We start from the raw sequence: 243,793 nt of genomic DNA on the forward strand, positions 1-243,793 counted from the left end.
CTAATTGTGGGACTTTCCCAGTGGTTTATTACTTAAGAATCTGCCTTGCAGTGCAGAGGACACAGATTCAATTCCTGGTCTGGGAACTAAGGTCCAACATGCCGTGGAGCAACTAAGCCTGAACTCCACAGCTAGTGCATCCCAAGTGCTGCAACAAAGATCCTGTCTGCTGCAACTAAGACTGGACACAAATAAATAAATAAATATATTTTTAAAATTGCAACCGATAGTATCCACAGAGAGATAATTCAACTAAAAAATATTTCTTAGGAGCCTGTAACAACAATAAACTTCTATTGAACCTCGATTAGACAGTAAGCCTGGGGAGACCCATGTAAACATAATAAATTACTACAACTGAACCCATTTTAATGGAACATTCATTAACACATTAGGGACAAAATGAAGGAAGAATTCCTAAGTGTTAATGAATATTCCACTAAAACAGGTTCAATTGTCACATGATCTTTTTAACATAAAACAGGACTTTGCATTGATTTTAATATACTGGTGGACATTTTGAATCTTCAAGAGCAATTAACATGCGGTCTTGCTCGAACCTGTTAGAATATGAAAAAAAAGAAATTGAGAAATGCTAGGGTTGAGGAAAACCAAATATGGAAAAATGCCAAAAGTACAATATGGTAGAAGATAAACGTATTAAAACAAATACATTCTGTCAGTCTCAACACCCCAGTTATAACCCACGAATCAAGAAGAACATTGAAAGAACAGTGACCATTGCAATGTGCACAATCTGAAAGGATTTTCATGACCTTGCTACACCAGCCATTATCATCAAAGGAAGCAATCTGATGGCTTATAGGCACTGGCTCCTACAAAGCCATAAACATCCCAAGATGCCCCCTGCCATCACCATAGCAACCCTAATTACCAATTCTGTGAGCTCTGGTGTAGCAACCTGTCTTGGGCAAGTCTTGTGTTTTTGCAGAACTACTGCTGAAACTCCCAGAATGAAATCAGCAAGAACCAAGAGCACCACCTGGTGGCTACCACTCTTTCCTGCACACTCCTGCCCACTTTGAGGTGCAATGCCTGATAATCAGAACGACAACTGCATGAACCCTCCCAATTTCCAGAAAGAAATGAATTGTGATTATATAGAATTTGCACATTTATAAACTCCCATTCTTATGTCAGTGAATAAGGAAGGTCCAAACCCAGTGGCACAGTCTCAAAACATAATAGGAAAGTAGGAATTAGAATGTGAAAGTAGAATCAGATTCAGTCAAGTTAATTTTTTGAAAATAAGTTTCCCCATAGATTCTTTCCTGAGATCTACTGTAACTGCATTCACTATTGTCAATAAATAATGTGTAAATAAGTAAATAAATATTCCCTTTAAAATGAATGGTTAAGTCAGAATGGCTGCGATCCAAAAGTCTGCAAGCAATAAATGCTGGAGAGGGTGTGGAGAAAAGGGAACCCTCCTACACTGTTGGTGGGAACGCAAACTAGTACAGCCACTATGGAGAACAGTGTGGAGATTCCTTAAAAAATTGCAAATAGAAATACCTTATGACCCAGCAATCCCACTGCTGGGCATACACACCGAGGAAACCAGAATTGAAAGAGACACATGTACCCCAATGTTCATCGCAGCACTGTTTATAATAGCCAGGACATGGAAACAACCTAGATGTCCATCAGCAGATGAATGGATAAGAAAGCTGTGGTACATATACACAATGGAGTATTACTCAGCTATTAAAAAGAATACATTTGAATCAGTTCTAATGAGATGGATGAAACTGGAGCCCATTATACAGAGTGAAGTAAGCCAGAAAGAAAAATACCAATACAGTATACTAACACATATATATGGAATTTAGAAAGATGGTAATGATGACCCTGTATGTGAGACAGCAAAAGAGACACAGATGTGTAGAGTGGACTTTTGGACTCTGCGGGAGAGGGAGAGGGTGGGATGATTTGGGAGAATGGCATTGAAACATGTATACTATCATGTAAGAAGCGAATCGCCAGTCTATGTTCGATGCAGGATGCAGGATGCTTGGGGCTGGTGCACGGGGATGATCCGGAGGGATGCTGTGGGGTGGGAGATGGGAGGGGGGGTTCATGTTTGGGAGCTCATGTACACCCGTGGCGGATTCGTGTCAATGTATGCCAAAACCTATACAGTATTGTAAAGAAAAATAAAGTAAAAATAAAAATTTAAATTAAAAAAATAAATAAATAAAATGAATGGTTAACCCAATGCTAACAGTGTACTTTCTATTCATTTGTTGTTTGCTGTAAATTTTTTACTTCTCTTTTTCCCTCAGCATTTTAGGAGAAATCTTTAAGCTCATGTTATACTTGGCTTAAATCATCTGTTTATGGTGAGTGATTTATTAATTTATTTTACTATTCTGTGTCTTAATTCTGGCGTACATTTGTATTTTCCTTCAATAGCTCCCAATATTGTATGCATCTCCATATTTCTTCCTCTTTCTTCTCAGTCTATTTCATATTAATGTGTTTTCTTATCATCTTTTACTTGTAATTTGGGCCAAACTTCTTGAATTTCTTGAATTCATAGCAGGGGCTATTTATTTTCTAATAAATTTCCATTGGGGTATGACTTCTTTACAATGTTGTGTTAGTTTCTGCTGTGCAGCAGAATGCGTCATCCGCCCACACATATATGTTGTTTAGTCACTATTGTGCTACTCTTCTGTGACTCCATGGATTGCAGCTCGTCAGGCTCCTCTGACCACGGGATTTCCCAGGCAAGAACACTGGAGTGGGCTGCCGTTTCCTTCTCCAAGGGATCTTCCAGACCCAGAGTTCGAACCCACCACGTCTCCTGCATTGGCAGGCAGATTCTTTACCACTGAGCTAGCAGGGGAACCTAACCCCTCTTTTGAACTTCCTTCTCATTCAAGTCACTGCTGCTGCTGCTGCTGCTGCTGCTAAGTCGCTTCAGTTGTGTCCGACTCTGTGCGACCCCACAGACGGCAGCCCACGAGGCTCCCCCGTCCCTGGGATTCTCCAGGCAAGAACACTGGAGTGGGTTGCCATTTCCTTCTCCAATGCATGAAAGTGAAAAGTGAAAGTGAAGTCGCTCAGTCGTGTCTGACTCTTAGCGACCCCATGGACTGTGGCCCACCAGCTCCTCTGACCACGGGATTTTCCAGGCAAGAGTGCTGGAGTGGGGTGCCATTGCCTTCTCCCATTCAAGTCACTACAGTGCATTAAGTAGAGTTCCCCCTGTTATAGAATATGTTCTCATTAGTTATCTATTTTACACATAGTATATATGCATTGATCCTAATCTTCCAATTCCTCCCACATCCCCCCCAGCAGTTGCAATTTAAAATTTTCCGTATCCCCTGCTATTTTTAGAATGCATAACCAACAAGGACTTACTGAATAGCGCATGGAACTCTGCTCGATGTTATGTGACAGCCTGGATGGGAGGGGAGTTTGAGGGGGAATGGATGCATGTATATATATGGCTGGATCCCTTCACTGTTCACCTGAAACTATTACAACATTGTTAATCTGCTATACTCCTATACAAAATATAGAGTTTAAAAACTCTTCTCTGTTCCATGATAGTAAATATTTCTCAAAAAATACCAAATATTCCTATATAACTTGAGTGCTGTGAAAGCTTTATTTTGTAGTTTCATCCCTTATCACAGTCTGATCGGGTTTTCCCTGTTACACATCCTTGAACAAAGACAGTTCTATCTGGCAGAGTCAGTAGATTCTCTTTGTGCTCAAGGGGATGACAGAAGATGAGATGGTTGGATGGCATCACTAATTCAATGGACGTGAGTCTGAGCCAACTCTGGGAGATGGTAAAGGACAGGGAAGCCTGGCGTGTCCATGGAGTCTCCAAGAGTCGAACATGACTGAGCGACTAAACAACTAGTTTATGTAGAGTCCTTATCAGATCATAAACTAAAAAGCAGGTTGACAACAGTCTACATTACTACTCAGTGATTCAGCAGCTTAGATGATGGAAGAGAAAAATCCGTGGGGGACCCAAGAGGCAAAATTATCCCTGTGCGGTTTCCTATGCTTGTTTTGGTGAAGCTGCTGCTTAAAGAAGCAGCTTTCTCCAGTAAATCTTTGGTTTGACTGCACCCCAAGGTTCCCAGGTGGCTGTTCTTGCCTTTTTTTCCCCTGGAGCAGTTTTCCCCTATATCAGAGGAGCCCAAAGGACCGCTTCCTGCCTAGTGGAGCAGGGAAGGCTTTAAGAACCACAAAGCCTTCCTGACAGAGGTGAGATTGGAGCTGTTCAATGAAAAAAGAGCAGGGCTTAGATGAGTTGATGAAGAGAAGGCCCAGAGAAGAACATATAGCACATGAAGGACGACACACTGGTAAACAAAAGAGCTTTGCTGGAAGGAGTATAAGAAGTTTGACGTAAGAACTAAAACAAATAATTTCAAGATTTGTATGGAAATACAAAAAACCTCGAATAGCCAAAGCAATCTTGAGAAAGAAGAATGGAACTGGAGGAATCAACTTGCCTGACTTCAGGTTCTACTACAAAGCCACAGTCATCAAGACAGTATGGTACTGGCACAAAGACAGACATATAGGTCAATGGAACAAAATAGAAAGCCCAGAGATAAATCCACACACATAGGGACACCTTATCTTTGACAAAGGAGGCAAGAATATACAATGGAGAAAAAACAATCTCTTTAACAAGTGGTGCTGGGAAAACTGGTCAACCACTTGTAAAAGAATGAAACTAGATCACTTTCTAATACCGTGCACAAAAATAAACTCAAAATGGATTAAAGATCTAAATGTAAGACCAGAAACTATAAAACTCCTAGAGGAGAATATAGGCAAAACACTCTCCGACATAAATCACAGCAGGCTCCTCTATGATCCACCTCCCAGAATTCTGGAAATAAAAGCAAAAATAAACAAATGGGATCTAATTAAAATTAAAAGCTTCTGCACAACAAAGGAAACTATAAGCAAGGTGAAAAGACAGCCTTCTGAATGGGAGAAAATAATAGCAAATGAAGCAACTGACAAACAACTAATCTCAAAAATATACAAGCAACTTATGCAGCTCAATTCCAGAAAAATAAACGACCCAATCAAAAAAAGGGCCAAAGAACTAAATAGACATTTCTCCAAAGAAGACATACGGATGGCTAACAAACACATGAAAAGATGCTCAACATCACTCATTATTAGAGAAATGCAAATCAAAACCACAATGAGGTACCACTTCACACCAGTCAGAATGTCTGTGATCCAAAAATCTGCAAGCAATAAATGCTGGAGAGGGTGTGGAGAAAAGGGAACCCTCCTACACTGTTGGTGGGAATGCAAACTAGTACAGCTGCTTTGGAGAACAGTGTGGAGATTCCTTAAAAAATTGCAAATAGAAATACCTTATGACCCAGCAATCCCACTGCTGGGCATACACACCGAGGAAACCAGAATTGAAAGAGACACATGTACCCCAATGTTCATCGCAGCACTGTTTATAATAGCCAGGACATGGAAACAACCTAGATGTCCATCAGCAGATGAATGGATAAGAAAGCTGTGGTACATATACACAATGGAGTATTACTCAGCTATTAAAAAGAATACATTTGAATCAGTTCTAATGAGATGGATGAAACTGGAGCCCATTATACAGAGTGAAGTAAGCCAGAAAGAAAAACACCAATACAGTATACTAACACATATATATGGAATTTAGAAAGATGGCAATGATCACCCTGTATGCAAGACAGCAAAAAAGACACAGATGTGTAGAGTGGACTTTTGGACTCTGCGGGAGAGGGAGAGGGTGGGATGATTTGGGAGAATGGCATTGTAACATGTATACTATCATGTAAGAATCGAATCGCCAGTCTATGTCCGACGCAGGATACAGCATGCTTGGGGCTGGTGCACGGGGATGACCCAGAGAGATGTTATAGGGAGGGAGGTGGGGGGGGGGTGGTTCATGTTTGGGAACGCATGTACACCCGTGGTGGATTCATGTCAATGTATGGCAAAACCAATACAGTACTGTAAAGTAAAATAAAGTAAAAATAAAATTTAAAAAAAAATAAAAATAAAAAGAAGTTTGACGTGGGAGATAAATGCCAGAATTTGCAAACTCTTGAATTCTGGACTATAGGGCAATACGAGATACCCCATTTTTTTTCTTTTCTTTTTGGCTGCACCACATGGCATTTGGGATCTTAGTTTCCAGGACGAGGGACAAACTCTTGCCCCCTGCACTGGGAGTACAGTCTTAACCACTGGAATTCTATTTCTTATTCCTGCTTCAGGGTCTCATCATCCAACCACAGAGCCTTATACTCATAATACTCCATTTTGTCTCTATGTACATGACAGTTCCATAAAACAACCACGGAGAAAAAGAAGTAAGAAAACTTAAATGCACATTGCCATGACTGTGCAAATACTTTCGCTGAATTTTAGAAGATAAAGAAAGCAGATTAATATCCTGTGTGAGATATTCAAGACTTCTGACACAACACGACTGAAATAGCCCAGTCATTAGACATTCCCATGTTCTTAAAGCTTCCCATATGGACCCTCCTGACCTTGCAAGGAATCGTATGGTTTATAGATTTGGTGACCTCAAGCTCCTTAGAATTTCTCAGTTACTCCTCCTTCCTTGCTGAGTTCAGAGCATTTCAAGTGGCTTCAGAAGACTTTTCTTTGCATAAATTCGAAGGCTTCAAGTAAAACTGCTAACAAGAAAAAAAATATATATATATATATATATATATGCTATATTTGTTTCCCATGAGAAATTTAGCCCACAGTAACTGTGTGCCTCATTTCAAGGTTCCCAGAAGCCTCTCCTTTGGGGATTCAGTTAGCCTCATTGAGGCTGCACCACTTGCCCAGGTTCTCTCAGCCAAGGAAAGACAAAGTCAGAATATTCTCAGTGTTTTAGGAAGAATACAGGTTCTGTTGTCAAGCTGAGCAGAATTCAAATCCTGGTTCTCTCCTTCAAGAACAATCTGGACATTATCCTCAGTCTCTGAGATGCTCGTCTCCTTCTGTAAAATGAATGCAATGCCTCTCTGATAGGGTTAGAGAGAGGATTAAACTAAATGACACAACACAAGCCAAGGGCCACGAGATTAAAGGCACATTGTAGGAGCAATGTATTTTTTTTTCTCTTGTCCCCTGTACAAAATATAATTTTAAAAAGATTTAACATTTCCCTCGGTTTTATAGGACTTCCCAGGCAGTGCTAGTGGTAAAGAACCCACCTGGCAATGCAGGAGACAAAAAACATGGGTTCAATCCCTGGGTCAGAAAAATCCTCTGGAGGAGGAAATAGCAGCACACTTCAGTATTCTTGCCAGGAGAATCCCAGGAGCAGAGGAGCCTGGCGGGCTGCAGTCCATAGGGTTGCAAAGACCCGAACACGACTTAGCATGAGAATACATATAAATATTCAGTTTTATAAAGAATAAATCTGAAATCAAATAAATACCACATATATTACCACTTCTGGAAACTCCATCAAAAAAGACAGTAAACATCTATTACCATTAGCCTGTAGAGATACCACAAAAATAGATCGGGGAAGAAGGTGTGAAGATCTCATTACAGATAAATTTAGAGATTGTTTTCTCCTTCCCTGAGGCAGGAATGTTCCATGGTTTTAATTAAACTTTTCAAAATTCATCTCGATCCTTCTTTCCATTCCTTTGAAAGCTTTTCTGTTGCAAGTCTTCAGGCTTTCTTCCCTCCCCTGTCTACCATCTGTAGCCTCTAGCAAAAGTGCAGACATACTCATGCACACACTCTTGTCTCATTTTATCTTTCTCTCTCTCGCTTTTTTACTGTGTGTTTGTGTGTGTGTCCTTCCCTCACTTCCTCCTTTCCTTCCCCCAACTCCCACCTCTTGCCCCCAAAGTTATTTGAATCCCTTGGAAGAAAATTGTAATTATATTGTATTTCCATGGGGAGTTCCTTCACCATTTGGTTGACAACACACTGATGTTCTGAATATGGGACTGTACGATCATTGCCATGGCAGTCTGTAAAGAGATTTATTTTCATTGTAGATCACTTGAGGGCTCTTAATTGCCTGTAGATTAAGTCCAGATTTGTTTGAAATTCAGAACCCTTTTCAATGACACAATCATGCTAGGGTTATCTTCTGGCAACCCCATTGTGTATGGGGTTCTGGTCACTATGAGTAATTGTTGTTTCAGTTGCTTAGTCGTGTTCGACTCTTTGCAGCCCCATGCACTGTAGCCTGCCAGACTCCTCTGTCCGTAGGATTTTCCAGGCAAGAATATTGGAGTGGGTTGCCATTTCCTCCTCCAGGGGATCTTCCTGACCCAGGGATTGAACCCATGTCTCCTGCTTGACAAGCAGATTCTTTACTGCTGAGCCATCTGGGAAGCCCCTGGATAACTTACTGTTCCTAAAATACTTCCAAAAAACACTATCTAAGAGTTGTACGTGCCATTTCCTTTCCTCATACTGTATAATCCCTGAAATGCCCTCTCTCCACACCCCTTCTATACCTGGTGATAGCCTCCTTATGCAGAGGATTCAGCTGAAAGTCACGCTTTCTCAGCCTGGGCTAAGGAGTTCCTCTTATGGACCTCAAGCACACAACAATAGAACCTATCACTTGTTGTTTTGGTTGGTGCTGTATGATTCTTCCTTAATAGAATACAAGCTCTGGGGTCCTTTTATTGATATCTATCACTCCAGTGCTTTCAGTGTATTAGCACAAATGCAGGAAGTGGCTAGGACAAAAAATTGATATAAATTTTACTAATAAATACAGAAATTAAATCTAATATGACTGGATTAAATTATAACTGAAAATTTTATTTAAAATAAAATTTTTATTTTTTAATTGGATTATAGTTGCTTTACAATGTTTGTTAGTTTCTGCTGTGCAATGAAGTAAATCGGCTATATGTATACATATATCCCCTCCCTCTGGACCTCCCTCCCATCCACCCCACATCCCACACTCTAGGTCATCACAGCACCCAGTTGAGCTCCCTGTTCTATACAGTGGGTCCCCACTAGCTATCTATTTTACACATGGTAGTGTATAAATGTCTATGCTCTTCTCTCATTTCATTTCACCCTCTCCTTCCCCTATTGTATCCACAGATCTGTTCTCTGTGTCTGCATCTCTTTTTATTTTTTTTTAATCAGATATAAAGTTTATTTATTTTTTTTAGGTTGAATTTTTTAAATTAAATTTTTATTTTTACTTTACTTTACAATACTGTATTGGTTTTGCCATGCATTGACATGAATCCACCACGGGTGTACATGTGTTCCCAAACATGAACCCCCCCCTCCCACCTCCCTCCCCATAACATCTCTCTGGGTCATCCCCGTGCATCAGCCCCAAGCATGCTGTATCCTGCATTGGACATAGACTGGCGATTTGATTCTTACATGATAGTATACATGTTTCAATGCCTTTCTCCCAAATCATCCCACCCTCTCCCTCTCCCGCGGAGTCCAAAAGTCCGCTATACACATCTGTGTCTTTTTTGCTGTCTTGCATACAGGGTCATCATTGCCATCTTTCTCAATTCCATATACATGTGTTAGTATACTGTGTTGGTGTTTTTCTTTCTGGCTTACTTCACTCTGTAAATGCGTCTCTGTTTAAAATGGTGTTTATTTCTCTTTTATGCATCTGAAGTAAGTTTTGGTGTTAGGGATCCAGGGTTCTGTGACCCTGTTATGTTTCCATGCATACCTTAGGATCCAAAATGGCTCCTCCAGTTCCAGATATCACACCCAGATTCAATCCAGCAAGAGACAGGGAAGGCAAGAGATAGAAAAGGGGGAAAGAACACACTCCTTCAAATGAAAACATTTCCTGTACAAATGAACTTATTTACAAAACAGAAATGCACTCACGGACATAGAAAACAAACTTTTGGTTACAAAAGGGGAGAGGGGAGAGGGATAAATCAGGAGTTTGGGCTTAAAATATACACACTACTATATATAAAATAGATAACCAACAAGGACCTACTGTATAGCACCAGAAACTATACTCAATATTTTACAATAACTTATAATGGAAGATAATGTAAAAAAAGAATACACACACACATGCAAATATATATATAAAACTTAATCACTTTACTGCATACCTGAAACTAACACAACATTGTAAAACAACTATATGTCAATAAAAATTTTTTTAAATAAAATAAAAACACTTCCCAGAAGTTGTAAGTACTGTTTCCATTTCCTGATCAAAAATGAATAAACAAACAACAAGGGAGATTGAGTTTTTTATCTAAAGTTTTACTATGAAAACTAAACACATACTCATGAAACAGATTCCCTGAAACTGAAATGACTTATGATAATTTGAAGTTAGGCTCATGACAAGTTAATGTCCAATACATTTAGCATTAATTAGTTACTCTATATTCAAGCATAAATTTTTGTATGTGTTTATAGCTGTAACTTAAATTTATCTCCATCAGGTGTTAGAATATTATTGCAGTCACTGCTTCCGAGATTGCCTATTTCTACACTTAGCAGGACTATTCACTCCAGCCTTGGTTGTTGAACACAGAGCCCCATTACTTACTCCCTAATGCTGTTTAATGAAAAGCACCTCATAAGCAAGTTAGGTAACTTAATTGTAATCATGAAATCAGTTTGGTTACATTATTTAAAGAAATCAAATCTTAAATTCACCATCCCCCAAACTGAATGCTTCCCTTGTAACCTTCCCTGTTCTCCCATATTCTTTTCTCATCTTAATGGTAGCAACACCATCTGCCCACCTGCTCAAGCAGCTAGAAACCTAGAAGTCTCTTTATTAAGTCACTAATGCCATTGATTCTTCCTGTTTCAACCCTCCCCTGTAACGCCTTACCATCACATACTTAGTTCAGGCTCTCACCCTGCCTGATCTCCCGAACATTCCCCTGCAGGCTCCCTGCGTGGGCCACAGTTCTTCCTCTCTGGGCTTTCCAGGTGATGCTAGTGATAAAGATTCCGCCTGCCATCGCAGGAGACACAAGAGACATGGATTTGATCCTTTGGTCAGGCAAGATCCCCTGGAGGAGGAAATGGTAACCCATTCCAGGATTCTGGTCTGGAGAATGCAGAGGAGCCTGTCAGACTACACTTCATGGGGTCACAAAGAGATGGACCTGACTAAGCACAGCACAGCACAGCATAGGACAGATCTCATGCTTTAAACCCTCCAGAACTCTCACAGGATGCAGCCAGCATTCCCAACCTCCTACCTCTCCTAGCTCCATGAAGAACCTGGGTCCAGCCAATTCTTGTACCTCCAACTCCTGGCACACCCTTTAGTACTGTCAATCCTTGCTATCGGGAACTACTAGTCACTTCAAGGATGCCACGTCGCATTCTTACCTTTGCACAGGCTGTTCTCTCAGTCTGGAAGGCTCTCTGCTTCCTTCCCCTACTCTCTTCTGCAGCCATGAAATTAAAAGACGCTTGCTCCTTGGAAGAAAAGCTATGAAAAACCTAGACAGTGTATTAAAAAGCAGAGACTTCACTTTGCCAACAAAGGTCCATATAGTCAAAGCTATGGTTTTTCCAGTAGTCATGTATAGATGTGAGAGCTGGACCATAAAGAAGGCTGAGCACTGAAGAAATGATGCATTCCAACCGTGGTGCTGGAGAAGACTCTTGAGAGTCCCTCGGACTGCAAGGAGATCCAACCAGTCAATCCTAAAGGAAATCAGTCCTGAATCTTCATTAGAAGGACTGATGCCGAAGCTGAAGCTCCATTACTTTGGCCACCTGATGCAGAGAGCCAGCTCACTGGAAAAGACCCTGATGCTAGGAAAGACTGAGGGCAGGAGGAGAAGGGGGAAGCAGAGGATGAGGTGGTTGGATGGCATCATCAACTCAATGGACGTGAGTTTGAGCAAGCTCTGGAAGTTGGTGATGGACAGGGAAGCCTGGCATGCTACAGTCCATGGGGTCACAAATCATCAGATATAACTGAAGGGAGTGAACAACAGTAAACCTTCTTCTTCCCATCCTCTGCCTGCCTGACCCACTCCTGGTAATTCTCCAAAAGTCAGCTCAGACATCCCTCTCCTGTAAACTTCTCTGCTTCCTCACCTCCTCCCACTCCACTGAACAGTCAGGCTTTCCCATAAAACATCTACTTTCATTATGTAACTTATCACAATACTTTGAAAATCTATATAACTCATCTAGATTACAGGACATTCCAGAAAAAGAATCTTTATTGTTTCTATTTGTATCTTCAGAACCTTGCCCTTATCTAAATTACAACAGGATCTCAACAGAATGAAAAGCTAAACACATAAATTAGCATATACTGCCTGTGTAATTTTATATGGTTAAGAATTACTAAATTATATATAATTTGATGTCCTGCTTTTTCCACTTAAATTATGTCATTTTTTTCACATGGCTGCCGAGTCAAGCTCCCTATAACATTAAAAATTTTTACAAACATTCCCTGTATAATTGTCCCATACTTTCAAGATTATTTCCCTATTGCCAGACAGTAACATGAGCAGCATTTTAATATTATATTTAATATTCTCATAAGCATTTTGTCCATAAACTTTGTATTTCAGATTTCTTTAGATTTCTAGAAAGTAAGTAAATCAGCGGGTATGGACATTTGGATTCCCTGTGGCTCAGTGATAAAGAATCTGCCTGCAACGCAGGAGACGCGGGTTCAATCCCTGGTCTGGGAAGATCCCCTGGAGAAAGAATTGGCAACCCACTCCAGTATTCTTTGACTGGGAAATCCCATGGACAAAGGAGACAGTGGGCTACAGTCCACAGAGTCCTAAAGAGTTGGACACGACTGAACAGCAAACAAGAACAACAACAATAGACGTTTTTTAGGGTCATGTTATGTATCACCGAATGATTTGCTAAAATGGCCAAACCTATTTGGATTCATGAAAGTAGAACATCACACTTAAGAGAGATATGGGGCAACTTGAAAGTCTCTATAGAAAGCAAACATTATATGCAAGTAATTATTGGAGATAAATGTGGAAAGTTTACCAGAGGATAAGGGCGGACATGTTAGATATTTTTAAACATCTATCAATCATGAAGAAGATTACGATAACATTATCATGAAGAAGAGAAAGTAAATTTAGTCTCATTGCAGAGGAGAACTGCCATAGAATATCACTACTATTCACTGAGTGTTAGCTGTGTGCCAGGCACAGTACTATGCATTTTAGCTTTAGTAGTGACTAATCTTAGTTATTTTTGAGATAGATAACTAAAACTTCAAAAGGTTTAGTCACTTATCAAGAGTCACAGAGATCCAATATTCACAGTAGATCCAATATTCATAAATCCAGATTGCAATGATTCTAAAGGTTATTTTCAGCCTTTAGAAGGTTATTTTCAACCTACATCAAGACTTCCCAAACTTTTCCACCAAAATGAACATAACGTTAGAGAACTGAGCAAGCTGATCCTTGGGGTGTGTGGAGTATAGACAAAGCTTGCCATTTAGAAGCAAGTGAAATCCTAGAAGCTTTTGTTTTCTCCTCAAAAATCTATGAAAACTTTTGCAACTGCTATGAAAAAGAGTGGAGAAGGCAATGGCACACCACTCCAGTACTCTTGCCTGGAAAATCTTCCCTGGTAGCTCAGCTGGTAAAGAATCCCCCTGCAATGCAGGAGACCCCGGTTTGATTTCTCGATCAGGAAGATCCTCTGAAGAAGGGATAGGTTACCCACTCCAGTGTTCTTGGTCTCCCCTGGTGGCTCAGTCAGTAGAGAATCTGCCTGCAATGTGGGAGACCTGGGTAAGATCCCTGGGTTGGGAAGATTCCCCTGGAGGAGGGCGTGGCAACCCACTCCAGTATTCTTGCCTGGAGAATCCCCATGGACAGAGGAGCCTGGTGGGCTACAGTCCATGGAGTTGCAAAAGTCAGACACAACTGAGCGACTAAGCACAGCTCAGCATATGGAGTGTAGTTCTTCCAAAAATTAAAAATAGAATTACCATATGAGCCACAACCGCATTTCTGGATATACATCCCAAACAACTGAAGGAAGAGCCTTGAAGAGATATGTGTACACTCATATTCATGTCAGCATTATTCTCATTAGCCAAATGGTGGAAGAGATGCAAGCATACATCAATGAATGAATGGATAAACAAAATATCATGCTCGTGCTCAGTCTCTAAGTCATATCTGACACTTTGTGACCCCCATGGACTGTAGCCCACCAGGCTCCTCTGTTCATGGGACTTCCCAGGCAAAAATACTGGAATGGGTTGCTATTTCCTCCTTCAAGGGATCTTCCCTACCCAGGGATCGAACCTGAGTCTCCTGCATTGGTAGGAGGGTTCTTTACCACTGAGCCACCAGTGAAGCCTAAGCAAAATATATATAATAGAATATTATTCAGCTTTAAAAAGGAAGAAAATCTTGGCACAAACCACAACATGGAGAAACCTTAAGGACATCATGCTAAGGGAAATAAGCCAGTTACAGAAAACAAATACTGTCTGATTCCATTTATGTAAGGTATCTAAAGTAGTCAAATGCATAGAAATATAAAGTAGATTGCGGTTACCAGGGATGGGCTGGAGGGTGGGGGGAAAGGGAAATTGTTGCTGAAAAGGTACAGAGTTTTTGTTCTGCAATATGAAAAGTTCTGTAAATCTGTTTCACAACAAGGTGAATATAAGGAACTAACTGGACATGGAACCACAGACTGGTTTCAAATAGGAAAAGGAGTACGTCAAGGCTGTATATTGTCACCCTGCTTATTTAACTTATATGCAGAGTACATCATGAGAAACGCTGGGCTGGAAGAAGCACAAGCTGGAATCAAGATTGCCGGGAGAAATATCAATAACCTCAGATATGCAGATGACACCACCCTCATGGCAGAAAGTGAAGAGGAACTAAAAAGCTTCTTGACGAAAGTGAAAGAGGAGTGAAAAAGTTGGCTTAAAGCTCAACATTCAGAAAACAAAGATCATGGCATCTGGTCCCATCACTTCATGGCAAATAGATGGGGAAACAGTGGAAACAGTGTCAGACTTCATTTTGGGGGGGCTCCAAAATCACTGCAGATGGTGACTGCAGCCATGAAATTAAAAGACACTTACTCCTTGGAAGAAAAGTTATGACCAACCTAGATAGCATATTCAAAAGCAGAGACATTACTTTGCCAACAAAGGTCCGCATAGTCAAGGCTATGGTTTTTCCAGTGGTCATGTATGGATGTGAGAGTTGGACTGTGAAGAAAGCTGAGCGCCGAAGAACTGATGGTTTTGAGCTGTGGTGTTGGAGAAGACTCTTGAGAGTGCCTTGGACTGCAAGGAGATCCAACCAGTCCATTCTGAAGGAGATCAGCCCTGGGATTTCTTTGGAAGCAATGATGGTAAAGCTGAAACTCCAGTACTTTGGCCACCTCACGCGAAGAGTTGACTCATTAGAAAAGCGTTTGATGCTGGGAGGGATTGGGGGCAGGAGGAGAAGGGGATGACCAAGGATGAGATGGCTGGATGGCATCACGGACTCGATGGATGTGAGTCTGAGTGAACTCTGGGAGCTGTTGATGGACAGGGATGCCTGGCATGCTGCGATTCATGGGGTCACAGAGTCAGACATGACTGAGTGACTGAACTGAACTGAACTGAACTGAACTGATACACTTAAAAATGGTTATAATGGTTCGTCTTACACTTTGTGTTTTTACTACAAAAAAAATATTGAGGTGCATTTTTGTTTTGTAGTTGCTTTTCATATTTATCATAACAATGTTTCCCCTCAACTTTTCAATAAAGATAGTCTTCTAAAAAGATGTGAAATTTTTGTCTTGTAGCTTAGTATATCCCCAGATATCATGTGCCCAGTTTGAGAAGCCTTACTCTGCATCACATAATGTGCTTGCATGTTAAGTCGCTTCAGTTTTGTCGTACTCTTTGTGACCCCGTGGACTGTAGCCTGCCAGGCTTCTCTGTCTGTGGGATTCTCCAGACAAAAATACTGGAGTGGGTTGCCATGCCCTCCTCCAGGGGATCTTCCTGACCAAGGGATAGAACTCACATCTCCTGTGGCTTCTGAAAGAGTTTTGTCCAGGTATATGCCCAGGAGTAAGAAGGCAGAATCATATGATAACTCTGTTTTTAGCTTTTTAAGGAATCTCCACTGTTCACCATAGTGGCTTCACCAATTTACATTCCCAACAACAAAGTAGAATGGTTCTTTTTTCTCCACACCCCTCCAACATTTATTATTCATAGACTTTTTGAACCTAAGTGAGGACTGGTTCAAGATGGCAGAGTAGAAGGACGTGCGCACATCTTTTCCTTCCAGAGCACCAAAATCACAACTAGCTGTTGAACAACCACTGACAGAAAGATAACTGGAACCCACCAGAAAAAGATACCCCATGTCCAAGCACAATGGAGAAGCCACAGCAAGATGTTAGGAGGGGAGCAATGTGGCAACCCAGTCCAGTATTCTTTCCTGGAAAACCCCCATGGACAGAGTAGTTTGGCGGGCTGCAGTCCCTGGGGTCTCAAAGAGTTGGACATGACTGAGTGACGTTCACTCTTGCCATCTCCTGTTTGGCCACTTTCAATTTGCCTTGATTCATGGACCTGACATTCCAGGTTCCTATGCAATATTGCTCTTTACAGCATCGGACCTTGCTTTTATCTCCAGTCACATCCACAACTGGGTATTGTTTTTGCTTTGGCTCCATCCCTTCATTCTTTCTGGAGTTATTTCTCCATTGATCTCCAGTAGCATATTGGGTACCTTCTGACCCAGGGAGTTCCTCTTTTAGTATCCTATCATTTGGCCTTTTCATACTGTTCATGGGGTTCTCAAGGCAAGAATACTGAAGTGGTTTGCCATTCCTTAATCCAGTGGACCACATTGTATCAAACCTGTCCACTATGCCCGTCCGTCTTGGGTGGCCCCACACGGCATGGCTTAGTTTCATTGAGTTAGACAAGGCTGTGGTCCTAGTGTGATTAGATTGACTAGTTTTCTGTGATTATGGTTTCAGTGTGTCTGCCCTCTTGCAACACCTACCGTCTTACTTGGGTTTCTCTTAACATGGACGTGGGGTATCTCTTCACGGCTGCTCCAGCAAAGCACAGCCAAGGCTCCTTACCTTGGACAACGGGTATCTCCTCACCACCGCCCCTCCCAACCTTGAACATGGAATAGCTCCTCTAGGCCCTCCAGCGCCCGCGCAGCCACCTCTCCTTGGATGTGGGGTCGCTCCTCCCGGCTGCTGCCCCTGATATTCTAGGAATCAGCGAACTAAAATGGACTGGAATGGGTGAATTTAACTCAGATGACCATTATATCTACTACTGCGGGCAGGAATCCCTCAGAAGAAATGGAGTAGCCATCATGGTCAACAAAAGAGTCTGAAATGCAGTACTTGGATGCAATCTCAAAAATGACAGAATGATCTCTGTTCATTTCCAAGGCAAACCATTCAGTATCACAGTAATCCAAGTCTATGCCCCAACCAGTAATCCTTAAGAAGCTGAAGTTGAACGGTTCTTTGAAGACCTACAAGACCTTTTAAAACTAACACGCAAAAAAGATGTCCTTTTCATTATAGGGGACTGGAATGAAAAAGTAGGAAGTCAAGAAACACGTAGAGTTAACAGGTAAATTTGGCCTTGGAGTACGGAATGAAGCAGGGCCACAACTAATAGAGTTTTGCCAAGAAAATGCACTGGTCATAGCAAACACTCTCTTCCAATAACACAAGAGAACACTCTACACATGGACATCACCAGATAGTCAACACTGAAATCAGATTGATTATATTCTTTGCAGCCAAAGATGGAGAAGCTCTACACAGTCAACAAAAATAAGACCAGGAGCTGGCTGAGGCTCAGATCATGAACTCCTTATTGCCAAATTCAGACTTAAATTGAAGAAAGTAGGGAAAACCGCTAGACCATTCAGGTATGACCTAAATCAAATCCCTTATGATTATGCAGTGGAAGTGAGAAATAGATTTAAGGGCCTAGATCTGATAGACAGAATGCCTGATGAACTATGGACGGAGTTTCGTGACACTGTACAGGAGACAGGGATCAAGACCATCCCCATGGAAAAGAAATGCAAAAAAGCAAAATGGCTGTCTGAGGAGGCCTTACAAATAGCTGTGAAAAGAAGAGAAGTGAAAAGCAAAGGAGAAAAGGAAAGATATAAGCATCTGAATGCAGAGTTCCAAAGAATAGCAAGAAGAGATAAGAATACTTTCCTCGGTGATCAGTGCAAAGAAACAGAGGAAAACAACAGAGTGGGAAAGACTAGAGATCTCTTCAAGAAAATTAGAGACACCAAGGGAATATTTCATGCAAAGATGGGCTCAATAAAGGACAGAAATGATATGGACCTAACAGAAGCAGAAGATATTAAGAAGAGGTGGCAAGAATACATAGAAGAACTATACAAAAAAGATCTTCATGACCAAGATAATCACGATGGTATGATCACTCACCTAGAGCCAGACATCCTGGAATGTGAAGTCAAGTGGGCCTTAGGAAGCATCACTACGAATGAAGCTAGTGGAGGTAATGGAATTCCAGTTGAGCTATTTCAAATCCTGAAAGATGATGCTGTGAAAGTGCTGCACTCAATATGTCAGCAAATTTGGAAAACTCAGCAGTGGCCACAGGACTGGAAAAGGTCAGTTTTCATTCCAATTCCAAAGAAAGGCAATGCCAAAGAATGCTCAAACTACCGCACAACTGCACTCATCTCACACGCTAGCAAAGTAATGCTCAAAATTCTCCAAGACAGGCTTCAGCAGTATGTGAACCATGAACTCCCAGATGTTCAAGCTGGTTTTAGAAAAGACAGAGGAACCAGAGATCAAACTGCCAACATCCGGTGGATCATGGAAAAAGCAAGAGAGTTCCAGAAAAACATCTATTTTTGTTTTATTGACTATGCCAAAGCCTTTGACTGTGTGGATCACAATAAACTGTGGAAAATTCTGAGAGAGATGGGAATACCAGACCACCTGACCTGCCTTTTAAGAAACCTATATGCAGGTCAGGAAGCAACAGTTAGAACTGGACATGGAACAACAGACTAGTTCCAAATAGGAAAAGGAGTACGTCAAGGCTGTATATTGTCACCCTGCTTATTTAACTTATATGCAGAGTACATCATGAGAAACGCTGGGCTGGAAGAAGCACAAGCTGGAATCAAGATTGCCGGGAGAAATATCAATAACCTCAGATATGCAGATGACACCACCCTCATGACAGAAAGTGAGGAGGAGCTAAAAAGCCTCTTGATGAAAGTGAAAGAGGAGAGTGAAAAAGTTGGCTTAAAGCTCAGCATTCAGAAAACGAAGGTCATGGCATCTGGTCCCATCACTTCATGGCAAATAGGTGGGGAAACAGTGGAAATAGTGTCAGACTTCATTTTGGGGGGCTCCAAAATCACTGCAGATGGTGATTGCAGCCATGAAATTAAAAGACGCTTACTCCTTAGAAGAAAAGTTATGGCCAACCTAGATAGCATATTTAAAAGCAGAGACTACTTTGCCAATAAAGGTCCGTCTAGTCACGGCTATGGTTTTTCCTGTGGTCATGTATGGATGTGAGAGTTGGACTGTGAAGAAAGCTGAGCGCCGAAGAATTGATGGTTTTGAACTGTGGTGTTGGAGAAGACTCTTGGACTGCAAGGAGATCCAACCAGTCCATTCTGAAAGAGATCAGCCCTGGGATTTCTTTGGAAGGAATGGTGGTAAAGCTGAAACTCCAGTACTTTGGCCACCTCACTCAAAGAGTTGACTCATTGGAAAAGAGTTTGATGCTGGGAGGGATTGGGGGCAGGAGGAGAAGGGGACGTCCGAGGATGAGATGGCTGGATGGCATCACTGACTCGATAGACGTGAGTCTGAGTGAACTCTGGGAGTTGGTGATGGACAGGAAGGCCTGGAGTGCTGCGATTCATGGGATCACAAACAGTCAGACACGAGTGAGCGACTGAACTGAACTGAACTGAACTGAGCAACCTAGCACAATCATGACAAAGTCAAATTCTATACTCGCTGGGTGGACAACTCACTAACTGGAGAACAATAATACCAAATAAGTTCTTGCACTATTGTGAAGGTTCTAATCCCCACATCAGGCTCTCCAGCCTGGGTATCCAGCAAAGGGACAGGGAATCCCCAGAGAATCTGACTGTAAAGACCAGCAGGACTTACAGAACTTCCACAGGACTGGGGAAAACAGAGACTCTTGGAGGGCACAAACAAAATCTTGTGCATACCAGGACCCTGGAGTAAGAAGCAGTGACCCCCCAGGAGACTGAGCCAGACCTACCTGCTAGTGTTGGAGCGTCTCCTGCAGAGGCATAGGCTGGCAGGGGCCCTTGGCGGGGACTGAGTCACTGGAAGCAGCAGTGCTGGGAGATACATCTTGGCATAAGTCCTCTTAGATGTCTCATTAAGCCTGTAGACTCCAAGACTGGGTTGCCTCAGGACAAAGAACTAACAAGGAGGGAGTGCAGTCCCACCCATCAGCAGACAATAGGACTAAAGATTTACTGAGCATAGCCCTGCCCACCAGAGCACGACCCAGTTTTCCCTACAGCCAGTCCCTCACATCAGGAAGCTTGCAAAAGCCTCTTATCTTCATCCACCAGAGGGCAGACAGAAGAAGCAAGAATACAGTCTTGCAGCCTCCGGAAGGAATATCACAATCACAGAAAGCTAACCAAAATATTATTTGTAGACTTTTTAACGGGGCCATTCTGACTGGTGTGAGGTGATATTAAAACCTCATTGTAGCTTTTTTTGCACAATTATTCCTCTAATAATTAGCAATGTTAAGCATTTTTCATGTTCCCGTTTACCCTATATGTCTTTCTGTTTCTAATTTCATTGGTTTCTGCTCCTATCTTTACGTTTTCCTTCTGGCTATTTTGGATATATTTGCTCTTGCTTTTCTAAATTCTTAAGGTGAAACCTTGTTGATTTGAAATCTTCCTTCTTTTCTAATATTAGCATTTAAAATATAAATTTCTCTTTAAGCATTTCTTTAGCTGTTTCCTAAAATTTTTGAGGTATTGTGATTTTTTTCATTTAGTTCAAAGTATGCTAATTTCTGGGGCTTCCCTGGTAGTTCTGCTAGTAAAGAATCCACCTGCAATGAGGGGGACCTGGGTTCAATCGCTGGGTCAGGAAGTTCCACGGGAGAAGGGATATAGGCTACCCACCCCAGTGTTCTTGGGCTTCCCTGTGGTTCAGTTGGCAAAGAATCTGCCCGCAAAGTGGGAGACCTGGGTTCAATCCCTGGTTTGGGAAGATTCTCTGAAGAAGGGATAGGCTACCCACTCCAGTATTCTGGCCTGGAGAATTCCATGGACTGTATAGTCCATGGGGTTACAAAGAGTCAGACATGACTGAACGACTTTCACTTTTTTCATGCTAATTCTCTGTATGATTTATGCCTCTACTCATGGGTTATTTAGAGTGTGTTGTTTAATTCTTAAATATTTGGGGGTTTTCCAGAGATCTTCCTGTTACTAATTTCTGCTTTAATTCCCTAGAGTCAGAAAATTTATTTCGTATGATTCCCATTCTCTTGAACTTTTTGACACTTGCTTTATGGCCGAGAATTTAGTCCATTTTGATGAATTCCATGTGTACTTGAAAAAGAATGCATACTCCACTGTTGTTGGAGATAATGTTCTAGTTGGTCAAGCTTGTCAACTATTTCTGCTTTCAGTTTTATCAGGCTTTTCCCAATGTAGTTTGAAGCTCTGTTATTAGATGCACAAGCATTTACAGTTGTTTTCTCTTGATAAATTCCCTCCTTTATTTTATATTGTCCCTCTTTATTCCTAGTAATGATCTTTGTTCTGAAATCTTACTTAGTCTGATATGACTGGTCACCCCAGCTTTCTTTTGAGTGGTGCTTACATGGCATATCTTTATTTATTATTTTTACTTTTAACCTATCTTCATATTTATATTGAAAGTGAACCCACTGTATGTAGCGAATAGCTTGTACTTTGCCTTTATATTTGATGTAGCAGTCTATGCTTTGTAATTGGAATGTTTATATAATTAAAGGTTATGGTGAAAAGAAAAGAAAAAATGAAAGTCACACTGTCCTGTCCAATTCTTTGCAATCCTATGGACTGTAGCCTGTCCAGCTTCTCTCTTCATGGAATTCTCCAGACAAGAGTACTGGAGTGGGTTGCCTTTTCCTTCTCCAGGATATCTTCCTGACCCAGGGATTGAACCAGGTAAAGAACTCAGATTCTTTACTAACTGAGTTACTAGGGAAACCCACTAGGGTTAGGGTAATGTAATTATCAACATGGTATACTTGAATGTTTTTTAAAGAGCAAATCTTCTGAGCTCTCATCACTATGAAAAAGTTTTGCATTTCTATGAGATGATAAATGTTGACTAAACATGAAGTGATAATCATTTCACAATATATGTAAGTCAAGTCATGATGCTGAACATCTTAAATTTATACAGTCCTGTAGGTTGAATGTATCTCAAAAAACTGGGGGGAGGAGGAGAAAAATTTTCTCTTTATCACTGTTTTTCAACGATTTGGTTGGGGTGTATCTTGGTGTTGTTTCTCTGTTTATTCTTCTTGAGGTTTGTTGAGATTTTAAAAATCTGATATTTATACATTTTGCTGCTAAGTAGCTTCAGCCATATCTGACTCTTTGCGACCCTACAGACTGTAGCCCACCAGGCTCTTCTGTTCATGGGATTCTTCAGGCAAGAATACTAGAGTGGGTTGCCATTTCCTTCTCCAATTTATACATTTTATGAAATTTCAAATATGCTAGCCATTATTTCTTAAAATAATTTTTTGCTCCCTCGTCTCCCTTGTACTCTCCTCTCTTCAAATTTTACATATGCTGAAACATTTTTTTTCTTACTCCTCAGATCACTGCTACCCTCCTCATTTCTTAAGTACTTTTCACTCTGTAATTAGATTTAATAATCTCTGTGGTTTTGTCTTCAAGCTTTCTTTTGGCTAGCCAGCCACTAATCCCATCCAGTGTATCTGTGCAATCTTTTCAAATATTATATTTTTTATTCTAGAACTTCCAGTGGATCTTTTTCTATATATCTTCCATTACTTTCTTGTTTTCTATTACTTCCTTATACATATGAAGCAGATTTTGGTGGCTATTTTAAAATCTTTGTCTATTAATTCCATCAAAGTTTTCCTTTCTATATTTGCCTCCATAGAGTTTTCTCCCGCTCATCTGCAATATTTTCCTTCTTGTTTGTATGCCTTGTAGATTTTTACTAGATACCGGATATTTTTAATTTTACATTATTGGGCTCAGTTTGGACTTTGTTCTGGCATGCCAATAATTTACTGGAAACAAGTGTGATTTTTTTCAAAGCTTGCTTTTAAGTTTTGTCAGAGTGGATTCAAGTTAACCTCTTGTCTGTGAGAAGGCGCTGAGCAGGAGAAAAGAATTAAGTCCAAGGACAGAGTAAATGGAGAAGAATAGGACTCAAGAGCCAAGGAGAGAGCACAGAGGAATAAGATAGATCAAGGGCTAAAGACCTAAGACCAGCACAGCAGAGGGACTGCATTCCTGCAAAAGCCACCACGGTGGGGTGGGAGGGAGTTTGTGCTTATATGTAAAACTGAGTTCTGGGCTTAGATAATCATAAGGAGGTTTGTCACTTACACTCAGAAGTTGTGTGTGGTGTGGACATACTCTTGGTGTAAATCTATCATCCTTGTCTCCACCTGCTCAAAGGAAGTGTTGTGTCTGCTCCATGCATTAATCAAAATTCTTGCCACACAATTACAAAATGACATCTCTGATCCCTCCTGTTATCCTATTCTAAATGAATCTATATTATAGTGCCACTAGTGGGAAGATTTACTTACAGAGTTATATAAGACGGTGGGAAGGGCAGAGTGGCAAGGTGCCCTGGGACCCTGTTCACATACAGGCTGTCCCCACCCCCTCTGTTTGCAGGGAGAGAAGTAGGGAGACCCCTTTCCCAGCTGTGGTTCCATGTTCTGGATCATGAAACGATCCTCTCTGCTTTCCACTAACAAACTTTATTTCCTCACTTGCTCAGTATCTGCGGCACCCCACTCCAGTACTCTTGCCTAGAAAATCCCATGGATGGAGGAGCCTGGTGGGCTGCAGTCCATGGGGTCGCAAAAAGTCAGACACGACTGAGTGACTTCACTTTCACTTTTCACTTTCATGCATTGGAGAAGGAAATGGCAACCCACTCCAATACTCTTGCCTGGAGAATCCCAGGGACAGGGGAGCCTGGTGGGCTGCCCTTTGTGGTGTCACACAGAGTCCGACACGACTGAAGTGACTTAGCAGCGGCAGCAGCAGCATCTCATATCCTTCACGTGAGGCAGACTTCCTCCTTCCTTCATTCACTCAGTTGTGTCCTACCCTTTCAATTCCTTGCACTGCAGCCCACCAGACTCCTCTGTCCATGGAATTCTCCAGGCAAGAATACTGAACTGGGTAGCCATTCTCTTCTCCAGGGGATCTTCCCAATCCAGGGATCGAACCCAGGTCTCCTGCATTGTAGGAGGATTCTTTATCATTTGAGCCACCAGGGAAGCCCTCTTTCTTCTTGAAGACCACATTAGAATGTCAATCCACGCAAAGGAATATTAATTTTATCAATTCAGTACAACTCAATACAACAGCCCAGGAGAGGCGAGGGGAGTGGCAGTTCAAATGAAGAAGAAAAATCAAACAGTGCCAAAGAATGGCATGTCTCAACCCTCCTAACCCAGCACTTCAGATGCCCTAATGGTCAAATTAAGAAATAAGGGGTCATCTGGCCCCTGATGAGGGGAAACCAAACTCAAGAACATTCTATAAATTGCACAAAGGACAAATTCAGGAAATAAAGAACTGGAGACTTGGAGGAAATGTTTCATTGTTGGTCATGATGATCAAAAGATAATGGTTAACACACGCACACACAGTCACACCTCATCCCCCCCGTCACAGGGACCCCATTCGCTGCTGGCGTCTCCGGCCACGCCCTGCAGCCCTCGTTCCACCCAGGACTCTGCCCTTTGCTGGGAATTCTACCGCCTGTTGTTAACTTCCTTCAAGGCGGTGCCCAGATGCTCACTGTGAAGAAAAGCCTAGGATTTGACCTGGGCTGGGTTGCAATGTCCACGAGTCCTTCTCCATCTTTCTTTCCCCACCTCTCTCCTTCGCTCCCCTCTCCCACCCCATCGTTGTTCCCCTGAAACAAATAGGATGGCTTCACTGGTCAATTCTTTACATGTACAAACACCAAAAGCAGAGGAAACGCCCCTGGCCACCCCCCTCCCCCCAAACCCCAGTGCTGGGAGAGCAGCCAGCGATGGGCCAGGCTGCCTCCGGAACTGCGGAGCTGCTGGAGCTGTCTGGCCATTCTGGAAACTTCTTTGCCTCTGGGCTTTACCTCGAGGCCTCTTCCTTCAGCTCCTTGTTTTTCCGCACCTCCTCCGCGTGCTTGTCCTGGGAGGGAAGGGAGAGAAAAGGTTGGGTCACACTGACTACCCTGGAATAAAGAGAGACCGAGGGGCTGGAGGGCTGAAGCAAACAGTGTGGTCACCACTGGCCACCACAGGAAGAGACACGCAGGGTCTGCAAAGGCATCTTGAGAAGGGGCCAGATGAGGCAGGTGAGCCTGGCAGGAGACAGGTGAGCGAGCTGCTGGTGCCTCTGGCCCCAGGATGCTCATTACCTGGGAACAACTTCCCTGGGGGACCCACCTGGCAGGGACCATCAGCCTCTGCCAACCTCACCTGGCCGTCTGGGGGCTGATTACTAGGCTTGACCTAATGCCAGGAGTAGCTCAGGAGAACTCACTGTAGGTGGCCCCTACACACAGGCAACTGGACTGCCCTTGTGTTTCCGGTCCACCTCTTTAGTGAAGGTTTTCTTAAGCCCCCGGATGAAAGACGAGGGCTTGTAAAGCATAAATCAAATAAAGGATTTTGGAAAATGTCCAGTTCCACAAAGTGTGATAGAGAATCTTCTTTTGTTTCTTGAAAGTGAGTGTTAGTCATTCAGTGGTATCCAGCTCTTTGTTTCCCTACCAGGCTCCTCTGTTCATGAATTCTCAAGCAGGGATACTGGAGTGGGTTGCCATTCCCTTCTCCAGGGGACCTTCCCAACCCAGGGACTAAACCCTGGTCTCCTGCATTGCAGGCAGATTCTTTACTGTCTGAACCATCAGGGAAGCTCCCTTTGTTTCTGAGCATCATCAAACCAAACAATGGGCTCTGACTTCAAAGGCCCATCAGCTGTGTGACCTTGACCAACTCACTTCACTAATCAGGCTCAGGGAGGGCCACAGACATCACGGTGGCTCAGTGGTAAAGAATCCACCTGCAATACAGGAGACCTGGTTTCAATCCCTGGGTCGGGAAGATCCCCCTGGAGGAAGAAATGGCTACCAATATTCTTGCCTGGAAAATTCCACAGACAGAGGAGCCTGGCAGGCTACTGTCTGTGGGGTCGCAAAGAATCAGATGTGACTTAGCCACTAAACAACAAATGGAAAGGAGGCTCTTTTACGTCTAGAATTCTGTGATTTGGGGGTTCACCTCTAGGGCTTTTCATGGTCTGCTTTCCATCCCTGATCATGGTGAAGACATCTGGGTCCTCCTTGTGGGCAGGGAGCATGCCTTTTCCTCTTTGTATTAGTATCTCCCAGTTCCTCAACTTGCACCATGCACATAATAGATGCTTAGTAAAGTGTGTCTCTGCCAGAGCCTTCTATCCATTCACATCCAGGTATGAATCAGCCTGGGGGAGACCCACTGAGGCAGCCCAAGATCCCAGGAGGTACCTTAGACTACAGATATGTCCTGGAGAGACCCTAGAACTTTCCATGGCCCTGGAGAAAGCATGGGGAATGGTACAGCTAGGGCAGTGGTTCTCAACCTTGCCACATATCAGCATGATCTTGGAAGCTTATTAAACTGAGGCCCTACATGGACACAGGGGAGGGTGGAGTGGAGGGCAGGATGAACTGGGAGAGTAGCATTGACTTATGTGCACTACCATGTGTAAAATGGCTAGTAAGAAGCTGCTGTATGACACAGGGAGCTCAGCTCAGTGCCCTGTGATGACCCAGAGGAGTGAGATGGAGGGGCGCTGGGAGGAAGACTCAAGAGGGACAGATTGTATGTGTTCATATAGCTGATTCATTTTCTATACAGCAGAAATTAATTCAACATTGTAAAGCAATTATACTCTAATAAAAAATTTTAATATGAAAAAAAACCCACTGAGATCCTCAGGCACCATCCCTAGAGAGCCAAGATTGGTGGGCCTGGGATTAGGGTCCAGGTACCTATAGTTTTCAACTTTACACCAGGTAAGTCTGGTGCTGACACTTGGTGACTCACACAAGTACTGATGCAGAGGCATTGTTATAGGTGCCTAGCAGAGCAGACACCACACAGCTATCTCATCCTACCTCCCGTCTTCACCAGTGGGCAAAGGTGAAGAGAGGTCAAGAACCCAGAGGAGTGAGGCCCATCCACACATCTGCTCTAACATCGTGCTCATTTGAGGCTTATCTCACCCCCACAGCTCTTCCTCCAGACCTTGGACTTTCCCAGCCTCTCTCTCTTTATTCCCTATATCTGCTCACTGGACGGATCCCTAGGTTCCTAGACTCCCTTTCCCTGGCCTCCAAGTGACTCCTTATCTGACAAAAGGCTCACAGGATGCTTGTGGTCTGGTCTTCCTGAAACAAGCATAGAAAGAGCCACCTAGACTCATAGTCAAAGAACTCGGTTCTGTTCCCAGCTCCATTGCTTAGTGGCTATGTGATGCTGGGCAAGTCATTGGACCTTCTTCTGACATGGATTCTTACTGGTAAAATAAGGATAATGCCTGTCCTGCTCATTGCATTGTGAGGATAGGGTATGATAAAATAAAAGTGTTTTGCAGTCTTTCAAATTGTATATCATGGCTTTATCCTCAGGATTTGTCTCAGGTTTAGCCAGAGTGCCCAGGCCACATCCTGTCCCAATCCCTGATTTCTTTTTCCTGCAACAGTTTGTTCCTACCATCTCTCAATAACTGAGGAAGCCTGAAATCAGACCCAGAACACTTCCCTCCCATCTGAGACTAATGGAGGGCTTGTTGCCCCCCGAAGGATGGAGAAAGAGAGTGGATGGGGGTTGCCACATGCTGGCCAGCTGCAGGGCCTACACAACATCCAGATCCCCTGTGAAGAAACCAGATCTTTCTAGTAGCTGTGCCAAGGGCCTGAGACTCTAGGTGGATGGGCAGGAAGGAGCGGAGACCACGCTGCTCACCATGGGATGAGGCCACCGATCGGGTCCCGGGAGTCACCGCGCGGCAGGCGGCGCCTGGAAATAAAACACAGAGCTGGAGCTCTCCCAGGAGCCGCAGGAGAAACTGGGGCAGCCTCGGGACTCAGGAAACGAGGCCAGCCTGTTCTCAGCAGTATGGGCTGTGCTTCTGCTGACACGCGGGACCAACCCCCATCTCTCACGTTTCTCTTTTCAGGTGACATCATTAGGTTTATTGACAAAAGGCAGAATATTGGAGAGACCGGTGACTCACTCAGCCCACATCAAGAGGTCTGGAGAGGATCATGTTTCCTGCTCAGTGGGCAGCTCAGCTGGTTGTGCCCGTGGCCTCAAGCCAAGAGCTCAAGTCAGCATCTTTCATTAAATCAAATCAGGGCATTTAAGGATGAAGCCAGGAATGTACAAAAGCATTCGACAGGCTTCCTCTGGAAGATAAGTGGTCTAATCTCCCTCGGACAATGAGAAATTTCAGTTGTGTAGCTGGGCAATTCATCCCCCCCAAGGAATTCATGGTTTTTGGTTCATTGGTTCATGGTTCTTGGCTCAGTTTATGGTTCTTGCCTGCCATCTCCCAAGTAATCCCTTGGAACTCTCTAAGGATCTAACCTAACAGAAATGTGGCCACTCCTGCCTGAGGCTACTTGCTCCCTGAAATGATAGGCATGTCCACTGTACTTGCCGTGGAAGGAAGAGCAAGTCCAGGAGTCTCCTCTCCAATCCAAGGCCTCTTACCTTCTCTTGCAGCCGTTCCAACATGGCAGCAAGGTGGGCCTCCCGGTTCTCCTTATTGGATTCCATCTTCTGGGCCAGTTTTTCCTTTGCCATCTTGATGAAGTTGTTGTTTTCCTCGATGGCTTTTTGGATCACCTCCCGCTCGTGTTCTCTCTTCTCTGCCAGGTGCTTCAGGAGCTCTGCTTCCTGGTACTGTGGGAGCATGAAGTGAAAAGGAGGCCCTTGCAGGTGAGCAAGCCAGGGTGTGATTTTATCATCATAACTTAAGAGCTGCACACCCAGAGTGCACACCTTCCTGAGCCTGGGCCCCTGGCCCACTGGCAGGAAGCAAGGATGCTTCTTGGGTTCTCCCTCTAGGCTCTCAGTCCTCTTTTTCTCATTGCCATCATTCATCCATCTATCCAACCATTCGTTCATTCACAAAAAAGTGATCAATACAGTGTAGCAGGCATTATTCTAGCAACTTGGGAAAGAAAAAAAAAAGTCTAGTAGAGACAAATCATATATAAATAACTCTAACCCAGGCTAGAGTGTGACATATGCCTTGAGAGGCAGAAATGAAGTGTTATAGGCATTCAAGGGTGATCATCATTTTCAGCTTCAAAGACGAAGGAACGCTTACACAGAAATGGCACTGGAGTTGAACCATAAGAATCCATGGAAAGCAAGGAAGGCATACCAAGGGGTGAAAGTATCGGGTTGGCCAAAAAATTCTTTGGGGTTTGTCGTAAGCGCTAACCAAAAACCCAAACCAGCTTTTTGACCAACCCAATATACCATGCCATGACCTTCTTCTGTCTCCCGCAGTTAAGGACCCCTTTCCTTAATTCTCCAGCCTTTCCTTAAATCCTTAGTGTTGGCCCCGGTCACTATAAGGTCACCTCTTGGAGGCATGTAATATAGCATCTTCTTCCCCTAAGCAAGTTCCTAAACACCTGGGGCTTTTACATCTTTGTTTCTCTCCATAGTGTCTCATTCCCTTCCTGGTATCTGGAGGCGCTGCCTTCATATCTAGAGGTTGGTGGTGACTCAACTCCAGCTCACAACCTGTCTTCTTCAACTTCCTCCCCATCCTGACAGGGAATATAAGGAGAGCCACTTACCTTCCTCCGCTCCTCAGCTGCTTCCAGTTTCTTCTGGATTTCTTCCAGCGATGGGTCTCGCCGTCTGGGAAGGGAGGCATTGAACTCAGGCACCCCATCAAAGGAGGGTGGCTTCAGGATGACTTCAAAGGACTGACCGGAGGTGCATTTATTCAGCTCGATGACTTCCATGTCGGAAATGACACACCAGTTCAGGTCCACTGTGTCTGCTGCAGAGAACAGAAAAGGGGCTGCTCACCCCTCCTTGAAGACCATACAGGCCCCCCTATAGCATGCACTCATATGAGGGAGGGCCAGGGTCCCCAAGGCTGACCAAAGGCCAGGGTTCTGGGTCTGTCCTGAACATAGCACCCAAGCTCGCTGGGCTCTGATGGGGCTGGAGTGGGCAGCCACTGAAGGGTCTCTGGCTCTAAGAGCAGGAGCCCCAGGACAGGGGATTTCTAATCATGGCTGTAGCAACTGCCTTTGTTTTGCTTCTGCCACAAGGGTCCCCCCTTAGCTGGGCTCTTGCTCAAACTGGCTTGCCTGGGAAATTCCATGGACAGAGGAGCCTGAGGGACTACAGCCGTGGGGTCTCAAAGAGTTGGGCACAACTAACACTTTCAGTTTCAAATTGGTGCACGTGGAGGCATTCACCACCCACCGCCCATTGACTCCTCACCACACTACAGATCTGACGCTCGGCCTGAGGACCTCTCCCCCCACCCCCTCCTACCCTGCTCTCTTCTTTCTCTCCAGTCAGCACTGTCTCTCCGCTGGCTCTCATCTTTTCTCCTACACTGTCTCCCACACCAGCCTAAACAGAGAAAACAATCTCAGGTGACCCGAGCATTTCCATCTCTCATTTCCAGACCAAAGCCATACCTTCCTTTTAAGCCCCAGGAAATTAAGAGGTGACCTGGCTTCCCCAACCACCAACCCCCCTCAATCAGGACATGGCCAATCAATGTTCCTTGTCCGTATCCTGGGACCTGTCACAGGGCTCGGGCAACACGGCCATCCCAGAAACTGCTTGGGTGGCCAAAGCACAGAAGTCCCTTCCCACCTCTGGACTCGCTCAGAGCATTCTTAACCTTTCACTAAAGAGACAATGGGCCAGGGTGTCTGGTGATTGACACACGACTGTCCCTCTTCTAGGCTAGGTGTCCCTGAGGGCAGACTCTCTGCCTACCTGGCCTCTACATCTTCCACCACATTTGTCTGTCACACAGGTGAACAAAAGCTGAGATCAAGGGCACTCTGAGAGGGTCTGACTCAGACCCTCAGCTGCTGTCTGGTCTCCCGGGTTGCAGCCTCACCCCCACCATCACGTTGCACATAGACCCCCCAGAATCAGCTGCAGTGACTTTACTGGCTCTGGGAAAGAAACTGTGACATAGGGTGGAATCTCGGGAAACTAGGGTGGGTATGCTGGGCTCCTGGAGACAAGCTACAGGAAGCCTCAGTCCTTAGTCCCCCAACGGTGGCCCTCATGTACCTTCATATTTATAGGATGACTTATTCAGGGGGTCGGCCAGGAAGCAGGAGCAGAACAAGGACACCAGTGGGAGCTCCTTCATCTTCTCCTTGTAGGCTGTGGAAACACAGACAGGTGAAGAGGGCAAACCCCTTCCTAGACTCAGAAACAGACCCCGGGGCTCACCAGGCTCCACAGAGGCACCCAAACCACCCAGATCCTTGCACGGTGACGCAGCCCTTTCTGCCCTGAGCAGCTCTCTTTAGAATCCCTGTGTATGATTTGGACCCACTTCTGCCCACCTATGAGAACCTGAGCCTGCCAGAGCTCCCAGAGGACCCTATCCTCTCGCTGGTGCATCATCTCCCTTTGTGATACTGAACGCAAAAAATGCCCTCAGGTATAGACCCCAATGGCTTCCCAGGTCTCAGTGATAAAGAATGCAGGAGACTTGCAGGAGATGCAGGTCTGACCCCTGGGTCAGGGAAAATCCCCCGGAGAAGAAAATGGCAACCCGCTTCAGTATTCTTGCCTGGGAAATCCCATGGACAGAGGAGCCTGGAGGGCTACAGTCCTTGGGGGTTGAAAAGAGTCAGACATGGCTGAGAGACTAAACAGCAACAACATGGACCCCAAGCACCAGTGCCCTCAGGCCAGCGTGCACCCTGGACCTCTGTCTATTTCCCCCATGTGCCCAGGATATTCCATTCCTTTCACTCTAGGATAGAAGCAACACGCTCTCCATTCTCAAGGTACTTGACAGTACTGTGAGGGCAAAGAAGGCCACCACCGTTCCTGTGATCCTGTCCTTCCCTGGGTCACAAGGTTAGGCTGTGAGCCTTCCCTGTTCATCCCAATGCAGTGGTCAAAGCCAAAAGGGCTGGTGTCCCTCCGTGAGGCCTGGACACATACCCCCACCTCTATCTGGTCACTCTGTGTCTGGAGAGGGTTTGGAAACCAGGAGATCATGTTTAGAGCTGATTTTTTTTCCCACACCACTCGGCTTAAAGGATCTTAGTTCCCCAACAAGGGCTCGAACCTGGGCCCTCAGAAGTGGAAGCACGGAGTCCTAACCACTGGACTACCAGGGAAGTCCCTAGAGCTGATATGTTGAGTCCAGTCCAACCCAACTCCTCCAGGCCCTGGTGTGTGCTCCTGTCAGTCCCTTCCCCACCCCCACTGCTGCAACTCACCCCTCATTTCCTTTTACAAATTGAAAGCAGGATTAACTGCAAAAATATTGCATAGCCATTGTAGAAAACAAAAAACACACTCAGATGAGTAAAAGGAAGACAAGCTCAGCTAGGATCCCACCCACCACCTAGAGATAATCTCTTTAACCCTTAGGTGCATTTCCTGTCAGCCTTGTATCTTCTCTGTGCACAAGTAAGTACAAACACGTGCGTACAGAAATATCCTGTGTTGTGGTGCCCATAACATAAGTGGGTTTTTGTACTTACCAGCAAGGGTCATGTTTTCCAGAATATGAGAACTGAGTCCTAGTGAAAGTCAAGGTAAGTCTGCTGCCAGCTCAGGACACTGTCACAAATCCAAAATATAAGAGCATTTTAGCTGACAGGTTATTCACATGAGGAAGGTCTTTATACAACCAGGGAGGAAATTTCAGGATCATCTGTCCCCCACCTCCAGGCCGAATTTCCCTTCCCCAAACACCAAGCCACCTCTTCCACATCACCCCAGTCAAGTTCAGTTTCCAAGCACAATAAGTTTCATCATTGACTTCTCAATCTCAAGACCCCTCGAGCCTCAAACACAGGTTTCCCCAAACTGAATGTATCAGTAGATGTTCATCTGTCTTCTTGTGCAGCTCAGCGGCCTGGTCCAAGGCAAAGGTTGAGGTGAGAGACCAACACTAAGTCAGAATCACCTGGGACATATTCACAAAATGACTCTGTGCCTTGAATTTCTCTTACACTCACCCTGGACTTTCCTGTCCAGACCATATGACAGTGGACAGAGGATATCAAAATACCTCTTCAGTGTGGTACATGTATACAGTGGAATATCAACTGTAAAAAGGAATGAAAGTGGGTCATTTGTAAAGACATTGATGGACCTAGAGTCTGTCATACAGAGTGAAGTAAGTCAGAAAGATTCATCTGGTACAGACGAATCTAATGAAGGGCAGAAATAGATATGCAGATGGAGGGAACGGACATGTATGTAGTGAATGGACATTTGAACACAGGTAGGGAGAGGTGGGGTGGGATGAACTGGGAGATTAGAATTGACATATATACACTAACCATGTGTAAAATAGATGGAGAGTGGGAACCTACTGTATAATGCAGGGAGTTCAGCCTGGTGCTCTGTGATGACCTAGAGGGGTGGGATGGGGGTGGGCATGGGCGGAGGGAGGTCCAAGAGGTAGGGGATATATGTACACATATAGTTGATTCACTTTGTTGCACAGCAGAAATCAACACAACATTGTAAAGCAAATATATTCCAGTTTTTACAAAAGAATATTAAGGGTATAGTTATTCTACGATGTCATAATAAAATGAAATACATTTCTTTTAGAAAACCTAAAGAAAAATCCGACAAATTAACCTCTTCAGTTGCCCCCTCACCTCCTTTTGCTCATTTCCAGAACCACTGTACTAAGCACTGCTTAACCCCCTTTAAGACAATCCTAGACTATGAAAAGAAACAAATATTGAATATTAATGTGATCATCATGTGATTCATGCAGAGATGGAAATCAGCATTGGGGATTACTGCAGGACCACAGAGACAGCGCTTTAGACTCTGCATGAGGTCCTGGGAGCTAGAAAGGACCCCTGGTGTTAGCAGCACCAGTACTGAGTCTTAAATGATGAGTCAAAATTAAGCAGGACCTTTTTCTGGGAGAATAGTACATGCCAGAGTCAGGGTGAGGGAGACTTCCGTGGTGGCCCAGTGGTTAAGACTTCTGCGATCCCAGTGCAAAGGGCCCGGGTTCTATCTCTGCTTAGGGAATTAGATCCCACATGATGCAACTGAAGATCTTGCATGCTGCAGCTGGTATCCAGCAGAGCCAAACAAATGAACACTTTTTTTTTTAATAAAAGAGAGTCAGGGTGAGAAACTATGGGGGTACCAAGCTGATTGATGCTGGACCAGAAAGTGTGAAGGAGGAGGTGAAACAAGAGAGGCAGGAAGGAAACAGACTGGAGCGTGTCTGGAGGACAGATAGAACGCAATAGGATACTGAAACCTTCTATCTGGTGGAGTGAGGAACAACCAGCAGTGAGCCACCATCATGGACACCACTCAATCCTTGGTTGCTGTGATGGTTCATTCTTGTGTCAACTTGACTGGGCTAAGAGAGATGGCCAGATGGCTGGTAAACAACATCCTTGGATGTGTCTGTGAGGGTGTCTCTAGAAGAGGTGAGCATTTGAGTCAAGAGACTGCGCAAAGAAGATGGGCATCACCCAGTTTGAGTGGGCATCACCCAATTTTTTGAGGGCCAGAGTAGAACACAACGGTGGAGAAAGGGAGGATTTTCTTGGCTTGAGCTAGGAAGGACATCCATCTTCTCCTGCCCTCAGGCATGGGAGCTCCTGGTTCTTTGGCCTTTAGACTTGAACTAGGATTACTCAGGATTTTCCTTATGGCACTAGTGGTAAAGAACCCACCTGCCAGTGTGGGAGACATAAGAGATGTGAGTTTGATCCCTGGGTCGGGAAGGTCCCTGGAGGAGGGCATAGCAATCCACTCCAGCATTCTTGCCTGGAGAATCCCATGGACAGAGTAGCCTGGTGGACTATAGTCCATGGGGTCGCAAAGAGTCAGAAATGACTGAAGCGACTAAGCACTCATCCACACAGGATTATACCACCGGCCTTCCCAGGCCTCCAACTTGCAGACAGCTGATAGCGAGACTTTTCAGCCTCCATAATTGCATGAGTCAATCCTTCATGATACATCTCTTTCTATATGTAGCCTACTGGTCTGTCTCTCTGGAGAACCCTGACCAACCCAGTCATCCTTAGTGGTCACTGTGCCAGCAGAAGGTGACATGAGCTCACTGCCTGCCACCCCAGGTGGGAAAGGGACTCTGAAACCAACTTAGAACCCTTTTCCTTGCTTACTGGGGTGTTTTCCTTCTGTGATCAGAATCAGTACTGACTGGAGATGGGCAGGGGAGTGGATGGGAACAAGAAGCTCCACCCAGGCTTTAAGGCTGGACCAGTGTGGGGTCAGACACAGGCTTCATCTCTCTTGTAGCAGTCACTAGTCACGTCACACATCTAACCTTGTTCTCCCCATCTTAATTCTGCACAGAGTTGTCCAAATAAAATGAGAAAAGCATCCAGCAAAAGGGAGCATTTCATAAATATTAGTTTCCTTTCCTCAGCCTTTTACATCAAGCTCACTACCAGGTATCGCACACCTACAGGTAAGGACTGTCATCCCCGTCTGCACATGAGGAAATAGAGGCTCAGAGGGTTTGTGCAACTTGCTCAGAGTTGCTCAGCTAGAAAGTGAAAGTGCAGAGATTTGAAACCAGGTCAACCAGACTTGAAGGGCTCTGTTCCCCTCAGGGCCTCTGTGTTCTCCTTGTGCTTTGGAGCCAGAGGTCCCCGCCAGGGCCCCTCCCGATGCAACACAATGGGGCTTTGTCCTCGGAGTCAAGTTGATCCTGGCAGCACCAGTGAGTCCCCGAGCAGAGATGCAGGCAGAATGCCCAGAAACAACCGCTCTGGTCATGAGCTCTGTTCCACACCATCTCCCACTCATGACCAGGCTGCTTGATGGGGCGACTGGCAGAGGGAGTGAGACCTTGCCAGCCTCAGACCTCAACCTGGGTAATGGAACAGAAGTGAGGGTGGTCCGCTGGTTAAGACTCTGAGCTTCCACTGCAGGGGGCAAGGCAGGGCAGGTTCCATCTCTGGTGAAGATCCCTCATGCCACAGAGTGAGGCCAAAACAAAAAATTCTATAGAAAAATAAGTAAATACTTGTTTTTAAAAGTGGGGGTCCAAATAGGAAAGAGGGGGCAGAGTAAGTACAACACTCTGAGGAAGAAGGAGACCAAGCTGGTCTCCTTTAGTGAACATGGCTAACTAGAGTCAGGGACCACATCCCTTGGCTTGAGCTGAAAATGATAATTAAGACCCTACACTCGTGGAGCATATGACTGATTACAGTCCTGGTTGCCTACATTATCCCAGTTGATCTTTGCAGGAGGCTGGGCTGGGCTGATAAGACAGGCATTGTCTATTTCACTTTTAGGTGAAGAACTTGGGGCTCAGAGATGTTAAGATTCTTAGCTAAGGATACACAGCTAGTTGGTGTAGAGCTGGTCCAAGTCTTCTGACTTACAAGCTCATCTCTTATAGCCAGTGGAAGGACTGAATGCTAACTACTGTTTCCTCCATGGTCCTGGGGACTCGGGGGAAGGCAGTCTAACCTCAGGATATGATTTAATAAAGTCTACGTACTAGGTGGTCTCTATACATCAATGAAAGATATTATGCGAGGAGTTTTAATTGCAGGAGGAATCAAGTACAGGTCGGATAGGCAGAGAAGGAAGACAGGGCAGGGAAGAGGAGACTCCTAAAGATGGGCACAGGGGACTTCCCCAGCAGTCCAGTGGTTAAGATTCTGTGCTTTCAATGCAGGGGGCAAGGGTTCATTCGATCCCTGGTAGGGGAACTAAGATCCCACAGGCCACGCAGTGTGAATAAAACAAAAGAATTTTTTTAAAAGATGAGCAGAGGTATTCATGGCCATGAGATTTGCAGTTGCAAGCTCTCAGTTTCACAGGGTTGAAATCTGCATCATTAAATGTGTATTTATAGAGCATCTACTATGTGACAAGTGCTTTCACTTTAATTTTCATCATAACCTTGTGATGTAGGTCTTACTACCCCTGTCTTAAAGAGGCGTGAATCGCAGCTCAGAGAGGCTAAATGACATTACCAAGGTCATTCAGTGTAGTGCTTTGAGTGGTGTCCTCGAGCCTAAACTGTCCATATCCTAACCCTTGCACTTTGGGAATATGACTTCTTTGCACATTTAAGTAAGTTGAATCTCAAGATGAGATCATTCTGTCTGTACAAGTGGTACAAGCGCCCTTATAAGAAACATGCCGGGGAGAGATGCACACAGAGAGGACCTTGGAAAGGTGGAGACAGGCTGGAGTGATGCCGCCACAGGCCAAGCAAGGCCTGAAGCACTGCAACTGGAAGAGGCAGGGGAACCCTCCTCTGAGTCTCTGGGCAGAGTAAGACCCTGTTAACATCTTCATTTCTGAACTTCTGGACACCAGAACTGCACGAGGATGAATTTTTGTTGTGTTCAGCCGCTAAGTTTGTGATCATTTGTTACAGTAGCCCAAGCAATCTAATATACTTGATAAGCAACAGGGCCAGGATTCATTCAAATCCATGATTCATTCGTTCATTGTATCTCAGCTACCAGTATTTTTACATGGTCTGATTTGGTTCTCAGGATTATCTCTGGTACTTCCCTGGTGATCCAGTGGTTAAGACTCTGGGTTCCCACTGGAGGCATCATGGGTTTGATCCCTGCTCGGGGAACTAAGATCCCAAATGTCTTGGAGCTCAACCAAAAAAAAAAAAAAGATGATCTGTGTATGTGTACCTGAGGTACATGGTACCCTTATAAATCCTCAGGCCAATAGTCACATCACTTCTACGGCACTCAAGACTCAAAAGAACGTTCTAAGAAAGGATATAACGGTGGGGGCAGGGTGGGGAGAGAAGATTCTTCTGGAAGGGCTCAACAATGCAAGTGGTCCTGAGTCCCTGGGTAGTGGTGGCCACAGCAGGGAGCCTGACTGCATCCCTAATTAACCTGTGGCATCAATGTGGGTGGTGGGCCAGCCCCACTCCCTCCCCAGCACTCAGCGTTGCTGCCTGAGGACTTCAGGTTTCTTGTGGATGACACCCAGATTGGACACTCACAGCTAGAAAGATCTAGTTATGCTAACCCCTGACCTTCAAGCCCTTCGAAGCAGCTCTCCATCGTCTGTTCTCCCATCTTAAACGCCAACAGCCCAGGCCATTCTCCTGGGTGCATCCCATGAACCCAAGGGCCCACAGACCAGCCTTAGTTTAGAGACCTGGGCCCTGCACGCTTGTCTCAGTGCTGTGGAATATGTCAAACGGCTTGACAGTGTGGCTCGGGTTGTCAAGTCACAGCAGAATACCTGCAATGGAGTGGGGTCACCAGGCCTATCCTGGGACTACCAGAGAGGGGCAATATGGGTGTTATTGCCAAGGTCAGGGAAGACAGAATGCTAGGAATTCAGGGAGGCAGGTGAAGTTTAAAAGACCATAGAGGCCAGAGTAGGGGGTAAGGCTAAGAGGTCAGGCCCATCAGTGGGAGATTCTATCCAAGACACCAGATATCAGAACATCATCTGACAAAAACCCTTGCTGAGGCACAGCTCTGGCCCTCCCAGAGTCTTCTTGCATGTTTTCTATTAAGGCAGAGGCCAATTCCAGGCCTTGGGTTGCCCCTAAGGAAGACCAGGAAACTGACCATATCCAGCAATAGAAGCTCAAAGGGGCCCGCAACAGAATGGGAACATGTCTCAATCACTCAGCCGATAGCCACAGAACCAGAGCCAGAGTTCAGGACCACAGCCTCCCAGTTGCCCCCACCTCCCCCATCCCATCCCCTGGTGCTCACTCCCACACATTTCTGACGGGTGCAGACTTGTTGTTGGAGAGGCAGGGGCCTCCCTGGGCAGCCCAACCCCTGCGCTGTCAGGTACGGTCAAGCTCAGCCAGTGGCGAGAGGACTCACGCTTCAGGTAGCAAAGGTGAGAGGCTGATGGGGTTATGATGCAGTGTGGCTTCTGCCGTGCTTCTAGTCTTAGTGGCTCTGGAACTTGCCTGTGTGCTGGGTGTGTGGACTGGTTTTACTGGTGAAACAGAGAGGGCCCTCTGGGCTGCATGCAGGCTGCATTGGGACCAGTTACTAGAATAGGAATAGGAAGATCAGAGACCTCCAGACCAGGGAAAGGTACTTTATCTACTATTCAGTAGGAAGCCACTGGCATCTTTTGAATACAAACAAAGAGGCAAAATGGTGATGCTGAGGATCATTGCAATAATAACAGCTACCACTTCTTGGGCACCTCCTTGGTACCAGAAAAATTATAGGCATTATCTCAATTTTATTTTCTGAGGTCCTTTTATAATGAGGAAATTGGAGCTCAACAGAGTCAGGTTAATTACACCAAGTTCTACCGGTAGTAAGGGGCAAAGCTGGACTTTTCAGTCTAAAACCCATCTCTCTCTTTAGGTTATACTGCTAGTGCAAAAAGATTCATCTGGGCAGCACCAGCTTGGGGAAAAGATTAGGAGACTAGAAGCTGAGATGAGGCACAAAGGGATGAGGGTCTGCCTAAATGAGCTAACCCCTGGACTGTTTGCAACCCATGCCGCACTGTTTTCCCATTTGCAAACTGGTCCCTACTCTTAGTCCAGCTCCAGCATCTAAGAGTCTGTGTATGGAAAAGCAAGCATTCACACATTTTTGTTGATGGATTGAACCATTAGCACAATTAGTAAAATTAATCAGTTAGCAGTAATCCCACCGAGCTGAGGTCCAGGTCATCAGAAGACACAGAAGGAGGAAATCTTGGTTGAGTGTAGGGCAGCCGACCATGAAGATCTAGACCCAAGGCTGTTGACAGAAGAGGGATCTCTTGGTGGGAGGAAAAAATGAAAGTGAAGAGATCAGAGCCTCAGTTCCCCCCAGAACATGAAAATGTCAGGGAAGGAAGAACTGGCCATCACTAGCTAAGGCATTCTCAACTAGGGGCAACCTCACTCCTGGGAAATATATGTGACTTTTGGAGGATTGTTTGACTGGAGGTGCTACAGGCATCCCTGTGGTACCAGGTAGCCTAAATGTCCTTCATGGTACACAACGATCACACACAACCAACGACTGTCTCTTCCATAATGCCAATGTGTTCCTCCCTGGAGACTGGGTTTCTAGACGCCACACTTAGTTGGTGGCAGAGATGGAACCAAACCTCTGAATTCCAGAGTCAGTGCTTTCCCCTCTCTCCTCCCACACAACAGGAACATCCCATACGGTGGGGGGGGGGGGGGGGGGGAGACTTGGGGGGCCCACCAGAGCCACTGATGGTGATAGGGATGCTGAAGGACTCTTTCACAAGATGAGAAATGGTGACTCGTGCCCTCAGGCTTTCTATAAATTAATCAATAGCCAAGAGCCAATAGAGTAGAGCATCCAGCTCTCAGATGCCATGCGGCCATTTACTGGGTGCATGCCTGACCTCCGGAGGCATCTCTGACCATCCATATGACCTGAGTGAACAAGCATTTTATTTGTCACTGCAAGCTCTGCCCAGAAAATGCCATCAAAATGTGTCAAATCCCCTGTAGACTATTTTCCAGAAGGAAAAAAGTTAATGTGCAGCCAAATGGTTTGAATAGAGTGGTCCCTGGCAAGAGTGTTCAGAGACAGTAAAAGAATTCATAGAATCATGCTGTGGAAGCTCTGAGTTCTGACCCAGTTCCTTTAACCACAAGCAATAGAGGAAGCTGGCTCTTTTGATTTGTGCCAATTACCAGAATTTTTTAAAGTTCTGTTGAAATTATAACATTAACCTGAAATACAGTGCACGAGCTGCCTAAAAGTCATGGAATCATATCACATCCATTCAGTAAACTTGGTTATTTCATGTTGATCCAAAGGCTCTGACTGGCAGTCATGTGTCTCATTTGGGTTTTCTTTAAAAGAAGAGATAAATTATTTTTTCATGATTGTGGTTTTCATTCTTTCCAAAATATTTGTTGAATATTTAATTCCATGCCCAAGCCCTCAGCCAGGTCCTAATATAACCAAAAGGGTTTTCAATAAGGAAAAAAATGAATGGGTCCCCTGGGTGTGAATTTAGAGTCTTGGAAGTTTCTGCTAGCCTTGGGCAAGTCTCTGGCAGTAATAAGGACCATGTTATAAAGGGAGAAAGAGTAGGTATTAGGGTATGGGCCAAGAACGGACGGTTGAGACTTGCAGAGAGACCCTAGACAAAGCAGAATATAGTCATTCCTCCAGATCCATGGGGGAATCTGTTCCAGGATACCTGTGGATACCAAAATCCCTGGATGCTCAAGGCCTTGGTGTGGTTCAGTGGGCCCTGCCTGTCTGTGTATGTGCAACCTGTGATTTTAAGTGATTTGAGGAACTGACGAGTGTTTGATCAGCACCTGCTTAGGTCTGCTTCTGAGGCTCCAAGGGGAAGAAATGGTGGGAGCCCTGGCCAAGAATAACCTCCAGACTGTCCCTAGCAGGCTGAGAAATGCAGCTTCATTTTCTAGAAACAGTGCTTCTAGGAAATAAGGAGCCATCACCGGCTGGCAAATGCAGAGCTCTGATGGCCTAAGTCTGAGGGGCTCCTGCTTGTTGTTGGCAAGCCAGAGGAGGAAAATGAAGTCTGGAAAACAGACAGCTCCAAATAATCCACAGTGATGGTGCTTTGGGGGAGAGTTTTATTTTCCATTCAATAGATACAAGAGAATCAACATACTAGAATATGAATCAGGCACATGCAGGAGTTGACACATACACACTCATGGTACTAAGTATAAAATAGATACCTAATGAGAACCTGCTGTATACTCAGGGAACTCTACCCAGTGCTCAATGGTGACCTGAATGGGAAGGAAATCCAAAAAAGAGGGGATATATGTATACACGTATAGCTGACTCAGTTTGCTTTACAGCAGAAACTAACAAAACATTGTAAAGCAAATATAATCCAATAAAAAAATTTTTTTAAAGCATAGAAACACACACACACACAAGTCAGGGGCATGGGCTTCTGTGAAGCGTTGCTGGATGGAGAACAAGGAACTGGGACCCAGCTCTGTGTCACATCCTGGGGTCAAAGCCTTTGGAAGCATCAGCACATAGAGAAAGTCCCTGTAATCTTACTCCTAGTCACAATAGGAAGGTTTCATAGTGCTTTACAGCTTGCCAGGCACTTTCATGTGTGTGTGTGTGTATGTGTATATATATATTCCTTTTACTGATAATGTTTTAATTACAGACATATTAATACATTTCAGAACATCTATGTGACAGAGAAAAGGAAACGAATCTCTGGCATTTTGCTACTCTTTGCTATTGGTATTTCCTTCTAGTTTCTGTTTATGTCTATTATTTTTACATCGTTATCATCACTTTTATCCTTTCATTCTCTCTAAATTCTATCCAACAGGTACTATTAAACCCACTCAACAGATGATCAATTCAGGAAGGTGACTTGATTTGCCTAAAGTCATATAAGTCGAAAATCATAAAGATGAGATTTATGGGATCCCGTCAAGATGGGATTTATCAAAGTCTTCCTATATTGGGTTGGCCAAAGATTCATTCAGATTTTCCCGTAAGATGTTATGGACAGTGCAGAATGAACTTTTTGGTCAGCCCAACATCACAGTTCCATGGTACTTCCTGAGACTCGAGGCCAAGTGTAAATGTAAGGAAGATGAATGATTGCCTGGGGCATGTGTTTGAAGGGCACACAAGAGCTTGCCTGTCCCAACTCTCCCTCCCAGCCACAAGTACCCTAGTCTCAACACTGAGCCCTCTTTTGCATTAGGCATTGCCTCAAAAAGTCCCTGTTAAAATGCACACACATGACCTACCAAGTGCAATCAATTAAATCATTTTCACTGTCAACAGAGAACAAGCAACAGATTTGGGAACACTTCCAGAAGTCAAGTTCTGTGCCCATAAATGGGAGGAGCCATGGAGATCTTACAGTGCTTCTGGTTCACATCTATGTTCAGATGAGAAGACAGAGGACCCAAGAGGTCCAGTGTTGTTCCCAAGACTGAGTAGGAGGGGCAGAGCCTGGTTTCTGGCCCCACATCTAGCTACATGAGAGGGAGACTCTTCTCTTTTGCAATATTACTCCGGTTTCTTTGTTCTTTCATTCTTCTCCGATGCTTTGTTAAGTTTTACATCTTGATTTTATCTTGAAGTTAAAATCATTTGTGTCTACAGGCAGACCTTGGAGACGTAGCAGGATCCATTGAAGACCACCACAATAAAGCAAATGTTGCAATAAAACAAGTCAGATGAATTTTTTGGTTTCCTGGTAGGTATAAAAGGTGTGTTTATCTATACTAGAGTCTACTAAATGTGCAATAGCATTTTGTCTAAAAGATACTTTATTGTTAAAAAATGATGGTTATCCATCATCTGACAACATAGGTTTGCCACAAACCTTCAGTCTGTAAAAACTGCAATATCTGAAGCGCAATAAAATGAGGAATGCATGTAATTTCATTACATGAAGAATAGAACAGTATCTAATGATTTTCTTTAGGAGATAAGAGCTTTAGCACACTTTTACTTCCTCTCCCTACAAACCTGACTTTTGTCATAGTGACTTGGATTTTCAGTTCTAGAGTATCATTATTGATTTCTTTCTTGCATTATTCATTCAACAAATACTTTTGGAGAAATATTTACTATAAGCACAAGGCAAGGTACTAAGAAGAAATACGATGATGAATTTAATATATATATATTCCCTGGCCTCCAGATGTTTAACATTTGCATTCACCTTTCTGAGCAATTGATTATACTTAGACAATGACTCTAAATTCTAGCATTTTCTTTCTTGGTGGTCATTATCAATACCCCGTCTTTTTTGTACTTGAGTCCTTTAATGTGATAAAACTCTTTGATTATCTAGACTATGCTGGAATAATTCTTTTCCAGGAGGGGTTCATGGAATCCTTGTTGAGTCCTTGCCTATCTGGTTTGGTGGCAGGTGTAGGAAATAGACCTACTGTGGGATCAACAGCCCAGTTGGTTTGTGAAGTCAGCAGATAGTCGGTCCACCTGTTCACACACTCTCAGTCTGAACCATGCTGTCTACCCAGTCTGGATTTCTGGGCCCCCATACCCAAATGACCCACTGGAACGCTGCACTCTGCCCAACCCCCACCCCGCTGGGTCTATCAACACAGAGTCTGTGCTTAGCTCCTTTCTCAGGATTCACACTCACTACTTTGTTCTCTGAGCTCTCAGGTCACCTGTGCCCTGTTATAAATTAGGCCACCACCCCCAGATTCCTGCCCCTTCTGATCTGTTCAGTCTGGCAGAAGCTCACCACCCACCACTAAAAGTAGGACCCTAAAAGAGTGGACATACAACGATCAGTCTGCAATGATAGAAAAAACCAGTGAGTTCTACTGGGGAAGCAGAATCAGTGTGTATCGGGATGCAGGCATGGCGTATTGTGTTGGCCAAAATGTTTATTCGGATTTTTAGCCAGATGTGATGGAAAAATCCACGCAAACTTTTTGGCCAACCCAATACCTCTATCTATGTGTCTCCCTGTCTTTCTCACGGGACTGAAAATGTACACATCTCAAAAATGCTTTTTTAAATGTCAAGGAAGATTTTTTTGCGGGGGGGTTCTCACTCTTCCCCCAAAGAAAAGGACAAAAAGTAACCTTTTTCCAAGACTACCACATCTCTAAATACAGCAAATGCTAATTTTAAAAGCAAATTAAGTTATGTATGATGCATGTTTATTTCCAAAGCCAAAAAAGGGGGGAGGTGAGATGGGAAGGGAGAGAGTTTGGTTCCCTACAGGGCATTATAAAAGTTTGGTTCCCTACAGGCCATTACACATGGCATGTTTTAGAATTTTCCTCCAAATTTCTCTTCTCCTCCCCACCCCACCCTCTAAAATGTCCACCTACTCAGGATTTCAAAATCTCTGGGAATTCTTTATCTCTGTATCGCCAAACGATAGTCTCCAGGTAAGTGGGAAATAATATAAAAATATCAAGGGGATCTGGAGAGAAGATCTTAGGAATTCAGGAAAAATGAAACCTTTGTTTCTGATCTTGATTTTTTTAAAAAAATATTCAATGATTTTAAACCAAGAACCCCAAAGATCTGAATTTTCCCATTCTATATGGCTGGTTTCATGTAGGCACTTTCTCTCTAGCTCTCTCTTATGCTCCTTCTTTGCCATTGTCTCTGTTTTCTGTTCCAGGACCTCGCTCACTGGATCTCAGCTTATGTCTTTATTGCTCTATTTTAAATCTTGCCAGTAAGCTCACATCTGTCCCACAGGGAAAGTGTGGTTAAAATGACCTAGTTGCACAAGAGAAGACAGCTAAACTCACTTGCCCCTAGAATGTCTATGATTGAGCCACAGTAAAATCTAGATATGAAGCCAGAAATAAAAGACACTCCCACTGCCCATCACCATAGTATCTGTTCCATAGTTTGCTCAGAGGGGACCATCTTACACCAGACTTCTCTGTCTCTGATGGGTCATTTAGAATTGTCTCTCCCTAAAGAGATACCGTTTTCCACTTAAAGCAACACTTGGAGTTTGGGCACTTATTTTGTACCTGGGGCACTAATGAATCAGTTCTTCTTGTGGGAAGCTCACAGTTCACAGCAGGGATGAACCTTGAAGACACTCTGCTAAGTGAAATGAACCAGTCATAAAAAGATAACTACTGTAGGATTCCACTTTGATGGGGGACCTAGAGTACTCAGAGTCACAATAATGAAAGTACAAGGGGAGCTTCCAGGGGTGGGGTGGAATGAATGGGGAGTTATTGTTTAGTGAGGACAGCTTCAGTTTGGGAAAATTTAAAAAGTTCTGGAGATGGTGGTGATGGTTACACAACAATGTGAAAGTACTTCATATCACTAGCTGAACACTTAAAAATGGCTAAAATGGTAAATTTCATATTATGTGTATTTTACCACAATCAAGAATTTTTTAAAATGTTAAATGAACTCCGTAGTCTAGTAAGAGTTATCTACAGGTTTACTGTCTTATAGTTAGAAAGAGTGGTAAGAGGTTATTTAGGCCAGTTTTTCTCAATCCTTTTTCTTACTGGAATCCACAATAAAGAAGCACATTATATATCATGATCCAAGATGTATATGCCATGATACTGACATATATATGTATATGTATTCACATATATATACACAAATATGTATATATCTATGTATATGTGTATCTGTGTATACACATACACATATATATAACTGAAATATAAACATAAGTATATTCATATTTACTTATGAATGTTATTAAATATATTTATAAACTTAATAATATATTTATATTTAACATAACTGAGAATATGCAACTAAAAATGGTATAGGAAAATACTACTGTATGGAATGCATTTTTACTTTTTTCCTACTCTGTTTTATCCCATTTTATCTAAAAAAATAAAAAACAAGTCACAACCCACAAAATTGATTTCAAATCTACAAACAGGTCTCAATCTGCAGTTTGAAAAACACTGATCCAGACCAATCTCCAAGACAATGCAGAAATCTCCTCTATAGCTACCCTGCTGGATGGTCATCCAACTTTGGCTTGGATGCCTCCAGTGATGGGGGACTCACTCTCTACTTTGCTCTGTGGCAGATCCTCCAGCAGTTAAGGATTCTTGCCCATTTCAAACCTGTTCCCTGAGCAGCCTGGGTGGAGCCAGGGATCCCACATGGGCTGGGACTTGCTGACAGGTGCTCCAGCCCTATCAATGATAAGTGGGCTTCAGGGAAAATGACAGATCTTACCAGCGGCAAGATAGGGACATGGGAGAGCCGAGGCAATGCAGGTCTGGCTGGCCCTGAAGGGTGGGGCAGGGTCTCTGGGCGACTCAACCTCCGTGCAGTGGAGCTGCCAATCAGACCTTTCCTCTCTGCTAGCTCCAGCACTAGGATTATCCCCTAGTCTGAAGGATGATCTCATCCCCCTCTGGCACCCTGACTCCTGCCTGTGGGAGAGGCTTCCGCCCTCTTGAGGGAGCCTCAGCCTTGGTGGAGACTAGATTCCCCCACATCCACCCTCAACCTCCCACCCACCCCACAGGTCACTGCTTGCCGCCTCTCCCCCACCACCACTATTCTAGCCTCTGGGGTCCCTTCTCCAGGCATTTGGACAGGTGCTATTGGTATATTTCTGTGCTGCCCTAGGGGGTCCTGCCCTTTTCAGGACATTGAGACTCCTCCACAACTGACCACGCCTTCCAAGAGGAATAAAACAAAGGCAGCATGCCACGCAGGGACACAGCTGGCCGCTGGCTGTCAAAACCCTGTGTCCCCGGGATGAGGCGGGGACAATGCCTAAACTCCTGGTGAAGGCAGGGGGCTGAGCACTGGGGCTGGGGAGGTGTCGCGCCCTGATTGGGGCCACAGGCAGAGAACAGGGTGTGGCAGGTGTGGGTTCCCACAGATTGCAGCCTCACAGCCATCTGTTCCTGCCGAGGTAGGACCAGGTTGACCTCAGGGGTGGGGCGGGGCAAGAAGAGATGGTGAGCTCATTGTGTTATTAGAACCAAGAGAAAAAAGCAACCCAGTACAGACTGAGGAGAAAGCAAAGGAGGCTGCCAGTGGGCAAGGGAGACAGAATAGCTGTGGCTGAGAAAGGAAATGTAAACCACAGTCTGCTTTCAGTTTGTGAGGGCTCTGTGGGGCCAGAGATGATCCAGAGAAAGCCAGACTCTGAATAAAACCCTTCTCCCTCAGCAACAAAACATTTTTATGCAGAAAGAACTCATTGTGGATGGCTGATCCGTAAGAAGCTCTGGCGATTCCCACCCATCCTCTGTCCCCTGAGGTCCAGAATAGAAGAGTCTCCTGGAGCCCATCCTCGCCCCTCTGCCAGGCACCATCCTTTACGCTTCACCCCATTGCCCCCCAGGATTTGGCAACGTTGAACTGAGTGAAACCAAAAGGCAACACAATAGATACCAGACTCCTTGCTTCTCCTCTCTACAGCTGCTGTTTTTCTTTTCTTTTGTATGAAAAGCCCCAAATAATTTGCATTCCATTCTACTTACCTGCAGTCCACTTAGATGCGAGCTGCTGCCTTCTTCACTCCCTCAATTAGTGGTACCCTGGGCTTCTCTCCACATCAGCACCACTGCTCAGCTCTCACCATGACATCACCTCCGAGCTCTGTGATTGGATAACAGTGGGTTGCTTGGCAATTGGACAGTCTCCTCTGGCTGAACAGGGATTGCCTGAGTGAGTAACTCTTAGCAGACCAGGGAGTAGAAGATGATGTCAGACAAATAGCTTGCCTTCTGCACTGCCTCTGAAGCTGGGGAACCAGAGGGTGAGGTTGGGGAAGAAGAAAGAGAGAAGGAGTGGTATGGGAAGGTGGAGGTGAGGGCCCAGCTTGCAAACTGAGCTGCCCAGCAAAGAAAGAGCACCTGGACAGAGGGACTGATGAATGGTGTCCAGAATCTTTAGCTTTTTCTGATCTGGGGGTGGGAGAATATAGAATCTAGAGGAGAAATCAAAAGGAACAGATGAACCCTAAAAATAGCTCCCTGGAGGGCTTTGTGCCTGTTTCCGGCTCTTTCAGAAGGGCTGGTGGGTTTGAACAGTGAGTCAGAAGGCAAGGAGGGGCTGCCGGCACCCCAGGCCCTGGAGCTGGTGTGGGAGCGACATGGTGGTCCTAGGAGAGCAGAGCCACCTTCTTGCCAGCTGGCTGGCACGTGGGCCACACATTTGCTGTAGCCACCTGGCCAGCACTGGTGGGTCCTCACAGTCCACCTCACATACCTGTGCCTTCCAGAGGGAGGGAGACATGACTGATGCTGAGGGTGGTCACCACCCTGGGGTTTCCCAAATGAGGTGGAACCCCACAGGGAGGTGACGGGGCATCCTCAGTGGCTTGAGCAATCAGGGGCAGGGCGCCGGGACACAGCCTTCTCAACACCACAGGCGGCTGGAGGTGGCAGAGTGAGGCAGTTAGGGGCAGAGAACACTGCTCTCCATCAAAGCCTCAGATGAGCCCTGCACCCCCACGTCCCATGGCCGGGACAGAGCAATCCTCCACCCAGCCTCACCTCACCACCCCCTTTTGGGCGGGGGAGGTGATTTCTGCTACTGTGGTAAAATACACATACCCTAAAATTTACCATTTTGACCATTTTTACGTGCCCCGTTCAGTGGCATTAAGCACAGTCACAAGGCTATGTTACCATCGTCCCCTGTCTTTACATCATTTTCACCTTCCTGAGCTGAAACGCTGCCTCCATGAGACACCAACTCCCTCTCCCCACCACAACCTCCCATAACCTCGAATCTGTTTTTTGTCTCAATGGATTCACCTATTCTAGTAAATTCATTATCTCATCTATTACCTCATGTAGGCTGAATCACACAGTATTTGTCCTTCTGTGTCTGGCTTACTTCACTCAGCAGAACATCCTCAAGGTTCACCCAGGTTGTAGCCTGGGTCTCAATTCCACCACTTTTGGGAAACCTTTCAGAGGAGGGTTTGTTCAACCACCATCATTTTCAGGGACTCTCACCTGCCACCACCACAGCCCTGCTGACTAAGAATACACATCATGACAGAAGGTTACCTTGAGGGCGTCCCTGTTGGCTCAATGGTAAAGAATCCACCTCCCAATTCCAGAGACATGGGTTCAATCCTTGATCCTGGAAGATCCCACATGCTGTGGAGCTACTAAGCCTGTGTGCCACAATGACTGAGCGTATGCTCTAGAGCCTGGGAACCCCAACTCCTGAGCCCCATGCTGCAAGTACGGAAGCCCATGCACCCTAGAGCCCATGCTCTGCAACAAGAGAATTCACCGCAACGAGAAGCCCGCACAGCGCAACAGCTCTCTGCAACTAGAGAAAAGCCCATGCAACCACAAAGACCTAGCACAGCCAAAGTGAATAAATAAATTTAAAAAAAAATTAAAGTTACCTTAAATTCAGCTCATGCCTTGAAATGATTTCTTCTGACTACAAGAGCACCAGTGAGAGTTTATCTGCACGTTGCAGGTCCTGCACGTGTAAGACATGGGTGTGTTCATTCTACAGGCGGGCTGGGGAAAAGGTAGGTTCTCAGGGTCTGCTGCTGACCCTCACAAGGCTGCCCTCCTCAGCTGGGACCCACTGGTTGGCATCTCATGCCCACTGTCCCTGTGTTGTCCTCTAGGGGGTCCCATGAGGAAATATATCTCCAAACTCCCTACTTCATGTCAGGAGGGGTGAGTATTCCCTAGGCTGCCCCACTCTGGCCAACCACATTGGGAATGGCTGAATAACCACTGCCCCCTGACAACCTTTGGCATTTGCAAAGCTCATTGCCCCTGGTTCAATCAGGTAATCCCCCAGCCCCTGCCCCATCATGCTGCAAGAACAGAAGAGACCCATCTTCTGGTTGAACCACACGATTACCATGCCTGCCATGTGCCACTAACCCCCCACCCTCAGGGCCCATGCTGGCCCTTTCTCAGAGGGAATTGGGGGTGCCTAGGGATCCCCAAGTGGTTTCCACAATGTGTGGGGACAACAGAGGGACTGCTGCATACCAGGCTGGGATCAGGGACCCAAGCCAACCTGAGCTGCGTGGCCAGCTGCCTCTGCAGTCAAGGGAGCCTCCCTTTTCCCTCAGCCTCTTTCCTCTTCCCTCCCAGCCCTGAGAAGTCTGGAACTCCATAAATCTGCCAGCAGCACTGGAAAATGGGGGGTGGGGAGGAAGGAGGAGACAGTGAGTTGCCATGGTGATGGCAGTCAGGGAGCGGTCCTCCACTGCTGGGTAAGAGGGGCGCTCTGTGAGTCCCCTTGAGTGACTGATAAGAGGGCGGGACTGGAACCAGGGTGTGGAGGACAGGTTATCAGGATCTGAGAGCAGAGATCAAGACGGGGACAGGAAAAGGAAGGGCCGCCCATTTCTAGAATTATCTAACTACGGTTTGAGTACGAAGACGTGATGTGATATATAAGTATAATTACAATGATGTGCTGCCATGCATCTCCAGAAACTGAAAAATTGTGCCCATTTAAACAAGAATTTCCCTTTCGTTATACCATCACACCCCCTGGTATAACGGAATCCATCAATTACACATCAGCCTTGTGAAAAAGGGACCCCATTTATAAAGGAAGCAGAGTCAGCTAGGAAAGGTAACTTGCAGACAGCTTAGCTGGTAAGGGGGAGGGAAAATAATATTGGGAAGAGGGAGGTGGGCAGAACCACCCCACCTGGAGCCTTTCTGGAAGGGAGAGTCCTAGTGTTGCAGGAAAGAGTGTGGGGCATGAGAAGATGGTCACATCCCAGGCCACATCTGAGAGCCTGGGACCACTGCCAAGTATGGGTCTTGGCTTTGCACAGGGAAGAATTCAAGAGCGAGCCATGGTAAAGAGAAAGGTTTATTTGTGGGGAAACACACTCCACAGACAGAGCGTGGGCCATCTTGGAAGGCCAGAGAGTCACCAGGGTATGGGGTTGTCAGGTTTTAAAGGAGTGGGCAATTTCATAGTCTAATGAGTAGGAAGGGTGTAACAGCTATTTTAGGGAAGGGGTGGGGATTTGCAGGAATTGGCAAAAAGTCATGCCCACTTTTGACCTTCATGCAGGCACCTGTGGCCACTCCTTGAATCTCCATGTGTTGCCTGGCTGCGCCGTGGGCACCTCATTCATTTTGCCTCTTCTAAGGGTAGAAACATGACTGTCTAATGTGTGGGAATGTGTTACAATGTGTGAAGTTGACTTTTCCTCCACCTTGGACTTAGGTGGTTCTAATCCATTTACGTAGGGTCCTCAAGCTACATCATTCTTTTAAAGGTTGTGCCCTGCCCCTTTCCTGTCTCACCAGGGCTGCTTCCTTGAGGTGGCATAGGGCAACACAGTGGTAGACTAAAGAGAAAAACACGGTCTGGAGTTTTGTAAGAAAATGGGTCAAGCCTCAAGTCTAGAGGATAAAGGGTGAGGAGAAACAGGGGCAAGGTCAAACCTGGGAAACTCAGAGGGCTGGGTCGTGACCAGGGAAGAGATGGAAAGGAGGGCAGTGGGCTACTTGTTTCTCACACCTCCAGCACTGCCCTGAGTTTCGCTGAGAAAGATGTGCGGGCAGAGGATATCCCAGGACCTGCTGGGCCTGCTGGGGTTGGGATAAATGACTGTGACCAATCCATCAAAATGTGGTTGCTAAACATTGGTCCAGGGGACTTGGGCTAACAATGCCCAGATCTGTGGCTTCACTCTGCATGACGCCGCGCTGTACTGGGGCAATGGTACTGGGACCAGGCAGGCACCTGTGGCCACTCCTTGAATCTCCATGTGTTGCCTGGCTGCGCCGTGGGCACCTCATTCATTTTGCCTCTTCTAAGGGTAGAAACATGACTGTCTAATGTGTGGGAATGGGCTTTGCATCCTCCTGGGTTTTTGTTTTTCCTTTTTCTCTTTTTGGCTGCATAGCACAGCAAGTGGGATCTTAGTTCCCCAGACAGGGATCATACTCACAGGCCCTGCACTGGAATCCCAGACTGCCAGGGAACTCCTGGATCCTCCTTTTGATTGGAAGTGTGGAAAGCAGCAGCAGCAGAGATGATTGATTGTCCAGATGCCAGGGGCCCCAAGGCATCCTGCTCAGTGACTCACCAGCAACACACAGTTACAGCCCTAAGGCACAGAGGAGTGTGTCCTGTTCCCAAAGGGATCTTGCCTGTCACAGCGGTGTTTCTACTGTAGGGCCAACTCACAGCCACCTCAGGACACTCCCCAAACCTCCCACCTCTCTCAAACCTCAGGAAATATGGTCCTAAACTCATCCAGGAATTCAGAATATCTGATCACTGTATTGTATCTGCTTTATTCACACCAATGTGGTTTTTTAAAACTATGTAATGTAAACAGGCATTTATTTTCTGCCTTGTTTTAGGAGGAGATGAAAGCTTGGGGGGATTTTTCTTTTTGCACAATATGTTGAACCGAACATTGACAGATATTTACTTAAAACAAATAATAAAGGTGTGTCCTATATGATATGTCTTGACTGTGGAAACAGATTTTCACTTGAAGAGCAGCTCTCCTGACTTGTACATCAGTGGCTTAGAACTTTTTCAATTGACTAAACACAAATAAACTGAGCCAATTAGAATCCAGGCAATGCTGTGTTACCAGAGCTGTTTGTTTGCAGTGGTCATTACAATTTAGGACAGGAACACATGATATTTGTAAAATAACATATATACACTGAGCTAAAGCCTGTGAGTCACATAGGTCAGTGCCTGACAAAATGTGTGCTCAATAAGCATTAGATGTTGCTAAGATTGTCACTAAATACAACATACACTACTCTGTCACTAAATACAAAGTACACCACCCATGAGTCTGCAAGTACCAACAGCCCATTTCAAACTTGTTAATGAAACAAGATAATTTATATCAAAACTTGATAGTAAACACATACATACAACCAATCATAAAATGGGCAAAAGATACAAAAAGACCTTTCATCAATGAAGACATACAGACAACAAAGATATATGTGACAAAATGCTCAATATTATTAGCAATAAAGAAAATGAAACTTAAGACCCCCAGGAGGTATCACTCTATTCCTAGAAGAACAGGTAAAATAAAAAGTGACAGTATTGGAACTTCCCTGGTGGTCCAATGGCTGAGACTCTTTCCTCTCAAAGCAGGGGGCCAGGTTCGACCCCTAATCCGGGAACTAGATCCCACAAGCCACAAATAAGATCTCAAATGCCGCAGCTAAAGATCTCACGTGCCACAACTAAGGCCCAGGGCAATCAAATAAATAAATAAAAATAAATATCCAAAAAAATGACAGTACCCAGTGCTGGCAAAGATACAGAGAAACTGGAGGTCTCATGCAGAGCTGGTGTGAACATAAAATAATACAATCACTCCAGAAAATAGTCAATTTCTTAAAAAAACAAAACATACCCTCATTGTAATTGTACTTCTGGCATTATTCCCAGAGAAATAAAATACATGTTCACACAAAACCTGTATACAAATGCTCACAGCAGCCTTTATTTGTAATAGCCTCAAACTAGAAACAACCATAATGTCCCTCCCTGGGTGAATGGTTAAACAAATGCTGACTGGTCCATCCTTCCCACATGTTGTTCCTTCATTTATCCATTGTTTAATTGCTCAGTCGTGTCTGACTCTTTTGTGACCCCGTGGACTGTAGCCCACCAGCTCCTCTGTCCATGGGATTCTCCAAGCAAGAATACTGGAAGTGGGTTGCTATTTCCTTCTCCAGGGGATCTTCCTGACCCCCGGTTCAGACTGGCATCTCCTGCATTGGCAGGTGAATTCTTTACCACTGAGCCACCTGGGAAGTCCCCCTGCCATGGGTTACTAGTCATCAGTAACGTGAGTGGATGAGTGAGACACACACCAGCTTGGATGGGTCTCAAGGGAATGTGCTGAGGAATAGAAGTTAGTCTCAGAAAGTCACAAACTGTGATTCCACTTATGGACTATTCTCAAAATGACGAAATGATAGAGATGAAAAACAGACTGGTAGTTGCTTGGGGTTAGGAATGGTGGGAGGAGGTAGCAGGAGGATCTTTATGGGTTACATGGTTCTAGCCCTTGACAGTAGTGAAGTAGTTACACAAATCCACACAGGTGATAAATCAGCACATGATACTATGTATCAATTTCTTGCTCTAATTCTGTCCTATAGTTGGATAAACTGTAACCATGGGGGAAACACTAAGGGGTACATGGACCCGTGGACTCATCCCCTTGTCCTGTCTTTGCAACTTCCTCTGGATCTGTAATTATTCCAAAACTAGACCTTTGTTTTTAAGGTGGAGGGAGGGTCAGGGATTCTCATGGCACCTGAGCATGGTACAACACCTTCTCCCAAGAAACAAAAACCAGGAAAGCAAACACGGATCAGTGTGCCTCCCTGTCTCTCTCTTCCTGTATCTCTCCATCTTTATCTCAATCCCTGTCTCTCTCCTCTCTTTGCAAACCTGCCTCCTTCTCTACCATCTCTGCTGCTCTATGCCTATGGCTGCCTCACAGCCATGAGGGACCTTATTGCCTTCTGGCTGTGCCAGTATCATTTGTAATTGGGCTGCACAGAGAAATCCTGCAGGACCACCCCTGAAAGGAGATTGAGAAGAACTTCGCTGTGGGGCATGAGACACCTTCTGAATGCAGCTGGCCACCTCTGAGCATGGCCTTCCTGAGGGACCAAAAAGCCCTGTGGCGTGGATTTGAGTCTCTCCAAAGACCCTGCTCTCCATGCTTGAGGTTTCTTGGCAGTGTAATGCCTGTAAGACCTTAACTGGCAGCCCATTGACTTAAGTTAGAGATTCAATTTGCTGGACACCTTTCCTAGACATCTTGCACAACTAGGCAGCCAAAGGTGGGCCATGCCTGGGAGGCTTCAGTTTCTCAGAATGCTGTGCCCAGTTCTGTGCTTAATGGGTTTTACCTTTGAGTGCAGAGGGCAATGGAGAACCTGCTTCACCTCATTAGCTGAAGAGAGCACCCTGAATCTGTCCAATGGTGGGTTTCATGGGGTATCAGGACCTCTCTCCAGCAAGAGGGCAGAGCAGACACTTGGAAGAAGTGTTGAAGGATCGATTCCCCAGATGTCCTCTTTCTAACCGCTACCGTCACTGTTTCATAATTGGTTCACCAGATTTCGTTTTTGATGCCTGTTGCCACACAGAGTGTAAGTGCTGCAGTTCAGTAAATCCTATGATGAATTTCAAAACTGGACTGGAAGTGGTCTCAGCTCCCATACTATAGGCAGAAAGGACTTCCAGGAGCAGAGTTGCATAACTGACCTGCTCTCCCCCATCCACCTTAAGCCTCATACAGGTGCATGTCTCCCACACACCATACTGGAGTCCCAAGGAATCACCTGCATACTTCAAGTTGGCCCTGGAGCCTCCTAAAGCTTCAGCCTCAAGGAAAATCATCCAAGTCCCCCAAAACCACCGACACTAATTTCCCTGGCTGCTTTAGTCTCTGTTGCACCAACATTCCTCCGAGCATGCTGCAGTCCACAGGGTTGCAAAGAGTCGGACATGGCTTAGCAACTGCACAACATTCCTCTATATCCCAAGACATCAGAATCCTTATTATTCCCAAGTTCTGAAATGGGCCATTTCTGTGGTTATGCACAGCTTCATTTCCTGGTACCAGGTTGCATCTTATTTAGAGTCTTTTGGCCGCAAATTAACAGGAAATTACTCCAAATTTCCTTAGGCAAAAACAGGAAGTTCATTCAAGTTTACCAGGCTATCACAGAGAAACTAACACAAAAGAACAGCTGGGCTGAACTAGAAACTGGGAAACCGACAGAATCTGGGCAGCCAGTTTCTCTCCCCGTCTCCCTCTGTCTCTCGGCCTCTCTCCTTCTTTCTGAATGTTGATGCCCTTCCCACCTCTGTCATCAAGTGGTCACACGTGTCCACATGTACATTCATCTACATGGCTATTTCCTTCCATCTTCATGACAGATTCTCTCTGCTTTGTGAGCCTTGGACATCTCATGTTCTTGGGGTGACAGAGAGACAGACTAGCTGCCTTTCAATCCCCATTTCAAATGTCTAGGGAAAAGAATCCACCTGGCCCAGTTTCACTGAGGTGTGTGTGTCTGAGGTCAAGGATTTGGGCCAGGGGCTGGGTTTCATTCCCTGAATCTGCAGGGAGTAAGGGTTCTGTTCTCAGAGGGGCATCGTGGAGAGTGGAGCAGATATCCCATACAGGTACCCCTCCAGGGTTCGTGACTCATAATAAAAGAGCAATATTGCGTTCGCTGCAAAAATGTCCTTGAACAATAGCTAACTGCCAGTAGCAAAATGCTTGAATCAGGACAGGTATAAAAGAGAAATGCGGAGGATGAGAAGAGTATTGGCCTTTCTGCATAGTTTGGCCTCTAGCACTAGAGCCAGCTCCATCCCCAGTGCAGAATTCCTGGGGGAAGCAAGGGTAGAATCCCTAGAAAGATGCCTCCTCTGACTGGTATCATAGCAGGGAGCTAGGAAGGGAGGCTTCAGGGACTTCCCTGGTGGTCCAGCAGCTAAGACTCCAAGCTCCCAATGAAGGTTGTATCCAGCCTGGGTTCTATTCCTGGTCAGGGAATGAGATCCCACACGCTGCAACAAGGAGTTCACATGCCACAACTAGAGATCCTGCAACAAAGATCAAAGATCCCATGTGCCACAACTAAGACCCGGCACAGTCAAATAAATCAATCAGTATTTAAAAAGGATAACTGAAAAGAAGTGATGCTTCAAACACAGTGTGTCAGATGGCTTGGGGCTTGGGAGATGAGGGGACCACCTGCCCCTCAGTCAAGGTCACAGGTAGCCCAGCTGCCCAGGTCTGCTTGCTGCATGTTTCTGCATGTAGATAGAATCAGGAAGCTAGTATTACCTCTGGGGTCATCTTGATATGTTCCCTCCTTGCTCCACTCAGGAGGGTAAGAGAACAGTGGCGTGTGTGCTAATTCGCTTCAGTGGTGACAGACTCTTCGTGACCCTGTGACCGTTTGTCCATGGGATTCTCCAGGCAAGAATGCTGGAGTGGGCTGCAGTTTCTTCCTCCAGGGGATCTTCCTGACCCAGGGATCGAACCCATATCTCTTGCATCTCCTGCATTGGCAGGCGGATTCTTTACCACTACACCACCTGGGAAACCTTTAAGGTACTATAGGGATGAGGAATAGGGTAAGAGCTGAATAGGAAGAAATACACATAGTCCTGCCACAATGACAAAAAGCCCTGAAGACTCTCATTCACCATGTAGGTTAGCATCTGCCTCATTCTATCCAAAGGCTTCAAACCTATTTTAGATTGATGAACAGGCCAAATTCAAGCAGTCTTGAAGACATATTAGCCCATGAAAAATCTATTTATGTCCCCAAATCCAAGGAAATTAGAAACAGCCATAAGCAGAATACCAACAGCATTTTCATACTGTAGTGAAATAAATAAGACATCGAAGGAAAACAGCAACAGATAAATTGAAGGAAGGGCACAGCAGGAGGAGGCACAGAGATGTGGAGCTAATTGGAATCCACAGTCAAGAGGCTACACTTCTTTGTGTTTGCCCTCTAGAAAGAATGAATATTGGTTTGCTCCTTAGAAGGAAATGATTCACATTTTTAAATGATTTTCTTATTTTTCAGAAAGAAACTGGCTTTTTCTTATCTACACAGGTTTCTTTCTTGAACTATCACGTTACTTCAATTATATGAAGCTCCAGGAAAAGACTAGTCTCATCTGAAGGGATAGAAGGCAGATGAGAGGGTATGCGGGGCTGGGTTGGGGTGTGAGGACTCTCTGGGGAGGGGCCCAGGAGAACTTTAAATCAAATTTAGTACAAGTTTATTTTGTTGTTGGTAACTTATATGTCAATAAAGTTGATTTTTCAAAAAACCGCTGCTGGTGCGTCACTTCAGTCGTGTCCGACTCTGTGTGACCCCAAAGACGGCAAACAAATACCATATCACTTCCATGAGAATCTCAAAAAGTATATACAAATGAATTTATTTACAAAACAGAAACAGAGTCACAGAAGTAGAAAAGAAACTTATGGTTACCAAAGGGGAAACACAGAGGGGAGGGATAAATTAGGAGCTTGAGATTAACATATATACATTACTATATTTAAAGTAGGTAATCAACAAGGATCTATTGTATAGCACAGGGAACTCTACTCAATATTCTATAACGATTTATATGGGAAAAGAATCTGAAAAATTACTGTCTAATGTTCAGAAAACATCCCAAGTCATCTCTGGGCATTTATCTCTGCCTGACTCTCAATTCACCATCTGTCACCTTCCTCAGCCGATGGGCATGCTGTCTGCACCTGGGGAGAGGCCTGCTAGTAACAAGCCAAGTGAGAGATGTCCGTGGGGGAAGGAGGCCTCAGGTCACAGTGAGCATGACATCATCCTGACTGCTGAGGCTCTGAGACTCCAGTGATGCCCTCAGTTCCCCCAGCAACTTCATGGGGCAGGTCCTTCAGGGACCCTGAGTAGCTGCATTTCTCTAAGTAATGAGCACCATAGCTTTGGAAGTCAGGTCATTATTGTCATCCTTTCCTATGGGGAGAACAATCTCACTGGGCTGGGGACCAGGGGAAAGAGAAAGAGGGGAAACCTGCTCTTGATCATACCTTGACCCTCCTTTACAATCACCAATGGCTCCCCAGAACCTACAGAAAAGAGTCCAGACCTCTCTGTGGGTCCCTGAGTCTTCCATGGGAACCATTCTCCCCTCCTGCCCTCCATTCCTACCATACACAGACTCATGCTACATGTGGACCACTTTTCAAGACCCAGTTAGTTGGCCAGAGATGTGCCATGTTGTGCTAAGTTGCTTTGGTCATGTCTGACTCTGCGACTCCATGGACTGTAGCCAGCCAGACTCCTCTGTCCATGGGATTCTCCAGGCAAGAATATGGAGTTTGCTGCCATGCCCTCTTCCAGGGGATCTTCCCAACCCAGAGATTGAAACTGCATCTCTTATACCTCCTGCATTAGCAGGCAGGTTCTTTACCACTAGTGCCACCTGGTTGACTAATAATTATGTAAGGTATTTTTAAAGTGTTCAAAGAATTTCTTTCAATAATGACTCTGATTCTTTAAACTTTCCAGAAACACGCTACATAAACTATTTCATGGCACAGAAAAAACAAGAAAGTTGTTCAATTGCACTATGAAAAGGGATGAACCCTGAAACAAAAGCTTGACAAACATAGTACATTACAAGGCAACCATGTGCCTATGTACACCCACTTATGTACCTATGAAAAAAACACTCAAGAAAATATTGTCAAGTTGAATTAAAGGTCTTGCACATGGGTCAGAAAAAAAAGCAAACATCCTGATATAAAAATGGGCAAAGAAGACAAAGAACGCAAAAAAGAAATATAAGAGGGGACTGAATACATGAAAACATGGTCAATATCACCAGTAATGAAGAAGATTAATTTTGAAAAAGCTTCATGAGCTATCTATCATTTTGTACTGGTTTGTTTAGGATGTGAAAAATTGAACACTCTTGTAGACTGTTGGCAACATTTCTGGAGAGCAGTCTGGGAACATGCATTTTAATCTTTGACACAGGAATTTCACTCTTAGGAATTTATCTTAAGGAATTAATTGGACAATGTATATCAATGGACATGAATTTGAGCAAACTCTGGGAAATAGTGAAGGACAGGGAAGCTGGGTGTGCTGCAGTCCTTGGGGTCACAAGGAGTTGAACACAACTTAGCTTCTGAACAATAACAAAATATACAAAGTATATACAGTAGTGTTTGTGACAGTATTATTTTCAGTTGTGATCAGGGCACTTTTAAAATAAATTATGATATGCCCATACAATATTTAATGGGATACTTATAGAATGTCCATTTAGTTGAAAAGTTTTGCAGCCATTAAGTACTATTCATTTGAAGATCATTAATTATTCACACCAAATAAATTTAAAATGCTACAAAAATTATAGTGGGAGTTAATTTCCATAAAAATCCCACAATTCTGAGTTTTAAAATGTAGGAAGAACCTGCATCGAAATGCTTATTATTGTTAACTCTAGGTGGTGGAATTCAAGTAATTCTTTTCACAATTTTTTCAGTGAATATATATTACTTTTATACCTTAAAAAATGGTATCTAGGCCTACATCTACAAAAGGTTTCCCTGGTGGCTCCGACGGTAAAAAAAAAAATCCGCCTGCAGTGCGGGAGACCTGGGTTTGATCCCTGAGTTGGGAAGATCCCCTGGAAAAGGATATGGCAACCCACTCCAGTATTCTCTCCTGGAGAATCCCCATGGACAGAGGAGCCTGGCGGGCTACAGTCCATGGGGTCGCAGAGTCGGACACGACTGACAGCACGTATCTACAAAACCTAGTATCTGCTCTTATTCAGTTTATTTCCAACTCCATCTCCTTATTCTGCTGGCAAAGAGAAACCAGAAAAGATGACGGGCACTGCTTTTGCTTGCCTCTATGGTTTAGGAAGAGTTAATTAATTCGTAATTAATTCCTTTGCCCAGGAGGAAATGCTGACTTCAGATTGGCTGATGGTGACATCATGCCGAGAGCAGGAACCAATAGTAGCATCCCTGCCTATAAAGTGTCCTTAAGACCCGGATGCCTTAAAGAGGCGTCTGGACCAGCTAATGAACTGACATTTCCACCTGAGACGTGGGCGGCTGAATGCTGTGGACCAGACCTGGGGATCTGGATGCGCCCCCGCCCCCAGGCTGGGCTTAGACATGGGCCAGCTTAAGGTCTCTGAGTGCGGTGCTGGCCCTTGTGCGGCGGCTCTTTGAAGGGCTCTGGCTTCCTCCCCCAGCCACTCTATCCAGAGCTTCACCACTTATTTCCCCCCCCCCCCGGACACCTCTGCTGCTTGCTTTTTCAGCAGACGGCTGAAAACAATAGAAGGTTCACAAGTCAATGTGACTGCTTCCGTTTGTCCTCATATTGTCACTCCTCCTCTCTGTGGGGACCGAGTTCAGCGTCGTATGATTCCTGTCCCTCGTCAGTTCAGGCATTGCCCTCCTAGCCTCACAGTTCTGAAAATAAAACCCGGCATCATTTTACAACCACCTGTAACAGGCTCTGCTTTTCATAACGTTACATTTTTCTGAGTTTTAAGGTAATGCTTTCTCTTTTTAGAAAACAGAGGAGGAAAACAGAAGCTAAGGGTGAACACTATCCAGAGATACCCATGGTTAACAATATCAGTCACTTTAGAAAGATGATAGATTTGCGAATTTGGAATCGCACTGATTAGAAATACTTTGTCCTCTCTCTGGCTTTTCTCATGTAAGCATTTCCTCATGTCTTTAAATATTCTTAGTGGTTTGATTTTGTTTCAGTGGCATCACAGTTTTCCAGCAAACAGAATAATTTAACTATACCCCTATTATTACATATTTAGATGATTTTCAACTGTTCCCTATTTTAAATGTGTTGAATGAGGGGTCTTTTGTACATAATTTCTGGACCCAATATCATTAGTTTTCTTCCAGATGCAATCTTAGTGATAGGATTATCTTAAACACTTTTTGCCACAAATATTTTGGTTAAGCTTCCTTTCTACTTATTCCAAATTAAATTTAAATCACTTCAATTTTGAAGCCAAACCTTAGTTATTTTGATTTATGACTGGTCAGTCTAGTCAATTTTTTATTTTTTCATTAAAGTTTCTATTCAGTTCAAGGTAGTTCTATATTTTGGTTGATTTTGTGATTGGAATCTTGTTTCTATATCATTTTCCAGCTGGATATTGCTGGCATAAAAATTTGTTTTTTTATAAACTAATATCATTTGGATTCACTTTACCAAATCTCTTATTAGTTCTGCTTTCAGTTGATTTTCTTGGGTTTATAGGCAAATATTATAGCAGCAAATCTGTGATGTATGTCTAACAACTTACCTTATATACTTTGATGCTTTTATGAGTATGAAATATTCTTTTAAATTCCACTTTGTCCTTTCCACCCCATTAGAGCCCCAAAGCCCAATGGCAGAACCCTGTAACACCTGGTTCACACAGTACAGATAGAGAGATAGGGGAGGATAAAGTGGCTTTTGATGTCTCCTGAGTGGACATTTCAAGAAGCAAAGTTTGGGTGGGAGCTAAAACTCAAGTTCCTCTGCTTTGTAATTTGGGATCATCCCTCCTAATTTCTGCCAACAGACTGGTCACCCATTGCTTCTTGTGGATACTGTACATTTTCATCTTTTCTCTGTTTTCCCTGATATTGGGAGAAACTGTGCCAGGGGCTGCAGGTAAACTGGAATCAATGAATTCTTTTTCATCTTCCCTTTACCTGACTTTCTGGGTCTTTTGATGTTGTGCCTTCCTCTATTCTGCCTTTTACATGTTCAATTTGCTTCGGCCATACCACCTTGCCCTGCTTCTGCTTCTCTATTCCCTCATGTCTCTGATCTGGAATCCTCAGCCCACCTCCAACGTGTCAATGCCCCCAGGACCCTGTCTCTGCTCCTTTTATTCCAGATACTCTCTACACAAGACCTCAGACTCCAGTAGTCTCAACAAGACAACTCTGCCAACGACTATTTCCCATCCTGTTTGAATCCTGGGCTATAGAGCTTCTCTGTAATTCTACTCGATGTCCCCTACACAACACTGAACTCACCTGCTCTCCTATGGTCCACCGCTCGGAGACTAGATCATCACTCAAGCTAGCAAACTGGCAGCCATCAGACTCCTGATTTTCCTCATGTAGGACATTCCTCCAGAACCTTTCCTGACCCTCTTACCTCCTCCAGTATATCTAATGCCTATTTCTCCTCTTTATCCCCACTCCTCATCCTTCAGTTCAGGCCTCAGAAACAGAACTGCCTCCCTGATGCCACATTTGATGTTGGGGACCCCAGAAGGTGTTTTTGGATTTGCAGATGCTAACTCCAGGGGACCTGGGGTTGAGGTCTGGATCTGCTGCCAGTTATAGACCAGTCTCTTGACCTGGTGAATCTATCTCACAGGGTGGTCAAGGGAGGGTGGGGATTAAAACGAGAGGGCACAATATCATTTTCTGAAAGGACATGGAAAAATGTAACTGTAGTTAACACTGGAGTTAAGGTAAGGAAGGAAACACCACAATATGAATATACTTAACACTATCAAACTGTACACTTGAAAGTAAATGAGATGGTAATTTTATGTGTATTTTACAATAAAAATTAAAAATAAGATAACGGAGAAGTGGGGGCATGGTGGAATGCTTTATAAATAAACAAGGGAGAATTCACATGCTAAACCTTCTTATTGATGGACCCTTTAGTCAATGGGGCTACCCTGGTGGCTCGTCGGTAAAGAATCTGTCTGCAATGCAGGAGACCTGGGGTTCGATCCCTGGGTAGGGAAAACCCCCTAGAAAGGGAATTGCTGAGATAAAAAGGGAAGCAAAAGGGTATTAACTTTTGTAGAGCTCTCGGTACCTGTCACATCCTGTAGGGGGCGCCTTTCGCACACCACCTCCCTGGATCCTCGTGCTCCAAGTTGCAGCCTCTCCAAAGGGTGGGGATCTCAGATCCGCGTCCCCGGAGAAGGGCTGAAATGGAGCTTGCCTACCCGGGCCCTCCAACTGTTTCCACGTGCCTCTATGTTCCTCCTGAGCCCACGTTGTTCCTAGACTGTCTCTGAAATACATGATGCAAATCCCAACTAGATGCAAATCCCAACTAGCCCAGTATCCATAGAAACCTGAATTTCCCATCCTCAGCCTGTTCCCTAGAGAAAGAAACCCACCCAAGCAACACCCACAAACAGGGACTGATGGCACCCACAGGAGCACTTCCCATGTGCTAGGGAATCAGGCTTTAATAGCCAGTGATCTGTCTTGCTGGGTCCTCCAGGCGTGGCTGGGGAAGGAATAGGAGGCATAGAACCTTGTAAGAAGATGCATTTTCTTTTTGAAAATTGAAGGGACCTACTATAGTCCCCACCATGAACGATGAGTCATCTTTTGCCCAATCCAGCAGCTCTGAGGCCACAAGGATTACGGTGCACTCGAGTCAATATTTGACATCTTTAATCTTGCACATACAAGCACATGAACCATCTGTGAAACATGACTGTCCAATTTTATTGTGCATGATTGATTACTAATCTTAGGAACAATTTCCCAAGACTTGCTCCTCTCTGGAACAACCTTGCCATCCTTCAAACATGATGACTATTTAGTTTTTTCTCCAGACTCAACACATGAGGAAACAAGGCTGCTGGTACTAAACCACACTCAGGTTCTTGAAAGCTGGTCAGCTGCAGCACCTGGAATCAGCAGCCCCTACTGTGTGCAGGATACCAGCCTTTGCTAGTGACACAAATTGTGAATCAAAGGACATTAGAACTGGAAAAGACCTTGAAAAAATCATGTGCATGTCTTCATTTCCCTGTTTACAGATGAGAAGTTGAATGGCTTTATCTGAAGTACCAGAGTAGCACAGCCAAGTAAAACAACAGTAAACTCTCAACTGTCAAGTACATGTCAGATTTTGTCCTGTTTTACACATTTGCTCACTTAATCTCACGACCACCTTATGAGGTAGGTTATTATCTCCACTCATCTTAAGATCTCCATTTTTCACATAATGAAACTAAGGCACTGAGAAGTTAGGTAACTCTCCCAAGGTCACACAGCGGCTGAGGCAGACTTTTAACCCAGGTCATTCATCCCCCACTAACACACTAGCTATATAGGTCACTAGATACCTTGGTAAGGACTGAGATTTTAAAAACGTATGTTGAGGTCTCAAGTGTAAGCTTTGTCTTCTATGTCATGAGCAGCTAAAATTCCACTTTGTTTTTTTCCCTGTTTTAAAACCTTACGGTGAAATAAACAAGCTGAATGCACCAGTTGAACTGACTACATGAAAACACCCATGACAAACCTCCTCTTAAAGGGGAGGAGATTATCTTAATAACATCCTTTGAGTTGTCTCCTTTTGTTGGGTTGCTTGGAGATACAGACCTAGAGTATCTGCTTTTACTATTTTGGGTTGTGCTGGGTCTTCGCTGCTGCGCAGGCGTTTCTCTAGTTGCTATGAGCACCGGCTACTGTCTAGTTGCGGTGCACAGGTTTCTCACCGTGGTGGCTTCTCGTTGCAGAGCACGAGCTCTGGGGTATAGATTCAGTTGTTGCAGCACACAGGCTTAGTTGCCCCATGGCATGTGGAATCTTCCTGGACCAGGGGTCGAACCCATGTCTCCTTGCACTGGCAGGTGGATTCTGTGCCACTGAGGCACCAGCAGAGCCCCCCAAGTATCTGCTTTTAAATTAGAGTGTATCAGGGGAACCAGAATATACTCACAGCAGAATACTGCTGTACACGAAATCCCTCTGGAAGGATTTTTTTCATGGTAATATGACTATCCACAAAGAAGGGGGCTAAGTGTCTGGGCAGAAGTGGGAAAGGCTGTTCTTTTGTACCTTTTGAATTTACAGCCACATAAGCAGGTGATCTCATCAACAACACACACAAATTAGAGACAAATTGGGTGTTGCATGTCTATATGTATAAATCCTAGTCTTCTCGGTCATTACAACATAACCATTTTCCCACATTGTTTTTAATAAACATAAGTTTTATGTCTATAACCTTCCAGTCTCAAGAAATTTAAGCACTCCCAATGTAAGTTCATTTCTCAATTTCCTTTGGGGTTTTTCCTTAACATGAACCATAATGTTAACATTCAAAATCTTCCACTTTCTGAAGAATTAGCCAACACACATTGAGTCTATAGTATGTTTAGGACATAACACAAAGCATTTGTAACCCACAAATCCCCTCGTTTAATCTCTACAACAACCTGAGGTAGGTACCCCAAATCCTCATTTAGATGAGGGAGCAGAGGCTCGAAGGCTCAGTAGCTCATAAATCATACAGCTGGAACTTGGGTGTAGGAATCTGGGTTTCTGGTTCCGGCTGCTTTCTCTTTACCAAAGATGCTGCCAGCTTATAAAACTTCCGGGTACAGCTTACCTGGGCTCCCATGCACACACTCAATCATCATATCATGTGGATAGGAGGGCTCAAGGGAAGAAGGAATGGGCTCCTGGACTACGGCTCTTTGTCAATAGAATGGCTACCCATGCTGAGATGGCTGCCCATGCCTGAGCCAAAACCTAGAACTGGCTTAAGGGCCGTGTCAAAGGTTAGAGTTCCAGGATACACAAACAGCAAAAAGAAAAATAAACCAGACCCCAAAATGAAAACTTCTGTGCTTCAAAGGACACCTTCCAGAAAGTGAAAATACAACTAGAGTGGTAGAAAATGTTTGGCAATCATGTACTTGATGAGCGACTTGAAGAACTCTCGCAACTGGATAGTGAAAACAATAACAACGAAAAAAAGATTTTAAAATGGGCAAAGGATCTGAAGTCGACCTAAGAAGGTAAACAAATGGACAATAAGCACCTGAAAAGAGGCTCCATACCATGAGTCATTAGGGAAATCCAAGTCAAAACTACAATGAGACATGACCTCACATCTACTAGGATGCCAAAGTTAAAAGATAGACAGTAACAAGTGCTGCTGCTGCTGCTAAGTCTGCTAAGTCGCTTCAGTCGTGTCCAACTCTGTGCGACCCCATAGATGGCAGCCCACCAGGCTTCCCCGTCCCTGGGATTCTCCAGGCAAGAACACTGGAGTGGGTTGCCATTTCCTTCTCCAATGCATGAAAGTGAAAAGTGAAAGTGAAGTCGCTCAGTCGTATCTGACTCTTAGTGACCCCATGGACTACAGCCCACCAGGCTCCTCCGTCCATGGGATTTTCCAGGCAAGAGTACTAGAGTGGGTTGCCATTGCCTTCTCCGAACAAGTGCTAGTAACAAGTAATCAAATCCCTTATGATTATACAATGGAAGTGAGAAAAAGATTTAAGGGCCTAGATCTGACAGACAGAGTACCTGATGAACTATGGAATGAGGTTCGTGATATTGTACAGGAGACAGGGATCAAGACCATCCCATGGAAAAGAAATGCAAAAAAGCAAAATGGCTGTCTGAGGAGGCCTTACAAATAGCTGTGAAAAGAAGAAAGGTGAAAAACAAAGGAGAAAAGGAAAGATATAAGCATCTGAATGCAGAGTTCCGAAGAACAGCAAGAAGAGATAAGAAAGCCTTCTTCAGCGATCAATGCAAAGAAATAGAGGAAAACAACAGAATGGGAAAGACTAGAGATCTCTTCAAGAAAATTAGAGATACCAAGGGAACATTTCATGCAAAGATGGGCTCGATAAAGGACAGAAATGGTATGGACCTAACAGAAGCAGAAGATATTAAGAAGAGGTGGCAAGAATACACAGAACTGTACAAAAAAGATCTTCACGACCCAGATAATCACGATGGTATGATCATTCATCTAGAGCCAGACATCCTGGAATGTGAAGTCAAGTGGGCCTTAGGACGCATCACTACAAACAATGCTAGTGGAGGTGATAGAATTCCAGTTGAGCTATTTCAAATCCTGAAAGATGATGCTCTGAAAGTGCTGCACTCAATATGCCAGCAAATTTGGAAAACTCAGCAGTGGCCACAGGACTGGAAAAGGTCAGTTTTCATTCCAATCCCAAAGAAAGGCAATGCCAAAGAATGCTCAACTACTACTACCAAGTTGCTTCAGTCGTGTCCGACTCTGCGACCTCACAGATGGCAGCCCACCAGGCTCCCCTGTCCCTGGGATTCTCCAGGCAAGAACACTGGAGTGGGCTGCCATTTCCTTCTCCAATGCATGAAAGTGAAAAGTGAAAGGCAAGTCGCTCAGTCGTGTCCTCGCGACCCCATGGACTGCAGCCCACCAGGCTCCTCGGTCCATGGGATTCTCCAGGCAAGAGTACTGGAGTGGGTGCCATTGCCTTCTCCTAAGAATGCTCAAACTACCGCACAGTTGCACTCATCTCGCATGCTAGTAAAGCAATGCTCAAAATTCTCCAAGCCAGGCTTCAGCAATACGTGAACCGTGAACTTCCTGATGTTTAAGCTGGTTTTAGAAAAGGCAGGGGAACCAGAGATCAAATTGCCAACATCCGCTGGATCATGGAAAAAGCAAGAGTTCCAGAAAAACATCGATTCCTGCTTTATTGACTATCCCAAAGCCTTTGACTGTGTGGATCACAATAAACTGGAAAATTCTGAGAGATGGGAATACCAGACCACCTGACCTGCCTCTTGAGAAATCTGTATGCAGGTCAGGAAGCAACAGTTAGAACTGGACATGGAACAACAGACTGGTTCCAAACAGGAAAAGGAGTAAGTCAAGGCTGTATATTGTCACCCTGCTTATTTAACTTATATGCAGAGTATATCATGAGAAACGCTGGGCTGGAAGAAGCACAAGCTGGAATCAAGATTGCTGGGAGAAATATCAATAACCTCATATATGCAGATGACACCACCCTTATGGCAGAACGTGAAGAGGAACTAAGAAGCCTCCAGATGAAAGTGAAAGAGGAGCGTGAAAAAGTTGGCTTAAAGCTCAACATTCAGAAAACGAAGATCATGGCATCCAGTCCCATCACTTCATGGGAAATAGAGGGGGAAACAGTGTCAGACTTTATTTTGGGGGGCTCCAAAATCATTGCAGATGGTGATTGCAGCCATGAAATTAAAAGACGCTTACTCCTTGGAAGAAAAATTATAACCAACCTAGATAGCATATTGAAAAGCAGAGACATTACTTTGACGACTAAGGTCCATCTAGTCAAGGCTATGGTTTTTCCAGTGGTCATGTATGGATGTGAGAGTTGGACTGTGAAGAAGGCTGAACACCGAAGAATTGATGCTTTTGAACTATGGTGTTGGAGAAGACTCTTGAGAGTCCCTTGGACTGCAAGGAGATCCAACCAGTCCATTCTGAAAGAGATCAGTCCTGGGATTTCTTTGGAAGGAATGATGCTAAAGCTGAAACTCCAGTACTTTGGCCACCTCATGCGAAGAGTTGACTCATTGGAAAAGACTCTGATGCTGGGAGGGATTGGGGGCAGGAGGAGAAGGGGACGACAGAGGATGAGATGGCTGGATGGCATCACGGACTCGATGGACGTGAGTCTGAGTGAACTCCAGGAGATGGTGATGGACAGGGAGGCCTGGCGTGCTGCGATTCATGGGGTCACAAAGAGTCGGACACGACTGAGCAACTGAACTGAACTGAACAAGTGCTAACAAGGATATGGACCAACTGGAACCCCTCTACATTATAAGACTATACAAAGGTGCAGCCATACTGGAAAACAGCCTGGCAGTCCCTCAAAAGGTTAAACGAGAGTCAGGACATGATCCAGCAAGTCTGTACCTAGTTACCTATCCAAGAAAACAAAAAACATATGTCCACACAAAATCTTGCACACAAATGTTTACAGCAGCATTATTCATAATGGCAAAAAGTGAAAACAATCAAAATGTTTTCACCAACTGAAGAGTTGGTAAGTAAAATGCAGTATATATATATCCATATAATAGATTATCCATGATAAAAACAAAAACATTGAATATATGCTACAAGGTAAATGAAACTTTTCGCTTATGAGAACACGGAAAGGAAAATGTCAAAAAAAAAAAGTATACTTTGGCTCAAACACTTTATTTTGGTAAAAAGGGGCCTAGGCAATCCACAATATCCTGTAAAAACAAACAAAGCCCTTCCAACACCTAAGGTAGAAAGGAAAAACATTTTTAAAAGTTTACAACTAATAAAACAGTTTCAGGTCAAGATTTATTAGGTAGTGATTTGCATTTAACGGTCTAGATAAATACTTTATGGTAGAAAGTGCACAACAGACTCAGATGTGTTGGGTCCAAAGTGCCTTGAGCTTTGCTGAATCTGAGCATCTTTAGAGGGGCCACTCAGCTCACATCCACCCCTTTGCCAACATCCTCACCCCTCTCCTGCACCTGGTCCCCTTGACTCAGTGGTATATCCTACCACCTCCCTCCCCTGGCCACCAATGATGGACACATCACACTTATAACCAATTTTTAGTTTTGAATCATCATTTCTGTCTAAAATGTCCATTTTGGTGAACTAGGAGACACAAGCAGGAGAAAGTGTGTGAGTCTTTGATAAAAACACCTCCATCAGAACACTGCTCCTACAGGGAGACATTCCCTGTCCCAGGACACAAGTGAGGAGGTGACCATTAAAAACTCTCCATGGGCCTGTGAAGACGAAAAGGTGAGACAGGAGTCTGGAGGCACGGCAGAGGGAGAAGAAATCAGGATGAAGATGTAAAGGGCAGCAGAGCAAGAACGAGCAGGCTGAGGTCAGCAAAGACCGGAGCCCTGGAGAGCCCCCCTCCTCATTCCTGACACCGACCCCCCTCCCTGGACAGAATCGCCTCCCTTCCCTCCTGACACAAACGGCCCCTCTTCTCCTCCTTCTGTACCTCTGTGAGAGGAACCACAGAAAGGTCCTCCACACAACTGCAGCACATCCATCCCCTTCCAGATCTACCATCTCATTTGCAGATGAGGAAAGTGAAAACCATGCTATTTAAATCATGTTTTTTAAAGTGCTCTGGAAACTCTGTTGAGAGGAAATTGTGCAAGAAGTCTTAATCTATAAGTTAGAGCCAATTGGGTGGGCAGCCTTGTCCCCACCCCCGCCCTGAAGGGTGCCACCGAGGCCCACAGAGCAGCTTTAAACAGTATAAAGTGACAGATAAGCCAGGGCATGGGTCCTGCCCAAAGCCATGGCAATGGTGCTAGAATAACCATATTTTCTACTTTTCTGAATTCCTGACACTCTGGCTCCTGGGGCCACGCTGGCTCCTGGGGCCTTCCTGGCCAGCAAGTTCCTGCAGACAACAAACAACTCCCCTGTGAGTGTGCCTTTTGAATGCAGTCAATCTTTTACATGCAAAACGGTACCCCAACCACCTTCTGTGCCAGGCTCTCACCGGGATCCACTCCAAGCCAATAATCCCCTGTGCTAACCAACCCACAGGCTTCCCAGGTGGCTCAGCAGTAAAGAAGCCACCTGCCAATGCAGGAGATGCGGGTTCAGTCCCTGCATCAGGAAGATTTCATGGAACAGGAAATGGTAACCCACTCCAGGATTCTTGAATGAAAAACTGCATGAACAGAGGAGCCTGGTGGGTACAGCCCACAGAGTCACAAAGAGTAGGACATGACTGAGCACGCACACATGCACAGTCAACCCACAGCCAGGTTTCAGGACAACCAGGGGCAGCCACTATGCCCCAGAACCTGTGAAAAGTACTCAGACTTGCCGATCATAAACCCACTCACCCAGTACCCTGCCTCCTCTGTTCCTTTCCAAGAAAAGCACGGCCCTTGCCTCCCAGGGACTCTGGTGCTTCCCCTGGTGCGCCCCCAACACCACCCCCACCACAGCACCCCTTCTCCTAGGAACTGTAAGTAACAAACTCTTTTCAACAGCAGTCCCTTCCCATCTGCTGGCCTCACAACACTTGAAAAATGATTTTTTTAAAAACCTACATTTTTTAAACAGACCCACTCTAGAAACAAACATTATCCCTAGAAATCTTAGAATCTGGACCAGGAAATTCACATCCAGAGGATGCCACAACTTTGGAAAAAGCCTGACCCAGGAGATGTCTCCTAGCTGACTTTCAAAGGAGGGGAGAGAAGGGACCGAAAAAAAAGGAGGAAGAGGCCCATGGCCTGGAGCCACAGAAAATGACAGGGTAGGTCAGTAGGAAGATCCTGGTAAGAAGGCAGGCGGTAGAGAGGTACCAAGGCGAGCGTGGCTTTGGGAAGGGACAGGAAGGAAATGGGACCGATTGCTGGATGCAAGTGGAGTCCCGCGGGCCTGAGGGTCCTCAGCTGTCCAGCTCCTCCTTGATGGTGATGCGCAGCGGGCAAATGCGCAGTGGTTCTGGGGACCCGTCACCCCGCGAGCCGCCCAGGTAGAAGTAAGGCCGCACCTCCCCGAAGCGGGCGTGGAAGGTGTACAGGTGGCAGTGGCGCTCAGCGTCATAGAAGGACAGCTCGCCCTCCTCGCACTCCAGCTCCACGCGCAGGCGGCGCGGGATGGCGGGGACCAGGGGTGACGTGGCGGGATCCGAGGTCACGCAGTGGTCACCGTCCACGCCCTGCGTGCGGCCCACGTACCAGAAGCCCGAGCGCGTGTCATGGTAGCAGCTGTGTGCGTGGCCCTCGGTGCCCGCATCCTGTCGCGTCCGCACCACCCCCACGCGCCAGCTGGCCAGTGCCCCCAGGTCCACCTCCCAGGCGTGTGAGCCCTGCGACAGGGTGCAGGAGCCCAGCAGGCAGGGCGCCGACGAGAAGCGCTCCGGGTTCTCCACCTGCACCCGGTAGCCGTGGTTGGTGACGCTGGTGAGGTCATCGGACACGGAGAGCCAGCCAGCCGCGGTGTTGGGATCAAGGCTGAAAGGCACTGGGTGCAGAGGGAAGAGAGTGGGGAAATCAGACCAGCCTGTGGCCTGGGGTCCCCCTAAACTGACCCACTGTGTTCCACCTGGCCCAGTGAACAAAGGGGGCTGCCCTGGGCTGGGGGTTGCATTATAGGTTGAAATGTGCCTTGCACAGCCTGGATGAGATGGGAGTTTGGGGGAGAATGGATACATGTATATGTATGGCTGAGTCCCTTCACTGTTCACCTGAAACTACCGCAACATTGTTAATCAGCTACACCCCAATACAAAATAAAAGTTCAAAAAAACAAATGTGCCCTACAAAAAGCTATGTTAAAGTCTTAACCCCAGCACCTCAGGAAGTGACCTTATGTGAGAATGAGGTTCTTGACAGATGTTAACAATTTAAGATGAGATCAGCTGGGAAGAGAGGGGGCCCCTGATCCAATATAACTGTTGTCCTTATAAAAAAGGAGAAAACCAGTTACATGAGGGGAAAAGCCCTCTGATGATGGAGGCACAGGTCACAGTGCTGCAACTACCTACACCGAGCTCACCAGAAAATACCAAAATTTAGGAAGACGCAAAGAAGGATCCTCCCCTACAGGTTTCAGAGGCAGTGGGCCCTGCGGACACCTTGGCTTTAGACTTCTAGCCTCTGGAACCATGAGAATAAAATTCTGTCATTTTAAAGCATCCAGACTTCAGTCTTTTGTATAGCCTCAGAAAGCCAGTGAACCTCACAAGATGCCTGTACCACCTTAGAAAAGCATGTGACATGCCCCTGGTCACTGACATTTCTCCCCATAAAATCACATCTCAGTTTGGGATGCTACTGCGAAAGTATCAGAGATGGGGTGGCTTAAGGGACAATATTTCCCATGGTTCTGCTTCTGGAATTCTGAGACCAGGGATCCAGCATGCTTACATTCTGGTGAGGGCCCTCTTTTTGGTTTACAGATGGCTGCCTTCTTACTATGTCCTCAAAGGCAGAGGGCGAGAGAGAAAAGAAGCCAGCTCTCTGGTGTCTCTTCTTAAAAGGGCACTAATCTGATCATCAGAGGGCCCCATCCACATGCCCTCTTCTAACTATGATCACCTCTCAAAGGCCCTGCTTTCAAATTCCATCACATAGAGGTTCGGCCTTCAATATACGAATTTGGTCGGGGACACATTCAGTCCACACGGACTTGCATGGGCTAGCATCACCTTGGGAGAGGCAGCCCTAAACTGAGGAGCTCTTCTCTTTCATTATCTATACAATATGGTTCTGAATAGAAAGGGAAGTCAGCTGCTCTTTCCAGAGAGGTGGCCAAGTGTCAGGACTCAAAAAAGGAAGGCACTCTGTCAGGAATGGTTTGAGAAGCAGGACAGGAGTGGAGCAGGGCACAGGGACCTGCGTGAAAGAGGCTGGAAAGGTGACCAGTGCAGGGAGGAGGAGATCTTATGCGGCAGGAAGCGGGAAGGAGTTTGTTCAGCTGGCCCTCTGCCCAGCATGACCTCCCTCGGCCTCTTACACCTGCCTAGGGCCCCCACTCACCAGATTCGACACACATAACCATCTTCCTCCAGACGCGGTACTTCAGGGAGTCCAGGTACTTGCAGACGTCGATGAGCATGCCGGGCTGGATGGGCTCCGGCTCCATCGTGCAGAAGAGGCTGGGAAAGGAGAAGTGGGCTTTGGAGGGCAGGGCCAGGGCCAGGCGTTCTGGGCCTAGCTCAGTCAGTTGGAAACAGGATCCCTTGCCTCAGGTCTGCATTTCCTGGCTGCCTTTTTCAAGGCAAACCTACAACGGGCTCTGTTGGGAAATGAACTAGGAACCAATTGGGCGGCTCATACCCGTCAGGACTCAGTACTAGAGCCCTTCCTGCCCTCGCCGGGATAAATATAAACAGGAGGTTCTGAGACATGGTTTAATTTCATGTGAGCAGAAATGACACATACACATCAGGTCATAGGATGTCTGAGTCGGAAGGCACCTTAGGGGCCCTCTAGTCCCACATGTTGAAAGTGTCACTGGCCTTTGCTTGAACACCTCCAGTGACAGGGAACTCACTACCACCCAAAGCATTCTCTTCCATCTTTGTACAGCTCTGACTGGGACACAATTATTCCATATTCATCTCTGTGACCCCAACAACCATCAACACAAACTAGTATGTCCTGAGACTCTCGGTGGGGGGGGGGCTGACCAAGAAACAAGGTTAAATGTTGGGCTGACCGTCAGAGAACTACGAGCACCATGAAGGATGACGATCTCTCTCCACATAATAGATGGTCACACTCCACCCTCAAGAAGACAACGCTGCACCACTGCAAACTGGAGGTCTTGAGAGAGGGCTCTCCACTTGGCCGGTCCCACTGCTGCCTCTGTACTGCACCAGCTGGCCTCACCACCTGCCTGGCCTGGTGCCACCTGAGGTTGCACCCCTGGTATTTCTGCCTATGCTTCCCCTCCCTCATCAGACTTGGCAACTTACCGGCGTTTTCGGCTCTTGTGTTTCTGGAAAAAAAAAAAAACAGATACACAAACGTAGACACAGAGAAAACATATAAACCTCTGACCTCAAAAGGAGGCATACATCCCATGTTGATGGATTAGAAGTTTAATATTATTAAATTAATAATAATATTAAGGTTAATATTGCTATAATTAAATTATTAATAATATTGTTACAACGGCAATACCACCCCCAAAATAAATACTTTAATAAATAAATAGATATTTTAAAAACAACACAGCCAGGGCTGCTGATCTCAGGGTCCCCACTGGCCTCTGACATCTGGCCCCTGTCACTAGATCTGGACGCTGCACTCCTCACCATAAGAAAGGAAACGTCATCCTCCTTCATCTCCATCTGCAGCCGCTCAATCTCGTGGGCCAAGGCCTCCGTGTCCTCCGTCAGCCGCTTCATCTTCTCCTCTGCCAGGTGCTGCTTCTGCCTTGCCTCGCTGGCCATGGCATCCAGGATGGCCTGCTCCTCCACACGCAGGAACTCGCGGAGCTTGTCAAATTCCCGGCGGATCCGTGCTTCCAGCCAGGCAGCCTCCACCTGCAGCACAGGGTGGGGCCGGGTGGGGCAGAGGAGGGGCGGAGCCTCAGCCATCACCCAGCGGGGGGCCCCCAGATGTTTAGCAAAGGAACTCCATTTTTTAAGAAAAGAAATCATGTGCAGAACCTCCGAAGATAAAATAGAGATTCAGCTTTCTTAGCACATATTTGTAAGTTTAAAGTAAGTCAAACAGCATAGGGACTTCCCTGGTAGTCCAGGGGTTGAAAATCCCCCTTTCAGTGCATGGGACGTAGATCCCACATGGCTTGGGGCAACTAAGCTGGTCCTCCAAAAGGAAGACCCCGGAGTGCGGCCAAAAGCTTTTTTAAAAAAGAAATGTTTTAAATAAAAAAGTCAAACAGCATAATGAGATTGTTTAGATAAATGAATAAAACAAAATCAGTGCTTATAGAGGACAACTGCAATTCTATAAATTCCTCAGTAATATTTTGTACTTGCACAGGTTGTACGATAGTGAGGGAAACTCTGAATCACAGAAGTGAACTGTCGCAAACAGCAACGATTTTTAAAAATCACTCACCTTCCAATATTAGGACTTCAAATTTGATAGATCTGATAGATGCTTACCCAAAAAAATAGAATTTATTTTGAAACTGAATCAATAACATGCTAATATGACTAAGTGATTCACTGAAAGGGAGGGAAATGATTTATTGAAAGGGCTTCCCAGATGACACAGTGGTAAAGAATCTGCCTGCCAATGCAGGAGACAAGGGTTTAATCCCTAGGTCAGGAATATCCCCTAGAGGAGGAAACGGAACCCTACGCCAGTATTCTTGCCTGGAAAATCCCATTGACAGGGGAGCCTGGAGGGCTACAGTCCATGGGGCCACGAAGAGTTGGACATGACTGAGCAAGCATGCACAATTTATTGAAAAAAGGCAAACTAGGAAAAATATTTCCAACATATATGAGATTGCTATTCTTCATATACAAAGTGCTCTTAAGTCTCTACAAGAAGAAAAGACAAACATCCCAAGAAAAAGAATGTGAACATTCACAGAAAAAATACAGATAGCTGTTATTCTTCTGAAAGGAAGCACACACTTTGTTTGACTTACTTTAATAACCAAAGAAAAGCATAGGAGGAGAGATGGCATAGTTGAAATATCAGGCAAAAAGACTGACAATGTACAGTGGAAGAGAGTGAAATTTGGGAGGATTCTTATCACACAGGGGGATAAAAAATAGAGTGGACAGGAAAAGCCAGCCAGTGCAAAGTCAGCTCCAGCCAGCCTCACACTGGCCACGGAGCCTCTCAATAAAGGGGAAGACACAAACTTTCACCTCTCATCCACCAGGATGGACTGAATTGAGAGGAAAAGTATTAATCAAGCCAGAATCCTGACTCTCCACAACTGACTACATGAGAATTCTACAGCAGCTGGGATGGACAGACAGGGGCTGTCACTTGGACATACGGACACAACCCAGGTATCCCCAATGCATCCCACATCAGGCCAGCCAGGCAGATGGCACTGGCCAAGCTTGGGGGGAGATGAAGCTGGGGGGCATAGGGGTTGGATGAGGGCCCTTGAGGCCATGGTGAGGAGCTTGAACTAGACAGTTTTAAGCAGAGGAGTGACACAACCGATCTATTTTATTTAAAAGATCAGTCCACTGCAAGGAGTGTGGACTGCATACAAGCGCGAAAGCATGGGGCCCAAGTAGGAGGGCAGGCAGAGGTGATGGGGACCTGGAACAGATGCTGGGAGTGGAGAGGGCGACCAATGGACAGGTGCATTCTGGAGACGGTGGATGTGAGGTGTGAGAATCGGGGTGTCGCTGGTTTGAGAACCCCAGCAGGTGGTGCAGCATTCCACCTGTCATCAGTCTGAGTTCACAGGCACAGGGGGCTGCGGAAGCCGCTTGGTGGTTGCTGGCGTGGCCATGCCCAGGTGTTTGAAGATGTCACAACATCACAATCAGCACCCAAGGGCACAGCTGTGCTCGCCAGCAGGGCTGGTGAAGGCTGACCCTGTAGCAGCAGCCATGGCCAGGGCCAGGGCCAGACCACCCGCACCTCTACCCCACGGTAGTCCAGGTGTGCCCATCTGCACCCTCAGCCCCAGTGTTCACTCACCTGATTGTGCTTGGCGATGGCCTCATAGGAGCGCTGCATCGCCCAGAAGGCCTTGGCTTTCTCCCGCAGCGCGTGCTCCATGTTCCTGCACTTGGCCTGCCAAGAGGGACCAGAAGGAGGTGGGTTAGGGGCAGAGGCCGGGCAGGGACGCAGCACGCCGCATCACAGCTGGAGGTGCACTTCACTGTGGGTACCACTCGACCATTATTTACTGAACCCAGTCCAGCCACATGCTGGGGGACACAGTGGGGAAAGCACAGCTCTGACCCTCCACCTGATGGTGTACAGCACAAAGGGCCTCCGATACCCTCTAACCCAGCACCTTCGTTTACACCCGATACAGAAAGGGAAACAGCTGAGGAGGCACAGGGACTAGTTTCCATGCTGGTCACAGGGCAGAACAGAAGGACATCCTGCTAAGCCTAAAGCTGGTGCAGGCAGCGGAGTGAACCCGAGCTGGGGGCCAACAATGTGCTCATAGGCCTCCTTCACGACTTCGTGAACTGGACTGGTTTACAGTCATGAAAGAACAGGTCTGATCACGAGGTTAGCCCAGTTCTTCCCCCAGGACCTTGTCTAAACCACAGTCATCCTGGGTTGGTTCTAGGATCCCCACAGATACTGAAATCCCAGGATGCTTAAGTCCCTTATGTGAAAATGCTTCAGTGCTAGTATAAAAGTCTGTGTAAGTAGTTGCAAGTACAATGTAAATGCTATGTAGATAGTAACAGAGTGGTAAATTTAAGCTGTGTTTTTAGTCCCTAAAGCCTCATCCCCACCTAGGCCTGGTTTAGATGACAAGATTCTGGACTTTGAGCTAATGCTCTAATGGGACAAGATGACTGGGGATCCTGAGAGGGGGTGGGAGTGCTCTGCAGGTGGGAGGGACATCAATCACTGGGGCCAGACTGCAGGAAGCAGCCTTGGAAATGGCCCTAAGGATCCCTACTTCCCAGTACTGCACTGCTGAAAGCCCCTCCCTGAGGGCTGGATCTACAGAAGACATGTTTCTAATCAACAGAATATGGCAAAAGTGACGGGAGATGAGCTGAGGTGACAAAAAGCCTGCACTGACCCTTTCTCACCCTCTTTTGCTCCCTATCAGATGGAAGTGATCCAACCAACAGAGCAGCCCATGGGGCTAGGAAGTAAGGGTGTCCAACCAACAGCCCATGAGGACCTGAGTCCTGCTGCCAACCACACAAGTGAGCCTGAGTGGGGATCCTGGCCTCCTTGGGCTTTCAGATGAGACTGCAGCCCTGGTTCACACTGCCGCACCATTGAGACCCTGAGGCAGAAACACCAATCCAGTCATGCCAGATTCCTGACCCACAGACACCATGAGACAGTAGACACTTTTGTTCGAGGCCACTATGTTTGGGGTAACTTGTCCCACAGCAACAGATAACTAGCCCATGTGTCCTACCCCACAGTCTATTCTTTTAACCACACTTCTACAGAAAATAAACAGTGATTTCCTTTACTGCAGGTTTAGTTTTCTTTTCAGTTCATTCTGGTCATCCTTATGTTCTTCTTGACAATATTTAACAGATTTTTTAAAAATATTGTTTTCTGTAATATCTCTAAGGTATAGAGATATTATACCTTATATTACACCTTAAATTATACCACTTCAATAGCAAAATAACATTAGCATAAGTGTCCCACAAAACCACTGAAATGTCATCCCAATGTGTTATTTGATGGGATGAGATGTTTTGTAGCAAAGTAATGTAATATTATGCCAAAGAAAAATTCCATGATTTGTGAAATAACTGTGAATGTCAGGGTTAAAGCAACTGCCCACACATGTTACCCAGGGCTGTGCTGGCCCCAAAGAACACACCCCTGACCCTCTGCCCTTCAACCTCGAGTTAGGGAATTATGGGGCAATGAAGAGGGAAAGGGGTAACAGTCCCTTGTCTTTCTCAAACTTTTTAATCACTTGGACAGTTCTGCTTCAATTCAGCAAGTCCCAGCCCTAATGTGTGTCCTTCTCTGAGTTGCTCGCTGGTGAGATTTACCAATGATTGTATTATTGCTGTGCTCTGCTAAGTCACTTCAGTCATGTTTGACTCTTTGCAACCCCATGGACCATAGCCTGCCAGGTTCCTCTGTTCATGGGATTCTACAGGCAGGAATACAGGAGTGGGTTGCTGTGCCCTCCTCCAGGGGATCTTCTGGACCCAGGAATCAAACCCACATGTCTTATGTCTCATGCACTGGCAGGCAAGTTGTTTACCACCAGCGCCACCTGGAAAGTCTGTATTATCACTAATGAACAGTGATTACTGAGCATGCACTTTGCACAAGGCACTAAATCAGGTCCTTTACAAATATCATTCTATTGAATTCTTACATTTCTGCGAGCTACGCACTATATTCCTAACACATAAAAGAGAAAAGAAGCCCAGAAGAATTAAGTAACATGCCAAAATTATAGTTAGCAGCAGAACCAGGCTCTGTCTGCAGAACTGCCCAAAAATGAAGGCCACAGTGTTAACCACAACATTACCCAACCTGTTTCATTAAGGGAGCTACTACTGTGTTGCCCAGTTGTCTGTTGTGTTTCCAAATGTGCCATCTTATTTCCAAATTAGTTGACATCAAACATACTGTCAATGTTTTTATTTCTGGAGAATAAAAGCTTATAATTCTGTCCATACTTTGCCCAACTCCTTAAATAACCTAGCATGTTAATGAAAATTTCCTCCCATAAATGTCTAACTGAACGACACATCTTAAAAACTTAAGGAAACTCAAAAATTGGAAATGACCAAATGTTGGTCAACAAGAGATGGGTGAATAAATGATGATATTATTAAATGGGAAGCTGGGCTTCCCTGGTGGTTCAGATGGTAAAGAAACTGCCTACAAAGCAGGTGACCCAGGTTCAATCCCCAGGTCGGGAAGATCCCCTGGAGAAAGCAATGGCAATCCACTCAATATTCTTTCCTGGAAAATTCTATGGACAGAGGAGTCTGGTGGGTCCATGGGTCACAAAGAGTTGGACAGGACAGAGCAACTAACACTTTAACTTTTACATATGGAAAGCTACTTAGCAATAAATAAGGAATAAATTATTGATACATATACAGACGCATTTTCTGTGATTATGGTTTCAGTGTGTGTCTAGACACACTGAAACCATAATCACAGAAAACTACCCAATCTGATCACACGGACCACAGCCTTGTCTAACTCAATGAAACTAAGCCATGCCGTGTGGGGCCACCCAAGACGGATGGGTCATGGTGGAGAGGTCTGAAAAAATGTGGTCCACTGGAGAAGGGGATGGCAAACCACCTCAGTGTTCTTGCCTTGAGAACCCCATGAACAGTATGAAAAGGCAAAATGATAGGATACTGAAAGAGGAACTCCTCAGGTTGGTAGGTGCCCAGTATGCTACTGGAGATCAGTGGAGAAATAACTCCAGAAAGAATGAAGGGATGGAGCCAAAGCAAAAACAATACCCAGTTGTGGATGTGACTGGTGATAGAAGCAAGGTCCGATGCTGTAAAGAGCAATACTGCATAAGAACCTGGAATGTCAGGTCCATGAATCAAGGCAAATTGGAAATGGTCAAACAGGAGATGGTAAGAGTGAACGTCGACATTCTAGGAATCAGTGAACTAAAATGGACTGCAATGGGTGAATTTAACTCAGATGACCATTATATCTACTACTGTGGGCAGGAATCCCTTAGAAGAAATGGAGTAGCCATCATGGTCAACAAAAGAGTCCAGAATGCAGTACTTAGATGCAATCTCAAAAACAACAGAATGATCTCTGTTCGTTTCCAAGGCAAAGCATTCAATATCACAGTAATCCAAGCCTACGCCCCAACCAGTAATGTTGACGAAACTGAAGTTGAACGGTTCTATGAAGACCTACAAAACCTTTTAGAACTAACACCCAAAAAAGATGTCCTTTTCATTATAGGGGACTGGAATGAAAAAGTAGGAAGTCAAGAAACACGTAGAATTAACAGGCAAATTTGGCCTTGGAGTATGGAATGATGCAGGGCAAAGGCTAAGAGTTTTGCCAAGAGGACGCACTGGTCATAGCAAACACCCTCTTCCAACAACACAAGAGAAGACTACACATGGACATCACCAGATGGTCAACACTGAAATCAGATTGATTATATTCTTTGCAGCCAAAGATGGAGAAGCTCTATACAGTCAGCAAAAACAAGACCAGGAGCTGACTGTGGCTCAGATCATGAACTCCTTATTGCCAAATTCAGACTGAAATTGAAGAAAGTAGGGAAAACCACTAGACCATTCAGGTATGACCTAAATCAAATCCCTTATGATTATACAGTGGAAGTGAGAAATAGATTTAAGGGCCTAGATCTGATAGACAGAGTGCCTGATGAACTATGGACAGAGGTTCATGACATTGTATAGGAGACAGGGATCAAAACCATCCCCATGGAAAAGAAATGCAAAAAAGGAAAATGGCGGTCTGAGGAGGCCTTACAAATACCTGTGAAAAGAAGAGAAGTGAAAAGCAAAGGAGAAAAAGAAAGATATTCCCATTTCAATGCAGAGTTCCAAAGAATAGCAAGGGGAGATAAGAAACCCTTCCTCAGTGATCAGTGCAAAGAAATAGAGAAAAACAATAGAGTGAGAAAGACTAGAGATCTCTTCAAGAAAATTAGAGATACCAAGGGAACACTTCATGCAAAGATGGGCTTGATAAAGGACAGAAATGGTATGGACCTAACACAAGCAGAAGATATTAAGAAGAGGTGGCAAGAATACACAGAAGAACTATACAAAAAAGATCTTCACGACCCAGATAATCACAATGGTGTGATCACTCACCTAGAGCCAGACATCCTGGAATGCAAAGTCAAGTGGGCCTTAGGAAGCATCACTACGAATGAAGCTAGTGGAGGTGATGGAATTCCAGTTGAGCTGTTTCAAATCCTGAAAGATGATGCTATGAAAGTGCTGCACTCAATATGTCAGCAAATTTGGAAAACTCAGCAGTGGCCACAGGACTGGAAAAGGTCAGTTTTCATTCCAATTCCAAAGAAAGGCAATGCCAAAGAATGCTCAAACTACCACACAACTGCACTCTTCTCACACACTAGCAAAGTAATGCTCAAAATTCTCCAAGACAGGCTTCAGCAATACGTGAACCGTGAACTTCCAGATGTTTAAGCTGGTTTTAGAAAAGGCAGAAGAACCAGAGATCAAATTGCCAACATCCGCTGGATCATGGAAAAAGTAAGAGAGTTCCAGAAAAACATCTATTTCTGCTTTATTGATTATGCCAAAGCCTTTGACTGTGTGGATCACAATAAACTGTGGAAAATTCTGAACAAGATGGGAATACCAGACCACCTGACCTGCCTCTTGAGAAACCGATATGGAAGTCAGGAAGCAACAGTTAGAACTGGACATGGAACAACAGACTGGTTCCAAATAGGAAAAGGAGTATGTCAAGGCTGTATATTGTCACCCTGCTTATTTAACTTATATGCAGAGTACATCATGAGAAACGCTGGACTGGAAGAAACACAAGCTGGAATCAAGATTGCTGGGAGAAATATCAATAACCTCAGATATGCAGATGACACCACCCTTATGGCAGAAAGTGAAGAGGAACTAAAAAGCCTCTTGATGAAAGTGAAAGAGGAGAGTGAAAAAGTTGGCTTAAAGCTCAACATTCAGAAAACGAAGATCATGGCATCTGGTCCCATCACGTCATGGCAAATAGATGTGGCAACAGTGGAAACAGTGTCAGACTTTATTTTCTGGGCTCCAAAATCACTGCAGATGGTGATTGCAACCGTGAAATTAAAAGACGCTTACTTCTTGGAAGAAAAGTTATTATTAACCTAGATAGCATGTTAAAAGCAGAGACGTTCCTTTGCCAACAAAGGTCCATCTAGTCAAGGCTATGGTTTTTCCAGTGGTCATGTATGGATGTGAGAGTTGGACTGTGAAGAAAGCTGAGCGCCAAAGAATTGATGCTTTTGAACTGTGGTATTGGAGGAGACTCTTGAGAGTCCCTTGGACTGCAAGGAGATCCAACCAGTTCATCCTAAAGGAGATCAGTCCTGGGTGTTCATTGAAAGGACTGATGCTGAAGCTGAAACTCCAATACTTTGGCCACCTCATGCTAAGAGTTGAGTCACTGGAAAAGACCCTGATGCTGGGAGGGATTGAGGACTGGAGGAGAATGGGATGACAGAGGATGAGATAGCTGGATGGCATCACCAACTCGACTGAGTTTGGGTAAACTCCGGGAGTTGGTGATGGACAGGGAGGCCTGGCATGCTGCGATTCATGGGGTCGCAAAGGGTCAGACACGACTGAGTGACTGAACTGACTGATACATAGACGAGTCAAAAAGTATATGTATATATTATTTTGCAGGAAAGTACATACAGTTTCAACCCATTTATGTGACGATCAAGATCAGCAACACTAATCCAAGGTGACAAATCAGAATTAGTGCTCCTTGGTTTTAAGAAATACCTCCCTCCGCTGAGGTCATAAAGATAATCTTCTACAGTATTTAAAGCTTTACAGCATGTCCTTCCACATAGACTGCTGCTTCTCTCCGATCCCCGCCTGCTTCAGGCAACTATCCCAACATGGCCTTGAAAACTCGACTTGGGCCCCTCCCCCACTTCCTCTAGAACCCTGCTTTGATTTCCCCAGTGTAGTTTAGTTGCCCCTCCATGGACACTTTTACTTCATACCCAGCATCATTGTCTCACATTCCTGGAAAGGCTGCAGGCTTCCTGGGGGTAGGTCCTCATGCCTGGTCCTCTCACCAAGCACACTGATGCTTCATAAATTGCAGACAGAATGAAGGCTTGCTCTGCAAAGACAGAGGCTTCCATCCACTGCTCCCTGGTGGCTCAGGCGGTAAAGAATCTGCTTGCCAATGCAGGAAATGGGTCCGGAAGATCCCCTGGAGGAGGAAATGGCAACCCACTCCAGTATTCTTGCCTGGAGAATCCCATGGACAGAGGAGCCTGGCAGGCTATAGTCCATGGGGTCGAAAAAGAGTCGGGCATGCCTGAGCGACTGAGGATGCATGCACATATTCAATCATGCTCACCTGACTCCAAGAAGGCAGGGGATTGGCTTGGCACAAAGCAGGCACTCAGTCCATACCTGCTGGCCCACTGATGGGGGCCCTCATCCACACAAGCCTCTAAGAACCCAAACACAGAGGCAGCTGCCCTCACAGCTCCCGGAAAAGTGGGCTGGTAGGGAAGACCTTAGCCCAACACCAGAGAAGGGTCTATCAATGTCACTCACTGGAGTAAGAGCAGAGCAAGGTCCCAGGTGAACTCTACAGTAACTGCTCTGGCTTTGGACAAGTTACTTAATCTCTCTGAGACTCAGTATTACTGTCTGTAAAATGGGAAGAATAGTACCCAGGTGTAGTAAGCTGAATACCAGTTCCTCCAGAGATGTGTGCTAAGTTGCATCCAATTCTTTGCCACCCCATGGACTGTAGCCCACCACGTTCCTCTTTCCATGGGATTCTCCAGTCAAGAATACTGCAGTGAAAGTGGGTTGCTATACCCTCCTCCAAAGATGTCCCTGGTCCTAATCCTGAGAATGTGTTACCTCGTGTGGCAAAAGTGATTTTGTAGATGTGATTAAAATATGGACTTTAAGATGGGGAGATCATCCTGGATTGTCCACAGGGGCTCCCTGTAATCATGAGAGTCTTTCCAAGAGGGAGTCAGAGAAGACAATGAGACAACAGAAGCAGAAACTGGAATGATGTACTTCAGGATGATGGAGGAAAGGGCCTCCAAAAGTTGGACAAGACAATGAAAGGAACCCTCTTCTGGCTTCCAAAAGGCACAGGGTCCTGCCAACACCTTGATGTTTGGACTTCTGACCTCCGGAACTGTGGGATAACAAATCTGTACGGTGTTCAACCAGAGTCTGTGGCAATTTATGACAACAGCAATTGGAAATACACAACCTCAAAGAGTTTTTGTGAGGATTAAATGTGTTGACAAAAACACTTACGAGTACCTGGTACATAGTAAGTGCTCAAAAAGTATTGGCTGCAGACTTCTCTGGTGGTTCAGTGGTTAAGAATCTCCCTGCCGGTGCAGGGGACACAGGTTCAATCCCTGGTCCAGGAAGATCCCACACGCTGTGGAGCAACGAAGTGTGGGCAACTGAGCCCATGTGCGGCAACCAGAGAGTAGCCCCTACTTGCCACAACTAGAGAAGACCTGCATGCAGCAATGAAGACTCAGCACAGACAAAAATACATACATAATTATTTTTAAAAAGGATGGTGTCTGCTATGGTTGTTATTTTTGGTGGAGTTCCTCATGTGGTTGCCAAAGTAGTCTCCAACACACAAATCAAATTGCCAAACCCCCATGCAAAAGCTTTTTGGGCTCCCCATTGGCCCCTTCTCACCTCTCCTGCCTTCCCATGCTACTCTCCCTACACCTCCACCTACTCCAACCATCCAGAACTACAACTTGACTCTCTGCTGGCTGACTTCCCCCAGCTCCATGGGGCGAGGGCTCTGGTTTACTGACCTCTGCAGTCTCAGCTCCCAGGACAGCCCTGGCACACAGCTGTCTAATACAAGTGATGCCAGTTGGCACCAGGCTGAGCACACTCCTCAGATCTTTGGGACTGGACTCCTTGACCCCTCAGAGACACTGTCCTGAGTGACCACTGCTCGGATGGCATCCTTCCTCTGCTTAAAACATTCCCACTACTTCCCAGGTTTTGGGGGGTTTTTTGAGATTTTTTTGTTTTGATGTGGATCATTTTTAAAGTCTTTACTGAATTTGTTAAAATATTGCTTCTATTCTATGTTTGGAGTGTTGCTTTTATTTTGGACTCGAAGCATGTGTGATCTTGTCTCTCCAACCAGAGATCAAACTCACACCCCCTGCAATGGAAGGTGAAGTCTTAAACATGGGACCACCAGGGAAGTCCTCTCTCTACAGTCTTCAGGATAAAGGATAAGCCTGGGACCTCCTGGCTCCTTCTGCATCTCCATCCTCATTCTTTCTCACCCTGAAATTCTCTAGGTACTGGAAAATCTGGCCTCCCTCCTCTGGACCCTTACACATGCCACTGCCTGAAATACCTTCTCTGACCCCTTTCACCTGGCTGCTGCTGCTAAGTTACTTCAGTTGTGTCCGACTCTGTGTGACGCCATAGATGGCAGTTCACCAGGCTCCCCCATCCCTGGGATTCTCCAGGCAAGAATACTGGAGTGGGTTGCCATTTCCTTCTCCAATGCACGAAAGAAAGCCTGGCTAACACCTCCTTATTCCTTGGGTCTTTGCTTAAAGCTCCATGAAGGTACGAATTACTGTTCAGCTCCTGTTGTGCAGTATCCCCAGGGCCTAGCAGTATAAGACATCTGTTGAATAAACAGTAACAGGTCATTAGACCGTATGTACTTCCTGGTACCTGGCTCACTGATCTTGAATCCTGGCTTAGCCCAGACCTGGAGGTTCTGCCTTAGTGTTCTTGGCCTTGACCCCCACCCACCTTCCTGATCTATATCTGCCAGCCCCACAGTGACTCATCACGACTTGATCCATAGTGTCCCCTTACCTCGATACCAGCCCCCAGGATGCCCAAAATGCCCACACTTATTAATACATCGGCTGTCTCAAATCAGGACCTGGCAGTTCTGTCAGGTAAAATAAGAAAAAGCATTGCTGTTCAAACACTCTTCAAATAAGCATGTTGATGACACTCTCCTTCACTTGGACTTTGCCAAAATGTATATGGAACTGTCTACTTTCACTGTGAACTTCCCTGGTGGCTCAGTAGTAAAGAATCTGCCTGTCAATGCAGGAGACGTGGGTTCGATCCTTGGGTCAGGAAGACCCCCTGGAGAAGGAAATGGCAACCCACTCCAGTATTATTGCCTAGAAAATCGAGGAGTCTGGTAAGCTACATTTCATTGGGTCATAAGAGAGTCAGATACAGCTTAGTGACTAAATAACAACAACAAAGGCATTAAACCAAACTAAAACAGTATCTGAAGAATAGGCATTCTTATAGAATTATTTTCAACTTTTTGAAATACACTTATTTTCAATACACTCATCTTCAGACTAGCTAACCAGTGTTCTCCAAACTGTGGGTCTGACCTATGTATTAGTTGGTATTAGTAGGTGATAAAATAATGTTTTATAGCCTGTGCAATTTTTAAAATACAATGACAGAAAATGTCAGGCTACAATAGAGATTTTCACAGAATTTTTGTTTCCACTGATACAGAACATGATACATACATGTGGCTGTTCTGAGTAATAATGGAAAAAAATATTTCTCACTGTGGGAAGCCTGGTGTGCTGCAGTCCATTGGGTCACAATCAGAAACGACTGAGCGACTGAACAACAATGGGCCAGCAAAGGTCAGAAATTCTGAAAACTCCTGAGCTGGCTAATCCTTATTTCCTGATCATTTTCCTTCCTGTGCCAAAAACTTCATGTTAGTTTTCCCTTATAAGTTGCTCCTTTATTTTTCTTGTTGTTCAGTCACTCAGTCATGTCTGACTCTTTGGCACCCCATGGACTGCAGCACCCCAGGCTTCCCTGTCCTTCACCATCTCCCCGAGTTTGCTCAAACGCCTGTCCATTGAGTCGATGATGCCATCCAACCATCTAATCCTCTGTGGTCCCCTTCTCCTCCTGCCCTCAATCTTTTCCAGCATCAGGGTCTTTTCCAGTGGGTTGGCTTTCCACATCAGGCGGCCAAAATATTGGAGCTCCTTTATTTATAACCAGTGAAACTCCAGGCATGGGAGATGCAGAGAGAGTGATCCAGGATATACTAGCTGGCCAGGGCCAGAGGCCTCCCCAGAGCTATCCAATACTCAGGGCCCGGGAAGTAGGTGAGGGAGGTGCTGCTGCTGCTGCTAGGTCACTTCAGTCGTGTCCGACTCTGTGCGACCCCATAGACAGCAGCCCACCAGGCTCCCCCGTCCCTGGGATTCTTCAGGCAAGAACACTGGAGTGGGTTGCCATTTTCTTCTCCAATGCATGAAAGTGAAAAGTGAAATGAAGTCGCTCAGTCGTGTCCGACCCTCAGCGACCCCATGGACTGCAGCCCACCAGGCTTCGGGGGAGACCTAAAAGCTCCATATCCTTGACCAGGACTTCGGGTGCTGCACCTCTGCCTTCTGTGTACCAAGTTCCAGGGTTACTGGACTTACTCAACCTGTGCTTCTAAAATGGGCATGAGCCACATTCGCCTGGTAGAAAGGGTGCAGAGCCTCAGCCCTTCAGAGGTGGGCGGGCGGTCTTAAGAACATCTTGTAACCCCAATTCTCAGACTTCCTGTTGACAGTCTCTCCTCCATCTCAGACCCCGTGGGCGGTGCTCGATGTAGGCTCTGTATGTTACCAGGAGAAGACGGGGTCCTGAGAAGGCACCAGCAAGCTGGCAGGGGTAAGAGGGACGGGACTGGGCACACCCAGCCCTGGCAGGCTGGAGTGCAGGAGCAGCGGGGTCAGGATGCTAGATTCCGGTCCACGTGCGCGCTCGGCCAACTCCCGCCCGCAGCAACTCTTACCCGAAAGTCGTGGGCGGTGTCCTTCACCGGCTGCACGCGGTGTCCCTGGTGCCGGGGGTCGGCCTGGCACGAGCAGCACAGCAGCTCCTTGTCGTCGAGGCAGAAGAAGTTGAACTGGCCGCGGTGCAGGCGGCAGAGGCGTGGGGATCGGTGGCCGGTCCAACGCGCGCCCTCCGCCTCCTCGCGCAGCAGCTTCTCCACCAGGTTGTTGAGGGTGTGGTTGGTGCGCAGGTCGGCGGGGGCCGCGCGGTCCTTGCACACCGGGCAGGTGGGCGCCACCTGAACCTCCCAGCAGCGGGTCACGCACCCGCGGCAGAAGTTGTGGCCGCAGCGCAGAGTCACGGCATCGCGGAAGGGGTCATAGCAGACGGCGCACAGCAGCTCCTCTTTGAAGGAGCGGGAAGGCCCAGGGGAGGCGGCGGGGCCTGGCTCCATAGCCTTCCCGGCTCTCGAGCCGGTAACTTTCGCTCCAGTCCCTCCCACCCGCCTGACCGCTCCCCCGACCCTGAGAGAGGCGCCCAGCCTCTTCCGTTCGGAGCACTGAGCGACAGCGGCCCCGGCCAATTGCTCGGGGCGTGCTTAGGAGGCTCCGCCCCAGTTCCGGTCAGCTCGGGAAATCCCGGAAGAGGGCGCAGCCCATCCGCTCTGCGGTCCGCGTGCGTTCTAGGCGTGCCCGTCAAGTTTAGCCAAAAAAAAACTACCCGTCGGTGCTCAAGGGCTTCCGTAGCATTGAAACCTACTTCCGATTTCAAATGGAAAATGAAGTCTAGGAGACACTTCCTTGGTTCCCGGAAATCTCAGGCCCGCGAGGTGGGAGAAGCCAGAGCTCCTTACTTCCTGGTTCCGAGTAGAGTGTGATCTTACAGCGTTGTTAGCGTTTTCACCGCTTGAGTTTGCAGTGCCCCTTTGAAAGGTCTATGCCCGCCCTTGAATTAGTTGTTTACTTATTTTGGCCTGTTTAGTTCCTGCCTGCTGGGGTAAGGAAGAAATGAGAGCAGGGGGCAGTGGAAGACCTCTGAGAAGACCCAATTCTTGTCTTGTTTGGATAGGCAGGCAAGTCACAATCTTTAACAAAATCTATTTCCTCCTGAGTGAAATAGAGATCAAAGACGTCTGCAAAGTTAGCTATGGAGACTACAGTCCAGGCTGAATTTTCCTGCCAGGTACAACAGGTCTGAGTCGCTCAAGTTGCCTCAGGTTGATCACTTTACAGCATTCAGATGTAGGATTCCTTTCATTAACAGTTTCTGCTGGAAGACAATTCTCCACCTGTATGGTGTTCCTGTATGTTATCCAGAGACACTGCCATTTTTGAACTGTCATTTCAAGGATGTTTCTATGATGAAGAGCCTGGGATGAGATAGACAATGTCACCCTTCAGGCAATCTCTCTGCATTGTAAAAGTTTTGGGTTCTCAACCCAATCAAAAAGTGGGCCAAAGAACTAAACAGACATTTCTCCAAAGAAGACACATAGATGGCTAATAAACACATGAAAAGATGCCCAACATCACTCATTATTAGAGAAATGAACATCAAAATGATATAGTGAGGTATCATGTCACGCTGGTCAGAATGGCTGCCAGCCAAAAATCTACAACCAATAAATGCTGGAGAGGGTGTGAAGAAAAAGGAACCCTCTTACACTGTTGATGAGAATGCAGACTGGTACAACCACTATGGAGAACAGTGTGGAGATTCCTTAAAAAACTGGAAATAAAACTGCTATACGATCCAGCAATCCCACTGCTGGGCATACACACCAAGGAAACCAGAATTGAAAGAGACATGTGTACCCCAATGTTCATTTCAGTGCTGTTTACAATAGCTAGGACATGGAAGCAACCAAGGTGTCCATTAGCAGACAAAATGGTTAAAAAAGTTGTGGTACATATACACAATGGAATATTACTCAGCTATTAAAAAGAATGTGTTTGAGTCAGTTCTAATGAGGTGGATGAAACTGGAGCCTGTTACACAGAGTGAAGTAAGTCAGAAAAGGAAAAACCAATACAGTTTATTAACACATATACATGGAATTTAGAAAGACAGTAATAACAATCCTATATGCAAGGCAGCAAAAGAGACACAGATGTAAAGAACAGACTTTTGGACTATGTGGGAGAAGGCAAGGGTGGGATGATATGAAAGAATAGCATTGAAACATGTATATTACCATGTGTAAAATAGATGACCAGTGCAAGTTTGATGCATGAAGCAGGGCACTCAAAGCCAGAGCTCTGGGAAAACCCAGAGGGATGTGGGTGGGGAAGGAGATGGGAGAGGGGTTCAGGATGGGGGAACACATGTGTAACCCATGGCTGATTCATGTCAGTGTATGGCAAAACCCATCACAATATTGTAATTATCCTCCAATTTAAAAAAAAGATTCAGATTCTCTAAGCTCTATCCTCTGGCCCACTCTACAATGCCTTTTGGGAATTAAGTCAGGAAACTGGCTCAAGTGACTATAATCTGACTACTGAAATTGCTGTTAGTAATAAACTGTCCTTTGTCTCTGAACCAAGAGTTTCATCTACCTGATGAAACCTCAGCATTCCTGAAACTTGCATACTAAAGTGTCAACTGAAAAAAAAAATCTAAAAGTTGAGGATCATGTTTTATTTGGTGAACAAAACTGAGGACTTAAGCCAGGGACACAGAATCTCAGACAGCTCTGAGAGACTGCTCCAAAGAGGTAAGGGAGGAGCTATATATAGTTTTTGCAACAAAGACCAAGTAGTCAAAACTTCAAAAGATTGCTGTTAAGGAAAAGTAGATATCTCAAGGAATTTAGCACTTTTTCTGTGTACGGGAAAATACAACAGTCTGGACTCACTGAAATCATTCCTTTGGTATGCACCTCAGCTTTCTGACGCCAGTGCCCTCTGCTTTCTCCTGCTGAGTCTCTTCAAGGCACATGGTGGCTGTAGTAGTTGACTGCTAGGTTGGGGCAGTATTACTATGATGGCTTGATGGCTGCAGCACCCTTTGTTGACTGATAAGGCAGGAACCATTTTTTTTTTCATTGATAATTTGTTACCTTGCAAGCAGGCTAAAATGTCAGACCTTTATAGTGCTAGACAATTTCCTTCCAAACTTGTACTCAGAATAGGCCTTTAGCCACAATGCCTAGGGGATGGATGCCACTAATTCTTATTGCCGTCTGCAGTATGCTGACAAAAAAATAGATAATGTGAGAGTTGTGAGTTAAATTTCATTGGGGGCAAAATGAAGACTATATTCTGAGTTTAAAAGAAAGAAAAAGGACTATAGCTGGGGAGTTAGCATTTTAGATAGCTCTGAGAAATCGCTCCAAAGAGGTAGGGAGGAAGGTCAGTATATATGTGATTTTGGTGAGGGGAAGTACATGAAATAAAGCACATATATTTTGCCAAAGGGGTCTGCTAGTCATGAGGAGCCGATGTCACCGTGAAGGATGTTAGTGCTTTTCTAAATATGAGGAGATACAAGAATTGGGCTCATAAAAGCAGCTCCTGAAAATATCTAACTATTTGAAGATCTATCCTGCTAGTTTTTCCCAGAGTACAGAGTCTCATTTCTGCTCTCTACCCTGAACTCCTTTCAGAGGTGTTGAAAGTCAGCATCTGCAGCAGCACAAGATTTAATCCTTGTAGAGGTAGATGGCAAGTGCCAGTTTATTGTTGACAAGTGTTTCTTGCTCAGTGCCAGTTTGTTTCCTCTATAATCACCTGGGGCGCTTTCTAGAAGCACAGATTCTTGAGCCCAGATTCTTTGATCTATTTGCCTCTTTGGATGGAAAGGCCTAGGAATCTGCATTTTCACACCCAGGTGATTTTTTTTTTTTTTTTTTATCGGATACTCCAGTTGAGTTTGAAAGTATAAAGAGTTAGTTGCTCAGTTGTGTCCAAGTCTTTGTGAACTAATGGCTCCTCTGGCCATGGAATTCTCCAGGCAAAATAACCCAGGGATTGAACCCAGGCCTCCTCCACGTTGCAGGCGGATTTTTTACCATCTGAGCCACCAGGGAAGCCAAAGAATGCTGCTCCAGTTATGTTGACTGGCTCAAAAATGAACCTTAAGCAATATCCAAAAGGGCCACAAGATGGGGCTCATAACCCCACATGATAGGATGTTGTTTAGTTGCTGTCATGTCAGACTCTGCAACCCCATGTACTGTAGCCCAATGGGCTCCTCTGTCCATAGGAATTCCCAGGCAAGAATACTGGAGGGGGTTGCCATTTTCTCCTCCAGGGGATCTTACCCACCCAGGATCAAACCCATGTCTCCTGCTTGGCAGGTGGATTCTTTACCACTGAGCCACCGGGGAAATCACATGCCAGGCACCTTGCTGGAAAATCTCATCTTCTAATCTTGTTTTCTTTCACTGTTTTATCGATGTGTCTCAGTTGCTCTTTGAATCTGTCTTGCTATATATTTGTTTCCTTCTGTTCTTATGATGTTCCTTGTTTGTTTTGTTGTTGGTTTTTTCTCAACTCTCTAAGTAGAGCCACAAATCAAAGGTAAACAGTATATATTAACAAATGGATTTTTATTTCTCCTTAAGTAGAATACAAAGGTTAACATTAAACCAGTAAGGTCCTCCTGTCTTTCTGGAAATCTGGAAAGGATTTGGTCCTATTCCACGCTCTACCATTAGCCAGGAACATGACCTGGGGAATAATGTTTCACTTTTCTTACTTCCTTTTCCTCAACTGTTAAGGAAAGATTGGACTAATTGCTGCAAATTCTCACAAGCTCCAACACTCTGAACTTTTTTTTATTCTTTGCATAATTTCAGGAAAAGAGGGTGACTAAGACATAGAAACCAGGAAAGAGAAGTCTTGGTGATCATAATTCATGTGTCAGCAGCTCCTGTTTCTTCTTCCAGTATAAAGGGCCTTCCTTAGAGGCCCTGAAGTTCAGATCTTCTGTACACCAGTGAAACTATTGCAAAACTTGACTGGCAGTTCTCACTGCTATAACTTCCCCCTTTCCATTCCATCCCCAGGCATTTTTGCCAGGGAATACCACATTTCCAACCCCCTGCTATCATCATATACATTTTTCTGTTTATTTTAATTTTATTTTTAACTGGAGGATAGTTACTTTACAATATTTGTGATGGTTTCTGCCATACTTCAACAGGAATCAGACATAGGTAAACATATGTCCCCCCCCCTCTTAAACCTCCCTCCCACCTCCCTCCTCATCCCCCTCCTCTAGGTTGTCACAGAACACTGGGTTAGGGTTCCCTGTGTCACACAACAAATTCCCACCAGCTATCTATTTTATATATGGCAATATCACACAAATGTATGTCGGGAATGACTTCTCTTTCTTAAGTGTTGTGTTAGGAGGAAAAAATATATATTCCTGGGTGCAGAAAGAAGAGTGACTTTTTCTCTCCTTTTTTTAAAGCAGTTGATTAGAAAGTGACTACTGCAAATAAAAAGCAGAGATTGTTAGGTTTAAAAAGGCAAGACTCAACTATATAAGGAAACCACTTCACATGTAAACCTACAGGTAAGCTAAAATTAAAAGAATAGGAAAAGTTATACCACACCAACATGAATCAAAGACAGCTGGAGTGGCCCTATTTTTTTAAGATTTTTTTTTTATGTGGACCATTGTTAAAGTCTTTATCGAATTTGTTACAGTATTGCTTCTGTTTTGTGTTTTGGTTGTTTTTTGTCCAAGAGGCATGTGGGATGTTAGCTCCTCAACTAGGGATGGAACCCATACCCCCTGCACTGGAAGGCAAAGTTCTAACCACTCAACTGCCAGGGAGTCCTAGGAGTGGCCCTATTAATACCAGACAAAGCAGGTTTACTATTGGAGAATATTATAGGGATAAGGAAGATGACTTCTATATTTGACAGTTACAGAGCTGGAAGTAGCATGAACCATTTTTAGAAACAAGCAACCAGAGATGCCGACATACTTGAACTTGTTCAGCAACATTACCAAGGACGTCTTTGAGGAAATCACTGTAGTCTCACGCTTGATAGTGGACACACTGGTGGCTTGGGCCTTCTCTCAGGCCTACACCATGAAGAAAAGGAGCTGGGGGTGGGGGCAGTGGGGCTCTGAGTTTGCTTGACTAATGCACGGAGAACTGTCCTAAGAAATAGTCCTTAATGCAAGTGACTAGGGAAACATGAAATGGCAACCCACTCCAGTATTCTTGCCTGGAAAATCCCATCAACAGGGGAGTCTGGCGGGCTACAGGCCATGGGGTGGCAAAAAGTCAGACATGGCTTAGTGACAAAACAACAAAAACAAAAGAGAAACACCTGAGGTAGTAAATCATTGGCCTCTGGATCAGATTCAGTTACAGACTTCTTTTATTGGATCCATGTTCCCCCTCTGTATCACTTATGATCTTCTAAGCTGCCACTTGTAAATTTCAACCCAACAGAAAGAGTATGTACTTTCACGTAACAGAAAGTCTAGAGGCAAGAAGGCTACGTCCAACCCAATGACACTGAGACCCCCAGATTCTTTCCATTTTTCTGGTCTGCCCATGGCTGCCTTTGGGTTAGAAAATTACTGCACTGCCCCAGATATCTTATCCTGATATAAACCAATGTCCAGTAATGGAAAGGACCATTTCTCCTTAGTATGTCTCCTTTTCAGAGCCAAGAAACCTTTCCTACAAACCTCCAGAAGACCTTCCCTCACACCTTATGGGTCAGAACTGGGTCACATGCCTACCTCTAAATCCATCACCAGCAAGGAAGATGAGCCTACTATGACTGGCCTGAATCAGTTAGGTTTTACCTGAATCAAGTGCTGCAGAGATTGTCACTGAGATACACCCAGGGCTTGGCTATTTATTACCAAAGAGGGGGAAATCACCACAAAATAGGCAACTAGAGGCTCAAAACAGTTGCCATCATATGCAAATTGGGAGATTTTCCATTAAAAAAATTTTTTAACTTTGCTTTCCCATTGTTTAAAAAAAATTTTAATTGTGCTAAAATAAGCATAAAATTGGCCATCCCAGGGACAGGGGAGCCTGGTGCTGCCATCTCTGGGGTGGCACAGAGTCGGAGATGACTGAAGCAGCTTAGCAGCAGCAGCAGCAGCAGGCATTTTTAAGTACAGTTCAGTAGTATGAAGTATATTCCCATTATTGTGCAACACAACACCCAGAACTTCTCATCTTGTAAAACTGAAACTCTGAACCCTTTAAACCAACAGCCTCCTCCTCCTTTCCCCGCTCCCTGGCAACTACCAGTCTACTTTAGGTCTCTAACAATTTGACTAGGCTAGGTACCACAGATATGGGGAATCAAATAATAGTTGTCTTTTTGTGACTGGCTTATCTCACTAAGCATAATGTTCTCAAAGTTCATTCATCTGGTAGCATATCTTAGTTTCCCTCCTTTTTTAAAGCTGAATAATACTCCACTGTATATATGTACCACATTTTTGCCAACCCATTCATCTGTTGATGGACATTTGGATTGCTCCCACCTGATGGCTATTGTGAATGATGCTGCTGTGAACATGAGTGTACAAATATCTCTTCAGGACCCTGTCTTCAATTCTTTAGAGTATCTGCCCAGAAGTGGAATCCCTGGATTGATTTTTACTTTTTTTAGGAACTGACATACTGTTGTCTACAACAGAGTCACCATCTTAACATTCCCAACAGTGCCCAAGGATTCCAAATTTCTCTGCCTCCTGGCCAACACTTGTTACTTTCTTTCTTCCTTTTTTTTTTCAGTGGCAGGCACCCTAATGGATGTGAGGTAATATCTGCATGTGCTTTTGATCTACATTTCCGTGTTGATTAGTGATGTTGAACATCTTTTCCCATGTTTGTTGACCACCTGGATATCATCTTTAGAGAAATGTCTGTTAAGTCTTTTGCCCCTTTTAAAATCAGGTTATTCAATGTTTTTGTTGTTGAGTTGTATGAGTTCTTTATATGTTCTGAGTATTATCCCCTTACCAGGTCACTTGAAAAATATATTCTCCCATTCTATCATTTTGTTGCCATCCATTTTCATTTTGCTGCCATCCATTTTCATTTGGCTTCACAGAATTTTTTTTTTTAGTTTGATGTAGTCAAATTTATCTGTTTTTATTTTTGTTGCCTGTGCTTTTGATGTCATATCCAAGAAATCATTCCCAATGTCATGAAAGTTTTTCCCTATGTTTTCTACTAAGAACTTTATAGTTTTAGGTCTTATGTGTAAGTCTGCATTGTATTTTGAATTAATTTTTTATACATGAAGTAAAGGAAGAGTCCAACTTCATTCTTTTGTATGTGGATATCCAGTTTTCACACCACCATTTGTTGACAAGACTGTCCTTTCCCCCATTGAATGGTCTTGGCACCCTGTTGAAGACCATTTGACTGTATATGCAAGGGTTCATTTCTTAATTCTCTGTTGCACTGACCTATATGCCTGTCTTTATGCTGGTACCATACTGCTTTGATTACCGCAGCTTTGGAATAAGTTTGTAAACCTGGAAGTATGAGACCTCTAACTCTGCTTTTGTTTTTAAAGATTATTTTGAGTGTTGGGGTCTGTTCAGATTCCATATTAATTTTAGGATGGTTTTTTTTAAATCTATTTCTGTATTAAATGGTGTTCAGATTTTCATAGGAATTGCATTAAATCTGTAGATAGCTTGGGAGTAGTATTGCCATCTTAACAATATTGTCTTCCAATCTATGAATGCAGGATATCTTTCCATTTACTTGTGTACTATGATTACTTCCAAATTGGGAAAGGAGTACGTCAAAGCGGTATATTGTCACCCTGTTTATTTAACTTATATGCAGAGTACATCATGCAAAATGCTGGGCTGGATGAAGTACAAGCTGGAATCAAGATTGCTGGGAGAAATATCAATAACCTCAGATATGCAGATGACACCACCCTTATGGCAGAAAGCGAAGAAGAACTAAAGAGCCTCTTGATGAAAGTGAGTGAAAAAGCTGGCCTAAAACTCAACATTCAAAAAATGAAGATCATGGCACCTGGTCCCATCACTTAACGGCAAACATATGGGGAAACAATGGAAACTAGTGAGACACTTTATTTTCTTGGGCTCCAAAATTACTACAGATGGTGACCGCAGCCATGAAATTAAAAGACACTTGCTCCTTGGAAGAAAAGCTATGACTGACCTAGATAGCACATTAAAAAACAGAGACATTACTTTGACAACAAAGGTCCATCTAGTCAAAGCTATGGTTTTTCTAGTAGTCATGTATGGGTGTGAGAGTCGGACCATAAAGAAAGCTGAGTGTCAAAGAATTGATGCTTTTGAACTGTGGTGTTGGAGAAGGCTCTTGAGAGTCCCTTGGACTGCAAGGAGATCCAGTCCATCCTAAAGGAAATCAGTCCTGAATATTCATTGGAAGGACTGATGTTGAAGCTGAAACCCCAGTAATTTGGCCAGCTGATGCGAAGAGCAGACTCATTGGAAAAGACCGTGAAGCTGGGAAAGATCGAAGGCAGGAGAAGGGGACAACAGAGGATGAGATGGTTAGATGGCATCACTGACTCGATGGACATGAGTTTGAGGAATCTCCAGGAGTTGGTGATGGACAGGGAAGCCTGGCATGCTGCAGTCCACGGGGTCACAAAGAGTCAGACACGACTGAGAAACTGAACTGAACTGAACTGATGATTTCTCACAGCAGTGTTTTACAAGTCTCAGTGTACAAGTCTTTCGCCTCCATTTTATCCTTTTTGATACTATTGTAAATGAAAATATTTTCTTAATTTCCTTTTCGAATAACCAGTCTGCCTTTGCTCTTAAAGAAGGAAAGATCTGCCTACAATTGCCACATTAAGCTCCCTCTCCTACATGGCAGGAGACTTGAGCTGAATAGCAGCTGCTCCCTGTAGGAGGAACATTTGTCTCTGTTTGCCGTGTTCCCCATCTAGCCAGCTTCCCTCACACTCCCTGCCTCCATCAGCATCCCTCACACTCCCTGCCTCCATCAGCATTTGGGGTTTTGACCCGTTGTTTGGAGGTCCCCCTGGTAGCTCAGGCAGTAAAGAATCTGCCTCCAGTGCAGGAGACCTGGGTTTGATCCCTGGGTCTGGAAGATCCCCTAGAGAAGAGAATGGCTATTCATTCCAGTATTCTTGCCTGGAGAATCCCATGGACAGAGGAGCCTGGCAGGCCATAGTCCATGGGGTCACAAGGAGTCAGACACAACTGAGCGACTAACAATAACACTTGGAGGTCCCCAGTGACGGCTACACATTACTGCTTCTCCTTATGAAGGAGCGAGGGTGGTAAAAATACTCTGGTACAGACTGCAACTTGACAACTTGACAAAATGAAATCTAAACCGAGGTTCCATGTTCCTAAAATTTATCTTTAAGCCCCCAATTATTTTATGGCAAACATTTTCAACAGAAAAAATTTTAAATTACATCATGTGCTTTTCTCTCTCTAAAATAAAGGATGCAGAATATCATTTAAACTTTTCTTCATGACTTACCAAAATAGACAATAATCACTGGGCTAGGCTGGGTAATAATGGGGTGCCCTCAGAAGTTAATGAAGTGTGCAGGATTCTTTTTCTCTGCCCCTTCAATGGCCACAGATCCCTGTGATTTGCAGGTTCTTGTTCTTGCATCGGCTGGGCTTTCTTTCTTTCTTTTTTTATTAGAGCCTGCCTATAGCAACCTGCACTTCTTCCTAGTTGATGCTTCTAGCATAGTGTGGGCTGGGAGCTGATAGACATGTGTGTTAGAATCTCTGGCATCAACAATGGCAAAACAAGATTCACACAGTCATTTGTTACTTCAGAACTTTTCCATAGGCTGGAGGTGGGGGGACCTGGTGAATTCATCCACAGGTGGGGCTAAGGATTGAAAACCAAAGTCAAAGTCACAGGACACAGAGCTGAGCCCAAGTGGGCAAGGCGGGCTCCCCTTCCATGCAAGCACCTTCCAGAAGCATCCCAGAGCCCACTGACCTGCCTCCACATTGAGGGGCTACAGAAGGACTGGCAGCAGTGCCCTAGGCTGTGGAAACTGCTGAAAACAAAACAATCTTCTGGCTTATCCATCTGCCCTTCCACTTGGGTACTGAGAAAATTAATTTCTCAGTGCATTCAATATCATTTTATTTTTCCAAAGGAGATACTTTGGATTGTGTCCTGGAATTCTTTCCCCCCAACTCTGTGGAAAGATTTTATTTATTTTAACTTTTTTACTATGAATATTTTCAAACACAATGTTAGAGAGAATAGTATAATTAACCCCCACATACCCATCATTCATCTTATGTCAGTTCTAAATTTCGCTGTTTTTGTTTCTCTTTTCCCCTATACTGTTGGAGGCAGGATATGGAATATTTCAAAGTAGCCATCATTTTTATTTAAGGAACACAGTTTTTAAACTTAAAACAGGTTATAATACCTCCCATTATTGTCCACTATGAACCACAGCACTAGCAAGAAAACTTGCATGTATTATTTCTAGTCTTCTCACAACTCTGTCATTATTCCCGTCTTATAGATGGGGATGTTGAGGTTCTGCCTTAATTTGTATATTTAAAATATGAACTAAATGATGGTATATTCAAATGGGCTAAAGCATGCAGTTTTGGCTTTGGTTTTCAACTGAAAAGCCTCAAGGCAGTAGTAACCTGAACAACTGAAGTGTTTCTTTCTCTCTCATATAAAAAGTTTACCCAGGTCCAGGCCAAGTCTGGGGCCAGCATGGTGGCTTGATGGCATTCAATAGGGACCCAGGCTTCGTCTCTCACGTTGCTTAGCTATTCTCAAACGCACAGGCCAAGAAGACTGCTTCAGGTTCCATCATCAGATGGAAGTGGAAAAGGGACTAGTGGAGGGCATACCCATTGACCTGCAGGAAGGACTTGGTCCTGATGCTGCACACTTATGTCTACTCACCAGCCATCACCCAGAACATAATCACCCAGTCACACTTGCAAGGCAGACTGGGAAAGGAAGTCTTTATTTTGGGCAGCCTCTGGCCAACTAAAAATCAGGGATACTACTATAAGTGAATAGAGGAGGACAAGCAGGAGTGCTTTTATGGATAGAGTAAAGGATTCTTTAAAAGTCAAGGGCGTGGTTTTGAGTCCTTCATATTGGCTTCAACCGTGGCCCATTTAGTACACCTAGTGGTACCTGGTTAAATTAGAGGCAGATGGCTTTGGGTCATGAACAACTTAATTATTTAGTCCTTGTGCCCATGAGTTTTTTGGTTTTTTGTTCAGGACGCTTATAACCATGCTGTCCTTTTAAAAGGAAATGAATTGTGATAGTGAATTTATATTATGTGATTTAACTCCATTGTCCATAATGGAGAGACTCCAATTACTACCATCATGGCCCTGCTATTAATGATTAATAGATTCAGCTTCTCTCTTTACCACCTGGGTAGTGGACAAATTTTTTATTTACCTTCCCCAAGCCTCCTTTACCTTTCTGCAAAATAGGAGTATTATAATCAACCTGAACTGTTGTGAAGATTACTTAGATGATGGGTAAAAGTTCTGGTCATAGTGAATACTCAATAAACTGTATAAATATAACAGATACATATGTAAATCTCCCCACTAATCCCATCCTATTTAATTCCTATCACATCTAATAATAATAATAATATAGTATTTTATAGCATTTTCATAGTTGTTAACTTAAGCATCACAGAACCTTATGAAATAGGCAGTGAAGGTAGTCCCTTAATCTTCTAGATTAGGAGATAGGAGCTCAGAGAGAAGGATTCCACCCACTCAAGTTCACATCTTCCTTCTCGACTGGATCCTTCCCATGTGTGTTTAAACCTGCATCTTAAGCAAAGGATTAAGCAGCCATGTTTCAACCCACAAGCGCCTCAGCACCCCGTCTCATCAATTTTCCTTTCAGCCAACATGCTGCCTACATATTCTAACTTCTATTTCATTCATTAACTCCCCCCACCCAACTGTTGCCTCTTCACTAAGTTTGCTCCTGGCAAGAGCCGGACCTTAAGATCTCTGCTCCTTCTCACTGCTGTCCCAGACCATCTCACCTATTCCTATGGTCTCAGATGCCAACTGGAAGCTCATCACCTGATCAGACCACTTTACTGAACACTGGATAGCAGTGTAGGATGGATCAAAAGAATCCTTTTCTAAAGTCTAGGCATAAAACAAACAGACCGTGGCCCATGGCAGGGGCAATAGGACTAGAATGAAAATGATGAATAGGAAAGATGCTCAGAAGGATTCCCAGAACCTAGAGACTGAATGACTATGGGGCAATAAAGGAGAGTCAAAGGTGAATCCACCTGCCAATGCAGGAGTGCAACGGACATGGGTGCTATCCCTGGGCCTAGAAGATCCCCTGGAGGAGGAAATGGCAACCCATTCCAGTATTCTTGCCTGGAAAATTCCATGGACAGAGGAGCCTGGTGGGCTACAGTCCATGGGGTTGCAGAGTCAGACACGATTGAGCACACACACATTGGACAGAGTATAAGAAGACCTGAAGATGGAATTATACATTGCAGGGAATTCCTCAATGTCTCTTTCACAAATAAAACCTGTGATGCTACAATTCCAGGAGCTAGATTTTGGAGCTTCAAAAGAATTTGCTAAAGACTTCAACAATTTAAATATCTGAAAACTTTTCTTCCCCTGAATTGAGTCAATGAAGATGTAGTTCATGGATTTGGCCACACAGAGGCAGCATACACAAATTCACCTTTTATTAAACCAGTCTGGAGTAGCTTTGCTCTTGAGTACTCACTGTCAAGACCAGGCACCAGACTCTCCAAAGTTCACACAGGTTCTCGTGCCTTCACACCACTGGACCTTCATCACCTCATTCCCATGCCAGGAAGACAATCAGGTCACCTGCTTTCTGATGCCCTCTGACAAGTTCCTCATAGGGTGGTCAGTTAGCACCTCATCTTCCCCCATAAGTCCCCTTCTAACTCCAGTTTACCCTATCTGACTCGCCTTGTCACCCAAGCCCTGCCCAAGGTATCCCTGGATACCTACTTGTGTGTCTTCTCACTGCTTTGTAGACCCTGGCAACACTTGGTGCTGAGAACACGGCTGATCAGTGTATGGGATTAACAAGGCTGTGAGTTCCAACAGATGGGTTGTAAGTTACCCTGCATGAGTGGGTGGGTCCCAGGCTCAGAGATTCTGATTTTCAGTAGCCCCAGAGTCACATCCAGGTATCTGCATTTTAAGAGCTACAGACAGTCCACTGATCATAATTGCAGGAAACTGACTTTCTGATTTTGCAGCCTTGGACATTTTAATCTAAATCTGTTTTCTTTTCAGAAAATGGGAAGAATGAAAGGAAATGTTAACAGAGATAAAATGTAAACTGAGTGTTCCTTGGCACAGTGGTTGGCATTTAGACATACTAACCAAATCCTGGCTCTTCTCCTGGGGTGGCCCGTCCTCTGAGTTTGGAAGTGGTGGGGGAAGGAAGACTGGGGCTGGTTGTAGAGTACACTGGGCTATCACAGGCAGCTGCACAACACCAGGGGGTGCCATGCTCAGGGACACCTTTGTGAAGAGCATCCTCTAACAGTGTGGGAGATCCCAGTTCTTCGCAGGATACAGAATGAAGAAGTTTGGGGTGGGGCTCTGGAGAGGAACTTTGAGAAGGTGAGGAATGCTGAGTGACACACCAGCTTTTTGACTTTATGCTAAGTCCTGTTCACCTGCTCCTACTCAAGAAAAAGTCTAGAATCTTTCTAGTGACAGAGAAAGGGGTTACTAAGTGTCCTTGAGTCACTGCCTCGACTCTTGCTGCCCTGCTGGCCAGAGTGAAGAGGTAACCAAGCTTTTGGTCAACAAACCAAGTGGACTGATGTGGAGAGGGGACGAGAAAAGGCTGCCCAGCATCTTTGACTATTGTGCCTCTGGTCCTGGCTGTTGTAATGCAGGGACCTGGTCTATGGCGTTCAGACCCCTGGACCAGTTCTGCCAAAGCCCCTGGTGACAGTCACCTGATCTCTGGTGGCCCCCCCCCCCCCCCCATCCTCCCAAAGCAGCACTTTAGGCCTTGAAGAGACCCGGAGGGACACCGATGCTGGGAGTGTGGCAGGCTGCTAACAGTCTCTAGCTCTGCAACAGACCTGGGAGCTAAGAGGAAAGCTTCCCAGTGGAGAGGAAGGGAGAGGAGGAGGGGTGGAGTTGGGGGTGCTCAACTGCTCACGAGGTGGAAGCGGTGGTGACAAAGACTATCAGGAGACCCCACGTCGGGTTGGGGGTGGCAGAGATGGCCCCCTCCCAGGTGGGCACGTGCAGCTCCGGGAATTGGCAGCGGCGTCTATTTCAGAGTTTATGGTAAGAGGCTGGAGCCACACACGCTCCGCACCGCAGACAACACACCCCACCCTTTAAGGAAGTGGGGAGGAGAGCGGCAGGGGTGTGGTTAAGCCGGAGGAGGAGAAGGGGAAAACACAAACCTGTCAGCGCTCTTACTCAGCGGAGGCCTCCCGAGCCGCCGCTAGCCCCTTCGGAAGCGCCCCTTACCTGCCTAGCCCCCGCCGCACCTGGCCGAGCAGAGAAGGAGCCGCAGCCGCCGCCACTGGAGCCGGCGCTTCGCCCCGAGTGAGTCCCCTCCCGCGATCGATCGGCGCCGAGCGCCCAGCCAGAAGTTGGAGGCTGGACGAGGGAGGGGTGGGGGGCGACTCCCGGACCGCGGACCCAGAAGTGGGCGCCTCTGGGCTGGCTAGCCCTCGGCCAAGGGGAGAGGGAGTCTATTTGGGGAGTTAATTTGAAACTCAAGGGTGTTTTCTTTCCTCTCTTAGTTCTCTTATCGGGTTCAGACAGGGAAGGCCGGGATTATGATGAGAGGACTCAGAAGGGCCCCCTGCCTGCAAAGGTCAGATCAGAGAGCTTTCAGAATCCACCTTCCACTCCTGCCTTAGAGCCTTTGCCGGCGCCCCGCGCTGCACCCCCACCCCCAACCCCTGCCCCTGAAGACAGCGCTCCCACCCCGGTCACGGGCCCATGAACACCCCGGGGCTCCCCGCATTGGATTCTTGTTCCCCCACCTGACCGCCTCACGAGGCATCTTCTGTATGTTGCACCCCCGACTGGAAGCGAGCAGGGCTCTGCAAGGGCGTAGAGGCAGGACGTGTGTGTGTGTGTGTGTGTGTGTGTGTACCTGTGTGTCAGGACTAATGTGTGTGTGTGTGTGTGTGTGTGTGTGTGAGTGAGTACCTGTGTGTCCTGGGGAACTAAAGTTAAGACCTGCTGCCTCCCTGGGTCTCTGTGAAACTACTTGGGAATGCCCCTAAAGAGTTAAGCTCCCTGCCTCCTTCTCCTGGCAGGCGGTGCGTGGGCAAAGCCTGGGGTGGGTGAGCAGGCAGCATATGGGTGTTGTTCTGAGCCCAGCAAGAACCCCACCAACTGCCCTAACCCTCAGCCATCTGACACTCTCTACTCCCTGCACCCCAAACTTGGTGCTCAATCCAGTTAGACTCCTCCAAGGGTCAGGAAAGGAAGGAACAGAATTTGGGACGCAGGGGACACTCACCAGGGGCACTCAGAAGCCAGAGCAGAGCTTCCCCTGACCTGTAGCTGGACATGAGCCCTCGGGGGCAGTTGGTGCCAAAGATGAGGGAAGGGGCAGGAGGAGGCCCCTCCCTCGAGGGCAAGGAATGCAGTTGTGGACCTAACCCCAGATTTCACAACTCCTCTGGGGGCGGGTGAGAGGAGGCAGAGATGAAAAAGTGAGTGAAGATGGACGGAGGGAGGGAAGTAGACACACCAAGAGACAAGCTCTGGCAGGACACTGGGCTCTCATTCCTTCATTCTGTACACATTGGCTGACTTCCTACCCCAGGCCAGGTGCTAGCACTGGGCGTGAGGGACACCAGTGTGCACCATCCGCACCCCCCCAACCCCCGCAACCCACCAGCAGTGCTGTGGGGAGGAAAGCAGCAGGTGGTGACCACCCAGTGCTGGGGACTGTGGGAGGAACTGGTCAGGGTGTCCAGGAAGGCTTCCTGGCAGAAGTGGCTCTAAGTGGAGACCTGAAGGATCAGTAGAATTAGTCTGGGAGGGAAAGAGGGGGATGAACAGTGCAGGGCACAGCAAGTGCTGAGACTGGAGGCCAGAAACAGCATGATGCACCCAGGAAACTGAAAGTAGCTCGGGGTGTTCAGTGCATGGAGAGTGCAGGGGCGAAGTGACGCTGCAGAAGTGGGGAGAGAAGCTCCAGGAGGGTCTGCTTGGGCTGCCATGGCAACTCCTGTCACTCAGGCCCTAGAGCCAGCAGCCTCTGACTTGACTCAAGGGCGGGGCTTCCAGATTTAGCAAATGAAAATACAGAACACTTGGATTTGAATCTCAGATAAGCAACGGTGTATTTGTCAAGTACGAGTATGTCCCATGCACTCTTTGGGACATACTTGTACTAAAACATTATTCACTGTTGATCTGAAATTCAGGTGTGACAGGACGTCTTGTATTTTATCTGGCACCTGTCTTTCAGTACAGTGGTCCCCAATCTTTTTGGTACCAGGGACCCATTTCATGGAAGACAGTCTTTCCACGGACTGGAACGTGGGGAGGGATGGTTTCAGGATGATTCATGCTCATTTGTTGTGCATTTTATTTATATGACTTTTACATCAGTTCCACCTTGGATCCCCGGGCATTAGATCCCAGAGGCTGGGGACCACTGGTCTGGGAGAAAGCTGAGGATGCTACTGTGCTTGGAAGTGAGGGGTGGGTAGTGTGCAGGCACCAAGGGAACAGTCTCAGGACATATCATCTTGTAGCCAGTCCTCCTAGATTCCACTTTGGGGCTTGTCCACTAATTGACCATGTTGTCTCTTAAAAACAAAACCAAACAAAAACAATTCCTTAGTCTTTGGAGCTGAATGGACCTGGTCAAATGCCAGCTTGGCCACCTGCCTGCTGTGAGACCCCCATTAACCACTTAGCTCTTCAGAGCCCCAGAACCTCTTCTCAGAAATGAGGACGAGAGTACCTGTTTGTCCAGGTTGTAGGCTGGCTCCCTGGTCATGTATGTAAATTACCCAGGGAATGCTGAAGAAAAAGTGGTAGATATTAATCTTTGTAACACTTTCCCGGAGGTGACCAAAGTAGCATCCTCAAAGGACTTGGGGCTCATTTATTTCTGTTTTTATTTATTGAGTGCTCAGAGGTACCATGGAGAAGGCAATGGCAACCCACTCCAGTGTCCTTGCCTGGAGAATCTGAGGGACGGGGGAGCCTGGTGGGCTGCCGTCTATGGGGTCGCACAGGGTCGGACACGACTTAGCAGCAGCAGCAGCAGCAGAGATACCAAAGTCTTCCCAGGTGACACAGTGGTAAAGAATCCGTCTGCCAATGCAGGAGATGTGGGTTCGATCCCTGGATCGAGAAGTTGCCCTGGAATAGGAAATGGCAACCCACTCCGGTATTCTTGCCTGGGAAATCCCATGGACAGAGCCTAGTGGGCTACAGGCCATGGGGTCATGTGGAGTCGAACACTACTGAGTGACTGAGCACAGAGGTCCCAGGGGAAATATGTGGTGGGGATCCCGCTCCCAGGGAGAGAGTGGGTTAGCTCCTGAGAGGGAGAGCCTGGCTCATTTTTCAGCTTTGTCTTTGACCTGCTGCCTAGATGCCCTGCTTCAAGGGAAGAGATAAACAGCTCTTCTATTGGAGGATACTGGGAGTGGAGAGGGGGCGAGGGGAGGGGAATGATTCAAAGAATTAACTGAAAGGAAATGTGAGTGAAGTAACAGGGAGAATCCAGGTAAACAGCTAACACAGTGGCTGACAGAGACAAATGTGCCATAAAATTTGGCTGTCAATATTCGCATTTTTATATTTTTAAAGATTTATATATTTGACTGTACTGGGTTTGCATCGCTGCACCTGAACTTTCTCCAGCTGCCTCCAGCTGGGGCTATTCTTTGCTGCAGTGTTCAGGCTTAAACTCTAGGTGCATGGGCTTCAGTGGTTGTGGTGCACGGGCTTAGCTGCCCTGCTGCCTGTGGGATCTTCCCAGACTGGGGGTTGAACCTGTGTCCCCTGCATTGGCAGCCAACCACTAGACCACCAGGGAAGCCCAACGCACCCATTTTTATACTGAGTAACTAATTAGGAAAATAGAGCTCAGGGGTAGAAGTAAGGATGCCTTGTTTTGACTTTTATGAGGGTGTTTGTAAGAGCAAATTAACTGGCATCCTGAAAGGGAACATGGAAGGAGCTAAGAATCTGTTAAGAGAAAGAGGAAATGGAAAGTGTGTTTCCTTATGAGAATCGCTGGATTAAAAATGGCCCTTCTTTCCAGTGGCTGAATCTCCCCATCCTCCTGCCCAGTGATAAGCATTTTGTCCCTAGCTCTTAGAGCAGCATTTGCCAAACAGTATTCAGAGGAACTCTGTGCCACGAGATGGTTACAGGTGTTCCATTGGTGACAGATTCCAAGGAGCCTACTCTCAGATAAATATGTATTTGTCCCGCATGTTTGCATGATCTAGACCATGGTCAATTCCACAGAAAAGTCATCTGTATCGCTGAACTTACGTGGTGATGGTGGTTTCATCGTTAAGGCATGTCCAACTCTTTCGACCCCATGGACTGCAGCCTGCCAGGCTCCTCTGTCCATAGGATTCTCCAGGCAGAGAACAGAGTGGGTTACCATTTCCTTCTCCAGGGGATCTTCCTGACCCAGGAATCAACCCAGGTCTCCTGCATTGCAGACAGATTCTTTACCAACTGAGCTATGAGGGAAGCCCCAGAAGTCCCTAAATTTGACTATAGACCCCTTGTAGTGGGTTGTTTTTGTTCAGTAGCTAAGTTACATCCGACTCTTTGTGACCCCATGGACTACAGCAGGGCACTCTTCCCTGTCCTTCACCATCTCCCAGAGCTTGCTCAAACTCATGTTCACTGAGTCAATGATGCCATCCAGCTATCTCATCCTCTGTCACCCCCTTCTCCTGCCCTCAATCTTTCCCACCACCAGTGAGTCATCTCTTCGCATCAGGTGGCCCAAGTATTGGAGCTTCAGCTTCAGCATCACTGCTTCCTATGAATATTCAGGGTTGATTTCCTTTAGGATTGACTGATTTGATCTCCTTCCAGTCCAAGGGAGCTCTCAAGAGTCTTCTCCAGCACCACAGTTCAAAAGCATCAATTCTTTGACACTCAGCCTTCTTTATGGTCCAACCCTCACATCCGTATGTGTAGTGGGTTGGAGAGGTCACTATTACCTTCTCAAGGGAAACAGCCAACCCACACCTAGTGACTGTTGATGTGAGTGCAGTTCTTGGACCAAGCAGATCTTTCCATGGACATCATTCATCCCATACCTCTAGCCTGGACTCAGCAGTGTCTAGCTTATGGAAGATCTTCAGGTACTTGGCCCCATGTGCCCTGTCCTAGCATCACTCGTGCCTCGTGTACACAAACCCCGACACATGTCAGCCTACAGCCTCCTACGACAGTTCCCACCCATTTCCTATGGTTCAGAGGACCCTGGAAAAGTATGTCTCTCAGCCCATAAGCCCTCTGAGGTGATGGGGGAGTTCCGTGTGTTCAGATACTATTAAGTACAATTGAGGTAGGGGAGGGGAAGGAGTGTACCTTGGGCGAACCCTGCATGGTAGGTCTCCTGACCCCTAGTTTTCTCCCTGCCCAGGATTCCTAGACTCAGGGACCATGTGGTCCCAGCCTCTCAGGTAAATGGAATAGATATGGATAATCCGAGGTGGCTGGAGTAGAGATGGACAATTGCCAAGACGTGCAGGCAGAAGCGGTGGTAATTAACACAAGTTCTTGCTGGCTCCTGATCTAGAGTTTCTCTTAGACTCTGGACCCATTCTAGAGTAAAAGGGGAGGAGCAGGGAGATGGGTAATGGTCTCCCAAACACTAATGTGGTTGGTGGTTCTGTGGGCCAGTGCCCGGACTTGGTCAGCCAGCCCAGGTTCCAGCTTCAGCTCTGGGACTCATGGTATGACATTGGCTTGGCCAAGCCCTGTCACCCTCTCTTCCTCATCTCTGAAATGGAGACTATGACAGGGCTTTCTGTGAGGGGATACCAGGAGTAATAGCCGAAATATTAACAGCTGCTAAGGCCTGGGCAGGAATCTAACAGAACCCAGCCCGTTGTGTCAGTGGTCATGGGTAACCTGGGGGGTGGACCAGGTAGGCAGTCAGGGTGCTGGGGGAGTGGACGTTTTCTAACTTGGATGGACTGCTGTGCTGTGCTAAGTCACTTCAGTGGTGTCTGACTCTTTGTGACCCCATGGACTGTAGCCCGCCAGGCTCCTCTGCCCAAGGGATTTCCTAGGCAAGAATACTGGAGTGGGTTGCCATGCCCTCCTCCAGGGGATCTTCCCGACCCAGGGATGGAACTCATGTCTCTTATGTCTCCCCCATTGGCAGGCAGGTTCTTTACCAGTGGCGCCACCTGGGAGGCCCTCCAGTTTGGATGGACTAGTCCAGTGTCTTCATCTCCCAGATGGACTTATGTACCAGCCTCATTGCCTTGACTGTGCATAAGACATTCAGTCCTTTATCAGGCACATGGTAGGCTTCCAATAAGTGTCAGCTCTCCTTATCATTCTGTAGTCACACTTAGAGTTAATCTGAGCTGATGGGGAAGGAGGTTTTTTTTTTCCCCCCTGGTGATAAGTCCTTCTTCTGAGGGGCAGAAGTCAGCTTCTCACATGGACTGTCTCACCAACATGCAATCACATATGAGGCAGAATTTGCGTCTTGCCTCCAACCCATACCCCCTACTCTTGCCCCCAATTCACTCTGTCAGCAGCCTGGCTGGATCAGCTCTTTAGCCAAATGAGAGCCTTTCGACTCCCACGCATCAGACACTAGAGCCTGTATGGTCACTGAAGGTGCACAGAGGGCTCACAGGAGAAAATGGTGGCTTCAGCTTCCGGGGCGCTAGGCACCCAGCACAAAGCTCTGAGCCGTGTGAGAGGGTGGTGTTGGGGGAGGGGTGCAGCCTTTTTAGTCACTCTGCTGTTTCCCAGGGTATAATTATTACTCATGATGATGGTTTGATTAAGAGAGCAGGCTGGAGACTGTGCTCCGATGTAGTTTTTACCTAGACCCGAGGAGTGGGTTGATAGCGGTGCAAGATTTTGTCTCCAAGTGACCCTCTGGGTGGGCTGTGGGTGGGCTGCAGACCCCACCTAGCTCTGAACTTACCCAGCACTGAAGGCAGCCAGTCAGTGTGATTAGAACCGAGATCAGCCACCTCCAGTGCCTTGGAAGGGAACCTTCCTCTTTTTTTATCCTAGTGACCATCCACTAACATTTTCCTCCTCTTCTGTGTTCTTCCCTTTTGAGTCCTGAAATTCTCCCTCACAGGACCTGGCACCATCGCTGCCTAGACAAGAGTTCAAGGAATCCACTGGCCTGGTGTTGAGAGCTTGCTCCTGGGTTTAGTTCTTGTCTTGTGGACTATCTCCCTTTCAATAGAACAATTCTCCCAACAACTTGGAGGGCACTCTGTTTCATGCCCCTTTTTTCTCTGACAGACTTCCAGCTGGCTCGCTGACTCCCCAGCTGTTGCAATCCCCCTGGGACACATGCAGGGTGACCCATGCGGGGCCCAAGAGTGGGCTCTTGTCTGACACTTGGAAATGAGTTGTCTGAGGAGACACTTATGCTGACAAAGCAAGAGACTTAATGGGGAAGGAGGTGCCCAGGCAGAGAGCAGCTGGGTAACAAGGACCCAGGAGAACTGCTCTGCCATGCAACTCACAGTCTCAGGTTTTATGGTGATGGGATTTGTTTCTAGGTTGTCTTTGGCCAATCATTCTGGCTCAGGTCCTTCCTGGTGGCTCACAAGTTGCTCAGCGAAAAAGATTCTGGGAGGTGGTTGGACACGTGGCATCTCCTTTTGACTTTTCCCCAACTCTTCTGGTTGGGGGTGGTCTACTAGTTTAAGACAGGATCTCCTGTTGTAAAATAACACACACAAATGGTTACTACGGCGCCTGGTCAGGGTGGGCGGTTTCAGTCAGTGTGCCTCCCCTAACAGGCCCATTGGGAATTCTACCCTGAGTTCAGGTTTTGCTCTTCTGAGGGCATGGGTGCCATTTCCCACCAGTGAGAGAACAGTCCCTCCTCTGGTCCGTGCCATTTGGAGCATCACATCTTTTTCGAGTTTCTAAATTAATGTCAATTGTCCCTCCTCAACAACCCCCCCAACTTCCTCTCTAGCCTTGAGTAGTCTCTTTGTTCTTCAGGAGCTTTGAGGGTGAGAACCCAGCTCCTCTCTCTTTGGCTCAGGTGTATGCTCTTCCCACCCTTAGCTCCTTCTCCGGCAGGTAACCAGAGATCTGACTCTCCAGCACCTTTGAAGATGCTCTTACCAGCATCGGCTTACCTGTGTTTGCTATGACATAGACACCAGGCGCTGAAACACGGCCATGCCCATTGAGCCAGTTGTGACTGGCTGTCCCCAGCTGAACTTCTCGAGTCCCCAGCTCAGCACTGGCAGATTGTCAGCCTGGGTGAGTGGGAAAACGGTCAGGGGTCAGGAAACCCGGCTCTGGTTTAGATTCTTCCAGTCGCTGGCTGTGTGACTTCGGGCAAAGTAACTCCACTTTTCTCATCCAAAATGAAGAAATAGTACCGCAAGTTTGATAGGGTTGTTGAGCAAAACACCTAACTTGTGTGAAGTTGCCCCATAAGACACCCCAGGCATGATTCCTGGAAAGATGAAGAGTTTGGGTCAGAAAGACGTGAGTTGAGTCTTTTTTTCCCTCATTTATTTATTTTTTGGCTATGCTGGGTCTTCGCTGCTGTGTGGGGTTTTACCTAGTTGAGGTGTGCAGGCTTCTACTTGCAGTGGCTCCTCTTGTTGCAGAGCACGGGCTCTCGGGTGCCCTGGCTTCACTGGCTGTGACTCCCAGGCTCTAGAGCGCAGGCTCAGTAGTTGTGGAGCATGGGCTTAGCTTCCCCGTGGCATGTGGAGTCTTCCCAGACCAGGGATCGAACCCATCCATATCTCCTGCATTGGCAGGCAGATTCCTATCCACTGGACCATGAGGGAATCCCCATGGGTTGGGTCTTCATCTGTCACTTTTTTCCCTAGATGACATCACCCGTTATGTAACCTCTCAAAGCCTGAGTTTTCTCACTTGTGACTCATTCTTGGCATTTGTTCAACATTTCTCCCCTCCTTCAGCCCCCTTGTCACTCACAGAGTATATTCTTTCCCCGAGTTTGAAGGACTGTATCTTTCCTCAAAGAGTTTACAGTCTTCTTAGGGACATAATGAAAGTGAAAGTGTTAGTCTCACAGTTGTGTCTGACTCTTTGCCACCCTGTGGACTGTAGGCTCCTCTGTCGACGGGACTCTCCAGGCAAGGATACTGAGTGGGCAAGCCACTCCCTTCTCTAGGGGATATTCCTGGCCATAATACATAAAGATAAATAACTGTGAGACCAGACAGGGACTTTTGGTTCCATAAAGGAGGCACCAATAAAGTACAATGAGGCCAGAGAACAGAGAGAATTCTTCTGTCTTGGGAGTCTGGGAATGCTTCCTGGATGAGGTGGAATTAGAAAAAGCTCTCAAAAGATGTCCAGAGTATGACCCTGGAAACATGGGATGGTGGCTGCGGTCAAAGAGCATGAATAAGAGGGAGGCTGGAAGGCATGATTTGAATGACTCATTTTGGCTGGAGCCAAGAGTATCAAAGGGCGATTAAGATAAGGGTGGAGAATAAGATAAGGCTGGAACATGATGGCTGAGGGATTGGACATGATTCTGCAGGCTATTGGGAGCCACTGGACTTTGTTCTGAACGTGGGTAAAGGGTTAATGATCAGGTTTGGGCAGCAGTGTATAAAGTAGATCAGAAAGAAGAGAGCTTGACCTGGAAAGAGGGCATGGAGGAGTTTATTATAACAGCTCCTGCCTCAAGAGTTTGGGTAAATTCTGTGATCTGGAATGATTTGCAGGTCCTGGAGAGTGTCTGCTGGTTAGTCGGAGGCTTCTGTGTTCTCTGAATTGAAATTGGTCCTGATGCGGATTTAACAGATGTAGCATTTATGGGAGCATCAAACTGTTTAGGTTATATAAGTAACTCGTCATTCCCCTTAATCTTCTCCTTCCTCCACGTTCTTGGTTCACATGTAAGCCATTTCCCGTGGACCTCATCTTTGGTGGAGATACACTGCCATCCTGTCTTGAGATCCTATAGCAAGCTTTGTAATGGCGGCCTTCCGGAGAGGCATACAGCTTTATCTACTGCCTCCAACCCACCTTCATCACTTCAGACGACTCCTGGTTCCCTCCTCCTGCCTGACCTCCTCCCTTGCTTCAGCTCTCCACTTCCAAGAAACTGTAAAAGCTGTCCACTTGAGTAACTCATCTTCAGCGCTGCAGGTTGAAAAACAAAACTTGCTGTTTTCTTACCCCAAAGCCTCGCCTTCTGGCTCCCCTCCTCTGCACAAAGTTACAGTTCTCCTGGGCACGCAGTTGTAGTTCTCCTAGTCAGAAACTTTGGGTTATCTCCCCTTTCTCCTCTGCTCACATCTCGTGTGTGAAGTCACTCAGTTGTGTCCAGCTCTTTGCGACCCTGTGAACTGTAGCCCGCCAGGCTCCTCTGTCCATGGAATTCTCTGGGCAAGAATACTGGAGTGGGTTGCCATTTCCTTCTCCAGGGGATCTTCCCAACCCAGGGGTCGAACCCGGATCTCCTGCTTTGCAGGCAGACAGTTTATCCTCTGAGCCACCAGGGAAGCCTGCTCACATCTTACCCATCACTAATCCTGCAGATTCTTTCTTCGTGCCTCACATTTCTTCCTCCCCCTTCCCATACCCCTACTCTAGTCTGAGCCATGTTACCTGATATCACCGGATGTTACCTCACTGCCTCTCCTTGCTTCTAGATTCCTCAGAAGGTCTTGTGCCTCTAGGCAGATCTGGATCCCTTACATTTACTGTTTAATGCCCTCTGTAATCTCACCTCCATTTACCTTCTCTCCTAACTTCCCCATACTTTCCAAACTAAGCCCTTCACCCCCAAATAGCCTGGTCTGCTTGCTGGTCCCCATCAAACCTATGCCCAAATCAAATCTCTGCTCAAATCCTCTTGGACTACCTGCCAGGACTGCCAGCTCCTTCACCCTTCTTCAATCAGACTCCTCCCCCAGGGCTCAGGCTAAGCCCCACCCACTCATCTATCCTTCTTCCAAACTCCTCAAAATTCCAAGGGTTGGAGATTCCATCTTCCTCCTTTACACACTCATCTGGCTTGGCTCCCTGGGGCCAGATGCAATCTTTGTCCTTTTTTGTGCTGGGCTTCACAACAGCCGGTTGCAACAGAGAGAGGACTGCATTCTCCATGTCCACCCACCATCCCCTACCCCCTCCTCCCAACCCCCTGAGGTCAGGATACTTTCCTGGCCTCTCAGGGAATGTGCAGGTTTTCGAGAGCCCAGAGAGAGGGAGTGGGTGATTTAGAGTTTGATAATCCCTTTGTTGAGCTGCTCCTGTCGCTAATCCATTGGATCCTTGCTTTCTTTTCCCTCTCATCTTCCTGCTTGTTTGAAATCATCCTAGCCAGGCTAAGTGACAGTAGAAAGTCAGGGAGTAGGAAAAAAGACCAGAAGCTCTGGTCAAGGGTGAAGTCACTTTGAGGATACAGGAGAGATTGCAAGGCACAGGTTGGCAAAGTGATTTGTTCAGGGGTACGTACATGGTGGTAATGAGAATCTCACTTAAGATTCAGGCTTTGGATGCTGGAAAAAGAGTCTCTCCTCCACTGAAAGCCTGAGTGATAAGGAGATCCTGAGTGATGAGAGCCACAGTTTTTAGCCACTTGGACTTCCACGCTTTTGTGCACAGGCCTGGGGCTTGTCGTGGTGGCTGCAACAGAGCTGTCCAGAGGGTGGTTCTCCGTGGTCCCGAGTGGCCTCTGGACCTCCTCCCTCTTTCTCTACCTGACTCTCTGTCTAGAAAAACTCTTCCTGCACCTGTTTGCTTAACGCTTAGCGGCCAGCCTGAGTTCACTCCTGGGGAGAGGCGTGGGGACAGAGAGCGCTGCCTGGAAAGCAGACCTAGGAAGTGGCTGCTCAGTCACCTCGCTGTCACTTGACCTTGGGTGAGTCACTTGGGTGGGCTGATTCAAGCCTCCGAGTTTTTATTTGTACTTAAAATAAGGGGGCTTGGGAGTTGTTAACCAGAGGATATCTTCTTCAACATGGATCTTAGGGGAAAGCCCAGTGTGTAAACCAGGTCACAGTAGATCTTCCCAAAGTTCAAGCAAGGAGGGCAGGTCCCTCCATGCATCTCGAGGGGCCCAGATCGTCTGGGATCCTCTCCAGGCCTCCAGTTCCTGAGGTCCTCATTGTTTATGTGTCTAAACACACAGACAGTGGACAGCAGGTCTAGATTCAGGTGCATTCAGTGAAGAAGGAACTCAAAGTAAGGAATGCAATCTGGGGCATGGAGTGTGTACTGCAGGAGCTGAGGGGGGATTGCATACATGAACACCCTTGGAGAAGATGCATAATTTCTACCTCTGAGGAAATTCACAGGTTTATGAGAAGAAAGTCCAAAGCTTTCATCTAAGCTCCAAGGAAACTATGGCACCCCTCCACCAAATATTAAGAACAACCCACAGGGTTTCGTCATCAATTTTATAGATTTTTAAAGGAATGATCTCCAACTTAAGCTCTGTTTTAATTCAAGCGAACTAGGCTGTAAGCTCTGTGGAGGTCAGAACACAGGTCTCAGCGTTTGCACTGAGAGTGAGATGGACAGGTGGTGTTTGATACACAGTTGGCATTTGATACATACATGTTTCATGCCTGGGCACATGTGTCTCCTGATAAGGAGGGTTGCACAGCTAATGTAAATATGTAGACATTTCAAAATGGACTTCCCAAGTGTCTCAGTGGTAAAGAATCTGACTGCCAGTGCAGGAGATGCGGGTTTGAACCCTGGGTCAGAAAGATCCCCTGGAGGAAGAAATGGCAACACAATCCAGTATTCTTATCTAGAGAATCCCATGGACAGAGGAGCCACACAAACGTTTCAAAATATTTAGACACACATTTTAAAGCACTTGCTATTCATATAAAATAAAAGATTACATTTAAAGTATGGCTTTTCCCCAACTCTCCCTGTTTACGAAACAGTCAACCTTTCACTCACACCTTGACACCAGTGTCCTCTTCACTTTTTGAATCAGCTCTCTGTGTTGTGGCCTATATCACCGTCCCAACAGTCTAAAGAGAGTTGGCTCTTTCTTATAAACACAGAAGATGTTTGTAGGTTTTTCAGTAACAGCCTTTTGGAGATAGAATTCATTTGTTATAACATTCATGCTTTGAAAATGTACAGTCCGGTGAATTTTGGATCTACAGAGCTGTGTAACCATCATGGCTATCTAATTGTATGACATTTGTATCACTCTCTAAGAAACCTCATCCTGTCAGTGGTCACTCATCATTCTCTCCTCCTCCCAGTCCCTGGCAACCACTAATCTACTTTCTGTTTTTGTGGATTTGTTTATTCTGGACATTTCATATAAATGGAATCATGTAACATCGTAGGTCTTTTTGTGACTGGCTTCTTTCACTTACAGTAATGTTTTTAAAGTTTATCCATGCTGTAGTGTGTATTGGTCCTTCATTCCTTTATATTTCCAGTTAATAGTCCACTATTTGTATATTCCACATTTTAGTTAACCGTTCATCAGTTGATGAACATTTGAGTTGTTTCTTTTCTTTTTTTTTTTTTTTTTTAGTTATTTCTAATCTTTGAGCATTATGAGTAATGCTTCTGGGAACATTCATGTACAAGTTTTTGCATAGACTTATATTTTCATTTCTCGTAGTTATAAACCCAGAAGAAGAATTGCTGGGCCATGTGATAACTACGTTTACCATTTTGAGTAATGGCCAAACTACTTTCAACAGCAGCTGCACCATTTTATACTCCCATCAGCAATGTGTGATGGTTTCCATTCTTGGAACTCTTGTTATTGTCGGTAATTTTGATTCCCTGGTGGCTCAGACGGTAAAGTGTCTGCCCGCAATGCGGGAGACCCGGGTTCAATCCCTGGGTCAGGAAGATCCCCTGGAGAAGGAAATGGCAACCCACTCCAGTACACTTGCCTAGAAAATTCCACGGATGGAGGAGCCTGGTGGGCTACAGTCCATGGGGTGGCAAAGAGCCAGACACGACTGAGCGACTTCACTCAGCAGCCATGGCGGTACCCTGTTGTGGTTTTCACTTGCATTTCCCTAATGATTGAGGATGTTGAGCATCTTTTCATGTATTTATTGACCATTCATACAGCACTTTGGAAAAATATTTAATCAAACCCTATAGAAGATATTTCTTTTAGATGTCTAGAGCATAACTACTTAGCGTATTGCTTTTTGAAAAATGTTCTTTAACAAAATTCAGCACTTGTAATTATGAAGCTATACCCTCAAACAAAGTTTCTGAATCTATATTGCAGTACTATAAAATGGCGGTAAACTTTAAAAACATTACTGTAAGTGAAATCTAACATTTATTGTAGTGGCGTCAAACTAATATGTTTTCCCAGCTTGTTCCAAATAGGGTGATTGTGAAAGCAACCCATGAAATGAAAGATTACATAAGGACTAGAATGCAAACGTCCTGTTTTCTGACAGATAATTTGGGGAGAGAAAGAGCACACATGTTTAAAAACAGATGATGACCGAATGGATGGATGGATGGACAAATAACTTTAGGAATGAATCAATGAACAAAGGAAGGAATGCAAGCTGGTGAGACAGTCAATCAAGCAGCCTCAGCAATCTGGCCCTTTTTACTTCTTTATTCTCATGGAGAAAACCAGCACTGGTCTTTCATCTATACTCCATAGAATCATATATAAATTATTAATTTTTTTGAAAACTTGTAGTTCCAAGTTGGAAACAAGACACTAGATTTCCTGTTGTCTGACAGTCTTTCTCACCTTCTTTAAAATGGGAGAACCAGAGTCTGCTTGGTTTCTGAAAGTGGTTGGGAAACCAAAGACCAGGTAAGAGGACTACATGGTTGAGGGCTACGCGTCGGTGGAGCAGGACCTTTAGGGATGTGACGTGGTATGAGGGTTTTCTTGGGTTTGCCCTGATCAGGCTCCAAGTCCACCACTGCTCTTCCCACTAGTGTGAGGACTTGGGGTGTCTAGCCCTGGAGGCTTCTCTCCTTCGCTTCTCGGGGGTGGGATGGTCTGACCATCTCACAAACCGCATTCCCTGGTGATTCACCAGCAGACTCCTCAGAGAGAGACTGGCCCCTCCATACTTCCCTTCTGGTCTTCTCTTGAGATGCATGTGAGCTGGAGCATACAGCCCTCCTGGGTTGGGACTGTTGCTGCTGCTGCTCAGTCGTGTCCGACTCTTTTGACTCCAGGGGCTGTAGCCCACCAGGCTCCTCTGTCCATGGGATTCTCCAGGCAAGAATATTGGTGTAGGTTGCCATTTCCTTATCCAGGTGATCTTCCTGACCCAGGGATTGAACCCACATCTCCTGCACTGAAGGCAGATTCTTTGCTTCTGTGCCACCTGGGACACCCAGGTTTGCTATAAGAGTGAGGAAGGGAAAGAGGAAGTTGACTGGCAGGAGGACCAGAGTGGAAGTTGTGGCCAGACGTGTGAAGAAGTGACAGAGAGGGATGGAAGCTTGAGGGGTGGCTTTTAGAGGCCCAGACCCCGGAGGGGAAATCAGTGATGGATGTGACTGCTCTTTAGAAAGACCTTCACAGCAGCCACAGAGGGACAGCCACAGTGTGGCCAGTTAGGGAGGCTGTGAACAGCTCAGGGATCCTGGACCCAGCAGGACTGCAGTTCTACTGGAGTGTGTGTGGTTGGAGTTGGAATCAGAGAACAAGGGGTGATGAAGGGAAATGTTGATGGGCCTGGTCCCCCCTTCCTTTACAGATGGTGGTCCTAAGGGAAATGGGCAGCACATATGGTAAATCAGGCAAAGCCTGGGTCCCTTCTCACGACTTTATTTTCTTTTAAAGGTATATTTTTTATTTTTTAAAGTCCTTATTGAATGTGTTAAAATATTGCCTCTGGTTTATGTTTTGTTGTTGTTGTTATTGTTTTTGCCACGTGGGATCTTAGTTCCCTAACCAGGGATCGAACCTTCAGCCCCTGCATTGGAAGGTGAAGTCTTAACCACTGAACTCCCAGGGAAGTCCCTCCACCACTTAGTCCATTCCTAGGCAGGGTCCCAGCATCCTCCAGTGACAGCTAGTCCTTACTTCTTTGCCAAGGCGGGACTGAGTCTAAGCTCTCTTCCCCTCACCCACCCACCCCCATGTGATTGTTTATCTTGATGTTAAACCTCTGCAAGGAAGGAGAGTCTGTATTCTTCCTCCCTGAAGTGCTGTTTCCTTCTTTAAGAATGTGGGATCAGTGGGAGTGTTATGTGGTGAATCTGAAGCCCAGCTCCTCATCACTTAGTACCAGCCTTGGGCCAGGTGATAAGCAAGGTGCCAGGGTTACAAGGGTGCACAAGAGAGCATCCTCAAGATGAAAGAACCATTCAAGAGCCACGGTAAAACCAGATGGGCTGTGAGATGATGGCCAAACACTACAGATACACAAGGTCAAAGCCACCCACGTTATTGGGGGAGGCTAACAATGCTATACTGTTGAGGTGATGCTGGAAAGGGTTTTGAAGAATGGATAGGAGTGTACCAGGCAGAGAAAGGGCAGGGAGGTGCCCCACCAGGCAGAGAGCACAGCAGATTTAAAGACAAGGCATCAAAGAGTGTGGATGGTCTGGGAAGCTGTGAACAGCTCAGGGAGGCTGGAGCTGGCCGGACAGCAGTGGGAATAAAGCTAGAGGGACGCAGAGAGGCACTTTATTATGGTCACTTGGCACTGGACTTTGTTCTCGAGCAACAAGAAGCAACAAGACTGATAAGAGAGTGTGTCTATAGGATGTGTAGCTGTAGGAGTTTTCGAGCAGGGAAGCGAGTCAGATTTTTGTTTTGGGAAAGAGAACTCTGGCCCCAGACCAGAGTGGCTCTTGCGCCAAGTGCAGACAAGGAATGGCTCAGAGACCTGTAGACAGGCATTTCTGGGGCATGGGCATGGTCAGCAGTGGTACTGTGCCAATGGCCCAGAGTTCCCGTCATCAGCTTGGGTGTCGCAGCTCCCCACACTGTGGGCTGGCCAGAGACGGTGGTGTTGAGGGCTGGCCCACAGGGCTGGCTCTGAGAAAGAGCCTACTTCTCATTTCCTTCCCCTGGACATCCATCCTCGTGCAGTGAGGAGGGGTCTGAGTGGATAGAGAGGGGCTTGGCCAGGGGAAGAGGAACCAGCCTGCCTTCAGTGGGCAGGTGCAGTGGGTGAGACTCAAGCTGCAGGAATAGGGAATCTAGGAGAGGATGCCTGCTGCAAAGCAAGGGGGATGCCCAGCACCCTTGTTGGCCCCTCCAGTTGGAATAGGGTGTCCCACAGTTATTATGGGATGTATAGGATATTCAGGGCTTCCCAGGTGGTGCTAGTGGCAAAAAGCCTGCCCGCCAATGCAAGAGACATAAGAGACGCAGGTTTGATCCCTGGGTCGGGAAGGGCCCCTGGAGGAGGGAATGGCAAGCCCACTCCAGTATTCTTGCCTGGAGACTGAATCCCATGGATAGAGGAGCCTGGTGGGCTACCATCGATAGGGTCTCAAAGAGTAAAACATGACTCGGAGAGACTGAGCGTGCTTGCACACACAGGATATTCAGGGCCGGAAGACTCTGGGTGGGGAGTGGTGGGCAGAGGGATTTGTCACAGGATGAAAGCTCACACTCTGCCTCCCCCGAGCCCCCCTCCTCCCAGAGCTCTTGGCTGTACCCTCCACTTATGCCAGGCACATGTTATCTTGAGATAAAATTATTTTTTCACAAGTACACGCCTTGTTCAATGGAATGGGGGAAGGCGGGGACCTCACCTCCTGCCCCTGGGTCTCCCGACACTATTCTAGCAAATGTCAGGCTACAAACTCGTGCTCAGTAAACACTTGTACAGACAGGAGGTTTTAGGGAAGAGAGCAGAGGAAAAAGTGCTTTATTTAGAGATGGTCTCCAATACTGGCGAAAATGAGGGACATCAGAGGAGTTCAGATAAAGCAGGATGTGAAAAATCTCATCAGCTGCTGAAAGAGACAAGTGGGCAGAGGACTTCCTGACCTCAGGCCACGTGTACCTCGGAGAACTTTTCAGAGCGGAAGCAACCTAGGTCCTCCAGCGGAGCAGACCGTGGTGCTGATCAAACGTCAGTGCCACCTCAGAATCAGCTGGAGAGCTTTCAAAAGCACACGCAACTGGGCTCAAACTCCCTCTGTGTTTCTGACAGGCTTAGAAGTGACGGCGATGCTGCTAGCCTGGGGACCACTCTGTGTGTTGTGACCACTCTGTTACCTGGGGTGTGTCTTAGAGCTCCCCTGGAACCCCTGTGTCTATCTGCAGTCAGACCCGCACAGACATCTCTCCCCTGTTTTGGTTTTGCTCTGTTTTGCCCTTAGCGCTCCCCAAATGGTTCTGATGCCCACCGAGGCTGAAATACCTACTGCATCTCCACAGATTTTGACATGATGCCTTTCTTGTCCGCAGCCGCAGGCTGGCTTCAGCTCAGCATCCTCTCTATCCCCAACACTCTCTTCCTGACTCTGCTAGCACTTTCTTCCTGCCTTGTTTTGTCATTTATTATGTGTGCGCCCTTTGTCTGAGTCAGTGCAGTGGCCATAACAAACTCAACTGAGTGGTTTAAACAGCAGTCCTTTATTTTCTCATGAGTCTAGAGGCTGGGAGGCTGAGGTCAGGCTGTCAGCACGGTTGGTTTCTGGTGAAGACTCTCTTCCTGCCTTGGAGATGGCCACCTTCTTGTGTGTCCTTTCTTAATTTATCTTTGGTGGGTGTGTGTGTCTGAGAGGGAGGGAGAGAAAGAGGGAGAAAGAGAGAAGGAGGGAGGAGGACACACTCTGGTCTCTCTTCCTCTTCTTACTGCCGCTGCTGCTAAGTCGCTTCAGTCGTGTCCGACTCTGTGCGACCCCACAGACGGCAGCCCACCAGGCTCCTGCATCCCTGGGATTCCCCAGGCAAGAACACTGAAGTGGGTTGCCATTTCCTTCTCCAGCGCATGAAAGTGAAAAGTGAAAGTGATGTCGCGCAGTCCTGTCCGACTCTTAGTGACGCTATGGACTGCAGTCCACCGGGCTCCTCCGTCCATGGGATTTTCCAGGCAAGAGTACTGGAGTGGGGTGCCATTGCCTTCTCCACTTCCCCTTCTTACAAAGACATTAATTCCATCCAATCAGGGCCCACCCTTACAGCCTCCTGCATGTGTGCTAGGTTGCTTCAGTCACGTCCCACTCTTTGTGACCCCACGGACTGTAGCCCACCAGGCTCCTCTGTCCATGGGATTCTCTAGGCAAGAATACCAGAGTGCGTTGCCATGCCCTTATTCAAGGGATCTTCCTGACCCAGGGAATGACTTCGTGTCTCTCACATCTCCCGCATTGGCAAGCAGGTTCTTTACCACTAGCGCCACCTGGAAAGCCTCTTAAGACCTTATTTATCCTTAATTACTTCCGTAAAAGCCTTATCTCTAAATACAGTTGCATGAGCTATTAGGGCTTTCACATATGGATGGGGTGGGGTGGAGGGGGGCCGGCGCAGTGGGAAGGTCTCTCTGTCCATAACAGGAAACACTCTGCCATAACACTGTCTTTCCCAATTAGACTGGAAACCTGGGAGATCACAGGCGTGGTGCCCACGTGCCCCTCAGTGGGTCTGTAGAGGACTCATTCAATCTGTGTTTGCTGAATCACACTGAGCGTCTGAAAGAAACCAAAACAAACTGAGAGCTGTTTACTTTGGCCTCCCCTGGGCCCCCGTTCTTGGAAGACTGAGGTGATGGAGAAGAGAAGGCATTTGCTGAACCCCATCCGTGAGCTGATATGGCCAGGTCCCAGCATTGTGGATGGGCTCATCAGCTTTGAAACTAATCTGATTACTAATCTGTATCACTCAGGGAACTACCACCCCCAGAGCTGTATTAAGAATGTTTTTCTCAGGCAAAAAAAAAAAAAGTGCTGTCTTTGGCATTCAAGGCAGCCTCAGAAATTTCTTTTTATGATTGATTCTTCTCTCTCTCTCTTTTTTTTTGCTCCTTCCTGTACTCCTTCCAGATCTCTCAGTTGACATATAACCAACCCCCATGCTGCCCTCTCAACACTCAAAAAACTTTCCAACATAGTTACCTTCCCGCAACACTGTCTCGCAGTTCTTGTTAAGAGAACTCACTCCTTTCCAGTGAGGCTGCTGAGGTTCACCGGGAGTTTGGTCTCCCTGCCCTGAGGACCCCTCGTGAATCACAGAAGCCCCGGGTGACCCGCATACATCTCTGAGACCACTGCCCTTTGCTGTTTATTTACAACTGTCTAATGACATGTGACTCCATGGTAAAGAACCCACCTGCCAAAGCAGGAGACTCAGGTTCGATCTCTGGGTCTGGAAGATCCCCTGGAGAGAAGGAAATGCAACCCACTCCAGTATTCTTGCCTGGAGAATCCCATGGACAATTCTCCCTGGAGAATCCTATAGCCTGGCTGGCTATAGTTCATGCAATTGCAACAGTCAGACACAACTGAGTGACTAAACAATAACAAACGACAAAGTCAGCCGGGAGGAGACCACAGTTTGCAGAGGCGTGCCTTCGGTAATGCTTCTACAAGCTGTACATTATTCATTAACCTTGTCCCCTGCCTTCTGGCCTTTCCCCTCTGTTTTGTTCCTCTGAGAGCTGTGACTAAGTTAAAAATGGCCTCAGGTTGGAGAATGGGCTCCCAGACTCTGCTCTTGACCCCATCTTTCACTTCTCAGGAAAATGGCAAGCGTATCAGCTGCCTTATTTGTGTACGACCACCCCCCAACCACTCCAAATCCTCCCCTCCCCAGGCCCCACCGGCTCCCCAGCACAAGCCTGGGTCTGACATTATTGCTCCCTTAAACATGGGGCAAGTTGAGTTTCCCAAGGAGGCAGAGGTTCCCCCAGCTCGCACACAAACAGTGACAGTCTATCAGCGAGCAGCGTTGGTAACTGGAAGGAGCAGTGGTCTGCATCCTGTGCCCGGAGGTGTGGCTCCTTACTCCCCAGCCATGTGGTTGCTAATCCTCAACTTTCCTCCCAAACAGTCATCATGCTAGTGCTTTCCTTAAAGGGATACTGCAGAGGTTAAAGAGACATACTATGGTTATGTATGTAAAGCACTCAGCCTGGGTGCAGGGCATGTAACAAGTACTCCATTCATGGAGCAGTTGCTGTTATTAATGGCACCTACGATCGGAAGACAGAAGTAGGTGCAACTGAAGTGTCTCCGGGGGTCCTTGCTCTTCACCTGTCTGGTCATGGTTGACAGAAACCCCAGCTCCATAGCCCACGCCTGCCCATGATCTCTGCCAGCTTAGATTCACTTCCTTGTGCCTCTGGTCACCTGTGCCATCAGGTCTTGTTCTGTCACGTCTCCCCAAGGTCCAGAGCTCCGCCCCCTTCCCCAGTTCCCTACACACAGATCCTACAACATTCCATTCATTCTCTGGTCTCCCCCCACCCCACCCCTTCCATTCATTGTCTCCATTCTTTCCCAACACAGTGAGAAAGCATACCTGCCGGGATTCCCTGAGCTTCACCTTCTAACTCCAGTGATGCAATAGAGTATTACCTTAGTCCGCTTGACAGCTAAAACAAGATACCATAGATTGAGTGGCTTATCAGTAGAAGAAATTTATTTCTCAGTTCTGTTGCCTGAAAATCCAAGATTAAGTCACCAGCAGATTCTGTGTCTCTTGGGCACCTGCTTTCCGGTTAGAGAGAAGTCTTCTCGCTGTGTTCTCACATGGTGGAAGGGGCAAGAGATCTCTCTGAGGTCTCTTGTCATGAAGTCCCCACCTTTATGAACTCATCATCTCCCACCTCCTAGTACATCACCTTATGAGTTAGGATTTCAACATATGGATTTGGAAGGAACACAAAGATTCAGACCATAGCAGACACATTTCTAAATAACTACAGCTTTATTCCTGGAGGAATTCTGTTATCATCTCCTAAGGGAGTAGAGATCTTATCATTCTTTTTATTGATTGATTGATTGCTTTAGCAGCATCAGGTCTTAGTTACAGCCAACAGGATCTTTGTTGGATCATGCAGGATCTTTCCTTGCAGCACACAGACTCTCTAGTTGTGGTCTATGGGCTCAGTAGTTGTGGCACATGAGCTTAGTTCCTCCACAGCATGTGGAATCTTAGTTCCCAGACCAGGAATCAAACCCTCATCCACTGCATTGCTAGGCTGATTCTTAACCACTGGACCACCAGCGAAGTCCCTCTTTATTCTCTACATGTGTTTAAGCAAACACAAGACGTTGCCACATCCTGCCAACAGGACCCCAAAGTTCATGTCTGGGGAGCTGAAATGGTGAACAAGGCCACATGGGACAGCTGCCCATGGCTGGGGACAGAGCAGTCAGAGAATAGAAATTATGAAACAGATGCCCACTCCCTGTGAAGGTAAACTGAGCCTAGTTGGGGTGTTTACTGCTCATGAAGGGCGGCAGACTGCAGACTGGGCATTCTGGCGATGAGACTTGTTAACTCCCACATGGACTTCCTGATCAAACAAGTCAACAAGAGAGAGAGAGGTTCTGTTAGCTATGGATGAGTCAGACTTGGAAAATCGAACCAAACCTAAGACAGGGTTGATGCATCCCAGGACAGGTGAGTCAGATGAAAATATAGAAAAAGCTGCCATGGAGGAGCCAGGAGCTCACGACCCTGGAGGCCTCGGCGAGGACTCCAGGCTGTGGTATGGAATTTTGAGAAGCAGGAGAGGCTCAGGGAGGGACTAAGCCTGTCCCACTTACTCCATCACAGGGGTCCAAACTCCTAGTCCCCCAAAGTGCTATTTGCTCTCACACTTTTTCCCAGAGGGGATTCTCTGATAGTTCAGTTGGTAAAGAATCTGCCTGCAATGAAGGAGACCCTGGTTCAATTCTTAGGTTGGGAAGATCCGCTGGAGAAGGGATAGGCTACCCACTCCAGTATTCTGGCCTGGAGTATTCCATGGACTGTATAGTCCATGGGGTTGCAAAGAGTCAGACACAATTGAGCGACTTTCACTTCACTTCACTTTTTTTGCCAGAAGCACTGTTTCATCTACCCAAATGCTCCTCAACCCCACATCTCACTCTTTTTATTCACCCTTTAAAATTCTTCTCATCTTTCCCCCACACCACCCCTGAGAGGCCTTCCTGAGTTCCTCTTGCCCATCATCAGAGTGAACTGCCCTATTCTCACTGGTCTCCTAGCTCACAGCCTTGGATGACAGTGGGCATTGCCCTCCTTCTGACTTCCAGCGAACTCTGTAAAACAATCTAACCTGTTTTCCAATCCACTCTCAGCCTTATCTAGTGGCTTCAAGTGTCTGGAATGCAGTAAAGTCTCCACAAATCTTTTAGAAATCCATGCAATGAAATTCTGAAATTTCAGTTTCGACTGAAAGTGTGGTCACTCAAGACCACTTTTGGTGTCATGGGCAGTTGGCCCTCGTGGAGTTTCCACTTCCCACTTGCAGATAAGGATGTTCTGTGGATCCTTATTTCTACTCTATTCTTGTAGAACTACTTGCCTTCTGCAGGCCATGCTGCTGTGAGTAATGAGAAAAGTGATGGAGAATTTCTTCTGAGCACAGAAGAGCAGAGCATCCCTAAGGACCAGAGATTACCCTGCTGATGAGAGCATTATTTGGGGGAAGGAGCAGGTGGCCTGCTGAAGTTGTCTAATCTAAACTCGCGAAGAAAACTCTTCTTTTCCTTGAGCACTTGTGGGAAATGCCTCATCCATAGAACTCATTGTTGCTGGAAAACTCTTATTGCTAGAAGGTTCTTCCTTTCGCTGAGCTGAAGTAGCTCTGAAACACACCCCACCAGTGCTAGATCTGCCCTCTGCAACAGCTGTGATCATGACCTTTTCAATACGGCTACCCTGAAAGATAGGGACCACCCACCCCATGATTCTTGTTGAAGGCTTCACATAAAGAACTGTTTCACCTCTTTCTTGTATGACATAGTTTTCAGATGCCCTGCCTTTCTGGCTCTCCACTTCTGCATGAGTGATTTTGTTGCCATCTTAAAAATGCCAAAGCCAGCCATAGACATTAACACTCCATGAGAAACAAGACTTATTAGCTGGTTCCAGCCTCTTTATCACTTATGGGCTCCCATCTTTCCCCTGTCCAAGTGGGACTTCTGTTTTGAAACATCCTCATTAAACTTAAAAAGTAAAACCCATCTACAGTCCCTTTGAATTCCTCAGCCTGGCTCTCATGTTCCCAGAAACTCCCATCGGTTTCTCTCTGGTCCATTCTCTCAGTCTTGCTTCTCATCATTCTTGTATTCCTCAGCTCAGCTGCGTAACAAATACCGCTGACTGGGCAGCTTAAACAAACATTTGTTCTCTCACAGTTCTGGAAACTGAAAGCCCAAGATCAAATATTCACAAGATTAGCTTCTTCTGAGGCCTCCCTCCTTGACTGATAGATGGCCACCTTCTCCTGTGTCCTCACGTGTACTTCCGTCAGCTCATATCCTTGTCTGTATTTCCTCTTCGTAAGGGACACCAGTCATGCTGATGAGGGTCCACCCCCAATGACCTTGTTTTACCTTAATTACCTCATTAAAAGTCATAGGTCCAAATACAGCCACATTCTGAAGTCCTGGGGGTTAGGACAATAACATGTGAATTTGTGTGTGGGGGAAGACAATTCAGCCCATTACATTCTACCTTACCTTTTGCTGGTTTGACCCAGTCTTCTCAGAACACATCCTTTGCTTTCATCTCTCCTGCCTTTGTTCCTCCTGCTTCTTGCCCTGCCTACCCTGCTTCTCCTTCAAGGCCACTCTTCATAGAAGCTCTCATGCCAAGTGGTTGTCCAGTCTGTGTAGACACCCCAGAGATGAAGAATTCCTGTTCTCCTAAACCAGTCCATTCTCCTGGCTTCCACAGCTTTCTATACCAGCAACCTGTACCTAGAAGCTCCAAGCTTCACAAACAGAAGGAGCTTCCCCTTCAATTTAGATAAAATGATCCCAAATAAATAAAATGATCTCTGGACACAGTGAGAACTGAATAGCATGTGGGGGAAAAAATCTGAAATATTCCGGAAGTTGAAAACTAGTGAGACTAGATGCCTGAGAACTGTCTACCCTGAGATATTGTTCCTGAGATACAGACTTAAACAGAACTCGGTCCTCTTCTCATATGGTGAATAGGCAGGTTTCTTCATTGGTTCCTCACAGTTCAGAGTCTTGCAGTCTCCTCCATGCTCCCTCCACAAGACAAGGTTCTCCCAGACTTCACCTGTCGAGATGCCTGAGTTAAACTGAAATCCACAGAGCCTATTTCTCTTTGCACTCCTCTCTGCAACTCTTCCCCAGCATGCACACTCTCCAGCACACACCTCCCAGAGCTTCAGCCTGGCATATCATCTTAATGCTGTTGCTTAGCAACGAGCAGGGGAAGTGTGATCACACCTCCGCGCACTGTCCATGGAGCACTGCAGACAATACAAACAGTTCCCCGGTTTCTCTGTACAACAAGAGGAAGGTAACTGTCAGAGGTGGCCAGCATCATGCTCCAGAGATATTGGCTCATCCCCCGGGAACCCTAAATTGGTTGCTATTTCGCTCTTACTTGGCATTGGGTAATGTCTTTGTGGGGGCGGCTGGGTAGGTGGTTCTTGAAGGGCCGGATCTCTCTGCTTGCACTTGTTCTCAGGATGCCTGTGATGCAGACAGGGCAGCTTGAAGATCCTCTCTGCTCCCACGCAGCCCTGCCCTGCACCAGGCCCGCGTCCCCCAGCCCCCAGCCGCCACAGTTCCCCTCACTTTCTTCCATTTGGAGGTGGTTCTTCAATGTGCTGGCACTGCCCTTTCCCCACCCCACCCCCTGGCAGCCCTCTGTTCTTCCAGTCCCTGGTCCCTCTGCCTTTCAGATGAGCCTCCTGTGACCAGACAGCCCCCAGTTCCTCAGATCAGCAATTCCCCTCACCTTACCACCGCCCACCCCCCGCCCCCTCCTCGCCATTTCCTGTATTCCTATATGTTCTTTACATTCCAACCTCAGGCCACTGGGCCAGACACCACTCAGTGGACTGAAGTCCTCCCCCTACCCGCTGTTGGTGTCCTGATCAGAACCGGATCTTTGTGAGCTGGAGTTCACCGATGTGGTGTATGTAGCATGAAACAGTAGAGAAGCTGAGAGTCTGAAGTCTGAAGACCTGTATTCCAACTCCTGATCCTTTGTTTTCCCCCTTGATTCTGTGATTTAGATCAAGTTTCTTTAACCTCTCCAAGTCTTTGTTTTCTAAGGGGTTTGGAATATTTGCCTCACCAGGCAATGATGACAGTCATACAAGGTAACATAGAAAGAGCCCAGCAAAATACATTGCAGAGAGCTGGAGAACTCCGTTTTTGTCCTTCTCCTTCCATCTCTATCTCTTTACCCTTTTTTTGGCAGCTTCTGTCTCTCAAGGGAAAACCAGTTTTCTGATTGGATTCTCAAGTGGCACCACTGTGCAGTGACAAGGACATGGGGCCCAGAGGGGGTGGACATGCTCCAGGTCTCCAGGTCAGTTCCTCTGATCTTGGGTCCTGCCTCAATAGCCCTGAGGTTCCCTCTGTTCACCTGTAAAATGGAACTAAGAACACCTGAGTTGTCTAATGCATATTCAAAGGCGTGTTATCTCCTTTGAGCTGTGTGCATGCTAAGTTGCTTCAGTTGTGTCCAACCCTGAGCGACCCCATGGACCATAGCTCACCAGGCTCTGAGCGACCCCATGGACCATAGCTCACCAGGCTCCTCTGTCTATGGGATTCTTCAGGGAAGAATACCAGACTGGGTTGCCATGCCCTCCTGCAGGGGACCTTCCCTACTCAGGGATCAAACCCACATCTCTTATGTCTCCAGCACTGGCAGGTTCTTTACCACTAGCACTATCTGGGAAGCCCATCAATATCCTTTACACATTTTAAAGTCTTTCACAAATTTTAAGAGATCAGGATTATTTTGGACAACTTGGTCCCATTTCCCTCCTTGTCAAATGAAAGAGTTAGATTAAAAAATGCCTAAAGCCCCCTTAAATGCAAAAACTGTAACAAACTGAGAAATGGCAGTGCCCTTCAAAAGCCTCTGTGGAGAGAACTGAATCCTTCTTTACAGAGCGTATTTGTCCTGTGGCCAGAAGAATAGATTCCTCATCTCTGGACCCCATGACCAAGGTGGCTGTTTATTATCCAGTTAGAGGCTTCTTCTAGTTCTGGTTTGGAGTCATATGGAGAGCTCTGTCTTTTCAATAATGAAAACAAATGAGTCAGAACGTGCCCAAGGTGTGACTGAGGTGCTGGGGAAGAGGCGTTTGGATGGGTATCATGGAGACTTCCATGATGCTTCTTTGTTTAATAGTGACCTGAAAAGGCTGAATTTGCAAATACAGGAGTCCTGAAGCCAGAGATACAAAAGTCTGTGATGTCAGCAGTTTACAGGAACTTAACAAAATAAAAGTGTAGCCAAACCATAGATTTGGATATTACTGAAATCTTGAAGGGGCTTCCCTGGCAGTACAGTGGTTAGACCCCAGGCTTCCACTGCAGGGACTGTGGGTTCTATCCCTGGTCGATGCAGGTAACTAAGATCCTGCATGACTCACGGTGTGGCCAAAAAAAAAAAATCTTGGAGCTTGGGAGTCTGGCCAAGGATGAACAAACATTCCAGAGCCTTTGCAGTTTCTTCAGTGAGACTTCCCCAGGCAAGCACAGTGTCTTCATACAAGGAAGATCCCAAGAGGAAAGATGGATACTTTAAGCAACTCTCAAAGCTCTGGCTTTGCCCAGAAGATCTATTTCCAAGCCCTTAGGAGAGAGGGGTCAACTTCACTCGGGGCCTTTACCCATTCTCCAATCCCATGGCTTTAGGGGAAAGATGAATAAACACATTACAAAGTTGGGAATTCTTCCTGAAGAAGGAAATAGCAACCCACTCCTGTATTCTTGCCTGGGAAATACCATGGACAGAGGAGCCTGGCAGGCTACAGTCCATGGGATCGCAAAAGAGTCAGACATGACTTAGCTGCTTTGCTAAATAACTATCTCAGGCCATGGGGTATCATTTTTTAGCAATCATTTGTGAATCACTTAAAATTTTATAATAAAAATTTGATATTTTTTGAGAGTCAACAAAAATTTGGGAATTCTTGGTTTATAATCAAGCTGCAAGGGGTCCTGTATTGTACAAGTATCAATGGTTAACCACATATTACCACTAACTTTTCAAAAATATAGATGTTTGGTAGGGGAGCGCCAGGGAGACAGATCTGATCTCTGTTATGACTGGACCCATGTAATAATTTGGCTTCCCAAGTGGCGCTAGTGGTAGAGAACCCACCTGCCAATGCAGGAGATGTAGGAGACATAAGACATGTGAGTTCAGTCCCTGGGTTGGAAGGAGGAGGGCATGGTAACCCACTCCAGTATTCTTGACTGGAGAATCCCATGGACAGAGGAGCCTGGTGGGCCTGGTGGGCTTGCAGAGTCGGACACAACTGAAGCGACTTTGCACGCACACGTGGAATTACTAGTCATCGAATTAGAGAAAGTTAAGCTGAAAGGGACCTTGGCCATCACCCATGACAGTCCTTTGGTCAACAAACAAGACAAAAGTCTGCAACATGTAAACAGTACTTCATTTGGAATTGTGGAAATGTGGGTGACCACCACTTTCTAAATTTTTGCTTTTCAAATAAAAATACAAAAATGAGAAACCCGGAAAGTGATTTGCCTGAGGCCCCTTAGAAGTGTCAGGACAGAACCTGCCAAGCGCCCCTGTCAACTTTTGTTCCTCTGCTTGTCCCCAGAGGATTCCACCCAGGGCTAGACCTAGGTTTGCAAAAAGATCGTTTACAATAAGAACAGAATCATGCCTCCAATGAGACTCCACAGTTTAAAACCTAAAATGATCAGCATTTTCCAGTCATCCAGGTTCATCTTATAAGCATTTTCTGTTGAATACCAAGGAGCCTCACTCTGTGTTGGTCTTGCTGCTGTTGTTTAGTTGCTCAATTGTCTCCGACTCTTTGTGACCTTATGGATCACAACCCACCAGTCTCCTCTGTCCATGGGATTCTCCAGGCAAGAATACTGGAGTGAGTTGCCATTTCCTTCTCCCTGGGATCTTCCTGACCCAGGGATTGAACCCGATTGTCCTGCATTGAAGGCAGATTCTTTACAGCTGAGCCACCAGGAAAGCTACCTCACTCTCTGGGGAATGTAAAAAGTAAAATGTCAGTCGTAAGCCAGTCTCTCCAAACACACCTGGTTTATGGGGTTAAACCCGCCCACTGAAGGAGAATGTGCAAAATGGAACCTGTGTTTGATTTTCTTAACCCACAGCCCACGTAGCCCGTCCACTTGAGGAAAGAGAAACGCTGCTAATGGGTGGTAAAAGCAGTGTGAATGCTGGCCCCCGCACAGGCTCCCAGTGACAGCTTTTGTTCCCATGGTCTCTTCAATAAGTATGACTCAATTCGCTGTTCAGGCTCCGCTTCCCCAAGCTGGGAGCTGACTTCGGCACTTGCTCTGCAGGGCCTGTCATGCATGACTCAGGAGGCATGTTGTGGGGGGCGGGGGTGGTGGTGGGACCCTGATTGAGTTACCTCCCCTCTCCCTTGATGATCCCCCTTCTGTTCTTTTGAGCTCCAAGACCCCCACCCTTCCCACCTTTCAAAATGCTCACCCATTAATACAAATGGTGTCCCCCTACCACCCCGTTTTTTAAAATGTACTCTACACATATCCTGACAAAGTGCCAAAGCTTTTTTTCTCACTCACCTACTCATCCTCAGAGTTGGTAGTCTCCAGCATAGGCAACATAGGCATGATACCCTGAAGGCCAAGTCAAGGTCAACATGGGTTCCTGTGAGCAAGGAAAACAAAAGACAGGAAAAGCCTTGCAACCAGCTTGCCTCATGTCAGTGCTTGTTAGAGCAAGAACACTATCCTCACCATGCAGAGGGGACGTGTCATCAGGGCCAGCCCACACTTGTGGGCTTGTTTTGGCTCTAGGAGTCAAGAGAGGAACTTTAATTAATCGGAAGGCACGTGATTTTGAACCCAAGGGGATGGCATGGTGTCCTGGCATTTTCTATCTCAAGAGCAGCAAGAAGCATTGAAGGAAAAGTGTGTCTCCTTCCCCTGAGACAGAGGAGGCCATGCCCCTTCAAGGAGACACAAGGCAAAGAACTACATGTTCACAAGACTGCCTATCTAGTCTCAGACTTGAAGGGGATTCATTCCAGGATCCTACTCCAAAAGAGAGCCAAAAAGTCTAGAGCAGAAATTTGCCATGAGCTCTTCATGGATGGGGTTGTTCCTGTTGGAGGTTTGTTCCTGTTGGAGGTTTGTTCTATCAGATGTTCAAGATGAAGGCAGTGGGGCAGATAAAGAGTTACCAGGCCAAGCCAGTGAGTCACCCTTTATTTGGGGATGGGCTGCCTGTCCCAAAAGTCTGTTGTTTACTAGGACAATTCAGAGATAGTGTCCATTGCTTTCTAACCCATTGTCAACTTTTTTCTCCCTCCTTTCTTTTCATGGGATTCGCTCAGTCATGTCAGACTCTTTGTGACCCCATGGACTGTAGCCTACCAGGTTCCTCCATCCATGGGACTTTCCAGGCAAGAATACTGGAGTGGGTTGCCATTTCCTTCTCCAGGAGATCTTCCCGACCCAGGGATTGAACCCAGGTCTCCTGCATTGTAGGCAGACTCTTTACCATCTGAGCTACCAGGGAAGTCCAAGGAAGGAAGGGCCCAGCTTGGACTAATTGTACGTGTTGACCTATGAATTGTTCTTGTTGCTGTTCAGTCGCTCAGTCTTGTCTGACTCTTTGAGACTCCATAGACTGTAACCTTCCAGGCTCCTCTGTTCATGGGATTTTCCATGCAGGAATACTGGAGTGGGTTGCCATTTCCTTCTCCAGGGAGTCTTCTTGACCCAGGGCTCAAACCAGTGTCTCTTGCATCTCTTACAATGGCAGGCAGATTCTTTACCACTGTGGCCACCTGGGAAGCCCTGTGAGTGTGAATAAGCAAAGTCTCTAGTGCATTCATTCACACATTCACAACCTCTCTCTCTCTCTCACACATACACACACACACACTCATGCTTTGGTTACCACAACACAATCTCCGTGTGTACCCTGTAATGGCAGCTTACGTCAAGACCAAAGCTTAAGTAAAAGAGGCACTTTGGTCACAGGATTGTTCTAAGGTGATGCTGCTTTGAAGGTGTGATCTCCCACTATTCATCTGCTTGAGGATGACTAGCCTGCAAGTGCCTACCCATGAAACATCATCAGTCACATAGATCTTCAAAGGGTGCCTTTGGAATAAGTTTCCCAAAAGCAGGAGCAAGAAAGCATCCACAGAAAAGAACCTGCTGTTGAGGATAGAGCAAGAAAAGGAAGGCATCCCACACCTGTCATCGCCACTGTCAATAGCCTTGTAGATGCAGATGACACAACCCCCAAAGATGCTGGTCCAAAGACAGGATTTGCAGGATCACATATCCAAACTAAGGGAAGATTCAGGAAGCAACTGAACTCAGGGTCAACTCAAATCAGGCATTTAGACACGGCCAGGGACTCCTGGCTCTGCCCGTCTGCCTCTCTGGCTCTCATTACATGTTGGCTTCATTCTTTCAGAACAGCTTCTCTAAAAGCCAGGGGCATTGCCACTAATTGTGTCAAGTTTTCATCCACAACCTTCTCACCCACAAGGGAAATCCTCACTCCCCAAGCCAAAGTTTGAAAATGCCAAAGAAAACAATGATTGGTCTGGCTAAGGTCATGTGTCCTTTTCTGGGCCACTGACTCATGTGAAAAGACCCTGATGCTGGGAAAGATTGAAGGCAGGGGGAGAAGGGGGATGCCAGAGGATGAAATTGTTGGATGGCATTACTGACTCAATGGACATGAGTTTGGGTAAACTCCAGGAGTTGGTGATAGACAGGGAGGCCTGGCGTGTTGCAGTCCACGGGATCGCAAAGAGTCAGACACAACTGAGCGACTGAACTGAACTGAACTGAACCTCCTGGCCAACAGGGTGGGTGCCATTTTGCCCTAGCGAGAGTGTCCTGCATCCTATCTGTGGTCCAGACAGGAGGAGGAGATGGTCTCCCATGATGGCTAGCCTCCACTAGGACCAGCTGGTTGCCGTGGAAGGAGGACTAGCTCCCCACAAAGAGAACTAGGGAAATTCTGAAGAAGGGGAAGGAGGTTTGAAGGCAGACAAATCAATGGAGGTTCCCCCTGCAGTAGTCCTCCCAACTTTGATCATACAGCAAAGTTACATCTGCTGGCAGGTGTGTGTGTCTGTTAGGAAGATAATTCAACTTGAGGAATGGAGGGAAATGCTGACATCTAAAGAGCTTGGGAATTGGCAATGTAGAATTATGTTACAGCCAAGGATTAAATACAGCTTTGCGAAAAGGATGGGTTGTAAGGTCATAAATTATATGTCCATAAATCATTTAATACTGCTGGACTGCTTGACAACAGTTATTATATGAAGGAGGAGATGACTGAGTTCAACTTCCTGGTCATGCAGTCAAGCTTGTAGAATTTCCCAGACCAAGTCACCTGCTCATTGGTTTTTCTTTCCTGGACTTGAAGGCAATGTCACTAATAGTGGTGATCTCCCCACAGAATCATCCCTGATTTTCTTTTTTATTTATTTATTTTTTTGGCCACACCATGCAATACTTGGAACTTCCCCATCCAGGGATCGAACCCATGCCCCCTGCAGTGAAAGCCCAGAGTCTTAACCACTGAATTATCAGGGAAGTCCCATCCTCGGTTTTCAAGAATGACATTTTTATTGTACTGCCTATGTCTGAAATTTTAAAACCAAAGTGTCCTTTTGTCATGAGTGAAAGTTGTTTTTAGAATAAATGACTATTTTCAATTCTGCCTCTTCAGTCTCTAGACTACACTTTGCTCCTGTTCAAGAGGAGTCTTAATGCTTCAATACTGTGCATCTGGTGTATAATCAGGACCTCCCAAAGGTGGCCAGGTCCTCATCTGACAACCTGTGAATGTGCTGATTTACAGGGCAAAGGAGACTCGGCAGATGTGATTAGGTTAAGGACCTTGTGATGGGCAAATGATCCTAGGTTACCTGGTCGCCTATCACATGGGGTCTTATAAGAGGGTGACAGGAGGGTCTGGGTCAAAGAAGGTGATGTGATGTCAGAAGGATGGCTCACATGGAAAGTGTTGAAGATGTTATTCTGCTGGCTTTGAAGATGGAGGTAGGGACCAGAAAGCTAACAGTTTCTAGAAGCTAGAAAAGAGAAGGAAAGGGTTTCTGAAGGAATGCAGCCCTGTGTATCTGTGTCTGTGCTCATTCATTAAGTTGTGTCTGATTCTTAGCGACCCCATGGACTGTAGCCCACCAGGTTCCTCTGGCCATGGGATTCTCCAGGCAAGAATACTGGAGAGGGTTGCCATTTCCTTCTTCCTTCTTCAGGGGATCTTCCTGACCCAGGGATCATACCCACATCTCTGCATTGGCAAGCAGCTTCTGTACCCCTGAGCCACCAGGGTGGCCCACACAATCCAAAACTATTCAGTAAAAAGAAAGGGACTGTTGATAAACACAACAACCTGGATGAATCTTGAGGGCATTATACATAGTGAAAAATAAGAATCAATGCCAAAAGATTCCTGTATGATCCCAATATGTAACATTCTTACAAGACAAAACTGTAGAGATAGAGAACAAAGCAGTAGTTGCAGAAATGAAGGGTAACACAAGTGAGTTCTTTCATGGTGTTGGAACAGTTCTGCATTTTGATTGGGGAGATAGTTACACAATCATACACATAGGATAAGAGTGCATAGTACTACACACACAAATCCTTGTGGAAAATGGTGAAAATTGAATTAGGTCTGTTGTCCACTCACAGCAGTAAACCGATGTCAGTTTCCTGGTTTAGATATTTCAGCATCACAGGAAGATGGATCAAGGGTACTTGGACTCTGCACTACTTTTGCAACTTCCTATGAGTCTACAATTATTTCAAAATAAGAAATTTTTAAAAAGCTACCAACTAAAATTCATCTGTCTGATGATATTTCTTCTGTCCCCAAGAACTTCCTCATCACTCAAATAGTTCTGGGTCCATTTCAGTTATTGTTTGAACACTGCATGGTTCCCCCATCACTTTTAGACATCTGCTCAGGATGGGGAGATGATGCTAGCAATTGGCAGCAGAGAATAGAAAACTCACCTCCTCCCAGATCTCTAGTGCTTTGCAACACTCCATGCCTGCCTTCTCCCTCAACAACCACCGGGAGCATCATTTCCTGGTATATAGAGAGATTGGCTGTGTTTATGAGACACACTGGACATATGAGAGCCTGGCTTTCTTCTGTCTCCTCTGCCAACTCTGGATGAGGGAGGGGAAATGGCCAGTAAACAGACTGCAGAAAGGAGAAGCCTTTGTTGTGGGGGGAGATCTGGGGAAAGTGAAGAGACAGATAACTAGTTAAGATTAAGATGGGTAAAATAGGTGCTATAACTTAACAGAAAAAGCACAGATTGGAGTATTATCTGAATTGATCCATTGATTCAGCAAGCATCTTTATCTGTTCAAGCTGCTGTAACAAAAGAACCATAGACTAGGTGGCTTAAACATCGAACATTTATTTCTCACAGTTCTGGAGGCTGGGAAGTCTGAGATCAAGGTGTCTGCAGTCTGGTTAGAACCTGCTTCCTGTTCACAGTTGTCTTCTCCCGATGTCCTCACATGGTGGTGGAAGAGTAGTAATTCCTCTAATATCTCTATTATAAGGGTGCTAAACCCATTATTGGGGCTCTACCCTCATAACCTAATCACCTCCTAGAGGACTTGGCTTCTAATTCCATCACTTTGGGCATCTGCACAGTTCTGTAGAGCTCAGACCACATCAAGTATGGAAGGTGAAAATTCTTTATGTATTTCTGTTCATTTTTGCTTCATATTTTTATTTCATTGTGTTTTGATATGTTCATTATTGTATCTTCTTGGTAAATTGTTTTCTTTTAAAAATCATTCTTCCTCATAATCATATTTTTATTTTTTTCTTCAAATCCAGCTAGCTTGTTATTTTATATACTTATGTATCAACTATCTTTCATTTAGTAATGGTCTGATTTACAGTTTTCCCCTTATCTTCAACTTTTTTAATATTTTAGTTTTATTTCTTATAAAATACATAGAACTGTTTTTTTAAAAATTGAATCCAAAGGTTTTTGTCTTTTAACAGGCAATTTAAGCTTTTTTTAAACAAATTATTAAGACTTCTAATATATTCAGTATGTTTCTACTATATTATTGTATATTTGGAAATCCATTTTCCCTTTGTCTTTTTCCTGGCTTATTGTCTTTCACTGGATTGACTGTGCTTCTTTAATTTCCTCCTCTTTTACCCTCCTACTTTAGAAGTTATACATTACAGTTCTATTATTTTAGTGACTTACCTCATCTTTAACATGTTACTTGATTTGAAAGTCTGTTGCCGCTGGTGCTAAGTCACTTCAGTCGTGTCCAACCCTGTGCGACCCCATAGATGGCAGCCCACCAGGCTCCCCCATCCCTGGGATTCTCCAGGCAAGAACACTGGAGTGGGTTCCCATGTCCTTCTCCAATGCATGAAAGTGAAAAAGTGAAAGTGCAGTCACTCAGTCGTGTCCGATTCTTAGCGACCCCATGGACTGCAGCCTACCAGGCTCCTCCGTCCATGGGATTTTCTGATTTGAAAGTCTAGCATTAGCCAATATCATTGTCCTCCTCCCCAAAGTGGAGGATAGGACACCTCAGCTCCAATCGGTGACCGTCCATCTTTCAAGCTATTACAGACAAGCATTTTAACGTCACCTTGTTTTTAAAATTCTCCCTCCCAAATTTAGCCTAATTATCATCTTCCATTTCTCATATCTTTCCCCTGCCCACTCTCACATTTACATATTTGAAATAAACTCTTTATGGTCCTGGAATTATTCTGTTAACCCCAGGTCTTGCTTTTCTTTTTTTTTAAATATAAATTTATTTATTTTAACTGGAGGCTAATTACTTTACAATATTGTATTGGTTTTGCCATACATCAACATGAATCCACCATGAGTGTACACGTGTTCCCTATCCTGAACCCCCCTCCCACTTCCCTCGCCATACCATCCCTCTGGGTCATCCCAGTGCACCAGTCTTGAGCATCCTGTATCATGCATCGAACCTGGACTGGCAATTCATTTCACATATGATATTATACATGTTTCAATGCCATTCTCCCAAATCATCCCAACCTCGCCCTCTCCCACAGAGTCCAAAAGACTGTTCTATACATCTGCGTCTCTTTTGCTGTCTAGCATACAGGGTTATTGTTACCATCTTTCTAAATTCCATATATATGGAATACTGTAAACTGTTAGTATACTGTATTGGTGCTTTTCTTTCTGGCTTACTTCACTCTGTATAATAGGCTCCAGTTTCATCCACCTCATTAGAACTGATTCAAATGTATTCTTTTTAATGGCTGAGTAATACTCCATTGTGTATATGTACCACAGCTTTCTTATCCATTTGTCTGCTGATGGACATCTAGGTCGCTTCCATGCCCTGGCTATTATAAACAGTGTTGCGATGAACATTGGGGTACACGTGTCTCTTTCAGTTCTGGTTTCCTTGGTGTGTATGCCAAGCAGTGGGATTGCTGGGTCATATGGCAGTTCTATTTCCAGTTTTTTAAGGAATCTCCACACTGTTCTCCATAGTGGCTGTACAAGTTTGCATTCCCACCAACAGTGTAAGAGGGTTCCCTTTTCTCCACACCCTCTCCAGCATTTATTGCTTGAAGACTTTTGGATAGCAGCCATTCTGACTGGCGTGAAATGGTACCTCACTGTGGTTTTGATTTGCATTTCTCTGATAATGAGTGATGTTGAGCATCTTTTCATGTGTTTGTTAGCCATCTGTATGTCTTCTTTGGAGAAATGTCTGTTTAGTTCTTTGGCCAGGTCTTGCTTTTCAAATCTAAGACTTTTGTCTGCTGAGCCTTCTTCACGGGTGGGTTGTTAATCTGCATGGTTTGTAATTTTGAATTGTGTGTTTGTATATGTGAAGGGTGGGGATTCCCACTTCACTTCTGATTGACTTATCCCCCCTCAGCAAAGAGTTTTGTTTTTCCCCTGCCAGAATCCCTTGTCACTATTTCTGTATTTGTTTTCATTGATTTATTTTTAGTCATGCCGCCACCATGGCATGTAGGATCTTTGTTCTTCGACTAGGGATCAAACCCGCAGCCCCAGCAGTGAAAGTGAGGGGTCCTAACCGATGGACCACCAGGGAAGTCCTTGAATTTGTTTGTTTTAATTACTTGGATTAGAATTCCTGGTGCACATTGCTAGAATGGCACAGGCTTTGGTTTCTAGGAAAAATTTCTTTCTTTCTTTTTTTAATTGGGCCCCAGACAGAGGTCAAGCTTTCTCACCTCCCTGGGCTGGTAAGCGGTGTTCCCAGGGCCCATCTCTATGTATTCTCTGTGCTCCACCGCTGCCTTGAAGGGATCTGGACCCGGAAGTCACCCTCTGCATGAGTTCCTCTACTCTGGCTGTGAGTCCTTCCGTTTCTGATACCTAAGCATCTCCTCTCTTGACGTTGGCTGTGATAAGATTTTTCTGTTGTATTCTGTCCAGCATTTCTGCATATTTGGAGCAGGGCGGGCCAGATCTATACTAGGTCTATCTCACTATGACTGTAAGTCAGCCGATCACATCTCACGTTCTTAACCCTGACGGAAGCCCACTTTCATTCTTTTCAGCCAGCAAACGTCACTGAGCCAATGAGATCAGAGGGCTACAGTGCAGAGTGAAGATCTGCCCTGCCCTCCCAGAAGGTAACACCCAGAGAAGGAGAAAGCCTTGAATCAGGTAGCCTGAGGAATAAGTGTAAATTTGCAACCTTAGCTAAGAAAAGGCATGTTATTGTGTCCCAACGGAGGCCTGATTCAGCCAGCAGTCAGGAGTGAAGCAGCCCAAATGTCACAAAGGCTGAAGGACCAGGCACCCAATGTGATCCAACCTTACAGGTGTGGGAATGGGTGACAGGGGCAGGATTTCCCCTGGCACGATGCCCTAAAATACTGCAAAATACCCTCACATATGATGCTTATATATGCCGTGAACAAAAAAAGAAAAAGGATGTGAAAGGCTTGTCTGTGGAACACTGCACCTGGTATATTTTGACTGGCAGGATGGAGGGGGGGAAAAAGGCAGAACTGTGTTTCTTTTGTCTTCTGGGTCTAGCACTGGGGAGTCCTTCTCCTTCCAGACGATGACCGGAAGAAAGGGTCCTCGATTATCCTCCAAGTACAACGTTTTGGTTATTCAGATAGCCCGGAGGGGGCGAAGAAGGATGGGTGCGTGCATGCGTGCTAAGTCGCTTCAGTCGTGTCTGACTCTTTGGGACCCTATGTACTGTAACCCACCATGCTTCTCTGTCCAGGAGATTCTCCAGGCAAGAATACTAGAGTGGGTTGCCATGCCCTCCTCCAGAGGATCTTCCCGACCTAGAGATCGAACCTACCTCTGTTATGTCTCCTGCATTGGCAGTCAAGTTCTTTACCACTAGTGCCACCTGGGAAACCCGAAGGATAGGTGGGGAGGATGCTTTACAGGAAAGAGCCCTGGGAGAACCACGGCCCAGCTCTTTCTCCAACTTCCTGATGGGACCACAGTCAGGGGCACCTGGCACCAGGCCCCTTCTCTGTAAGGTGAGGAGGGCTCTGGGTCTGGAAGGACCCTTCTACCTCTGATGTTCAAGATGCCTCCCAGGGGAAATGGGGTGCTGGGGAAGCCCAGCCACCTGGTTCCCCCAGGGTCCCCAGTAAACTACCCCTATTCATGGGGCTATGGAGCAGCCTCCCAGCTCACCTCTGCACCCCGCCCCCCACTTCCTGTCACTGGTGACCCCGTGATCCAACACCCTCCCTTAGTAATTCTTCTCGTCTTCGAATCCATCTTGGCAGCCAGCTCAGCCCTTTCGTGCCAAGAAAACAGTCTCTGCGTCATGAGTGTGAGTGTGCACCTTCTCGGTGTTTACCAACCTACCCACGTCGGGTGGTGGGGAGCCCGGGCCTGGTCTCCCTTTGGAACTTCCATTTATGGACACAGATTGCTGACCAACCCTTTGCAGGCCTGTACTAATCCAGGGCTGGCCCTGAGCCTTCTCCCTCCTCCAGTTCTGCTGACCCAGTTTATAAGCCTGCAGGCAGGGCAGATGGAGTTGAAAAGTCAGAGCCTGCAGCAGTCAGGAACCCCAGCTTCCCAGGGCCTCATTCCCCTCCCCTTTCCCCCACCCTGAGCTTCTCTGGGCCAACCAGTTCTCCCCTTTCCACTTCCGGGGCGTGATTCACCCGGAGGCTCCCTCTCAGCATGGCAGGTGTGTGTCATTTCCTTATTGCTCTGAGACCCAGGCTTTGAGCGTGTCCCACCCCTGCTACCTCCAAGACCCCTCTGATCTGATTGAACTGGACTGAAAGGGTTGGACCTTCAAGCCCACTGCAGCATCCTGGTAGGGATTTATTTTTGGAGTGAATTTATCTATCACCTGCGAGAGAGGCTGTCTGTGTTTTCCACTGGGAGGTGTTTGGGAAAAGCAGAGGCCTGGGACAGTGGGCTTCATCTTGTTCTCTGCCACCCTCACCCCCACCTCCATCCCCACACCCTCCCCACCAGTCCCCAGAACTGTTCCACTTTCTCTTCACCTTCCCACCAGTGATGCATTCTTTGGCCTTGTGGGCAAACTTGATGTGGCAGCCTGCCGCTCCCTGGGAAGGCCAACGGGGTGATGCTAGGCGCTGTGACTGAGCAGGAAGGATCTAGCCTCACAAATCCATCCCTGGCCTTCCTGGTTAAAGCAGGATGGGAGAGACCAGCAAGCAGGCAAAGAACCGTTCCCGTGTGAAAACTGGAACTGCTGGGTGGAAATGAGGTTCCATCATGCGGGCATGGCACCGCTCTGCAGGCACTGTCCCGCCTCTCTGTGACCTGTGGTGCCTGTGATGCCCACACAGCCAGAGTCCAGCCAGGAATCCTTGTGATGTGGGCTCCAGGGGCAGGTCTTCTGAGGAGAGCAGCCATCCTGCTGCTCACAGTGGGAAGTGGGGAAAAGAGCAGGGTCCCATTGACCTCAGGGAAGTCTCCCTGTTGGCAGAGGGACCAGGATTGGGCCAGCACAGTCTGGTACTTCTGTGGTCTCAGACCCAGGTCTGAGGCCCCCGTCTCCATATAATGGTACAAAGCTTGCTGGAAGGATCTAGGTAAATGAAGGAGCTGAAGGTCACGTCTCACGAGAACTGTCTGAAGGACTGGAGAACCCCTGGAGGAGCAGGTGAGCTGCTCTCTGCTACCAAAAGGCTGTTCTGTGAAAGTGAGATGTGCTTTGTCAAGTGGAGGTCCAGGAGACAGACTCAGAAAGTTACAGAACAGTGTATCTGGGCTGACTGGAAACAAACGCCTGCCTATAATGAGAGCTTTGAATAGTGTGAACAGACTGCTCACATTTTGAGATAGTGAGCTTCTTATTGCTAGAGGAATTCAAGCAGAAGTTGGCCAAAACGGAGCTTCTGCACCTGGGCTAAAGCTCAGGCTGCAGGGTTGTTCCACTCTCACCTCTAAGAGTCTCTGATCGGGTCTAGCTCTGCCTGTCTTCCAAACCCACAACACTCTTGCAGCAAATCTCCATCTTTGTCATCGTGGGACTCCTCCCCTGAGCGAGACAGAAGCCCACAGTCTGGCCTGTGCTCCGGCCTGGGGTGGCGCTAGTGGTAAAGAACTGCCTGCCAGTGCAGAAGACACAAGAGACATAGGTTTGATTCCTGAGTTGGGAAGATCCCCAGAAGGAGGGCATGGCAACCCACTCCAGTATTCTTACCTGGAGAATCCCATGGACAGAGGAGCCTGGCAGGCTACAGTCCATAGGGTCACCAGGAGTCAGACATGACTAAAGCGACTTAACGCACACATCAGCCTGGGGTGGGCTGGGTGACAGCTCTTGGCAGAGGCCCCAGAAAAGTCTGCCATGTGTTGAGCCAGTCCAGTCACCAAGCGTTTCTATGACACATGTCTGTGAATTCTTACTGGTCATCTCATCCACCCACCAGTCCTGTGGGTCAAGATTACTCTCCCTCAGGCTGCAGATGAGGAAGTAAGGAAATATCCAGGCCACTGCAGGGCTAAGATTAGGCCTGGAGCCTGGCCTACTCTTTCTGACGCTGTTCATGGGGTGCCTACATGCTGTACATCCTACACACAACCTCAAGTCTAATCCTTAAGGCCAGTCCGAAACAGCTGTGTTATCATCTCGTTGCACAGAGGAGGAAACCGAGGCTCAGAATAGTTGGAACTGTGCATGGGACACGGCTAGTAAGGGACAGAGCTGTGCTGCTGGCATCTCCACCAGGAGCTGTAGGGACATCCCGTGGACTTGCCGGAGGGAGCCCCAGGCAGCTACCTGTATGTACTCCAGGGTTCAGGACCGAGCAGTTCAATTCCATACTCCTGGAGATGTGACCTTCTCCATAGATTCCAGGCCCTGTGCTAAATACAACAGGAGTGGGGGGAGGAAGAGTACAAGGTACTATTTCCAGCTTATGAGAAAGCTGTGGTTCCAAAAAGTGAACATTGCATGTTCACAATAAGCCAGGTGCACCTCACTGGGCCTAAGAGATCAGCGTATTGAAGGACAGGAGGAAAAGCTTCATAACAGAGATGGAACTTGAAATGGACTTTACCAACAGGAGCCTTGGGTAACAGAATTGGACCTGTGAAGTCTTGAGCTGTTGTTTAAGCAAGCATGCCTGACCCTCATATTTTCTCTATCCGCCCTTGGGTGGCCCCAGCCGCCAACAGAACTGTTCAACCCAAGCTTCTCCTCCTCTGACTTAACAAAGAGCCTTACCAGGCTGCCAGCAACTGGAGGTTGTAGTAGGCGACATCAGGGCCTCTTCCAAACCACTAGTGATGCCTGCAGCTTCTCTGTGGACACCTCCCTTTATCCATCCTTCACTGCTACCTCCTATCCTAGCTGAGACTCCCGTGCTTCTTGCTTAAATCAACCTATCAGGCACCAGGGTCTTTCCCTGCAAATCCACCTTATGCATAGTTGTGCGTAGAGTCACCTTTATAAACCTTGGCACTTGGACTGAATCCACAGCAAGACTTCCCTTTGCTGTGGTTTGGCCCACATTTATTCTAGGCTTTGCTGACAACCTTCCCTGCCCATCTCCTTTGTTTTACAAACTGTTTACAAACCTCACCACTCCCGCCTCCCAATGCCATGCCTCCTCAAGTGAAGTTAACTCCTTCTGTTTCCTTGCTTGGGGGTATAATTGGATCTATGCTCCTCTGCTAGCACATAGGACACTTTGCCACGTGGAGTTAATCTGTGGACACGCCTGCCTGTCTGCCTAGCTTGGCTCTAAGTTCCCACATGGCGAGTCACTTGCCTTTGTCATCCCTCTTCTGTCAGCCCGCTCATGGATTTGATTGTAATCACAGGGCCTGAGGTCCAGCCCCAGACTGAAGGGATGCAGATGGAGACCCTGGGAAAGCAGCTGCACACAGGGCTTGACCTTGGCAGAGCGCCACACACGCTTTCTATGGGAAAAGAAACAAGTTAGCAAGAACAGGAACCTGCCATTGCCATGGCTGTTCTCCTCCACTTTGTGACGAAGTGCTGTATGTTTCCTTGAGAGATGTGTGATATACTGTGAAGGAAGTGGGAGCCAGATCTGCAGCTTCCAAGCTCCATGACCCTGGGAAAATCATTTAACCTCTCTGTTCCCCACAAGTAACATGGCAGGAGAATAATAGTGTTGACCTCTTTGCTTCATTTTGAGAATTAAGTTAATATTTATGTCACTGGTGTATTAAAAATACCCAATATATGTTATTATTTTAAGGTTATTGTATTAACCTTATAAGTATAGTTGTGTTTGTGTATGTGTGTGCTAAGTCGCTTCAGTGGTGTATGACTCTGTGTGACCCTATGGACCATAGCCCACCAGGCTCCTCTGTCCATGGGATTCTCCAGGCAAGAATACTGGAGTGGGTTGCCGTGCCCTCCTCCAGGGCATCTTCCTGACCCAGAGATCGAACCTGTATTTCTATGTCTCCTGCATTGGCAGGCGGGTTCTTTACCACTAGCACCACCTGGGAATACTATAACCTAAATAATGTAATAATAATATATTACTAATAACCTGGCCTCCTCCTAGCAGGCAAGAGGCACATATCTGAGAACCAGAGATCCTGAAGGGGGCCCAAGTGATGGGTACTGTTGGGGATAGTTGTTGGAAATGTACCTTCCTGACCACAAAACAGACCCTGGGAGGGTTCAGATGTGAGCTAAGGTCTGAGGGGCTGTTGACTGAGCAGTCCCGAGAAAAGGACTCACAACACTCATCAGATCTCATGTTATAATGTTTCCCATTGGCGTTACCCCAGAAATACAAGACCTCCAGCCAGCAGTCCTACCAGCACCCTCTCCTTCGCTCAGCCTCTTTCTCAAATAGGACAGTAACCCACCTGACATTCCACTTCCTGTGCTCAACAGGAAATCTGAAACCCAACAGGCAAATCAGCTTGGGGACTTGAGTCTCAGGGAGAGCAAGCACATTCTAGAAAATCTTAGGGGACTCCAGAATTAATTCAACCTCCCTGAGGACAGGTGCCCCCTGGGCACTCCCATCTCCTCAATCCCTCCATCTGGTGTGATCTGAATATGTGACCCCACCCCACCCTGTCACCACACACAAATCCATGTGTTCAAGTCTGTAACCCCCTCAGGTGATGGTCTTAGGAGGTGGGGCCTTTGGGAGGTGATGAGGTCATGAGGGTGGAGCCCTCATGAGTGGGATTAGTGCCCTTATAAATGAGACCCCCTGCTAGTTTCCTTAGCCTCTTTTCCCATGTGAGGACAGAGTGAGAAACCTGTCAGCCGGCCCAGAAGAGGACACTGTCACCCTGATCTCAGACTTGCCAGCCTCCACCTGGCTGCTCAGCCACCCCACCCTGCCCCTGTAGGCTTCAGACTTATTTCAGACTTTGGACTAATTCCCACCCCTCCCTCTTGTAGCGCGATAGGTTTTCCAATAACCCAGTTTGTTTCCCATGTAAACTGCACAGTCTGTCCAGGCAAAACCAGCTTCTAAAGATGTGGATGCCTCATTCAGTGCAGGAGGTCTTTCAGCTGCCCAATCAGCATCTGCCTTGAATGGTGCAGAGTCTGTCCCAGGCCAAGATCAGAGTGGCATCAGGGGAGGGCAGAGACCTTCAGCCTCTTCCTTGTCCCCCTTCTACCTAACCTTCCCCTCCCCACCCCCCCTCACCGCCAGGGAGGTACCGCCTGAGCATAGCTCCTGTGCTGGTCTGGTCAGACTGCACAGTATGCAAATTGCTCACGACAGAGCCTGTATCCCCCAGGGAGGCAGTGGAACAGACTCCAAGAGAGAACAGCTCAGGGCTCTAGCTCATGTTTGTCTGGGGTGTTTGTGCTTATGGGCCAGTGTGTGGGGGTTGTACGGTGGGAGAGGGGTGGGTGCTGGGCAGAGGGGAGTGACAAGCAGCAAGGGAAGTGGAGGAGAGAAGATGGGAAGGGAGAGAGTGAGAGAGACTATTCTCTGGCTTACCTGGCATTCGAATCTTCAGTTTTAAAAAGTAAAAGTTCCCTGATGATGGGGCCGCTCAGGTTCTAGAGAAGTCTGGACTACTTCCATTTTTGGAGGCTCTCTGCATTAAAAAAGCAGAACTATCAAAGGAGGGCAACAGATATCAAGATGCAGTTTAAATGTTTACTTTCATCAACTAATAGTTTTACGTACAAGACACACACACACAGATATATGGTGACTTTGTGAATAGACTCACTTAGAAATAATGACAGAGGCCCTTTGTCCTGTGAAGCCTGAGCCAGTGGCCCTCTTGGCTTTGGGGCAGCCCAGTCCTCCCTGAGGGACCATCTTGGGGGCACTGGGAAGCAGAAGGAACCATCATGGGGAAGGGTTGATCTCTGTTACCCAGGCCTGCAAGTGATGGTAGAGCCATGTTCAGCTCCAAGCCCTGGGGACTCTGGGAAGAACCATGACTGCCCTGAACTGGAGGGGACAAGAGGGAAGCCATCAGTGTCCCCTTCTAGGCTCTTCCTGCTCCCATTGCTTGAAAAGAGCTGTTCTAACCTTGGTTCCCACAGAAACATTCTGTCATTAGAGGCGTTTCTTGGCATATCTATTTTGGAGCTGCAGCTGGTTGCTTCTCAGAATAAACAGAGCTGTGATATTGAGATAAAAGAAGAAAGGAATATCATCTCCTCTTTATGCCCTCACTTCTCCCAATGTTTTCTAGTCTCCACTTTCCTCTTTTTACAGGTCTTCCCCTAAAATCCTTCCACTTCCCTCCCTGCCCTGTAGCCCTCCTTCAACCATCTGATAATCACAGAATCCCCTCCCAGGCTGGATGGGTCCCTGCTGTAGCCAGCCTGTGCTAGGCTTGGGGGCTCCTGGGCCTACAGAGAACCCAATGTCAAGTGATACAAGGGTTCATATACTAAGGACTTGAGTCATAGACTGTTAAGAACTGGCTCAGTCCCTCCTGCTTAGATAAGCAACTAATGTCTTGCTGGGGATGTCCTGTGCCAAGGATTAAGGTAGGAACTGTAACACCCTGACTTGCAGTTGTCCTCAGACCCTCCTATTTTGTTTTCAGAATGGGTGTGGGTTTTTGTTTTGTTTTGTTTGTCTTTTATTGAATTTGTTACAATATTGCTTTGGTTTATGTTTTGGTTTTTTTGGCTGTGAGGCATTTGGGATCTTAGCTCCTCAATCAGGGATCAAACCTGTACTCCTTGTATGCATGGGTGCTAAGTGGCTTTAGTCGTGTCAGATTCCATGCAACCGTATGGACTGCAGTTAGCCAGGCTCCTCTGTCCATGGGGATTCTCCAGGCAAGAATATTGATGTGGGTTGCTATGCCCACCTCCCAGGGATCTTCCTGACTCATGGATCGAAGCTGGGTCTCTTATGTCTCCTGCATTGGCAGGCAGCTTCTTTACCACTAGTACCACCTGGGAAGCCCCCTGTACTCCCTGCACTGGAAGGCAAAGTCTTAACCACTGGACCACCAAGGAAGTCCTGGCTGTGTTGTATTGCAATCATTGAAATGAGAGCTCGTTGCTTCTGGGACAGAAAGAGAAACCAGACTGTTGTTTGTTCTAGATAAAGCAAATGTGGTGTATCCAGAGTACTTATGGACTGAAATGGCCCCCTGGAGGGATCCAGACAATGATGCTTTCCAGATACATGCTGGTGGGAGGGGTTGGTCATTAAGAAGCAAATGAAGAGACTTGTGTATGTGGCCACATTCCAGACCAAGTTCTTAGTCATCCTTTGCTGTGCCTTCTACTCCAGATGGGTCCTATGGGCATCCATGATTTGGTAAACCTCCCATCTCTTTGTGGTCCATCTGGAGCTCCTCCTTCACCTCCCCCTCCTGCCTCTTTCCTGTGCTTGCTGTGTTTTGCCATTCACGAGCTTTACCTAACTCCACTCACTACCCACTGTTTATCTGCCAGCTTGCTGTGCAGCTTGAACCACGTTGGGTTACAGAGGCCAAATGTAAGGAGGTGGTAGTTTCTAGAAATTGTGCACATTTCCTCAAAGCCTTCTTCCTTGCCAGGGCCAAGAGAGGTCAGCTCCCCTCAGTCGCTCTATGATCTGGCCTCTCAGCCTGGGCATCTGCCTGCTCAGTCTCCTCTGTTCCCTGAGGCAGTTCTGAAACAAGGAGGTGAACAAAGACCTCTGCAGCCAGTTTCCCGTCTTGGTTTTGTCTTATTTTTAAAAATGAAACTGTGGTTAGATGCTCAAATTAGTCTTTCGAAACCTCAGTGGACAGCTTGGTAGCAGGGCTATCAGCGTGCAGGCGGGTGAGGGGTGCTGAGCTGTGAAGGCTCTCACGCCAAGCATCCACATTGGCTAAGACAGTGGTAGGCATGAATGTCAAGGTCAGGCACTGGAGACCACCACCCTGACTCCAGGCTCTTCCATGTTCACTGGGAAGAGGGCAGAGGGTCAGGAATGTGGGATGCCAACTCAAGTGATCTTGGGGTTGTCTCAGCTCCACTATTCCTTAGTCTTGTGACCCTGGGTATTAGTGTCTCTGAGATTCCATTTCCCCACTTGTAACATGAGGATATTAACTGTATCTCTTTTTAAGAACATTTAATTCAATGCATAATTTATTGACCACCCCCTTCTTGGTAAGTACTTGCCAGGCACGAGCATCATTGGTGGGAAGGACTGATATGGCTCTTGTCCTCTTGATACTCAGGTATTCCAATAAAGGACTAGGTGATGTTCAGATTAAGAAAGTACATGTGTATGTATTTGCGTGTATATATGTGTATGTGCATGTTACCTATCGTCATACGTGCTTGATAAGTGGTAGTTGTTACTGTTATTATATTTCTTACATCTAACACTAAAATATGGTGTAAATGGCCAGGCAGAGAATCAGAAATGATGTTTTCATTCAGTAAAATATATAGCTTCTTCAGACTTATAGTTCTCTTTTGGTTAAGGAAAGACTGTATTAGGCAGGGTCTCCCAGAGAAACAGAAATGGTAGGAGATGGGTATATATATATATATATATATATAGTAATATATATGTATCTCATATGTATGATGCATATATATGTGTGTGTGTGTGTGTACGTGCTATGCGCTGAGTCATGTCCAATTCTGCAAACCCCTGGACTATAGTCTGCCAGGCTCTTCTATCCATGGAATTTTCCAGGCAATAATACTGGAGTGGTTTGCATGTATATGTGAATGTATAAAGAGATTTATTATAAGACATTGGTTTATGTGATTGTGGAGGTTGACAAATCCCAAGATCTGAAGTCCCAATCTGAAAACCCAGGAGAGACAGTGGTATAGTTGGAGCCAGCAGCCTCAATACCCAGGAGGAGCCAGTATTTTAGTTCAAGATCAAAAGACAGGAAAAATCCAATGTCCTACTTCAAAGGCCATAAGACAGGAAGAATTCTCTCTTATTTGGGGGAAGTTCAGCCTTTTTTTTTTTTTTTTTTTTCTATTAGGCCTTCATCTGATTGGATGAGGCCCACCTACATTCAGTTCAGTTCAGTTCAGTCACTCAGTCGTATCTGACTCTTTGCGACCCCATGAGTCACAGCACGCCAGGCCTCCCTGTCCATCACCAACTCCCAGAGTTCACTCAGACTCATGTCCATCGAGTCAGTGATGCCATCCAGCCATCTCATCCTCTGTCGTTCCCTTCTCCTCCTGCTCCCAATCCCTCCCAGCATCAGAGTCTTTTCCAATGAGTCAACTCTTCACATGAGGTGGCCAAAGTACTGGAGTTTCAGCTTCAGCATCATTCCCTCCAAAGAAATCCCAGGACTGATCTCCTTCAGAATGGACTGGTTGGCTCTTCTTGCAGTCCAAGGGACTCTCAAGGGTCTTCTCCAACACCACAGTTCAAAAGCATCAATTCTTCGGTGCTCAGCTTTCTTCACAGTCCAACTCTCACATCCATACATGACCACTAGAAAAACCATTGCCTTGACTGGATGAACCTTTGTTGGCAAAGTAATGTCTCTGATTTTGAATATGCTATCTAGGTTGGTCATAACTTTTCTTCCAAGGAGTAAGTGTCTTTTAATTTCATGGCTGCAATCACCATCTGCAGTGATTCTGGAGCCCCCAAAAATAAAGTCTGACACTGTTTCCACTGTTTCCCCATCTATTTGCCATGAAGTGATGGGACCAGATGCCATGATCCTAGTTTTCTGAATGTTGAGCTTTAAGCCAACTTTTTCACTCTCCTCTTTCACTTTCATCAAGAGGCTTTTCAGTTCCTCTTCACTTTCTGTCATAAGGGTAGTGTCATCTGCATATCTGAGGTTATGGAGGGAAATCTGCTTTATTTGGTTTACCAATTCAAATGTTACGTGCTGATGTGCTCAGTCATGGCTGACTCTTTGCAAACACATGGACTGTAGCCCACCATGTTCCTCTGTCCTTGGAATTTTCCAGGCAAGAATACTGGAGTGGGTTTCCATTTCCTTCTCCAGGGAATTCAAATATTAACCTTAATCCAAAATACTCCTACAGAAATATGCAGAATAATCTTTGATGAAATATCTGGGCACCCCAGTCAAATTGATACATCACAATCAACCACCCCCGGTACCTATGGCTGGAGGAGGTTTTAGCTGAGCAAGTCCTTGAGGAATCACTGAGTGACCACCTATCCTGAAGGGGAGGGTAACCCTGGCTGAGGTCAGGACAGGATGCAAACTAGTTGTCCTGGGGCTCTGTCCAATCCAAAGATGTATTGTTGATGGTTTATGCTGTACTTAGTAAGTTTGTGCCAACATCTTGAAGAGTTCCCGTTAAAAGTCTGAATTTCTAGCTTATTATAAAAAAAAAAAATAGAAGGCTTCCTCAATGGCTCAGTGGGTGAAGAATCCACCTGCAATACACAGGAGATGCGGAGACACAGGAGATGTGGGTTCAATCCCTGGGCCAGGGGAAGATGCCCTGGAAAAGTAAATGGCCACCCCCTCCTGTATTCTTGCCTGGAAATTCCCATGGACAAAGGAGCCTGGCAGCCTATAGTCCATGAGGTCACAAAGAGTCAGACATGACTGAGCACATGAAAAAACAGAAGTGATTGTGTAGAGGTTAGACATCTGAGCTGGGGCTGCCCCCCACCATGAGGTACCCCCAACCTGTTGGCTTAGCCTCCATCACCCACTCCTGACCTGCTGCACTCATGTCTATTACTATCATTCTGCAATGTGGGAGACCTGGGTCCAATTCCTGGGTAGAGAAGATCCCCTGGAGAAGGGAATGGCTATCTACTCCAGTATTCTTGCCTGGAGAATTCCATGGACAGAGTAAGTAGCCTTGTGGGCTGCAGTCCATGGGGTCACAAAGAGTTGGACATGACTGACTGACTAACGCTTTCACTTATTCACTGCTATAGGAACAGAGACACCTGACCTGAACATCAGCACCCCACCACCACCCCCCCAGCTGCCCCTAGCGGAGAGCCTATGCCAACAGCAGGCTGTGTCCTCTCCTTGTGAGAGCAGAGGGAGAAGCAAAGATGAGACTGTACAAGCACTCACCAGGATCTTGCCCAGGTCTCCTCACAAGCTTCTCTAACAAGCTTCTATCCAAAGTAGCCCCATGGCCACAGGCCCTCCAGAGTTCTATGACTGGGAAGAATCTTGGGTGGTGGTGGGAAAGCTCGAGATGCCCTCCAACCAGGGAACAGCCAAGTCATCCAGAGGGAATTGGCCTTGAGAGAGTGGCTGGGAGAGGGCCAGCAGCCCCATGCTGCTACCATGTTTTATGAGTTCATAGCAACATTTAAAAATTTGATTTCAGATTCAAAATCTCATGAAAACCTGGGAGAAGTCGTCACATGTAAGATCAGGGTGTCGTTTCTTCTTCTTCAAGCCCAATGCTCAGAGAGGGGCCTTGGGATGGAAACTTCTAGAGTCACAGAATCATGAAAAACATGACTTTCCACTAATGAGGCACAGTGAAGGAACCGGGGGTGTTGAGATGGGAGAAGAAGTGCCTCTAGGGGAACCAAGAGCTGCTTTTAAAAAGCTGAAGGGATGTCATATGGAAGTTTGGGATTGCACCGACTTGGTACGTCCCCAGAGGGCAGGCATCAAACCGGGAACCAATAGTCGTGAGAAGGCAGGTTTGTGGTGAGCATAATGCGGACTTTTCTAGCAGAGAAGGCTCCTTGGAAGTAGAAAGGCATAGTGCATAATACAGTAAAGCCCCATGGCCATGGGGACTACAGAGGGGATTTGATCTGTAGACTGGAGGATGACTGTATCAAGAGTCCCAAACCTCCTTCATGGGTGGTACACATAGGCAATGAAAATATTCTTACGACAGTAGGAGGTTGACTAGTGGGAATTTTAACCCTAAAGGGGTTGCATACCGGCCCAGGGTTCTAGGCCATGGCAGTTTTGAGGAGATCAGGGCTTATTATTATTGTTTAATAATTTCAGTTGTTTATTTGTGGCTGTGCTGGGTCTTCACTGTTGCGTGTGCTTTCTCTCATTGTAAAGAGCGGTGGCCGGTCTCTGGTTGTGGTTCGCGGTCTTCTGATTGCAATGGTTTCTCTTGCCGCCAAGCATGAACGTTAGGTGCACGGGCTTCAGTAGTCATGGCTCCCAGGCTCTAGAGCACAGGCTCAATAGTTGTGGCGTGTGGGTTTTGTTGATCCTCGGCATGTGGGATCTTTCCAGATCAGTGCTCAAATCCATGACTCCCGCACTGGCAGGCAGATTCTTTACTACTGAGCCGTCAGGGAAGCCCAACCAGGGATTATTTTTAAGCAGGTCTGGAAAGATGTGCAGACATGGAGATGACAGGCATGCAGGAATAATCCTGTGGACAGAAGAGCCTGGCGGGCTACAGTCTACAGGGTCGAAAAGAGCTGGACACAGTTAAAGTGACTTAGCATGCATATCATGCAGGAAGAAGTTTACACACATGGGTTTCTAGAATAAGAGGCAGAACATGCCACACAGGGGGCCACATAGGGAAGCACCAAGCTGTGTCAGGAGGCAGAAGGAATGAGGGGGGAAATATGGGGAAGAGCCATCCATGTAATTTTTTTTCTGAATAACATCAGAGGACTCTGGGGTATGGGGACTGTCTCTGGTTGTCTGATACCTGGCCCTGGGCTGATGAGGAGAAGGGGGTAGTGACCAGAGTATGAGAACCCAGTAATTAAGGTGATTAGGAGTGATTAGGGACTCAGCTGGATTTAGAAAAGTCAGAGGAACCAGAGATCAAATTGCCAACATCCACTGGATCATCGAAAAAGCGAGAGGATTCTAGGAAAACATCTACTTCTGCTTTATTGACTATGCCAAAGCCTTTGACTGTGTGGATCACAACAAACTATGGGAAATTCTTCAAGAGATGGGAATACCAGGCCACCTGACCTGCCTTTTGAGAAATCTGTATACAGGTCAAGAAGCAATAGTTAGAACTGGACAACGGAACAGTTCCATGTTCCAACATGGAACAACGGACTGGTTCCAAATTGGGAAAGGGGTACGTCAAGGCTGTATATTTTCACCTGCTTATTTAAATTATATGCAGAGTACATTATGCAAAATGCCAGGCTGGATGAAGCACAAGCTGGGATCAAGATTGCAGAGAGGAATATCAATAACCACAGATATGCAGATGACATTACCCTTATTGCAGAAAACAAAGAGGAACTAAAGAACCTTTTGATGAAAGTGAAAGAGAAGAGTGAAAGAGTTGACTTAAAACTGAATATTCAAAAAATGAAGATCATGACATCCGGTCCCATCACTTCATGGGAAATAGATGGGGAAACAATGGAAACAGTGACAGACTTTGTTTTCTTGGGCTACAAAATCACTGCAGGTGGTGACTGCAGCCATGAAATTAAAAGACGCTTACTCCTTGGAAGAAAAGTTATGACCAAGCTAGACAGCGCATTAAAAAGCAGAGACATTACTTTGCCAACAAATGTCCATTTAGTCAGAGCTATGGTTTTTCCAGTAGTCTTGTATGGATGTGAGAGCTGGACTATAAAGAAAGCTGAGCACTGAAGAATTGGTGCTTTTGAACTGTGATGTTGGAGAAGACTCTTGAGAGTCCCTTGGACTGCAAGGAGATCCAACCAGTCCATCCTAAAGGAAAGCAACCCTGAATATTCATTGGAAGGACTGATGCTGAAGCTGAAACTCCAATACTTTGGCCACCTGATGGGAAGAACTGACTCATTTGAAAAGACCCTGATGCTGGGAAAGATTGAAGGTGGGAGGAGAAGGGGACAACAGAGGATGAGATGGCTGGGTGGCATCACCGATTCAATGGACATGAGTTTGAATAAACTCCAGAAGTTGGTGTTGGACAGAGGAGCCTGGCGTGCTGCGGTCCATGGGGTCACAAACAGTTGGACACGACTGAGCGACTGAACTGAACTGAGGGACTCAGGATTGGCAGGTTTTTACATGAAAAGCACCTTCTCAAGAATTTGCTAGCAGAGGGAGGAGCAGTCCTCCAGAGTCAGCACAGACCCTGGAGTCAGAGCACCAAACACAGAAACGAGGAAACATGGTGCTTAACAAGGCTCGGCCCACATGCTGGGGGCTGGGGAGATGGGTTTCTCCAGGTGTACCAGGAGGGGAGCGCCAGGCCAAGTGATGCCTGCGTCTCCTTCCAGCCCAGAGGTGCTGTCAGTCAGGTAGCACCTCTGAGCCAGAGGTAACCCAAGAGTCCAGTCTTGCTCTTGCTTTGTTCAGAGGGGACCCTGGACCCAAAGGGGTAAACAGACTCAGTCAAAGTCTCAGGTTCACTTCAGAGAAGGGCCTGGAACCCAGTGCCCCTTTGGCCACTCTCTGTGGTTAGAAGGGGCTAGAGGGAGGGGGCACAGATTCCTCATGCATAAAAGTCCACAATGGGAGAGTGTGGACTACCCGGCACGTCCTAGGGGCTGGGGCTCCTGTTGTTGTTAGTCACCAAGTTGTGTCCAGTTCTTTGCAACCCCCTGAACTATGGCTGACCAGGCTCTTCTGTCCATAACATTTCACAGGGAAGGATACTGGAGTGGGTTGCCATTTCCCTCTCCAGGGGATCTTCCTGACCCAGAGATCAAATCCACTTCTCCTGCCTTGGCAGGTGGATTCTTTACCACTGAACCTCATGGGAAGCCTCTGGGGTTCCTAGGGCAGGTCAGAAGTGCAGTTTCTGGTAGTGCAGCAAAGCTCCTGATTTCCCCTCCTCTGCCCTGAAGGCAAAAGGAAGACCTGGAACCAGGGTCTGCAAGCAGATTCAGCCTGTGGGGAGGAGGTGCCACACTGGTCTCCGCTTTGTTGGCCCTGCTCCAAGTGTCTCACTTGGGCAGCTTATTTCCCTCCCTGTCATCAGGCTTATCAACTGTGATCCAGTCATTCCCAACCTGCTACCTGATATCTTCCCTGTTAAAATGCAGTTTCCTCTTTCTTTGCCCCACCCACTCCTTCTGCCTGATAGACCTTGAGTTCTACTGTGCTACCGCTACTGTTCTTGGGCGGTAGCCCACCAGGCTCTTCTGTCAGTGGAATTCTCCAAGCAAGAAGACTGGAGTAGGTTGCCATTTCCTTCTCCACGGGATCTTCCTGGACGAGGGATCAAACCCATGTCTCCGGCACTGGCAGATGGATTCTTTATCACTGAGCCACTATTGACTTCACTTTTCCCTAATTACTTCTTTAAAGGCCAAATCTCCAAATGCAGTCACATCTGAGGACCTGTGGGGAGGGCTTCAGCACAGGAAGCCCATAGCCCTGTCTCCTGAGGCTGCGTTTCTGCTCTGGCCCACATGTCTCTCCCATAGTGGGCCTCCCCCAACCCGAATCCCACCCCCCATTATGCACTTAGCCCTGCTTCCCGCTGAGCCCAGTGTATACAACAAGTGCACTGTGTCCATCCACATCAGGCTCAGCGTTCTGCCCATACCAGCTGTTCGCCCTCAGAAGGACTGTGGGCTTGCAGCCCCTGCTCTGGGTTCTTTATTCCCCTCACCTGGCACATGGCCATGTACAATTAGACACTTGAAAAACGATGGCAGTCGTGATGGCAATGTTGACAGCTGAGAATAGTGGGAGGTGAGTCTGCTCAATGGGTGCTATGGGGACTAAAGGGGGCAGGTATGGTTGCCACCCCAGCTCGAGGATGAGCAGGGACCAGTGCTCAGAGTGGACTGAATGTCCCCAGGAGCCACATCGGTGACTACAAGGCCATGGGGAAGATCTAGTCTTCAAAGTCTGTTTGTTGTTGTTGTTTAGTCGTCCAGTCATGTTCCACTCTTTGTGACCCCATGGACTGTAGCCCCCCAGTCTCCTCTGTCCATGGAATTTTCCAGGGTAGAATACTGGAGTGGGCTGCCATTCTCTCCTCCAGGGGATTTTCCCAACCCAGGGATCAAACCCATGTCTCCTGCATTGGCAGGCAGATTCTTTACTGCTGAGTCACCAGAGAAGCCCTTCAAAACCCATGAAGTGAAGAGTTAGTCGCTCAGTCACGTCTGAGTCTTTGCATCCCCGTCGACTGTAGCCCACCCAGCTTCTCTGTCCATGGAATTCTCCAGGCAAGAAAATTGGAATGGGTTGCAGTTTCCTTCTCCAGGGGATTTTCCTGACCCAGGGATCGAGACTGGGTCTCCTTCTTTGTACAGAGATTCTTTTCCATCTGAGCCAACACATATGCAGCTCTAAAATCCTAAGAACCTAAGTCTAGATCCAGAGACCTGGGACCTGGGGCAGGCTCAGGTCAGGCAAGTCTGCAGGCTGAGTGGTCTCTGGAGGTGTCCAGTTACCATCACACTGGTGCTGGCATAGCTCATCCATTTGATTTCTATGGGTTTCTTGGCATTAAGATGTGTATGTGCAGCAGGTGGTTCTGGTGTGGAATGATCGAAGAGTCCTGCAAACCCCCCTATTTCCCTGCAGCCTTGTGTTTGGAACCAGGACTGGCTGTGCCAAGGATAGGTGAAGGGGCAGAGCTCATGATTAGCAGCTTCTGAGGCAGGTCCAGCACTTACTGATACAGAAAAGTGCCTTTAACACATCACAGGAAAAACCTCTCTAGTACTGAAATTGGCCCCAACACAGGACAAATGAGTTTCTTTGACAGGAATGAGTCCTTGTCACGGAAATGTTTGAGCAGATGCTTCAAGGAACCCAGGGATTGTGGATTAGGTATGATTATGACCAAAGCTCAAGGATTTAGTGTTTCCCCAATGCTTTTTTTTTTTTAATATTGTTGTAATGTTCAGTTGCTAAGTCATGTCTGACTCTTTGCGACCCCATGGACTATAGCACGCCAGCTTCCCGGTCCTTCACTCATTTTATTTATATATTTATTTTTGGCTGCGCTGCTCTTCATTGCTACCCACAGGCTCTCTCTAGTTGCAGACAGCAGGACTACTCTAGTTGCTGTGTGCAGGTTTCTCATCGCGGTGGCTTCTCTTGTTGTGGAGCACAGGCTCCAGACCGTCTGAACTTCTGTCGTTGTGGTGCACGGGCTTATTTGTTCTGTGTCATGAGGGATCTTCCCAGATCAGGGATCGAATCTATGCATTCCAAGACAGACTCTTAACCACTGGACTGCCAGAGAAGCCCCTATGAAATGCTTTTATATACAGTTTTTTTTTTTATTCCTCTTCACAGCAGTTCTAGGGAAGATAGTATTAACATACCTAAATTTTATGAGTGAGCACACTGAGATGCAGAGAGGTAACAGAATTTGTCCCAGATGAGTGGCCTGAACCAGGACAGACCTCCAAACATGTGCTCCTTCCAGCATGATATCAACTTTGTTCTCCCGGAAGGCCTCCTTTGGCTGTTGATTGGGAGGCTTCAGTTCTGTTTCCAGCTGAGCCATGGACCTTAACTTTTCTAAGCCAGTGTCTCTTCCTCTGTAAAGGGATCAGTACCACCTCCAGAGAGAGGAGGAAGGAGAAGGACAAGTTCTCTGTGGACTGTTACTTTCGATTACCTGTGTGAGAGGGGAGTGTTTCTAGCTTGAAAGTGTGAAAGTGTTAGTCACTCAGTCGTGTCCAGTTCTTTGCGACCCCATGGACCGTAACTCACCAGGCTCCTCTGTCCATGGAATTCTCCCCAAGAAAACTGGAATGGGTTGCCATTTCCTTCTCCAGGAGATCTTCCCAAGCCAGGAATCAAACCCATGTCTCCTGCATCTCCTGCATTGCAGGGACATTCTTTACCGCTAAGTCATTGGGAAAGCCCCGTTTCTAGCTTAAGTCGCCATTGAAATGTAGACTTCCTTTCTGGGCAGCAAGAAAGCTCTCCCAAAAGGGCTGTGCACGATGGGCAGGGCAAGGTAAAGAACACAGAAGTGTTAGAAGGAGATGCATAAGGTTCTAGAAGGCAGAGTCCTCCTCTGTTTAACCCTGTTCCTGGCTGGCATCACCTACATAGTCAGTCCCTATGGGGTCGCCTGGACTCTAGCACCCACAGGGGATTCCCTTTTGGTGAGATGGACCTCTTGACAAAGACTCAGGCCCCCCAAGTTCTGTGGCTGACACATCAAAGGGCCCCTGCTCTGCTCCCCCACATCAGGATTTCAGCTCCGTGTCTTTGGGAAGGTCACTTGACATCTCCAACCTCAGTTTCCTCACCTAGAGGTGAGGTAAAAATAAGACAGAAGAGGTAAAAATATGTCATTTATGAGCCCCTTCAGCTCTGGTTTTCACCACCAATGAGCTTATAATCAGAGTCATTATGTTTTCTCGCTCATCAATATCCCAAATCATTCCTTTTCTTTTTGTACTCATGACTTACCCCTCCCTGCCCTTGTTTCAGTGACCCAGGGTCTCTCCTCGGGACTAATGACGTCAGCTTCCAGACTTTTCCATCTAAGAGGGCCCTTTGGGAGGCATCTAACCTGGTCCAGCAGTTCTAGCCTGGAACTCAGGGCCATTGAAAAGGACTTGGGTGGGGGGTTGCAAAAATGGAAGCATTTTCAGCCAAACAATGAGCTGAGCCACCCCAGGAACCCCTTTTAAAGTGAAATGTTCGTGCTCTAGAGTTTGTTGGGAAAAATCTTCCTCTTACCCAATCCCCTCACTTTTTAGATGAGAAAAATGGGATCCCAGCAGGTGAGGTGACTTGGCGTAGTTAACCAAGCATTTCTTTGGCATTTAAGTTAGATGTGATTCAAAAGAATTCACATGCTATAGCTTTTGTGGGTGTATGTGAGGTAACCAGAAAATTCTCCATCAACAGAAGGAGGGAGGTACCAGAACTGGGTTCCTCTGGAGGCCCTACAAGACCTGGCTGTGGACATAACCCCTGCTGCTACCCTCCCACCTATTTCTGCCGTCTCCCATCCTGCCCTGTGGGGCACGGAGGGCCTACCGGTCCCCACGCCCCTCCTCTGACACGGGGCCCTTTCTGGGATCTGCTGTGCTCTGCACCCCACCCCCACTGCCTCTCATCTGTGGTGATGCTGTGGAGGAGTGGGTTGCTGTTCTTTTTTCTGACTTCCTGTGTGCTTCAGAAACCTCAGTGAAAGACCAGCTAAAGGAAGAAAGGGCCAAGGACCGTTATGCCAAACACAGACTCACATCCGACATGCAGGGAGGAGATCCACGACTTTTATAGACCCAGACCCCAAGATTCTGACCCCTGCCGGGCCTCTAGGGAACACAAACGCCTGGAAGTAGGTAGTGGGATCCTCAACATTTTCAGGCTCGGGTCCACTATGCCTCGGGAGGTAGCCCAAATGATTCTTGAGAAAAATGTATCACCGAAATCAAACGCATTAAAAGAGAATGCTTACCTACCTCTTTACCACAACCATTTTAATTTCTCTGTCTCCTTTTCTGCATGCAGCTAGTTGTAACCATGGGAGCATATATATTTGTGTAACGAATATGCATCGAATCTTTGGAGTTTTTTTTTACATTACTTTAATTGTATATGCCTAAGTTGTCTCTTTATTAAATACTTTTTAGAACAGACCAGAAGTAATATATGAGTGAAATTTTATACCTGGGTGAGAAAGACAGAACTATGGAGAAATACCAGGCTCCTCCTTTCTTTCTCTTTCATTTTTCCTTCCTTCCTTTCCTTTTTTTTTTTTTTTCTAATTTTTTTTGATGGCACATTGCTGAGCTTCTGCCCATAAACCCCCATTCTCAGGGCCTCCTACTCAAATCATGACTCAAACTTGGGTCCCTAAGGGTCAGTTCTTCCCCATCCTAGCCTGGCCACCTGGCATCAAGTTTGTATGCCTGCCTTTGGGTACATGAGACCTTTTCCTTGCATAGCCCTTGTAAAAGGCTAACAGTAATTTTGCTACCTTTTGGGCTCAGGAAATTTTGGCTTGGGTTTTCCCTTTGTATTTTGTTTTATTTTTCTAACCAGGGGAGGAAAAAAAATCCTACCACACTTTGAGAAGTGGTTGAGAAGATAGTGAGAGAAGGGGTGTAAGCTGGGGGATTTCTTGCCACTGCACTGAGGGTTTCCCTCCCTTGGAACTACAGTGGCTAGACTTTTCAAAGACCAGAGTTCCCCCAAATTTTCTGATTTTTCTGAGCTCTGAATAACCGAAGCCACCTGTCTCTTGTCGCTCAGTCCATTTCCCAATAATAGGCTTGGATAACAACAAGAAACTGAAATAGAAACCAGTACTGTGCTTTGCACTCAGTCTCAATGACAGCCAGGAAGGCCCCACACTTAAGAATCATAACTCACTGAGACCTGTCTGCATCAAGTGTTTATCAGACACCACCCTGCTAGTGGGAGCCTGCAGCCTGGGAATGGGAAGACCTGGGGTTCAGCCAAGAGTTCTCAGATTTTAGTCTCTCTGAAACTAAGTGCTCACCAGGGAGACAAAGGCCAAACCAGCTATTCTACATCCTCAGTGTTATGTATCAGAATCACCTAGTATGTGATTTAAAAAGCAGATGACTGGGCCCCAGCACAGAGGGCGTCTTCATTCATGGAAACTAAGATGAGATGTCTTGTTCTTTAGTAGCTCAGTCGTGTCCGACTGTTTGTGACCCCATGGACTATAGCCTGCCAGGCTTCTCTGTCCATGGGATTTCCAAGGTAAAATTGCTAGAGTGGTCTGTCATTTCCTTCTCCAGAGGATCTTCCCTACCCAGGGACCAAACCCGAGTCTCCTGCATTGGCAGGTGGGTTCTTTGCCACTGAGCCACCACGCTTTGGGATATTTACACATGTAAATTGTTAAAGCAAAACTATTAACATTCAGAGGCTCGCTAAAGAATGGTAAGGCAGACCTTATTCAAGGGAACTACTACAGTGGGTTTTTGCAGTAGGGGAAAGAAATTGAAACAAAACAAGGGAAAGAGGAAATTATTGCCAAGAACCAGAGTGGGGGATGGGGGTCAGTGGATAGACAGAGTAAGAGGACAGGGTATTTCTTTTCTAAGTTAACCTAACAGGATTCTTTCTGAAGGCAGGCTACAGCAATCAGATGTTACCTTGGGAGTGGGAGTAGGGAGCTATAGAAAGTAGGGAGTTCTGACTAAATCCGCTTAGTGAGATTCTTACTAAAATCTGGACTCTACAAAGACAGGAACAGAGAAGCTGATATCCAGGCCTAGTAGAGCAGAGGGGCTCAGAGGGGCCAGACTAAAGTTTGGTCAAGGAGAGAATCTTTATCCATATGTGTATTAGCACATGAGCTCACAGCCAGCTGAAGAAGGCAGAGTCCAGGTGCTGTTAGGTGTTATGTGTCGGGTCAAATAGTCCACTGTTTTCACCATTAGAATTCAGAGCCCCAAAAGGAATTACCCTGGTGTTGTCTGTGTGCCAAGGCCTCCTCCCCAAGTAGTCCCAGACACAATTACTGCAGGGTATGGCAGTCAAGAGCCCACACTCAGAGCCCTCAGGACAATGAGGAATCCCATCTGGTCTCTGCCTCCCCTGTGACCTTGGGGAAGTCACTTTGCTCAGCCTAAGCTGCCCTTCTCAATTTGTTGTTAGGGCTGAACAGGCTTTGTGTGAATTGCTGCCAGTTCTCAGAAGTGAGCCTTCCACGGGTGTGCAGGGGAGAAGGAAGGGAACATGGGCTCAGGCTGGAGACCTGTGGCAAAGAGCCCCCCCACCAGGTCTTGCCATGTGCTCTGGTCTCTTGGAGGACTGTCTTGGCCTGAGGGTAACTTTCTGTAGCTCCAGGTTCTCTTGGTAGCTTTTATTGCACTCCTTCTCTGCCTTTTCACCCCAATTCCTGCTTTGAGTGGGATGCTGACATCTAGATATGGGGTCTGTTTGCTCTCTAGTCAAGCTCTGGGGTAGGAAGATTGGCCATTCTGGGCTACGTGGAGAGCACAGAAAATAAGAAAGTCACACTATCAGAAGGGGAGCTGGAGGTCGGAAGGAGAGACAGGGCCAGCTTCTAGCCTTGTGGGAGCCACTTAATATTTGCTTATATTTAACCAGAGAGACAGACAGTGTGTGCATGCTCAGTTGTGTCCAACTCTTTGCGACCCCGTGGACTATAGCCCGCCAGGTTCCTCTGTCCATGGGATTTCCCAAGCAAGAATACTGTTGTATTGCCATGCTCTCCTTCAGGGGATCTTCCCAACCCAGAGATCAAACCCTAGACTCCCGGGTCTCCTGCACTGGCAGGCGGATTCTTTACCACTGAGCTACCTGGGAAGGCAACCTAACATCAAAAGATCTTAACGTCTTTGCAGTTCAGTTCAGTTCAGTTGCTCAATCATGTCCGACTCTTTGCAACTCCATGAATTGCAGCATGCCAGGCCTCCCTGTCCATCACCAACTCCCCGAGTTCACTCATACTCATGGCCATCAAGTCAGTGATGCCACCCAGCCATCTCATCCTCTGTCATCCCCTTCTCTTCATGCCCTCAATCCCTCCCAGCATCACAGTCTTTTCCAGTGAGTCAACTCTTCGCATGAGGTGGCCAAAGTATTGGAGTTTCCGTTTTAGCATCAGTCCTTACTGTATGTAATTCAGAATGTATTTTTACGTAGTTATGATCTGTACATAAGCCCCATTCCCTGTCACTTAACATTTTTAATATAAACATTAGGTTGGCCAAAATTCATTCAAGTTTTTCCATACGATGTTGTAGGGGAACCCAAACGAAATTTTTGGCCAACCCAGTATTTTCATGAATTACCACTGTTCATGTTTTTAAATGGGGTTTATCATTATAGATATTGCCTAGATAGAATTCCCCCTCAGCATTTCCCTGAGCATTTTGTTCTGATTTCACTTTTACTCTTATAAATATTACAGTTACGAACATTTCTGTGCACGTGATCCTTGCTTCCTCTTTAGATATGTGGGGTGTGGATTTCCCAAAGTTGAACGGCCATGTCAGCCTATGTCAGTTACTTGTTTTGTTTTTGTTTTTGAAGTATAGTTGATTCACAGTGTTGTATTTGTTTCTGGTATACAGCAAAGTGACTGTTATACATATATGTGCATGTGTATATTGTGTATTTTCTTCAGATCCTTTTCCATTAGAGATTATTACAGGATATTGAATATAGTTCCCTGTGCTATACAGTAAACCCTTGTTGTTTATTTTATATATATGTATATGTGTGTGTGTGTGTGTGTGTGTGTATATATATATATATATATAGAGAGAGAGAGAGAGAGAGAGTAAGGTGGTTCTGTTAATCCCAAACTCCTGACTTATCCCTCTCTCTCCCCCTTTCCCCTCTGGCAGCCATAAGTTTGTTTTCTACATCTGTGAGTCTGTTTCTGTTTTATAAATAAGTTTATTTGTATTGTTTTTTAGATTGCACAGATAAATGATATCATATATTTCTGTTTATCTCACTTAGTATGATAACCTCTAGGTCTATCCATGTTGTTGCAAATGGCAGTACTTCATTCTTTTTTATGGCTGCATAATATTCCATTGTGTGTGTGTGTGTGTGTGTGTGTGTGTGTGTGTGTATGTATATGTGTATATATACACACATATATCTCACATCTTCTTGACCCATTCATCTGTCAGTGGACACTTAAGTTGCTTCCACATCTTGGTTTTTGTAAATAATGTTGCTTTAAACACTGGGGCACATGTATCTTTTCGAATTATAATTTTCATCTTTTCTGGATATATACCTGGGAGTGGGATTGCTAGATCATATGGTGGCTCTATTTTTAGTTTTTTAAGGAATCTCCATACTGTTCTCCATAGTGGCTGTACCAATTTACATTCCCACCAACAGTGTAGGAGGGTTCCCTTTTCTCCACACCCTCTCCAGCTTATGTTATTTTTGATAGACTTTTTGAGGCTAGCCATTCTGACCAGTGTCAGGTGATGCCTTACTGCAGTTTTTATTTGCATTCTCTAATAATTAGTGATGTTGAGCACCTCTTCATGTCCTCTTGTCTTCTCTGGAGGAATTTCTGTCTAGGTCTCCTGCCCTTCATCAGTTGTTTTCTATTCAGCTAGCTTATTCTTCAGGAAGCTGGTTCTGAATCAACTGGCAATTGTACTAGTTTTATTTCAGGTCCATAAACATAAGATTGTATTGTTTTCTCCAGCTATGTTGGCTTGTTTAAAAGGTTTGTAGTGGTGCCTCAAAGTGTTTTTAATTAGTATTTTTAACTGCTGAAGATTTTCCCCTCTATTTTTAATTTTCCCAAGTCATTTCACACACAGGTAGCATCCTGTTTACTTGGCAGGGCATCTAACTTCACTAAAGTGAAAGGCAATCACTGCAGTGTACAGACTGGGGCCACCAGCATGTTTAATGGCTTGGATATCTGGTGTACAAAAAGCAAATTTGTAGTGTCTACTGAAGTTGCAAAGAGCAGCATATTGGAGGCTGTCAGGTGGAGAAGCTTGTTCAGGAGGATGTTTTGGTTGTTTTCAAGTGGTACTAGATGAGAAGACAGTACCCATACTGTCAGACCTGGGTTTGTACTATCTAGTTGAAAATAAAAAAACTTGAGTTTTCTTTTCATGGTCAATTTTTTTCTGTTTATTAAATGTATCATCAAAGATAAAATTCTATACACCATGATTATAATATTAATATATCAAAAGGCAAGCATCCCTTTTGGCAGTGCAGGGCTGGAAATTGACGTTTATGTGTGAGCTTTCATCTGAGCAGAATTCTAGGGATATCAGAAAAGCAGTGTCCACCTGAGCACAGGAATCACTTGCTGTGTGGAGACAAAGCACAGAGTTAGGGGACTCAGGCTGTGGGCTTTTTTTGTTGGATTAAGATGGGAAATTCTGAGTTCTGGTCCTGCCTCTGCCATTTAACAACAGTGACCCCAGGCAAGCTACTTGATCACTTTTCCTCATCCTCCAAATGGGAGTGAAGTCTGCCTTGGGAGAGAGCAACAAGATAGCAAGTGATGGTGCAAACAGTCCAGAAATGGGTGCACAGAGGGTATGATGTGTGTATAAAGACCCTCTTTCCTCCCATCCATCTGTTGCACTTTTTAAATATTTTTTAATGTGGATAATTTTTTAAAGTCTTTATTGAATTTGTTACAGCATTGTTCCTGTTTTGTGTTCTGGTTTTTTGGCCGCGAGTCATGTGGGATCTTAGTTCCCCAACCAGGGATTGAAGTCGCACCCTTTGCTTTGGAAGGCAAAGTCCTAACCACTGGACTACCAGGGAAGTCCCTGTTGTACTTTTTTAGAAACAATGACCTGGATGGGGTTAGTGAGTCCATCTCTTGCATGGCAGCCCTGCAACTATTTGAAACCAGCCATCCAGTCCTCACTTCCCAGGACTCTCATCTCCCTTTAGCCTCAGGGTTGGCCCTCCAGGTTCCCAGGGCTCTGAGTGTCCTGGGAGATTCATCTTAGAACACAGCCTATCAAACCTAGGAGCCCTAGACCACCAGTTCCATAGATGCAGTTGTTCCCATGCAGAGCCCCGGGGGGAAGTCACCATCCTTATATTAGGGATTTTTCTAGTAACCCCAACAGTGTTAACTTTTTGGCAGCTATTTCATGGTGACACAGCTTAAGCCCCACTGTTTAATCCATGCTGTTGTTCAACCACATCTTCCTCATCCCAGATTGAGGGAGATTTTCTTTTCTCTACATGAAGAACTTCACATTTAGCCCATTTCACTGGTTGCATTCTGTTCCCCTTGGTATGTCTTCCCTCTTGTGCAGATGTCAGGGATCCTTCAGCCAGAGCCACAATCTCCCCTAATCTTGTGCTGATCTTGGTGCTTCTTGTCTGACAACCACAAACTCCTTAAAGCCAAGTGCAGCGGTGTGAACAAGGGCCAGTTTGAACAGCCATTGGTCCTCAGGTTAACACAGACATTTGATCAGTTGTTGGGGAAACCATTTGACCAGTTGTGAAATCACCTGCTTGTCATCTGGCATCCTCATTCACTTCTCAGGAAAATGGGGAAGAGCTGAAAACACCCAATGGAGCATGGATTCATCATGGTGCCGAATTTCCCAGCCCAACAACCAACACTTACGCATGCACAAAAAGAGAAGTGGGGTTTGCTGGAGCTGAAAGCTGGAAGAGAAGGAAAAGCCTGAGACTGGGACTCATAGTGGAGAAGTTGGAGAATTTAGCTGATGGTTAATGAGGACAGGGTGTGGCTTTGAAAACTACAACTTTTAGGAAACTGGAGGGAAACAGAAGTTCCTTGAAAAAAGGAGCTAATCTTAACATTCTGTGCTTCTCGGTCTTCCCTCGTGGTCCAGCAGCTAAGACTCCATGCTCCCAATGCAGGGGGCCAGGGTTTGATCCCTGGTCAGGGAGCTAGATCCCACATGCCCCAAATAAGGGTTCTCCTGCCCCAACTAAAGTTCCCACATGCTGCAATGAAGGTCAAAGATCCTGCCTGCTGCAACTAAAACCTTGAGCAGACAAATAAATACAATAATTATATATATTTTAAAAATTCTGTGCTTCCATACACCTTATAGTATGTTGCTATCTTGCAGTACTGGCTGGCCATATCACTGCCAAGAGCAGGCAACATCCAGGGTCAGAGGTGGGCTTGAAGCAAGTGCTCTAGTCTCTGCCCCCATCCTACCCCCAGGTCTCTCCCTGATAAAGCCCTGCAGTGCTGGGACCAGCGTGAGACACCCTTCTCTCCCCGAGTCTGCTGTCAGTGAGGTCACACTGGTAGCTTGAAAACAGAGATACCAGAAGCCTTTACACCAGAGAAATCAACAAACACTGCAACTGAGCCATCTTTCCTCTGGATTGCTGGTTGTGAAACTCATGTGCATGCTCAGTCACTTAAGTCGTGTCCAACTCTTTGCAACCCCATGGACTGTAGTCCGCCAGGCTCCTCTGTCCATGGGATTTCCCAGGCAAGAATACTGGAGTGGGCTGCCATTCCCATCTCCAGGAGCTCTTCCTGACCCAGAAACGGAACCTGCATCTCCGGCATTGGCAGGTGGATTCTCTACTACTGAGCGACCCGGGAAGCCCATTGTGAAACTCATACAAAGGCATTATCTGAGCCTCTCCTCCTGCCTCCCATCTCTCACCTATGCTTCATTGTATGGCCCAAATTCTATTTTCTAAATGAAAATCCGCCTCTCCACAGGGTGGTATGTTGCTACCACCTCATCTCATTTCCCAACAGCCCTTCAGCACCCTCCTGGCCAGCCCTGTATCATGTCACATGATTTCCTGATCTTACTGTGTCTCCTTTTCCTGAGACCCCAGGGCCCCAGAGGCAAGTCCTCTTCTTTGATCCTCTGACACCTAGGGGAGACCCCATTAGATCCTGTATCACATTGTGGCTGCTTTGCTTAATCCTTTTCCTTTTTACTGGATGAGTCCCTGCTTATGGGGACCCTCTTCTTTCTTCTGTTTATCTTCTTATCTCTGGATTCTGGCATGCCTTCTGAAACATAGCAAAGCAGAAAGGGAGAGAGAAAAGTGGGGGGAAGAAAGGGGAAGGAGAAGAGGGGAAGGAGAAGAAGGGAAGAAGAAGAAAAAGAAGGAAAGAAAAAAGGAAGGGAGGGAGGGGGAGAAAAACCAGCCAGCCCAAATCACTCATGAACTGGCCAGTTAGAAGCGAGGGGAGGGGGATTTCATGAAGGGTTGGGGAAACAGGGGCACCCAGAAGTCACCAGGAGGTAAAAAGGCTCTGCCCAGCTGTAGGGCTCAGAGCCCTTGAACTAGTGAGAGGACAGAGGTTCTGTGAACAAGAAAGGGCAGGTCTCCCACCCCCCGAGAGCCAGCCCCAGTCAGGTGACCTCTGGTCACAAAGTGCTGGTAAGAGAATGATCCGGAGTGGGTAATGTGTGCGGAGGTGGCAGGCTGAAAATGCGATAGAGTCTCAGTAGAGGTTTTTTGAATGACATTGAATTAGAGCTGGCATTAATCACAACCTTCTTGGGTCCTTCCTTTGCAAGGTAGTGGGGAGGGATGCTTGGAGAGGAGGGGAAGGGATTAAACAAGTGATGGATTGGGCTTCCCCAGGGTGAGCAGAATGCTGCCACCCAGTGGGAACTGGGGTTTGAAAGGGCTTGGGCTGGGGAGGGGCACTGCATGGAGCCAGTAGGGCCCAGCTTCCCAGAAACACAGGCCTGGCTCCCCAAGACTGCAAGGTCATTGCCAATTCGTTAAGTGGCTGTTCTCAGCAGGCCTCTGCAGAGGAAAGGCATGTGTTCCCCATTTTGTTGATGTGGAAACGGCAAGAGGAAGTGACTCAGAGACAGAGTGGAAATAAAGTGTGTGTCTCATGACATTCTGGCTTCTGCTGGACGCAGAGGACTGGCCTTTCAACTGTGTCCTGGGGGGCCTCCTTCCATGTACAGAACAGACGATGGCTCTAAGTGTGAGCAGAGGGTTGGAGGTGGAGGTGATCTTTTCAGGTGCCAAGGTAGATGGAGTGGGTGGCACTGGTACTGGAGATAGGAAGGATTGTCACAACCCCCTGAGCCTTGACTTACTGGCTCTGTTTAATCTTTTACAAGCAGACACTGGTATTGGGTTTCTGGTTCTTTCTTCTGCCAAGTCACAGGCATTTAAAAAAATACACGTGCCAGGGAATCTATCTAAGTAATCTCTGATTTTTCAGAAAATTCTCTAGGATAGGTAATGTTAGCCTCCTATCCCAAGAAAGGAAACTGAGGTCTTGAGAGATATCCTTGTCCAGATCACACAGCTAATAAGCAGCAGAGACTGAAGGCCACCACATTGCCTAACTGTGAAATCCCTCGTGAGTAACGCCCCAGACTTGTGCAGCATGGCAGCCCCGAGGACATGAGTTTTAAACCAGGTTCAAATGAGTCAGGTGTCTGTGCTCTCTTCCTGATACTGTGCCATCTTCCTGACTAATGGTGCCCTGTCTCTGCTCCCTGAATCCAGGGCAGAACTTCCAATCCTCAAGACTTTGCCTTTTACCCTTGGAACTCCCAGTGTCACCTCAAGTCTGGTTGCCCAAGAGGCCCAGCTTCAATGTCAGTTGCCAAAGGCTATTACTGTCATCTCATAAATTAATGAACATTGGAAAACCAAACCAAAAAAAAAAAAAAAAAGGTGGAAAGACAAAGAATGAAAGACTGCCCCTGCGCCTCAAATGAAATACATTGAGTTTTATGATGGATCCTCCATAGTGTCCTTATTTTTTCTCATTTTTCCAAGGACACAGCAAAATGTCACCAAAGGCCATCATCCACCTGCCAGCTGCTGTTTGGGAACTCTGTCCCATCCCAGCCTGACATCTCAAGGTACAAGGGCTGGTTGGTGGCAGAGCCGGACACTTGGTTGGCAGGACGTGATACCATGGGCCCTCTAATCTTTGGCAACTCGGCAGCCTTAATTCTCTGCCCTTACCAGTTGTGTGATCTGGACAAAGTCACCTCACTGGACCTCTCCAGGCAGACTCTGCCTAGACCTCTGCAGACTCTTTCTAGAGAATGAACGATTGCTTACACAAGCTCCCTAACACACAGTGTGTGTTCAGTAAGATGTAACATTACCTTGCAACATCTTCAAAAACAAGAGTATGTTTTTCTAACAGAAGCAGACTCATAGACTTAGAGAATGAACTCATGGTTGCCAGGGAAGAGGATGGGGAGAAGGGATAGTTAGGGAGTTTGAGATGGATGTATACACCTTGCTATATTTATAATAGATAGCCAACAAGGACCTACTGTATAGCATAAGAAACTCTTCTCTATGTTGTGTGGCAGCCTGAATGGGAGGGGGTTTGGGGAGAGAATGGATACATGTATATGTATGGCTGAGTCCTTTCACTCTCCACCTGAAACTATCACAACATTGTTAATCAGCTATCCTTCTTCAGTTGCTAAGTCATGTCTGACTCTTTTCGACCCCATAGACTACAGAACACCAGGCTTCCCGTCCTTCACTATCTGCTGGAGTTTGCTCAAACTCATGTCCATTGAGTTGGTGATGGTATCTAACCATCTCATCAGCTATACTCCAATATAAAATAAAAAGTTAAAAATAAATAAATAAATTTCCTAATTTCCCCCCTGCCCCCTTCAGGCAGGTGAATGTCTCATGTTCAGGAAGAGTGTCCTGTATTTTTTTCCTGAAGTCTTCAGGGACGCAAAGACTGTTCAGCTTCTGTCAGTGCCCTTGGCAGTTCTTGTCCAAGACGTTCTTAGAGCCAATCAAAACTTTTCCTGTTTTAATTTGAGCCCATTTCCTTGTGTTTGTTATTCTTTGGCTCTGACTTGGGCAGATCTGGGGGCTGGGAGGCAGCCCGGAGCCCACACTGGCTCACTGCCAGGGTTCTCCCCAGGGTGGTGGGATGGTCTCTGCTCTGCCAGTGCTCACAGGGTCTGGGGCTGGCCGGGACGCAGGGAGAAGGGGTCACCAGGCTGCGGTCCAGGTCTGGACTGGAGGGCAGGGGTTTTGATTCACACATGGAGAGCCAGAGGATTTTGTGATCATCAAAATCCAGAGGCAAGCTGTCCATGAGAGATTCAAGTTATCAGGCAAAGTCTGGAAGGACAGGCCGGTTGTGTTGTCAGGAAGCATGAGCTAGAGTCAGTGGGTTATTCTCCTGTTTTCCACACTGCGTCCACTGCCATTCGTTGGTAGACTGAAATCAGCTGTGGTGGGCTGGGAGAGAAGACCATGCATGAGGCTGAGGGCTGTTTTCTCTAAGACCCCAAAGGCAGGTGACTGAGGCTTTGATTATAGAACACCTTTCAGTTACTCAGCTTCAGAGAGTTCAGGAGGGATTCCTTTGGCAGTTCACTGCAGATCTGTACTGACAGCTGGTGGTTTCGGATGCCCTTGAGGGAGTTGCCATGTGTCATCAGAGATGTGGGTACCACCTTTCTGGACTGAGGTCTTTTGCCCAGACTCTTAAGTCCCTCCAGGACCTGTCATGACCACATCTTAGCTTGGGAAGGGGTGACACTCTCTAAGCCAGGAGGGTTCAAGGCTCTTCACAGATTGGGATGTTCCATGTTGGGCTGACACTTTTTTTTTTTCTTGCATGGAGTTTGTGCCAATGTCAGTGGTATCAAGGTACAGAGATTTCCCATCTACCCCCTGCCCTCAAACATGCATAGTCACCCTGGCTACCAACATCCCCCACCAGAGTCGTACATTCATTATATTCTGGTGTGTAGTGTATGTTCAATCGCTCAGTCATGTCCAGCTCTTTGCAATCCCATGGACTGTAGCCCACCAGGTTCCCCTGTCCTTGGAATTTTCCCATCAAGAATACTGGAGTGGGTTATCATTTCCTTCTCCAGGGGATCTTCCCAACCCAGGGATTTAACCTGCGTCTCCCGCTTGGCAGGCAGATTATTTACCACTGAGACACCTGGGAAGCCCAGGTCCTTATTAGTTATCTATTTTATATGTAGTAGTGTGTATATGTCAGTCCAAATCTCCCAATTCATCCCTCCCCTCCCCTTACTCTCTGGCAACCAGAAGTTTGTTCTCTACATCTGTGACTCTATTTCTGTTTCATGAATAAGTTCACTTGTCACTCCATCCTTCAGCCCCCAACTCCTAGTCTAGGAATGTCCCCCTAAAATCACAGTCTCTTGTTAGAAGGGAGAGATTTCTCTGTAGGAATGGGTTTTGATGAGAACTAAACTTAGTCTAGAACGGAAGTTCCCAACCTAACCTGAATGTTAGAAACATCCTTGGAAACTTAAAAATACCAATGCCAGACCTCCCCCAGACCACCTTACTGACAATCTCTGGGCATGGGTCTGGATTTATACTTTCTTAACAGCTTCACAGGGGATATTAATGTGGAGCCAAGGTTGGCATCTCCAGTCTGGTGTCAGACTTCCTTTGCTCCCTTTGAGTATTCTTAAAGCAGGAATAGCTTTAGACCAGTGATAGTAAACCCTACAGAGCTGTTGTTGGATCAAGAATCCAGGGCCAATGTTGGCTGAGATTCGGGGTGAACTGGAGATTCCTAGGATACTTATAGTCCATGTAGATGTCAACCAAACTGTCGTCAGAACTGGGCTGGGTCTTCTAGGGGCCCAGTCGCACCCCCTAACCCCCTCGACACCCCTCCCCCAGCAGAAAGACCTCTCAGATTGGGATGCCAGGGTGCCATCTGATATGGTGACAGATGCTCTGGGAGATGACTTCCAGTGGGACCGAGGCTGCCAGCCCTGAAACCCAGGCTGGCAGCTGCAGGTGGGTACGGGCAAAGCCATCAGCTCCCGGCTGGTCCCCTACCTGGATCCTTTTCTGATTTCTCCATCCCACTGCCCTCCAGGCTATCCATTTTCCACTTCTATTTCTTCCCGGCTTCTCCCCCCTTGTCCCTGTTCCTCTCCTGCTATTTTCTGCTGTCTTGCTTTTCACTTTTTCTGCTCAGCTGTGCCTTGGAATCATGCTGGGGCCGCCTCCTCTCACAGCTGCGTATGCAAAATGTGGGCCCCTTGCCTAGGAGCCAGTGTGGGAGGAGGAAAGTGATGGGGAGAAGGGGCCCCTCACAGAGAGCACCCGCCTGCACACACCAGATCCCCTGGCTGGTACCTGGATGTTCATTCAGACTGCTCCTTTGCACTTCTGCTTCCCCATCCTCCAAGCTGGATGCCTTTAAGGGGCGTCTTCAGGAGTAGGAGGAGGTGTGCTTGCTGGGTTCTGCCCCTGGGGGGTGAGGCAGGTGGGCCCACGACCATCATTTCAGGGCCATCCCTTTGCTGTCTCCGCAGGACTGCGATGTTCTGGTCCTAGCCACCGTCAGAGAGGATGTCCAGGGTGTCTGAGGCCCTGAGCCGAGTGAAGGTGGGCACATTACGTCGGCCTGAAGGCCCCGCAGAGCCCATGGTGGTCGTGCCAGTAGACGTGGAAAAGGAAGACGTGAGGATCCTCAAGGTCTGCTTCTATGGCAACAGCTTCAACCCTGGGAAGAACTTCAAACTGGTTAAATGCACTGTGCAGACCGAGATCCGGGTGAGTGTGGCGGGCACCACCTGCTCCATCCATTTGTCCGTCTCTCCCTCACTCTTCCTGGGTGGCTGAGCATCTCTGCTTCAGCCTGACAGCTCTCCTGTATCCACTCCCTGGATGGCAGGGACGAGTGGGCACCAGAGGGATGCTCTCCTCCTGCAGCTCTGGGCTTCCTCTCCAAGGCTCTGCTGCTCTAGGGGTGGGGGCAGAGTGTGTAGCCTTCCTTCAAACCCTAGGTCATTTGCTCAAGCTTTGATTTATCTCATTTCAACTTGTCCCTTATTTTTGACATTTGAGGCTCTGCAAGGGATATACATGCTCCCTCTCATATCAAAGAGCTCACACTCTCATGGAATTGGAATACACAAGTGATTGCATTGAACACAGAACAAGAGGGATTTTCCCAGACATGCTCTGGATGCTTAGAAATGTCTCTGTGGAGACATTTAGAGGATGGTAATAAACTAGAGATGCCCTTGACCAGGTGCCTGGTTGCCAGGCCCTTTCTGAGGCTGTGCTTCAACTGGTTCATTCTCATCCAGAGTCACAGAATCTGTTTTGCAAACCCAAGTACCCACAGTCACCAGGGCACCTTGACACCAGGAAGCTAACTCACCTTAACCAAATGTATGAGAGCTTGTCATCAGAAGCAGAGCCACAATACACCGATTAATTTTAAATGCAACATTTATTGAACAATTCCTATATACATGGGGCTTCCCTGGTGGCTCAGATGGTAAAGAATCCGCTTGCAATGCAGGAGACCCAGGTTCAATTCCCAGGTCAGGAAGATCCCCTGGAGAAGGACATGGCAACCCACTCTAGTATTCTTGCCTGGAGAATCCGATGGACAGAAGAGCCTGGTGGGCTACAGTCCATGGAGTCACAGAGTTGGACATAACTAAGCAACTAACACTTTTCTTTCTTTCCTATGTACATGCCTGAATCAACCCCTCTACATTATCTGATTGAACCTTTGCAATAGATACAGCAAGGATATCACTTTCCACTGCTCAGAGTATTCCTTTCTGATGATGCGAAAGTAAGCCAAGGCCAAACTGATTCTCCAGAGATGGCTTTGCTGGGTTTGTCATTTGAACAAAGGAAGCAGGAGGATCTTGGGAACACTCATCAGATCTGAGAGAGCTGGAGGAACCATCTCTAGTTCTGTAATCACCAACCCTTCCATGTCCCAGAAGTCACCATTTCCCAGACTCAGAAAGCATCTCTTCCAGTCAGCACTGGCAGCAGCCTCTCCACGTCTGTGCATTTGGCTGCCTTCTGTCTGTAACAGCACACGCTGTGCTTCAACATGCTGAGCCGAATGTAATTGATTAGGTCTCTGTCTTGGCCTAGTGTCACAATTGATTCTGGGTTGGTTCTTCCCCCTGTTTCCTATAACTGATTTGATGAGGGCCTTGTCTGCATCTTATGGTTCCAGATATGTGTGTACAATTGTGTCCCAGGAGAAAGTCCTAGGCACTTTCCTCCAAAAGGATGTTTTCAGATCTCCTTAACTCTCTACTTCTTGAGCCTTCCTTTGAGTATATCATCTTTGCAGATAGCTGATGCCATCTACAATGGGGTTTACTAGTTTAATTTCAGAAGGCAATCTAATTTCCATGTTTGGAGCACCTTCTTGCCCTTTGGGGCTGAAACCCAAAGAGCGTGTAGTTAAACTAATCATATTAGGATGTGCTCTGTGGTGTGCATGCATGCTAAGTTGCTCAGTCGTGTCCAACTCTTTTCAACCCCATGGACTGTAGCCCATGCTCCTCTGTCCATGGGATTTCCCAGGCAGGAATACTTGTGTGGATAGCCATCCCCTTCTCTAGAGTGCCTTCCCATCCCAGGGATTGAACCCAGGGCTCCTGCATTGCAGGCAGATTCTTCACCATCTGAGCCACCAAGGAAGCCCGTGTTCTGTGGAGGTATGGTGAAAAGGAACCCAAAAGGATTGGTGGATTGGAAGAGGCAGTACTGAAGAGGGCTTTCTAAGAGGAGAACACGGCAAGAACAAAGACAGGGAGGCTGCTGAACAGTGGGTAGTTGGGTTTGGCTGGGGCATGGGTTATATTTAGAAAGGTATCTAGAGTCAAGATCAGAAAGGAAATTTGATGGCGGATAAGGGAGGGCCTAGAATATCAAGCTGAGAAATCTGGGCTCAGACAGGCACTAGAGACACACAGCTTTCAAGAAAGAGAGGCTTTCCTGGAGCCATCTGATGTCTTGCTGGGTGCTTAAGGAGAAAAAATACAAAAGCCTACAGAAAGGGCGAGGAGACCTGAGCTTAGAAAGAATGGTTCAGGGACTTCCCTGGCATCCAGTGATGAAGACTTCACCTTCCAATGAAGGGGGTACAGGTTCAACCCCTGGTCAAGAGCTAAGGTCCCACATGCCTCATGGCCAAAAATCCAAAACACAAAACAGAAACACTGTTGTAACATATTCAATAAAGACTTTAAAAATGATCCACATCAAAAAATCTTAAGAAAAAATGAAGAATGGCTAGTACTTGAAGTATTATCTGGAGAAGTATAAAAACAGAGGTGGAAAAAGAACAAAAAAAGAAGTGGTAGCCTCCTAGGAGTTTATGTCCCAGCCTTCTGATTTTTCCTGTTTCACATCTGTCCTAGAGACAACATGTCACCTGCTCACTGAAAACAGCCATGCCTTTAAAATCATCTAGACCTTGAACTTTATACCACTCCACCCTTACTGGTTGTATGGCCTTAGACCCAACACTTAGCCAACCTGGCCCAGTCCCCTCACCTAGGGACTATGCCTGCCTGTAGCTTCATTGTTAAGGATCAGAGATGGTAGATGAGAAACATCCAGAATATAGCAGGAGCTCAGTCCTTGGAAGTTATTGACTGTGTGGGTATTATGTCTTTACCCTGCTCAAGAATCTCCAAGGGTTTCTAATCGCCTGTAGAATAAAATTAAAATCATCGTCTTTTAGTGTTTATCCACTTACCTGTCATACCTTCAAGTAAAGTAAGATGATCAGATTTGTAGTTTGAAACAGTTTGTAGTGTCCTGCAAGATGTTAGGAAGTACATTCTGGAAAAGGATTTTTTATGGTCGAAGGAGTTTGGAGATGCTTGGTTAAATAATTCTGAACCAATTCCTTTGTGACAGGATTTCTTAGAATCTTTAATATGCTGTTCTGCATGATGGGTTCTAATAAAGAGCCACAGCAGTGATGTTCTCTTCAGTTCAGTTCAGTTCAGTTCATTCCCTCAGTCATATCCAACTCTTTGCAACCCCATGAATTGCAGCACACCAGGCCTCCCTGTCTATCACCAACTCCCAGAGTTCACTCAAACTCACGTCCATCGAGCCAGTGATGCCATCCAGCCATCTCATCCTCTGTCGTCTCCTTCTCCTCCTGCTCCCAATCCCTCCCAGCATCAGAGTCTTTTCCAATGAGTCAACTCTTCTCATGAGGTGGCCAAAGTACTGGAGTTTCAGCTTTAGCATCATTCCTTCCAAATAAATCCCAGGACTGATCTCCTTCAGAAGGGACTGGTTGGATCTCCTTGCAGTCCAAGGGACTCTCAAGAGTCTTCTCTAACACCACAATTCAAAAGCATCAATTCTTTGGTGCTCAGCTTTCTTCACAGTCCAACTCTCACATCCATACATGACTACTGGAAAAACCATAGCCTTGACTAGATGGACCTTTGTTGGCAAAGTAATGTCTCTGCTTTTGAATATGCTATCTAGGGTGGTCATAACTTTCCTTCCAAGGAGTAAGCATCTTTTAATTTCATGGCTGCAATCACCATCTGCAGTGATTTTGGAGCCCCCCAAAATGAAGTCTGACACTATTTCCACTGTTTCCCCATCTATTTGCCATGAAGTGATGGGACCAGATGCCATGATCTTCGTTTTCTGAATGTTGAGCTTTAAGCCAACTTTTTCACTCTCCACTTTCACTTTCATCAAGAGGCTTTTTAGTTCCTCCTCACTTTCTGCCGTAAGGGTGGTATCATCTGCATATCTGAGGCTGTTCTCTTAAGTCAGTCATTTCTTATTTGCCTAAGAAACCCTTTCTCCTATATGTTGGACAGCCAGTTCTCTAAGAAATCATTTAGGGATTTGTTTTCCCTCAACTCCTACCAAAGTACAAAAAGTATAGGAGAGAGGAAAGGCTGATGAAAGGCAGAAGAATTAGAAAGCCATGGCTGTAGTGTAGGTGGGATATGATAAACTAAGGGAGTGGCATAGGTTACAAAGACAAGTCAGCAGATCCAAGTGCATCTAAACAGGCAGAATCAATAGAACTTGATGATTAACCTGATGTAGGGAGGAAGAGAAAGAAAGGAAATAAGGATGACTCAAGCTTTTGCTTGGGCCACTGAATGGGTGTTGGTACCATTCACTGAGATACCAACAGAGAAAGGAAGGGCGTTCTGAGATTTCAGCTTTATGAGTGTTCTGTTTGACATCTTTATGAAACACCCTCATAGAAGGGCATGGACTTGGAGCTGAGGAGGGAGAAAGGCCCTAGAGATGAGGATTTGGGAGTCATTATGCAGTGGATATCATATGAATAGGTAGGATCACCCATGGAGAATGAGAAGAGCAAAAGAAAGGTTCTAAGTAGGAAACCTTGGGCAATCAACTTCTAAGGGGCTGATCAGTTCAATTCAGTTGCTCAGTCATGTCCGACTCTTTGCAACCCCATGAATCGCAGGATGCCAGGCCTCCCTGTCCATCACCAACTCCCAGAGTTCACTCAGACTCACGTCCATCGAGCCAGTGATGCCATCCAGCCATCTCATCCTCTGTTATCCCCTTCTCCTCCTGCCCCCAATCCCTCCCAGCATCAAAGTCTTTTCCAATGAGTCAGCTCTTCACATGAGGTGGCCAAAGTACTGGAGTTTCAGCTTTAGCATCATTCCTTCCAAAGAAATCCCAGGGCTGATCTCCTTCAGAATGGACTGGTTGGATCTCCTTGCAGTCCAAGGGACTCTCAAGAGTCTTCTCCAACACCACAGTTCAAAAGCATCAATTCTTCAGCGCTCAGCCTTCTTCACAGTCCAACTCTCACATCCATACATGACCACTGGAAAAACCATAGCCTTGGCTAGACAGACCTTAGTCGGCAAAGAGGGGCAAATGAAGGAAAAAAGAAGAATCATCCAGAGGAAGATGAAAAGAACCAAGAGAGCAGAAAGGAGAGACAAAGGCAGAGGAAACGTTGAGGAAAGAGTGGTTAGCTGTCAGATTCTCAAAAAGGTCAAGTCAGATAAGGCTAAAAATAGATTCATTGACTTTACCAGCAGGTGCTATAATGCTCTTTTTCTGGTCAATTTCAATGAAAAGATGGGGGAAGAAGCCATTGTGCAGTCAGTTGGAGAGCAGAGACAGTGAATGTTACCATTCCAGAGAGGCTTTGCTCATGTAAGGAAGGAAAGAGGAAAAGGCAAGAGGAATAGTGTTACTGGCAAAGGAAAGAGCTTTTGCTAAGATCCTGAAGTGACCAATACACCTGTTAGTTTTGAGGCTAAAGGATGTCCAAGGGTGACTAGCTAAACCATGTTAACAATTTTGGATTTTACCCCGTCTCCCCTGGAGAGCTGCTGAGACAGTTGAAATATGTGAGTGACGTGAGACTGCGTTTTAAAGATCACTTGGGCTACACAGTGGGAAGTAGGTTGCAGAGGGCAAGAATGGATGTAAGAAGACGTTAGGGGGCTATTGTGGTGATCCAGATAAGAGGTGATGGTAGTTTAGATAAAGACTGTAGCCTTGGAGGTGATGGTGGTGATCACGATGGTGATGGTGATCTTGAAAGGGTTGATGGTGCTGGTGGTGGTGATAATGGTGCTGGTGGTAATGATGGTGGTGATAATAATGAAGACATTTATGGTGATGGTGATGGCAGTGATGATGGTGGCAGTAGTAGTGATGATGACGGTGGTGGAGATGGTGAGGATCGATGATGATGATAATGTTGATGGTGATGATGGTAGTGATGGTGGTGATGGTAGTGATGGTGATGATGGTGGTAGTGGTGTAATAGTGGTACTGCTTATGGTGGTGGTGATGATAATAGCAACTAGCAATTTTGAAAGTGCATCATAAGCATCATCTCATCAACTTCTCAGAAGAAACCTAGAAGCACATACTACTATTATCTCCATTCTCTATATATGGAAATAAGGTTCAGAAGTGTTAAGCAAATTGCTAGTAAGTGGTGGAACCTGTTTTCAAACTCAGGCAATCTCCTTCCAGAGCCTGCACTCTTAATCACCATAGTCTATGGAGAGAAGTGATTGTAATCCAGAAAATTTAAGAGATGAAAATGAAAGGTTTTGCTAAAGAACCAGAGATTCAGAAACAAAGAAGAAGGTGTCAAGAACAGCAGCCCTCGTTCAGGTGGTCAGGGTCCCAACTCCTTAAGGAGAAAGACACTTGAAGAGAAACTGGTTGGAGAGTGGGGAGATCCCAGAACCAGTTGTGGACTGTCAAGTGCAATTGGGATGCTCTGACATTTTCATGTTACGTTATATATGTGAATTCTTCCCTGGTGGCTCAGACAGTAAAGCGTCTGCCTACAATGCGGGAGACCTGGGTTTAATCCCTGGGTCGGGAAGATCCCCTGGAGAAGGAAATGGCAACCCACTCCAGTACTCTTGCCTGGAGAATCCCATGGACGGAGGAGCCTGGTGGGCTACAGTCCATGGGGTAGCAAAGAGTCAGACATGACTTCACTTTCACTTTCACTATATATGTGAAGACGTTGAGTAGACTGTTTGATATGTGATTCTGGAGGAAAAACTGGGCTGGAGATAGACACTTGGATCTTGTCAGCCTCTGCATGGTGGTTAAAGCCGTGAATGTGGGTAAAATCATCAAAGAAGAAGTCCTGAATAATTTCATCATCCATTCCACAAGGATGTGTTGAGTGCCCCCATGTACCTGGCACCATGCCAGTTATGGCATGGAAGTAAAATCAAACCCCCAAACACAAATACAATCCCTGCTTTCAGTGGGCTTTCAGGCCAAGGACCCACAGAAATGAATGACGTTGACCCCCACTGATGAATGAACCTTTACAAATGGAGACAAGTGCTCCGACAGGAAGACAGAAATTCTGTGAGAGCACAGAGTACGAAAGAGCTTGGTCTAAACATCAAGGAACTGTTTAGCTATTCATGGCCTGTTTGTAGATGCTATGTTCCAGTCGTGTAGATCCAGACCAGTTTCCCTGCCTGGACTGGGCCTTCCCACCCTCTGCTTCTAGTATTTCTTTCCCCAGCTGGGCTTCATCCTCCGATGGATTTTTCCCCTTGCAGCTCTGTATCTTCTTTCACCATCTTCTCTGTGTCAAAGTACTGCCAGTCCTTTCAAGCTTGCCAAGCACTTGTCCTTCCACAAGAACACTCCAGAAATTCTGACCTCCAAATAGTGGAGGTGTCAGAATTGTGTCTGATGGAATAGAAGCCATGCAGAATGGCCCTGGCACAGTCCACTTGGCAACACATTTCCAAAACATAGTTGCACCATGTGTACTTGCCAATCTCGTGTTTTCCCCTTTTTTCTCAGCCTCTTTCTGCATAAATACAGTTGCCTCAAGATGTTTTCTCTAGGTTGTTGAAAGCTTTGTAAATAAGCTCTGGCCCCTGTGTTTAGGACCCAACAGAAATTAGACAGGTGTTGGAGAGAATGGAGCAACATGCTGAATGAGAAATGGCGACTGCTCCTCTTGATTTCCTGTTTCCCTTTTGTTTGATATTCATAGGAAAATGTGTGTGGGGGGAGCTCTGGAGCAAGTGGAGGCTTCTATCATCATATATTTTTCTAACATGCTAATTTGCTTGTCTGGGAAAGAGGTTAAGATAACACTTTGTAAACAAGCAGCTGAGTGCCGCCCAGACATGCCCACACAGGGCGTCTCTCTTTGACTCTTACAGCCTCTCCTTTCTCTCTCCTGTCTCCCTCCTCTTTTCTCCTTCTCTTCTCTTTCTTTAGGGTGGGTTGACCATATGTCCCAGTTGTATGGGAGAGTCTTTCTTTCCACACACTGTCCAGGGATGAATATGAGCAGTACCCCTGCCAATCTCGAGAGCATCATGATTCGGAGGAGAAATCACCTACGGCTAAGTGCCGTTCTCACTCCTCTCTGCATAAAACACTGATTGGCTGGTTCATGGTGTTTTCTCTCCCCTGCTGACACCAGCTGACGCACACCCTGCATGGACCCATCTCTCTCCATCAGTGGACCGTCTGTGTCTCACGCAAGAGGGCCTCAAGCAGAAAATGACACGGGGTGGCAGCAGAGCCCCCACATTAAAACCCTCTCCCTCGGCCAGCCTCTATTGTGCTGAAAAGCCATGATCAAGATCTGTCCTTGGGACTTCCCTGGGGGTCCAGTGGTTAGGAGTCCGCGCGTCCACTGCAGGAGGTGCGGGTTCCCTCTCTGGTCGAGGAACTAAGATCCTGCATGACCTGTGTACGAACGAAGACAAACAAACGAAAAGATCCATCCTTCCTTAGTCCCGAAGCATCACCCTACTTAGAATCCACGTCTACATCCCCAGGAGGGTCAGAGACAGAGCCATCCTGTGCCCTTTCCCGGATGGTCCAGTTCTGTCCCCTCCCCTCTACAGCAAGGATTCCAGGCTGTGGGGCGGCCGGTAGAGGCCACTCACCTGACGAGTGAGGAGAGCACAGCCCAGCCCAAAGGCAGCCCTGCTGTACACCTGCTTGGACTCATTGCCTCCCTGTAGACTAAGTGGTCTTACAGGACATCCCAGAATATTCCCAGAGAGGCAGATCTCAGATGCTGCCACCCATTGTCCCTGCCCTACCTTGTCAGACATTCATCCCAGTTACTCTTGAGTTTAAACCTATCACTTAACCAGACACAGGGTATTATGGCTTGAACATGCGCCCCCTCCCCCCTAGGTGGCTCAGTGGTAAAGAACCCACTCTGCCAATGCAGGAGACGTGGGTTTGATCCCTGGGTTGGGAAGATCCCCTGGAGAAGGGAATGGCAATCCACTCGTCTTCTTGCCTGGAGAATCCCCGTGGACAGAGGAGCCTGGTGGCCTACAGTCCATGGCGGTCACAAAGAGTCAGACGTGGCTGAGTGACTGAGCAGGCAGGCCCCTCCAAAATCTGTACATGGAAGTCCTGACTCCCAGTGCAGAGGTATTACGAGGTGAGCTTGAGGTCATGACCTTTAAGCTCCCATGAGGTCTTAGTGTCCTGAGAAGAAGGCAAAGAGACCAGAGCTCTGTCCCCTGCCATGTGAGGACACAGCCACAGGGCAGGTCTCTGCAAACCAGGAAGACAACGCCCACCAAGAACGGGGTCTGCCAACACCTTGACCTTGGACTTCTCAGCCTCTCCAACTCTGAGGAGTACATGTTGGCATGTAAGCCACCCAGTCTATGGGCCTGTGTTACAGTAGCCTCAGCAGACAGAGGACCAAAAGCTCCTTGTGGTCCGAGGAGGGTCTACAGGCCACAGTTCATGGGCTCAGGTTGTTTCCAGAACAATCCAAGCTGTCCTTATCATGTGTCTCTGGGGGCAAGACCATGAGGCTGAGCGGTAAGAGAAAAGGAATTCATGTCCTGGGAAGCTGCTGTTGCTAAGAGAAACGTTACTCTAAACAGCCACACAAGACCAGCCCTCCAGGCAAGAGACCAGTCCTTGGAAACCTGAGACAAGGGGTTCAGCCAGGAAACCACAGATCGACACCACAGAGACACAGTGGGACCAAAAAAGGTACACTCACAAGGACCTCCTCCTTTCAGCACCCTCTCCCCATTTCCTGTGTGTGCTTGGCAGCCCAGCCCACCCACCCCCGACACCCACAGAGGTGAGTGCGAGGCAGCTGGGCAGACCTCTGCGCCCCTTTATTCACTGCGCACCCAGATCCATGACGTCCACAAATTAGCAGTGAGGTGCCGGTGCTCACATTTCTATTTTTAAATGGCAGTGGCATCACTGAATGTCCTTGTTAGGTATACGCTTTTAGCACATCCAAATGAATGCTTTCAGAGTGATAAATCATGTTAACGTTATTATTTTGCTCTTCAGGCACTTTTTAAAAATTATCCCCTAGGTGTGTGGAAAACTCAGAACTCGTCCTGCTATTGTTGTTTGTTTCCTGGAGCGGCTGTTGTGAATCACTGTGATCCTTGTGGATTCAAACACAGAAGTGTTTTCTCGCATGGTTCCCAAGACTGGAAGTCCTGTATCAAGGGGTCCCAGGACTGGGCTCCCTCGGAGGCTCTAGGATGGAATCCTCCTTTGCTTCTCCAGCTTCTGGCCACTCCAGACTTCCTCGGCTTGTGGGCTTATGGTTGCATCACTGCACTCTTTGCCTTCGTCTTCACGTTCCATTCTCTCCCTGTTTCACTCCTTTGTGTGTCTTTTTATAAGGACACTAGTCATTGGATTTAAGAGCTGCCCCCCACCTCAGATAGTCCAGAATGATCTCATCTTGAGATCCTGAACTTGATGGTATCAGCAGAGACCCTTTTTCCAAATGAAGTCATGATCACAGGTTCCAGGACACCCAGACTCATTTTCAGGGGGCCACCATTTAAGCCCTCAGTGGGATCACAATGGCAGATGCTGGTACCCTCATTCAGGAGCCCATAGGCCTGTGTACACAGTAGACAGGGTGATGTGAGTACTTTGCACACCTTTGCACCTCCACACTGACACAAGGCCAAGTGTCAGAAAGTGACCACAGGCTGATGAAGGCCTATCACTTTGCCCTGCCTTCTCCTGGGACTCTCAGTTGCTGGCCAGCTGTGGGCTGTCCCCACTCCAGCCTGATTCCCATGACAGTCAGCCCGGGTGACACCACAGGCTGGTCCCTTGTCATTCCGCAGGTGTCACAGAGCTTGAAATTCTGATTTTACCCAGTGGCACCTAAATGTGTAATACTGGCTCCAGCTTCCTTCCATGACCCCAGGCCATAGGTACACCTACCTCCCCGCCATCTCCGCTGGCTGCCCACCTCCGTGTGAAGAAACAGCTCAGAATCCTCTCCTGAAATTCAGCTTCTCCTCTAGTCTTTCCAGCTCCACCAACTGCAGCTCTGTTCTTTCAGTGACCATGTCTCCAGCTGTCAACCTCCGAGTCCTCCTTGAATTCTTGCTTTCTGTCACACTCTGTACTTCATGCATTAGGAGATCCTGTCTGCTCGACGATTAAAACATATCCAGATTCTGAGCATTCCTCCTCAGCACCTCTGCTGCCTCTTCCCTGGTCTAGGCCGACAGCATCTCTTACCTAGAATAACGCATTCACCTCCTTACTGCCTCTGCCTGTATCCCCGTGTGCTCCATTCCACAGGCAGCAGACACGGTGAATTTTTCAAACACAAGTCAGTTAGAGGGATATAGTTAAGGTACACCTTCGATCATATCACTGCTCTGCTTTAAACTCTCTGGTGCCTACCTTTCTCACCCGAGGTAAAATCCAAAGTGCTTGCCTTGACCTGCAATAGGGCCTGCAGACCAAATATGGCTCACTACCTGTTTTTGTTAACAAATTTGGTTGGGGGGGGGGGGGAACCTAACCACACTTGTTTGTGTATTATTTCTGGTGCATTTGAGCTACAATAGCAGAAGTGAATAGTTGCAACAGAAACCATTTGGCCACAAAACCTGAAGTATTTGCTACCTGACCCTTTCCAGAAAAAGTCTGCTGACCTCTGGCCTGGCCTTCTGACATTTTCTGCCGTCATCTCCTCTGTGCCTTCCCCACCTCAGCCCCACTGGCCTCTTTACAGTTCCCCAAATGTGCCAAGCACACAGAGCTTCATAAATGCTCTCCTTGGGAACTCTGTACATCTGGTCCCTTTGCTTGGAAGATCCTTCCCCTCACAAGGCCATCCCTCTCTCCCTGACTTCCTTCAGAGATCCATTCAAATGCCCCCTTATCAGAGAGAACTTTGCTGGCCACTCCACATGGAATGGCTCAGATGTTAAAGAATCTGCCTATAATGGAGGAGATCAAACCCAGCTTTGATCCCTGGGTTGGGAAGATCCCCTGGAAAAGGAAATGGCAATCCACTCCAGTATTCTTGCCAGGGAACCCATGGACAGAGGAAACTGGCAGGCCACAATCCAGGGGGTTGCAAAAAGCTGGACACAGCTGAGCACACACGGACACAGCACACAGAACAGCAGCCTCTCCTGACCACCATTCTGCTGCTCTGCCTTCTTTGTTTGTCTTCCTGGTATTTATTAGGACCTATGATATTATTATGCTTATTTGTTCATTGTTAACCCTCCTCTCAACAGAAAATAAGCTCCATGAGAGAGCAACCTTTTGTTTTCCCAGTTTGCTGAATTGAGTATTTACTTAATGATGGATGGGTGGATGGATGAACTCTAGTTATAAAGTCAACAGAGACTGGCTGGAATTCCATGTCTCAACTCTAGATTCCAGCAAGGGAGAGAGACTTTTGGACTGACCTGGTGTGTACAGAGGGCAGTGTCTGGGGTCAGTGGCATTGAATGCTAAGAGATGCTGTGAATAGGGCAGGCAGAGGGGTTCAAATAATCACTACTACAGTCTTCCCAGATGAGGCAGACACGCTAAGTCACCAGAGGGACTGAAAGTATCAGTTTTCCAAGTCACATCCCAAATTCACTGCTTTGAAATCTCAGGTTGCTGGGATTGGTCACTGCCCCGAAGTACCCACTTCTGCCTGCAGGCTGCCCACCTAGCTCACATGCCCTGGAGAAGAATTATCAACCATCACCCAGGTGGGCCGGAGCCCAGGCTACGGAAGCATGGTAGAGGATCTGAGAGCTCACAAGATACTCAGAGTCTTGGAAGAACTGTGAAAAAGTGACAAGAGTAGGTGGGATGGGGTGGGGTGTAGGTGGGTTTCATGGGTTTGGAGGTGGTGCCACTGTGCTCCCGTTTCCCTAATCTGAGCCCTAGAAAGGTTGTACGGTGCCTGCCTCTTGTCAGCCTCTAAACAGAGGTGGCTTCCTGGAAAGCTGGGACTATGTCTCATTCACCATTGTCTCCCCAGTGGCTACTTAGTGCCTAACAGAAAGCAGACACTCAGGTCTGTACAATAAATGGATGAATGAGTGAATGAGCTGAGCCTGTAGGCCACAGAGGAGACCAGGAATCTCCTACGTCACTTGATGTAAAGACAAGGAGGAAGTTGACCTCAAGGAAGCTTGGCCTTCATAAGTGATAAAGTGTAGGAGAGTTAACAGCATTTCAGCTGGCTTAAAATAGAATCTCCTGTATATTCCTGGGCAAGTCACTTGACCTCCCAGGCTCGCAGTTTCTTCATTTAAAAACTGAATCAAATTAAGCGATCTCTAAATTTACTTAAGAGTCTAGAATTCCGGTCTAAGTTTTATGAGCTTATTAATGTCTGAACATTTGAATATCTGTGGAGTTGTAGATTGTATTGCTGTGCTTTACAGTGAGGTTTGCTTTTACATATGGGCTTCCAAGATCCAGAAGGCAAAATAGTTGTTCAACTTAACTTTCATCAAGACCTGAGTGAGTTTGGGCCATTGTTTTTCTCTGATCCTGTGACATTTGCTGTCCAGTCAGCATTTTAATTTTAGAGTGTTATATTGCCCGGGGAGTTTGTATATCTCTTAAGAGCTGATCCTATAAGTTGGGTAGGAGGTCTCTACCGGGTAGCATGTGAGCCAAGCATGTAGGCAAAAGTTACCATTTGTCTCGGACTGGAAGCTGATGTCTGCTCTTATTTCACTGTGGATTTTTTATGCCTCATCTGCTAAACTAAGCCTAATAGCCAAATTTAGACATTTATTTTCAAAGTTTTTTACAAGTATAATATGAATATATGAAAGATGGACATGAATGGAAAACTATAAATCATTTTCTCTCATGAATATACAGGCAAAAATACTCAACAAAATATTAGAAAATTGAATCCAATGATATGTAGAATGGAATACATGTTCATTCAATAATAGTACTTGCTGTTGTTTTTGCTGTTTTTTAGTCTCTAAGTCATGTCCAACTTTTTTTGTGACCCCTTGGACTGTAGCCACCAGGCTCCCCTGTCCATGGGATTATCCAGACAAGAATACTGGAGTGGGTTGCCATTTCCTTCTCCAGGGGATCTTCTTGGCAGGCAAATTCTTTACCACTGAGCCACCAGGGTATATATATACTACACCTCCCATTTATAATAGAAGCTGTTTTCAAAAGTGATTACAAGCTCTTTATACAATTTTTGTAAAATTATACAAGCACATAAACCCTATGTGGTCCTCCCATCACTTTCATGGTCCTTTTCAAACTATTTGGATTGGTGGTTTATGCTGGGGATTTTGCTGTTTTTATAACTGCTGCAGTGAGTTTCTTTGTGTACAGAATATTTCTGGGGTTTGAATCAGTTCATCAATTTATGCTTTGGCTGCTGTAACAGCGTGGCCACCATAACAGCATGGCCACCGTAACAACACAACACAGGCTGCGGGCCTTAAACAACAGAGAGTTGTTACTCCCAGTTCTGGAAGCTGGAAATCCAAGACCAGGGTGCGAGGGCTGGGTTCTAGTGAGAGCCCTCCTCCTGGCTTGCAGACGGCCACTTCTTGCTGTCCTCACATGACAGAGAAAATGTTCATCACCCTTTCGTCTCGTCTTATAAGGGCACTAGTCTCCTACGTGAGGGCTCCAGCGTCATGACTTATTCACCTCTCAAAGGCTTCACTTCTAGATACCATCGCATTGAGTACTAAGGCTTCAGAGTATGCATTTGGGGCTGACACCAGCAGTCTATAGCACACTTCCAGGCATAGAACTAAATCCGAGATATAAACGCATTTTGGATTCTTGATGCTGTGCTGTGCTCAGTCACTCAGTCATGTCCAACACTTTATGACCCCATGGACTGTAGCCCACCGGGCTCCTCTGTCCATGGGATTTCCCAGGCGAGAATACTGGACAGGATTGCCATTTCTTCCTCCAGGGGATCATCCCGACCCGGGGATTGAACCCACATCTCCTGCATTGGCAGGCAGATTCTTTACTGCTGAGTCACTTGGGAAGCCCTTCAGATTCTTGATACTTTGCACTGGGATGGGAGCTCCCTGGGTACAGGACTTTCTCTCATTCTCTGCTGTATCCACAGCACCTAGAAGGGAGCCTGATGCAAGAGTATGTTAATTATTGAATGCATGGATGAGAATCATTGAGAGGTTTTCTTGATTAATTTTTGGTGTCAATACATGCAGAAGAAAACAGTACCAAATAGATGAGTTGGCAGTTCACCCTGAGGGCTGTTCCACATCTCCTGGAACCTGGCATTTGGAAACATGTAGGGGCCTTCTTTTTTGCTTGTCACATTGTCATCATTGTCAGAATGACGGGGGCAAGGCATTCAGTAGGCTGCAGCCATGGATGCCACATGGCACCACACAGCAAAGAATCATCTGGCCCCAAATACCAATGCCTGTTAGGACTTACTGATGTGAGCTACGGAGCATTATGGTGAAATGAACAACCTGGAACCCATCGCCCTATATGAGAATAAAGCTTCACCAGTCACAATGAAGCAAATTCGCTCTAAGGCAGACACTATACGCCACACAAACAAATCACCGAGTCATGACTTCAAGAGATATTTTGGTAGGAAGACTTTTTCAAAGAAGGACATGAGGGACTTCCCTGGTGATCCACTGGTAAAGGGTCCGCCCGCCGTTGCAGGGGACAAGTGGGTTCAATCCCTGGTTCTGGAAGATCCCGTATGCTCTGGAGCAACTAAGCCTGGGCACCTGGAGCCTGTGCTCTACAATAAGGGAAGCCACTCCAACAAGAAGCTCGTGCACCTCAACGAAGAGTAGCCCCCACTCACTGCATGCAGTGAGAGTCTGTGTGCAGCAATGAAGACCCAGTGCAGCCAAAAATAAATAAATGAACAAATGAAAACAGTTAATATTCAAAGAAATGAGAAAGAAAGAAAGAAGTGCATGAAGTCCTCTTGGTTCTGTCATAATGGATTATCTCATTCCTCCTCCCTCTATTAATAAATCTCAGCTTGGCAGCCAGAGTCTTTTCTTGGGGTTTATTAGTAAATCCAAACATTTGACAGAACAGTCTTATTCTTAACAGAATATTTTCCAGAGGACACCTCTTATATTCTGTACAAGTCATTTAAAAGGAAGTCCTTTTCCACCTATTTCTGCCTTTCTCAGAACTTCACTTCCTGTCTCTATGTGTGGCTGAAGGGGAAAAGAAGAAGCCTGCTATCATGAGCGTTGCTCTGGGAATGCAAAGCCCTTTGTGGCTTTCTTGCTCTGGGCAGAAGGAAGTCATTTTTGTCTGCACTATTTCTTCCTGGGCGACTTCTCCACGGCCATCACCTGACATCCTCTGAGGCTCATTCATCGTTCGTCAGCCGCCTGCCCCCACCAGGACTATCTTCAGCTTAGAAACAATCTCAGATCCTTTTACCAGAGACGGCTTTCCTTAGCCACCTGGACCCCTTCGAAGGAGCTGAAGAGCTGTTACCAGAAGTTACTGGTAACCATGGTTCTCTCTTTCTCCTTCAGCCTCTACTCAGATAGTTTCTCCATGGGTCCATTTCCCAGGGCGCCAGCTCCCACTCAGGCTGGGAGAGTCAGAGCAGCCTCTGGTCACGCAACTTTAGACTCTATTTCAGGCTCTCAAATTTTGTGTCTCAGCTATAGACTTCTTGGGGATCTTCCTGGTGGCTCAGTGGTTAAGAATCCGCCTGCAATACAAGCTGCACGGGTTCTATCCCTGGATTGGGAAGATCCCCTGGAGAAGGAAATGGCAACCCACTCCAGTATTCTTTCCTGGGAAATGCTATGAACAAAGGAGCCTGGTGTGCTGCAGTCCATGGGGTTTCAGAAGAGTTGGACATGACTTAGTGATGAAAACAATGGCAAAATAGACTTCTTGAGTTCATTAATCCAACTCCCAGGATAACTTGACCTTGAGCCAAGCTCATCTCTCCTCCTTTGTCCACCCACCCTGACAAGGCCACTGTTTATCAAGCACCTACTCCTCTGTGTTGGTTTAAGGCTAGGTAAGCTTGCTATGTAAGCTTTCTTCATAAGCTCTTTACATGTGTAGAACCCACCAAAAGCTTGGCCACCTTACTTATCCTTGAAGCCAATCTTAGTAGTATCACATTCCAAAAAATTATTAGTCTGCTATCTAAAAGTCCATTCTGAAGGAGATCAGCCCTGGGATTTCTTTGGAAGAAATGATGCTAAAGCTGAAACTCCAGTACTTTGGCCACCTCATGCGAAGAGTTGACTCATTGGAAAAGACTCTGACGCTGGGAGGGATTGGGGGCAGGAGGAGAAGGGGACAACAGAGGATGAGATGGCTGGATGGCATCACTGCCTCGATGGACGTGAGTCTGAGTGAACTCCGGGAGATGGTGATGGACAGGGAGGCCTGGTGTGCTGCGATTCATGGGGTTGCAAAGAGCCGGACATGACTGAGCGACTGAACTGAGCTGAACTTGAATCTTTACAGTAATCTTTTAGGGGAAAAATATCATTGAGGGATCACTTTTAAGAAAAATAGCAACATTTCTTAACATTTTAATAATCATGTCTTAATATCCAATCGGGTTGACTGCTGACCAAAAATATCTTTACTTGCATTTTTAAAAAATTCCTGAAATCCAGCCCAGGAAGGCTCTTATCTTCCTTCCCTCTACTGCTCATGGCAAAATCCATTCTTTTTCTTCCCTTAGTCAACTCTTAAGCTCCCCAGGTGGCACTACTGGTAAAGAACTCACCTGCCGATGCAGGAGATATAAGAGACGCTGGTTCGATCCCTGGGTTGGGAAGATCCTCTGGAGGGGCACATGCCAACCCACTCCAATATTCTTGCCTGGAGAATTCCATGGACAGAGGAGCCTGACGGGCTACCATCCATAGGGTTACAAAGAGTCATACACAATTGAAGTGACTTAGCACACACACGTACAGTCAACTGTTTGCTTCTTCCAGTGTATAATTCAGATTCAACTGCATTGCTTCATGCTCCCCATTACCAAGTTCAAGAGTTGAGTGGTACATGGAAACCTCCTTAGAAGGTGGAAAAGGGACAGTGTTACATGTTTATAGTTTTATATCTGCTCCTTATATTTATACCACATGTTATCTTATCTAATTCCATCCAAAAATCTCATAACAAAAGAGGTATTCTCCCCATTTTTCAGATGAGGAAGTAGAGGTTAGCTAACCTGGTCACGGCCTACTACACAATCTTGGCTGGATCTGATAGATGCCAAAGTCTTGGTGATGTCATTAGTCACCACACTCTTGATTTCTTGAACATCTTTTAATGTGGGTCCCTGTCTCTCATAACCCTGACTTCTTATCCAGAGAGCTGGCTTCTATTCATTTACTCATTCATTCAACCCTGAAGTATCTGAGACTCTCCTGTGGGCCAAGTACTGGGCTTGTCAAGAGGATAATATTGTATGTAAGGTTTGGCTTCCAACCTTGCATTTGAAAGGTTAGAAAGACAAATATCAACCATTGCCTTAGTTCTAATTGGTGAATGTCTGTATTAATTTCTTCTGGCTTCTCTAACAAAGTAACACAAGTGGGGTGAGTCAAAACAACAAAAATTCATTTTTATCACAGATCTGCAGGCTAGAAGTCCAAGGTCAAGTTGTTGGCAGAGCCATGTTCCCTCAGAAACCTGTAAGAGAACAATGTTTCCTTGCATCTTCCTCACCTTGGGTGGTTCCTAGCAACCATTACCATTCCTGGGCTCGCAGAAGTATTACTCAGAATGAAAAGGAAAAGTTACAATTTTACATAACCTCCTGCTCTTTCTGCCTCTGTAACTCAGCTTGCTCATTGCAAAGTCTGGATCACCTATATCATGTAGTCTCAGAAAGTGGGGACTTAAAATACTAGAAGCTGGAGCTTATCTCACTCACCCTTGTGCTGCTTTTTGCAAGGCCCTGCAAACCTGCTTAATCGTGCCTCTCCATGTAAAGGTCACGCATCCCCTTCCCCATCTTGACTGCTGTTCCCAGTGTGTGAAACCCCTTAGTTTAAACCAGCCTATTAGCAGCTAGTGTTGCCCACTATAGTCTGTCTATAAAAACTCTGTAACCCCTTTGTTTGGGGCTCAGAGCTTAGAGTGTTAACTCCTGTGGTCCCACCGGCGTCATAAACCTGAGTTCTCCAACTCTCCGAATGTGGTGCTTGGTTTCTCAATTACTGGTTTCTGCAATAAGATCCCCTATCTTCACATGGCATTCTTCTTGGGTGTGTAATTCCCATTGCGTCCGAATTTCTCTTTTCTATAAAGACACCTGTCATATTGGATTAAGGTCCGCTCTAACTACTTCATTTTAAGTTGATTAGTATCTAAAACTCTTGCTTCCAAATAAGGTCATGTTCTAAGGTCTGGCAGTTCGGATTTCAACATATCCCAGAGAGGAGGGTGGGAAATTCAACCCATAACAGCAACCTGAAAGACAAACATGAAAGTGAAAATCACTCAGTCGTGTCTGACTCTTTGCAATCCTATGAACTGTAGTCTTCCAGGCTCCTCTGTCTGTGGAATTCTCTAGGCCGGAATACTGGAGTGGATAGCTGTTCCCTTCTCCAGGGGATCTTCTCAACCCAGAGATCAAACCCAGGTCTCCCGCATTCTGCATTGCAGACGGATTCTTTACCATCTGAGCCACCAGGGAAGCCCAACAGCATCTTAGAGTGTGCAAACTTCTTTGGGAACCCAGGGACGAAAACAAACCCTGTCAAGGCAATTCAGGCAGGGCTTCCCAGGGGACCTCAGAGAGCTTGTTGTTATTGTTCAATTGCTAAGTCCTGTCTGACTGTTTGCAACAGGCTTTGCTGTCCTTCACTATCTCCAGGAGTTTGCTCAAATTCATGTCCATTTAGTTGGTGATACTGTCTAACCATCTCATCCTCTGCTATCCCTTTCTCCTTTGGCCGTCCATCTTTCCCAGCATCAAGGTCTTTTCCAATGAGCAGGCTTTTCGAATCAGGTGGCCAAAGTTTTGGATCTTCAGCTTCAGCATCAGTTCTTCCCATGAATATTCATGGTTGATTTTCTTTAGGACTGACTGCTTTGATGGGACTGCTTTGATGCAATTCAATCAGGAGAGGACAGGAGGGGAGGGGACCTGGCATCCTCTAGGAGGGAAGAGCCTCCTGGGCATGGAGAGTAATACTGGGAGATGGCAGGTGCTTAGAATTCATTGTGTGTCAGCGTGGGAGATGATCTGGAAAAAATACACAGAGGAAAATTCCAGAGAGCCTTTTATGCCTCATGTTAAAGAGTCTGGATCTTATTGTCTAGAAAATGAGAACCCAGTAACAAAAGTCACCTCCTTAAATGTGGCTTTCGTTTCAAAGGGGTAACTTTTAAAGTACAATTTAAGCAGGACTTTATAAAACCAAAGTTTCAAGTTATTAAAATTTTAATTTCTATTATTTTAAAAAGATTTTTTAAAATATGGACCATATTGTTTCTGTTTTACATTTTGGTTTTTTGGCCAAGTGGCATGTGGGATCTTAGCTCTCTGACCAGGGATGAAATCCAAACCCTGTGCATTGGAAGATGAAGTCTTAACTATGGACCACCAAGGAAGTCCCTAAGTTCCATCATTTTGTTTTCATAAGCCAAAGAGTAAGAAGTAAGGAGAGTGAGTTAGATCAAGCCTGGAAAGCAAATGAAGGCCAGAGCCTCAGGTGGGTTCCCAGAAGGCAGACCTTAATGATCTTTGCAGGCAGGAAGCATCAGTGAGCATGCCCATGAACCTCACCTGGAGCGAGTGATTAAAAAGAACAGGACTGGGCAGAGAAAAGAGTTGGGCTGTGACAGGACATGTCACAGGGAGCACTGGAGCTGGGATGGGATGGCTCTGCTGGGCATGAAAGGATAGGGGCTTGAAACCCCCACGGTGACCAACCACTGGTTGCAGGCTTCCCCCAGTAAGGGGTGTGACATCAGGCATGATGGTTTAGTTGCTGGCCATATCCGACTCTTTGTGACCCCCTGGATTATAGCCCCCAGGATCCTCTGTCCATAGGATTCTCTAGGCAAGAATACTAGAGTGGGTTGCCATTCCCTTCTTCAGGCAATCTTCCCAACCAGGGATTGAGCCCGGGTCTCCTGCATTGCAGGCAGATTCCTTACTGTCTGAGCCCTCACACTATATATAAAAATCAATTTCAAAAAAAAAGTCAATTTCAGTTGGAAAAAATGTGACTCAACTCCAACAAAAGAGCAAGAAAATGGATTGAGCAATAATTGCTCGGATCTTTTTTCTTTATAACTACATTATCCTGGGCATGGGGATAGGCATCTAGTCCTGCCCCTTGTTTGTTTCTGACCTGTAAGAGGAGATGCCAGAGAACAGGGAGAGAGGTGCAGGCAGTCTGAGGTCTTCACGCTGGTTGATAAAGCCAATACTTTTATGTCAGTCAAGCAGGAGGAAAAGCCACAGAAATCCCACTATTTGCACATCTGAAGCTGTGAGCCATGGGCTGATTGGGGGCCTGCCTTTCAGTAGCCCTCACATGGGCAGAAGGAAAGATTTTCTTGTAGCAAAAAAAAAAAAAGAAAAAGAATCCTGGGCTTAGCTCAATAACAATTGATAAAATTAAGACAGCTTCCCCACCACCCCCCACTTTCTACCATGTCGCATATGGCAATTTCGTGAGCAGGTAAACATCCTATACTCTTGTTTTTCAAAGTGATTTATTCATAGAGAAAGAAATATGGAACTCATTAATGACAGTTTATGAGCTGTGGGCAGAGTGCTGATACCCCTGCTCCCACCGTTTGGACAAGAAGCTATGTGGATGTGAGAGAAGAGGCAGTGAAGGGTGAGGGGGCTGCAGCACTGATGCCAAAGCCTCCATGGTGAGATCATGTCAAACCTCAAAGTTTTTTTTCTTTTAAATTGATTCCCCGGCTCACTCTAGGGGCCCCTTCCTCTTAAGCCACTTTCTCCCTTCCACCCCCAAAAAAGAAGCGTCTTCTTTTTTATTTATTTTATTTTTAAAGTTTTTATTTTCTACTGGGGTAGAGTCAATTCACAATGTTGTAATAGTTTCAGGTGAACAGTGAAGGGACTCAGCCGTACGTATACATGTATCCATTCTCCTCCAAACCAGGCTGTCACATAACATTGAACTGAGTTCCCTGTGCTATATAGTAGGTTCTTGTTGGTTATCCATTTTAAATATAGCAGTGTGTACATGTCCATCCCAAACTCCCTAACTGTCCCATCCCCCCATCCTTCCCCTTGGCAACCACAAGTTCATTGTTAAAATATGCAAGTCTATTTCTGTTTTGTAAATAAATCCATTTATATCATTTTTCTTTTTAGAGTCTGCATAGAAGGGATATTGTATTATCTTTCTATTTTTCTATCTGGTTTACTTCACTGAGTATGACAGTCTCCAGGTCTGTCCATGTTCCTGCAAATGGCATTATTCCATTCCTTTTAATGGCTGAGTAATATTCCATTGTATTTGTGTATCACATTCTCTTTATCTATTTGATTTGATCCTCCAACCTTCCGCCTCCTCCTCCTCAGCCAGGCTAATATCATGTAATTCAAAGCTCTAAATCTCTAATGACATGGTTGGTTTTTCCAACAAGGCCAGCCCTCATCATGAGACTTTTCAGGGGCCCACCATGAATCATTTCATCAGCATAAACCTCAGTCCAAGGAACCCACCAGGAACAATAAAGATACTCTAAGTGATACTTAGGAAATTTCAGGGGTTCAGAGGCTCCCCTCCCAGAGCAAGGACAAAGAGCAGCCAAGTTCTTTTATGTACAACATCCTTTCATCAGTAACTAGTGGGGTGATGGTGATGGTGACGGTGGGTGGAGTAGCCATTTGGTAAAGCTCCCTCCCCCCAGAAGCTTCAGGTTTCCTCCTCTAGGAAGAATGCCTTCTGGTAAAAGCCTGCTCAGTACCAGGCAGCCCCCCAGATAGTACACTTCATACTCTTCCTTACCTGAAGCTGAGATCAATCTTCCTGTGAAAATCTGTTGTACGAAGAGTCTCTTAATGAATCTCCACTCTGAAGATCTAGAGTTAACCTTATCCCAACATCTCCATGATAGAAGTTGGTTGCATTTTAGAAGGAAACCTAGGGGGAAAAAATTTGCACCAGTTATGCCCTGTAGAGTTTTACAAACCACAGAGCAAAGAGTGGATACAGCCTGGTTCCTCTCCGAGACTCTGAGTGGAAGAGAAGCTGGATGCAAGGCCCCTGTCCAGCTGGACAGAAATTCTATTAGTCCATTTGATATGGTGCCTTTAATTCTTATATGGCTGGGAATCTCCCTCACCAGAGACTCTTCATTTTGAAATTATTTAAAACGTTAAAAAGTTGAAAGACGTGGCCGAAGTCCCATATCACCTACCTCCAGATTTCCCAATCGTTGAAATGTGTCATTTTCCATACATAGTGGCCCTGTCTCTTCATAAACACGCATACACTATGCCCACTATCCTTATTCTCTTCCTGAGTTATTTGAAAGCAAGTTGCAGCAGTACTGCTCCATCACTGGAAAGACTTCAGTGTTTATTTCTCCCACACAAGGTCACTCTTCTACAGAACTGTGACTGTCCAAAATGGGAAATCACCATTGCTACAATCACCACTACCATCTAAACCATTTGCTGTTCAGTTGCTAAGCCGTGTCCTACTCTTTGTGGCCCCCTGGAATGTAACCCACGAGGCTCCTCTGTCCATGGGATTCTCCAGGCAAGAATACTAGAATGGGTTGCTATTTCCTTTTCCAGGGGATCTTCCTGACCCAGGGATCGAACTCATGTCTCCTGCATTGGCAGGTGAATTCTTTACTGCTGAGCCACCAGGGAAACCCGAACCATAGAACCCATTCAAATTTCACCAACTGTGCCTAAAATATCTATTTTTCCTGTCTGGTCGAGGAACACACATTGCATTTGGTTGTCATATCTCTCTGGTCTCCTCCAATCTGAAAGAGTTTCTCAGTCTGAGAGAGGTAACCCCTTTATTCCATCTATCAGTCTCTGAGGAGACCACTCGCCCAGGTCCGTGCCTAGACTCATCGTGAACTCAGAGCAGAGACGGCACAGAAATGATGTCCTGTACCCATCTCAGTGTATCAAGGTGGGAGGCATGTCCTCTTGACCTTGTTCTAGCACTGGTGAAGTTATCTTTGTTGACCTGGTCACTTGTGTCTGCCAGGTTTTCCTTTGTATTTGATTAGTGTCTGAAAGGAGATACACTCAGACCATGTCAGTATCCTCTGCCCTCCAGCCTTATCGTCCATTGATGAATCATGCCTGAACTAACCAACACTGAGTTTGTTGACAGTCATTTTCTATTTCCATCCTTCTATATTTCCTAGCTAGTATTCTACTCTAAAGAAAAGCATCCTCTTCTCCCCCATTTATTTGCTTATCTGTCCTAGATTCTGTTTTATTCTGTGGATGCACTCCACCATGGTAGACTGTAATGCTTATGTTCTCCCAGGCTTGGCTTGTCCAGCCCCTTTAAGCTGATACGGGTTCCTTGTTATGCATCCCCCAACATTCTCTAAACACTTCCTTTTCTTCTAGCACAAAAAGATATTCCAGGCTCATCTCAGACCTTCTTTGCCCCACCCAGGGAATCAGCATTTCTCCAAGGAATCCTGGATCTGTTTAGTACAGAAGGGTATTTGGAAAGTAAGACTGGGTGTTTGGTATCCAGCTGACTATCAGGGTGTCATTGGTCCTAGGTTCTCTCAATAAACAGGCCTTTCTCTCTCAAACCATGTTGTTGTAGTACAGTTGCTAAGTCGTGTTGAACTCATTGTGACCCCATGGACTGCAGCATGCCAGGCTTCCCTGTCCTTCACTATCTCCCAGAGTTTGCTCAAACTCATGTTCATTGAGTCAGTGATTCCACCCAACCATCTCATCCTCTGCCGTCCCCTTCTCCTCCTGCCCTCAATCTTTCCCAGCATCAGGGTCTTTTCCAGTGAGTCAGCTGTTTACATCAGGTGGTCAAAGTATTGGAGTTCCAGCATCAGTCCCAATTGTTAAAATTAGGAATGAATTTAACAAAAGACCTGTAAAACCTATACACTGGAAACTACAAATCATTGCTGACAAACATGAAAGACAAGCAAAATGAGTGGAGAAATATACCATGTGTGAGGACTGGAAGACTCCGTGCTGTTAAGATGCCAGTTCTTCCTCGCTAAGCTATAGATGTAACACAGTCTCAATCACAATTCAGCAGATATTTTAAATAGAAAGTGACAAACTGATTCAAAAATGTATATGGAGATGCAGAGACCCAGAATAGCACAATAATCTTGGGGAAGAAATGGCGGAAGGCTTATGCTGTTTGACTTCAAGATCTTCTCTAGGCACTTCCCTGGAGGTTCACTGATTAAGAATGGTGGTTCGGCGGTTCACCCGTTCTCTGGTCTGCCTGCCAATGCAAGGGACACAGGTTCAATCCCTGGTCTGGGAACTAAGATCTCACATGCCTTGGTACCTGACTACTGAGGCCCAGGTACCTAGACCTCCTATTTCCAAACAAGGAAAAGACACCACAAAGAGAAGCCCGTGTACTGCTCCTGGGGAGTATCCTCCACTCACTGCAACCAGAGAAAGCCAGTGAGCAGCGATGAAGACCCAGCACACCAAACTAAATAAAATAAATAAATAAAAATTTAAAAGATCTTATCTAAAGCTACAGTAATGCAGACAGAGCGGCATCGGCACAGTGCAGGCAGAGATCAATAGAACAGAACTGACAGCCCAGAATTTATATGGCCAATTGATTTTGACAAAGACAGCAAAGCAACTCAATTAGGAAATGAAAATCAACAGCCAATGCTGAATAACCATAGATCTTTATGATTAAAAATAAAATTTATTTGACCCCTACTTCATGCCCGACACAAAAGTTAACTCAAGCTCAATCACAGAGACAAAGGTAAAAGCTAAAACTATGAAGTTTTTATTTTATAACCTTTTAAAAATCAATTAACTTTTGGCTGCACCAAGTCTTTGTTGCTGTGTGCAGCCTTTCCCTAGTTTTGTACAGCAGGGGTTCCTCTCCGGTCTGCAGTCTCTTATTGTGGAGCATGGGCTCTAGGGAACGAGGACTCCAATAGTTGTGACGCACAGGTTTAGTTATCCCTCTGCACATGGAATCTTCCCAGACCAGGCATTGAGCCCACGACCCCTGCATTGGCCACTGGACCACCAGGGAAGTCCTAAAGCTATGAAGTTTATACAAAAAAAAACAGGAGAATATATTCATGATTTGGAGACAGGCAAAGATTTCTTAAGATGTAAAAAGCACTGACCATAAAAGAATATTTTGGTAAATGAGACTTTATTGAAAGATACTGTTAAGGAAATAAATAATAGGCACAGTACAGATCTGGGCTTCCCTGGTAGCTCCGCTGATAAAGAATCTACCTGCAATGCAGGCGATCCTGGTTCGATTCCTGGGTCTGGAAGATCCCCTGGGGAAGGGATAAGCTACCCACTCCAGTGTTCTTGGGCTTCCCTGGAGGCTCAGATGGTAAAGAATCCACCTGCAATGTGGGAGTCCTCAGTTTGATCCCTGGGTTGGGAAGATCCCCTGGAGAAGGGAATGGCTACCTACTCCAGTATTCTGAGCTAGAGAATTTCATGGACAGAACAGTCTGCTAGCCTACAGTTCAAGGGGTCGCAGAGTCAGACATGACTGAGCGACTTTCACTTTCACTTTCTTTCACAGGAGAGATCTAGAGAAGATATTCATAAAACATATGCAGAGTACTTTTATCTAGATTGTATAAGGACCTCCTACAGTCAATACACACACACACAATGGACAACGAATTTGAACAAGTACCTCACAAAGGAAGACATATCAACTGTTATAAGCAGATGGAAGAGTGCTCAATATTGTTAGTCTTCAGGGAAATGCAAGTTAAAAACACAGTGGGATACTATGCATACACACTAAAATGTCTAATATTCCACATGGAACCACAGACTGGTTCCAAATAGGAAAAGGAGGACGTCAAGGCTGTATATTGTCACCCTGCTTATTTAACTTCTATGCAGAGTACATCATGAGAAACGCTGGGCTGGAAGAAGCACAAGCTGGAATCAAGATGGCCAGGAGAAATATCAATAACCTCAGATATGCAGATGACACCACCCTTATGGCAGAAAGTGAGGAGGAACTAAAAAGCCTCTTGATGAAAGTGAAAGAGGAGAGTGAAAAAGTTGGCTTAAAGCTCAACATTCAGAAAACAAAGATCATAGCATCCGGTCCCATCACTTCATGGCAAATAGATGGGGAAACAGTGGAAACAGTGTCAGACTTTATTTTTCTGGGCTCCAAACTCACTGCAGATGGTGACTGCAGCCATGAAATTAAAAGATGCTTACTCCTTGGAAGGAAAGTTATGACCACCCTAGATAGCATATTAAAAAACAGAGATATTACTTTGCCAACAAAGGTCTGTCTAGTCAAGGCTATGGTTTTTCCAGTAGTCATGTATGGATGTGAGAGTTGGACTGTGAAGAAAGCTGAGCGCTGAAGAATTGATGCTTTTGAACTGTGGTGTTGGAGAAGACTCTTGAGAGTCCCTTGGACTACAAGGAGAACCAACCAGTCCATTCTAAAGGAGATCAGTCCTGGGTGTTCCTTGGAACGACTGATGCTAAAGCTGAAACTCCAGTACTTTGGCCACCTCATGCGAAGAGTTGACTCATTGGAAAAGACTCTGATGCTGGGAGGGATTGGGGGCAGGAGGAAAAGGGGACGACAGTGGATAAGACGGCTGGATGGCATCACGGACTCGATGGACATGAGTCTGAGTGAACTCCGGGAGTTGGTGATGGACAGGGAGGCCTGGCGTGCTGCGATTCATGGGATCGCAAAGAGTCGAACACGACTGAGAGACTGAACTGAACTGAACTGAACTGAAAAACATTTCTAACACCAAAAGTTGAAGAGGATGTAGTGTAATGGACATCTCATATATCACAATATATATATAAAATGGAATCATTGTAGCAATCACTTATGAAGTTCATCTACCTTTGACCCAGTCATTTTTCTCCTAGGTATTTGTCCAGAGGAAATGACAACACACATACTCAAAAAGACTTGTACATTAATGCTCATGGTAATTTTATTTACAATAGCAAAAATGAGGAATAGCCCAGGTATTTAGCAACAAGAGGATGAATAATATATATGAAATGATTCCAATTATATGTAGTTCCACAACAGGCAAAGCTCAGTAAAAGTGGGAGGAAAAAATTGTTGCCTAGAACCGGAAGTAGGAATGTACCATGAAAGTTGACTGAAAAGGGGTATGAGGGAACTTTCTGGAGATCTGGAAATGTCTTAATTGATATGTGGGTTGCACAGGTGTGTTCATGTGTCAAACTGTGTAGCTAAACTCTGTGTCTTTAATATAAATTTCACTGTGAAAGAAGAACTGTAAAAATTGATGATAGTTGAGTGGTGGTTAAGTAGTAGATGCTGGTGTTATAGAAGTAAAAATGGTGAAATGTTAGTAACTGTTGAGGATGGGTGGGGTATACATGGGGATTTATTATACTAAACTACTGACTTGTGTCTTCTTCATATATATTTGAAGTTTTCACTATTCACAGGGGTCTCAGACTGGGTGGCATGTACTGCAAAGACACTCAGCAGAGATTGGTTAGTGCTTGTGAGTTTTTCACTTGCCATTAGAGTACTTTTTACTCCATCGGGAGTGGGCTTGATTGACCAATTATGTGTGGAACTCCATGAGTAACCTGAGTTACAGTGAAATCAGTGTGACTTCAGAAGTAGGCAGGACTTTATAGATGGTGGTTTTCCAGGCTGCTGTCAATAGGCCTCTTAATCCAGCTCAGGCTCCAGGCCAGGAAGCTATGGCATCAGGCTGTGAGGTGGGCTGGCTTCTGGTCAAGAAAGCAGGAATAAGGAGGGCACCTAATTTTTTGTCAACACTCTCTTTCTGGTGGCCAGGCTTCTTGTACAGAAATGGTGCCACCTAATCCCTAGTGTGAGTCTGCCCTTCTATCTTACCCTGCCCACATGTCCATGAAGCAGCTTGATCTAGTACTAGTCCTCAGAGTCCAGGGCTCAGAGTCCATATTCCAGCTTAATGCCATGAGCTGTGTGATCTCCATTAAAGTGAAGTGAAGTGAAGTGAAAGTCGCCCAGTTGTGTCTGACTCTTTGCAACCCCATGGACTATATAGTACATGGAATTCTCCAGGCCAGATTATTAGAGTGGGTAGCCTTTCCCTTCTCTGGGGGATCTTCCCAACCCAGGGATCAAACCCAGCTCTCCCGCATTGCAGGCAGATTCTTTACCAGCTGAGCCACAAGGGAAGCCCAAGAATACTGGACTGGGTAGCCTATCCCTTCTCCAGCAGATCTTTCCAGGCCAGGCATTGAACTTGGGTCTTCTGCATTGCAGATGGATTCTTTACCAACTGAGCTATCAAGGAAGCCCCTGTGGTCTCCATAACTTTCCCCATCAGCGAAATGGGAATGTAACACCTGCTCCCTTGTGTTGCACAGATTCAGTGAAATAATGTATGCACAGTTCCCAGAAATGCTTGCTGCAGATGCTTAGTAATCCTGGCTGAATTGGAAGCCATTCAGAGGGCGCTTCTTACCTGGTCAGTTATGGATTGGTTGGGTTGGAATGAAATGCATAAGCATGGAATCCATGCTCTTTGCCTCACTGCATTTTCTCCTTTGCTTCTCCTCTCAGTTCCTCCATCTCTGTCTGACTTTGCAAACTTGCTCATTCATCACATAGAGCCTACTGCATACCAAGCCTTACACTAGGTGCTAGTGAATCAGAGACAAATAAAACGTTTAAGTCAGAATCCCACCCTAGAGAATCACACTTCCAGGGGCTCTGTGAGGACTGTGGGAGCCCAGAAGGGCATACCCCTGAGTCAAGCCTCCTCTTTTCTCCTCTGTAGGAAGTCATCGCCTCCATCCTGCTGAGCGGGCGGATCGGGCCCAACATCCAGCTGGCTGACTGCTATGGGCTGAGGCTGAAGCACATGAAGTCAGACGAGATCCACTGGCTACATCCGCTGATGACAGTCGGGGAGGTGCAGGACAAGTATGAGTGTCTGCATGTGGAAGCTGAGTGGAGGTAAGAGAGGAGCTGCAGGTTCTGGAATGGGGGTGGGGGGAAATGAGGAGTGGGGAGACCCTGGAACGCCTTTCCTCAGAGCACTTACCAACGTCTGAGAATATTATAGAAAATCTGAGTGGCATATTAGGTTGGCCCTTCTGCAGCATCCAATACATGTGTTTGCTAAGACCTAATAAGGGCTCATCACACATCCGCATTCCAAGATGGATATCTAGGTGCATCCCTGGACTGGATGCTCTTGGCGCTATGGAGGAGGAGGAGCAGAAGTGCAAGGAGGGGCAGCCAAGCCAAGGGCTGGGGAGTAAAACTAAGGAGAACAGCTACCATCACGGGGAGGAGACAGAGAGTCAGAACCAGCACTGACCACTGTGGCTGGCAACGCCCCCACTCTGTCCTCTGTGGTCCTCCCCCCACCCATGGAAAAGAAGGAAAGAAGGAGCAAGTCCTGAATGGGTAGCCAGGAGCTCCGTGGCAGCCCCTGGTAGGACCAGCTTCCCTCTGTCAACCAGAGAATTTGAACTTCCTGTCCCAGGTATGACCTTCAAGTCCGCTACCTGCCAGAGGACTTCATGGAGAGTCTGAAAGAAGACAAGACCACGCTGCTTTATTTTTACCAACAGGTAAAAGTATTTTATCTTCCAGTCCCCTGGGTCCTATGACCATCCTCTCCTGGGGAGATGGAAAGACAAGGCTTGCATTTTGAAGGTCTCATTCTAGGAAAGTTCTCTCGGGGACATTCCTTGGTCCCTGGTCAGCTATCCAAACCTGCTTCCTTCACACCTGAGGGCTGAATGACCCCTCCCCATAGGCACAGGCCCTCTTGGATTTTCCTAGTGGCTATTTTCTACCCAGACGACCTGGCTGGGGAAGCAGGCAGAGCAAGTCCAAAGAGAAGGGGAGCAATCATAGCACACAGGCTCAGCTGTCTGACACACCTGGTTTCTAGCCCAGTTTTGCCACTTCTCAACCTGAAACCCCTCGGGACCTAATTTACCTGCATGAGGTTGTTTCCTCTTCTATAAAAAGGGGATGATAAGAAGAATACGCACATTACTGGGCTGCCATGAAGACCTAACTATAGTACTAGCAGTGTTCTCGTAAACCAACTCTCTGATTTGTAGTACTTGCCAATTTCCATGGTGTAAATAACCCCTGGTAGCTCAGGCAGTAAAGAATCCACCTGCAGTGCAGGAGACCTGAGTCCAGAAGATCCTCTGTAAAAGGAAATGGCAACCCACTCCAGTATTCTTAGTTGGGAAATCCCATGGACAAAGGAACCTGATGGGCTACAGTCTGTGGGGTCACAAGAGTCAAACAAAACTTAGCAACTAAACTAAATCAAATACTCCCATCTTGGCCTATTTCAAAAGACTAATATATCAAGCAGCTCACAAAATTTTGGAAAACTTAATAACTGACTTCCATGAGCTGTTTGGAGCTCACCGCACCCTTGGCTGTAGTGCCCCTGAGGTGCCCAGCACAAGACATGGCGGCAAATAAGCACTACGTGCACGAGAGCCGCCACAGCCGTTTTGTGCCTGGCCTTTGCCCCAGCCTACGTCTCCCTCCCGGTCCTCTAGAGACCGAGCCAGACTTTTCTCATATCTTGAGTGACATCCGTCACTACTTACCAACAAGGCTTTGGGTAAATTACTGTGTGCGTGTGTGCTCAGCCGCTCAGTCATGTCCGACTCTTTGCAAACCCAAGGACTGTAGTCCGCCAAGCCCCTCTTGCCTCTCCAGGCTAGAATCCTGGAGTGGGTTGCCATGCCCTCCTCCAGAGGATCTTCCCAACCCAGGGGTCAAACCCTCATCTGTGTCTCCTGCACTGCAGGAGGATTCTTTACCGCTGAACCATCGGGAAGCCAGAATAAATGACTAACTCCTCCTCCCATTTCCAGTTTCTTTATCTCCAAAGTGAGGGGTGGGAGAGGGGAACCTGAACTTCCTGCCTTGTGGACGCTTAAAAAAATGTGCTTTGAAAGTACTTCAAAAACTCGATCACGCCTGTGGGGGCACAATCAACACTACCCAGGGCACCTCCCCCTCCTGCTATGTGGTTGTGCATTTGTGGGGGGAGGGATGAGAGACCACTCAGAGGAGCAGGATGGTGTTCAAAGCCCCCTCCACCTCCTGGGGACTCTGCTCATCTCAGGGAAATGGGGAGTGAGGGCGGGAGTCTGAACCGTGGCCTTTCTCCTGCCAGCTCCGGAACGACTACATGCAGCGCTATGCCAGCAAGGTCAGCGAGGGGATGGCCCTGCAGCTGGGCTGTCTGGAGCTCAGGTAGGTGGCCTCCGGGCCACTCCAGGGAGGTTGCCTGCTCCTTCCCTCCTCCACTGGGCTCTCAGCCAGCTTGGACTCTCCTCCAAGGCAGGAATGTGAGAGCCGGAAGGGGACAAGTGGTGGCTGACAGATGGTAAGGCCCTGAGGTGCTCACTGTCTGGCCCTGGGAAGAGAGGCGCCAGCCCTCTCTCTGGTCGGTGTCCCCTGTCTGCCTTTCGCTGCCACTGTTCTTGCCTCCAGGCTCTGGCTTCTTCCTTCTACCTGCCATCCAGGTGATCCAGTAAACGTTCCTTTGAACACTAGGCAAGCTTCTGGGAGACACTCGAATGCTGGGATTCCATCTGTGTTGCTCACTGCTGTATCCCCTGCTCCAATACGTGCTAATAGATGTGTACAGAGTTAGTAAATCATCCAGCTCAGACACTCAGTCCTTTCTGACTCTGTGACCCCACAGGCTGTAGCCCACCAGGCTCCACTGTCTGTAGGATTCTCCAGGCAAGAATACTGGAGTGGGTTGCCATTTCCTCCTCCAGGAGATCTTCCCAATGCAGGGATCGAACCTGCATCTCCTGCACTACAGACTAATTCTTTACCACTGAGCCACCAAGGAAGTCCCCAAAGTTGTTTGCTTTCCCTCAACATTCTTAGAAAACCTCGGAGCACGCCTGTGAAGCACACCTTGAAAACAGGCAGTGTGACCCTGGGCTCTTCCTACAGTGCCCACTCAAGGGTCTCTCCGTCTCGAAGTCTCCCATTGCCCAGGTCCACCCCACCTACCCCTCCCTGCATGGATTGGCCATAAGGCCGTATGTATCCACCACTCTGTCAGATGCCGAGTGGTTCACATGCACTAGTCTGAAATCCATCAAATCCTTGAACTCAGGGTTGGTGCCACCTTCTCCTGGCACACGGTGAGGGCACAGTATGAATTTGTATGGCTGGGTAACCGTGAAAGATCTGAAGACCTCTTTGCTGGTGGACACATGCTGACATTTATTTTGTAGAGTTACTTAACTGCATGCAGCATGCCAATATGGTCAGTTACCTGGAAGTACATTTGCAGCTCACCCAACCCAGGGGGCGTTGCGGATGGCCATGCTGCCTTGTACAATGTGGAGTATTTGGAACATGTAGGGAAGGAGAAAAGGTGACTAAAATCATTTGAAAATCCATTAACCAGAGATAACCTCCATTAGCAGAGTAGCTCCAAGTCAGGTTTTTTCCAATGTATTTTTTTTCCTCTAAAATCGGGACCATAATTATTATTACTTATCTTGATTGACAATATGTTCAAAAATACCATTTAATAAAAACTGTTAAGGACATAGCACTACATGTTTTAAGTTTTTATGTAGATCTCTTCTATGATTTCATGCTTCAGATATTCCTCTCAGTTCCATGATTTGCGAATATTTCTCTAGCTTTTCTTCTAGTTTTAAAATAATTTCATTATTAACATTTTCCCTTTAATCTATCTAGAATAAATATTTAGAATAAAGTGTGAGATGAAGGCCTAACCATACCCTTTTCTAAACACTGTAAATTTTGTAAATTTATTGTTTATGAATCATAAGTTACTTGCCCTTCTCTGCTTATGGTATCAAAAGCATAAAACTATTGCCAGATGTGCACAAGGACACATGGGTTAAAGTAACATTGAGTTACTAATGTATGATCAGGAGTGGGACAATGTCTGCAACAGTTGAAGAAATTACTAGACACAATGATCCAAACAGGGAAGGGAAGATAAGACAAATAGTATTGGCTATTTGGTCTCCACGTAAACAATTATTATAAATAAGTAATACCTAAAAATCTCTATGAAGACATATATTTTAAGGGAAAATCATACTTAAAGAATATGTATAAAAATTTAACAGATGTCACCCCAGGTGGCAGGATTATGGATTTGTTTTATTTTCTTCTTCTGTCTCATAAATGCTAAAGTTTTTATGTGTACTATATTTTATAATTATTTGCATGCATACACATAGATTTTCAGAGGTAGCAAATGAGGGGAAAGGAAGTCACAAAGGGAACACAGAACCTAAAAGGTGGATGTCAGTGTTTCTCAGCTATAAGTCAAGTGCTGGCTGCTTTGGGTCATTTATTTTTAGAGACCACTGGTAGAACCCCTGTCCTCCTCCTCTGCCCACCAACTGCATAAGCCAGAGGTGGACACCCTGGAGTACAACTGGAGTCTTTCCTAGGGAGGAAATTTGTGGGTTTTCTAAAATTCACAGTTTTCTAAATACTGAATTTTTCACCTCTCCTTCTTTTCTCCCTCCTAGTGGTTCCCACATCCGGCAGGGGAGGGTGCTTTTGGGCCAACATGTGGGCGTTGGGTGGCCCAGCTCTGATGGCCTGTGGCTTCTCTCTCTGCAGGCGGTTCTTCAAGGACATGCCCCACAATGCACTTGACAAAAAGTCCAACTTCGAGCTCCTGGAGTAAGTCCTGGGACTGGCCCCAGCCTCTCTTCCCTTCCCCTCTCCTGCTTTGCTCTTCTTGCTCACCTCCTATACACCTCCATCCCCAGACCAGAGCCAGGCAAGACCCATCTCCCTGGTGTGCTCACCTTTCCCTGATTGGCCCAAAGTCCTGAGTTGGGGATATAGAAATTATTAATCACTCAGTCTTGTCCAATTCTTTGCAACCCCATGGATGGTAGCCCACCAGGCTCCTCTGTCCATGGAATTCTCCAGGCAAGAATACTGGAGTGGGTTGCTGCTGCTGCTGCTAAGTTGCTTCAGTCATGTCTGACTCTGTGCGACCCCGTAGACGGCAGCCCACCAGGCTCCACCGTCCCTGGGGTTCTCCAGACAAGAACACTGGAGTGGGTTACCATTTCCTTCTCCAGAGGATCTTCCTGACCCAGGGATCGAACCTGGGTCTCACGCAACGCAGGCAGTTCTTTACCATTTGAGCCACCAAAGTGAACTCAAATGTCACTTTTTCCCCCTTACTTTCAGGAAAGAAGTGGGCCTGGACCTGTTTTTCCCAAGGCAAATGCAGGAGAACTTAAAGGTGAGGAAACCAGTAGATGAAGAGCCCAGAAAGACTCCCTTCGTGTCTCCCTTATGTTGCCCAAGGAATAGATCTATAAGGGATGGAGCTGGGGACCCTTGGGCAAGCCAGGGTGTCTGCGCTGCCTTAGGCCATCTGGACCTGGGACTGCTCCATGCATCCCGTGGGCCCATCTGTGTCCGGGAATCAAGAAACCTTGCTCTAGTTCCACATCAAAAGCCACTTAGCTCTATGGCCTGAGCACCGGGGGTGCTACCACCCCTGCCTGCCTCCCAGGGCCATGGTGAGCTCCCTTGAGACCACCGTGGTGTAAGAGATCACCACTGCCCTCACGGTCTACAGAGGCCTAAGGAACTGTCCTACAGCAGTGCACAGGCCTGCGGTGAGATCCTAAGGGAAGGAATTGGGCCCCGCTCACCCCTGACCCTCTCACCCAGCCCAAGCAGTTCCGGAAGATGATCCAGCAGACGTTCCAGCAGTACGCCTCGCTCCGGGAGGAGGAGTGCGTCATGAAGTTCTTCAACACCCTCGCAGGCTTCGCCAACATTGACCAGGAGACCTATCGCTGTGAACTCATTGTAACACTGCCCTCTTTTCATTCTCCCCCTGACCCAAATCCCAAGTCTCTCCGGAGAGCAGGCCACGGCGGCAACTCAGGGTGGGGGTGGGGGTTGAGACAACCCTCCAACCTACTGCTTGTAGGTTCTGTGGCACCAGGACCTCCCCCAATATATCTGAAAATGCAACTAATGCTAAGCTACTTGCTTGCCAAAGGGAGCTGAAACCTTGGCTCCAACTCTGGGAGGAGGTGGGCAGTGCTGGCAGAGTGTTGGGAGCAGGGTGATCTGTATGGTGGGAGGTTAGGATGGAAGGAGCTGGAGGGCCCAGGAGACATGGCTTGTGTCTAGCTAGTGAACTGTTTTCAAGCCTCTGAAATACGGGCAGACAGAACAGAGGCAACAACCTGTCTCTCCTTTGATTCCAGCAAGGATGGAACATTACTGTGGACCTGGTCATTGGCCCTAAAGGCATCCGCCAGCTGACAAGTCAAGATGCAAAGGTAGAGAGAGATGGGGTGGGGAGGGGGGCAGGCCCCACCCAGCTCCAGGCAGAGTGCTCTTTCCCTTTTGGCTGCCTCCCATCCTGGCCTGTCCCATCGGTTCTTCCACACCATTGCTGACAGCAGAGAGGTTCTTGGTATCAGCAGCTGTGGGGAGGCTATTTGGGATAACGGCATGGGGAGCGTGGGCCATTACATCCCTGGGACTGTCCCTGGCACAGAGGGGGTGGGGACACGTGTGGGTAAGGTGGGGGAGGGGAAGAGGGAAGGATACTACTGTTGCTCTTCTGGCAATAGTACTTGCTCTTTCAATGGCATATGGGCTATCATGTCCCTGGGAGTCAGAACCAGGTCCAGCCCTGGCCCTACCACCAGCTTGGCATATGACCATGGACAAACCTTGACTCTTTCCAGGCTCATTTTTTCTTCTGCAAGGGGCTTGGGTAGGTGATCCTTCTAACCTGAGTGGTCTTTGATTCCCTTTTCATCCCCGCCGAGAGACTCCAATGCCTGGTTCTTCCTCGCTCCCTACCCCCACCCCATACTGATGAATCCTCATGGCCCAATCCCAGGAATGGATGGTCTGAAGGAACCCCTCCTTTCCCACAGCCCACCTGCCTGGCCGAGTTCAAGCAGATCAAGTCCATCAGGTGCCTCCCTCTGGAGGAGGGCCAGGCGGTACTGCAGCTGGGCATCGAAGGCGCTCCCCAGGTGAGCATCTCTGAGAACACTGGGCATGCCTGCTCAGGCCAGCCTGGCCAAAGGCTTCCCTGGCTGCTGAGATCTTGTTAAGTAAAGGGCACCTAGTTCTTAGACCAGGTAGCAGGATGATGTCAAACTAAGGAAAAGTATATCAGGAAGCAAAACTGTTGTTAAAAATGTCAAGAAAGAAGTTGTAGGAAGTTTGGGGGAGGGCAGGAGTAAAGTGACCAGAAATCAAGGTACAGATCAGAGGTCTAACTGTGAACAGGAAACAATGACTCAGAACCAAGACCTTGGGGACCCATGGCTTTTTGTAGGTGGGAGAACGAGAGAGACCTCAGACCACAAACAGATTGTATGCCCGTCCTTTCATCCACGTGTCCTCTGCCCCACTCCCTCCCTCTTCCCTTTTCTCCCTTTCTGTTCAAGCATACAAGGCATGCGCTGCGTGCTCAGTGACTAGAAAAAAGGAATTCCCTTCCTGGAGTGTAAGGTGGTCAGTTGGGCGGGGTGACGAGAGCGCCCCCTGGTGGCAATGGGGAATACAAGCCGAGCCCCAGAAAAGGAGCTGGTGGAGTCCAGGCAGGCCATGGTTAGAAGTCCTGCAGTCCCGTGGGGTTGACTCTAGCCAAGGCTCTGGGGTCTCATCCTTGGCTGGTCTCTTCCCTGCAGTCCTTGTCCATCAAAACCTCCTCTCTGGCAGAGGCCGAGAACATGGCTGACCTCGTAGATGGTTACTGCAGGCTGCAAGGGGAACACAAGGGCTCTCTCATCATTCGAACCAAAAAAGGTGTGTTTCCACTCGAAGGTAACCTGGCCCAACAGGCAGTGGGTGGCATACCCGAGCCAAGCCTCTGGGGAGGAGCAGGGAAAGCTAAACCATCGACGGATATGTGAATGAAGAGCGTTTCGAAGTGTGAGGAGGGGCTCCCCCAGCCCTGCGGGACACTCCCTGTGATCCCATCCCAGATGCTTGGCTACAGCCCTGGCCCCGCTGACCAAGGGTGGCACGGGGTGCTGGGGGCAACTTCGGATGGAGAGATCTTTGTCACCCTGGGAAGATCAAAGCTGTTGCCAGAACATTGCTGGTCCGTCCTGTCTGGGGATGGAATCAGAAAGCAAGGGTCAGGCTGGGACGTGTGACAGTGGCAGAGGAGGTCTGAGAGTTGCTTCTTAGTGCTAAAGGATTCCAGTTCAGGGCAACAGCCTATCCAGCTTCCACTCCGACTCTCAGGGGCTATAGAGTGGCGGGAGGGGTCTCCTTTGTGTCGGCTGGTAGAAGCAATGAGGTCCGTCATCCATCTGGGACCCTGTGTCCCTGGTTCCAGCTCCCCTTCTTCCTCTCCTCTCCCCAGATGGTGAGAAGCGGAACAGTCTGCCCCAGATCCCCACGCTGTGAGTACAACCAGCCGCAAGGGAGAACCGGCCCCGTCCTCAGCCCGTGTCTTCCTTACAAAGGCAGACCAAACAGGGAGGGGGCCTCCCCCGCCACGTTTTCCAGTTTCTGGCCCCCAGGAGAAAATGCTGGAATTCTAGCATTTCACAAGTGGTTATTTTTCACCAGTAAATTTCTCCCAGTAAATTCGTGCAGGATTATTCCTGTGTCCTAAAGCCACCTGGCACCATCTTGGGCGGGGGAGGGCGGAGGCGGGGGTGGATTGCTGCTGTCCCCTCAGGTGGCGCTAGTGGTAAACTAGCGAGACATGGGTTCAATCCCTGAGTAAGAGACATGGGTTCAGTCCCTGGGTTGGGAAGATCTCCTGGAGAAGGGCATGGCAACCCACTCCAGTACTCTTGCCTGGGGAATCCCATGGACAGAAGGGCCTGGCAGGCTACAGTCCATAGGGTCGCAGAGTTGGACACGACTGAAATGACTTAGCAAGAAAACCTCCCTCCTGTCTCCTGGTGGCCTGGGCCATGCTCCCAGCTTAGTGCCATCAGAACACGCTGCTTCTCCAGGCAGGGTGGGAGGAAGAGAGGGGGAATGAGGCTGCCCTGGGTGGGCACTGCCAGGCTGTGAGCTCACTTGGCTCCTGCCCTGTTCTCTCCTCCTGTAGAAACCTGGAGGCTCGGCAGCCCCACCTCTCAGAAAGCTGCAGCATAGGTAAGCCTGCCCACCTGCTGTCCTCTGCCTGCGCCCAGAACCTCCCTTCTGCCTGCTCTTGTGGCATCCTGAAGGATTCCCTCAAAGTTACAGAAAAATGAACTTTTCCTATGACTGCTCAATGACAGCTAAAAATATCAAAATAGCTAACATGTATTGGGCGGGGCTTCCCTTGCGTCTCAATGGTAAAGAACTGACCTGCCAATGCAAGAGACGCAAGAGACATAGGTTAGATCCCTGGGTCAGGAAGATTGCTGGAGAAGGAAATTGCAATCCACTCCAATATTCTTGCCTGGAGAATCCCAGGCAAGGCTACAGTCCATGGGGTTGAAAAGAGCTGGACACGACTTAGCAACTGAACATGAGCACAAACATGTTAGGCAGCTAGTATAGGGCACCATGTTTGTCTTGGCCAGCTCAGGCTTCATAAAAAAGCCACAGACTGGGGAGCTTAAACAACAGACAATGATTTCTGACAGCTCTGGAGGTGGCAGTCCAAGATCCAGGTGCCAGTGTGGTGGGGTCCTGGTGAGGTCTCTCTTTGTGGCTTGCAGACAGCCGCCTTCTCTGTGTCCTCGTGTGGTGCACAGATGGAGAGCTCTAGTCTCTCTTCCTCTTCTTCTAAAGACACTCATCCCACCATGGGGGCCCCACCCTCATGACTTCATCTAACCCTAATCACCTCCCAAAGACCCCTTCAAACACCACCACTCCTGGGGTCAGGGTTTCAACATATGCATTTGAGAGGACACAAGCATTCAGTTCATGACAGTGTTAAATACATAATCGATATTGTTTTCTTTAATATTTACATTCCCCAGAAATAGTCATTTCACAGAAAGGGAAGCAGATTAAAGGAGATGAACCAACTTGCCCTAAACAGCCAGGCAGCAGCAAGGAGGGATTCAGGCTGAGGACCCTGGACCCTGTGGCTACCCAGATACCTGGGGGAGACCTGTTCTCCCCTGGCTCCTCCCCAAGTCCCTCCCAGTGATGTCAGCTTAGTTCCACTGACCTGTGGCTGGCGGGGCAGGAAGAGGGCTCATACCTGGTTCCTGGTGATGCCCCCCTCAAGGCATCTTGCCCATAGGGTGTCCTCCTGTCATTTCAGAATCAGACATCTATGCTGAGATCCCTGACGAGACCCTACGAAGACCAGGAGGTAGATCCCTGACCGGCCCCCACCCCATGTCACCGCCAGGGCCGTGGGAAGTGACATCTGGGGACACATATGACATCACAGGGGGACTTTCTTTCCTTCCTGTGTCGTCTTCCATGTGTGTCTCAGCCAGGGACACAGCTGAGTGAGGCACCTGTGATTTGAAAGCAGAGATCACTGTTTTTATCCCGTCACCATTGACCCTTGGTGTGTCTGTGGTGGAGGAGTGTGCCAAGAGCATGGACATGGGACTCAGCTTTCCCAAGTCTGAGACAATGGAACCTTCTAGACTCCCTTTCCCAGCCTAGCCCCTGGTTCCTGGCTGAGGCATTGGTGAGGGAGGTCTGGTCACACCTGGGCAGGAGGGGTCGGAGCCTGGTGTTAGAGCCTCTGGATACTCAGAATCCCAGGAATATGGGCATTCAGAATCCCCAGGGACGTCGATTCTTGGATTCCCAGGGGGTGCCAACCAGTTTCTGTGGCCCAGGACCGTCTGTTTTATCACCTGTGCAGGCCCACAGTATGGCATCACCCGGGAAGATGTGGTCCTGAATCGTATTCTTGGTGAAGGCTTTTTTGGGGAGGTCTATGAAGGTGTCTACACAAATCACGTGAGTTTGTGATATGCAAGGTCTATTCTTCTGTAGAAAGAGAAAGGAGCTCAAATACTCTAGTGTTGGGGGAGGGGGTGTGCTGTGGTGTGTGGAAATTCACACATTTGGCCTTTGCAGTGTTTATGAAACACGCAGAGAGTGACGAAAACAAGACTCATTTCCCAGAAATGCTGCAATTGCAGGGATCGGAAGAGAGGCAACATCTATGGGGCATGGGATGGGGCCCAGCGGTGGGGACTGACTCTTATGGGAGAACATGAAGGGGGAAGCTCCATGTGAAGCAGTTGTGAGAAAGGGAAGGTGGGCTGCAAGGTTGCTGATGGGGCTGGACAAGTTTGCCTTTGTGTTTGTGCTTCAACCAGCCCTGGGGGAAAAGCAAAATTGTAAAAACCAACAATAAAGAGAAAAAGGCCTGGACGCCATATCTGACAGTGGCCTTGCCTGTGACCTGCACACACTCGCTAACTTTGAGCAGGTCACGTGGACCCCCAGCCTCTGTGTCCTCACCTGGACAGCCAGGGGCTCAAGAGATCCGATCTTCAATGTTCCTCCAGTCCAAATGTACCCTGATCAGGAGGAAGTGGGTGTGGAGGAGAGGAGGGGAAGAGATAGGAAGTGCAGGCTTTGCAGAGACCCAGATGTCACCTGTCTACTGGGGACGCTGGTGTGGGGAATCTCTGGACAGAACTGAGGGTCCCTGGACACACTCTTATTGCAGAAAGGGGAGATGATCAACGTGGCTGTGAAGACCTGCAAGAAAGACTGCACTCTAGATAACAAGGAGAAGTTCATGAGTGAGGCAGGTAGGTGTCCCTGGGGAGACACCAGCACAGGGGCTGGAAAAAAGCCTGGAGACTATGCAGACCGGGAAGCGGGAAGGGGTTGAAGCATCTGTGCTGGAGGTCAGGGAGGCAGTGGACAGAGCTGATATCCGTAGGGGAAACAGGCTGCACCCTTGGCTCTGGTTCCAGCCAGCAGACCTTGATTGTTGCTTTGGACCTTTGAGGCGCTGGAGCACCTATCCCTAACCCCTACTTCCTAGTCTCTGGCACCAAAACCAAACCCCTCACCCTAACCCTAACACCTAACCGCTAACCCTAACAGCTAACCCTACCCTAACCCTAAACCTAAACACTAGCCCAAACCCTAACCCTAATCCCTAACCATAACCCTAAACGCTAACCCTAACCCCTAAACCCTAACCCCAACCCCAACCCTAAACCTAATTCCTAACCCCAAACCCTAATACCTCACCCCAACCCTAATCCCTAACCCCTAAACCCTAACCCTAACTCCTAATCCCTAGCTCCTAACACTAATCCCTAACCCTAACACCTAACCACTAAGCATAACACCTAACCCCTAACCCTGCCCTAACCCTAACCTAACCCCTCACCCTAACCCTCTCACCCCCACTTGCAGTGATCATGAGGAACCTGGACCACCCACACATTGTGAAGCTGATCGGCATCATTGAAGAGGAGCCCACCTGGATCATCATGGAGCTGTACCCCTACGGGGAGGTGAGCTGGAGGGCCAAGGAGGACCCCTGTGATGACAGCTGGACTGCAGTGGAGCAACACTTGGGGAGGGGGTGGCCAGGGAGGATGCATTTGGAGCCAGGGGCCCTTAACTCCCGGCAAGGCTGTTTGGAGAGGAAGTTGCCAGATTCTCCTGCCAGCCTGGGTGTCCCCTCCCCCATCCCCCAGCTCCACACCCACGTCAGGCAGAATCCTCAGGGCATCTTCCCTTTCCTGCAGCTGGGCCACTACCTGGAGCGAAACAAGAACAGCCTGAAGGTGCTCACTCTTGTCCTGTACTCGCTGCAGATCTGCAAGGCCATGGCCTACCTGGAGAGCATCAACTGTGTCCACAGGTGGGGCTGGGGAGGGGCCTGGAGAAGGTGGGGTCAGGCGCAGACCAGGGCGGAAGGCCTGGCTTTGGTCCCGTTTAGGTGACAGCTTGAGCACCTTCTTGGGACCCATGTCCCCCTCTAAAAGTACAACAGCCAGAGGTCCCTCCCAGGATTGCCAGGAAGAGGAAATCTGAAATCAGGGGCGTCTGCCTGTAACTCAGTAGCCCACATCCCTGTGGGTGCAGGAAATCACTTCCCTGCTTGCTGCTCACTTATTCTCTGGCATTTCCATTTGGTGGCACCCAGCCTAGCAGGAGAAGGCAATGGTACCCCACTCCAGGACTCTTGCCTGGAAAATCCCATGGACGGAGGAGCCGGGTGGGCTGCAGTCCATGGGGTCGCGAAGAGTCGGACACGACTGAGCGACTTCACTTTCACTTTTCATTTTCATGCATTGGAGAAGGAAATGGCAACCCACTCCAGTGTTCTTGCCTGGAGAATCCCAGGGACGGGGGAGCCTGATGGGCTGCCATCCATGGGGTCGCACAGAGTTGGACACGACTGAAGCGACTTTAGCAGCAGCAGCAGCAGCCTAACAGGAGAGACTGGGTTCTGGCAGCTCTAGGACAATCCTGGGGTCCCGGGCCTTCCAGCCCAAGTTAGTGGCACTGCCCTGGTCTCTGACACCTCCAAGCTGCCAAGTCCAGTCCTCCGTCTGACTGTGGCCCTGGTCCCTTCTCTACCTGGCTTTGTCCCCTTCCCTGAAGGGAGGTCTCCATCATGGGGGATATGATCCTCTGGAGGAGAGAGTTCAGTTCAGTTGCTCAGTTGTGTTGAATTCTTTGCAACCCCATGGACTGCCCCACACCAGGCTTCCCTGTCCATCACCATCTCCTGGAGCTTGCTCAAATTCATGTCCATCAAGTCAGTGATGCCATCCAACCATCTCATCCTCCGCCATCCTCTTCTCCTGCTTTCCATCTTTCCCAGCGTCAGGGTCTTTTCCACTGAGTCAGTTCTTCACATCAAGTAGCCAAAGTATCAGTGTTTCATTTTCAGCATCAATCCTTCCAATTAATGTTCAGGACTGAATTCCTTGACTGATTTGATCTGCTTGCAGTCCAAGGGACTCTCAAGAGTCTTCTCCAACACCACAGTTCAAAAGCATCAGTTCTTCAGCACTCAACTCTCTTTATGGTCCAGCTCTCACACCCATACATGACTACTGGAAAAACCATAGCTTTGACTAGACGGATCTTTGTTGGCAAAGTAATGTCTTTGCTTTTCAATATTCTGTCTAGGTTGGTCATAGCTTTTCTTCCAAGGAGCAAGCATCTTTTAATTTCATGGCTGCAGTCACCACCTGCAGTGATTTTGTAGCCCAAAAAAACAAAGTCTGTCACTGTTTCCATTGTTTCCCCATCTATTTCCCATGAAGTGATGGGACCAGATGCCACGATCTTCATTTTTTGAATGTTCAGTTTTAAGCCACCTCTTTCACTCTTCTCTTTCACTTTCATCAAGGGGCTCTTTAGTTCCTCTTTGCTTTGTGCCATAAGGGTGATGTCATCTGCATATCTGAGGTAATTGATATTTCTCTCTGCAATCTTGATTCCAGCTTGTGCTTCATCCAGCTTGGCATTTTGCATAATGTACTTTGCATATAATTTAAATAAGCAGGTGAAAGTATACAGCCTTGACGTACTCCTTTCCCAATTTGGAACCAGTCTATTGTTCCATGTCAGGTTCTAACTGCTGCTTCTTGACAGATTTCTCAGGAGGCAGGTCAGGTGGTCTGGTATTCCCATCTCTTTCAGAATTTTCCACAGTTTGTTGTGATGCACGCAGTCAAAGGCTTTGGTGTAATTAATAAAGAAGTAGATGTTTTTCTGGAACTCTCTTGCTTTCTCGATGATCCAACTCAAAGCCCTGGGATGAGCAGGTGAATTCTTCAGTCCAACACCATCCCCCTCAGATACCGGGCCATATGGCTGACACTATGCGCAGCGATGTTGGGGGATGTGAATATGCATCCACTCATTCATTCACTCACTCGTGCAGCAAATATGATGGAACTCTTCCTGTGGGCCTCCAGGCAGTGTCCTAAGCTCTGGGATTAAGTCACAGTCAAAACAAACAGAAACCCCTTTCCTTGTAAAGCTCACCTTCTAGCATCTTCTAGGGTGAACAGTCATGGGGCAAAGTGGTATAATAGATTTGCATCCTTGTGTGACATTGTTGGGCTTTGAAGTCATCTTTTCAATAACAAAGACAAACAGTGGGGTGCAGAACCTGCCTGGGAGAAGCAAGAGATAGATAAGCCCGTTTGAGGTTAGAAATGATGTGGGGATTCAAGATGACTGAGTGGGTAAGGGCTCCCAGAGTGGGGGATGGAAGTGGGGTGGTGAGAGCTCAGCTCTGGGCGGCACCTCTCACCTGCCAGCTGCCAGGTGTGTTCCTCTAGCTCTCTGCCCTGTTCTCCCCCATACCAGGGGTTCCTAGGGACTCTGAGCCAGGTCCTGGCTCTCCCAAGGAGCTGTGAGCGGCTGTGGGGTCACAGAACAAGGAGAGGTTAATTGTGATCAGGAAAGTGGTCAGGCTTCCTCCCTGAAGTGTGAGCAGGGTGACGGCATCCCCAGCAGAGGGGACAATACATGCAGTGACTGGAGCAAATATGGGGAACACAAGACAGGCTTGGAGGTGGAGATGCATGAGAAGGGATGATGGGAGACAGGGCTCAGCAACGAGATGCAAGGAGGCCACCAGGGTGTGTGAGCAGCAGGGAAGACCAGCCAAGGCTCCTGCCTGAGCCAAGTTCCAGCAAGACGAGTTGTGGGGCCAGGAAGGGCTGACCCACAGAAGCTGCTTGATTCTCCTCCGGAGGCTGGGGCCCTGCAGCTCTCTTCTCCTCTGCCTCTCTGTCCATCTGTCTGTCCCCCTGAAGTGTTATGAACCACCTCTCCCTGGTCTCTGCCTCCTTCCAGGGACATTGCTGTCCGGAACATCCTGGTAGCTTCCCCGGAGTGTGTGAAGCTGGGGGACTTTGGCCTTTCCCGATACATTGAGGATGAGGAGTATTACAAAGGTGAGGTGGGGGGTGTGTTACAGCTTTGTCCCCGAAGGGCATTCCTGAAGCCAAAATCCCCCCAAAAGGTGACTATAAGGCAAGTCTAGGCCAACAGTCTCTGGAGAGTACGCTGTCTTTCTGGATAAGTCTGGATCATTCTTCTCTAAGAGCTCCCATAAACCCTTGGTCCACCCACAGCCTCTGTGACCCGTCTGCCAATCAAATGGATGTCCCCCGAGTCCATCAACTTCCGCCGCTTCACGACCGCCAGCGATGTCTGGATGTTTGGTGAGCAGACTCTCCATAGGGTGTGGACAAGGGTTTGATTACCTCTCTGTGACCAGAATAACAGGGGGCACAAGAAGCAGGGGTATGGACCCTCGGGTTCTGTTTTGCTGCCACCACTGAGGAGTCCCGGAGGTGGGGAGTCAGTGGTGGATTGGGGGTGACACGAGCTAAGGGCCAGCCTGCATTCATCTTCATGGAAAAGGCTCTTGATATGAGCGTGAGCTCCCAAAACAGCCCCAGGACTGAGGTGAGGCCACCCCGCAGGGGAGCCTCAAAGGCAGAGCTGAGCTCTTCTCAGAAGAAGGTGCAGGGTGAGGAGAGAGGAAAACCAAGTGAGGGACAGCCACTTAAAAGGCACACAGCCATGTAGATCCTCTGTCTCAGGTCTCCACAGCCTGCCCAGTACAATCTCATCATTCTTCTTCCCATTTTCCAGACAAGGAAACTGAGGCTCAGCGAGTCAGGGGCTTGCTCGTGATCACACAGGCAGCAAGCGTTGGCTCTAGGCTTCGTATGCCAGCTTTCTGATGGAGGCGTCACTCCCTCCTGGTGGTCCCAATAAAGTTCCTTTGACGGTCCCCTTCTCCAGAACCCTAACAGCTCCATGTGGAAAGGGCCTGGGTATGGGAGCTTAGTTCACTTACAGTCATAGGCGATTGGTCCCTTAGCAGACCGCCACATGGGCAGGACCCCCAGAATGCTATCTATAGAGGAGAGAGAGGAACACAGGGCGGTCCCCAGCAGGCACTGAGTGTAGACCACACGGCTATCTCTGGAGAGGGTGGGCTGCCTCTCCAGGTTGGAGTCCCCTCAGCATGGGCCCTGAGCCCTCTCCTCCCGCCTGCAGCTGTGTGCATGTGGGAAATCCTGAGCTTCGGAAAGCAGCCCTTCTTCTGGTTGGAGAACAAGGATGTCATTGGGGTGCTGGAAAAGGGGGACCGGCTGCCCAAGCCTGACCTCTGCCCGCCCATTCTCTACACCCTCATGACCCGCTGCTGGGACTATGACCCCAGTGAACGACCCCGCTTCACCGAGCTCGTGTGCAGCCTCAGGTGAGCAAGGAGACAGGTGTGGGGTGGAGGACTGCAAGCCCAGGGCCCCCTGAGAGCAAGTCTCCTCTTCAGCAGCACATAGAGGTTTATAGCCGTGTGTGTGCTCAGTCACTAAGTCATGTCCAACTCTTTGTGACCCCATGAACTGTAGCCCACCAGGCCCTTCTGTCCATGACATTTCCCTGGCAAGAATACTGAAGTAGGTAGCCATTCCCTTCTCCAGTGGATCTTTCTGACTCAGGGATCAAACTAGGGTCTCCTGCATTACAGGCAGATTCTTTACCATTTGGGGCCACATAAAAATAGGTTTGGGGGCTATATTTGGCCTGTGGGCCTAGTTTTCTGGCTCCTATTTTAAGGAACCCAATGCTTAATTAACATTAAATACTACAGCTTTAAATACTGTAGGCAACTTGTGGGCATTTTTTTAGAAAATCATCCCCAGAAACTGCCACTTGGGAAGGCACCACAGGAGAGGCTGGGAATCCCAGGTCCGGACAATGGGAATCTTTGAAAAAAATTTGCACAGTGTGAGAGCTGGGAGTTAAGTTTTGTTGCAGGCAAAATGAGGACTGCAGCCTGGGAGACAACATTTCAAATAGCTCTGAGAAACTGCTCAGAAGAGGTGAAGGGGGAGCCAGCTTATATAGAAGTTTTGCAACAAAGGGCAGGTTGTCTGAACAGCAAACAATTATTGTTAATTAAAGAAAACCAGATACCCAAGTTAAAGCGTTGAGTGCTTTTCTATGTATGGGAAGATCCGAGAGTCTGGGCTCACTGGAATCATTCCTTTGATCTGCATCTCAGCTCTCTGGGGCCAGTATCCTGTGTTTTCACATCCTGAGTTTCCTCAGGGCTCACCGTAGGGAGTGGCTGCAGTTTGATGGCTCCTAGATGGCAGGTTTTCTTTCCTTCCTGAGTTCCCTCAGGGCTCACCAGCTCACTATCCATGGTGGAGGCAATTGCTGATGACTGTGACATCCTTGTTTACTGATATGGCAGGAAATATTCATTTCTCAGAATGATAGTGCATTTGTTTATAGGTAGGGCTCTATAAACAAGCTGTATCATGAATTTTTGTATTGCACACAATAGAATGCATATAAATCTGAAACATGGTACCAAATATTATATGTTTAGTAGTACTGTTTAGGGCTTCTCTGGTGGCTCAGATGATAAAGAATCCACCTGCAATGCAGGAGACCTGGGTCCAATCCCTGGATTGGGAAGATCCCCTGGAGGAGGGCATGGCAACCCACTCCAGTATTCTTGCCTAGAGAATCCCCATGGACAGAGGAGCCTAGTAGGGGACTACAGTCCATCGGGTCGCAAAAAGCTGGACATGACTGAGCAACTAAGCACAGCACAGTACTGTTGAAAATGATTAAACAAGGCAATTTAAGTGATACAGACAAACTTTAACACTGCGTGAAGTGCCCATCTCCATTTCCAAGAGCCAGAGCAGTGGTGAATGGGAGCAGAAGGTAGGACACTTTTATAGGATAAAGAATAAGGAACAAAGAAGAGATAATTAGAGAATGAATAGGGAATAGGAAACAAATAAAAAGCTGAATGGGCTTCCCTAGTGGCTGAGATGATAAAAAAAATCTGCCTGTAATGCAGGAGACCTGGGTTCAATCCCTAGGTTGGGAAGATCCCCTGGAGGAGGACATGGCAACCCACTCCAGCATTCTTGCCTGGAGAGTCTGCATGGACAGAGAAGTGTGGCAGGTTGCAGTCCATGGGGTTGCAAAGAGTCAGACACTACTGAGCAACTAAGCACATAAAGCTGAATTGGCATTTGGATTGGTATTTGGGTTGGCATTTGGGATGGTACTTTGATTCTGATAAAGCATAGCATTTAGAAGGACGCAAAAGTTATCTGCATTTTGACCTGCTGATGCTACCCCCTGGGCAGAGGCAGCTCCATCTTGGGCCTAGAAATGTATTTCAACAACACACAATCCCTGTCTGCAGACAGTGCTTGGTACACTTGTGGATTCATGGACCCCCTGCCTTTATTTGAGTCCTTGGAGGTGTGTGATTCCCAGGTTGGGAACCACTGTTGGGTAAAAGAAAAAAAAGGCAAGAAGCGTGCATTCAGCTAACCTGGGAGGAAATCCATGGCCCTTTCCCGTTAGCACATACCAGGAATGCGTGTGTACCCTTTCCCATTAGCACACACCAGGAATGCATAGGTTGGGGCGGCTGCAGGGTCCACGATACTGTGGCCTGTCTCCTAGGGATCTCCCCAGTGCCATCTGCAAAGGACGTGGGAGAAGACTTAGGAGTAGGATCCCGGCCACAGTGGAGCACAGAGGGGAGCCCCCAGGAATGTATCTGACCTTGTTTCTGTCTCCTTATCTGACCTGACTTCCTGGCAGTGACATTTACCAGATGGAGAAGGACATCGCCTTAGAGCAGGAGAGGAACGCTCGCTACCGACCTCCCAAAATCTTAGAACCCACACCCTTCCAGGAACCCCCACCCAAGGTGAGCCACGCCCCGAATTCATCGGCCCCATTGGCCCCATGAATCACAGCAGAGCAGGGACCCTGTCCAGCCCCTCCCAGATCTGACTGTGCAGCTCCCCTTACGGTGGCGGTCAGATGGGCCCTGCGTCTTCTCAGCCCTTCCACCCAACCATTCATCAGCCCTGAGGTCAGCCCCCATCAGTCACCTCGGCAGATGGACCCTGAGACAGCCAGAGAGCACGCACCTTGTGGGGCTGCTGGAGCAGGCAGTCACCCCGGAAACATGTCCCTCGGGAGACAGTAGCACTTTCCCTTTTGGTGTTTTTAGGGACAAATTAGATTCCCTTGAAGGTACGTGATGGGAGCCCTGAAGTCCAGCCTCTGATGTCCATGGCATCTCTGGGCACAGGAGCCAGTGCCCTTCTGTCCCTCTATTAGATGGGTGGGACCGTGTCTGTAGAAGTCAGCTTGGGCTGCCGTACAAGATACTACAGGCTGGGCAGCTTACACACAGACAGCATGGAGGCTGGGAAATCCAAGATCAAGGTGTCTGGTGAGGACTGTCTTCCTGGATGGCAGAAGTGTCCTTCTCACATGTCCTCACATGGTGGGGAGAGTGAGCACTGGTGTCTGTTATTGTTATTAATACAACTGCATGCTAAGTTGCTTCAGTCATGTCTGACTCTTTGCCACTCCATGGACTGTAGCCTGCAGGGATCCTCTGTCCATAGGATTCTCCAGGCAAGAATACTGGAGTGGGTTGCCATGGCCTCCCCATGGCCTCCTCTAGGGGATTTTCCCTACCCAGGGATTGAACCCACATCTCTTATTCTCCTGTATAGGCAGGCGGGTTCTTTACCACCACCTGGGAAGTTTATTAATGCTACTACTAATAATAAGAATCATAGGAGTCCTACCCTTGTTACCTCATCTGATCCTAATTACCTCCCAAAGGGCCCCACCTCCAAACACCATCACCTTGGGGGCTAAGACTTCAACATATGAATGGGGTGGGTGGGGTGGGGTGGGGGAACAAACATTCAGTTCATAACAAAGCCCTGTGGGTGCTGGGCCTCTTTTCGAGGTCCCCCTGATCTGCTGTGCCCTGCACCTTCCCGCAGTCAGGCCCAGCTCAGGTTTCATCACCTCCAGGAAGCTGCTGTGGACGCCTGGGCCTCCATGACTCACCTCTGGATGTCTGTAGCTCCTGATTACTGATTTGGCAAACTCTGCACATCCAGGGTTCACATACTGTTGAAGCCTAGCTTGAAGGATTTTGAGCATTACCTTGCTAGCTTGTGAAATGAGTGCAACTGTGCGATAGTTTCAACATTCTTTGACACAGCCCTTCTTTGGGATTGAAAAACTGATCTTTTCCAGTACTATGGACACTGCTGAGTTTTCCAGATTTGCTGGCCTATTGAGTGCAGCACTTTAACAGCATCATCTTTTAAGATTTTAAATAACTCAGCTGGAATTTCATCACCTCCACTAGCTTTGTTCAGAGTAATGCTTCCTAAGCCATAGTTGACTTCACACTCCAGGATGCCTGGCACATGCAGAGAGGCTACACAGAGACTGGCAATGCCTCCAGTTAGCAGTGACCTCCAGAAGGAAGGCCACTGGCCTCATATCACTCAGCAGTGATAGATGCACAGTTAGCAGACATGAATGAGTTTAGTGATTACTCTGTCCCTCGTCTTCACCATCCTGAACAAGGCTGACCCGACTCCTACCTGATATTCCCCTTGGTGAGCTGTGCTCTCTCAAGAGGACAGAATGAGGGACTGACTCATCTCCATGTTCTCTCTGCAGCCCAGCCGACCGAAGTACAGACCCCCTCCACAAACCAACCTTCTGGCACCCAAGCTGCAATTCCAGGTAAACACGTAAACTGGAGGGCTGGGGAAGTGCAGGCCTCATCTCTGTCCTTCCTGAATTTCCATCCTCGCACCTTAGCAGAGCAGCAGTCCTATCTGCTCAGGCAGTGGAAGCAGTTCTTCTTTAGTACCCAGAAAAGAACTAAAACTCAAAGTGCCCAGAGATCAAAGAATCTACTTGAACCTCTACCAGGTTGTCCTCAGTTAAGACGACTTCAACCCACATCTGTCTGCCCACAGTATTGGCTGCTGCGTGCACCCGCCTACAGCTAAGTCTCTATTCCTGGCCTCCCCAGCCCTGAGCAGAGCCTCTGAAAAGGAATCTAGGCAGCTAGGGACCATTGATGTTCCCCAGAGAATGGAGCTGCTCACTGGGGCTCCCTGCAGGGGCCCTGCTGAAAACCTCTGTAGCTGGTGGAGAGAGAGCAGGGTTCCCCCTGTGCTCCCCCTCCACCACCACCACCTCCATGGTTACCAACCACAGGACCTGCCCAAGCTGTTGGTCCCTCTCAGGGTGTCTCTGTCCTGTGTCTCTCTGTTGCATCTAAGTCAGAAGGAGCCAGGGGCCCCCTCTCTTTTCTTCCTTTTTATCCCTCAGCTCAGAGTCCCTCCTTTAAAAATGGAAACAGTGTCTTTTATTTGGTGCTTCTTCATTTGATGTCCTGTGGTCAAGGAAATGCTCCTGAGCCAAAACAAGCCTAACCAGGAACAAACAGACAAACCATCTTCATATGAAAAAAAGAAAAAGAAAACAAACCTCAAGGCAGAAGACAGGAGCGATATCCCTAGAAAGAAATATACCCCTTTGTGATGTTTAAAATAGTGGGTTTTATTTTATTTTTTTAAAGATTTTTTTTTAATGTGAACCATTTCAAAAGTCTTTGTCCAATTTGTTACGATATTACTTCCATTTTTTATGTTTTGGTTTTTGGGCCATGAGGCATGTGGGATCTTAGCTCCCTGACCAGGGATTGAGCCCAAACCCCCTGCATTGGAAGGTGAAGTCTTAACCATGGGACTGCCTGTGAAGTCCCAAAATAGTGGTTTTTAAAAATGTGTGTGTATATATATATATATAGACTTCCCTGTGGGCTCAGTGGTAAAGAATCTGCCTGCAATTCAGGAGATGTGTGTTTGATTCCTGGATCAGGAAGATACCTGGAGGAGGAAATGGCAACCCGCTCCAGTATTCTTGCCTGGGAAATCCCAGGGATAGAGGAGCCTGGTGGACTACAGTCCTCGGGGGTTACAAAAGAGTCAGACATGACCTAGCAACTAAACAACAACATATATATACACGCATATGTTTGTTTGTTTCAGTTGCTCAGTCATGTCCAACTTTTTTGCATCCTGATGGACTGTAGCCCGCCAGGCTCCTCTGTCCTTGGGATTTCCCAGGCAAGAATACTGGAGTGAGTTATCATTTCCTTCTCCAAGGGATCTTCCCAACCCCGGATCAAACCCATGTCTTCTGCATTGTAGGAAAATTCTTTACCACTGAGCCATCAGGGAAGCCCGTACACACACATACTTGTGGGTTAACAGTATCTGTTAGTTTCTAACACAATGATGACTTTTCCCTGGAGAGTTCTGAAGGAGGAGATGGAGTCAGTAGGTCAGCGCCACCCGTGGACCTATGGTATGCACAGCATCACGGGAACAGTTATTAGATGGAAGAGCAGCCACCATGTCTGTGCTGACTTCTAGCCAAGAGCCGTGTATGTCGCTCTGCCACGTCTCCCAAACTGTACCAGTGAAATGCCCACACTTTGTTCTTTATAAGCTCCTGGAGCGCAAGTCCCGTTTCTCCCATGGAGCTCCTGTGTCGTTTCTCTGTGCTCGTGTTCGTAGCAGCTAACTGTCCACCTTCTTGCCTTGTCCCCGTGCCTGGTGCTCCTCTGCTTCTCCTGAATAGGTCCCTGAGGGTCTGTGTGCCAGCTCACCCACGCTCACCAGCCCTATGGAGTATCCATCTCCTGTAAACTCGCTGCACACCCCACCTCTCCACCGGCACAATGTCTTCAAGCGCCACAGCATGCGGGTAAGAGGACTCTGCATGCTGGGTCCCGGCCAGGACAAGGAGGCTGCTGGAGGGAGGTGCCTGGGATACTGGGAACCCTGCGTCCTCAGGCTCAGGAGGTGCCCTCCCTACACCAGTCAGCCACAGAGGGGCTCTGTGCCTCCTGCACCTCTACAAACAACAGAGTTTGGGGGCCAAGCCAGGCACTGCCCTTGAGACTCCAGCTGGACCCAGACCTGCCCCATCCCTACTCTGATGCTGTGGCCTTCCCTCAGCCCTGGTGACAGTGTGAAAGCTCATGAGCAGAGGGCAAGGAAGCCTGATGGTGCCAGAAAGTAAAAGATCCTGGAGGTCTTGCCCCGCTCTGCCCTTCCTCCTGCCTGATTGTTGTGATTGTTCAATTTCTCCTCAGTCAAAGGAAAGTCTGCCTTGTGGTTGCCATTCCTGCTGCTTTGCAAAAGTTGCTGCTATGTGAGAACAAACTTGGGGACTAGCATAGGGCTAAGCCATACCCTCCCCAGTCACCTCTTTGTTGTCAACTACCGATGAAGCCTTGAGTATTTCATTGTCGGTCTCTCAGTCACTCACTCAGGTCTAACTCTTCGCAACCACATGGACTGTAGCCCTCGGGCTCCTCTGTCCATGGGATTTCCCCCCAAGAACACTGGAGTAGGTTGCCATTTCCTCCTCCAGAGGATCTTCCTGATCCAGGGATCGAACCTGAGTCTCCTGCATTGACAGGTGGATTTCTACCACTGCACCACCTGGAAACTAGCTTCTAATTGTCACGTCTCCTTTAAAAAAAAAGTGCACCTTTGCTTGTCCACTTGTTACTAGTCACCATCCATCTTTTCCTCCTTCAAAACAAATGAACCCCATGGTCAGTTGCCATGAGCATTTGATATATTTCACTGAACTGAGTCTTGATATGTGATATAACAGACTAAAACCCTTATTACTTTAGCTCTAACTCTGTAACCATGCATCATATTTCAGACTCAGGTATATAGAACTCTAAAAATTGGGGGAGACTACATTTCCATTACAATAGACATACAAAAATGTAGGAAAGTATGTTGAGATATCCTTGCTGTTTTTCTTAATTTAGTAAAACTTGGAAATGATTAAGATAACTTCGAATTCAAGGCAGTGAGAGCTTAGTGGAATAGGTTTTCCCCTGACCTAGCTCATTTTTCTTTTTTACATTAGTTTAACCAATTTATGTCTTAGCATATACTCAACGATAATAAAACTGCGTCTGTAAGCATGCACCATCTTTTAGGTAGTGCTCAACTTCTCTCTCTTGCTCTTAACTCTTTATTCATAATTAATTGGGTTTTAGTGAGTTTGGCTTTAAAATATGCCCTTTCAGAAAGTAAGTGTTTTGCACATTTGAGGGTTGGCACTGCCTTTGTCTAACCCCTGATTCACCAAAAGGTCTTTGTTCCCTTCCATAAAGACAAACTGTGCAGCAGGAAAAAGGGCCTTTTGTGTCAGGGGTTTAGATGTACTTGCCATAGGAAAGCCTATGAACATAAAAGGAACATAATAAGCATTTCTTAAAATAAGCAAAAAAGAAAAAAGTTAAAAATATAAACTCCATCTTATGGTATGCATCAGAAACACCGAGAAAGCCTCTTCCAGGTAGAATGCTGAAAAGGTATAATAGACTCCCTGCAAAGCATTTGAAAGCATTTAACGAAAATCAGAGATGGTTTTCCCACAAAAACAACTTTTCTAGTGACTAACTCTATTGCCTGACTCATCTGAGAATCTGTGGGATTCAATTCCGCAGTCAGGATGGCAGCAGTCTCCCTCTTGAAGACCTCACAATTGAAGTTTAAAACAACAGTTTAGTAAACAGCACCTTTTTTTTAAGGGACACTTTGCTGGGTGCTGTCCTAGGTGCTGAAGGGAGAATTGCCTTCAGTGAACTTACCATCAGCCAGAAGGAACAGGGCAGATGGTTGCCTATAATGTAAACCAGAGAGCTGTGAGTAGCACACAGAGGTACAGCCAACGTGCAGAAGTTCAGAGAGTAAAACAACTCTTTCCAGCTTCTTTTTTTTTTTTTTTTTGCAGTTGGGCCTCAATGGATGGGAAAAATTAGAAGGGTCCCAGGGGATGAGGTAGGCAGAAGCATGAGTTGGGGCCCAGATTGAATGATGGGAAAGCTTACGATGAGTGCAGGAGCTGTTTAATTACAATAGAAATAGGCCTGGCAGGATGAAGAGTCAATTCCTGGAAGGGGTCACAGCTTATCAGAGTCTTTTTAAAACACCCCAAGGGTCTAATTCCTCTTAAAAATGACCAGCAGTGTAAGCATTCATTGCCTGATAAGAACTCTTGAAGTATACTTTGGACAGTAAGCCCTAAAGAGATCCAGTTTTTTTAAAAAAGTCTTATTTGCTTCTTGAGTTTTATTAGAAAATTGGAAGACGTAGGAATACATCCACCAATATATGTTAAAATATTTGGTCAGATGGTGATCAAGCCTGGGGCATACTAGACATTTGAGTGGTAGGAATCTTCTTTGGCAATTTCAAAACTACAAAGTGTTTTCTTGAGTCTGGAAACTCCTCCTGTCAGTATCTACTCTAGTCTTCCTCCGTCGATACATTTTCCTTACCTGGAGATTCCTAATGCTATATTCAGAACGTTTGACACTTAGTTCCTATTTGTCATGATTTGCCAATAGCCTGATATAGACACACCATTGTGTTTGCACATGCTGGCATTTAACTGAGGATATTTACAGCCTTAAAACCCTTTCATTTGCGGGGCATAAGCCTTTATTAAGTACATCTTATGTATTTTTCAATCCTATGATGATAAAATGGTCTTATGTTCTGAAATTTGCTTTTATTTTTTAATTGGGATAGGTATAGTTGCTTTACAGTGTTGTACAATGAAGTGAATCAGCTATGGCATACATATATCCCCTCCTTCTCGGACCTCCCCAGCCCATCCTACCCCTCTGGGTCATCACAGAGCACTGAGCCAGGCTCCCTGTGCTGTTCAGCGGCTTCCCACTGGTTATCAGTGCACACATGTCAATTCAGTCTCCCAGCTCATCCCACCCTCCTCCCCCACACCATGTCCACAGATTAGTTTAACATAAGGTCTAACTCAGTAAGTCAACTCTGGGTGGACATTTGGTAATGTGTGGAGACATTTTTGTTACAATAGGGGAGGTGTTGTAGGCTTCTAGTGAGCGGGGTTGCTGTAAGCATCCTACAGGTTACAGGACATCTTTCCCCAATAAGGAATCATCTGGCCCCAATGTTAATAGTGCTAAGGCTGAGCAACCCCAGTCTGCAATTGGTTCCATAGCCTCATGAAAACAGGAAGGACACTGCGTATTTAACCATCACTGCCCTCCCAGCCCAGCCTGGCCCAGCCCTGTCCCTGCCACACAGTAGTTGCTCAATAAACAGTCGTTGACTAGCGTAGTGAACAAGGACTATTTCAGCAAGACATCTTATAAGGAGAAGTATTGTTAGAAATTGAGAGCAGTTATTGTAGCCGACAGCCTAGGAAAAACACACCAGTGTCACTATTTGCAAACTGTGCTGTTTAGAGACTTTAGTGGAGATAATCTTTTTTAGAGGCTTGGCAGAGATTATGGCTTGTTAAAGTAGACTGAGAATCATTTTTAGCATTTTATGTAAGTGACTTGTATGTAAACGGGCCAGTTCAAAGAAAGGGATCTGAGCAGCTTGCGGACATAGAAAGGTCACCTGCCCCCAGCAAAGGTCACCCCAGGCTTTACACAATCAAAAGAATGCTGGTAACACTCATATGTCCAGGAGACCCAGGTAATCTTGTGCAGCAGAAAAAAGCAAGCCAGTTTAAAGGGACTGAGCAGATATTTATATAAATGAAACCCTGGGGAAGATTGAGGGAAGAGAAATAATAGGAAAGGGAAACATGCAGGGAGAAATAACAGGGAGAACTATGAATAGTCCAAAGCCCCACAAATGAGTTGAAATGGGGTTAGATTAATAAAACTCAGGAGAGGAACCACTTATTGCATATCCATAGATCCTTATTTCTTTAAATTTTGTGCTTCACTTTATCTCTTAGCTCATGCATCTCTTTTAAACTTTGGTGTCATAACCCAGGCTAGTTTCTTAATCAAGAGAATGATGCAGAAAGATTCTTTACCTTCTGAGCCACAGAAAGTGAAAGTGAAGTCACTCAGTCGTGTCGGACTCTTTGCGACCCCATGGACTATGGCCTACCAGGCTCCTCCATCCATGGAATTTTCCAGGCAAGAGTACTGGAGTGGGTTGCCATTTCCTTCTCCAGAAGATCGTCCCAACCCAGGGATCGAACCCAGGTCCCCCACATTGCAGGCAGACACTTTACCGTCTGAGCCATCCTTAACTAGGATGGGGAAGCTCAAATAACGAGTTTCTTCTGATAAAAAGGCACGATCAGATAGGTGCACGCTCTTGCTCCTTCTTTCAGGCTCCACCCTTCAGTGGACAGCTTTGGGGGACCACACACCACTGCTCCTTGAAGCTTCCAGACCTGCCATCTCGGTTTTAGCTAAGCACTCAAGGCCTCCTGGAGGGCTGGCTTTGCATTCCTAAGTGTAAATTCAGTGACAGCAGTCATGACACACGCCAGCTGAGAAAACAGTATTAGGACAGTCACTTGAAAATAAAATGGTACTAACGGACCACGTGACGATTTGAAACCAGTACCTGTTAAACTCTATGCCCTGTGATTCAGCATTTCACGGACACGCTGCATGTGATTGGGGCTGACGGAGCCAACAGTAATAACCATCTGCATAGATGGCTGCAGATCTGAGGCCAGTGAGGCCAAGGCGTGTGGCTCCCATAAGGCGCTCCAGAGGACTGTCCTCCCTGGGTGCGGAGACTGGGCTGACTGTGTCCTCTGCCATCTCCCCCCGCTGTGCTCCCAGGAGGAGGACTTCGTCCGGCCCAGCAGCCGGGAGGAGGCCCAGCAGCTGTGGGAGGCCGAGAGGCTCAAGATGCGGCAACTGCTGGACAAGCAGCAGAAGCAGATGGTGGAAGATTACCAGTGGCTGAGGCAGGAGGAGAAAGCCCTGGTGAGGAGAAAGCCCAGCCAGGGGAGGGAGAGGACATGCCCCGACACCACTGCTGGACACCTTCTTTTTTAAATAACTACTTATATTTTTATCTTTGGCTGTGCTGGGTCTTCGTTTCTGCGCACGGGCTTTTCTGTAGTTGTGCCAAGCTACTCTACGGTTGCGATGCCCGGTCTTCTCATGGCAGTGGCTTTGCTTGCTGCAGAGCACAGGCTTTGGGGAGCTTGGGGTTCAGTAGTTGTGGCTCACAGGCTCTAGAGCACAAGCTCAGTAGTTGTGGTGCCTGGGCTTAGTTGCTCCACAGCATGTGGGATCCTCCAAGACCAGGGATCAAACTGGTGTCTGCTGCATTGGCAGGTGGACTCTCTACCGCTGAGCCAGCCGGGAAGCCCCTGAACACGTTCTGATAACCTTGCTCCCCTGGGAGAGATCCAAGCCATCTTGTCCCCTTTCAGCTCCCCACCTGGCTGGAGTGAACTGCTCTCCAGGCATCCTTGGAGCTTTTGGTTATAGAATCCTAAGTCCTCTGATTTGTTTTCCCCCTCTGCAGGACCCCATGGTTTACATGAACGACAAGTCCCCATTGGTGAGTCACCGGGAGAGCACTCTACCTGGAGGGAGGGCTTGCAGATAGTTAGTAGGACCTCCGACTCCACACCTGCCCACCTCGCCCTCTCTGCCTCGCACCACGAGAGCACCTTTTCCCACTTCACTCTGATCTTGGAGTCTCCTTGCTGAGCTCACACTTGATCTGCACTCTTAGCACCACCCGCTCCGGCACAGGCCGCCCCCTCCCCAAGTCACTTCCGGTCAGGGAGTCCCCAGGTCCCCCTGCAGCTATGATCTCCAAACCTCTCAAGGGGAACGGGAACAAGCTAAGGGGGGACGTGGGTGGCCCCCAGGGCTGCACTAGTGACCTCTTCTCTTTCCTTCCTTCCAGACCCCAGAGAAGGAGGCCGGCTACAGTAAGTGTGAGCAGCCTTCCTCTTGGCGGGAATGTCCCCGTTCGTGGCATCTTGTGTGCAGCCGCCTTCCCTGCCCCTTGCAGAGAGCAAACGGAGTGTATTTGCCACGGAAAGAAACATCTGTCCTGAGTTCAGAGTGTGTAGAGAGGCCCAGTTTAGGAGTCGATATTACACCACCTCCTATCCTCCACCTCTACCCCTGCTCCGACTGCTGCCCCCCACCCCTCTCACGGCATGGCTCCTGTTCCCGCCTCTCTGCTGCATTTATTTGGAGGACTTGGTGATCCTTCCTGTCTCCCACCCACTCTATCAGAAGCTCTAAAGTAGCGCCATGGCATCTCTCCCAAATGACTCTTCGCCTCCCTAGGCCCCAGTAAGGGAAGAAAGAAAGAGGGCGGGGCCAGCTGAACGGAAGCAAGAAGAGGGCGGAGCCAACTGATTTTCCCACCCACCCCTGCCCCGACCCCAGGGTCTCTCCAGGAGCCTCCCTAAAAGGCAGGGAGGGAGTGGTACCGGGCAGGATGTTGGCCTTTCCCAATTAACAGAAATTGACTAGAGGCCTGACAGGAAATTCAAGCAAAGTTTACTGGGGCTCCTGCGCTGCGGGCTGCAGGAGGACGCGAAAACAGGCTCCCTTGCTTGCTCCCAGAGGCAGGGGCGAGTTCATTCCTTACATGGGGTGAGGATGGGGGTGGATCCAGGCGTCATGCAGGAGGGGTGGCTTAGGTGGTTTGCCCGCCCTTCTGTGATGGTGCGTGCCGCGGGGCATGCAGCAGTACCCTGCTTTTGCTCCCAACACCCAGTTTTTCGCTCCTGGCTCTTCAGAAATGGTTCTTGGGTTTTATTTTGGGTTTCTTTTTCGTCTTTTTTGTATCTTTTGGTCCAGCATTTGCCCCAACTGCGGCATACACACAGCTATTTTTAGTCCCATATCATTTCTTTGTATTGTCCTGGTGCAAACTTTGCTGCAGAGGTTCCCAGGTCCCAGTCCTGCAGTGAGCCAGGCTGTTCATCACCATCCCAGGGGAATGAGGCTGATGATGACGGTGATGGTGACCATGGCAGCCACCAAAGACAGTGACAAGCACTGGCCCCAGGTGCTTTAAAATGTCAGTTTAAACCCCACAGCAGTCCTTCCTATGCAATAGGTACAATGTATCATGATGCCCATTTTACAAAGGACATGAAACATACACCGGAAGGGCAAGCAACTTACCCAAAGTCACACAGCTAGTGATTGCTGCAGCTGCTGCTAAGTCGCTTCAGTCATGTCCGACTCTGTGCGACCCCATAGACGGCAGCCCACCAGGCTCCTGTCCCTGGCATTCTCCAGGCAAGAACACTGGAGTGGGTTGCCATTTCCTTCTCCAATGCATGAAAGTGAAAAGTGAAAGAGAAGTCACTCAGTCTTTTCCGACTCTTAGCCACCCCGTGGACTGTAGCCTACCAGGTTCCTCTGCCCATGGCATTTTCCAGGCAAGAGTACTGGAGTGGGGTGCCATTGCCTTCTCCGCAGTAGTGATTAGCAGGGCCTAGATTTGAGCCCAGGCATCTGGCTCCTGCAGGGCCCTTCTAAGCAAACCTCCTACTTGGCAGATGACAGGCCTGGGGCCTGTCAGTGAGCTGCCCTAGTCTCACGCCACTCTGGGGGAAGAGTTGAAAGTGGAATCAGGTCTTCTGACTGTTACTCCAAGCAGTCCCATGCGGCCTGTGTGTCTTTTGTTCATCAGAGTAGCCAAAGAACAGCATGCTTCTAGCAGTTCACTTCCTTGACCCCCAGATGGACACAGCAGACAATAGGGAAGCTTCACAAATCTACCACATAGGTGGCTGTTGCACCCACTGGGTGAGGCTCCAGGATCACCTGCTGCCTTCAGAGCAGGCTTCTCCCTCATGACAGTCAAGGTCAGAGTCTCAGGGCCTGGTGTGCTGGAACACCCACCGCCATCACTCCATCTCCACGGGGACTTTGGCTTTTTCTTTGAAATGGACAGTAGTGCCTGTCTCTGCGTACAGAGGATGAGGGAGACCAGAGGTTACTTTCCATTGTCCTGGGTTTCAGGTCCCATTTCCCTGGGGTCTCCTGATAGTAGTGGAGAAGGGCTGGGCTTGGTCATCAGCACCTATGAAGGGAGGGGTCAGGGTGCTGAGGACATCCCCTACTCATTGTCCCTTCCCTTTGCAGCGGAGTTCACAGCCCCCCCGCAGAAACCACCACGGCTTGGCGCACAGGTATGTGCTGGCTCTGCTGAAGCTGGTAATGGATTGGAATCAGGGCCCCACAAGACTGAAGGCCTGGACTGCAAAGACTGCAGAGGCCCACAGAAAGAATCGAGTCCTGTATCCTCATTATATAGCTGAGGCCCAGAGAGGGCAAGTGCCTTGTCTACAGCTAATTCATTTTAAAAAAAATTTAAAAAGCAGGGGGAAAACCAGCCCGCTCCCTGACCTGGAGGAAGGCTCACCCGTCCCAAGGAGCAGGAGGTGTGGTCCCCCAGGCTCCCTGCACCCCCGTGTTCTGGGGTAGCTGCTGCTTTCTTCGCTCTGGAGCAGCAGTTCTCAGCGTTGGCAGCCCGTGAGAATCCTCTGAGAGCTTTGACACGGCCTGGCCCCCACGCCCAGGGGATGGTTCGGTTGCTTTGCTGCGAGGCTGACCACCAGCACTTTTTTAAGACACCCAGGCAGACTCTCACATAAGAACCATTGCCCCAGAAGCAGCAGGGAAGGAGGCCCCCCCCAGGCCCAGGCACTATTATTTCAGAGAAATGTCTTGGTGGCTGAGTTGGCACCAGTAGTGCATGCCCAGGAAAGAACAGTGTGTCCCTCTGACTTGCCACCCTCCCCTCCGGCCACCTGCTTCTCCTCCTCCTCTCCCCGCCACAGTCCATCCAGCCCACAGCCAACCTGGATCGGACCGACGACCTGGTGTACCTCAACGTCATGGAGCTGGTGCGGGCCGTGCTGGATCTCAAGAATGAGCTCTGCCAGCTGCCTCCTGAGGGCTACGTCGTGGTGGTGAAGGTGAGAGCCAGGGAGGAGCCGTGGACTTAGGGGACGGAGGCCACTCAGCCCATCCCTGGAAGGACGTGGGAGGGGCTGAGCTTCCCAGTCTGCCCGATTAGACCCCATTAGAGCAGGTTGTCAAAGAGAAGTTGGTTCCAGGTAGCCTCGGAAGGCAGGCACCATCCCAGGAGGGCCCTTCTCAAGGGAGACGTGGCTTTCTCAAAAAGCAAAGGGTGGGACTTCCCTGGAGGTCCAGTGGTTAAGACTTCACCTTGCAGTACAGGGAATGCAGGTTCAGTCCCTGGTCGGGGAGCTAAGATTCCCACATGCCTTGGGACCAAAAAAACCAAAACATAAAACAGAAGTAATGTTGTAACAAACTCAATAAAGACTTAAAAAAAAAAGCAAAGGGTGACAGCCACCCGCCCCTCTCTCTCCCAGAATGTGGGCCTGACCCTGCGGAAGCTCATCGGCAGTGTGGATGACCTCCTGCCCTCCTTGCCGTCGTCTTCACGGACAGAGGTGAGTGTCTCGGTGTCATCCACTGTCCCTTGCCCCCTTGTCCTGCTCCAGCTGTGTTTCAACAGGAGACCCAGAAGGGCCACCTGGGCAGCCCCATGTCCTCTGTGAGCCTTCAGCAGGTGGCTCTGCACTGTATATCGCTGCAGGTACCACTAGGGGGCGGAGTTGGAACCCAGGGACCTCACCGGCTTTCTGGGGCGAATTTCCTAGTTTAGGTCTCAGATCGTGGCAGTGACTTCTTAATGCCTGAGGACAGGCAAAGGAAGACACACATACTCCTTTTTAGCCCCATCCTGTCCATGACTCTTTGTCTAGTCACCCTTCTTACTAAGGTCAAGGTGAGTGTGTCACAGAAATAGCAGTTAAGGTTTCTTCAATTGATCATTTAATCTTCTTTATTTAAATGAGAAGCAACCACTGAAAACCAAAACGGGAATGCCAGTGCTCTATCTTGAGATGGTGCCAGTGGTACGCAGAATAATGCGCCCCCATAAGGTAGCTGGAAAAGAGCGTTTCTGGGAAAGATTGAAGGCAAAAGGAGAAGGGGGCAGCAGAGGATGAGATGGTTAGATAGCATCAGCGACTCAATGGGCATGAGTTTGAGCAAACTCTGGGAGACAGTGGAAGACAGGGGAGCCTGGCATGCTGCAGTCCATGGGGTCACAAAGAGTCAGACATGACTCAGCCACTGAACAACAACCAAATAAAGGATGTCTGGGTCCTCAGAGCCTGTGTCTATGTGACCTTACATGACAGACAGGACCTTGTAGGTGATTAAGTTAAGGATCTTCAGATGAGAAAGCTATGCTGGATTATCCAAGTGGGTCCAGTATAGTCAAAAGGATCCTTGTAAGAAGGGGGTGGAAGCAGAGGTTTGTTTCATAAGAGTCAGAGAACGAGATGGGATAACAGAAGCAGAGGTTGGAACGAGGCCATTGCTGGAAAGATCCACAAGCCGAGGAAGGCAGCAGCCTTGTGAAGCTGGAAAAGGCAGGGAACAAATTCTCCCCTGGAAGAAGGAAGTTCCTCTTCTGGCAGAAGGAACTTAGCTCTGCCGTCACCTGGCCATTGGCCCCAGGGGGACCCATTCCAGACTTGTGACCCCCAGAACTGTAAGAGCATAAATCTGCCTTATTTTAAGCCACTGTGTGGTAGTTTGTTACTGCAGGACTAGAAACAGAGGCAGTGCCTCTGAGCATTCTGTCTGGAAACCCAGTCACAGACTCCCACGACTCCTGCCAGGCTATAGGTTGAGCTGCCACTGTCTCCACCACCTGTGACCACTCAAGACAGGCAGGACAGGGCAGGGGGGCTTGGGCACTTCCCAGGTCCCTTCAGGGTGGCTGCGGCAGCCCAGCGGAGCACCCTCCAGGTTGGTCCCGTCTGGCATGAGAGCGCTGCACCTGGGCAGTGAAAGCCAGTCTTTTCTTTCACTTGATAAATATCTCTTGAGTGCCAAGTCTTTGTTCAGCAGTGCACTAAATACCAGGATATAGTAGTTAATAAAAACCCTGCAAGCCCAGACCACAGTCTGTGATCTATTGATGTGATTGTAGAGAGTTAACAGATGTATGGAGGCGCTTGACTTTTCTCCATTTACTCTGTGTCAGGCCAGCACCCAGGCATTTTGCCAGGGAGGGAGTGTTTGTGGGGCTGGATTGGAGGGGGCTGACTTGGGTAGTTTGGGGCCTGGGGTGCCTGCAGTGTTTGTCCTGGACGACCTGGCTCCAACCAGCACGAGCCTTGGACTCAGCCCAGGGCTGAGTCAGACCTGACCCCCACCCCAGCCCTCTCTCGGCCCCACCTTCCTGGGCCATCACCGAGGTGGACCTCTATAGGGCTTCCCTGTCCTCCGGGCCTGGACTTGGCAGCCCCTCAGGGCCCCAGCCCCTCCCCTGTGCTCTTCCTGCAGATCGAGGGTACTCAGAAACTGCTGAACAAGGACCTGGCGGAACTCATCAATAAGATGCGACTGGCCCAGCAGAACGCTGTGACTTCCCTGAGTGAGGAGTGCAAGCGGCAGATGCTCACCGCCTCCCACACGCTGGCCGTGGACGCCAAGAACCTGCTGGACGCCGTGGACCAAGCCAAGGTCCTGGCCAACCTGGCCCGCCCACTGGCAGAGTGAAGAGGGCGGCACCCCCCGCCCACATCTCCGCCCCGCCCGCCCGCCCCTCCCTGCTCTTGCCCCTGCCCCTGCCCCTGCCCCTGCCTCGCCTTCGGTCCCGTGGGCCCACTTGGGGAGGGAAGGCCGAGAGGGGTCCTTCTTCCCTTGCCGTTTTGCACGACCCCTCTCCTCCACCCTACTCCCAGACTGTGCTGCCCAGGCTGCAGCTGGACAGAGGGGACTCAGGGCTGCAGGACACCAAGGGGTTACAAAGAGGCTCAGAGGGAGCATGGCTGCTGCCCACCAGCCACTCCTACCTGGCCCAAGGGGGTCACATGGCAGTCCCTTGTGGCCAAGATGGCTTTACGCAGGGACAGGGCAGGCCGATTGGGGAACCAAGCTAGTCCTTCTCCTTCCTGCTCCGCCCACAGAGGTCCCCTCCCCTAACCCCATGCACAGAGGGAGGGGCCGAGAGGGGGTTTCAGTGGGGAGGCCGGTGGCTGGTGCCATGAGGGATGGACCTGGCCTTCTTGTACAGTGTATATTGGAATTTATTTAATGTGAGTCTGGTCTGGACTAACAGCCGTGTGCCCCACTGAGGGGCGGAGCAGGGCCTGGGATGGTCAAGGGACAAGCTATTGGGAGTTGGCGCCCAGGAGGCTGTGTCCTCCACACGCAGAGAGGGGAGGAGGGGAGAAGCAAGGCCACACTGGACCTGGGCGCCTTCCGCACTCCTCGCCCCCTGGCTTTGCTTCCCTCCCTGACCCCTTCCTTCTCTCTTCTTATTGTCTTTTCTTACTTGTCTTTTCTCGCCCACACCCTGTCTCCCTCCCTCTCTTGTGTTTGTGCAGAACACTCTTACCTCCTTTATATTTGACTTGTGGATGAATTAAAATTGTACCATTTGCTTTGTGGTTTGATTGTTTTGTTTGTTTGACCTTCTGAGGCCCTGGAAAGAATCAACTGTGCTTGTGTTGGGCAGAGATCAAAAAGCCGAAAGAAGCCAGGGCTCAACCCCCAGTTCAGTTCAGTTCAGTCGCTCAGTTGTGTCTGACTCTTTGCGACCCCACGAATCGCAGCACGCCAGGCCTCCATGTCCATCACCAACTCCCAGAGTTCACTCAAACTCATGTCCATCGAGTCAGTGATGCCATCCAGCCATCTCATCCTCTGTCGTCCCCTTCTCCTCCTACCCTCAA

The 243,793-nt window shown here is 46.9% G+C and overlaps 3 protein-coding genes across 4 annotated transcripts; 1 reads left to right on the forward strand and 2 right to left on the reverse strand.

Annotated features, from left to right (window-relative positions):
• Positions 1-25,448: 25,448 nt before the first annotated feature.
• Positions 25,449-48,551, reverse strand: STMN4 (stathmin 4). The gene is made up of 7 exons (XM_052645171.1): positions 48,513-48,551; positions 33,100-33,178; positions 31,661-31,756; positions 30,899-30,979; positions 30,184-30,392; positions 29,081-29,272; positions 25,449-25,508 (listed from the first exon to the last, which is right to left on the reverse strand). Exons 2-7 carry the CDS (start codon positions 33,110-33,112, stop codon positions 25,449-25,451), a joined length of 651 nt encoding a protein of 216 aa, XP_052501131.1. The 5' UTR covers positions 33,113-33,178; positions 48,513-48,551.
• Positions 48,552-70,546: 21,995 nt separating this feature from the next.
• TRIM35 (tripartite motif containing 35) lies at positions 70,547-90,533 on the reverse strand. Its single transcript, XM_052644865.1, has 6 exons — positions 90,062-90,533; positions 78,500-78,595; positions 76,165-76,395; positions 75,823-75,845; positions 74,882-75,000; positions 70,547-73,364 (listed from the first exon to the last, which is right to left on the reverse strand). The coding sequence occupies exons 1-6, from the start codon at positions 90,494-90,496 to the stop codon at positions 72,787-72,789; spliced, it is 1,482 nt and encodes a 493-aa protein (XP_052500825.1). The 5' UTR covers positions 90,497-90,533; the 3' UTR covers positions 70,547-72,786.
• A 14,721-nt stretch (positions 90,534-105,254) lies between these two features.
• Positions 105,255-243,502, forward strand: PTK2B (protein tyrosine kinase 2 beta). 2 transcript variants are annotated; one of them, XM_052644962.1, is made up of 31 exons: positions 105,255-105,621; positions 176,909-177,149; positions 207,147-207,325; positions 207,861-207,948; positions 209,535-209,614; positions 212,000-212,062; positions 212,585-212,639; positions 213,077-213,217; positions 213,625-213,699; positions 214,309-214,410; positions 215,074-215,191; positions 215,757-215,796; positions 216,459-216,505; positions 217,617-217,667; positions 218,178-218,275; positions 218,997-219,081; positions 219,701-219,801; positions 220,039-220,154; positions 223,118-223,218; positions 223,399-223,488; positions 224,336-224,540; positions 226,925-227,033; positions 228,830-228,895; positions 230,810-230,935; positions 235,851-235,997; positions 236,548-236,583; positions 236,938-236,962; positions 239,148-239,194; positions 239,846-239,983; positions 240,407-240,487; positions 242,400-243,502. In XM_052644962.1, the coding sequence occupies exons 2-31, from the start codon at positions 176,946-176,948 to the stop codon at positions 242,613-242,615; spliced, it is 3,030 nt and encodes a 1,009-aa protein (XP_052500922.1). In that variant the 5' UTR covers positions 105,255-105,621; positions 176,909-176,945; the 3' UTR covers positions 242,616-243,502. The 2 variants fall into 2 exon arrangements, with proteins under 2 accessions (XP_052500922.1, XP_052500923.1); XM_052644963.1 differs by lacking the exon at positions 230,810-230,935.
• The last annotated feature ends 291 nt before the right edge of the window (positions 243,503-243,793 follow it).

Source organism: Budorcas taxicolor, chromosome 8, assembly GCF_023091745.1.
Source record: "Budorcas taxicolor isolate Tak-1 chromosome 8, Takin1.1, whole genome shotgun sequence".
Lineage (NCBI taxonomy): Eukaryota > Metazoa > Chordata > Mammalia > Artiodactyla > Bovidae > Budorcas > Budorcas taxicolor.

What these genes read in the sequence shown, in the direction of transcription:
- STMN4 (XM_052645171.1), bottom strand. An exon ending in CAGCTGAGGAGCGGAGGAAG is followed by an intron (nt 29,273 to 30,183) that starts GTAAGTGGCTCT and finishes ATGCTCCCACAG; the next exon opens with TACCAGGAAGCAGAGCTCCT. An exon ending in TGGAACGGCTGCAAGAGAAG is followed by an intron (nt 25,509 to 29,080) that starts GTAAGAGGCCTT and finishes CTTCCCTCCCAG; the next exon opens with GACAAGCACGCGGAGGAGGT.
- TRIM35 (XM_052644865.1), bottom strand. Translation starts at nt 90,496, where the DNA reads ATGGAGCCAGGCCCCGCCGCCTCCCCTGGGCCTTCCCGCTCCTTCAAA. An exon ending in ACACCGCCCACGACTTTCGG is followed by an intron (nt 78,596 to 90,061) that starts GTAAGAGTTGCT and finishes CCCTCTTGGCAG; the next exon opens with GCCAAGTGCAGGAACATGGA. An exon ending in CACAAGAGCCGAAAACGCCG is followed by an intron (nt 75,001 to 75,822) that starts GTAAGTTGCCAA and finishes CTCCTTTCCCAG; the next exon opens with CCTCTTCTGCACGATGGAGC.
- PTK2B (XM_052644962.1), top strand. Translation starts at nt 176,946, where the DNA reads ATGTCCAGGGTGTCTGAGGCCCTGAGCCGAGTGAAGGTGGGCACATTA. An exon ending in CTGTGCAGACCGAGATCCGG is followed by an intron (nt 177,150 to 207,146) that starts GTGAGTGTGGCG and finishes TCTCCTCTGTAG; the next exon opens with GAAGTCATCGCCTCCATCCT. An exon ending in AAATGCAGGAGAACTTAAAG is followed by an intron (nt 212,640 to 213,076) that starts GTGAGGAAACCA and finishes CCTCTCACCCAG; the next exon opens with CCCAAGCAGTTCCGGAAGAT.